The sequence below is a fragment of the Amblyomma americanum genome, chromosome 4 (assembly GCF_052857255.1).
Source record: "Amblyomma americanum isolate KBUSLIRL-KWMA chromosome 4, ASM5285725v1, whole genome shotgun sequence".
In the NCBI taxonomy this organism is placed as follows: Eukaryota; Metazoa; Arthropoda; class Arachnida; order Ixodida; family Ixodidae; genus Amblyomma; species Amblyomma americanum.
Window position 1 is genome coordinate 103,749,217 of NC_135500.1, and position 288,358 is coordinate 104,037,574.

Sequence of the window (288,358 nt, forward strand, 5' to 3'; positions counted from 1 at the left end):
ACCGAAGCTCTTCTGTTTCTTTCTGCTCGAACGACACCCGTCTTTATTGTTGTTATTGTTCCCCTCGCGTCTTTCTTGAGCGAACCGAAGCTCTTCTTTTTATTGCTGGCACCTAACAATCGTTTCCAATGCCTCGTCGACCTCCTCAGTAGTCACCTCCTCCTGCCGCATAACCTCGAAAATTTCTTTTTTTCTTTTCGCAGAACGTAGCGAAATCCCCAGCTCCTGGAAAATTTCGAGCAGCTCCTGCAATTTTACCTTCTCCATCGTGAGTTCCACCATGCGTTAGCAAGCCCACTAAAACAAAAGTCCTAGCTTGAAGTGGAGAATACAGGAAACCGCACCTAGCATCTGCCGGTGCTAGTACGGTCTGGCGAAATGAACGGAAAACATCGGGCACTCACCCTGCCAAGGTATAGCTGACGCTCGTGAGTCCAGCAGCTGCCGAGGTCTGTTGGAACCGGTAACTTCACGTGGACGTCCCACAGCTATCACCCACTTGTGGAGATTCAGGTAGCAGCATCCCACCGCTGCCACCAGTTGTTGAGATTCAGGTAGCATTATCCCACCGCTGCCACCAGTTGTTGGGATTCAGGTAGAGTGACTGGGCCGGAGACGAGACGAGGATGATCGCAGGAAGAAAACTTGGAAAAGGTTATACAAAGACTATTTACATAATGTACAAGTAAGGGCAACTGAGAGTGCCTCTCAGTAAAGGGAGCTTCTTAGCAGGAGAGGGTCTCTCCCAGCAAAGGGTATCTCTCAAGAGGGGGGCTCTCTCCTGGTACCAAACCAGCAGCTCGTTAAATACTCATCGTATTCCCCAGCTCTCTAGCTGGGGAATACAGTTCGAAGAATGATGTCCAGTCACACGATGACACTGATGGTACCACCCACTGCAGGGCGGTCCTGATGTTCTCTCACAGCTCGGTCGAGGGAAAGGAAACAGGACCTCCAGGTGGGCGCGCACGTGTGTCCGGACCGCGCCCATGTGGACCCGGAAGGCGCCTGCGTGACACAGGAATGCAGGCTGTCTCCCAGCAGGGGTTGAAAGATCTTGTACTGATGACAGGAACGCGGAATCTCTGTCGAAAGCGCGGCACTCAGGCAATTGTTCAACCCCAGCATGACTGAAGAGGGCAACACTGATCTTGTACTTCCTCGTCTGAGGACCGGAACGAACGCGTGGGGACGCTATTATCGTCGCTGCTTCCGGCATTCGAGCCACGTCTCCCTCAGTGGGCTCACCCACCCTCGCGGTGGTCCTAAGGGAATCCTCCCCATGTCCAATTTCGCCGAACTCAACAGCAGGAAAGAAGCGCGAGCACAACAAAGCATGTCGTCAATGTGAAGAGGCCTTGTCAGGTACTCTTACTATGTAAGTCTCCGCCAGCAGCTGAGAAGGCGGACTTGGAACGGAACCTTTATTTTTGTAAGTTGGCCCTGTTTCAGTGACAAAGCATTGTTGATTTTTGAGAGAGAGGCTGATTTAGACTGATGAAGAGCACTTCCGCGGAAATTCTTCTGGAACCTCCATAATGCCCATTACTGGAATGATGAGAACCCCCCCCCCCCCCCGAATTCCAGCGCGCATACACTAACATAGACGAGTCAGCCAACGTTTGGTGTGGCAGTTTCAACCGCAGTATCGAGTTTCCCTATTTTTCTTTAAGAGTTACTGACCGAGAGCAAATACTGCTAATAAAGTCTGGAAGGAGAAATCTGCGACTTTATTCGAGACCTGGCTTTCAAAATGCTAGCGGAGGCGTGCTGCCCGCACCATAGACAGCCATGATATGTTCCTGGGTGTGCTGTGACGAATCTCGATGCATCCTTTGCACTGCGTAGAAAAGGATGCAAGTCCCGCCCTGTACTTCCCAAGCTTTCTCGTACATTTTTCTGCGGGTTTTCTGTGAAAAAACGAGCTTTTGATTGGTGAGTCTGTCAGTGGAGAGGATCTGAGTTCGATAATCATCACAGACTGCGCATCAATCGAGCCTCCAGTTCAGAGATGAGTTCTTTATCCTGTGCGGGAGAGATACATGCGGTGTTGCGATGGGGGGGCAGCATTTTCGGCATTTCCTGCAAAAGTTCAGTATGCTTCTTGTAGCTCTTCCCAGTTTTCATGTAACTCCACTAATTCTCATATTGCCACTAAAAGAACACTGAAATTAAGTGTTTCTAATCGAATCATGGCCGGTGTTGATTATCTTCTAAGAGGTAAGCAATAAATTTATTTTTCGTTATGAACTGCGCATTCTAAGCTTTAATTTGTTCTTGCAAAAATTCAAAGGGAGAAGATTGGTGCTAATAAGCCCTGACAAGATTGTTCGCTTAAAGAAGAGCGAAATAATTAGATTTTTTGATTGGGCAAATTTACAGCACTAAGTACTTACTAAACATTTTTTAAATAGCGAAATGCATCAGGCATTGAATACTAGAAGATCTGTCAACATGTTAGTTGTGTGCCCCCTAAAGCGTTATTTGAAATCTACCCAGTCCCTCAACGAATCGTGACAGCTCAAATAAGGCGAGAGTTCGTATTTGTCATACCTCGAGCGGAATAAGAGCCTTGTAAAAAACAAAACCTGTAATGCCTTGAAGCTATAGCTAAACCGTGGTTTGCAATAAATATTCTCTCTGAAGGGTTTCACGCTCAACATTTTTCCTACGAGGGTGATAAAAATGAGTCAGAAGTTCTTGCATGTGCACACTTCTGCCAATAAGAGGTTTTTTATTTTTTTAGTTGGTCATACTGTTAACACTCCAATGAGGGTGGTTACTAGGACGGAACAAAAACAAATACATTTCATAAGCACTTGAAATGAGACAATCATGATTCAGAATTCTAAATTTGTATATCAGTTCTCAAAAACAATCGACACCTAGCTCAAATTGTTGCATGTTCGCGCTGTCCACAACACCACTTGGCAGTTGGTTCTATATTTCAATTACATCAAGGGAAAAGCAAAAACGGTACATATCCGTACGTGTGTTAATAGGCTGTCGTACCCTGCTGTGTTCTTTTTTCGGGAACCACGTTTTAGAGGCGCTTTCACATAATGTTATCTATTTATGTTTATTGCTCTAGCATTATCTTGAAAAAAGGTTCAGTCGATGCTTTATTCTTCTATCTTCTAGCGTTTCCAATTCACGCTACCGTATCATCTCTGTAATCGAGTCAGTAGGGCGATACTTGGAGCATATAAAACGTGTTGAAATCCGCTGTATTCTTCCACCTTTTTAAAACATTTTTTTTGGTGGGGGGGGGTCTCCACACAGCATTCGCATATTCCAGAACTGGTCGTATAAACGTTTTGTAGGTGACGAATTTATTTTTTTAGCCGCGTTTGGAAGCTTTCTCCTAAGAAAGCAGAGCATTTGGTAAGCTTTTGAACAGATATTCTGAATGTGGAATACGCCAATCTAGATTAATCTCCACTGTCACCCCTAAGTATCAGAAATTCTGTACTTCGAAAGAGGCATTTTTCCCTATATTATATTCAAATATGATACTGATCTGTTTTTTACTTCCGTGAGTATGTAGATTTTTTGCAGTTAATTACTATGCCCCAACTTTGCCACCACGATTTTAATGATTGCAGGCATCTATTTAGTTTAAACTGATCTTCGCGCAAGTTACACGCGTGTAAGTTAAACGATCATCGGCGAATAGTTTAATTTTGACAGTCGGATCAACATTAGAAGCAATAACATTATTATACAATAAAAACAATAGCGGGCCTAAAACAGACCCTTGCGGGACTCCAGACACAACTTCGCACTTCTGTGAATGACTTTTCCCGATTCTGACCCTTTCATAACGGTTTTTTAAATAAGGCTGAATCAACACTACTATATTTTCACTAATTCCTAGGCTTCTCAATTTGGAAAGTAGTTTATGATGTGCAACTTTATGAAATGGCTTCGCAAAGTCTATACATACAAAATCTATCTGTTGGCATTCAACTTTAGCTCTGCAAAGTTCATGTGCAGTTTCGATTAACTGTGACACTGTCGAAAGGCCCGTTTGGAAACCGCGCTGAACTAGGCCTAATAAATCGTTTTTTTTTTCGAAGAAATACAGGTTATGTCTTGATATTGCATGCTCTTGGACTTTAAAGCACACAGAAGTGAGCGACACAGGTCTATAGTTGTTTACACACAGCCTTTTGCCCCTTAAAAATATCGGAACGATGCTGGCATCGCGCCAGTCCTGAGGTACTCTATGATCCCACAAATTTATTTCGAATAAAAGCTGCAAACAATACGACAACCATAAAGTGTACCGTTGAACAAATGCCGTCGGTATTTTATCTGGGCCACACAATTTTTTTGCGTCCAACGTAAGGAAATGCTTCAACACTCCCTCCTTTGGAATGCGTAGGTCTTCCTTTGGGTATTGTATTGCGCAGACTAAATACTCACCGTTACTATCACATCCAACCTTGGTAAAAACTGTTTGGAAGAAATGACGAAACACGGTTGCAATATATTTTTTCTGTCACGACTGCGTTGCCATTCACTATTTGTTCCGTTGCATTCTTTCTATCTGTGAAATATCGCAAAAACTTTTCTGCCGAGCATTTGAGGGAGTTTGTAGGCGTTTTATTGGAGAACGTTTTCTTCCACTCCACCAATGCAGATTTTAGCATTTGTATGGTTATTGAAAGTTGTGTTGCCCTGTTTTTTTTCTTCCTTAATCATTCTTTATCTTTCTTTTATTAAAATGTGTGGGGACAAAATGATGTATGCAATATTTGATTATGCATTTAAGTCGCTCCCATAGCTCTACACTTTCGCGGTTGAAAGCTATTTCAAATTCATTAAATTTGTCTTGCAAAACGTCTAGGATAGACGTGTCATTCGCACGGCTATAATAATTATCACGCATCACGACTTATAGTTGCTTATAGATTCTTCTGCGCAGCGGTACATTCAAGCAAACCACGTTATGATCTGATTAACCATTCTCCGCTGATAAGCATAGTCTGGTATTCTACCGGATATGAAAACCAAGTTCAACAATGACTGGGACTTTGGTGTAACTCTACAGAACTCTAACTATATGCTTAAGGTTAAGTAAAAACATGAACTGCGTCATTTTATTGGCGCTCCTTATTTCTACAATGCCCGTTGATAGACTTTCCCAGTTATTATGGGCAAATTAAAGTCACCAGCCATTTTTGTGTTGTTTTTCATTTACATGGTAGTTAAGAAATACATTCAAGCCATCCAAAAATTCTGGCGGAGTAGCTGGTGGTTTGTACGTAGTCCCTAATATTGTCACAAATAAGTTCCGGAACCAAAAGGTCTAGGCACAGGCCGCAAGCAGTGGCGATGATGATGACGATGGCCTCTGGCTGAATGGCACGTACGCACGGTCCCAGCTGCCAGAGCACGCGCGTCTCTCACTTTTTTATCCTCTAGACGCCGCAGCCCGGGGACACCTAGCGGCATTATTCCACTCCCTCCAAAAAAAGAAAGCAAGAACATGTGCGCACTTTGAGCGAACCGGAGGAACTAAAACACGCGAACAACAAAAATTACTGGCCGCCGAACGGCTGCAGGCAAAAATAAAACAAAGAAAACGCGGAAGAGGCGCTCGTTACTGCGTAAAGTAAGGCTTGATAAGTAGTACGTGCACGACCTCAGGCCGAAGTAGACTGCTCGAACTCGGCAGAGTGCCATCGGGGAGGCCTTTATACGTCCCATCCGTTATGCCGCACAGCACTGTGTACGGTCCAAAGTAGCGGCTCGGGAGCTTCTCCGACAGGCCTGGGCGACGTACTGGGGTCCATACCCACACTTTGTCGTCGGGGTGGCACTCGACGTGTCGATGTCGGTTGTAGAATTGTCCATCCGTTGCTTGCTGCCTTCGGATGTGCATCTCGTGCATGAGCTGCGCTGTAAACGCGGTGCCTCTATCAGTGATGACGGAGGACGGGGCGCCGTTTCGTAAAACAATGTGGGGTATGAAGAAATGCGCGATTTCAGAGGATGTGCTGCGCGGCACCGCCTTCGTTTCCGCATAGCGTGCCAAATAATCAGTCGCAATTGTAATCCACTTATTGCCAAAAGATGACACAGGAAATAGACCCAGAAGATCAATGCCGACTTGGTCAAAAGGTGTGCGAGGTGGCGCAATTGGTTGGAGTAAACCTGCGGGCTTTAGCGGTGGTGACTTACGACCCTGGCACTCACGGAAACCTCTGACGTAATTGTGGATGGTCTTTGCAAGTTTACGCCAATAATAGGCCTGACGCACTCAAGCGAGCGTGCGTGCAAATCCCAAGTGGCTGGAGGTGGGTTCATCATGACACGCTGAAAGGATGCCGTCGCGGAGGTCTGATGGCACGACTAGGAGGTAGGTCTGGTCACCGTTGTTCGAGTTTTTCTTGTACAGTACGCCATTGCGAATGCAAAAAGAGGACGAATGGCGGGAGAAGTGTCAAGGTAAGTTGGAAGCATGGCCCTTTAGGTGATTCATGACAGACAGCAGGTCAGCGTCAGCACGCTGCCTTGCCGCCAAGTCTGAACACTGACCACGCCTAGGAAACGATTGTCATCCTCTGTGCTGTCATCAGCTTGGTCGATGGGTGCGCGTGAGAGCGCGTCGGCGTTTACGTCCGGACTTATAGGCAATTGCGTAATCATATTCTTGAATGCGAAGGCTCCAGCGTGCTAGGCGGCCTGATGGATCTTGGAGATTGGTCCGCCAGCACAAGGAATGATGGTCTGTGACCACTCTACAGTTGCGACCATAGATATAAGGCCGAAATTTCATCGAAGCCCAGATGACGGCGACGCACTCCTTTTCCAAGGTGGAATAATTTATTTCGGTGAGCGACAGTGTGCGACTCGCATACGCGACCAAGCGTTCCACGCCTTCTTGATGTTGAACGAGGGCGGCAATAAGCCAGATGTTGCTAGCGTCGGTGCGCATCTCGGTAGCCGCCTCCTCATAAAAGTGAGCAAGCACAGGGGTAGTGTGCAGCCTTCATCGCAGCACTGTGAAAGCAGCCTGTTGCTCGGCAGTCCAGACGAACGGTGTATCGTAAAGCGTTAAACGGGTCAGAGGATCAGAGATCTTGGAGAAGTCGGCGATGAAACGGCGGTAGTAGGCGCACAAACCCAAGAAGTGCTTGAGAGTTTTCTTTGTTGTAGGACGGGGAAACTCGGCTACGGCGGCAGTATTCTCGGGACAGGGTCTTACGCCGTCGGCGCTCACAACATGACCCAGGAACTTGAGCTCTTTGTCGCCAAAGTGGCATTTCTCGGGTTTAAGTGTCAAGTCGGCCAAAAGCAGGACATCCAGCACGGTCTGCAGGCGTTCAAGGTGTTGGTCGAAGGGTTCTGAAAATACCACCATGTCATGTAGGTAAACTAAACAGGTTTGTCATTTGAGGCCAGCCAGGACAGTATCCATCATGCGCTGAAACGTCTCCAGCGCAGAGCAAAGGCCGATGGGCAGAACCTTAAATTCATATAGGCCGTCGGGTGTGATGAAGGCAGTTTTCTCGCGGTCACGTTCTACAACCTCAATTTGCCAATATCCGTTCTTTAGGTCAATCGACGAAAAATACTTGGCGCGGCGAAGTCTGTCGAGTGAGTCGTCGATGCGGAGGAGCGGGTAGACGTCCTTTTTTGTTATTCTGTTCAGCTTACGGTAACCAACGCAAAAGCGCAATGCTCCATCTTTCTTCTTAATCAGCACGACGGGCGACGACCACGGGCTCTTAGTGGGCTGAATAACATCGTCTGTAAGCATCTTCTTTACCTGCGTTTGGATGGCGTCGCGTTTCTTCGGGGAAATGCGGTACGGCTTCTGTCGTATGAGGCGAGCGTCAAGGGAAGTGATGATCCGATGATTCGTGATCGCCGTTTGCCGCTCTTTCGAGGAGGATGCGAAGCAGCTTTTGTATTGGAGCAGTAGGGCGCGGAGGTCGCGCTGTTGAGTCGCTGAGCGCCCGGAGCCAGTATCGATGCGATCCAGGGACGTGTCCGGACGTCCCATGGCCTGAGACGCAAAGCACTCTGTAATATCGACCAAATGGTCTGCCCACGCGACGGCAGTAGGTCGGACAAGGTAAAATTAGTAATCAGGAGTTCCCACCGACCGTTACGGAGGTGGACAAGGCTTTGGGCCGAGTAAATACCTTGTGCAAGCAGCAAGGAAAGGTTGCCCACGACGACTGCAGGTCCATCACGTAGCCCATCATCGCATTCGACGCTTGTAAAAACACTGGCGCGCTGCGGGATAAAAACACTTTCAGTGGAAATACGAAGGGCGGAGCTGCGTTGACGAACGTCGGAGGTGTCGTTGGCTTTCTCTGTAGAAAACACAATGGTTCTGTGGAGCAGGTCGATAATAGCACCATTCTCACGGACAAAATCTACGCCCAAAATCAGGTCACGAGAACAGTTGCGGAGCACCAGGAACCTAACTATGAACGTCGAGTCGCTGGTCTGGACCCTAGCCGTGCACTGTCCAAGTGGAGTAATGATATGGCCCCCCGCTGTCCGGATTTGTAACTTTCTTCAGAAGCGCAGGGGCCATGCTAATCTTCTCTGTATCGTTCCAATTTTAGTATATGTACTTTGGAAGTACATAGAGGACAATGGGCTCTACCCAGACACCATGATCGGCTTCCGACCAAAGCTGTCGGCATGCGACGTGATGCTGCAACTCAAGGACCAAATTATAGATAAGCAAACCCGAGACACGAAAGTGATTGTAGGGTTGGATGTGGCAAAGGCATTTGACAACGTGAGGCACGTGTCGATCTTAGAGAATCTGAACTCACTAAATATAGGTAAGAGAGTGTATAGTTACATCAAGGACTTTCTTACGAACAGGAAAGCCACTCTCAAGATAGGGGAAGACTCCATCGAGGACATTATACTTGGTAACACAGGAACGCCGCAAGGCTCGGTGTTATCACCGACCCTCTTCAACATTGCGATGTTGAGACTCCCCGAACTGTTGGCGGACATTGAGAATTTAAACCACACAATATACGCGGATGACACAACATTATGGATAAATAAGGGGAGTGACGGACAAATTGAAAGCTCTCTGCAAAAAGCAATTGACATCATTGAAGAGTACCTAAAACCCAAGGGACTTAAATGCTCGGTCGAAAAGTCGGAAGCACTGTTCCTGATGCCCCCTGGAAAACGGCGGCTTCACCAAAAGCACGAGGCAGACATTCACCTGTATGTCAATGGTGGAGAGATCCCCGCGGTTGACAGTATCCGCGTCCTCGGGCTAAGGATTCAGGCGAATCGGAAGAATCATGAAACGCTTGCTAGGTTAGAAGCAAGTGCAAATCAGACGTGTCGTCGTATCAGAAGAATAGCGAACAGGCACGCTGGAATGAATGAGGCGAATCTCTTGAGACTCGTGCAGGCCTTCGTAATCAGTAGGATAGTGTACGTGGCACCCTACCTGAAACTCAACGGAGCGGAACGGAACAAGCTCGAAATCATTATCAGGAAAAGTGTCAAGGTCGCACTCGGCCTACCCCCGAACACATCCACCGAGAGACTTATGAAGCTAGGGGTCTCCAACACTCTCGCGGAGCTCATTGAGGCTGCCCTTACCGCTCAGCATCAAAGGCTACTCGGTTCTGAAACGGGGAGGAAAATTTTAGAGAGATTGGGCTACGAGCCCAAGCATGAACATGCCCGCTCACGAGACATACCACGACAAATCAGGGACAAGAATAAAATCCCTCCGCTGCCCAGAAACATGCACCCCGCCTTTCACGAAGGCAGGCGCAAAGACAGGTCAGAAGCATTACATGCTAGGTATACAGGTCGACAGGACGTCCTGTATACGGACGCTGCAATATATGAGAGCAAAGCCGCACACGCGGCTGTGGCGGTTAAGGAAGACGGAACCCCGGCGGCGTGCTGCACAGTCAGTGGTGTCAAGACAGTAGAAGCTGAGGAAGTGGCGATAGCTTTAGCCGCCAGCCAAGGAGGGGTCAAGGTGGTCATTAGCGATTCAAAAAACGCTGTGAGAAATTACGAATCGGGGAGGGTGACGGAGACTGCCATCCGTATATTAAGCAGGGAAGGAGGACCCAGAGAACAGGTTCTGCTCGTTTGGGCACCAGCTCACCAAGGACTTAAAGGGAACGAGGAGGCTCATTCGGTCGCCCGAGGTCTCACTTACCGGTCGACCCCTGGGACCTCCCAAATCTCTGGAAGTACAAACAGCACAGAGGATATGCGCGCATACCAGAAAATCACACAATACTACAGACTAAATCGTCAGATTTATCCGGGAGCGGACAAAACGCTCAATAAAAAAGAGGAGGTTCTTTGGAGGAAATTACAAACAGGGGTTTTTCACAACCCAGTACTCTACAGCAAGTGGCATCCTACAGTATTCAGGTCAAAGTGCAAATTTTGCGATCAGCCAGCAAATTTGGTCCACATGGTGTGGACGTGCCCGGCTAAATATGATAGCTCACGCACTATAGAATCCTGGGAGGCTTTGCTCCGCAGCCCAGACCCCAACGTCCAGCAAGACATCATCGGTCAAGCCCTTGCTGCTGCTGTATCCCAAGGGATCCCGGCCGACGGCTAGGGCCGACAGGGGAGATGGACTTCTCTCCTGGCGTTCATTGACTGGTGTTACAATAAAGTTGTTTCTCTCTCTCTCTCTCTCTCTTCAGAAGCGCTTCCATTTTTCCACTCATAATTGAAAACTCCACACCTGTGTCCACCAACGCGCTAATGCTGTGACTATCGAGCAGCACGGGTATGTCGAGTGAGAAACGGTCCTTTAGCTCCGGTGCCGTCGTCGACGTAAAACGAGGGCTGGGCGAGCGGCCCGCCGTCGCTCGCGAGAAGTTCTGCGCATGCGGTGAAAACGATGATCGGCAAGGCGACGGTGGACGGTACTGACGCCGAACCATGGACTACAGAGGTTGCTGGGTCACGTACTCTTCAATCTCATGGGGCCGTTGGCCAAATCGAGGCCATGGCGCATCGGAGAAAAAACCCTGCAGGCCAAGCTCTGAGCACCGGCGGAACGGGTGACCAGGCTCCCCACCGTGGAAGCACAAACGCCGGCGGTCAGGGCGACGCCAGACGTCCGCTCTGCGCAGGGACTGTCGATCACTCGGGATGCCGTGCTGCACTGGCTGTACGGAGGGCAGCAGGACGTCGTGATGGTTGCGAAAAACTGCCGCTGGATTTGGGGCAGGGCATCGCAGAGCCTCAGCCTATGTCGGGCGGTAGTAGTCTGTCTCGATTGGCTGTGGTTCGCCGCATAGTAACGGGGGCCTGATAACTTGCAGCAACTCTTCACGGATAACGCTCATAAGGGAGCTGGCAGCTTTTGTGATCTACTACAAATACTCACTAGCTCGTCACGGACGACAGCGCGCATTATGTCATGGAGGAAGGCGGTATTGTTGAAAATCGGGAGGGACTCCGTAAAAGAAGCAGAAATGACTGGCTGGTCGTACGCGGTGGAACGCTGCCGGAGGTTCTGCTCTATCGTGACAGCCTCCACTAGAAACTTGGCAACAGTGCTTGGGGGCTGCGCACGAGGCCGGCGAAAAGCTGTTCTTTAAAGGGACACTGAGGAGGAATTGAAGTTGGCTTGTATCGATAGAATACCAGCTCCTGATCACAAAAACGCCGCTCTTACTGAAAACAAAGCTCTTGTAAGGTAGAAAATAGCAAGAACCAAAATACAGGTATCGCCGCCACAGGCCAATCTCGCAAGTACAAGCGTGGTGACGCCATAGGACAAGAGCCGCCACCTTGGAGGCATTTTCCTTCCTGCATGTAGCGCGAATCTCTGATGCTGACAAAGGTAGGTTGCGCGGTTCAGTTTTGAAGCAAGTTTTGTTTTAAAATCAAAAGTGCACTTTTATCACACAAGGAAGGTAGGCAAAAGACAACCTGAATGTTGGAAGCAAAGAAAACCGATGCTTGGCGGCACCACAGGCGGCCAGGAGAGTTCCGATTTGTTCTGGCGCTTCGCGTCTATGAGCTTTGCGTGTCCCGTGGTTTGACTCGCCTCTATTTACTAGCGCCGAACAGCAGAGGAACTCCAAGTGCCGCTTCAAGTACTAGTTAACCTTTGAAGGAGCCTGTTAAGGCTCGATGAAAAGCTATGATGACACGATGGTCGGTGATCGTACAAGGCAGCACTTGTGTATTCGCACGCTCGCCCGGCGAAACATTCCCGACTGTACCAGTCAACTTCAAACTACTTAACGGAAATCGTTTATTAGGGACGGGGGACAAGGTATAAGGCAGTTCAGAAAAATTGCTGATGGCCTAGCTCTGTTAGGCCAGAATATACCTAGCGAAAGCACGGAGATTTGTGCATCAGAAGAGTGAATTCACTATATGTGCCTTTATTCATGGCTGCAACTTGAGCCGTCGTGACGGAGTAGTAGCGTCTCCGCCTCGAACGCCGAAGGCCCTGGTTCGATTCCGAACCTTAGCTCGGTACACTAGTTCTGTTTTTTTGATTCAGTGAGTGAGTGGGGGGTTTCAGTGGCTCCCATAGATGCCGCCGCCGAATACCTTGGTTAGCGTTCAAGCGCAGGCTCTGTTAAGGCGCGTTTGTGCTGCGGCGAGGCCCGCGCGCGCGCAGCACGGCGAAGTCACGTCGGTTAAAGCGAGACCCTCTATACTCCAACTGCGCTTGACCGCCGACGCGTTCAGCGGCTTCGGCGTACTCTGACCGCACTGGCGGGGAGACGGAGCATGTCTATTGCGCGCCGAGTGCGCCAGCCGCCGGCGGCCCGGCCAGACTGATTCGGCTCCGCGGCGAGGTGCACGTTTTGACGTAATTCAATAGCTTCGGCAGTTGGGCGGGCTGTTCTGATCGAGCTCGTCTAATTTAATCCATTCACAGTACATATCTGAAGGTACATGCAAGTGGGCGAGAGAGCCCGATCCAGTGGACCCGTTGGATCTAGCGGAAGCCGTTGAAGCGTCGTGCGCCGGCTTTAGTTTCAAGCCTCCAACTTTAAACCCGACCGCCCTTGAGCACCCATCCGTTTTTTTGTGGCAAAAAAATAAATAAATAACTTGGCCCTTGCAACCGTGGGAGACCTCGACGCCGCCTGCTGCGCCGTGCAACCGCACCGTTCAAGGAATCACAATCCGTTGGCCCCAAAGCCCCGGCCAGCCTCCGATGGGCGCAAGGCGCCAACCTTGTCCTGGCCCCTCGCGACTCCCCGCACTGGTGTTATGACATTTAGTTTGCAACGGCTGCTCACTGAGGAAGGGGGAAACGACCCGCCGGCGCCTAACCTAACCGTGCTCTCTTAAAAGCATCGCACGCTCTGTGAGGCGGAGGTCGCTGAAATGCAGGCAGTAGTCTTTGCGAAACAACATCGTCGGGTTCGGGAACGGGATCTATCGTAACGCTGGCAAGACGCCGGTGCAAACGTAAACAAAGCGACGGTAGCGACCCCCGATAGATGCATACAACGTGCGGCGGCGGTAGCTTTCATTTCGGCAGCTGCTAGACCGCACCGCTAGCCGCCAGAAATCACGGAGTCTCTGTTTACGTCACGTTTCACGTCACTCCGTCCTGTGGCGTCATAAGAGTTCTCCGTATCGTCATAAGAGTTCTCGAGTTTGAATCGAAGCGGCGGGAAAAACTTTTTCAACTTCGAATCCAAATTTCTTTGAAATAAATGCATCTTTCGCTCCCGGACAAGCGGCAACAAAGCCATGAAATGCCGAACTATCAGATTTTGCTAACAAAAAAAAAATTGATAGGGTTCTCCGCAGTGTCCCTTTAACACCGCGCATTAGGTGGCGCAGCTTTTTGGCTTCCGACATGGCTGGGTCAGCCCGTCGAAAGACACGAGTCATGTCTTCAACGTACATGGTAACCTTTTCATTGGGCATTTTCATGCGGGACTGCAGGTCGCGTTCAGCTCGCTCCCGACGATCAGCGCTGATGTAGGCGGCGAGAAGTTCACGTCGGAACTCAGGCAATGATGGAAGAGTGTTCTCACGGTTTTCGTACCACGTACGAGTACCGTCCTCCAAGCTGAAGATAACGTTCATCAGCTTGGCGGCGACACGTTAAGTGCGGTGACAGGTTCAAACTGGTGGAGCCAATCTTCCACGTCCTACAGCTGAGTCCCGTGAAAGGATTTTAATAGCCGTGGGTTCTGGAGGGTATAGTACGCGGCGCCTTGCATTACTGGTTGAGGGGCAGGTGCCAAGGTAGATTTCAATGGCATATGCTTACGAGGCAGTCAGCCAGGCGCGGAGGTAGTCTTCAGTGGCCCATGCTCAGGGGCAGTCCGAGATTTTGGCAGCTGACCCGTTGCACGGGCGTGTCGACAGGGAGATGTCGGGGGTCCACGGTGTAAGGAGGGGTGTGCCACATATTCCAGGGCGATTTACCCTGCGCATTCCGCGACAAAATCTCACAAATAGATTCCGGAACCAAAAGGGCTAGGCACAGCCCGCAAGCAGTGAAGCATGGAGAGGTCCGGGGTCCTCGGTGTTAGGAGGGGTGTGCGACATTTTCCAGGGCGATTTACCCAGTGCACTCCACCCCAAAATCTCACAAGAGAGAGGGTTTATTGACGGGAAAGGCAGAGAGGTAGGCCTGAAAAATAAATATCTGGCCTGCTACTCTACACTGGGGAACGGGAAGAGGAGAAAAGAGAGGGTCACGATGTGGAAGGTTGATGATGGGAGGAGGAAGATGAAAAAATACATAAAAAACAAGGCACACTTTCTAACATCAAACGCGAGGCAAGGTCCGTGTCGCTTGAAACGCGTGAGTGCAATCGCGTTGCCTGCACAAACAATCTGGCCATGCGCCGAGGATCAAATCCTCCGAGAGGAGCCTTGTGTCCATAGACTTCAAAGCAGATGCGAGCATGAGTCTTTCATGTGTATATGCTGGACACGCCACTAAAACATGTTCTACAGTCTCTAGCACGCCACATGTGGTACAGTTTGGGGAGTCCGCTTGCCTTATTACGTTTAAGTACTTGCGTGTGAAGGCGACGCTTAAACGTAATCTATAGATTATGTATGCAATAGGGCGTGGTATTCCTCGAGGAACAGAAAAGCTCATCACTGGATCTAGCCTCAAAAATAGGTTCCGGAACAAAAAGTGCTAAGCACAGGCAGCAGGCAGTACAGCAGTGTCCCAGCAGCAAGAGCACGCGCGTCTCTCAGTTCTATTTGCTCTAGGCGCCGCACGGGCACATCTGGCCGCAATATATACCACATGTTTGCACAGCTGATATTGCACCAGACCGTTTCAGGGAGACTGCAATCAAAAGCGACTGCTTTTATAGTGCTTTTCACAGCAATAGCCATGCCACCACCTCTGGAATCCCTGTCGCATCTAAACACCTTGCAGACAGGAGGAAAAATACTACTGTTACTAATGGCACTATGTAACAATGTTTCGGTCAAAATCAATACATCAGGGTTCTGAGAAACCAGTAGATACTCTAAATCAGTTGCTTTACTTGCTATACTACGGGTGTTTACAAGTAGAATTCTGAGCTATGACCGAGAAGAATCGCTTTCCGTGTCAGAAGCCTTGTCTGAAGCTTGCGACTGAAGCAATGCCTGCCTAGCAGTTCTTCCCCCTCTTTTTAAATCGAAGAGCCTTATCTTGCTCAGTACGGTACAGACGCCGTTCATTCTTTTCATGATCCTAGACGTAGATATGATTGTCGATCTTAAGCTTATAATGTACCAGTTTTAGCTTGTTGCCGTTTTCTCGTTCCTTTTCACTGCTTTGCCATTGTTTTTTTTTCGTACTGCTACAGTTTCTTTAGCGTAGTCTTGACTTATGCTTATCGAGCTCCTTTTCAGCTTGCCGCAGTTCGCAGCACAGACTGTTTTTCTCGCGAATCATAAAAATGCATGATTACCGGCTGGGTACTGCTGTCTTTTTTCTTGCCAATACCGTGAATTTTGCCGATCGTGTTCACTTGTACTCTCAAGGTTCCTTTTAATATTCTCAATAACATCTTGTTTCAGGTTGCTGTCTGATTCACCCATGCTGTCATCTATTCCACAACACAAGAGATTATTGGATCGGCTTGTATTTTAATACTCTACCAAATTATCCGCCTGATGATGAACAAGGAATTTTAGGGTTTGTACTCGCGTGTTCAATTCGGCAATCACTTTAACTGTAACGGTAATTTTATCGCACTTCTCAATCATTTGAGTCGTTCCAGCTCTTAATGCATCTATTTTAGCATCTGATGAAGCCTGATTATCAATGATTAATTGCAACATTTCTACGGTTTTGGGCCCAGTATTTTCTTGAACATCTCCTGAAACCAACAGTGTCAACGCCATAGACCAAGTGTCACCCAAAAAAAATTCAGGTAACTGCGAGGGCACGGCAGGGCTAACAAAACCGGTTGTCACTTCTAAAAGTTGTAGCATTAGACAAGTAACGAACCTGCAACAGCTGTAACGTGCGCTTAGGCATGTTGTCGCTAGGCCAGGTGCCGCGCCCTCTGAAGCTTCCCTCGCTGCTTGGCTCCTTTTGTAGTCTGTCCACTGATGACGTCAGCGCCATCGACGAAAGACGATTCCTGAGCCGGACGCCGTCAATACCAAAGTCTTGATCAGGCGTGAAGAAAAGCAGTGCATAGTCCGGACTGCAGATTGACGTAGAGTTGACGAAAATCCATGGCAAAACCTGCAAGAGCAGTAACGTCCGCTTAGGCATGTTGTCGCTAGGCCAGGTGCCGCACCCTCACATTTTGCCGAAGAAAAAGCCGACGAATTTTACACCTTGCACTCAGCAGTTGAAAATCACTTGATCCTTTATTTTTGTTGCTTCCAGAAACGACAACCGCGATGCAGTCCTTTTGAGGCTGGATTACATGCGCAATGAAACCACGCATCGCGTTCCGGCACACCCGAAAGAAAACAGCAAGTCCGCGGAGCGAAGCGCAGCTAGCCGCGATACCACCAGTCGTGCCCCTTGGCTTCGGATCACCTCAGCAGTGCGTCGCAAAATGCAGGGAGGAGGGATATCGTTAAGCGCGCTTGCTGCCGCTGTGTTATGATGTGATGTCGCCTAGCACAAAGATTTTTAACGCCTCGCCGCTCCCGCTGCAATTGTTTTAGAATTACTTTTGTTCTTTTGCAGACGCTTTCGAGCAAGCGCACAACTCTGCATATAAAACATGCCCCCTAAAATAAAAGTTACTAGAGCTAATAAACATGTCGTTAATTAAGGAACATTTAGAACATTGTGTCTTTCGACTGATACCGCCGCATCCCTAGAAAAACTGCAGGCCCAAAGTAATTAAAAAAGCGAACTTTTTTATTTTTTTCTCTGTAATAAATTCGTAGGGGCTGTTGTTCTGTTAGGTATCTAGGATGCAAGGGAAGTCTTGTGGATGTTTCACGATTGGTGGCCTGTCCCTCCGGGAAAAATAAATTTCGGCCGGGCAAGTTGTGGCGACCCATGCTTTCGTACTCCTGGTTCCAGTCATCCATATAATCTGTACTGTATAATCGCGAACAGTAAAAGGTTGTAGGCAATTGTATCTACAGTCATAGCACAATATGGACAGAAGGCCTGAAAGGTTGAATATTGGGACCATTTTTACTTCGCTTTTATTATTGATATATGAAATTTACTTTCAACCAACACAACAGATATTACTATCCGCGTATGATTCTAGTTTTTTTCTATGGTCTTATTCGCCAGATATAATACTGACCACGACATTCTGGTCTCAAGGACTGCATGAATGGCTATCCTGCAATGAGACAAAAATAAAAGAAACAAAACAAAATAAGTTGTTTCTCGTTTAAGCGGTTCATTAGCGGGTGCAAATTTGAGCAACTTTAAGCTCTTGCACTTAAACTATGCAAATACCATCCTGCATTAAATTTCTGTGCGTATATTTTAAGAAAAAATTATCGCAAAGCGAGCATGTAGCGAGCTTTTAACTGACGTTGGCAAAGCTGACTGACGCTCTGTGGCGCGTTCCAAGTGTATTACAATAAAACTTTCAGTGAGCATTCATTGTGGCTCGATAAACTCTGATATAAATAAGAGATTTTTTAATCTCGGGAGCCGCAGCTTTATACCCAATTTCATCAGGGCCGTAGGCTTGTACAATGAACTGGACGACGTGACTGCTTGGGCTGCATTCTGCTTGCTAGAGTTGTTTTGGCTGCGCCTGTGCCAATCTTTCACACCAGTACCACAAGGTGGCGAGCCCATACGTGTCGCTCATGGGCAATGAGGGCTGGTGGCTGGCTGGAATAAACATACATAGGTCCCGCGAGGGTGCACTGCTGGCAAAACATTTGAGCTAGCCTTGTAATGCCTGAGTGGGCCCCTCGTCGGCAATTCACGGGCTTAAACTAACCGGAAAGCCCAACTAGGTCCCACCTCAGATACATGCGGGCAAAGATGCAGGGTTTATTGCGAACTGCGCCTAACTCCAAAAGGGACTCTCCGCTCCCTGAGGGAGCCGCGGTGGCTTTGTGGGGGCAAATAGCTGGTATTTCTTCCTTCAGCCTACAAGGGTCCTGCGTAGAAAACAGAGGGAATAAGCTTTGGGCTTCACAGTGGGGAAGCGTTACAGGCATACAGTTCAGTCTTGCCTAAGCAACACCTGCGACGGTCGAGCAGGGACTGGGTTTGGGGACATTTGCGATTCCCACGTCTTCCGCGCCTGTATTCTAAATCAGGCACGAAACGGCTAAGCATGGGCTGCATGGCGCTCGTGTGCATGAAAAATGGCTGTGTTTGATGGGGAAGTTGGGGTAAAAACAATAGGGGCTGCCCGTGCAGCATCCTGATGGAGCCATTAAGGCTGTGTGTGGGCCAACACGTAGTATTGCGCATGCACCCTAAACAGATCCTGCGTAGAAAATACATGGCCTGTGAATGGGCAAATCAGTCATTCTCACATCTTCATTTCCTCTATCTCAAATATTATATACCAATTTTTTTAATTATTTAATACTGTTGGCCTCGCATTGAGGCCGTCACAGGATAGGGCTCGCATACATATGAAAAAGTGCAAAACAAAATTAAAAAAGAAAGAAACAGCAGAAAAAGAACTTTGTCACTTTTACACAAAGGTACATGTAAATCACAAATGGTGACAGTGTTGTTAATAATTTTCAAAATGGTTTGTTAGCTTTGTCAGAAATGCTTCAGGGCACATCTCGTTCCCAATTTCACGAGGCGACATATTCCACTCAAGAGTCACATGTGGAAAAATGAAAATTTGAACGCATCACTACGGCATCTGTACTCAAATAGATCTTTTTTCATGTTTTGTTCTTGTGACACGCGTGTTAGGCTCAAGCAGATATGTAGTCTTATTAAGTTTTGTGCCATCATTCAAAAGGAGGAACAGCTACTTAAGTCGCAACAATCTGGCTCGTGTGTGGATCGTAGAGAGGCTTGCCTTTTGCAGAAGCAGGGGGGGGGGATTCATAACGACTGTATTTGATGAAAATAAATCGGACAGCTTTTCGCTGGACACTTTCTAATCTATCAATATATTCCTTAGTGTAGGGCAGCCAGGTAATAATACCGTATTCAATGACAGAGCGAACAAGTGAAATGTATGCCAAAAGTTTTGTTTCCGGTGAAGCAAGTCGAAGGGAACGTCTTATCGTGTAAAGAGCAGAATGCTCTTTACACGTGCTCTTATGGTGTAAAGGGCGTTTGGACCTTTAAGGCCCCTCGGTGGAGGCAACACACCACTTTGGCCCCAGCTTCCTGTAGACGGCACCACCAGCCTGGCCCGACCGGGGGAAATCGGCAGTCGCCTTTTCCTGTCCTCCCCTCTATCTTTCACTTTCCTATATTCTTTCTCACAACTCTGTTGTCGTCTCCTCTCTTAATTACTTTTTGCTTCTTCCTGGCGGCGATGGTTAACCTTGTGTGACCAACTACCCTGAGTTGTGTCATATTGGGTTATAGTTAGGGTGTACAGTTGGCGTGGGCAATACTTGCTTGCAAGTTCCTGTCCCGTCCCTAAGTTGGGATCCATGGTGGGTGGCTGGCATCATGACCAAACATTAAACACACTTTATGGCTCCCCCTTCCTCACAAAATGATCGCGCTCTAAAAAGAGTGCGAACTGAAGACATAACTGCTCTGTGTTTCCAAAAAAATGAACATTACCCTAGGTATCATGTTGTACATAGTGAAGATCCAGAGCAACCAGCCAGAAAAATGTCTTCATTCATTGTTTCCAATTCTATTACTGACGCCCTGGGCCTCGGCTACAAGGTGACGAAGTTAGCCAGCAGCGACCTCCTCCTCCAAATCCGAGACAAAGCACAATAATCAAAACTCCCAACGTTAGTGTCCATCGGAGACATCAGTGTAACTGTAACTACCCACCGATCACTGAACACAGCCAAGTGATTAATACCTGAGCATGATTTCCTAAACTTTTCTGAAGAAGAGATGTTGGAGGGTCTGAAGGACCAGAACGTCACTGAAGCCCATCGTATCAAAATCCGAAAAGACGACAAGGAAGTACCAACAAAACACATAGTCCTGCCCTTTGCCTCAAGCCAACTTCCCGAAACCATCGAAGTAGGATATCTTAAAATAAACATAAGACCATACATCCGAATCCCTAGACGCTGCTTCAAATGTCAAAGATTTGGCCATTGCTCACAGAGCTGTCGTGGCCGCCAAACATGTGCCAAATGTTCGTCAAACAATCATTAATCCGGGGACTGCAATGCTTCACCACTGTGCGCGAACTGGGAACGGGATTACCCCGCGTACTCGAGGTCGTGCCCAACCCGGAAGAGAGAGAAGGAAATAATAACCATAAAGACAAAGGAAAACATAACATATCAAGAAGCACGAACGAAAAAGACTCCCCTCAGCGTTCCAGTTCACAGCAAAAACAAATTTCGCCGATGTGGTGCGCAGGAGCGGCACGCCACACCAGGCTTCAGCCACTGCCTAGGCAAAGCCTGAGGCAGGGCCACTCGCCCACGGCAGACGCAACGAAGGCTGATCTGCCACCTCTGAACAAAGGCCCGCCGGCCCCTCAGTCGGCCGTCCGCAAGGCTTCCCCAGTCGGGAGAAGCCCACAAACTGTACACCCACGGGTTCACCGTGGAAGTCCAGAACCTCTAGTGAGGCGATGGGCACAACTCAGAACTTGCCTTTGCTGCAGCAGAGGCACAGCTTCCTGGAGCGAAAAAGAAAAATACCCCCGTATTGGCACCCCAAAACCGGTTTCCTTAGTTTTAACTACTCATCAAGCATGGCGCTCCTTATACACTGGAACTGCCGAGGACTAATCAATAACTACGGTGACAAACAAGAGCTTTTAAACACAATGGCATTGTGTCCTTGGTGGCTTCATGCTTAAAGGAGACCAACCTAGGTCCAAGACAAAAACAAAATATTTTAAATAGGTACAATGTCTTTCGGTGTGACCGAGAGCAAGCAAGTAAACTGTCTGGAAGTGTTGCTGGTGTCATCCAGAATGGTGTAGCAACCCGCGAGATCAAACTTAAAACGAAATACGAAGCCGTCGCAGTCACTATCCTTCATTTTAAAACACTCACAATATGTACCACATATCTTGAGCCCAACCTAACAGTAAAACTGCATGATTGCAATCTCTTTTAGAACAGAGCCATGTCTGCTATTTGGTGAATTTAATGCCCACTCCCGCTTTTGGGGAAGTGCACACACTGATGCAAGAGGTCATATTTTAGAAGATGTTATACTAAGTAATAATGTTTGCCTACTAAACACCTTCAAAGGTACATACTGCTCTCCGAGCACGGGAAAAATGTGTTCCATAGATTTGTCTTCTAGTTCAACCTCTCTCTTTTGTGATTTTAAAAGGGATGTCATCGATTACCCGTACGGCAGCGATCACCTCCCTGTAATAATAAGCCTAACACCTATCACGGATCTCCCCGGAAAACACCCGGACTGAAATAATGGACTAGGCGACGGGTGTACCCACACAAACGCAAATTTAGTACACCATACGAGGCACACACACTAGAACACAAAACTAAGAAAACAAACACAAAACACAAAGACTATAAATACACACGACACGGGCACACTACTACGAGCGTCTACTACTAGCGTTCTACTATTAGCGGTCGGCGTCCGTGCTCAGGTTGGTTCGGTGCGGCTGCGGCGTTGTATGGATACCATAGCCGGTGTCGAGGCGGCGTTCCGCGTGTTTGGGCTGGCGTTGCTGGCGGCGTCGCTGGCTGCGTCGTATAAACTCCCGGTCCAAGCGCCCGTGGAGGTGATGCTGGTGTTGCTTGCGTTGGGGGCACCACCCGGATGGGTGGCAACAGCGCTGGAGACACCCCTGGCCGTAGCAGGTGGTAGCGTCCTCTGTTGACTCCCCGGAACGGGCTCAGGCACAGCAGGCAATCCACAATACGGAGTCGCAGAACGCGAGCTCACCGGAGCAGTAGCCGGCGTCGCTCTCTTCCAGCCGATGTGTCCCTGACCCGCCAGAGCCTCCGCTTCTCTGGTGTTCCCCCATGTGCCTCGCTCTCACTCGTCCTTTTATAGCCTCGGGTTTAGTCCACGTAAGCCTTGTCGTCGTCTTCTCTTCTCCACCAATCATCTCTCTCCACCTCATCGAATGCTTTTCCACCAACCACCTCTCTCCACCTCAACGAAGGCTTCTTCTTCCTCTTCTTTATTCTTCGGTTAATTTGCGTCGTCTTCTTCACACCTTTTTCCTTGAAAATTTTATTTAGGCTCCTTAATATATGTGACAAGGGCCCCCTCTCTCAAGAGTTTTTCCATAAAAACTGTTCCCGTCATACTTATCTTCAAGCCATCCAGCCAACCGACTATCTTCTGTGGCGATTCTGGACCCATTACACAACACACCGCAGAGGTCCAGCACACACCAAACGCACACCACTAACACAGCACACCAAATTGCGTTTCCAGAACACTAACACACCACTGCCGCTGTCCGTACAGAGTCCTTAATAAAGATGTTCGTGTCCACAACACACTCTCTTGTTTTAATCACATAACACCAACAGCAGCAACAACAAGATAAATCCCAGAGATACATTAACACAGCAACAACAAAAAGATACATCCCCGATATACTTGGAGCTGTTCAGTTAGCTCTATCTGTATACAAATATAATTTGTAACATATGACCTCTGTTTTGCCTGGCCCATCCGAAAACGTCTCCTCCATGATTTGGGGTAGAGCTGCGATCGTCTGTCTGAATTTACATTGGACTCCTTTGGTACCTTATCCTCTCCTGCATTTTTCTTCCCACTGCACGTGGGCACTTCAGCAACATCGCCTGTTGCCTCGGCCACTATCGAACAAGCTGACCTGGGGGCGTACCGCCGTACGGGACCTCGTTTTTCATATTTCTTCAACATATTAACATGGAAAAACCTCTTAGTGCCATCTATCAATACCTCATAATCCATGTCCTTTTTCTACCGCGTCCCAAGGCACGAGCCCTTCCACTGCATCAGTAACTTATTATGATCCGTAGGTAGCAAGAATAGAACCTTGTCGCCTGGGTTCAGATTCCTGTAAGTGACTTTCTTGTCATAGTAGCCCTTATAGCATTCACGCGCCCGTTCCAGACCTTGATGTGCAAGCCTGCATGTTTCTTCCAACTTGTGCCGCAACTCAAGAACATATATGTATGTTGTCTTGAGATCTGATGCAATCTCCTTATTAGACCACAGCTCCTTGAGTATTGTAAGTCGACCTCTAACTGTTCTCACATACAACATCTCGAAAGGCGAGAAACCAATACTCGTTTCTGGTACTTCGCGGTAAGCGAACAAAAGAGCTGGGAGATATCTATCCCAATCAGTAGGTCTCTCCTGGCACATTTTCTTGATCATATCTTTGAGGGTGCCGTTTAACCGCTCTACAGGCCCATTACACATGCAATGGTAAAGCGTTGTTAGTAATCGCCTCACTGACAAAAGGCGGTTAACCTCCTTCATTAGTTCCGATGTGAAGTTCGAGCCCCGGTCACTCAAAATTTCCCTCGGGAACCCATAACGCGAAAACATTTCCACAAGACCCTCTGCCGCTTGGATACTGTCAATAGTTCTCAGTGGAATAGCGTCAGGATAACGAGTGGCCACGTCAACTAGAGTAAGCACATATCTATTGCCTTTGGCGTATACTGGAGATTGGCCCCACAATGTTAATTGCAACTCGCTGAAACGGTAGGTCGATGTCTGGCACCTTGCGCAGAGGTACGGGACCAACTCTTCCCTTCGGAACTGTGCGCTGGCACACGTCACATGAGCGAACAAAGCGCTTTACGTCACTCTCAACACCCGGCCAAAAGAACACCTCGGTGATCCTAGACACCGTTTTTTGAACACCCTGGTGTCCCATCATAATGGCGTCACGTCCAAAGCGTAGCACAGTCTCTCGCATATCTCTCGGTAACACCAGCTGTTGGACCTGCCTTCCTGAACTAAATTTGCATTCCCTGTGCAGAAGACCAATTATCCATTGATATTCGAAGAACGTGCGGCTCTTTTTTCTGTTCACTTTTTCCCCGACTCCTTCGAAGCAGGTCTTCAGGCTCAGGTCTTCTTTTTGCCTAATTGCAATTTCGCCCGGTGTTGCGCTCGGGCACATCGTAACCGGAGTAGTGAGCGGACGCTGCGTTTCTCGGGCTGTTGCTTGAGCTCTTGTCTCCACTGCCGACGAGAAACTGACTGCACCCGTCTGAGCTTTCGTGGGCCTTTCCTTCTTTGGAGGTTCTTCAACGTCGAGCATCCTCCACTCGGGATCGGGGTCTTCGAAACTTCTTGCACCCGTAATGTTTCCCAAGATGAGATCGTAGATGGGTTGGTCTACGCATTTTGCCACTGTCTGCCCAGCATAATAGGGCGTGGACACAAGAATCCTTGCTTCAGGAAGGTACCTTACAGTGCTATCTACAAGAGTAACGACCGATGCTTCACCTGTAAGATCCCCGTCCTTCACCCTGCTTCTCCGAACCAAAACTGTGTTGGATCCGCTGTCTCTAAACACCAATATTGGACGGTCCGCTATTTGCCCTACCACCACAGGCATTGCTGCTTTCGACTTGGATGTTCCACTCACTGCCTCATTTTCCAGCGGCGTTTGCTCTCCTTTCAGCTGTGAAACTTCGGATGGAGTGACAAGTTCTACCCTTGAGTCGACAACGCATGCAGGTCGGTCCTGCGTTCTGTATCGGCACTCATCCAGAGTATGACCCCTCCTCATACAACCTTGACACACAATCTGTTTTTTGGGCAGAGCTACTAGTCCGACAGTCAGCTGCACGGTGTCCCACCTTGCCGCAGAGAAAACACGTTACTGGCGCCTTAGATGCCACGCCACATACTCTTGGTTTTGCCGCATCTGTATCTAGCGTCTTTTTGCGTTTCCTTCCTTGACTGACTCACATTTCTTAGCCCTTGAGCCTCGAGCAAATGGTCTGCAGTGTCGCCGAACTCTTCCAACGAACACAACATTCTTTCTTTCAGAAATAGCGCCAGCTTTGAGCTGCAACACGCTAAAAATTGCTCTGTGATCAGCTTGTCATGCACACCTTCAAAAATCTTTTCTGTGTTTGACATATCAAGCCACCTATCAAAATAGTTGGACATACTGTAGGAAAACAGCTTAGCGGTTTCCGAATCATCAGGTTTCGCGGTGCGAAATCTCTCACGAAAACCCTCTGCCGTAAGCCTGAATCTTTGGAGGAGCGCCTTTTTGACTTTCTCGTAGTCCATGGAATCAGCAGCAGGCATCCTTCCAAACACATTCAGCGCCTCTCCGACTAAACACATGCTTAATGCCGTGGCCCATTCACTGCGCTCCCAGCCTTGCCCCAAAATCTATCCGCTAGAATCGTTGCAGATATGCATCCAAATCATCTCTCTTGTCATCAAAAGGAGCCATCAGCTTCCTTGGGCGAACTCTGGCCGGTCTAGGAGATTCTGTACCCGCTTAGGAACGCTGATCATTGTCCGTAATCTCATAACCTCATAGCGACATGCGCCTGTTTCCACAAAATAAACTCCTTCTATCGTTCTATCCTTCTTTTCTCCTGTTCTTCTGCCTCGCGAGCTCTTCACTCTGCCTCGCGAGCTCTTTTCTCTTCTCGCCCTTCCGCCTCGCGAGCTCTTTTCGCCTCGCGTTCTATTGCTTCTCGAGCGTCTGCGCGTGCTTGCGCCCTTTCCTCTCTCTGCCTTTTTGCCTCTTCTTTCTCCTCGGCACACAGACGCATCGCTTTTTCCTTGCTTAACCCTAGCTTGAGCCCCAGCTCTAACCTTTTTGCAAAGTCCATACTTTCTGCCGTCGACAGATGGCAAAAATTTGATACAAAGCAAAAAAGAAAAAGGAAATGTATCCTGCACAGGCTCGCCACTTATATTTGTCACGGATCACCCCGGAGAACACTCGGACCGAAAGAATGGACTACGCAACGGGTGTACCCGCAGAAACGCACATTTCACACACCCTACATGATACACACACTAGAACACATATAAATACACACGACCCGGGCACACTGCTATCAGCGTCTACTTCTAGCGTTCTACTATTAGCGGTCGGCGTTCGTGCTCACGTTTGGTTCAGTGTGGTTGCGGCGTTGTATGGATCCAGTATCCGGCGTCGAGGCAGCGTTCGGCGTGCTTGGGCTGGCGTCGCTGGCTGCGTCGTACAAGCTCCCGGTCCAAGCACCCGTGGAGGTGATGCCGGTGTTTTTTACCTTGGGGACACCACACGGATGGGTGGCAACAGCGCTGGAGACACCCCTGTCCGTAGCAGGGAGTTGCGTCCTCTGTTGAATCCCCGGAACGGGCTCAGGCACTGCAGGAAGTCCAAGATACGAAGTCGTAGAACGCGAGCTCACCGGAGCAGCAGCCGGCGTCGCTCTCTTCCAGCCGATGTATCCCTGACCCACCGGAGCCTCCGCTACTCGGCTGTTCCCCCCTGTGCTTCGCCCTCACTCGCCCTTTTATAGCCTCGGTGTTAGTCCACGTAAGCCTTATCGTCGTCTTCTCCTCTTCTCCACCAATCATCTCTCTCCACCTCACCGAATGCTTCTCCACCAATTATCTCTCTCCACCTCAACGAAACGAATGTTTCTTTTTCCTCTTCTTTATTCTTCGGTTAATTTTCGTCGTCTTGTTCACACCTTATTCCTTTAAAATTTAATTTGGGCTTCTTAATATATGTGACACATCCACACCGCATGTCACACCCACGAAACCCCGGCGGTGGAAGCTACATTTAGGCGACTGGGCACTTTTTAGAGAAAGGGACAGCTTAGATAAAATAGTTTCCGATGATCTCAGCACAGATGAACTGAATGAAGCTATCACGAACTGTATTCTAACCGCTGCACGCCTATCAATACTCGGGTCATCTGGAGTATTAAAGCAGAATCACAAAATTTGGTACACACAAGAATGTCGATATGCAGAAAAGAAACAAAAAAACAGCGTGGGAAATTTCCCGTAGGCACCCAACGCAGGAGAATTTCATAAAGTTCAAAACGTTCACAGCAAAAGCTCGATATATACGCCGTAATGCAGAAAAAAGTTGATGGCAAGGTTACTTGTCCTCAATAAACAGCTCAATTAAGTAAAGAAAATGTGGGAGATGGTAAAAAAGATAAATGGCAGCTACTCCCCATTCACAGTTCCGTTTCTATCAACCCCTGGCATACAGGCAAACTTGGAATAACAGGCAGATATTTTGCATGAATATACTTCTGCAGTTTCCAGTTCATCTCACTACACAGAAACACTCCTCAAATAGAAAAACAATGCCGATAAAAAAAGACTGCCGACAAGTGGCAGTTCAAATGAAAAAATAAATAAATAACTTACAATCCAATAAATTAATAAAGTACTGTCCGCTGGTAAGCAAACTGGACCTGGCTCAGATGAAATACAATATGAAATGTTAGCTCACCTCTCTTAACCGGCTGTGGAGGCACATTTAATTTTTTTTAACATAGTTTGTGTATCGGGGAAACTTCCCGATGGCCGTTATTGTTCCACTATTTAAACCCGAAAAACCCTCTACCCTTCCGAGCATCTATAGGCCCATAGCTCTGACTAGCTGTCTAGCGAAATCTTTTGAAAGCGTACTGAATATCAGACTATCATTCGTGTTAGAAGACAGGGAGCTTGTGGATGTCCATCATTGCGGTTTTAAAAAGGCTTGCTCCACCACCGACCACCTGGTTAATCTTGAAAACACTGTTCGTGAGGCTTTTACACACAGACAGCACTGTCTCACTGTCTTCGATTTAGAGAAGGCGTATAACACAACGTGGAGGTTAGGGATTTTTCAGGACCTGGCTGAACTGGGCATCCGCGGCAGGATGTTGAACTGCCTTAAAGACTTTTTGTGTAACCGTAGATTTCATGTCCGCCTAGGCTCAACCTTTTCAAGGAAGTTTATCCAAGAAAACGGAGTACCTCAGGGATGTATTTTGAGCAAAACACATTGTTGTAAAAATGAATTCTATCAGGAAAATAATCCGAAGGTCCGTTATGTGTGCTGTCTATGTAGATGATCTCCAGATACCTTACACATCCTTGAATACATCAACATGCGAACGACAGATACATCTTACGATAAATAAACTCGCAACATGGGCAGACCAAAATGGCTTCCGTATTTCTCTACAGAAATCTGTGGCTATTCTTTTCTCACTCATACGAGGCATGCAGATAGATACTACCCTACAACTGAACGAAATAGACTTACCCGCTAAAAAAGAATATAAATTTCTAGGTATAACATTCGACAGAAAGCTCACCTTCCTGCCTCATATTCAGGATTCTCGATCCCTGAAAATACTCAAAGTGCTGTCGAGAAAACACTGGGAAGCGATAGGACATGTCTCTTACAAATATACCGCTCTGTAGTACGCTCTACCCTGGATTACGGATGTATAGTGTACGGGTCAGCGAGACCATCGTACCTCAAACGGCTAGATCCAGTAAATAATTGAGGTTTTCGTCGTTCCACTGGTGCATATGGGACATCACCCATAAACAGTCTGCATGTAGAAGCCGATGAACCATCGCTTACAGATAGAAGGGCCATACTCAAATGCTAATACATTCTAAAAATTCGTACACTGCATAAGCATCTACGTTACCCTATCACGAAAAAGTGCCTTTCTAGAACACTCTTCAACAACAAGCCACAACCTACTCGGCCTCTCCTCTTGAGATTTTAAGTGATGTGCTGGAACTTCGGCATACTAAACATATTGCCAAACATTGCCCCAAGGCGAGGTCCACTGCCGCCATGGCACAATTTTCCTGAAATCGGTGATTTCTCTCTTACACAGTTCCGTAAGGAACAAATTCCGCAACAACATATAATACAAGAATTCCTCACACTTGAGGAAATCTACACTACTTTCGCAGCATTTTATACCGACGGTTCAAAAACAGATGCATATGTTGGAAGCGCAGTTGTACAGGGGAAATTGGAATAAAATAGTAAGACTTCCACAGTGCGCTTCCATCTTCACAGCGGAATGTTACGCCATCTATGTAGCCATAGAAAAAATAGTAAATGAGAACCTCCCCAACAGTATTATTTACAGACTCACTAAGTGTGCTCACAGCCCTTCATTCTAGAAATGTAATAACCCCGCTGCTTGGCGACCTCATACACAACATTACAACAGTCATGTCGGCATAAAGAGCAATAAAAGAGTAGATTTGTGCGCTGCTCAAGCTTTTGACAAGCAAATTATAAACATAAATATGCCCTATAGAGATTGCATGAACTTACTAGACACTAATAAAAGGAAAAAAAATGGCAGTCCACTTGGAACAACGAACTATTAACAAACTACAGTTAATAAAACCAGTCCTAGGTGAATGGAAGTCATGTGTGCACCAGACATGTTTCAAGGAAGTCATTATCTGCCGTCTCCGGATTGGTGACACACACATTACACACAACTTTCTGATAAAGAAAGAAGACAAACCAGTTTGTACGTGCGGAGATGAACTTACAGTCAATCAAAATTTATTTTCACGCTCGAAACTGGTAAAGCTACGGAAAAAGTGTTTTTCTCCGTTTTGTAACCGCCTGTGTGCTGTGCGATGTCAGTGCACGTTAAAGATCCCCAAGTGGTCGAAATTATTCCGGAGCCCTCCACTACGGCACCTATTCTTTCTTTCTTCTTTCACTCCCTCCTTTATTCCTTCCCTTACGGCGCGGTTCAGGTGTCCAAAGATATATGAGACAGATACTGCGCCATTTCCTTTCCCCCCAAAAAACCAATTATTATTATTATTTTATAACCTATGCACCTCTTTTCATCCACCACTGCTCTTGAGTGATAATGCAATTGTGGACATGTCTTGTGTTTTTAGATTTTTACAGAAGCTGGTTTTCTTAAAATATGTAAATCATGACCCAGTACTTCGCCTGATACGGCTCAGCCATTTATCATTCCTGAGAAAAAGGGTGAGGTCTTTATCTGATTGCTTGGGAGCCTCGAGATCCTTGCCTTGGTAAGGATGGCCGCTGATGTTACCCGACCCCCTTTAAAAGTTTTGAATAGTACCCATTTCTAGAATCTTTTTCCTTCATCATCATGACGTAATTCTAGCTATTTAAGCACTCTGCACCACCGACGATTTTTACATTTCTATAAAATTATCCAGATATTTATCCTAAACCTCGAGCTTGGCGCATAATGGCTTTAGTTGCCTATGCGCCATAAAATCCAACACAACAACAACAACGCTCGAAATAACTAAGTCATAGACCATTTCTAGTAATTGAGTTGTCGTAGACAAACCTTTTCGGAAGCCATGTTGATTGTGAATAATTATTTTGTGGTCTTCAAGAAACGTTGTATCAGGCTTCAAAATTAAATGTTCTAGGAGTTTACAGGCAGTACATGTAAGAGCAATAGGCTGGTAGTTGGAAACATTGGCTAGGTCTTCTGATTTATGTATCGAAATTACCTTAGCTGTTTTCCACATTTCTGGTAGTTCTGCAGTTTTTATTGATTTATTATATAAAACCAGCAGGTATTTAGAAATCCATTCAGATAACGTTTAAAGACTGCTTCGGTATATTGTCTGGTTCTGTCGATTTTTTCGTGTTAATGCGGAGAAGTAAGGCAAATGTTCCTTCTTCAGCTATTGTTTTTTCCTCGTGGGTATTTTTGTTGCTAATAATCTGGGATTCTATTGCATGGGTGGCGCCATCATCAAGTGTAAACAAAGAATTAAAGCAATTGTTAAAGGTAGTAAATGTGATTAGCTCTCCGTTCGGATGGGGTTTACTCTTTCAAGTCTTATATAAAAGGGAGAAGTGCGGGCTTCGGAGTGGCAAAACATGCAGCGTGTGCAGGAAAGACGCGCGCTGCATGACAGTGAATTGGGGCACCCGCAATAGGGGCTTCTTGTGAACCACCCTTACAAAGCCATGGCGGCTGCGCGTGGGCAAGAGCTAGTATATTTCCTCTTGCAGCCTTCTTAAGTCATACGTAGATTACCCTCGGCTGCACAGTGCAGAAACGTTGTGCGCCAGTAGTGAGTTGATGAACGACACCTATCGACATTCTCACGTACACCAGTTGTACACGTGAGGGGTTTACATTCTCATATTACGCACACATGCTTATCTGATATCGAATTTAAAAGTCCTTACCGTGCCAAAAAGCAAGCCCTTGCATTTTTCACTCTTTCTCGCTATTTTACCTGTTAATTTTTTAAGCTTGTTTTGCACATATCACAATTTTTTTCCGGTGTGCTACAGCCGCCGCGGAAAAATCTGCCAGCAAATATTTTCCTGCTTCTTTAAATGCGCTTCCCTTTCGCCACCACTACAAGTGCCTTCGTCATCTCCATGCATATAGCCTTAAAGAATTCCTTATGAATATAGCCAGCCTCCGGCGAATGCTCCAGAGGCTGCAAAAGCTATCTTAGTGAGGTCGTTCATTGCATCAGGTTTCTTAACGTCTGCTAACAGCCGCCTGTAGCTATGCGTTGATGAAGACGCTGAAAATTCTTTTCTTTCTTGCAGGCATTCTTTCCGCCTCTTATTCGCAATGAGATCGCCCACTGACAACGCAACTTGTCCAAGTGTAGATAACACTAACCGTCGGAAACAACCCCAATCTTCACCCTACAAGGAAGAGATAAAAATTACAAATCGCCCAGAACATCAACTATTTCCGCCCATCTTTTCAGTTTGTGCATTCTTCAAAGCTGCTGGGACGCGGCTTTATCGGTTTGTTTGTTATGCAAGACGCGATCAAAATTATCTCGATTGATCTTCTCAAGGAGAAGCCGATTCCAGTGTTCCAGTTGTGGTACCTTCGCATGGCGTATCTCGAAAGTTCACTGTCAGCTTTAAATTTAGCATGGCCGAGAGCGACGGCATTCTGTTCGACGACGAGCACGCTTGTTGGTACGCCGCCGCCGCCGATTTATTAAGCTCCTTGTAAGCACAAGTAATCATAATAAAGAGCTTAGTTTTGATGCCCCTTTCGGTATCTTCCTGCACGCCGGACTGCCGTCACCCCTATGTGACATCTGGTGGAGGTGCGGGGAACGTGGAATTGCAACGCTCCTGAATATAGAGGGCAACGCTGCATCATAACCGCTGATTCTTCAGCAGCCACGCGATCCCCCTGTATTCAGTGGTGTACCCCAGGAAGACGTCGAGGAATAATTGAACAACCTTGAGCATGTGGTGATGTTCATGGGGTGGAACAACGAAAGAAAATACGTACGTCATTTTCTTACTGAATGACCCAATTTAAACCTTCTACGAGAATCAAAAGGCCGTTTTCGATTGGGTCCCAGAAGAGTCACCTAAGGAAGATCACAATGACGTCTTCGAATAAGCCCAGCCCTGCCCCTGAACCGACAAGACGAGATCCGCAATCTGCTTCGAAGCTACAGTGAGTGCTTCTCTCCATCGCCGAAGGTCCGACAAACGCCGATTGTTAAGCATTGCATTATAACCGACCAGAACGTCCGAATTCTCCGCCAAAGCCTCTGCCGTGTGTCACCGCGAGAACTAGAAGCCATCCTAGACGAAGTAGAAGAAATTCTTCTGACAACGTCATTCAGCCATCGAAGAGCCCCTGGGCGCCACCGGTCGTTAGCGCTTATGCGTCGATTAACGCCACTTGAACAACATAACGAACAAGAACATCTACCCCCTACCCCGCATCGACAGCACACTTGACCGGCACTACAACGCCAAGTATTTCTCATCGATGGACCTCAAGAGCTGTGACTGGCATATTGAGGTCGATAAAATAGATCGCGAGAAGACGCCATTCATTTCTCCGGATAGTAGCTTCGAGCTTAAGGTGATGCTATTTGGTCTCTGTTATGCACCAGAGACGTTTCAGCGAGTAATGGATGCGGGGCTGGCAGGCCTGAAGTGGCATATTTGCGTAGTATGTTTAGATGACGGCGTTGCATTCCCCTCGAACTTTGAAGAGCACCTAAAAAGGCTTCGAACACTACTAGTCGTCCAGAATAACCTTAAAAACAGAGGAATGCCACTTCGCCTATGAAGTGGTGCTGTTTCTGGGCCGCATCGCTAGCAAGGAGGGAATACGCCCAGACCCTCAGAAAACAGCTGCTATCACACAATTTCCACTGCCGGCCGATATAAAATCTGTGCGCAGATTCCTCGGACAGTGCGCGTTTTACCAACGATTTGTCAAAAAAATTTTCACGCATCGCCGAGCCTCTGACCCAACTAACAGAAGCAGACGTGCCACTTGAAAGGGAAGCGCCGCAAGCGGAACCCTCCAAGGAACTTCAGAGTCGTTTATAGTCCCCACAAATCCACGCACAGTTTGACCAAATTGCCTAGTCTGAAATTCACAACGGCGCAAGCAGCATGGGCCTAGGCGCCGCAATTTTTCAGAAAACCGACGGACTGGAGAAAGCAATGGCACTAGCCGGTCCCTGTCCAAGGCCGATGCTATCTATTCGACAGCTGAGAAGGGGTGCCTTTCCGTCATCTGAATTTCTTCGAAATTCCGTCCCTACCTATACGGACGACCGTTCAAGGTGGTCAGCGATCACCAAGCACTCAGCTGGCTTGCCACTTTGAAGGAGCACTCCCGCCGCATCGGTGTACGGAGCCAGCGCCTCCTGGAGTTTGACGTCACCATCGTTTACTAGTCTGGATGGAAGCAGGGGCAGTCAAGAGCCCCTGTAGATGCACCGCCGCCGGTCGACGGTACCGACGGCATACCATCCGCAGACCAAATGGCTGACGGAGGGCCTGAACAAAACCATCGTTGACATGCTCGTCAGGTGTATCGATGCCGAAGAAAATACCTGGGACCTCAATCTGCTTTAAATCACCTTCACCTACACCAACCCAGTGCAGGAGACAACACAGATGATGTATTTCAGGCTCGTCCATGGCACCGAGGCCACGACCACGCTAGACGCCATGCTGCCCAACGTTACCGAAGAAGACAGCGTTGACATCGCCGCCTACATTTAGCGCGCAGAAGCTCGAAGGCTTGCCCAATTACCCATCATACCGACACAGGACGCTACAACCTTCGAAGAGACAACACGGAATACAAGCCAGGAGACAGAGTCTGGGTTTAGGCGCCCATTCGCGGTGGCGAATTATGCTTTGGTTCTGTTTCATCGACGGCGGCGACGCGACTCAACCCACTAACGGATCTTGAAAGCTGGCAATCTAAAAAGGCACACTTTTATCAGGCAAATCTTCAGCGAAAGTCACTGCGAATTTTTTCTAGCTTGTTTTCTAAACAAGCAGCGTGGCAAGCTTCGGGCATTGCTAAATGAAAAAATATTTTGTTTCTAATTCTATCCCTGACTTGTAAACAGGTATTGCCATTGGTTTCAAATTCTCTCCAAAGCGCTCGTTGACAGTATTATGCTACATTTTGACTCCAGCGGTTTTTAAAACGCCACGCAGCGAATTCCTCATTTATTTTTCTTTATTTCTTAATTCCTTCGAGAAACAACGCTGTTTGACTCATATGAGGAGCCACCATTGCGGAAGAAGACGAGTCTGTCGTGACATTTTCATTACACACCGATTCTACCAATCTTGACTAAAGAAACAGTCCCTCTAACGCCTTAATGTAAGACTTATTGAGGCGCCCCTACTGCCCATTTGCGTAGGCATTGCTAATACACCGGAACGCGCTCCTATCCTGCACTTCGAGAAGTCGTCAACGCCGCAGTACTTTTCCGCCGCGCACTTTTCACGTGGCTTCGGCGTGAGAACTTAGGATAGTGTGCTCCTAATGTGCGCGTTCCTCATTACGTTGTGTCATGCGTGACGCACTCACAATACTAATGCAACGCCTACAACAGACGGCTGATGGGCAATTAACAGTTGCGTCGTCGGAGCATTAGGCTACTTGTTCCATCGAGAGTGGGTGAAATCCTGGAATGCATTACAGGAAAGGTGCCAAAAAATGTAAAATTTCTCTCTCTTCTAGGCATTGCCTTCTGGTGAATCTCAATCTTCCTGTAGCCGCTCCGGTGGCTCAGTGGTTAGGATGCTTCGTTACTAAGCCGGAGTACACGGGCTCCAGCCAGACCACGGCGGCCGCGTCTCGATGGAGGTGAAGCGCAAGAGGCCCCCATGTGCTGTTTGATGTCAGTGAACGTTAAAGATTCCCAGGTGGTCAAAATTATTGCGGGGCTTTCCACTAAAAAAAAAACACAAAAACACGACGAAGACAACCACGTGGCAAGACAACCAAGAAACACGAAAAAAGAAAAAAAAAACCCAAAAATGACATCTTCTCGAACATGTTGTTTGTACCAAAAATAACGACATACCAACTCGTCCAACCTTCTATTCTACAACAGTGAGGCTGTCTGTATTTTAAACTCACTGTTTATATCGCACGGATGGTACTTGCATGGAAAGGGGACTTCTTTTATGCTCATCAGAGGAGTGGCAATGCTAGCCCCCCCCCCCCCCCCCATTTTTCACGTCGTTTCTAATTTTCGTGAACACTCACTCAAACAAAACACATCACGCTTTCACTGAAAGTGAAAAGGCCTAATGCCAGATGGCTCCGGTCGCCCGCGGTCAGATGTTACCGCCAAGACACGAAAACGTGGCATCTAAATATTTTCGGGGCACTCATTCGTCTATTATGACAAAAGTGTCGGAGGAAAACGCTTTTGACGAAGAAATACTGAAAAGTAAAGTGCACAACCACGAAACTAGAAAGCCTAATATTGGAAAGTTACATTGTCCTATATAGGCGCAGTTGTCTTGTGACGTGGCTGACCACCTGGACCACGTCACCACAGCATTGTTCGCGCCTTGTTTATGCGCGTGGCGCTGGTTGGACGCACAAGGACCACAGCCGGGACGCTACCCGCTCGTGCGCTCCCTGGTACAATATGCAATGGTCTGCCCGCACATTCATCGGCAACGAAGGTTATGTTTGCGGTAATCCAGCTGCGGTTGCATGAACCATTTACACTGGAATAGACTTTTTTGTGTTCGCGACGTCGGCGCTAGCAGTCACGCTATGCACTACCGCGGAGAGGCTACAAGCTGTCGCTTACACTTATGCTTCTCCTGCCTAAGAGCAGACTTTCTAAAACTGTTTTATAGCGACAACCATATCAGAGAGGAAACGCAAAGTATGCGGCTGTGTTCACGTGACCATATCCGAGTATTAGCAACTAATGCGGAATGAGAAGGGTGCACAAAGCGAACTGGTTGTGAAGAAAGGCTTTGTATTGTATCTGTCTTGATAGTCACTTCCGCCACGTGGTGATGCAATGGACTGAAAGAGTGAAGAGAAGAAAGGGGGTCGTAGTAGAGGACTCTAATCCTTTTAACCAACTGAATTTCTTTAACTTGCACTGACATTGCTCTACAGAAGCGCTGCTTTCGGATTTCACATTCATTGAAACATGTCCGCCGTGGGCAGAATTTTAACGCGCTAGCGTTAAGGTTGTTTTCAAGAACTACTAGAGGAGCGAGTTCGTGCATGGGTATTGTTCAGAATGAGTTGCGAACGCCGAAATGACGGACACATGAAAACTGTGAAGACGGAAAGAGCGCAAACTATCAACTTGTTCAATACTGTTTATATATACAGCATACAAACATGCCTAAAAAAGGGGAGAGAAGGCAAATCAGGCCTGCTCAGAAATCAACAGAATCCTCGCAGGAAGTTTTCTTCCGCATCATACAGGGTAACAGAAGTGTCACTAATGCTTTAATCTCTATTTATCTTGATGTTGTATGCTTCTAAAAGCTAACTGGCTATTTTGTCTTTGCTCTTACCTAGAACCCAAATGCCCTTCAGCCGTGCCTCACAACCTTTGCACGAAATGCAGTAAGTCGGCAAGTTCGCTCCTTTTCTATTGCAATTGACCGCGCATGGTCCCCTGTGCGTTCAAAAACGCATCGACCTGTCAGGCCAACATACACACGTCCACTTTTGAGCGGACTTGATATACCAGGCCCGTAGCAGGTTTGAGGTATGCTTCAGGATGTTTTATGCTGCATCGGCTTCGTCGACCTTCTTCGCTGCTAATCCTCGGGCACAATCTGTGGAGCTTTCGTGCCGCCGAAAAAATTATAGAGACACCATGCCTATTTGTCGTTTTTTCATGTTTTGTGTGAGCATGTGCCTAAAAGGAACAACGGTGCGCTTTTTTCTAAGCGTGCGCTAATTGCTAAGGGCGCGGTTTTCTTTACCTGCTGCAGAAGGTTCTCAGCCACCGCTGAAATAACATCTGGTGGAAGCCGGCTGAAAACAGCCTGTTATTCCGATTCTGGAGCTGGTGCGCATTTCATAAGAGCATGACTTTGTAAGGGCACGTTCTAGGCACGAGCGGGCTATAGCTGTCTTCACTATCTCCGAATGTGCAGAATCCTATGGAAGAGAGAGAGAGAGACTCTTTAATGAAGAAACAGAGAATTTAGCCGGCGTTTCAATATCGCTGGCATGCTACTCTGCGTAGGGAGGGGAATTTGGGAGATAAAGACTTAAGGAGAGCAGCGTGGAAGAGGTGGGAAAAAAACGAAGATAAAATGCAGCCATGAAATGGGTACTAAGGATGCAGTTGCGAGTATTGATGTAACCCATGGAATGATGGAGTGCATAGTCCGACGAATGGGCTGACAAAGTTCACTGCAAGAAGAATGCATGAAGGTAACCTGCAAGTGAATTTAGAGCTTATCGAGATGTCCAATGTCTTTTAAATATGTAAAAAGAAAGTTCATTGCAAGTCTCTGTTGCCTGAAGCAGGCTAAGGGGCCTAAAACTTTGTCCATTGTTAGGGGCACTGGGCAGAGCTTCTGCATGCAATGTTCATAGTATGCACGCTCGTTGGCATACGCAGGGCACTCAAGCAGGATATGTTCCACAGTTTCTATCGAAGCACAGTTGTCACAATGCGGACTGTTCATTTGTCCAAAACGGTACCGCAGGCCATTTGTATATGCAGCATTCAGACGAAATCGGTGATAAAGTGTTTCGAGTTGTCGAGGAATTCTGGGTGAGAGTCTTGATCTAAGATGTGGGTCGATTGAGTGAAGAAATTGGTACTGATGTGTCGGCAAACTCCAAAGCCGATACGTTTCTTCGTACGCAAAACTTTTAGCCATTTGGGACGCATCAGATTTCGTGAGAAAACTTCGAATGTATCTGTGATGTTGATGGCCCTTACGGGCCGCTTCATCTTCTTTTTCATTAGCCATAATGCCACAGTGAGCAGGTACCCACTGAAATGTTATGCAGTGGCCTGCGGCAATAGCTAAATGATGGATATACCCAATGTCCAGGGAAACTGGCTGATGATTCGTTTTCTTCAGCAGGTTGGCCAGGATCTGCAGAGATGCTTTTGAATCGGTGAAGATAACCCAATGGCCGGCGGTTCGGCGCAGGATGTAAGAAACAGCTTCCTGAATGCCGTGAAGCTCAGCTGTTGTAGAGGAGGTCCTCCGCTGCAGCCGGTAAGAAAGGGCATGGCCTGTTGAGGGCACATAAAGGCCACAAGAAGAAGTTTCTTTAGTAGTTGAACCATCAGTGAAAATATGGGTGTGCTGCGTATATTCTTCGATTAAGTAGGCGAGAGTAGCTTGCAGAAGTGCTGCCTGTGGCATGCGGCTCTTTGCATTCACACCTGAAACAGACTTCTTCACCTTTAGAGGAGAGAGTGTCCATGGAGGAAAGGCCAGAGGTAGTAGTTTCTGAGGCTGATTAATAGTAGGAAGGGGCAGGAGCTGCACTGCCTGGCCAAAGCTAGAGTTGCTGTGAGTTAGGTGGACACGGTGTAGGAAGTGCTTCTTCCCTTGCAGGACATGGCGGAGATGGGTACGCATAGTTTCCTGGGCGGCAATTACCTCTAGTGGGAGACATCCTGCCTCCGCTACTGTTCCTGATGCAGAGGAACCCTTCGGGAGGCCAAAACATATTCGCAGGCAGTTGTTCCGTGCGGCATTGAGAGTCTTATTGCTTGATGTAGATAATCTTTGAAGCACTGGTAGACAGTAGCGCAAGGTGCCTTCAACGTAGGCTTTTTCAAGCAGAAGCATTGGTCGGCAGTTGCTACCCCACCTTGTTCCCGCCATGAACCTGAACACTTGCGATGCTGCAGTAAACCTCGCACGGAGTTTTTTGATCTGAGGTGACCATGACAGATTATAGTCGATTACAACACCCAGGAATCGCTGAGATCGTACATATGGCAGCGATCGTCCGCCTAGGAGCAGCGGATATCGGGTCATCGTTTTTCTTGTAAACGCCATTGCAACACTCTTTTCTGGCGAGAGACGAAGACCTCTGGAAGCCAGGTACATCGAAATGTGCAAAAGTGCTCTCTGAAGACGTTGCTGGGCAATATAGCGCGAACGTGACGCGGTCCAGATGCAGATATCATCAGCATTAACTGTTATGCGGACCCCTCGCGGAAGGTGTTTTCTTATGTGAAGAAGGACAATATTGAACAGGAGAGGGCTGAGCACCGCTCCCTGTGGTACGCCCCTCTCCACTGCGTGAAAGCGTGTTGGACAGTTTGGTGTGGTAATAAAAATTTGTCGTTCTTTTAAATAATGCCCAATCCACTTGTATAGCCTTCCTCCAAGGCCAAGACTGCCAAAGGCTGCGAGAATTGCATGGTGAAAGACGGAGTCAAAAGCGGCCTTGATGTCTAGAAAACGGCTGTTGGGATGTACCCAGCATGAAGGTACTCCTCAATTGATTAGACGAGGGCGATGATATTGTCAGTCGCAGACCTGTTTTGACGGAACCCGTTCATTTCTTGGGGTAACTCATTTCGGCTTTCTAGGAACCAAGTTATGCGCTTGCAGATCATGCGCTCCATGAGCTTACCTACGCAGCTCAGTAGGACAATGGGCCGGAATGATGCGTACCTTGTGGGCTGCTTACAGGGTTTCAAAACGGGCACGATTTTCGCCAGCTTCCATTCCGTGGGGACCTCACCAGCCATCCAGGAAGAATTGTAATACTCCAGGAGTCGAAGACGGGAGGTGTGGGGTAGCTTTGCAATGGCGTCATAGGTCACCTCATCATGACCCGGAGACGTGTGCCTGTTTGTCTCCGCGATAGCTGTGGATAGTTCTTCCGTTGTGAAAGGCAGGTCTAACGCTGGCACTGCCGCCTTTGGGATGCCTGTTTGACCATCTGCGGAGAGTGTCGAATGCCCTGACCCTGCTGACAGCAGCTTGCAGTATTCTTCTGAGACTTCTTTTATAGATTTTTGTTCGTGAAGGGAGAGTGCAGCGAAGGGGTGGAGTTGTTGAAGTGGCGTGCGCATACCTCTAACTATCCGCCAAATATTGGTTACTGGTTTGCGCACATTCAGCGTAGAACAAAAGTCACGCCACTTTTGCCGACTAAGTTTATCCATGTAGCGTCGAATGTGACGTTGTGCCCGTCGGCATGCACGTAGGTCATCAAGGCTTTTTGTGCGCAGAGCTTTCCTTTCAGCTAGCGTGCGTATAACGCAAAGCCTTTGGAATGTGTCATCATTTGAAGGTAGGTTATCATTTTTAGCTGTAAGTTGTGTACTCGCCCTCAGGCAATACGCAATTGTCGATGCTAATTCCTCATTGCGAGTTGCCGCAGTAACTCCTCTGCTTACAGCGTCCTTGTATGCGTCCCAGTCTGTAGATTTTATAAGGAATTTCTTTGGGTTCCTCTGCGCATGGAAAGCCGATATGAGGATTGGGTAATGGTCGCTTCCACGTGTCTCCAAATCAGTGCACCAGCCAAAGTTGTGGGCGAATGAACTTGTCACAAATGTCACATCGATGCTGCTGGTAGTCGTCGGGCCTCGGAGGTAGGTGATGCTGCCGTCATTTAATGGCTGAACTGAATGCTTGGAGAAGAGTTTTGCAAGCTTGGCACCTCAGGCACATGTATGTGAGCTGCCCCAAATTTCATTATGAGCATTGAAGTCTCCGCAAATAATATGCGGAGAGGGCGTACTTGCTTTCAAGTCTTCAAGTCTCAAAGCATCAAATGGCGTGCCTGGCTCAAGATATACTCCAATCAGAGTGTACTGTTGTCCGGCAATAACTGTGACAGCGCATACGTATTCATTGTCGCTGTGAGGCGGGACATCAACCGGTGAGGCCGGGATATCCTTGCGAAAGCCTATCAGCAATCTGCTGACGTTATCTGGTCGTTGTGAATTATGGAAATAGTATCCATTGAGTCGGAAAGTTTCCTCGACGCGTGATTCATAGATGACTATGAAGGGGAAGCGGTACGCTCGCACGAGCTGTCGGAAATCTGAGAGTTTAGAGCGTAGCCCGCGAGCGTTCCTCTGGAAAATGGTGCATGTACGAAAGATGTTGTGGATTGTCAGCTGCGGTGAAGTTCTCGCTGTGGAAGCCATTATAACTGAAATGTGGCATTACTCCCCTGCGGAGCGTAGGAGACCGACACCAACGGCTCCATTGGACAGCTCCAAGGACAGCTTCTACTTCTGGGAGTCTTCCTGACGAGGGGTTTGCACGGATAAGAGCCTTGATGGCTGCAAACAGCATCGGAATCAGTAGGCATGTGACATCTTGTTCAGAGCTTCCGGTTTGCTGCCTGCCGCTGATCTTCTTGTCATGTTGTGGCGCCCTAGGGTCAGAGCAAGCGACGCTGTTTGTCGGGTCTTGTATAGTGCGTTGCAGTAGCTTTGATGAAGGAGAAGAACCAACGGACTTCCCACGCTTCTTATTTACCGCATCTGCGTACGTCTTGTCAGCTGCTCTGCCACGCTGTGTTGACTGATTCTCGGAAAGAGCTGCCGTAGGCGTGAAAACCACGTCGGGGTTAGGTGGTGGTTCATGGCGCTTAGGGGGTTTCCCTTGTGTTTGCTCTGCCGGGCAAGCAACTGTGGCTGCTTTCTTTTTATAACACCCTCCGTAGGAAGCAGGGTGTGGGCCACCGCAGTTAGCGCATTTAGGTTGCGCTCTCGAAGTGCATTCATTGTGCGAGTGGGGGCCAGCACACACTTTGCAGCGCACGGGGCCGTTACAGTGTCTTGATATGTGGCCATGCCTCTGACATTTATAGCACTGAGTTGCTGCTCCGACGTATTCAGTTACAAGGTAACTACAGAAGCCCAGCGTTACTCGTTTTGGTAGCGGCGCATCTTTTGCCAATTCCAATATAACTGTGCGACGGCGTACCGCTTTTATCTTTCCACCATCCTCAGGAGTGTAGACGATTAGCCTCCTTGCTGAGAGGACACCTTGGTCGCGTAGATATTCCTGCAGACCTTCGTCTGTGTAGGTGACAGGTATGTACATCTTGTATTTTGCCATAGCTTGCCATGAGTATGGGACTCTGACCTCTACAGCCACTCCAGCCAGCTTAGTTACCGTGAGCAGACGGTTGGCGGCGGGCAGCGTCGATACTGTAACCATCAGGCTCCCATCCTTGTGAATGCGATGGCTGAGGAGTTTTTCTTGAGCCGATACTACAGCCGCCGAAGCCACAATGTTGGGGTTGGCTTTCCATAGGCTTCCTCTTTCCTCAGTGGGCCTGAAAACTACAGGAACACCGGTAGCTCTCTTTTTCTTGTACGATACAACTGTAAATGATGATTGGTCCATGTCCTCTCGATGGTCGGTCAGAGGCTCGTTGCTGGCTTGATCGTCGCGCAGTCTCTTGTTTGGCGGGGCCTGGTCTGTAGCCGCAACTACAGGGGCCGCTGGACCCGTCGCTGGCGCTGCTGCCATCAGTGCAGCATGGAGTTCAGCTGGCGGTGATGTTCCGTGTCGGCGTTGATACGGCGCACAGCGCCGAGGAGGTCGCTTGACGTGCTTTTGCCGGCGGCCAGGGACCCCCAGGTCGTCGCACGTCGAGGACACACGCCAAAAAGACTGGAAAACCTCTGAAGTGAGAAAATAAAGGCGAAAATTACGGACCGGTGTCAGACAGGAAGGAAGGAAGGAAGGAAGGCCTCAGACGTTGCTGGCACATACCCACTACGGGGGAGTGGCCAAGACACAGGCGGTTAATTACTGGATACAGAACATTTTTGACGGGAAGAGCAGTGGAAATAGTATGTAGTCTGATAGATTGGAAGAGGGAAGGAAAGGGGTCCAGTTAACTTGGAGATCGAAGACGGGACAATTGCTTAATGTGCATAATAGTACACAATGCCTGTAATGTTGCAATGTCTTACTGACAGAGATCAGGAAAAAGAAATTAGAATGGGAGTCGCTGCGTTTCTTGAAGAAAATTTTGCACAGCAGAGCGCACACTCCTGTCGCTTCGTCCAAACAAAGAAGCGCCAATGGAAAGAACAACCGCGGAAGACACAGGCAAGCCCAGTTGATGAAATGGAATTTGCAAAAGACGCTTCCTCAAATGAGAAAAGCGGCGGCAGAACAGCAGGAAGTGATCTATTGTCTCAGGTTCGGCACAAAAAGGGCACAGCCGGCCCACTAATCGCCGTCTTCTTCTTCCTCCCTCCTATGGAAGAAGTTCTTTCTAAGCTCTTGCAGCACAGCTACTGCAGATATCATGCAAGCCAAACTTAACGTTAGCATCTGAAAACTGCAACGAACGATTAGTTGCAAGTTCGTGCGTGAACTTCACGCCCTTCCCATATTGTATAAAAGCTATAAATTGCATTCACTGAATAAGTACTGGTCAATGAGTTTTGTTTAAGTAAAATAATTAAAATTCGTCCACTAATCTAATATCCTTAGGTAACCCTGGTTTGTAAGATCTTGATTCAGGGAGCGGCCAGCAGCAGCTAAAAGTACATTATATAGGTTCACAGTCATGAAGGAGCCAATCCAAATAACTTGTAGTTGAATATAAAAGTCGTCCTTAAAAGAGATAAAAGCGGCATGCAAATCAAACTCGAGCAAAGAAATTAAGCCATCAGCTGGCATAGCTTAATTTAGAAATCGTATTTCACCACATCTTTCAATACATTCTCTGAAGGCTATGAACACTCTATCATCGGGCACTGACTACAACAAATCCTCCATATCAACAGAAAAACTTAGCCAATAGGAGCATTTGAATCCGAGAAACGTACAACATTATGACAGTTTTTTTTGTGGCAAAAAGATCATAACTGGCTTATTAGGAATTGCCACGCACACTTTTCACTGACAACTGTTAACAGCACATAGACTTTGAGTTTTTGCTGCGAAGAGAACTAACTGCGCTTTCTTCCTAGAATCAATTAATGAACTTGCAAGCCTATACAATTCAAGATCCCTGCACAGTGCTGCAGCCCTGCCCTCCATTCTTGCAGCACTGTGTATTACAAGTAAAAAGTTCTTATCAATCGCGTGACTCGCCTTTTCGGTGAATTCTCGTAAGACAACGAATCAGCCTGTAGCAACCGCAGATTGTTTTGCTCGAAGAAGGAAACGACATTTCTTGTCGTGGCCATGTTGTGCTTGGTGGATGTCGTGTCCACCGTTCTTATAACGACCTCTACACATTCGAGGTGGCGGCTTGCAAGAAACACGCCGGTTAAACGGAGTAGATCGTGAACAGATATCGAAGAGTTGTTACTGTACTCTGGACCCTTTTATAAGTATGCTAGCAACTTTACAGGTAAAGCAGGATCTCCCAAGACTACAAAGCCTCTTGGCCCACTCGTCTTGCTCGTTGTTCTCGTAGAGGCAAGGGCTTTGTGAAGGCACTGAAGCCATCAAAATTTAGTCACCTTGGCAACAAATCTTCTGGAGGAGCGTCGCTTCATTTTGGACAACCGGGGCGTGTCGAAGGCATTGGAAAGCCTTCTAAAAAGATATTGGAACCTGCTCACTTGGTGCCAAAGTTCCGAACTTTTGTACCTGCACATGCACTTCAAAAAGCCCACTCTCGGTTTGAGGAAGGCGAACATTGCGCCTACTTCGTCGTGTATGAGTAGCTTTTGCAGGCAGAAGGCGAGGTACCTGGCGCGACATGTTGAGCTTACGATGAGGTTCACACACAGGCGTTCACTTGTAGAGAAGGAACTTTTGGCGCAACTTCTTCTTAACAACAGCGTTAAGGGTCCCATTCATCAGAGAAACCGGCGTATAGTTGACGACGTCTGTGTGTGCGGAAAAGCCGCATCAGCCAAAAGGTCCTGACGTCACACGTGGAGCCATGGAAATAATAAAGTATTTGAAAACTGGTGATAAGAAAGTCGAAACTTAACTCAAACATTAATCGCGCATGCAACTATATGAAGTAAATAAAATACACTGAACAGAAAACCCGGGTAATTTGGAGGGAATAGTACCCCTTACACTACAGCTGCGAGTCAGGCACACTACTGCCAGGTCTTCAGGGCCATTCGTGCGGCCTGCTTACAGTGCGTCTTTATATGCACGTCGTCTTGTCTTTTACATAGCATGTAAACAGTGTGGACGTCCGCGCGAGCAAAATGAGCAACTGACGATATTCCATTAAAGTTATCAGGTCATACCCTTAAAGGTGGACCTTATGTGTACATCAAATTTTTATCCTTCTCTTTATGGTCGCAAGAATAACACTTCATACGGAAGAATTTCATCCCAATTTCAACTCTCGTCCACGGGCTCAGCAACCGAACATCTTGGGAGATTCTGCTGCCGCGGTGGAGATATTCAATTTGCGAAGTTTGACATTGTTTGACTTCGTGTATTTGAAATAAAAATAAACTTCGTTTTATAAATTCACAACGCATTTGAGTGAACATATGCCTATTCAGAACGGCAATTAATTTGGCATAATGGTGGAGTGCGTGTACTGAGATACTCATTATGAGTAAGTCTGCGTGGAGAATATTGTTCTAACTGGCGTGTAGCTCCTCGGCTGTCGCCGCTGTTGCTGTCTAGTGCGCAGCAACGAATCAGATCATTTATTTATATAATGCGGAAGTCATTTCTGAATATTATTCATTACTTGTAATTCAACCACGCAGGGTTAAGAATTTGTTTTTAAATTCGTCCTCTCATGTGCTTTAGGATTCGAGTTCTGCTGTCGAGCGATGGCTGCGAAATTTAACATATGGTGAATATCCCGCGAGGCACATAAAACCGCTATTACAATAAGTGTGTCTGCACTTGTGATCTTTGCTGTTTTTAGGCAGGCTAGGGCAGGAGTTCGAACAAAGCAAATTGATAGGGCAAGAATTACATTGCTGCACAGTTTATATACCCCATTAGATAAAAGCCGACGTGTAAGGCAGAACCTCCTTTCGGTTTCCGAAACAGAAACCAGAACTACATAGTATAAACAATTCTATCATTAACTTTTTTCGACTATTAGGAATCTGCACATGCTGAATTTTGTTTAGTAATGTCTTGCGCATCACTGGAAATGAAACTGACAAGCAAAGAATATTTGATGTCTCCATCTTTCCACACGGGTCAATTGTGCGAAGTGCTCTGAACGGCCATTTCCGGGAATTTGCGAAATTTCACTTTTCTAAATTTCCAAAAGTGATAAAGGCTTAGCCACTCACTCTTTACTTGGGAGTTATTTTAAGTCAATTAACTAGGTTACCGAGGTAATTTCGTTAATGTCATCCCCGCACGTGGTGTCGAAATTATACAAGAAAAAGCAAACCGTTATGAACATGATAACGAGTGAAGTTTTTTTGCAACGTTGCATTTATACTGCTTCATAATTACAAGTTAAGATCGTGAGTAACGTGTCTTTCCACTCTCTCATACAGTATGACTGCACATAGCGCTGAACCTCTAAGTGGTGATGGCTAAAACTGAAAAACATCTTTCGTTGTGTACGATTGAATTCCTCATAAAGAAATAATAACACCGGCAAGGGCCAGTGAATTTATGGTGGTTTGTAAGCAGCCAGTTCTTCGTCAGTAGCGTCACTGAAAAGCAGCTCTTTTTAAGCATAATAATAAGAATCATCATTAGCCTTATACGCCCACTGCAGGACAAAGGCCTCTCGCATATTTCTCCAAATAATTGCATCAGCTGTGGCCAGATTATCGCTGCAAACTTCCTAAACTCATCCGCCACCTAACTTTCTTGGAATCCAATCCGTTGGAAAAGCCCTTTCTGTCACTATATAAGGCCACTAAAGTTACTTTTTGATAATACATTTGTTCGGACTAAACTTCAGTACGTCTCCTGAGTATGGGATCCAAGCTGTGCCAAGCAAACTCAATCGACCTTCTTTAGAAGCATTACACTCAACTCAGGCTTCAAGACTACAATTGGACAGCCAGTACATTGCCATGTGTAAGGAAGACGACAGGCATACGCGCGAGCCGTATGGCTATCGCCTGGTGCTCGCTCCTACACAAAAACTTGCAAAAAAAAACTTCAATTAATTTAGCGGCAGACAAACGATGCCTTTGAAATTTTGATGCCTCCCCAGTTCTCGCCTCGGGAAGTGCGGCGCCTAGTTATCCTCTTGGGTTGTCGAGGGGCGCCGTCGCATCAGAGAGATGGAGCGTCAACGTGGACAAGGCAACGGCGTCCAGGCAAGGCGGTGCGCTCAGGAGACAGAGAACGGCTTAGGGGCGGCTCAGCAGAAGATGAGTACTGACGCTGGGACCAGTAACAGGAAACTTCAGGAGGTGGAAGTGAAGCGTTCATACGCCGACGGCACAGTCGCGCCACATGACCTGGCAAGCCGCAGAAGTAGCAGATCGGTCGATTGTCAGGCTTGCGTCAGCACTTTCCCAGTTGAGCAGGCGGTCAAATGAAAGCAGCGGGCTCTCGAACGGGACAAGGAGGCGGAGCATAGGTAGGTGGGCGAGGTCGCGCAACAACTTCCGCAATTGGCAGCGGGGTCGCGAGAGGTGTGGGCTGGGGGGCTTGCTGAAGAGCCTCAGTGACCTGTTCTTGAATGATGTGCCGCAGATTCGGAGTTATTTGTGGTGATAGCTCTTGGTGTGAAATAAGCGAGAGCTGCCGAGCAACTGCTACACGGATGAAGTTCTTGATGTGCGGCAGGAGCGATAACTGGTCTCTTGCATCGTCCAGGCCAGCAAGCGAGTCGACGTTCATGGTGTGTTCGCGTGTCAGAGCCCTCTGCTTGCGTAGTTCGTCGAAGCTATGACATAGGGTGACGACTTCCTCGACGGTGCGCAGGTCTCGCGCCAACAACATCTGAAAGGCGTCGTCATCAATGCCCTTGAGCATATGCCTGATCTTGTCGGCTTCGGACATCTGTGCGTCCACCCTCTTACACAGATCGACGACATCCTCGATGTAAGTCGTGAACTTCTCTCTGACCTGCTGCGACTGCGCACGCAAGCGTTGTTCGGCACGAAGTTTTCTGATAGCCGGACGGCCGAATACCTCTGAGAAGTTTGCTTTGAAAACGGACCATGATGTAATGTCCGTCTCGTGGTTCCGATACCACAGATTCGCCACGCCCGTCAGATAGAAAATCACATTGTTCAGTTTGGTTTCCGCGTCCCACTTGTTGTATGCGCTCACCCGCTCATACGATGTGAGCCTCAACATCATTGTCGTCCGTGCCGCAGAACATAGCAGGGTCTCGCTGGCGGAGAGAACCAGCCCAGACGACGGCGGCCGGGCTCACTTGTACGGCTTGGTGGTTGACATACGAAGGCAATCGCGGTAGGGGGTAGCGTTCGGCTGCGGAGTTCCAGAGCGGGCAGACAATACCCGGCACCTGCACCAAATGTAAGGTGGGGTTTATTCGGAGAAGCTTCTTAACAGGAGCAGAGCCAACAGCAGTCTGAGGTCAGCTAGTCCAGCCAGCAGCGTGCACCAGGCGATGGCCATGCGGCTCGCACGTAGGCACGTCGCCTTCCTTACAATGGAACAAAACCTAAGCCTATTGTCACGTACTTCTAACTGTTATTGTCGTCTGCGCTGCCTATTTCACAAAATATAATTCCGGAACACCCAACTACGCCATGAACCATTCTTTAACGTGTTCTTTTCCTCTGTCCGCATTAATCGCTTCCTAAATGTCGCATATAATTCTTGCCTTACTGATTGCACCTCCTAGAGTCTTATTCGACTCATCACAGGATTGGAACCACAGTTTTCGACTCAAGGCCGCAATTAATAATATCAAATTTCTAAAATTGTGCTATATAACACTGCGTCAATACGAGACGCACTTTACACATGATGCAGTGCGGTTTATTCGGAGAAGTTTCTTAACGGGAGCTGAGCCAACAGCAGTCTGAGGTCAGCTAGTCCAGCGAGGACCATGATGTTCAGCTAAAGGCCATTACCTGCGCAGCATAATTTTTGCACCCGTTGTCCAGTGACTCCAAGCCACATTCTTAATCTGGTTGCCAAAACAGATTCCCGTGCCAGCTAGGACCGTTTTGCAAAAAATTTCAGTCCATATGCCTAGAACGGTTATTCATATACCGAAACTCGTAGAAGCCTAACAACTTGTATTCTGTCTTTCTGCTGAGTTTCCTGTTTTTTTCTTTAAGTGTTATCTCCTCTCTGTAATGCCAATTGACCTTTAAAGAATAATTAAATAAAAATGGAAACAAATGTGCATGCCGAAGTTTATTCGCTGGGGTATCCAGTGGTTCAAATTTACAATGAAGAAAAACAGAGCACGGTAGCACTTTCAAACGCTTTCCGTGAAGAAGACACATAAGGTCTGGATGACAAAGGGTGGGTAAGCGCCCACTACCTCGTCAAAAGTTGATGCCTTTGCGATCTCTGCAGAAAAAGCCATAGCGGCAAATATTTCACTTGTCATTGGTTTTGTAATTGCCTGGCGCCTGCTAAAACACACTGACAATTCCCTGTTGCACCAGACGCCATAAAGTAGGGCGACAAAAAAACCTGAGCAACACAACTTCTGCTGTATACGAATGCCTACACGACGCAATTCGCATACGATGCTCTGGAATATTCCAGCCACAAAAACCATCAATTCCGCAGCTTCTTTTTCAGAGCTTTTCCCCAGTGATTCCAAACCACATTCTTGGTCTGGATGCCAGAGCGGAATCTCTTAGTAGCTGGGACCGTTTTGCAAGAAATTTCTATCCATATACCTGAAACTGTGATTATTATACCTAAACTTTCAGGGAAGACCGCCACTAATTTCCCAAAATAGCCTTTCCTAAATATGAAAATGACTCCTCCGGCATATGGTGCTACATGCCATATAGTGTTGCCGGATCTAGTATGATGGCACCGCGACAAAACGTCACAGAAAAAACTGACGAACGACAGGGCCACCGCCTTCAGTTTGACGCGCGTAATGGCTGGTTCTGTGCTCAAGTAAAAAAAAAGAACTTTACTTTAGCTTGTTCATTCAAGATTGTGCCTTTTTCTTCACCTTCCGCACCTGCCATTGTGTGTTTTAACCCGAAGGCCTGCCAACCTGTCCATTGTATTTTTTCTGTTTTTGTTGGTTGCGCCGTCTTCAAATTACTTTCATCATAGTCCAACTAAGCGAAACAAGAGGTGACAAGTCTTACATACTGAGATAGTTGGCTAATTTCTGAGAATTAACTTTTTCCGTATAGCAGTTCAGCTCCTGTTTTCAATTGCAGATGTGTGGCTGGCCGTCAGAAAGATCCATATCAGTTTTTTCCGAATTTTGGAAAGCCTGAACACCCTAGGCGAGGTGTCTCACCGAACTTTCGCCATCTTGCGCCAAAAAGACTGGCGGCTTTCAAAATAGGCGCCCGAAAAAACGCTTCCTCTTCGCACATCACTCCAGAGCACAAGTGCCACGTTACATTGCCCGTCCCGCCTCTGCTGCTGTTGTCGCCGCTACTCACAGCTAAAGCCTGCACGAAAAGAGGGGGTTACGTGGCACATGTGCCATGAAAGGGAGTGAATCAGGCGGCGTTCCTTTGCGTGTGTCATTTGTAATACGCTGTGCATAAACTCGCTTTCGTGTTTCTTAAATCCGAAATGCCTGGTAGCAACGGCCGGCTACATATCTCTTCTCGCAAACAGGCGCCTCGTTTTAGTAGTTGAAAAGTTAACTATGAAAAATTGGTATATATCATAAAGTTTCCATTAAACACTTATTTAAAACGTGAAAAAGCTGTTAGAAACGGCCGGCTACATATCTAATTGCAAACAGGCGCGCAATTTTAGCAGTTAGAAGTTAACTATAAAAAATTAGGTAACACTCCTAAAAGGTATTACTAACTTGTTTTTTTATGTCCGCCAAAACATGTGCTATTGTTATTGAGAAGCTGGGTCGAAATTCAAAGATCCTTTTTTAGGTGTTTTCTAGCCACAGTTTACCTGACAGTTTCTGAAACGCTATTCCAGGTTTCTTGTGAGCACTGTGGGGACGACAGAAATTTACAGTGGCATTCAGCAAATAGTACGATACGCATTGGAACCTAAATGCAGTATAGTTTGATAAAAAGATTAAAATTTTGCTGTCCCATCATATTCGGACCCTGTCGCACTTTGTCAGGTTCTTAACAGTCAGTGAACGTCATTGAAAGAGTACCTGTTAAACTTGAAAAACAGTACATTTCTTCTGTGGTTTCTGCGCTGCTATGCTATGTTTATAATCAAACTGTAGAAATAGCAATTAACTCCACCCGCCTGAGATAGAACGGAAAAAATTCTGAAAAATACCACAAATTTCGCCTGAATTCTAATGGCTTGCCTCTTATTTCTATTTCTCAACGATGTCTAATGGGCATGTAGCAGGGCAGTCCTACAAATACCACTTAACAGTGTAACGGGAAAAATAACTAGCGAGGAAGCTTCTCCAGAGGCTCAGTATGTCTTTAAGAAAACTCGCAACGTGAGGGAACCTCCCCCTTCAGGAGGGTTCGCGAGCTAAGCTACCGGCGTCAACATTTCTTTCTTTGCTCTGGCTGGTATTATGTCTTGGACATGGCTAGCAGGAAAGACTAGTTTACCCGTTATATCACTTTGGGGATTTTTCTGGCAGTTCGTAAAATTTAGTTCGGTACCTCTCATTAGCAGGTGCAGTTGATTGATGTTTTTGCACAGTTTCATTGCTGCCACGGCGCCGAAGGCGGAAACATCGGAGAAACGTAATACCTATGTCTCCAACTGGTTCATGCTTCATGGTATGCATTCCTATATTGAGTTCCGCACGTCATACAAGGTGTGCACTAGCCTGAACACATGAGACTTGACCAGTGTAAGTATACTATAGTGTGTTTCCTTATACATTTCCTCATTTGTGATGGTGTCACGAACTATAATAGTCCTCTCTTCATCGGCTTGCCGTCACGTAAGAATTTGCTTCCTAAATATAATATAAGACGGTCTTAAGCGTGAAGGGGGATCAAAATTATGCGTGACATATTTCCTAAAATTATCTACTGAGTGTGCGCGAAATCTGCGCCGGCACATAAGTTATGCTGCCAGGTGGACACAAAGTGCGATAATAATGGTCGCCGTCAGCTATCTAATCAATTAAAATTGATTAATGAATACGTTAATATTTGAATTTCAGAGGAAGTCGTATTCCTGCGGAAATGTTTTGATAGAATTCTCCTAGTACGCGTGTGTTTAGATTTATTTTCCACCAAACTTTAGCAGGCTCCGCGTAAGTGCACTCGCAAGACTGTGATATCGGCACGCAATTCGTACTAGCGTGACGCCGCGTTTGCCTTCCCATGGCGCATAGCGACCGGTGTGGCCAGTAACTATTTTTTTCTAGCTTTAGACTTGAATTTATCGAAGTACCCGAACCCATTGTTGCCTAACACTTTAGAGAACACGTTCGCATCGACTGATACCCCCTTGCATGCGTAAAAATGCGAAATAAGTGGAAACTTTCCGGCGAATAACTGAACACGCGTGCTCTAGCAGAAAATTACCAATTGGTTTATGGTTAATGATGGTTTAACGTGATTTTTTAGCGCTGGCTGTACAATATCTCATGGTGTATGGTTAATGGCGTTTTACAGCCGAAAGCGACTCACGCTACGAGGGACGCCGTAGTGACAAGATCCGGAAATTTCGACCACCCGGGGTTATTTAACGTGCTCTGACATCGCACAGCGGATAATTTCGCCTCTATTGAAATTCGACCGCCACACCCAGTATCGACCCCGTTTCTTTCGGGTCAGCAGCCGAGCACCATCACCACTGAGCGACCGCGGCGGCAAAAATTACCAACTAAAGCAGTCTAGAAATGCAGCCACCACTACGTTTACAAGAGAACAATTCATGCCATCCGCAGTGACCGAGAAGTAGATATTTGTATTTAAGGTAACTAGTGCCCTACGGTGGGTATTATCATCTCACTCTGTGTTCCCATGGTCGCATAACTTATGTGGAGAGAAGGATTTCAAGTACGGTCTTTGCGAAAAGTAACTGGTCATCGGAGTTCATTTCTTTGCAATGTATAGCGGTGCACTTGTGGCAGCCCTTAAGCTCTAAATCTGTGTAGGGTAAAGAGAGCTCTTATCCTCACCTTTCCAACGTTGACGTCCGCAGGAGTGCCGTATTTGCAGAAGCAAACCCCGTTGATAGCCTACTTTCAGCAAAAGAAGTGCGTCTCACAGCCTAATGTAGGAAGTCTGTACTGTTTAACTTTGATTTTCTTGTATTCTGCTCACAAGCACGCTAAAACAATGCTTCTAGATAACATTACCTGGAGTGCCTTGGCTCTGTAGTCAAGGATATTTTGCCCATAAGTTGAAAGCGTCACAAAGATAACCTTACTGCAGACAATGTAATCTCTACTAAGATATAAAACAGTACAAAAAGAGAAGATAAGACCACAATGCAGGTGTTGTCTGTCCTGTTATATGTCTCTTGTCTTGCTGTCTAGTGTTTTCTGCCTTCTGTCCTGTTTGTCTTGTGTCTCACAGTCCACATTGTGTCTGTTACCTTATGTACAGCACTGTTGTTGATCTTGAAACAATATCTTCTGAAATCCTGCGGTATTTTGCCACCTGGAAGCTGCCGAGAATTTTGGCTCCATGCATATATCAGAGTAGTGCAAGACGAAAATGCCTCTCCTGCCGCAAATCCACAATTTATGCACGAACCCCAATGAATTATAACTGGCCTCTCGGAGCTGAAGAAAACCACTGAAAAAAGAAAAAAAAATACTGTGCACCACCAAAACTATACCGATGAAGTTTCAATTCACTCTAATTCCATATTTCGGTCCAAGCTGAAAAAAAGGAGAAAATTGTTGAGTGCCCTAAAACAGGCAACAATTTTGTGTAAGCGACCCGCCGCGATGGCTCAGTGGTTAGTGCGCTCGACTACTGATCGCCAGTTCCCGGGTTCGAACTCGACTGCGGCGGCTGCGTTTTTGTATAGAAAAAAATGCTAAGGCGCCCGTGTGCTGTGCGATGTCAGTACACGTTAAGAATCCCTAGGTGATCAAAATTATTCCGGAGGCCTCCACTACGGCACCTCTTTCTTCTTTCACGCCCTCCTTTATCTCTTCCTTTATGGCGCGGTTCAGGTGTCCAACGATGTATGAGCCAGATACTGTGCCATTTTCTTTCCCCCAAAACCAATTATTATTATTTTGTGTAAACCTATGTTCCTCAGACGCTGTAATTATAAGAATTAAGCTACAAAGCACAGGTTAGAATTAGTGTAAAATCAGGCGCGGCAGCTGCGTGCACTCGAAGGAAACTCCGAAACAAAGATAAAATTGACACCAAAACTGAATCAAAAACAGGAGCAGAAACCAAGTAAGGCATGAAGTTTGGCAAGTTGGTTCTTTGGATCAGTCATATTAAAACTGCGTGAAGAAACAGGACAACGACAAGAGGCACAAACACACATTGCGATAATGATGGGGACTTATAAGGGCCTTTAAGATGAAAAAAATAAACAAGATACAAATCCAAATGGACTGAGCACGAGGAAGCGACACAGAAAAATACAAGATAGTAACAATACCACGAGGGCAGTAGTCGAGGCTTTCAACATCGCCAAAAGGGGTCACAACTGTGTCAGCTCTACCTGTTTGTTTTCATCGAGGAAAGAGATCGAATTCCTAGATGGGCACGTCCGGGTTATCTCTCAGGTTTGGTGCACAAGTTGCATTGTTACTATACTGAATTTTTCTGAGTCGCTGCCTCGTGCTCACTTCATTTTGGTTTATGTCTTGTTTTTTCTCAAGTTAAAGACTCTTATAAGTCCCCTTCTTTGCCGTAATAAAACTACTTGAAAGCCTGTTCTTTGTGTGTTCCTGTGCGTGCCTCTTCTTGTCCTGCCTTCTTCGCGCAGTTTTAATCTGACAGAGCAGAAACCAATTTGAATTTAAGACTGCTCATCATTCAGGCGCAAGAAAAAGTCTCATTAGCGGAGAACTAGTCCCATGCTTGGCTGATGCCTCAAACCGAGAGGACACCACTTCATTGCATAAGCAGAGCATTTCACTTGTATGTCTATGAATCAAGCGCGCTCACAAAAAAAAGAACCACCATAATTGTTATCACTGGCAGTTGTACCGGTTTCTAAAGGCCATGAATCTAAAGATGCAATTTCATGACTGAAAATTCTTGCATGATACAAGTAAATACCTTTGTTCGTTTTAAAAAGAAGCATTCAACACAGTTCCTTAAAGTATGAAATATTTTCTATGCTTTTTCTTTACCTGCGCGAGATGTTGATTGTCTTCGGTAGAGATTTCAATTCTGGGCTATGCGCGGCTCGAGCTCTTGATCTTGCTCAAAGTAATTTTTTTTTACCTTTGGAGTCGCAACTTTCCAATATCCTCGTAATTCGGAGTATGAAAAATTTTCTCAACACGAGTGCATTGACTTCCCAGGTAGAGTACATTACTAAGTCGCCTGTGTAGCTGTAAAAAAACACGTAACGACAGGAAATATTGTAGTTGCTATCTGTTGAACGAAACAATGGTGGCAATCTACTCAACTCAACTACACTGTGTAATTGGTTCGTCTTTAAGAGCGATAATATTTTGGTGCCTTGCTTCCAAGTAGCATTTTCTTTCACAGCTTTCAAACAGCCAAATTACGAGGCTGCTTCATATAGTACATTGTAGGCTTGTTCTCGCATTTGTGATGTCTTCCCGCGAGCTTTGATGTAGCTGTGTTGAAGCACGGCAAGGCCGCGCAAAGTAAGTTGCCTAAACTGCAGAAGTATATAAACTCCATTTTCTTTTTATCGAAACGTGAGGGCTCTTAGGCGGCTTCTTTTGTAAATCGACATTTCACATTGTAACGCTGCTTCTTCCAAAGGAAACGAATAGTTGTTCACATGCTTTGTACAGCTTATCACATGTGAACGCTTTACGCAAGTTGTGGTGTTTATTGCCCAAGCGTATAAAGGTCACTCGAAGTAAATCGTCTGAAAAAGCAAAGGAGAAAGCAGGTATCATACAGTAGCACTTATATACAGCTTGAAGCACTGTTGGCAGACTCGAGTGGGCCTATGTTCTTATTATATAGCTTTCTCGCTAAAAGTAATGACCTTCCACTAACTCGCAGCCGTGAAACTAAACAGCCTTTTAGTAAACCGTATATTGCAGTTCAGGAGCCAGTTTAATTATAGGGCTGACATATATGGTTTGTCGCTATATGTTGCTGCACTATATTTCGCTTAATGAATTATGCTAATTGCCCACTTCATGGTTTCTACAAGTGAAATATGAATTTAGCTTTCCCGAGGCGCCATCACGCCTCCTATGGCATGCAAGTAAGGAAACTTTTCTCTCTAAAAGAGACTCCCTCAAGCACTTAAGCACAAGGGTCTATCCACGTCGAAGACACATGCAGCCGAAAAGGCTGCAGCGCCGCCCATTTGCGTTTACAGTGTCTATTCAGTGAAATAAAACAGTATGCTTAGGACGTGAGCAGACGCAAGCAGCCTAGAATAACTTGTAAACAATTCTAGCTGCTGGCAGTACCGATGCACTGCTCAGTTATCTACCTAGCGTCACTTTTACCAGAATATGGAGCGGCAGGTAAACACCTTCGTTAGATTAATGTGGTATTAGACGACTCTTCTGGACATCATAAATTAGTTACTTCTCATGCTCTACTGCAAAGTAAGAGCCCTTCTGCAATGTTAAGTGCATGTATCCATGCGAAAACAGGTTTCGATAGAACCGACTGCATATCTGGGTCACTGGAGACTAGTGACCGGTCGATGTTGCACTTTACTTCCTTCTTTACATTAAACGAGTGTGCCCTATCACGTGCAGTTTTATTGTGACACTTGAGCGGCACATGTAAAGGAGGAAATCTCTACAAATACAGGATAGACAATGGAGTGTTAAATAAGCAGACTTTTCAAAGAATAGTCACGTGTGCAAAAGTCTGCCCAGGGATGAACAGTTCAATGCTTTATAAGCGCCTAGGAGCAGGTCATGATGGTGATTTCATTTTCATGGCCTCAAAGCTACACTGACTAAGCTGCGCCAAGGATAACGTGGTTAGTCCAGAATGAACAATGTTAAGGGGAGACAAGTAAAGCTAACGAAAGACTTGGTGAATTTTGTGTCTTGCTACATATCTGAAGCGACGGCAGCGGAAACAGAAGTGAAAAAGACTTTTTACGCTACCGGCCTTCAGCGCTCTCCTTGTTTCCTCTTCTCCGTCCGTGTCCTTTTTTGCTCTGCCGTCGCTTCTAGCGACAGATGGCCTATAGGCGTAAAGGCCAAAAATTTAAATGCAGTTAAAAAGGACAACGCAAAATCGATTCAGCGCAGATTTGCTTCATCTATCTGTCTTTTTGCGCACCCAGAATTTGGCAGTGCAGTGATGTTCGTGTTGCTGTCATGTCTCTGACTTCAAGGCAAAGCTCAGTTTTGTCCTGAACCTTGAGGGCACACTAATTTCAGCAATTCCATGTTGTGAAGATATAAAAAGTAATTTGAATAGTAATTATAAAACCTACGTATCTATTGTATAAAATATATAGAATACTTAAGGTAGGGAAATAATATATACAAAATACACTAGAAAATTAACAATAAATAAGCACCAAACATAAACTAGTGCGTAGTAAAAAAGGGAAAAAGAGGAAATGGGGCGAGTTCGGAGGAAACTAAACAGCAAGGGGGGGGGGGGGGGGGAGGCCAAGGGTTCCTGAGAAATGAAAGCAGGAGGTGCAGGAAAAAAGGTAAATGTAGACTGCTAAACTAACCAAACAGAAAAAAAAGGAAAAAGAAGGAAAAGTAAGGTTGTGGCGGAAAGGGAGGGTTGTGGGAGGAGGGGTAGCATGAAAGAAACGGCAGAGAGGCGATATGAAGTACTAGGAAAACTTCTGACCACGTGCAGAACCGTTTAACAAAATTATGCCAGTGCAGGCATGTGCATTACTGGACAAAACACCTCAGGCCGCTGTGAGGCGGCAAGGAGTGGCTGCGCTCCGATATAGCGGCCCTGCCATCACCGGCGCGCGTGGCCGCTCTTTTGCTCTGAGAGGACAATTGTCCTCTCAGGCGTGAACACTCCCCACCGACATTGCCCTCAGTGCTGCAAACCCCGACACATCCAAACGTGCCCCGTTCCTCCGCCGTCTCTTTCTCTCCGCCTCCTCCTCGCGCGCCACGTCACCGCCACGTGGGCTCCCCGCTAAACGCAAGTCCGCCGATGACGCCAATTCTCCCTCCCAATCAGTCACTGACGACCTTGTACACCAGGTGACGTCTTTCATGCAAGATTTTGAGAAACGCATGATGGCGACGCTAAACGTTCCGCTCCGAAACTCAAACGTGGATGAAGAACATTTCTGACCGCGTGGCGGCGCTCGAAACCCGCCAGAGCAATCCGGAGGCCAATATCGCGCAATTCCAAACTAAGATTCACGAGTCTCTCCCCTGAGGTCATACGCCACCCCCTGCATCTTACGCTCTCTCCGTCATTACCCAACATGGCTGCGACGCCGTATCGCTCATCTCGTACGCGAGATTGAAACACAAGCACGTGACCTGGCCCATCAACAATGGGGACAGGTCTGCGATCGCATGAGTGGCAATTTAGCCCTCAAAGACACCTGGTTCCTCCTCAGATATCTCCTGGACCCGGGTCACACGAAGGCCACCCAACGCAAGCATGTCACACGCATCTTGCACCAGCTCCCCTTCTCAGACGATGCACTACTCCAAGCCCTCAAAGATCAATATCTCACCACCACCCTTCCCACCCCCCTCCCCCCGTACACGGGAGACCCCAACCCGGAACTCGACGCGGACATCTCTCCGGCGGAGGTTCGGGCGGCCATGCACAAACTTCGGACCACGACCGCCCCCGCGCTGACAGACTCACCAACAAGGCGCTCCGCAATCTCGACGGCCAGTCCGTGGAGGCTGTTGCAGACTTGTTCAATCACTGCTGGCGATCGGGAACCCTCCCTTCGCAGTGGACTCATGCCCGCATAACTTTCATCCCCAAGCCAGGAAAGCATCTTGAGATAAGAAATCTCCGTCGCATTTCCCTTACGTCTTGCATCGGCAAGCTCTTTGAGCATGTCGTCCTTGGTCGCCTCCAGGAACACATGGACGACAACCTCCTCTTCCCTCCAACGATGGTTGGTTTCCGTCCCCACCTCTCCCCCCAAGATATCATGCTTCAGCTCTCAGAAGACGTCCTCCACCCCAGAAACACGAGGCGCACGCGCGCGGTCTTGGCACTGGACCTAAAACAGGCATTCGACAATGTACATCATTCGGCCATCTTGGACGCCCTGTCGTCCCTACACATCGGCACTCGTACCCATCAGTACATCTCAGCCTTCCTCCGCCACCGCACAGCTGAAATCACTTTTGGCTCACTCTCCTCCCCTGTTTTCACCCTCGGTAGCCGAGGTACCCTTCAGGGTTCGGCACTCTCCCCGCTGCTATTTAATATAACTCTCATCCCCATGAGAAATGCTCTTTAAGCCATTCCCGCCCTCTCGCACTCTTTATATGCCGACGACATCAGCCTATGGACCTCCACGTGTAATGTCGGCACCATTGAAGAGACACTACAAGCGGGGGCAGATGTGGTGACCTCCTATGCCCATCAGGTCGGCCTTGTATGCTCTCCTACAAAATCGGAACTTCTGGTCCTTCACCCCCCTCGGGGAAGACTGGACAAAACTCCCCCACCTGGCATCGATGTCACCATTGACGCCACCCGCATACCAGAGGGAGACAAAGTTCGCATCCTGGGGATGGTTCTCCAGAACAATGGCAAGAACACTGCCATAATCACCAAGCTCACTGCTACCGTTTAACAAACCGTTCGCCTCATCAGACGAATCGCTAACAAACACCGAGGCATGCGGGAACACAACCTTCGCCGCCTGATTCAGACTTTCGTCCTTAGCCGGGTAGTATACTCCCTGCCCTATCTCTTCCTCTCCCGAGTAGAGGAGAACAAAGTCAACTGCATCATCCGTCAGGCATACAAGACGGCCCTCAACCTCCCCCAGCACACGTCGAATGAACGCCTTCTTAAGGTGGGCGTACACAACACCCTCGCCGAGCTCACCGAGGCCCATCGATCTGCCCAACTTGACCGGCTCTCCTCCACCCTAGCCGGCCGTCACATTCTTGACGCCATTGGCCTACACCCCCCTGGCTATTATACCCACACCTTCTCCCTCCCACACCGCACACGGGACCTCATCACCATTCCCCCCCTCCCCAAGAACATGTTTCCGAGCATCACGCGGCTCGTCGTGCTGCTCGGACTGCAGCCCTACACAAACACTATGGCGCACAGCCGGAGAGCGTCTACGTCGACGCAGCCTCTTGTACCTCCTCTTCCGCTTTTGCCCTGGCGGTAGTGTCCAATACGTACACCCCTATTACGGCAGGCACTGTCATTGCCCCCACTCCTGCGGAAGCGGAGGAGGCAGCCGTAGCCTTAGCCATCGCTACTACATCGGCGACCCACATTTTCAGCGCCTGAAAGACCGCGGTACGTAACTTTGCGAAAGGCCGCATCTCCGAACCCGCTTTCCGGCTTCTAAGCCGGTCTCCCGCCCCTACCCGACCTATACAGCTTCTGTGGGTCCCGGCCCACGCCGGCCACCGAGGTAACCAGGCAGCTCATTCTTTAGCTCGAGGTTTCGTCAGCCGAGCAGAAGCCGCCGATGCCTGGGGAGACGCTCCAGATCGAATGGTGGCGTATCACAAAATCACTCTACACTACCGTGAGCAACGGCTAACGTATCCCCCTCCGCGCAAGTCTCTCACAAAATTGCAGCAGGTGACGTGGCGACAGCTACAATCCCGCACCTTCCAAATTTGTGCCGCAAACTAATTTCTTATAATTTTAATGGTTTCTGAGTTGCTTGCTGGCTTCTTTTTGTATTTTTTGGCTGGAAGGATGACTATATGCTACCACTGCGTGATGGCTTAATGACGATATCTGACTTAGAAGCTATATGGTTTATATTAGCCTTCCTGTCGAGGAAAGGTCTCTTCCATTTCGAGCTTGCTTTGTTTCTGACTATCATTTCTTTAGAGACAGATTTATTATCTGTACACGAATCTAGTTTGGGAATTTGTTCCACATCCTGTGTTCACCTGCTTTGGGTAGGGGAACGGTAGTACTAAGGCTGGCCGCTTCTGTTTGCCGAAAACGTTTACCATGTGTTAAAGGCGGTAGGTAAATTATAAATCGGGTTTTCTGTTTATTTCTTAGGGAATCACTACTTATAACGCAATCTTTGCAAAGCTTTTCTGAGATTTTGAATCAGAATCAGTTTATTTAAACGAACAAAGAGACAGTGAGAACACATATTTGTGAAATACGTGTTATCATAGTCGTTGTAGTTATCAATAGTTGGTCATAATGCGAGGCCACGCTTCATAATCTGTTTCTCGCATTTAGTAGTAATTTCCTGAGCTAGTCTTTAAGAGAATTCAGCTGTTCTTCCGAATGTTCTTTTAATATAGCTATGAATGACAGGGATGAATCACCGGAAACCTTTTTAGTTCAAGCTTTAACTTCGTGTTACCTACTGGTATCTACATTCTTCAATGCTCCTCTGGTCAGAAATAATATACCGAAAAAATGGGGCAATAAATGAGCGCTAGACTAAATGCAATCTAGCGGAAAATGCAAAGAACGTACAGAAAGGAGTGTCAGAATAGTTTGTTTTACGTGGCCAAAAATTTGATGATCTTCAATTATTCATTCCTCAATCAGGCTTCAAATCTGCAAGAGGTAGAAAGTACAGAGAAGCATTCCTAATGCGCAAAACCCACATGAAACAGAATCTATCAGGTACAATCCGGAACTGGTGCAAATTTTTCAATAGAAATCGCATGTGTTCAGAGGTTTTCCCTGTAGTTCATCTCGCCGTTTTATTGTTCGTTTTACCCCACCTCTTCACCACCACTCAGCTCTCACCGGCTCGAGATCTGCGGTGTTCCTTGTTGATGGCAGTAGTCTGGAAGTTCCCGGGGGAGATGCCCATATCGCTTCCCCGTATTTCACTTGCATGACTCTGGTGAAGTGCATGGAGACACCATTGTACGATGTCATAATTGGAAATATACCAGAGGCCCGTGAGCCGTCAAATACAGATATTAATTAGAAGAAATTGGAAAGCTTTGCTAAATTAGGTCCTGACATAGACAATGACGAGGTTGCCAGTGAAAATGGCGAAGGCGAGGGCTTAAAAACGGTGTTGACGGGAAAGGAAGTTTCCGGACGAAGTAGGGAAACCAATGCTTTTAGCGTCGGTCCCATGCGGTTCACCAAGGAAATGCTAGAAAAAGAGCAAAGAAAGGATGGGTCCTTGATGACGTGTTGTGTGAAAGTAGGAAAGATGTTTCATCACAAGCACGGTACTTCGCACTCGTATTCTGTTGAAAAGAGTTTGCTGTACCGCGTATTTTATCTAGCCATCGGCAGAGAGGTTCGACAGGTAGTGCTTCAAAAGTCTTGCAGATCTCAGGTGTTAAAGCTTGCCCACGATAGCCCGTTGGCCGGGTATCATGGCATTAAGAAAACTACAAATCGAGTTTTGGAAGAATTTACTAGCCTAGAGTGCAAGAGATTAAGAGGTGTGTCAAGTCGTGCGACTCCTGCGAATAATAATAATATTAATAATAATAATAATAATAATAATAATAATAATAATAATAATAATAATAATAATAATAATAATAATAATAATAATAATAATAATATTAATATTAATGTAACGGGGGGTTTGTTACGAGGTACTGGGGCGACGGGAACGGCAACGGCAGCAGTCTGGGATCAGATCGCCAAAAGACACACAAGCGTAGCGCTGGCAAAAACTCTCGAGAACACTGTCACCTCGTCTTCGTCTTTTCAAATCATCAGACGCATCTTCTTCTTTAGCCTTACAATCACCCCGGGGACAAGAGGAGCCATCCTGGCGACTTAGGATGATGGCAAGACGGCGGGGTCGTAGTAGGGCTTGAGGCGCTGGACATGAACGGTCTCCCGTCCTCGGCGGCGGAGATCAGGAGACGGCGTGAGGGGTTCCACGATATAATTAACCGGAGAGGTGCGCTCCAGCACACGGTAGGGACCATGGTACTTCGCAAGAAATTTTGAGGAGAGACCGGGAGTTCCTGAAGGGATCCAGAGCCACACAAGTGCACCAGAAGTGTAGTTCGGTGGGGTTTGGTCTTGGTCGAGGCGGGAGCGCTGGCGATGCTGGGTGTCAGTGGTGAGTGACCGGGCAATTTGGCGGCAGGCTTCGGCGTGTTGCGCGGCGTCGGAAACAGGCCGATATTCGGATTCATCAGGGCGGTAAGGGAGGATAGTGTCGATAGTAGCAGAGGGTTGGCGGCCGTAAAGTAGGAAGAAAGTTGAGAATCCGGTGGTAGACTGCGTAGCGGTATTGTACGCATAAGTAACGTACGGAAGGACGAGATCCCAATTCGTGTGGTCAGAAGCGACGTACTTGGAGAGCATGTCTCCGAGTGTGCGGTTAAATCGCTCAGTGAGGCCATTGGTCTGCGGATGATAGGCGGTGGTAGTTCGGTGAATCGTGTTGCACTCTTTGAGAAGCGCCTTCACCACCTCAGATAAGAACACACGGCCTCGGTCACTGAGCAGTTCACGAGGTGCACCGTGGCGAAGGATGAATCGGTGCAAAATGAAGGAGGCGACGTCCGTCGCTGTGGCAGCCGGAAGGGCAGCAGTTTCGGCATATCGTGTAAGGTGATCCACCGCTACTATAGCCCAACGGTTGCCGTCTGCAGTGTATGGAAGCGGACCGTATAAATCAATGCCAACGCGGTCGAACGGGCGTGGAGGGCATGGTAACGGCTGCAGCTCAGCAGCAGAACGATGGGGAGGTGTCTTGCGACGTTGGCAGGGAATGCATGCGCGCACGTACTTCATGATAAAGGTGTACATTCCGCGCCAGTAGTAGCGCAGCCGTACGCGGGTGTAGGTCTTTAAAACGCCCGCGTGACCGCTGTGGGGGGCAGCATGGAAGTATGCGCATATCTCCGAGCGTAAGTGGCGTGGAATAACGAGCAGCCACTTGCGACCTTCGGAGTTGTAGTTACGGCGATAAAGTAGAGTGTCACGGATCGCAAAATGGGCAGCTTGGCGGCGGAGCGCACGTGACGGTGAAGCAGCCGTCGGGTTGGCGAGAAAGTCGAGAAGGGAAGCGATCCAGGGATCCATGCGTTGCGCTGAAGGCATGTCGCTGAGGCGAAGCAAGGGCAGAGAAGCGTCGGAGGTGGAAAGGCTGGCGATCTCGGCTGGAAGGGGGCAGCGTGACAGTGCATCGGCGTCTTGATGCTTGCGGCCGGTGCGATACACGACGCGGATATCATATTCTTGCAAGCGAAGGGCCCACCTAGCGAGGCGGCCGGAGGGGTCTTTCAGGTTGCAAAGCCAACAGAGCGCATGGTGGTCGGTCACAACGTCAAAAGGGCGCCCATAAATGTACGGTCGAAACTTCGCGAGGGCCCATACAATCGCCAAACACTCTTTTTCAGTTACGGAGTAGTTGCGTTCTGCTGGTGTGAGTGTGCGGCTAGCATAAGCAACGACGTATTCGTCAAAGCCAGGTTTTCGTTGGGCGAGGACAGCGCCGAGGCCAACACCGCTGGCGTCCGTGTGAACTTCGGTAGGAGCGGCCGAGTCGAAATGGCGCAGAATGGGCGGCGCCGTGAGGAGACGGCGCAAGGTGGTGTATGCGTCGTCGCACGCTGGAGACCACAGTGATAAATCCGCACTTCCAGACAGCAGTTGAGTCAAAGGCGCAGCAATGGACGCAAAGTTGCGAATAAACCGGCGGAAATATGAGCACAAACCCAGGAAGCTGCGCAGGTCTTTGATGGAGGTAGGTTTGGGAAAGTCAACCACAGCACGAAGTTTCGCTGGGTCGGGACTGACGCCCTGCTTAGAGACAACATGACCTAAGATGGTTAATTGACGAGCGGCAAAACGGCATTTTTTTAAGTTCAGCTGCAGGCCGGCGTCAGAGAGGCAGGTCAAGACGTGCTTCAAACGGGAGAGGTGGGTGTCAAAATCCGGGGAAAAGACCACAATGTCGTCGAGGTAGCAAAGGCATGTCTTCCACTTAAGTCCGCGCAAAATGGTGTCCATCATCCTCTCAAAAGTCGCGGGGGCGTTACAAAGCCCGAAGGGCATCACCGTAAATTCATACAAGCCATCCGGTGTCACAAAGGCGGTTTTGGGGCGATCGGCTTCTTTCATAGGAACTTGCCAGTACCCGGAACGCAAATCAAGAGATGAAAAGAGTTCGGCCTCTTGCAAAGAGTCCAGAGCGTCGTCTATGCGCGGGAGGGGATAGACATCTTTGCGCGTAATCTTATTAAGGCGGCGGTAATCTACACAGAAGCGTATGGAGCCATCCTTCTTTTTGACGAGCACCACAGGCGACGCCCATGGGCTGCTTGAGGGCTGAATGACGCCGCTCTGGAGCATCTTGTCGACTTGGTCTTCAATAACTTGGCGCTCGGCGACAGACACACGATAGGGACGTTGTCGCAGCGGTGCGTGGTCACCTGTGTCGATGGCATGGGTGACAGTGGAAGTTTGGCCCAAGGAACTTTGATGTGAGTCAAATGATGAGCGAAACTGATTAAGTAAAGTGAGAAGCTGTGCCCTTTGCGGCGCTGGAAGGTTGTCTTCGATGGAGCGAAGGAATGCTTCGGTTGAGGAGGGATCGGGCGCAGCAGTAGGTGGGCTGAGTGCGGCTATGGAGAGGTGCGGCGCGTCGTCCGTCTCTTCGCGGATGAGCAGAGACGCGAATGGTTGTACCGTGCCGAGACATTCACCTAGGCGCAAGGCGTTGGGGAACGAGAATGGGTTAGACACGAACAGTACGGAGAGGCCAGCGGATATAGTCAGTACAGCGTATGGCAGAGGCAGACACTTGCGGTGCAGAAAGATAGGGGACGGAGTGAAGAGGACAGTGTCGTCGCGAAGAGGGCCGCAAGAGAGGGGTACGAGGACTGAAGAGCAGGGAGGCAGGTCAATGTCTTCGGCAACTAGGGCCTTAACACAGGCACCAGGAGGGGCAGTGTCCAAGACAGCTTCGGGCAGGTGAGAGAACTCGACTTCAGCTCGAGCACAATCGATGATAGCAGCATGGCGCGATAGGAAATCCCAGCCCAGGATAACAGCATGAGAACAGCAGGGCAGTACGACGAATTCGACGGCATAAATGGTCCCCTGGATTACAACGCGAGCGGTACACGCTGCTGAAGGCTGGATGTTCTGAGCGCTGTCGGTGCGCAGTGAGAGTCCAGCAATTGGCGTCCTTACTTTTCTTAAAGACCTACACAGCTTTGCGTCCATGACGGAAACGGCAGCACCAGTGTCGACAAGCGCCATGACAGAAACGCCGTCGACGGAAATTTCAATGAGGTTAGCGGCTGACGGATGAGGCCTTTCGAAGTTCGTTGTGGACGCAGTTCTCGCCTCAGGAACTGCGGCGCCTAGTTTTCCTCCTTGTTAGCGGTGGGGCGACGTCGCATAGGCGAAATAGACCGGCGTCGTGGAGAAGAGGGCCGGCGGCTGGAGAGGGTAGAACGGTCCGGCGAGGAAGTACGACTTTGCGGCGGCGCAGCTGGTACAGAGTACTGACTCGGTGGGGGCCAGTACCCAGGAGCTTGGGGAGGAATTTCCGCGTCCGGGAGACGACGGCGGCAATGCCGAGCTACATGACCTGGGAGACCACAAAAGAAGCAAATCGGCCGATTGTCCGTTGTGCGCCAGGAATCGCTGACCCTTGGGGTAGGTCGTCGGTAAGCCACTGGCCCTCGCAAATGCGCCGGAGGCGCACTATAGATTGGCGGCTGCGGTCTTGCTACGACATCGGCATATGTCACTGGAGCCGCGACAGGAGGCGGTCTCGCGACGGCTTCGGCATATGTGAGCGGAGCCGCCACAGGTTGTGGTCTGGCGACAACGTCAACGTATGTCAGCGGAACCGTGACAGGTGGTGACGGATGAGCCGGTGGAAGAGCCTCAGCAACTTGCTCTTGAATTGTATGTCGGAGCGCTGGAGTCAGATATGATGGTCGGTCGTGAGCGCTCGGCAGAAAGGAAAGTTGACGTGCCACTTCTTCCCGCACGAAGTCTTTAATCTGCTGTAGCAGCGAGGGGTCAGGAGCAGGCGTGAGCCCAGCGAGCGACTCAACCTGCTGTGGCCGCTGGCGTGTCAGAATCCGCTGCTTGCGCAACTGCTCAAAGCTTTGACACAGCGTGACGACTTCAGCAACGGTACGCAAGTCGCGCGCTAGAAGCATCTGAAAAGCGTCGTCATCGATGCCTTTCAAGATGTGTTGGATCTTGTCGGCTTCCGACATACGAGCGTTGACCCGCTTGCACAAGTAGACGACATCTTCAATGTAGCTAGTGAAGCTTTCACTAGCCTGCTGAGATCGTTCACGCAATCGCTGTTCGGCTCGGAGTTGCCTGACAGCCGGTCGACCAAATACGTCTGCAAATTTAGTCTTAAAAATGGACCAGGTTTGAATATCTGCCTCATGGTTGCGATACCAGAGGTTAGCCACACCGGCGAGATAAAAGATGACGTTGTTTAGCTTCGTCACATCGTCCCATTTGTTGTATACGCTCACCCGCTCGTACGATGTGAGCCAATCTTCCACATCGTTCTCGTCAGTCCCGCTGAAAATGGTCGGGTCCCGTTGACGAAGAGAGCCGGCACAGATGACAGCCTGGCCCACTTGTACGGCCTGGTGTTGGACGCCCTCAGGCATCGTGCGCGCCGGGAGAGCACGACTACGGAGCTCCAGGGCCGATGTTTTTACCCAGCACCTCCACCAAATGTAACGGGGGGTTTGTTACGAGGTACTGGGGCGACGGGAACGGCAACGGCAGCAGTCTGGGATCAGATCGGCAAAAGACACACAAGCGTAGCGCTGGCAAAAACTCTCGAGAACACTGTCACCTCGTCTTCGTCTTTTCAAATCATCAGACGCATCTTCTTCTTTAGCCTTACAATAGTAATAATAATAATATTAATAATAATAATAATTGCTTTTTGGGGAAAGGAAATGGCGCAGTATCTGTCTCATAGATTGTTGGACACCTGAACCGCGCCTGAACGGACGGAATAAAGGAGAGAGTGAAAAAAGAAACGAATGCAGAGGTGCCGTAGTGGAGGGCTCTGGAATAATTTCAACCAAATAGGGATCTTTAACATGCACTGACATCGCACAGCTAAGGCGTCCGTGTGCTGTGCGATGTCAGTGCATGTTAAAGATTCTCAGGTGCTCGAAATTATTCCGGAGCCCTCCACTACGGCGTCTCTTCAAAAAAACATGCCCAAAAGGCAATGTAGGGAAAGCTCCGTAGCGACGCATGCCTCGTCGCAACACTGCGTTTGATTGGGTCGCTGTCGATATTGTCGGTCCGCTGTCGCCTGCATCGGTGAAAGGGAATAGATTATATGTATTCCCACTCTCGTCGATTTTGCCACGCGGTATCCCGACGCCGTAGCTCTGCCAAAGATAGATTCAGTAACCGTGGCAGAAGGGTTGGTGGAGATGTGTTCACGAATAGGTTTTCCGAGAGAGATTCTTTGTGACCAATGCTCCTGTTTCACTTCCGAAATGATTAAGGGCTCAATGATGTCTTGGCGGTAAAACATCTCCGCACGACCGCTTACAAATGGATGTGCAATGGCATGGTGGAGAAATTTAACGGCACACTGCCTTTCCGGAAATGGAGATTTTGGAGCGAAATGCGACAGAATTTCGCGCCCGTCGCTACTCATGACCACTTTCCTGATGGCCGCCATCTTTGTTTCTTTTTAAAGCTGGGCCGCTTACCCACTACCTGATATTACACAATACGATGAAATGTTTTAGAACGTACACATACCGCTAATCTTTGAGGTTTCTACATTGAGCTCCGAATGGCTGGCACGCGCACTTCAAATGTGATTTTCCCAGCTTCGTGTTTTCTTCAGCATGACTGGCCTTACGGAGGTTCTTATTATGTTTGTATGGTCCCTAATAGCATGAGTCGAATTGGGACGTTAAATGCCTTAAATATGTTTGTATGGTGCAATTTTTAATAATTTTATAGTGGTCAACTCACAAGGAAATAAAGTATGAAATTATGCTGTTTTGTTCGACTTAGTCAAATATTTGAAATTTTGTGAACCACACTGTCACCTAACTATACTTCATAATTTTGCTGTTTGGATAAAATTTTACGTTTTTGTACAATGATATGCTTCGGCAACAATATCATTTACATAGCTTAACATGGCAGGCCTTAGACTACAACCACATTTCAACTGAAAGCAAAAAATATACAAAGAAGTACCTTATTACGACTCGCAAGAATTAAACTAATTAGGCTTCATTTTCCTTTAATGAGAGATCTAATTCAGATATAGAGACATTAATTATATTTTTGAAAACAAGAAGAAACACATATACATAGCTAATTTAATGACGATATTTTAATGATAAAAGCGTTTATTTCAAGACCCACGTGTCCCGTAAAGCGCTTCTACCGAATTTTTGTCCTCTCTCTCTCTCTCTCTCTTTGTCCCCTTTAATTCCATATTTCGTGAACATGCACTCCACACAAGAGAACATTCACACGTATCAGCAATGGCATTCTTTTTTCTTACCGAAGCCGCCGCGGTGGCTGAGTGGTTATGGCGCTCGGCTGCTGGCCCGAAATACACGGGTTCAATTCCGGCCGCGGCGGTCGAATTTCGTTGGAGGCGAAATTCTCGAGGCCCGTGTACTGTGCGATGATGTCAGTGCACGTTAAAGAACCCCAGGTGGTCGAAATTTCTGGAGCCCTCCACTACGGCATCCCTCATAGCCTGGGTCGCTTTGGGACGCTAAACCCCCATAGACATAAACATAAACTTCTTACCAATTTTTTCTGACGAGAAATTGGCTGTACTTCTTGCTTTTAAAGTAAGAAGTGAAATGAAGAAGTTGCCTTATTCTTAAAGATAATTATCTAATACATATTAGGCGCTGAATTAGCCCAGAATTTACAGTGTTCCTGGCTACTTCAGTGTTCGAGCTACAGAAAGCGTATTTTACAGCGGATTAGACGTCGTTTATAATTTCGCTATGTCTTGTGCACGCGCAATGCCCCAAAACTCTTGGAATTTTCGCTTTCACTACCTTTCGCTATGAGCGTCAAGAGAAGCACGCTAGAGCAAATCCGTGAAAGCAGCAAAACTACATTTTCGTTTAGGGAAACTGAGTGCTAGCCCATTCGAGGGCCGAATTACAAGTCACGATGAATTTGTTTTTATCCAGCACCTTATTTCTGTACTTAATTACCATGCTGGGGTGTCATTTGACCCCGGTGCTATATCGCTTCCTCGTATTCACACTTACTGTGCGCGTGTTTAATGTTTAACCCAGTTTCAACTGCTGAGACAGGCTCACTTCGTTTTATTATCAGTGGGACCTAGATCTGAAGGCCCCCGGTAACTGAATGGAGGATTATCTGCTATCTGCTACCTTCATTTCATCAGTTAATCTATCTCGCGGTGTATATGCATATAGAATTGTAATTTAAAACAGCGCGGTTTTTGCTGAAACACACGTTTCATTGAAATCATTTTAGAGTGTGTTTATCAAATTCCCTAGAATGATGGGAATCACTTCAATACGATGCTGGATCCAGATCAATGCCCCTCAATTTCGTAGCGGCGCTAACTGTACGAAGCGCCGCTGCATCCATTTTTCCGACGCGCAGTGAAAGACAAAGCCAACGACAATGCACACAAACTGATCGTAAGCTAAAATCTTTAGCTTATAATTTGACTTATCTGGCAGTCCAAACGCGTTTTGAACAAAGTAAACTGGAAGATACGGTGTCTAAAATTTGCCGGCACGTTTGTGTAGTGCTCAATTTTCGTTGTCGATGGCCCTGGCATTTGGCCAAGGCCAAAATATGGGGTAGGTCATGTGTACTCCACATAGAGAATAGAATTGGCAGAGCTATCAAGGCTCACCAATAAGCTCAAGGTAGCCGACATAAAGAAGTGTAATATGAACTGAATCAAGCATGCTGTAGAGAGCCGAGGTAGTCTAAAAGTGATTAAGAGGAAGCTAGGCATAGGCAAAAGCAGTATATATGAGTTAAGAGACAAGGAGGGCAATGTCATTAGGAATATGTACAAGATAGTTAAAGTAGCCGAAGAGTTCTACACAAATTTGTTCAGTAGCCAATGTAATCAGAACGTTAATGAGAGAGAGACAGAGTAGCGCACAGCAATGCGTCATCCCGCCAGTAACGAAAAAGGAAGTAAAGAAAGCGTAAGGAACAATGGAAAGGGTAAAAGCAGCTGGGGAGGATCAGGTAAAAGCAGATCTGTTGAAGGACGGAGGGGAGATCGTGTTGAAAAACTAGCCACCCTGCATACGCGATGCCCTATGACCTTAACCGCACCAGAAGCTAAGAAGAACGCAAACATTATCTTGATTCATAAGAAAGGAGATGCCAAGGGCTTGAAAAATTACAGATCAGATTACTGTCCGTTGCCTGCAAGGTATTTACTAAGGTAATATCTGATAGAGCAAGGGCAACCTTCGACTTTAATCAACCAAATGATCAGGCATGCTTTCGTAAACGATATTAAACAGTACACCATATTCATACTATCAATCAGGTGATAGAGAAATGCATTGAAGATAAACAACCCCTATAAGTAGCCTTCATTGACTACGAAAAAGCATTTCACTCAGTGGTAACAGCAGCAGCCATGCAGAAATTGCAGGATCAGGGTGTAGAAGAGTCTGATGTCAAAATACTTGAAGATATGTTTAGCAACTTCATAAGCTACCACAGGCCTCCATAAAGTGAGCAATAAAATTCCAATAACAAAGTGCGTCAGGCAAGGAGACACGATCTCGCCAATGCTATTCACCGCCTGTTTACATGAGGTATTCCGAGGCATGAATGGGGAACAGTTGTGGATTAGAGAGAGAGAGAGGGTCGAGGAAGTGAGATGATCTGCGATTCGCTGATGAGACTCTCTTGCTACGTACGTCACTCAGGACATGAATTGGAATGAGTTAGGCAGAACAGAACGGTGGGTCGAAAATAGACATGCAGAAAGCCAAAGGAATGTTCATCAGTCTAGAAAGGGAACAGCAGTTCACAATTGTTAGCGAAGTGTTGGAAGTGGTAAGGGAATACGTCTACTTAGGGCAGGTAGTAATTACAGATCCGGATCATGAGAAGGAAATAAGTGGATAGGGTGTAGCGCATATGGCATGTTTTCTCACACCATGAATGCCAGTAGACCGATATCTTGAAGGGAAAAGAATACAAGAGCTATCTGGTTGCTGGTACTCAACTATTGGGCTCAAACTGGAGGCTAACAAAAAGGTTTCGCTTATGTTACGGAGAAGGCAGGTAGTTATGGCAAGAAAAATGATATGTTTAACGTTAAGAGACGGGAGCGGTTGGTGTGGTTGAATGAACAAATGCAGGTTAGCGACATCCTATTCGAAATCTGGAGCATGAAATGGGTTTGGGAGGACAGGTAATACGCTGACGAGATAACCGCTGGTCTAGAATGCTAATTGATTAGTTTCCAAGAGAACGCAAGCTATCAGGTGACGGCAGGAGGTTAGGTGGGTGCGGGGATCTGGTGGCCGTAGCTGGCAAAGGAGAAGATAAATTTGAGAGATTGGAGAGACTATAGAGAAGCCTTTGCCCTGCAGTGAATTTAGTCAGGCTGATGATGGTGATGATGATTTATGTATGTTCTTTACAAAATCGTGAAATTTTTGAATTCTTATGAGAGCTGTCGATTTTGTGAATTAATTGGGTATAGTCTCTTCCGCGTTTCACATTATTTTGTGAAAGGTAGCATTGTTTTTTCCCGGTATCTGTCTGCTTACCTTGCCATAGGTAGCGCTATGTTACCACCATACATAATGCTCGTGTCAACACGGGACGGAGAGGCAAAAAGAGATCGTTAGACTCAGAACAAAACTGCTATATTAAAGAATTCGACATTAAAGACCGCAATACGCTGAAGATCGGGTGTCCAAGCTATATGCTGCTGCGTGGCGCCGGAGTCTTCGTCAGAAGAAAGAGAGTGGCTGCGGAGTGGATCTTGTTCGATCGCCCAGGCTTGTCTTCTTCCCGATGGCCTGCGCTCTTCGGACGCGGAGGACCGACTGCCAGCCGTGTCTCCAGCCTACCTCATCGCCCCACTGACTGGCTTTTTCTCCTTTATTTTCCAGTCGATTCGGGCAATCCTTCTTTATGGGCTGGAGAGCCTTCCCTCGCATTCCTCTCAGCGCCAGCTTTTGCGGCATTCCCTCGTCTTTCCGCCCAATTTCCCGCTTGCTCGCTCCTTTTCTCCTGCGGCCGGCGTCACTGTCACTCTTGCCGGGGCGCACATGACAAATTGAATCCCTGCTGTCGTGCGAATAAAGGTGACGGCCAGGCTTTCACCCTTCAGATGCATAGTGAGCCTAGGCCCTCGACACCCGACGATTCCTACCACCACGCTTTCTAGTTGAAGCGGCCTCTCCGGGTAATCACAAAGGGAAGATGTCGCCGAAGATCAAAGATGTCGCCCTCCTAGAGTGCCCAGCCCGATGTCACTGCTATATTTAGAAGTATTTCAGACGGACTCGCTTAAACTGGCACATTTCCAGGATTAATAAGAAGATTATAATTTATACTGTCCCCAAGTGGCGTACTGTTCTATCAAAAAATGTGACGCTTTTGTGGAAAATCGAAAGCAATTTATATTACATAACTGAAACATATATGCTACAAACAAATGCTCGAGGGACAGTCCGCGGTATAGACTTAAGGGAGCGATACTTGACCTAAAAAGAAAATTGTGAAAATAAATGAAAATCAGCATATTTAAATTTCGAAAGATGTATGACTGGGAAAGATAACAGATACACAACTGCTAATCGGAATGCAAACATAATTCGTTTACATGCTGGCGGCATTCAACAAGAGAATACGGCTTCACGAGGAGCTTGTCATATGAGTAAAGGTATTCTGTGGCCCGTCAGCAGGAGTGAATGTATTTCAAAGGAGTGGAGGAGGAAGAGGCGCTCTTCAATCAACACATTCAAAAGAAGGGAAATGTGGCATGGGGAAGCACCCAGAGAGTGGCGGATTAGATAATCAGATTCTTTTTTATGGTGCCCTGTGGGCAGATCGGGGTGGCTAACTGATGGCAGGAGGGTGAGGCCTTTAGAAATGAATATACTCAGCTGATGCTAATGCTGAAGGTGAACGTTAGAAAACTATTGTTTCAAAGCTTTCAAGCATTTTCCGCATCCGAACAAAAATTATCGTCGGATTAAAAAAAAAGAACATTGATGATATATCTCAAATCTGAGTAAGATCAAACTTTGTCTCATTATATATTTACAGCGATTTGCTGCGTATTGGGCCCAACACGTAGCAATATGAATTGCGAGCTATCGTGTAACGGCCAATCTCTTGAAACTTTCTCCTGTCAGAATAACAAAAACGGACTTCTCTCTCGCGCAGTTTAGCAGCCCTCCGTTAGTGGGTGAATAGAAACTTTTTCCCGGTCTCTTCTGATATATTCTGCACCTAGAGTTTAAACAAAGCTGCCGAACGTAAAGAGCAACAACCCTTTTCTGAACCCTAGCGTGAAATTGTGTTTGTGCTTCGCAATATTCAGAGCCTGTGGTAATCGCACTTTTTTCTTTAAATTTAATTCAGTTATGAATGGCGCCACCCCTCTACGCTAGGTGTTAGATTGTGCAAAATGGCGGTTGCGCCGCTGCGAAAGATTAAAGAAGTGGCATATTTCGCGAATTGAACTAATGCAGTACAGAGCCAGTGTGCGTGCGACCCCCTTTCATTTTTTCTGCCTCACTTCTTGTCTCATCAATGGGTTTCACGAACTCGGCTGCGGCGGCCGAGTTTCGATGCAGACTAAGGGCAAAAGGCACCCGTGTGCTGTGCGATGTCATTGCACGTTAAACAACTCGAGGTAGTCGAAATTTTTGGGGAGCCCTTTACTACGGCACCTCTTTTTTCCTTTCTTCTTTCGCTCCCGTCTTTATTTCTTCCCTTACGGCGCTTTTCTGGTGTCAACCGAGATTTGAGACACTTACTACGCTATTTCTTTTACCCAAAAATCAATTTTCAATTTTCACCAGTGCGCTTTAAAGCTTTCTAAATGATAAAGCACCTAGCTCACCTAGAAGCTCCGTTGCATTGTCATATTGTGTTCAAATTTAATGTACATTTCAGATACAGTGCTCAGGGCGACTTTTTTCGGGACAGTAATGTGGCTGCGTTATTACACATAGAACGTCTGCGGTGATTGAGTGCGCTGAGGTTTTCATATCCAACGTTCCGTGTAGCAACTATTCCTGGCCCTGGGCATGTTTAATGTTCTTGAGATATAGTTTTCTCGAGATTTTTCACCTCCATTGGTACCCTGAACGAATCTTCCAGTCATGTTATCCTTGCTTATTCATGTTATCTCGGCCCATGGCGACTCGGTTGTTCTGTTTCCGTTCCTTGTTCATGATACGCATGTGCGTTTGTGCTCGCATCATTTCTGCGCAGCTTTTCGTTACATATGTGCTGAATGTTTCAAGATGTGTAGATGGCCAATGGAATTCATTTTTAATTGCGGAACCAGAAGTCCATCTCTTCGCTTCGCTTGGTGCAGCTGTTCGGTGTCGCCACATTTTCTCTTAAACTCAAGCTGCTCTGTTCGTTTGATTTGATGCTGCCGGCCCGCTGCTGACGTGGTCTAAGAAGCAAGCGGCTTCCATCAGCCACGACTGGCAGCGCGGCAGTGGACGTTGGTTAGTTGCATTTTGTAAATTTACACATCACCATACCATGTCTCACATTGTCTGATTGATATGCAGGCAGAAGTGCGCCCCGTTGTTATTTTGTCTGGGATAACTTGAAGCCAGAGAAGAAACAGCGGAAGAGCATGTTCTGCGGATTGCATGGAGATAAACCCTGCTTTCTTCCTAGGCTTTCTTGTGGCGAGGGCCAGAGATGGCGGCCGCTTTGTGGGCGGTCGTGCGCACTGCGTAAGGGAAGCGATGTGGAGATTTGTCCACAACACCGGGCACGTCCTGGCTCCCCAAGAAACATGGCTCGGAAAAGCTTGTCCTGACCCTTGAGTGCCCTGATCAGCCAGTGCGAATTGCGAGCTGGAATAGTTGGTTGGTTAACGCGCTTGGGTGGTGAACAGCGCGAAAATCACAAATAAAAAAGGGTAAGCAACACATGATTACTAACCAGGCAGCACACCTAACAAGGCAGAGCGAATGCCCAGACATCCAGTCGAGGGTGAAGTAGTGTTGCCAGATTACAGGCCTCTCCATAATATCTGAGCCACGTTGGCATCAGCATGGCGAGTATGAAGTGCGAGGAAGCGCTTTGCGAGTCCGTTAGGTTGTATGTTTAGCGTCTATGTTTCGAAGTGTGCACTTCGGTCTTCAAGAATATCCATTCGTCTACTATCATCGGTGTGCACTAGAATCGCTGTGCTGCTGTTGGTCTAGATAGTCTCCTATGTGCTCTATGCAGCCTACCACAACCCTCATGTCGCCGGAGCGACGCTAGAGTGCTAAGAACACGTTTCATTGGAGGAATTCTGGAAATTGAGAAACAAATTCTAGAAATAAATTCATCGCTTAATATGCAGACCATAGCAGACACGATATAAAAGGTATTGTAAATTGTCTGTGGGGGCAGCGCACTGATTGTATACGGGTAAAGTTACAAAATTCTATTCAGAACGAGTTTTAAGCCAGGAAAAACGTAGTACTGCTCACCGCTGGTTTGTAGGCGGCATCCTGAACACTACAGTGGGAATTGGGTTAATTATTGTTAAATGCTGCTTAATATTTCTCGATTTCGTGGTGACGTTGCCTGATAGTAGCTAAGGGTATAAAATGTACGCCGCGATTGATCCCCTGAAACCTCGCCCCTCATTGGTGACAGATACTTAATACAAAGAAAAGTGAAACAGTTCTCAACAGTCTTTGAAGGAACCAAGTTATCTATGATAATATGATAAGCGAAAGTGAGGTACATGGTGACCCATCACAAAAGACGATTAAAAAACGGCTTTTATTATTGCCACCACTGTTCCAGACGAATTGCTCTCATAGAGCACCTAGTGACAATATATAGGATTACGCTTTTCACATGTAAAAGGTTTTGCATACGTCAAAAAGCTGCTGTTTTTCTCTATGCCAGGATGCTACTTGTTGAAGTAAGATGAACAACACTTTTCACAGTCGTCCTTTGACGTGTAGTATCTTCCTGGACACTTATCACCTGAAGAATATCCCTTGCAGGTGCCCTCGTCAGGGAAGTACCCCACTAATCTTTGGGGTTCTCTTCCGGATTTTACGTCCAGGCATCGTGGTTTCGTGCATGATTGGCAGCAGCGAGTGCACCCCAATGAGGGACATACCAAGGCTGAAAAACAATAAAACATTTTTCAGACAAAAAAATATTTTCATTAAATTTCATTTTCATTTATCTTGCTGAAAGTTTCTGGCAGGTGAAAGGCAAAAAGCTCTTTTTCACATACTGACTGGGATGCCTTCCGCACCCACTACAACCAACTTAAGGACGACATATCTTCAGCAGAAGATTGGAGCCAACAGCATAGACAAATCAAGGATCTCCACACTAAAGAAGTGGATCGAACAGAACAAGCACCAGAAGTGGACAAGCGACTCCTCAGGCTCTGAGAGGCAAGACGAGGCCTGACCAAGCGGTGGAAGCGCCAAAAGCTAAACAGAAAGCTAAAGAAGAAGATTGCCGAAATCACCAGGCAAGCAGAGGAATATGCAACGCAGCTGGCAAGACAAGGGTGGCAGCAGTTTAGTACCTCGCTGAATGGCACCCTCAGCACGACTAGAACGTGGCAGATCCTCAGAACACTCATGGATCGGAGCAAACGCAAGGCAGAAAGCAGCAAATCCATCCAAAGGCTAATTCATCAGTACGAAGATACATAATAACAGCTGCTTCAGGCAGTACGAGAGAAATGCTACGGGAAGGACCAGGTAGACGGCTACCAGGGCGAAGAAAACCCATCCACAGACAGACCCATCACAAGAGAAGAGGTCGTCGAGGCCATAAGGGCAACAACGGAAAATACGGCAGAAGGGGTAAACAAGATTCATGACTCGTTAATCCAAAATTTAAGCGACGAAGCAATCAGCCAACTGACCCTATACCTAAACAAACAATGGGAAGAAGGGATGGTCCCAGCGGAGTGGATACACGCTGTAGTCGTCATCATCCCCAAGCCCGGCAAGAAACTCCAAATTGAAAACATCAGACCGATCTCGCTAACATCATGCCTAGGCAAGCTGTACGAGAGAATAGTTACCCGACGAATACAAACACATCTAGAAGACAGGGAATGGTACCCCAACACCATGTTCGGATTCAGGGCAAATTTATCAACCCAAGACATCTTGCTACAACTAAAAGAAGAGGTACTCGAAACAATGCCTAAGAACGGGGACAACGTTGTCATGGCCATCGATATTAAAGGGGCCTTTGACAACGTATCCCATGCCGCCATTATGGAAGGACTTAACACCACCAACTGCGGGAAGAAGGTCCATGACTACGTTAGAAGTTTCCTCACGAACAGAACAGCGACGGTAGGCCTAGAAGACCTGCGGAGCGACACCTTTCAAACGCCATGCAAGGGCACTCCGCAAGGCTCAGTAATCTCGCCAATGCTCTTTAACATGGTCAACCTCGCCAAGAAACTCAGCCAAGTCAAGGGGATTAGTCATGCAATGTACGCAGACGATATCACCATCTGGACCACCCAAGGCTCACTGGGAGAGAAGCAGGAGACGCTACAAGAGGATGCCACCTGCATTGAAGAATACACAAAACAAAGAGGACTTAAATGCTCCGCAGAAAAATCTGAGCTCCTCAGAGTGGGTAGGCACCCTACGGATGCTCCACTCGAAATAAAACTAGAGGGCCAGAACATCCCGGAACAGAACATGATCAGAATCCTCCTCGGCATGTGGCTACAAGAAAGTCGGAAGTGCAGTCATACACTCAGCCTGCTAAGCAAAGCGGCAGGACAAGTATGCCGGATGATCAGCAGAGTAGGGCACAAGAGGTATAGCATATAGGAGGAGGACACACTCAGGCTAGTCAACAGCCTAGTGGTCAGCCGGGTAACATATTCATTACCGTACCATGTGACTATCAAAGCAGAGAAGGAGCAAGCGTAGACAATACTCCGGAAGGCATACAAAACAGCTCTTCATCTTCCAAGAAATACATCCAACGACAAGCTCATGCAACTCGGAATCAGCAACACCTTCGAAGAATTAAGAGATTGCCAGCTCAAGGCACAAATACGATGACTTAGCAACACAACGACTGGAAGGGGCTCCTGACAAAGCTAGGTCGGGAAATAGCAAAGCCACAAAATAGCAGGGCCGCAATACCAGACCCGCTAAGAAAGAAGCTATGCATACAACTTATCCTCCGAAACATGGATCCAAACCTCCATGCTAACAGGAGACAGGTTAGGGCAGAATTTTATTAGAGGAACATGGGGCATCGGGACAACACAGTCTACACTGATGCCTCCCTATACCCCCAAGCACACAAAAATAGCGCAGTAGCAGTTGTAAATTACTACGGAGAACACATCACAAGCCTCACAGCCGAAGTATCTAACATAACAGAGGCAGAGGAGATTGCTGTCGCCCTGGCAGAGAATGAAGAATATAGGGCAGGGAGATCCCTTAACATCTTAACGGATTCACAAGAGGCGTGCCGGAACTATACTAGAGGCAGAATTTGCAGCACGGCACTCAAGATCCTCAGTAGAGCTCTGCTCCCTGACGACCGATACACAACGTAATCTGGATACCGAGTCACGCATGGATCAGGGGCAACGAAGGGGCAGACAACCTAGCTCGAGGAATGACCAGCCGAGCAGGAACGTCATTAACCCCGGAGGGGCCCCAGATTAATTGCGGGGACAGCTATTCGGAATTATTAAACCAAACTCCCCTGAAATGATAATGTATGCCGACGACACTAAAACCTTCTTCACTGGCGCGACAAAAGAGGTCATAGAATCATCAGCTAACAGTTACCTCTTACACCTCTCCAGGTGGCTTAAAAGCAACCGGCTGAGTTTAAACACGAGCAAAACCAAATATATAATTTTTAAGCCAGCAAATAAAAGAGATCCCTACTGCGTTCATCTGAAGTTTGAGGACACGTTACTGGAAGAAGTTACAGAGCAAAAGTTCTTGGGCGTATGGTTTACAGAGGACCTAACATGCAATACACATGTTAACAAATTAAAAAGTGAGCTATTTCGAGTTACTGGCTGCATGTATAGAATACACAATATACTACCCACCTGGTTGAAACAAGCAGTATATTACTCACTCTTCTATTCAAAACTCAGTTACACCATTCTAGTATGGGGAACTACGACAGCTTCAAACTACAACAAACTAATCATTGTACAAAAGAAAATATTGAGAATGTGTGAAAACTATGTGGGGGACAAACGAGGACTCCGAACAATACCGCTCTTCATTAAATATAGCATGCTTAAAGCAGATAGTTTATTATTTCAAACTACTCCAGTGGATTTATAAAAATAGGCTGCATACAATACCGGTCGAGAGTTGCACTTCATACCCAATATGTAGACCACACCATCTAAAGCCCGCCACAAGAACTAATTACGGAATAATAATAATAATAATTGGTTTTTGGGGAAAGGAAATGGCGCAGTATCTGTCTCATATATCTTTGGACACCTGAACCGCGCCGTAAGGGAAGGTATAAAGGAGGGAGTGAAAGAAGAAAGGAAGAATACGTGCCGTAGTGGAGGGCTTCCGGAATAATTTCGACCACCTGGGGATCTTTAACGTGTACTGACATCGCACAGCACACGGGCGCCTTAGCGTTTTTCCTTCATAAAAACGCAGCCGCCGCGGTCGGGTTCGAACCCGGGAACTCCGGATCAGCAGTCGAGCGCCCTAACCACTGAGCCACCGCGGCGGGGGAATTACGAAAGGCAAGCATTGAATTATCAAAAGATTAACATATTAAACAGTGATCAGTTTAACATACAATACACACAACCCTTCCACAAATTCAAAAAAAATAAAAAGCTATTAGTGGGGAGTGACATTGCATTTTCACTTTGTGTAACTTGATCTCATCCCTAAAAACACATGTAACCTCAGTTATGTTGCATTATGTTGTGCTATTTTTATGTTATTATTTATGTTATTATCTGTTATATGTTATATTATGTTATGTTATTTTTCAAAGCGCTTGTAAAATATATTTGCCATTGTCTCAGCATTTACATTGCACATCTGTCTAAACCTTGTTCCTTTCTGAAATGTCTATATGTACTGATCTATTTACTTCTTATGTATTTATTTTCAGACCAGTGAATTCTATGATTTCCTTTTCTTTCTTGACTTCTGATTCAAGTGAATTCTAATGTTACATAATATTTATTCTTTACGTATATTTTGCCTTCTAAAAATCATTTTCAAGAACGGAAGGCTTTGAAGGCACACGTACTAAATAATGGAATTTTTCGTTGCTGTCTGTTGTGTGTTGAAGATATGTTTTTCAGATATCTGTGTGAATGATACGTCAAGCTGCTCTGAACTGTGGGGGCGCAGAGGCTCTGTCAGTCATTTTGCCTTTACCTCTGCCCCCTACACGGAGATAATCCGTGAACCAATAAACATTCAATTCAATTCAATTCAATATAAGGGGCTAAGATTCCAATACCCCCCCACATAAAGCATTATCCAAGGAGGAAGCCACAGGATGCCGAGGACTGCAATCAGGCTCCTTCCCAAACTTATACATATTAAACAAGATGTTCCCCACACAGTATAGCGCCAACTGTCCGTGGTGCGGAGCAAAACCAACACCATATCATGTCACATGGGAGTGCGGAAGAAATCAAGCATTCCACAAACACAAAACACCAATTGCGGAGCAATGGGAGAGCCGTATCACCAGCTGCGAGCTAGGGGTCCAAAGGGCACTCATAGCACACGCAAGCGAGGTGGCCCGACTCATTGGAGCCCTGGACTAGAGGCCCACCCAGGGCCAAGGAGGACCCAAGCTTCAAGACGAAGACTTCGTCCTCTACCGCTACTACTTCTTAAAGGAACCAATAAAGTTTCATTCATTCATTCTTCACATATTGATGGCACCTGCTAAACCATCACCAACTAATATACGGTGACTCATGCATAACAAAAGAGAATGCTTTACATACATAAAGATGACTCAGAAAATCAAGTCTCATGAGAAATGTAACAAGGTACACAAAGAAAAAATAAAATGAGTGAATTCCACATGTTACACAACCAACAGTTCCGCAAAGATTCAATTACACTGTCAAAAAAACCGTACCAAATGCATACCAGGATATAATTTTACGTTACTTAGAAAAGAGAATAAAAGGCACAGCAAGAGACACCATGAAGAAATTCCTAAGCAGCAGAAATCAAGGTAATATTTGAAGGCAAAAGCCGGCATTGAGTGCAGACAGGAATGAAACGTATGTTATATATTTACAGCTTATGATCACAGCTGCAGAGAAAAGTAGTCGTTCGTAAAAAAAGCTGCAGTTAGGCATGAATACAAATAGGTCAAGTAATTATTTCGGTAGCCTTGCTTAAGTGTTTTCATTTTTGTTGGATGAGGACAAATTTACATTGCTTCGTGATGCCAAGTATGGATTTCGGAAGAGACGCTCAACCTAATCTGCGCTAAGTATTAAAGATACTGTGTTGAAAATTATTGATTTAAATTTAAACACGCTTAGCTTTTTATTAACTATAGTAAATGTTCTGATTAACTTGTTAATCAAGGTGAAAACTAGTATCAGTGTTGCGAGTCCGAATGCTACTGCGTCATTCAAAGGAGGCTACCGACGTGAGCAATTGCCTGAAAGAATAAGTAAAAGGACGGCAAGGTACGAAACTAGTTCCCATATGTTATGCTCCTTATATTATACGAGTGAAAACTGTCTATTGTTGAGGGGAAATATTCTATGTTAGTGAAGTTGTGAATAATTTTTTCTCTTGCAGCACGTGTACCCTCTGTGTGTTTTTTGGCGCCGTGGACACCCGAACTAAGTTGCAGTAATTAATGCACGAGGAATACAGTGTATAGTGTATGTGTATTTTGAATTTTTTGGGCAGGAATGAGCGCCAATGCGATAATTATTCTGTATATGCTGAAAGCTTTTTGCCGAAGTTATTTACTTTAGTCGCACTCAAGATGAGAACTAAATGTTAGGCCGGAGATTTTATTTTAACCGATAATATGAATGGTTTCGTCGTTGCAGTGGATGACTTGCTGAATAATAAGGAATTCATATCTGACGCTAACATCAATGGGTTTATTTTTAGTAGGGGTTCACATTAAGCCTATTTGACTACCAAAAGACTAATCTATCAAGCATGTGAATGCATTTTGATATAAGAATTTTTTACATGCGGTACGTATAGCAGAATGGGACCATCATCCGCATATATTATAACTTTAGCCCGATATGAATATTTTTTTTATTTACAAATACTGCAGGCCCTATTCGGGCACAAGCAGGAGTGGGTACATACAACAACGTAAATTACCATTGCCAATTAGCAATTGAGAACACAACAAAACATGTACATACATCATTGTAACACTATTCGTAACAGAAATAAACATGAACGTACAACAGTGCAATACGTAAACAAAATAACAATGAAAAAGTGTAACGCAAAAGAAACTGCTCTCATTGCGGCAATTTTAGAGGTCAAAGAAAAGGTTATTTGAAAGCTGAACGAACGATTCTATTGTATTAGCGTTAACTACTTCTTCGGGTAATTTATTCCATAGTGAAATTGCATGGGGAAAAAGAGAATATTGATGGATGTTAAGGTTACTAAATGGTTGCTTAATTGTTTTGTTGTGGTTTGTACGAGCAGAGCGCATGGGGGGCTCGGGTAACTAACATTCACGCGCTATTTTGTAGTGACCATGGTACAACTGATATAAAAATTTGATGCGAGGTACAATTCTGCGATGAACTAGTTTTTTCAATTTCGCCCTGTCGCGAAGAACGGACACGCTTGAAAAACGCGAGTATGTGTAGTATATAAACCGCAAAGCTAAGTTTTGCACTCTTTCTATTTTCTTGAATAAATATTTTTGATGAGGGCTCCAGATTAATCCGCATATTCTAATTTTGGTCTGACAAGAGCTTTGTATGCTGTTAACTTAACGGTCGATGAACTACGGCGCAATTTCCGTTTCAAAAATGCCAGCTTTTTTAGCGCGCTGCTGCAAACGTTTTCTATATGGGGTTCCCAACTTAAATTGCTTGTGAGTGTAACACCTAAATACTTCAGTCGCTGGGTTTTATGAATATAAGAATTAATATTAATATAAGCAAAATCTAAGGGTTCTTTCTTGTTGGTAAATGTAATAGCTGCCGTCTTCAAGGTGTTTAGCTTCAGTCCCCATGTTTCACACCATAAGCTAATTGAGTGCAACGCGTCATTATGTCTTACTTGGTCGGAGTGATGATTTACACTAGTATAAATAACACAATCGTCCGCAAACAACCGGATCTTCACAGGCGATTGAACAGATAAATAGATGTCATTGATATCAACTAAGAACAACAAGGGACCGAGAACTGACCCCTGTGGCACCCCTGAGTGCACTCTCAGTGTACTAGAAACGCAGTCTTTAACAGCAACGTATTGTTTTCTTGAGGACAAATAAGATTCTATCCAACGGGTGATATTGCGTTCACTGCCCATTGAGAGCAGTTTAGTTACTAAATCGGCATGCGGAACTACATTGAACGCTTTGGAAAAGTCCAAAAACACTGCATCGATTTGACCCCTCATATTCAGCTCATTCATAAAATCATCCGTTATCTCAGATAACTGTGTTATTGTGGATAAACCAGCCCTAAATTTATGTTGATTTGCATAAAATAAATGGTTATTCTCTAAATGTGTTATAATCGCTTTAAATAAAATATGTTCTAGCAGTTTACAAGTTGTGGATGTTAAGGAAACTGGTCTGTAATTATTTATTTCTAGAGGGGATCCAGATTTGTGAATCGGAACTATCCTTGCAAGGCGCCAGTCATCTGGTATCACACAGGATTCTAACGATGTTTTATATATTACATATAAGTACTCTGCTACCCAGATTGCGTATCTGTTAAGGAAAACATTAGATATTTTGTCCGGACCTGATGACTCTTTTATGTCTAGATTACGTAAAAGACTAAGGATGCCGTTTTTGCTTAAATCTACTTCGGGCATCGGATTACGAAGCGTGTAAGGTTGCAAGTGCGCGTGCGACGAGTTTATGGTAAACACCGATTGAAAAAAGGCGTAAAATTCATTAGCAATGGTCAAAGGACCGTCAATGCCTGTGCCAGATGTTCTGATCTCTGTGATGCCGCTTTTATCTTTAGATAAATATTGCCAGAATTTCCTTCGTTGCTCGGACATGAAAGAAGTCAATGTGGAAGAAAAGAACTGATCTCTTGCAGCGCGCACTTTATCTTTGAATGTGCGTACTAGACTTGCAAGTTGTTTCCTGTAACCACGTTTTCGAGAGTGTTTATTTTGCGTTTCCGATGTATCAGATTACGATCCATCCACGGGTAATCCCTGTTGATGCGCTTTTTTTTCAGAGGCACGTAGGTGCTTTCACAGTGCATGACTATGTCTTTAAACTTTGACCACAGCACATTAACGTCATTTGTCTCATTAAAGGAAGGGAATAAAGATTCCATACAACTAATAATTCCGTCATCATCAGCATGCGTATAGTCTCTTACAAATGTGTCAGAAGGTTTAACATACGATCGCAAGCCCGAAATAGGACACTCAAGAACAAGTAACTGATGATCAGATATACCGTCCTTGACACTGACTGAGCAGTCTGGAAGCGAGCTACTTGCAAACGCAAGGTCAAGTACAGCAGAGCTGGAATTTCTTGTAGCATTCAAAACCAACTGGGTTAACGAAAACGTAAATGCAGTTAGTAGTAATGACTCAGCATTTTTGGAATCTTTGCCGTCATGTGAAAGGCTGCACCAGTTAATTCCTGGAAGGTTAAAATCTCCTGTTATAAGGATGTTGGAACGCGAATTTGTATTTTGCAGCAAATAATCATATAAGGAATCTAAGTATTCCTGAGGAGCATTCGGAGGCCGATAGACCCCTCCTAGTAATATAGTTTTTCCAAAAAACTTTATTTTGCACCATATGCTTTCATGATCACTGATGCCGTTTAAGCTTGTGAATTTAATGTTATTCTTTATTGCAATTGCAACTCCGCCACCCCTTGATCCTCTGTCCTTACGGATAAGCGTGTACGAAGGAGGCATTATTTCTGAATTTTGCACGTCGGAATGCAGCCAGGTTTCAGTTACCACTAGGACGTGTGGTTGACAGGACAGAATTATATCTTCAAGGCTCTGGATCTTATTCAGTACACTGCGTGCGTTCAAGGAAACAAGCCGTAGCGTCTTGACGGATTCCCGTCATTTGTTATCTAGCTTACGCGTGTTCGCACGTGTGGGTCGATGAGAGGAAGTTTCGGGTTGGGCAGGCTCAGATGATTTGGACAACTCTATTCTGCGATTGCGCGTTGCGTCCCATACGTACAGCCTGTCATCAACTTTGAGCTTATCGAAACGAAGGGAAACCTTAGAACCATTGTTCTTTTCTTCATCCGCTGAACGCCATAATTTTGCACGAATATCCCGAATGTTTTTTGAAAAATCTTCCGATATAGCTATTTTTGTGTCCTTTAATTTGAAGCAGGATGACATAACCTTTGTTTTGTCTACGTAGTTAAAAAACCTCAAAATGATCGGAAAATGTCGCTGTGCATGGTTTAGGCCCATTCGGTGAATACGCTCTATTGAGTTTACTTCAACACCTACAATCTTTTTAAAAATTTCTTCGTTAACTTTCCGCTCTAGTTCTACTGAGTCCTCCTCTGGATCTTCCTTTACTCCATATATTACGATATTGTGGCGACGACTTCTGTTTTCGAGATCATCTACCTTTTTGGTTAACTCAAGAACTAGTTTGTTCGTGTTATTGCAAGCTTCGTCCACTTTCTGCAACCTTTGCTCACAATTCTCAATTCGGCACAGTTCTTTCTCAATTTTGGTAATCCTGGTTTGAATATTCTCGACTGTCAATTCTACCTGTTTCAGATTATTAGTCAGCGAAGCCAGAGTCTTATTAGTCTTTGTTTCCTCTTTCAAAATTTTCTTAAGTAATTGGTTGTTTAACTGTGTCTCAGACTCTGAATCAGAAGTAGGACCAGGATTTAGCTCTATGTCTCCGGATGTTAGTAGCAGTAACCTGATCACATGTAAACAGTCACATAATAGACCAAACAAACACTGTGGGCTTGGCAACACCGTCAATATGACTGTATCATCTCTAATAGAAGAAGTTAGATACTTGTCACCAACCTGGACAAAAAGAATCGGGATCAGCATCCTTCTGTAACCGGTGTCACCAAGCCCACTGAAGGAATCTTGCAAGAGTGTCCAGTATTTATGCCTGAAGTGGTCGCTATCCGATGATGTCACCGAGCTGATACGCCGGCAGGCTTGATGCACGTAGGGCGTTGTTTCTTGGGTGAGCCGTGGCGATGGCATGATGACCAGGTCAGTCGGCGCATGCTCCTCAGGAGTCCTTTCGAACGGAGGGTCCGTTGATCCCACGGCGAAGTGCGCCCGGCAGGCGATCTGGGCAAAAAGAATCGAGATCAGCATCCTTCTGTAACCGGTGTCACCAAGCCCACTGAAGGAATCTTGCAAGAGCGTCCAGTATTTATGCCTGAAGTGGTCGCTATCCGACGATGTCACCGAGCTGATACGCCGACAGGCTTGATGCACGTAGGGCGTTGTTTCTTGGGTGAGCCGTGGCGATGGCATGATGACCAGGTCAGTCGGCGCATGCTCCTCAGGAGTCCTTTCGAACGGAGGGTCCGTTGATCCCACGGCGAAGTGCGCCCGGCAGGCGATCTGGGCAAAAAGAATCGGGATCAGCATCCTTCTGTTACCGGTGTCATCAAGCCCACTGAAGGAATCTTGCAAGAGCGTCCAGTATTTATGCCTGAAGTGGTCGCTATCCGATGATGTCACCGAGCTGATACGCCGACAGGCTTGATGCACGTAGGGCGTTGTTTCTTGGGTGAGCCGTGGCGATGGCATGATGACCAGGTCAGTCGGCGCATGCTCCTCAGAAGTCCTTTCGAACGGAGGGTACGTTGATCCCACGGCGAAGTGCGCCCGGCAGGCGATCTGGGCATAAAGAATCGAGATTAGCATCCTTCTGTAACCGGTGTCACCAAGCCCACAATGTCATTTTCTTATATAATAAAAGTAACAACCCAAGATGTCCTGTGGCGTACTAGTTGAAGTAGGCGGAGGAGGAAAGATTTTCTTTTCAAGGTGAATGCACTGAGTCCAATTATTTGAATATGAACGAAGCAACTCAAGAGATCTACCACGGTTGCCATCACGTGAAAGGCTAAATATTAAAATATCATTACCAAGCGAATCAAAAGTCTTAGTATAGTCAATAAAAAGTCCAAGTATGTTTAAATTTCAATCAATAATTTTCAACAGTTTCTTTAATACTTAGCAGCATAGATTAGCTTGAGCATCCCTTCCGAAATCCATATTGGTCATCAGAGAGAACAGTAAGTTTTAAAAAATGAAAGTTAGTCTTTCTTGAAAGAAAATGGTGCAGTATCTGTCTTGCATATCGGCGGACGTCTGAACCTCGCCGTAACGGAAAGGATAGAGGAAGGACTACGAGAAGAATGGAAGAAAGAGGTGCCGTAGTGGGGGTATAATTTCGACCACCTGGAGATCTTTAACGTGCACTGACATCGCACATCACACGGGCGCCTTTTGCGTTTCGCCTCCATCGAAACGCGGCCGCCATTGTCGCGTTCGAACAAGGGTACACCGCATCAGTAGCCGACCGCCCTAACCACTGAGCCGTCGTGGCGGGTTAAGTTTGTTTGCCCACAAGACCAGTTTTTCGCAAAGATACTCTTTTTCAGAACCTTTGTAAAGAGAGGTACTACCGACTTTGGACTGTAGTTCTTCGCGTCCTCCTTGTCGCCGCTTTTTTATACTCCAGACACCCAGACCTCTCATGGCAGTAGGAAATAGACCTTTCCTATTACAAGGTTGAATATAAATGCGAGTACAAGGACGATATATCGCAGGACGTGTTTTACCGGCTGCATCTATTATTTATATTTAATGTTTTGCTGTTCTTTGGATTCAAAAGTGCCGGTCTCTAGGTAGATTTGTTTTGCTGTGTGTATTAAGTTTAGTCTGCCATTTGCTGTGCTGCACAAAAAGGAGTTCAGGCGTTAGGCAACCTAACTTGAATGTTTCGTGTTATATTTAATCTATAGCCTTAATATAGACACTTATTCTACAGTCTACCCCGTGTAACACATGGCGCAGGCAACAGCCAGAGTTATCAAGGACCATATGGGATGTTCTTGCTCTTAATTTGTGGTGTTCATCCTTATAAACTTGTTATGGTATTTATTTCTATTATTGCAATAACTGATTATAAAGCAAAAACAACTACATGCTGCCGGCGGGATCCGAACCCACAACTTCCGAATGCCGCATCTGGTGCTTTACAAACAGAGCTACGATGATAGCTGTCCAATCTTCTGTTTTCGGGGGTATATATGTGTAGTGCAACCAAACTTGAGTGTAAACAGCGCCACCCTGTCCATAGCGGCGGACGTGATACGTCCTGTATTACCGCGGTTGCCATCTAGGAACGTGATCGAAGGGTAAGGCCGGAAACTGTGCGAGAACCGTTTTATGCTGCCTATGGCATCACGACTGCCAGAGTCGAGGCCCTCGTTAGCTACCGAGCAGACTCAAAGGTAAAGCAAAAGAGGGGCTTGTTATGACGTACATGATGGAAGCCAACAATCACCGAAACCGTGGATCATAGGGGATGTTTTTTTCTTAATGTGTGTTGTTACTCAATGAAAGATTGAGATGGTAATTAAATTTTCTTATTTTTAAAGATAATTGATTATAAAGTTGAAGAAAAACAACCATATTCCGCCGATGGGATCCGAACGCACGACCTCCGGATTTCGCATCCGGTTCTCTACCAATGAAACTACAGACACGGCAGCAGAGTCTCTTGCTTTTGCGGATATTTATGGTTAGTGTAACAGAACCTTGAGAGTGTTCACCAGCGCCACCCTTGCCCATAGCGGCGGACGTAATACGTCCTGCATTACCGCGAGTGCCAGGTAGAAACGCGATCGAAAGGTGAGGGCGGAAGCTGTCTTATGCTCTGTTATGCTACCCAGACTACCATAATCGAGGCCCTCGTTAGCTATCGAGCAGACAAGAAAAGAAAAAAGAGGGGCTCGTTATGACATACATGATCAAAAACAACAGTCACCTCAACCAAAGAGAATAGGGCATGTTTTTTTGTTGTTAATTTGTGGTGACCGGTCCACAGGCAGCATATAAGGGCTCTCGCACAGCTACCGCCCTCACGATTCGATCACGTTCCTACGTGGCACCCGCGTTAATACAGGTCGTACTGCGTCCACCGCTATGGAAGAGAGTGGCGCTAATGAACACTCTCAAGGTTCGGTTACGCTACGCATAAATACCCCTGAATGCCAAAAGGAGAAGACTGGAGAGCCGTCGTCACAGCTCAGTTGGTAGAGCAGCGGACGCGAAGTTCAGAGGTCGTGTGTTCGGATCTCACATGCCTGATTAGGTTGTTTTTCTTGTCCTATATAATCACTTATCTTTAAACGTATGAAAAAATATTCAGCATGTTAATATTCTATTGATGACCACCACCAATTAAGAGCAAAACCATCCCCAATGCTCTTTGGATTCGGTGACCGTAGAGTTCCGTCATGTATGTCATAACGATCCTTTCTTTTCCTTCCGTTGTCTACTCAGTACAACGTGTAATGACATATTGCTGTGAATTAGAACGTTGGCAAAAAATATTATACAAGTGCTAACGCCACCAGCCATTCAGCAAGCAGAGATGACCGTTGTCGCTCTTCCAGCACGGATCTCTAAGGTGCAGGGTAGCCGGGCGTATCGTTCGACTCGGCCTCCAGGAGGGCGGTGCGAGTTTAACGAGACGAATTCAACTTCAGCGCCGGAGAATATGTTCGATTCTTACATCTAAATCTCTTAGCAACAAATCAGTAAAACACATTGTTGGGCTAGTTGGGGCGTTTCTTTAAAGAGAATAATGTAAGCTAAAAAAACACGCATATAGGAAACTGTAAAAAAGATGGGATAGAGGCTGTGCTATTAACAATATGTTTAACAGCTTGGGGCTGAAATTATACAGGGCACACTGTCATATGACCATCGCATAATCACCATCCCACTCAAGTACCCAGTGGGGAACACACATATAAGAAATTTATTAAGACCGCATTTACCTTGCATCTTCGATGTGTATCTCGCAGCTACAGTGGCCTGATTCCTGTGCAAAACATCTTGGCAATAGACAGCAAAAATTGTAAAAGCAGACTCAATATCCATAAAACAACAAAAAGAAAACAAAAAGGACGGCTCAGAGCCCGACAAACCACACCATATAAAAGAGGACTGAATTTGATTCTGCCAAAGCAACCTTGACTGTTTACTATCAAGGAGCTGTATGAAATATATCCATGAAGTGCACTTTCTTTTTACAAAGGGCAACAGAGCGATGAGTACAACATGTTTTGTCTTTCTTTGTAGTGAAAAAGGCCTTAAGTACTTCACGAGCCATCTTATCGCGACTCTTCCTTTCTGCTTCTCTGCCCTGCCTTCTTCCCAGTTTCTAGTGTGTGTATTCTTTTGGCTGGAGTTGTTTCCCTTAAAACAAATTATTCCATTCCTTCTGTGGAAACACTACTTTAGACAAGCAGACCCTCATGGTTTATGTTTAAAGGAAACAAAAGTTGTAATCGAGTATCCACGCTGTAGGTCGATGATAAATCGTCTCACAGTCGCACCTGCTGCGGTTGAAACGGGAGGTAAAGTAAATAATTTCACAATAAGAAGAGCCATCCAGGCCAGAGTACCACACAAGAAAATAAAGGATTGAAAAGGGCACCAGCAGGAAACCTATAGCGATCGCTTTCTCACTGGAGTCATTTCATTAAAATGTTCAGCTGCGGCTCAGTAACTGTTGTATTCACTTTCAGCGCATAAGATGTTGTATGTAATCTATGTAATTATCTGCCGCCCAATGCGAGACAAAAGCCTCTTACATATCTCTCCACTTAACTCTGTCCTCTGCCACTGGCGTCCACCTTGATCCCACAAACTTTCTTATCCTTTATAAGGACATTTATTGCCTCAGGGCATCAATCAAGGGCGAAGGTGTGTTGAAAGGTTTAGTAGTGGTTAAATTAATGGAAAAAGTTTGCTGATTTGATGAAGTCCAGTGGAGAACAATGGTACTCTCCCTGCGTCCAGGCAATAGAAGAAGCAGGGTTGTTTAGTGAAAGACCCACTACCTTGAGACAAAATTCAAGACAAAAGCCTCTTACATATCTCTCCACTTAACTCTGCCCTGCGCCACTGGCGGCCACCTTGATCGCACAAACTTCCTTATCTGCGTGATGAAAAAAACAGCAGAAACTGTACGGGACACACAACAAACGGAAGGCACGCAGTGTTGTCTTGCTTCTCTTGCGTTCCTAATCCAGTTTTTACTGTTTATACACCCTGAAATTCACCAGTAGCCCGTAATTTTGCTCTGTCAAACTTCATCCACCTTCTTGACTTTTTAGCCCCCCTTGTTGCATTTGACTTCATTTGTATCTACTTCGTTACCCTTGAGGATCGGCGGGAACCTTGCCATCAAAATACACGCTCTCCTCATGACAATTTCCTCATCTGTATCTCGACTAGATCATCATTACATCGCGTTTGTTGCCTGACCTACTTGGCTTGCTTCATAACTTTAAACATTACACATTTAATTTTCCAACCTATAGGTCGCTTCTATCTTCTGAATTTAAGTTCAACCCTTTTCCTTAGCTTTCATATTTGCGCCAGATAGATCAATACCGGTAAGATACGCCTGTTACGTACTTTGTTTTGAGGGATAGTGGTAAACGGCCATTCATGATCTTAAAGTACATGCCAATTGCACTCCACTCTATTCTTAGTCCATTTGTTGTTTGACTCTCGCGGTCTGCACCCACGTTCCCTACCTAGCCTAAGTAGATGTAATATTTTACTACTTCTAATGCTGCATTTCATTTCAGCTCCGTAGAACCAGATATTCAAGTCACTCTACAGGTTGAAAAAGAAAACTCCCTTCCGTTTTTTGCCGCCTTCGTATCCCGAAAACACGGCTCCATTCAATGCTACATACACCGTAAGCCATTGCAACTCACTCAGACCGATATCTCCACTTCGAACCAACCGACAGTCTGTAAAGCACCGTGGCGAAGACATTGTGCAGAAGAGTTGAGACACATTGCGACACATACCTTGACGTAAGAAAGTAACACACGCTGTTCAAAGAACTCGCTTTGAACGGCTGGCCCAAAAATTTATTCCAAAAACCATTCACCTACAAAAACCAAACATGCTCCGAGAAATCAACAAACAACAACCAAGGTCACCACAAAAACATGTTAATCTGCCTTATGGCCGAGCTTCCAACGATATCATCGCCAGAATCCTGAAAAAGAGAGTCCCCAGGTTGCACCCAAGCCCACACACAATGTCGCGCTTTGCATACCTATTCCCAAAGAAAAGACGCAGAAAAAGACCCTAAGGCATTATCTACAAAATTCCTTGCACCGGCTTCAACGCTAGCTTCATCCGCAAAACAAAAAATCTAAAAAAATGAATTCTGCAACATAAAAACGACGTTCGCAACTTCGCAAGGCAGAGAAATCCTGTAGCCTAACGGTCCTAAGACTAAGACCACAACTTCGTAAGAGAGCTCAATACTGTAGCCTAACATTCCGAAGATTAAGACCACAGAATCAACTTCGACGAGACCAGCATCCTCAGAACCTAGATAAATCTAAAAAAAGGCTCTCAGACAAACATTGAAACTACCCCGAACAACATCAACAGCACATGAGGAAGCCTGCCCACAGTATACGCACAGGGACTTCGCTCTGCAGATCAAAGTAGGAAATTCACCATTGACCCTCTCCGCACAGTCTGGAAACGAGACTCACAGCATTAACTCCTCCAGCCTCTTATCTCTCGCGCCTTTCCCAACCCCGGTTTCGTTCTTTAGAACTGATGATCCCTTCCATGCTTACTTAGTGACTCTAACCACTGCCCCCAGTTACCCCTGAAGGAGGAGCAGATTCGGCTCCGAAAGTTCGAGTTTTAAATAACGTTTTTGGTTGGAGGTGCATAAGAGTTTATAATGAGACATCAAGCCGAACCAGACAGACATATCTGAACAAATGTATAGTATTCAACCCTGCGATTGTGCCATAAAGGGCTGCGAAGACGGCGATGATGATGACAAGGAAAATACTTTAAATGGAATTAAAGTTTGTGGTCGGCCGCCTTAATCGAGCAGTATGTTGGATTTTGTAGCCATTCTAGCCCTTTCGGTCAGTTCCTGTTGAACATCCGGTTTTGAGCTGCACAGCATTTCCATCCACCGCTGAATCCATCACCCCTCGGTCGGCTCTTTCATTCATTGTATTTCTGTGCTGTTACGGATGCCACGTACTATGTGATAAAGGTCCATCGTTATGCCACAGTGTGGCATTGCGCCTTGTAGTCTTCTGGGTCGATTAAGTGGTTTTTGATATTGAATGAACGTGTTTTTACTCCTCTTAGTATTATAACCTCGCCTTTTCTGGTTCAGAGGGTGGCGCATATTCCACGTAGCGCGTATTCCCTCCGCACAGCAAGTGGCGTATAGGATTTCCAGAGTGTGGTCAGCGTGTTGGAGTAGTGCTCGCAGGTGTTTTGTGGTGCGCGTGGTAGAAACGCAGGGGACTAGCGGGTGCTCCTTAGTTTCTCTCAATGGACTGATGCGCTGGTCTCCGTATGAGTTTAGCTTGGCTTTCGGCTTATTTCATGTCCTTGAGAATCCTATTGGCTGCCTGCCCTATCCTGTCTCTGATGCAGGCTTCTTGCAAGTACTCGATCATCTTTTTTTGTGCGAAAGCATTACTTAACGTGGTCCCAGTCAATTTTATTTTGTGAAGTCCGAGAGAAACTCCTTTACCTACGCTCAGGTTAGTTTGGAGGACCATCGCGCAAGCTGCAGCCAATAGGAGGAAGGTCGTGTATATTCCGAGGAGCATCGAGACAGCTGTAGACAATAGGAGGGTAACTTTGGCCAAAACTAGAAGAGGAAGAGATCATGAAGAAATAAAATTGGCTGTGGTTCAGAACTGGTTAACCCTAGCTGAAATGCGAAAGCTTCGTTTTCTCGGCTCATCGTCTTCGCAGCGTCTCATTCCGACGCTCTCGAGAGCTCCAACCGGTCTCTTCCGCAGTTGAAGAGTCACTCCAGGACGTGGAACGACTTCTACCCGCACATTCGTTGCGACGCTTCTCGAGTCGTGCGGCGCGTTCTTCTGGCGCCTCTTGAGAGCGTTGTCTCTTCTTCGCTTCGTTCTGTCGTGGTTGCACATCTTTCGCGCTCTCCATAACGTCTACAATCCACTGAGGCGAAGCACTATATATATATATATATATATATATATATATATATATATATATATATATATATATATATATATATATATATATATATATATATATATATATACCCCATGAGGCGACACCTCTTCTCCCTCTGTCCCAGCGCAGCACAACGGCGGCGCCATCTGTTGGAGCACGGCTGCGGCGTTGCTAGGCAACGGCGGCTCAAGGTCGTTTGTCGGCCACGTCATGCGGCATACGGCTGAAGTGCGCGACGAGCCGAAATGACTCGCTGGCTGGCGTAGTGTTGCTTCCGCAACAAATATAAATATTGACGGCACATCTCGAACCCGCGGTGGTACGAACCGATCAGCTTCGCTGGCCACTGCACAAGAGCACTGGGCTATCACCGGAGCAGATCACTCCTCGTATTAAACTGCAACACACTCCCGCGCTATGAAAAGCACATTGTCGTCTTCATCAACTTTCATCTGCGTCGCGAACAGATCAGATGAGCATAACCTCGATCAAAGCTTAAACTGAGCCTAATATCTTCGCACGACGTGATGACGACTTAGCAAGGCAAAACCATGAGCCAACCAAGATAAACACATGTTTTCGCACGTCTGATCACTCAACTAAGTTATAACTCTACTGTTTTTGTTTTTCTGTGCGATTGCTGCGAACGCAATGGCTGCCTCCTCCGTTGGGTTTAGTCTGTGACTGTAATCGTCATGATTCCTTCTACAAGCCCCGTCGCGGTTGTGTGTACTGCGTTTGTTTTTCTTCCATTGTATACTTACGGCTTCAACACTGGATTATAGATTCCAAGCTTCAGCTGTCCTTCTCTTGAAGCGCTGATTAGATTTCCGAGGGCTCTCTTACATGCGTTTCTTATCAGGGCATTGAGTATCTCCTTGTCTGTTTTTTCTCAATCTAAGGTGCAGTGCGATGAACGCCATTCTGCTCATTATGAGAGCCTGTACTAGCTGTAAGGTGTCTTCCTCTTTCATGTTTCTTCTCCTGTTGGTGACTTTGCCGATCATTCCTGCTTTGTTAACTGTTCTGCTAACTATGCTAGGCGTCTATCGATATCTATTGTTGTTGGTGATAGAAAAAAAATTTTTTTCGCAAGTGATTTTCGCAGGTCAGAATTTTTGAATTATGATAATGTTACAAAATGGTTATCAGAAAATAATAGAGGCGGTAACTGCGTCACTTCTTGTTGGACACCTTAAGCGTGCCCTTAGGTAAGCTAAGAAGGTGGGAATGAAAGAGGAAAAGTATAGAGGTGACGCAGTGGAGGGTTTCGTAACAATTTCGACTACCGGAGGATATTAGACGCGCAGTAACATCGTGCAGCACACGGGGAGATTTCGTGTTCGCCTTCATGGAAAAGCGCCCGCAGTGGTTTCATTCGAAACCGGGTTCTCCTGCTCACTAGCCGAGCACTCTAACCACTGAGCCGCCGCGGTATTACCCCTCTTAGACCCGCTACGGTAAGGTCACATACAGGGGCCCTTACCCGGATGGATGGATGGATGGATGGAAGGTAGGAGCGTCCCCTTTGAAACTGGTTGTTGCCACTATGCTCAGTTTTTTTTCCTTTAGTTTTGTTTACTCTGTTGTAAGTTGTTAATACAATTCGCCTTTTCCTTTGAAAAAAGTCTTCCTACACTTTAAAACATGTCACCTCTCTGCTTTTGTGCCACCAATCCTCCAATCGCTTTTTGCTAATTTCCACCGCAGATTTATTTACATGACTATTGTTATCTCTAAACCCTAAGGCCTCAGGAAGAGTGACTGTGCCTGCATCGACATCGGGATGGATACCATCGCATTTTAGGATGAGGTGTTCTATTGTTTCATCAGATTTACCACACACAGCACATGTGTCATCTTCTTCGTTAAATTTGTTTCTGTAGCTGCGCCTTCTAAGACACCCTGACCTAGCTTGAAAGAGGAGGGCACTGCCTCTTGAGTTATCATAAAAGGTTTCCTTCCTGATCTGCCTTTTCCAGCATCGATATAGTTCTACACTATCTTCTTTTCCATTGAATCTATCCAATTTTTACCTTCGACGTTTTTAACCTGTCGTTTAATGCTCTTTCTTTCTCCTTCCTCGTCTCTGGCAAACTTACTGGCCAGCTTTCTAGTTCTTTTCCGCCAATGTGTGTCAACGCTCTTTCTGTACAGGTATTTAAATACCTTAGCTGCCCACCTGTTATCATCCAATTTCCTCAGGCGTTCTTCGTATAGTACTTTACTCTGAGCTTCCCGTGCTTCGAACGTTGCCCAGCCCATATCCCCCTGTACTGCCTCGTTTGTGGTTTTCCCGTGTGCACCTAGTGCTAATCTTCCGACAGTTCTTTGATTTACTTCCAATCGCGACTGAACTGCAGCCCTTAAGCATAGAACCACATTCCCGAAAGTAAGCCCCGGCACCATTATTCCTTTCCAAATACCTCTGAGGATTTTATACCTGTTGTACCCCCACAATGCCCTATGTTTCAATATCCCGGCATCTCTTCGCCCTTTTGCTATGAGAGACTATTCGTGCTTTTCCGCGTACATATGCCCGTTGTTTACCCATGCCACGAGATATTTGTATTCGGCCACTCGGGGTATTTCATGGCCTTGTACTGTAAGCTGATCAGTTGTACCGTTGAAAACCATCACACCTGACTTAGTTGCGCTAAAACTGAAACCTAGACTGTCTTCTTCGTCTCCACAGCAATTAACCAAATTTTACAAATCTTCCTGGCTTTCTGTTAACAGTATAATATCGTCCGCATACACTAAACACAGTAGTCGTTGCTCAACAACATTTCCGCCCAATGTGTATGACAGATCATAACCTAGATTGCTTCCTTGTAGCCTTCTTTCCGTACTTATCATATAAAACATGAACAGCAGCGGTGATAAAAAACCACCTTGCCTTAATCCTTTGTGTATCTTGATAGTTGTTGTACACTTAATTCCTTCGCATGTTATTTCAACTTCATTTTCTCGATATATTTCCTGTAGAAAATTAATTACCTCATGACTGACACCTTCACCTTTTAATACGTTCCACACGAGTTCCCTGTTCACGCTGTATGCACCGCTCATGTCCAAGAAGGCTAAATACAGAGGTCTGTTTTCCACCTTAGCTATTTCTAAGCACTGGGTAAGCACGAACAGGCAATCATCTAAGCGCCTACCACTCCTGAACCCGTTCTGAATTTCTCCGAGTATTCGATTACTTTCTACCCATGACTGCATTTTTATTTTCACTGCCTGCGTCGCCAGCCTATATGTAACTGATGTTATCGTAATCGGTCGGAAGGATTTTATGTTCATCTTATTGCCTTTTCTTTTATAAATCAAATTCATTTTACTCTGTTTACAGCTGTGCGGACTTTGCTTATTCGTTATGACTGCCTCCAATACTTTTATCAGCGTTTCCTTGCCTCTTGGGCCAAGTTCATTAATTAGCATGATTTGAATTTCGTCGACACCTGCTGACGTACATCTTGGAATATTTGCTTCCGCCTTTTTCCAGTTAAGATTCGTCAGTCCCATGCTGTTTTCTATTGTGCGTTCCTGTGTCGCTCCCTCATTTAGAGCGATTACTCTATCGTCTTTCTTAAATGACTCAGCTATAACTGATGAAATGTAGTTCACAGCGTCATCTCCCTCTAAACATTTTCCTTCAGCATCATGAATCTGTTCCTGCTTTCTGTGATTCGCTTCGCCCAGCCAGCTTATATGGTTCCAGAATTTTCTTGACCCCCTTTAGTAGCATCGCGAACTTCAGCCAGCCAGCGATCAGAGGACTGCTTTATTTTAGCCTGGACGAGGACCTGCACTTACTGTTTCTTTTGTAGATAAGATTCCCATTTTCGGCCTATTTCCTCTTCAGATAACTGCGCCCTCCTTGCTTCTCTGTGTTCCCGTGATGCCGACCGTCGTTGTTCGATGGCCTCCCTAATTTCCTTATTCCGCCAACTTCGTGGCTTCCTCTTTCCTCTCCAGTGGTTTACTACTTTTACTTGTCTTTTTGTACTAATTAGGAGTTATAACTTATTATAGTCCCACTTTTCCATGGGATGTATCTCTATTGCTTCCTCTATGCACGCCGCTATTTGCGCTATTTGTTCGTCATTTAATTTTCTGCGCTCTTTTTGACTCCCCTTCATTTCTCTTTTGAGCAGGGCTCCAAATTGTAGACTAATACGCTTATGATCACTACCGAGGCTGTACTTCCCCTCTTCGTCTATTTCCATCATTGCGAGCTTGCTATAAATCCCCTGCGAGATTAAGCAGTAGTCAATGGTCGTTTGCCTGTTACGGGATTCCCACGTGATTTGTCCCTAACACTTAGTTTCTCTATTTACAATTACTAGGTTGTTTCGCTCGCAGAAGTATAGCATCAACTTCCCGTTATAATTTGTGTATCCATCCATATCCTCGATGTGGCCATTCATGTCCCCCAATAGAAGAATAGTGGCGCCTTCTCCAAACCGCTTTATAGCGTCATTGAGACACTTAACTAGATCCGTGTTCTCTAGCCTGCATTTGTCCCCTGTCCCTAAATATACTACTCCTAGCCATGTCCTTTTACCGGCAATTGTACCCGATACCCAGGCATGTTCTTTGCAAGTTGATTTTATTCTTTGCCAATTTTTTCCTTGATGTATCAGCATACCTACTCCTCCTCCCTTCCTCTTCGTTGTTGTTCTGTTGCTCCCTTCCCAGATGTAGCCATCAATAAATGGTGGGTATTCTAGATCCAAGAGATGTGTCTCGCATAGCGCGTATACACCTACTTCTTCGTCCTTCAACTGCTCTTCTATCTCTAACCACTTCGCTCTCTTTCTACCGCCTTGCATGTTTATGTACCTGATCCTAGTGTTAAATTTCTTTTTGTAGCTTTCTTCCTGGACATCTTAGCGGCCATTTTATTGGCGTCAGCCTTCATTGCTACACTTTCGACTTTGCTTCTACCTACACCTATGCCCTGAGCCGCAGTGGACTCCCTAAAAAACCTACTGCCCGGCCTGCCATGCGCCACCCGATCTCGGCTCCTAGCCTTCTATTAAAGTAGATGCCATCTCGTGTAAAGCCTCCGCCAAAGCCGGCTCTATGCACTTCCCTCTTTATGTCTGCCACTTCAAAGCCTTTCTCCTGGCTTAACTTATATATCTCCCGAATAACAGCCTCAACGTCCTTGGCAATTTCTCCGTTCCGTCCTTGCACTTCCGGCATTGTGCACACCACGATCTGGACTTGCTGTGCTGTCGACCTTAAATCGTCAACTCCCTCCGCTAATCTTTCCACTACTTTTGCTGCTTCACCATTCAAGACATCATTTAGTCCCGCCACTATCACTACCAAATTGCGCTCTTCAACATTCTTAGAAAGTTCGTTTTTTGTTTCTCTCAGTACTGCGTCCATTTTCCTGCCTGGGAATGCCCCGACTGCTACCTGCTTATCACCCTTTACACGCTCCATTATAGTTCTTTTGCATCTACTCATATTTGAGTCACCACCGATAAGTACTTCGGCACTCGCTTCCTCCATCAAACTTCCGGTTTATTATGCCGCCTCTTATCTGTGGCTGGGACCTCATTCCTGGAAGTTATTTTGTTCCCCTTCTCTCCATCTCCAACAGACTTCCTAGCTGCCACGTGTGCGTAGCTGTTCCTGTCTGAACCCTCTACGGCGGTCACGTGCGCCGCTAGTGGCAGTTCCTGTCCCTGCTGCAAATATACGGGGGAGGTTAGTGGGTAGGTAAACTTTATTGATTAAAACCAAAGGAATGTTTCTTGAGACTTGTGGGTGGGGCCCTCATTCTAGGTCTCGACTGGCTTGAGCTGTCAGACGAACCTGTTTTATAATGGCCCTTTGGTATACAATACGATCGCTCGTCAGCATCGCCTCCCGCGAATCAAATTACGTGCGCTGCGTCTGTGAACGGTTCGGTTTCGCTCAGCATCCTCACGAAATGTGAAAGAGTGTTGGGCGGTCCTGGCACCATGGGCATATGTGTCAGGGTACAGTGTTGGGTGCATCAGGTGAAGTTTGTAAAGATGAGGGAAAGTGTTCTTTGGATCAGACGCCAGGAGATAACGTCCCGGCGTCAAATTTTTTTGTGAAGAGGAGGGTATTTTTGGCGCTGGAGACGCTGAAATTCTGAGCGTTCGTTGTACGTGGAGGGAATAAGGCTGAACTGCAGTGCACTGGATGGCCCCGCTCGGTTGATTGCTGCTCGAGCTAAAGCGTGCGCCCTTTCATTTTCCTTTAGCCCCTCGTGAGCAGAGGACCACGTAATCTGGTGGGGTTTAGCTAGGGGTGGGTACCCATGAGTCGAGCGAAGTGTCGTAGCACGCATCCTCGCAGGAAGTTTCGGCAGGCTTGCTGTGAATCCATGATCACATGAGAGCTGCTCCTTTGCGCGTAGCAGTGCCGTACGGTAAATGCAAATGCAGAGGTTTCCGCCGCCGCCGGAGAGTCGGCTACGATGGAGGCAGTGAGCATCGGAGAGAATTCGGAATTTATCGCTGCAGCCACGTATATGTTGTATTCCGGGTGTGTTGTGGCGTCCACACACACCGCGCTGGCATAGATGGCAAGTCGCTTGCGTAGGTAGGAAATTCTTGCTTTCCGCCTAACGGTGTGGACATCTTTAAACATATGGTTCGGTATCGAAGATATCCAGGAATGATTGAGAATCCAGAGCTCGTATGTCTGCTATCGTGCCTGCGCGCCTGAGAAGGGCACGGCCGGTTTGTGCTTGCTGGAGTCGGACTGTTCGTGATGTGCGGACTGCTTCCTAGAGTTCGGAATATGTTTTTAAATGGCGAACAGCGTGAAGTTTTTCAGTTGATGTGCTGGGCAGAAAATTAAGGGCCGTTTTGTATACCCCTCTTATGATTGTGTAAGTCTGTTGCTCTTCATGGTCTTGTGAAAAGGAAGTCCGTACGTTATTCTACTGAGGACTATCGTAAAAGTTGATCGGGCGCGACGGTCTGCATCGTGGATTATGAACCCTTATTACTTGGGACTTCTCTAGGCAGCAGTGAAGACCGCTTTTAGAGTCGAAACCTTCCGCTACATGTGCTGCTCCCTGTAGCGCTGTTTCTTTATGGCCTAAGGACTCTTGGTGGTCCATATCGTTATATCTGCAGCATACAACGTATATCAGATATTGCGGAATGATTGGAGTTGCTTAGCGAGCTTGAGCATTACGATGTTGAATAACAGGGGTGATATGATAGAGCCCTGCCGCGTGCCTTTGTGTGCAATTTCTGGAGCCTCGGGCGTGTTTGGCTATGCCTATCGTCGCTGTACGTCCCGTGAGGAATGCGCGTACGTAGGAAAATACCTTTTCGCCACAGTTAAGGTTGATGATGCCTTTAAGGATTTCTTCGTGCGAGATGTTATCAAAGGCGCACTTTAGATCGTTGGCCAAAATGAGGTGTTCATGACCTTCGGGATATTTGCCACGACCTCTTCTCTTACTAGGAAGAAAGCGCCTTTAGCCGAGTTGCCCGGCGGAAAACCAATCGTCGTAGGGAGGAACAGGTCGTTGTCTTCGATGTAAGTTTTAAGGCGGGTATGGACGACTCGATGGTAGAGTTTGCATACGCAAGACGTTAAGAAAATAGGGCGTAGCGAATCCAACGTTGGCTTCTTGTGTGGTTTTGAAATGGTGGTAATGTCAGCGTCTCGCCAGTCCTGAAGCAGTGCTCCTTTGCCCCATAGCTCACTGTTGAGGTAGTCCGTGAGAGCCGGAATATGATCCCAACTTAGATTACGAATCATGAGATTTGTTACATTGTCTCCTCCGGGGGCAGCGTTTGGCTGCGAGGCGTGAACTGCCGCTAGGACATCTGCCACTGTACTAGGGGCGTCCATCCTAGGGTTGGGGTGGCCGGTGAAACGAAGCGTACAGAGAGGATGAGAGCGTTGCCTACATAGCGCGTCCACAGAGCGTCCACATTTCACTTAAAGAGATACGAAAGCGAAAATGTGCTCCGAAAGCGCAGCTAACTCGCAAACTACTGAGAATTTAAAAAAAGCAAGCATTTTTTTCCAAACTTCCTGATTAACAGACACCAAGGTTCACTACAAATAATAAGTAGATACATGAAGAATCTTAGCTATGCCTTACGATAAGCTGGACGCCACTACCTTCGTAATGGTGTCACGTGTTCTGTGCCGACGACGAAGCGGAGGAGAATGGCCTAGAGGTAGAATCTGGTCGGCCTGGCCGTGTTGAGCTCTCCGTCCGAGTCGCGAAACCTTGTAACCGTACTGCGTGCTGAGTGCGTGCTCAGTATGTAGCAGTTTGTTTGAAGCATTAGACGATATTTCACATCGACTACTTCACATCGACTATTCAATCAGTATACAGTAAGCTATCTTCATTATATCGCTCCGCAGATCCATCTCTGATACCAATGAGCAAACAATAAATACTCATCAGTTGGGTACCAATATATTCCATTTACTACGGTGTCACTCATAGCCCGATTCGCTTTGGGACGTTATAACTGAAATAAGCCAGAAACCATAGTTTTATACCCGATATATCCATACAATCTACTTCACATCATCAAAAAGAATTCATCTTGCAAAATATAAGAGCGAAAATATAATCGCGGCGGGTTTGGTCGATTTTAAACTGATTCGATAGGCTAAGCCATAATGCACTCCGAAAAACGCTATTCTTTAACCGCGTTTCTACGTTGTAGCCAAATTAATTAACAGCTGCTTGAGAGATCGATACCAGTCGGTCCGCACTGATCAAAAATGATTGACATCAGAGCCAATTAAACGCAGCCCACCTCGACGCAGTATTTCATGGCATCAGTTATTTATTGTCTGTTTAAAGGAGATTGCATACGAGAAAAGCTTCCGCCAATTACGCAAGTTACGCCGAGCACACAAGCCTCTTTAGTACAACTGTTCAGACCACCTCGTGAATGTAGCAAAAAAACATTAAATCAATCCTATTCTGGGTCACGTGACAATACATTTCTGATCATTTGGACAAAATCGAAAACTGTGTTCTTCCACCCGAAATCAACACAATGTAATATCGTCACTGCCTTTCGTGTGAATTATCCCGCAACAATATCATTTGTTATTTTCATCCAAGACTTCATGCTATAAGACCCGAGAGCTGTTTTCTTGCGCCCGAAACTTTCTTGAGTTTGATGTATGCTGATAAGGTGTCGACATTTCCTTCCAACATATACAAAGCACTTTAACCGACAACATATACAAACAATATATACAAAGCACCATTAACCGACAAAAAGATGCTCCCAGAAATTCGATCCTATCTGCAGAATGCCCTACTCGCAGTTGCAGATCGGTCCAATTACTCTCATACTTTTCCACCTACACAAAATGTCAAGTCTAAATTTATTTTACTCTGTGTGCCAAATCTTAGCTCAGCCCTCATGTACAATATAAAAAGAGAACAACACTGGGAAATATAACAACTTCAGAGGAAACATCTCGTCCCACCCTTCGGCATCCAGAACTTTTTCTTGGGTATTTTTTCTGGTTTTATGACACGTGCATGCAGACACGTGGGCAGTATGGCCCTGCTAGAAATATCCAGGAACAAAGAGAATAGATCGGCCAACGAGAGAGGGCTGGAAGGCGATTTTGTCCGACTGCTTGGACCTGAAGTCCTAGAGGGCTATGCATCAAAGAGCGCGGGTAGCGGCTACCGCCAATGGTGTCCCGGAATAAGGACTACCACCCAGGCAAGAAAGCGGTGAAATTCTCCACTATCCCCAAAAACCCACCCCAGTGCATCCAATAAAGTTTTGCTACCACGTGCCACCAAGACCTCGCCGAATTTGCATCATTTGAATGGTTCGTTTCAGTCTCCTACGAACACTAAATAAATTACGGCTGACTGCAGAAGGATGACATGTCTTACGAAGAAAACATTTTGACAGTATGTATGCTCGCTTCATGTGAAAGCGTTTTATGTTTCTGTGTGTATCGTTTGAGATCTTTTATCTCTTTTTTTGTCGCTACTTCATAATATTTTGTAGCGGATACCTCTGCTCTCCTGCTATCATTGTATATTAGAGGTGGTCGGTCTAGAGAGAAATTCGCGGCTTTTCTCCCCCCTTCCCTACCTCTGTTTGTGCGCAATGCTCTGGAACTAAGTTTTTTGCACTTCTTATAATGTGTAGCTGTACATGTGTAGCTGTACAATGTGTTCTGTAAAGAGAACCGTGCGCCTCCCCATCACCCTTTAAACTGCTGCGCAAAATACTTTTTTCCTAGTCTTTTGTAGGATTGGTTCTGCTGTCCTTTTTCTCGCGTCGGGATATGTTAGTTTCCTCTATTGCGACGATGATTTCACAAGAAGCGTCCAAGGCATCAAGAGCGACCACAGATGAAGCTTTTGAACAAGACTGGAATTTTTGGCGATTATGCTATTATATTTTCATTGAAGGATATTTACTCGATTCTTTCATCTGACTTCATTACTTAAGCCATACTAGAATTTACTGCGTTTTCTTGGTTCAATAAAATCCAAAGCAGGTCGCATTTCAAGCAATGTTTTTATAGACATGGTTAAAGTGTCAGCCACATTAAATTATCCTTCTTTCGTCTCTCTCTGTAGCTTATGGCTAAACAATTAAAACTAAATGACATCCAAAGTTCGCGAAAGCGAAAACAGATTTGTTTCTGACATAGCGATCTAAACTAAGCAACAAAATCCTCCAGATATATACGTGAACTGGTTGATAATACACGTAAGCTTCGTTGCTTATAATCTAAAATTTTTATTTTTGCTGAATCAATTTAAGGCAAGAAAAACATAAAAAGCTACCAGCCTCGTTGGTAAATACTGCTGAGTCCGGTGCAGAAAAAACACGTGCTATTATGTTCAATAATAACTGCAACGCACAAGATGTCATAGTAGCTCAGTTATTGAAGCAGTGCCAACCCTGTAGTGGTAGAAATCTTGTAACTAGCTGGCGATGCAAACAGCAAAGTGCGTTGAATGTGTGTTTCTTGCTTATTCCATTTTCGGATGGGGCTTTGCCATAAAGCGAAAACCTCAGTCGGTTCCCAAGGGACGCGTTGCAAGCTATATTGAACGCAGTACTACATGCCGTCTATTCTAACTGCACTATGTGGCTTCCTGCCAAGAGAATATGTGCAATCATATCTTGTGTGTCGCACTTCGTATTGGGCGCAATAGTACTTGTTCTGAAGTGAAGAAAGCTCTACACAATCTGCTCAGGAGGAGGGTTGCAGGCTTTTAAAATTTTTCCTCGCTTCAACCGAAGTTTACGCAAAATAAAATATCTACATTGCCAACAATGAACTCTATGTGTATAATCGGCCATCTCATGTATTTGTATCTGGAACACCTTGATCCCTAATTCACGTCTGAATTTCAAACAGAAGCCATTTTGCGAATTTTGGAAGATATTTCTTTATAAAATACGTTTAACAATGTTAACATATATCTTTGTCGTACGCTACAGCAACAGGTGAATTAAAGCAGAAAATATTGATCATGGCTGAAAGCTTAACTAGTGAAAGGGGGTTTGTGCACAAATAGATCAGGGGCAGGAGTTCAGGGCGGGCGACACAAAACGGCGAGCAGAACGGCGGTCAGTGCAGAAGGCGGCCAGTCCAACGGAAGCAATCTCGTGCAGCGCGAGGGCGCTTCGTCTTCATCATCTTCTTCTTCTTCTTATTTTTCTTTGTAACTATGGCAAATACCGACGCAGGGGGATTGGCCAAAGTTAAGTAGATAATCCCAATGAGGTATTTGCGCGGGGAAAAATAGGCGTGAGAAGACTGAATCAACAAAAAAATTTGAAAAGCTAAAAATTTGAAAAAGTCCAATGATTAAAAATAATGAATTACCAGGAATACAATCGTGCATTTTTGGACATGCGACAAAATTTTGTATACAACTAACAAGGTAATCGATCAGTTGCACTTATGTATTCATGAAGGTAGCCGCAAACACTGCTTAACGGGAATCCCTTTGCGCTCGCACCGAACGAGAGAAGAACTGGAAGAGAGAGAGGGAGACCTAACCTCGAAAGAGAGACCCCCAAATACTATTTTCTCTGCACTGCCAACCGCCGGCAAGAGAGGAGAAAATCATCTATTGTTTCAACTTGCCCACATGATACACAAAGGTTTGTCGCAGCGAACCCACATCTGCATAAGTACAAATTTAAGTGAGGGATTCTGCATCGCAGAAGCGTCATTGACACCTCAAAAGCCTTGATTTAAACCACCGGATATTCCATGGGTACTTTAAGAGGTGAAAATACGCGGTATTGAGCAATGGATCACTCGTGTTGGCTGAATTATGTTGGAAGCGCTGAAAACGTAAAATTTCTAACGGAATGAGGTAAGGGACGGGTAGATTACTGGAGCGCTGAGAGCTGACCTTGCCAATAAATCAGCCACCTCGTTAAAATAGACGCCCGAATGCCCAGGTACCCAGACAAATCGGATCTCACGCACTGTACGCGGAACAAAAAACCTAAGCGAACGATTCAATAAAGATTTTCCCGAATTCGTCTCTCATCGGCGCTTCGTCAGTGATCTGCATATGCGGCATCAGGCGCAGCCGTCATGGTTCGCTACAACTGCCCCGGGAACGAAGAGGAGCCACCCTGGCGACCTACGGCGAGGACAAGAGGAGCGGGTCGTAGTAGGTCCTCAGGCGGCTGACGTGGACGGTTTCTCGGCCGCGATGGCGCAAGTCCGAAGAGGGTTTCAGCAGCTCCACGATGTAATTTACAGGCGACGTTTGCTGGACGACGCGATAAGGGCCGTGGCATTCTGTACGCAATTTTGACCACAATCCTGCGGCGGACTTACGGATCGCTCTCAATCGAAACAGTCCCAGAAACAGTCTCAATTGTCCCTCTCCTATAGGCCGGCCGTGAGCGGCGGCCATTTTAATTTTTTGCGTCACTGGCTAACGTTGTAAACGTCCTAGAAGTGTTGACATTGCTCACCTAATTATGTGCGCAGATTCAGACGATTTTTTGCGAGCGAAAATAGTAGTCTCAAAGCGTTTCAGACAGAAGATGTCGGTGTTTATATCGAAATATAAGCCAGTGGGCGCGCGAGCAACAGTGTGGGGAGTGCATGAAGACGCATTTGACGTGTGGGGCGAGTTGTGCGACGCTTCGACTGAGGAAGGAGACTGTACAGTGTCTGTGCGACGAACTCGGCGTTGAACTGGGAGCCGTTCGGATTAGAGCGCTGTCAGTGGTGCGGAAGGTGCTACCGGTGGTTTTCAAAGCACCGTTGGAAATGAAGAAAACGTCGGCGCAGCCCAACCGACTGTGAATAAGTGTTTGCGGCGGGTGGTGGAAACCAATGTCAACGTTGGGTCGCAGAGCCGGTGTGTTTGCTTTCCGGGAGACCCGACGAGAAGGCGGCAGCGAAGGAGGACTTTCTTTGCCTAAACTTTCGCCGCGGCAGCATCCCCGGCGTCGTGGGGTGTGTCGATTGCACGCTCATCGCCATCAAGAAGCCGCGGGATAATGCTGCGAACAAGCCGCAAGGGGTTCTGTTCTGCGAACATGATAGTGAGTATACCTCGGCCACTGTTTTTGACCGCGTGAGTTCAGCTCCAAGTCAGGGCCTCGGCAGGTACAGTAAGTTCGTGCTGTGTGCGTTTTTTCTCAGATCTGTGGCGCCAACTTGCGCAATCTGGCCGTGGACACGCGCTGACCCGCATCCTTCCACGACGCGTTCGTCTGGCGGCACTCCAATGCGGAGGAAGGCCTGCTGGACGGCGGTGACATTTATTTTGGGTATGCAGTAAAAGAACCATGTCCACCGTAGGGCGACCTCACTCACATATATAGAGCTCCAGCACTATGCATTTGTCCGGATCTGCTAAAGCTACAAGAATGAGCCTGGATAGTTACACCAATGCAGACACGTTAGAGTATGATGATGTGTATTGCCACCCTTTTGTTAATTATAATTGCAGAAAAACACAGGCACATATTACATTGTTGAAATACATAGCATTTCCTGTCGAAGAAACCAAGGCGAAATGCACCTGACAGCGCTTGTGTTGTGTAGGCACTCATAGCGCATCATTTATATCAATATGGTTGTAAAAGACTGTCATTACAGAAGTGCTCACTTATACAACTCAATCCTGCGTATCGCATGCTCTTGGATGTCATATTAAGCAAAGCCTGGATGGGGGCTACTTGGAATAAGTCGTCTATTGTATAGCAGAGTGTCCTGTAAGGCTGTTGAGATAACTGAGAAAGAACATGGTTAACTGCGTCATTTTTTGTTACGCAGTAGACTATGTCTACCCCCTGGAGTCATGGCTGCTTGCACCAGCTGCATGGCATCACAGACCGGACTCAACAGAAGGCCTGTACAACACGCCACATGCTTTCACACAATTTGTGGTTGAGCGCTGTATCGGTGCGCTGAAGAACTGCTTCCGGTGATTTCAAATGCGCCGGATGCACCACTGCCAATGGGAGTGGACAGTGTGCATCAGCACTGCGCGTGCCGCAGTTCACAACCTCTGTTGTGAACAGCGGCAGTTATGGTGGAAACTCTAGCGTCTATCGGCGACTCACCATGCTGGCGTGGAGAGTCATATCAGCCACTGTTCCTGTTCCCACTGTCATTGCCTCGTGTCCGTGCACAACACACATCTGCAAGTGTGTGATTACTGTGTGATGTGGTTGTGCCCTTCGCCAATCTGTGTGCAGCCACCAGCCTGCAGTGACAAACGAGTGCCTCTACCGGCTGCCACTTCATTGACAGTGTGTTTGCCAGTATACCTCCCAGTCCCTTAGCAGCGTGTTGCACAGTCTCTTACTGAAGGCGGAAAAGATTTTGAAACAGCTCGCCCAGTATGGAAAAGCATCATTGTGCACTTTCTTTTGCCAATGCTTGTCAGCCAACCTGCCCCTGCTCTGCTATCTCCTTCCAGCTTGGTGGAGTGCGGTGGTCTTCACCCGTCTGACGAACATGCATAAACCAAAAGTGTAGTGCTAGAATACGGCACGAAATATTTGTGATGTTTGTTGGAATCAAAAAGCACCACCAAAGCTGTTTTTAGTGCATCATACATTCAGTAAGCGCGTTCAATATTTTAGGCACAGCATTTGACACGAGTGTTTCTATTGCAGAAAAGGCAGTGTAGATACAAGTATACTTCACCTTGATGTACAATTATCATATGGCATTTTCAAGTGCACTAAAGAAAAAAATTTGAAAAATTGAGTTCAAACTCTCTGTCTTCTTTCATACAGAGGCTACCTGCACAATAAGTACTGAATGGTACTGTGTACATAATGCATTTTCGGGACTAGAAAACATTTTAGCGCATATAAGATGTCTAAATACCAAAGGTAAGCTTTTAGCTTTATGATATGTGGCTAGGGGTTTCACTCGGTGCTAAAAGTTGTACCTACGAAAGGAGACCGCTGTACAACAATGCATAATAAATATTGTGAGGTGCAGTAGCTACAATGACTGCTCAATGACTAGAACACCTTCACCGACAGACAAAGATGTGTAAACATCACAGACACATCAACGAGGAGATGATGTGTGAGTAGAGGTTATTTTATATTAACAAAACATGCTGCACAGTTACTGCTAATCCTCTTCACCTCTAACATTATACAGGCAGCTCCATTATGGAAAATTTTGAGTACGTGGCAATTGCCCCATAACCGACACCTAGCTTGGTTTGCGATAAAACAAGGCTATGAAGTCTTGTTCATGATGATACGAGACGGTGACAATGCCGAATGGTGCGACAAGCACCTTATGCTGTAGCATATGTGTGACAAATGTAGCCGTTTTAAAGCTACTTTTCCTCTAGGTATTCAATATCCTAGTGATTTTCAACTGATCGTTTCCTTTCCTACTGCAGCTGCCTGTATACAGGGTGCCTCAGATAGAAGGACCATAATTAAAAAATGAAGCCTAAGTGTTCTTCCGAGCTAAAAGGAAGTGCATGTTATTAGAAGATATGTAAAGTATTTTAAGCCCTTCAAACACTGCCCTCAACAAACCCAGCTACATCAACATCACTCCGCCTGCTGCCAAAATACAATAACATAATACACATTACTGCCCTATCCTACCTACTTCACTGCCCTGGATCATACGCAAACTTGTACACTGCCTCTACACATTCATTGTGGAGAATTCAAGCGCTGTGTACCAGCGAACGTGAACAAACTTGGACAACTTTCTGCCCTGTTGGAATTAGCCTCTACACAAGCCATACAAGCATATTACTTCCTGGTTGACCCCGGATCTGTTAGAATATCAGCAAATGATGTTAATGAAACAAGCTCGTTCCCTCTTTCGTGACAATAGCAAAGTTATCAAATCGGGTGCTTCCTTTTTTTCTAAGCAACCTAAGTGGAGCATAAACATCGCAATTTGTGCATCTTGTACAGACAAAAAAAAAAACTACCGCAACATCTTAACATCAACCGAACGGAGCAAACAAAACCACTAACGGAATATCAAGTGCCTTATCCTATGTGGGCGGCATCACTTAGTTGCGAGGCAGAAGAGTGATTGTTGTCACAGAGGCAGACCGTGTCGGCTCTCATTTCCCGCACCGAGATTGCAAGATATCAGCAGCTCCACCTGTCTGCTCCCGTCGGTCGGCAGTTGCTTCTGTGTGATGCTTTATGGTTTTCTGGTATTTTTTAAAGAAAAATAAACGCAACCAGTCATCACTCGGTCATCGATAGTAGGCGCCGACCGGGAATACAGTTGTCTTCGTCGATTTTCGAGCCGAGCGTTGCTTGTAAGTGGATCTCGGCCGTCCCGTATCATTCAATGCCTTCAGTAAGATTTTTCTGAGCACTTGAGACACCCGCAAAGTACCTTGATTTTAGACGACACGCAAAAAAAAAATCAGGAACTAGCCATGGAATCAGCTGTTTTTTTGCTGGCCGCCATGTTCGCGCTATACCACTGCCAACGCACCCTCGTGGCAAGAGAAGTTACCCTACAGCAAATTTCACTGCAAAACTGAGAACGCTTCTAATTTTCCTTCATGTGGTTGAGTTTTCAAAAGAGAGTATTACAAAAATAAAACGGCATTTGTTGTCTTAATTGGCTTTTTGTTTATTTCTTGACTGACATATTTACGCATTACCGCTGACAGCACACCTTCGCGGCAACAAAATGTACTGAACAGCAAACTTAATTGCAAAACTAAGAACACTTCTTGCTTTGCTTCGTGCTTTTGAGTTTCAAATACAGTTTCTTAGCAAAATAAAACATTACTCATTTTATGCACTGCGTCTTTACAGCAAAACGTTAGCCTATGGTCTCTTGTCGTGAAAATGCTTCCGGGGTGGAACCGTTCAACTAGCCAGCGCAACCTTGCTGCTAATTTGCTGATACCGCGGTCGGCATCTCACGGCGTCGTCATTTTGACGCCACGCTCTCAAAATTTAGAGCGTTTTTTAGAGTGATTCGTAGTACCGCCCCTGGTGGTGTGCCTGGAACAAAAAGCCAAACTATGACCCAACTGAGAAAACGTGTTGCCTGTTATCGTTATCGTGGGGATGCTTTTGGCGGCCTTGGGATTTCGAGGTAAAAGATCGTGCCAACTGGCGGCATTCCTCTGCATGCTTTGCGACTTCGGAGAGGGGCGTCCACTCGGAGGCACCAGGAGTTTATGGTAAGATGGTGTCCATCGTGGACGATAACTCACGCCCATTCAGCAGGAAAAAAGGGGTGCTTGACTGCGTGGCGGAGGTGCACGCTTACGTCACGCAAGGAAGGACAGCGTCCCAGTTCGTCTGATCTGCTGCGACGTACATCGTGAGCATGTCTCCGAGAGCGCGATTGCGCTCGGTCAGCCCGTTAGTTTCAGGATAGGCAGTGGTGGTCCGATGCACGATGTGACATTCGGTAAGCAGACCTTCAACGACGTGGGAAAGGAAGACGCGGCCTTTGTTAGCAGCTCGCTCGGCGCACAGTGGCGAAGAACAAAATGATGCGGCAGGAACAGAGCAACTTCGTGGGCAGTAGTAGCAGGAATGGCGGCTGGCTCGGCATAACGGGTGAGGTGGTCGACGCCGGCGATGATCCAGCGGTACCCAGAGACATACAAGGAAGCGGGCCGTACAGGCCAACGCCAACGCGATCGAAAGGACGTGCCGGGCAAGGAAGTGGTTGCAAGGGGCCGGTCACACGGGGAGCGGATTTCTTTCGCCGCTGACGGGCGATGAAAGATCGGACGTATTTTCGAACATAGGCGTTCAGGGCACGCCAATAGTAACGCTGAGAAACTCTTTTGCATGTTTTTAGCGCACCAATGTGCGAACACTGAGAGTCAGCTTAGTAAGAGGCGGAATTTTCAGACCGAAAATGGCGGGGAATCGCGAGGAGCCACCACCTACCATCAGGCATGTAGTTGCGGCGGTATAGAAAGCCGTCCCGGAGGGCAAAGTGCGGAGCTTGACGCCATAAAGTTCTAGAAGGCGTAACGTTTGGTGACGAAGACACGGCGTCTATGAGGGACGCAAGCCACGGGTATTTCCGCTTCTCCGCAGGCATATCAGCGATCGTAAGATAAGAAAGTACGTGATCGGTAGGCGAGGAGCAGGCAGCTTCGCTGGAAAGAGGAGACCGAGACAAAATATCGGCGTCCTTGTGCTTACAGCCAGAACGGTAGATGACGCGGATGTCAAACTCTTGAAGGCAAAGAACCCGTCGAGCGAGGTGACCGGATGGATCTTTCATAGACAATAACCAGCATAGAGCATGGTGGTCCGGGACGACGACAAACCGGCGGCCGTACAGATAAGGCCTGAATTTCGTTAGCCCCTATACAATAGCTAAACATTCCTTCTCAGTAACGGAATACTTGGATTCATCTTTGGTGAGCCCACGACTCGCATACGCAACGACGTATTCTTCAAACCCATCTTTTCGCTGAGGCAAGACAGCTCCGAGGCCAACGGCACTCGCATCCGTATGAACCTTGGTAGGTCCCGTTGGGTCATAGTGTCGGAGTACTGGCGGGGAAGTCAAAAGATGGCGCAGGGTAGTGAACGCTTCGTCGCACTCGGACGACCTGCCAGACATGCCATTGTTTCCGCCAAGTAGCTTCGTCAGTGGCACAATGATCGACGCGAAATTGCGTACGAAGCGCCGGACATAGGAACACAAACCTATGAAGCTTCGAAGTTGCTAGAGTGAAACCGGTGTAGAAAATGGCGGCACAGCACGGAGCTTGGCCGGGTCAGGGAGAACGCCCTCCTTGGAGACGATGTGCCCGAAGATGGTCAACTTCCGTGCTCTGAAGTGGGACTTCTGAAGATTCCGCTGCAGGCCGGCGTCAGTCAGGCAAGTCAAAACCTGCCGTAAGCGAGCGCGGAGCGTGGTGAAATCGGCGGAAAAGACAACAGTGTCTTCCAAGTAGCAGAGACATGTCTGCCATTGAACTTCCGCAAGATGTTATTCATCATCCTTTCGAATGTGGCGGGCGCGTTGCCCAGACAAAACGGCATCACGCTTAACTCTTAAAGGCCGTCATGTGTAAGAAATGCTATCTTTTCTCTGACTGGTGCAGCCATCTGTATTTGCCAGTAGCTGGAACGTAGTTCAAGGGAAGAAAAGTACTCAGCGCCTTGGAGGTGATCAAGAGCGTCTTCAATGCGGAGAACAGCGTAACTTGTGGGTAATTTTGTTGAGGCGGCGGTAGTCTACATCACTAAAGTTATGAGTAATATTTTCTTAAAATGCCACACTTTTTGCTTTCTTTACTAAATCAAGAAAAGAAGAAACATTTTTTGCATGCCTTCCATAACAAGTTAGATAAAAGAAGAAAGCAAATGAAATATTCTAAAATAAAATCTGTCATTGTATCTTGTTTCAAATTTCATTTAAACATTTTTAACTCCGACCAGCTCTTGCTTCTTCGAAGAAACTTAAAAGTACGCTCACGTGAAGAAATTTTTTGGAAACGTACATCAACGAAACACCACGTCAAACGATTGCCAACTAGTCTTTAGTCTTTTGTTTTTACAAAGAAATCGGCTTTGTGTTCGTATTTTGTTTTCACGCATTTTGTTTTCAACAGAACTTTCTACAGGCAGCGTTTCGGCACTGCAATGGGAGCCTCAATCTCCTTTGTCTGAGCCAACCTCGCATTAGAAACCGTTGAGAGAACAGCCATTTCCACGTTCCAAACGGCACCAAAGTTGTTCCTACGCTATGTGGACGACTGTTTCAGCATTATGCATCACGAAGATGTGCAGCCTTTCCTATTTCATCTAAATTCAATTCAGCGATCGGTACAATTTACCGTGGAAAAATAAGCCAACGGAAAAATCCCTTTTCTTGAAGTCCTCGTGCAGCGAAAAACAACCGTGCTTGAAACCTCAATAATCGAAAACCGAAGCACACCGGGAAGTACCTCAACTTTCAGTCCGCACATCCAATCGGTCACAAGCGTTCAGTCGCTAAATCGCTTTTTAATTGCGTTTTCACCCTATACTCTAGCCAAGAAAAACTCCGCTGCGACAATGTGAAGCAAGACAATGGATATCCTCAGCAGCTAACGAAAAGCCAAGAGCACTCCGCTCACACCTCCCGTCCTGGCCAAGAGCAGAAAAACGCAGAAGCCAAGCGAGCGAGCATTCCTTATGCTTCCGGGGTACGCGAAGCACTTTCATGCATTTTCAAAGGTTATGACGTGCACATTTCTCATGAGCCTAACAGTAAGTTGAAACAACAGCTGGTCCGGGTAAAATATCGCCTAGATCTTTCAAGTTACCCGGGCGTGGTATACAAGATACTGTGTGAAGTCTGTAACGCCGCTTACATAGACGAAACCGGAAACTTCAGGCGCAGGCTCAGAGAGCATCAGAATGACGTCCCGAACGGCTGCTCCACATCTAATGCTTTGGAGGAACACAGAGTATCAACGGGACACAGCATCGATTGGGACGAAGCATCAGTCATTGCCACAGAGAAAAACTTACCATCGCGCCTTCTTTTAGAAACTTTTCATATACATTACACGAAGCATGCTCTTAACAGGACACGTGGAAATCTTCCTGAGATCTACAATTGCACATTACTCAATTTTAACCGTACTTAAGCCTCCGTCCTTCCATGCGACGGGCTATGTGATTAAGGGCCTGTACGGGCCCCTAAACGTCGTGTTTCCTTTTCGCCGAAACTTTGGCGAGTGTATGTTTATTTCTACAATATTCTGGCGCATATATAACGGATAGAATGTATAGGTGTCAACTGAGGTGCTGCGCGCCCACTGTTGCTATGTCGTATAGTGTAGCATAGTGTTGCTATGTGGTATAGTGTAATGCTGTTGACACCATGGTCTGAACCAGAAAAATACAAGCAAGTAGCAATGCGTAGAGCAGATTTCGATATTCAGGACAGAGCGCGGGAGAATAATGAAAGACACCACATTGCACAACGTTTGCATATAAGGCTTCCCAGTGGGCAGCCGCGTTCTTGGAAAGAATGATTATTTTAAAATATAAGTCTTGCAGGGATATCCTCTAACTTTTTTTAGAGTAATATGAATGTGTTGTAAGAGGGTTAGCGGTATCAATGTAACATCTTTATTAATTTCTAACTGATCGTGATAAAGCAAGTAAACAGTTTTATCCATTCATGGTAACGTCTTGAGGTCAGGCGCTCGAAGTTTGCGTCCAGTATGAGCTGGGTAGGGGATATGCGCCAGTTATACGCGTTATAGATGAATCCTACCGATCTGCACTGTGCGTTTTCAAATTTAATTATGTTCGTTTGCGTGTAAGGCTCCGAAAGAGCGTCATCGTATTTCAGTATTGGTCTAACATATGTTTTATACGCTAACAGTTTTATGTCGCGTGTTGGTTTCGCCTGTGTTCTTCTCAGGTACCCTAGCTTTTCCATTGCCTTTTTTTCGACATAATTTATGTGCGCGTTCCATGTCAAGTTGCTTGTAATTATTACACCGACATATTTAAAGCTTCATACTATATCGAAAGCATAGCTTTCAAGGCAATATATGAAGTGTAACGGATGATTATATTATTTGTCAGAAAACAGTGCTTCGTTAACAGATTGGAAGAGCACAAAGGGTATCGTACCCTCTAACCTTCCAGCTTATAGCCTCAACCCGTTATTCAGCCCTTAATAGAAAACATTAGCTAAACGCCGTACTAAGGAACAAATGCTGACGATGGGAATGATTTTCCACGCATAATACGAGAGGCTACCTTTTAGAAGTCAAAAGATGAAGGCAGGGCTCGTCCACAATAAATTCTGAAATTTCCATTCACGATCGTCTGGAAGGCTTCACTCGCGCTCGGTTACATTCTCACCCTCCTGATCACATCCTCTTTAGGTGTCGACAAGGCATGGCGCGTCCATCCTGCCATACATTCATGGGCCATGTTATTAGCACTTGATGGCTGCATTCCAGCGTCGCTTGCATAAAAGGCAAGTATTCTATGTACTTTTTTGAACAAACTACAGTGTCCAATCCGTTGGAAGCTACACTTTCATGCAACAAACCGCACTTGCACATTTAATTAGAGGTGTCCTGGGTCAGCGACATAAGTGCGGTGGCCTAGCATCTCACCTCCTCCCACCAGGTCTTGAACAGTAGCACCTTCTTTTTTCTCGTGCTTTTCTCTACGCTGCAGATATAGTCACGAAAAATATTGACACTCTTTTTGTCAAAAAGTTGCAGAAAAAAAGTGTTCACATCCATTCACAGCAACAATGGAACTTATGTTCCAACTAAAGTATTAGTAGTAATAGGTTTAATAAAAATAATAATAAAAGGAAGTAAAAGAATTTTGCTACCACGGCATCTGCCATCGCTTCTGAGGCACCTGACCTGGGGCAGCGCAAATAAATTAACGCAGGAAGAATGGAGAAATTCAATAAAAGAGGTGAGAGGACAGGAAGAATAGTATGCACTTTTTTCGTTACGTCACTTGAAGTTTTGGCGGTAACGCTTTACAAGTAACGGCGTTACCGATAACGCGTTACTCTTTTCGGTAACTTAGTAACGTGTTCGTTACCATTTCGGGGCTGTAACTGGTAACCTACTTACGTTAACAATATTCGGTAACGTTAGGTGCAACCTTACTAGTTACTTTTCATTCCAAATGTCTCCCGCCCCCTCTGCCCATTTTTCGAGAAAAAAAAGCACCCTTGTTGCATGCCACAAAATACGTGCCCTCGACGACGCGCACAGCTATTAAAAAAGGAGAGAATACCAATAAAACACGAAGCACGTGCACAAACGCGCTTTAACACACTTGCATTTAACCTACTTCGCCTTCGTTAACCACTCACACGCACAACTCTCTAAAGAGTGGAAGCATGCCGAGCATTTTGAACATCACATTTTTCAGAATTACTGTAAATTTTTTAAGAGTTATATACACCTTTCAACTGTGTGCATCGCTGCATACGAAATAAGCCACAGTTTTAATAAAGCTGCAGTTGTTAGCGTCGCACTGCTTGCAAGCTCAATACTACATGAGCAAATTCCCTTTGTAAGACCTGCGTGACTGATGGCAGTGACATATGGGAGGCATCAGTTGCTGTAGCAGCTGGCATCATCTCCTCGGCGGACGTTATTGCGGCGTTAATAATAAATATAATAATAATAATAATAATAATAATAATAATAATAATAATAATAATAATAATAATAATAATAATAATAATAATAATAATAATAATAATAATGGGTTTAAGGGTAAAGGAAATGGAGCAGTATCTGTCTCATATATCGTTGGACACCTGAACCGCGCCGTAAGGGAAGGGATAAAGGAGGGAGTGAAAGAAGAAAGAGGTGCCGTAGTGGAGGGTTCTAGAATAATTTCGACCACCTGGGTATCTTTAACGTGCACTGACATCGCACAGCACACGGGCGCCTTAGAGTTTTTCTTCCATAAAGACGCAGCCGCCACGGTCGGGTTTGAACCCGGGAACTCCGGATCAGTAGCCGAGCGCCCTAACCACTGAGCCACCTCGCTGGGGTCGATTGTTGCTGCCTTTCGCGGCCATTTTTAGAACAAAAGCTCTATTACTCCCAAGGTTTCCCAAGGTCATTCTTGACGCGCGTTTAGCCTTGAGTTCCAGGAGAGCAGGCAAACCACATGAATCGCCAAGTGGAGGCGCACCTGCGCTTGCTTGCCGGCTCCGCCACTGTGATGCCACGTGATCAGGAAAGAGCACGATAGGAGAGGCGTAGCTGAGCGTACTAGTCGGCTTCGCCGTTAAGATACCATGTGACTAGGAGAAGGTGTGGGAGTTGCTACGTCGGCGGTTTCTCCTTCACTTTCGCCAAGGGTGAGGCGCGCGCCGGGACAAGTTTCTCAACTCCCGCGTTGCCGCCAAGCCGCGTGCGATCATCAAGTAGATGTAGCTCACCGAGAAGTAGTACTGAATTGAACGCGAGCACAACGAGCCGCTGAAACCGACAAGCAACGAAAAGCTAGACTTCCGAAGGAATGGAACACAGCTTTCCATCTGTAAAAATAGGTTTAGAAGCAAGTTTTTCAATGTTTTCTTTGGCATGTATTGTATAAACTTTCTTCTGACTGCACGCAGCAGTGACAGTGGAAAAATATAAAATTTGTTTTGTGAAAAGTAAACGGCGCAGTCACTATGTTGGTGGACAGGTCAATCGCGCCGTGAGGGAAGAGACTAAGACTGTAGGAAAAAACGACCGAAAGAGATACCTTAGTGGAGGACTACGGAATAATTTCGACCACATGGTGATATTAAACATGCACAGACATCGCACAACACACGGGCGCTTTTTGTATTTCGCCTCCATTAGAAAGCCGGAGCTCAGTTGAAGCCAGTTCACAGGGCCCTGCATTTTCTTCCTCTTTCTTCCTTCCACCTGAGCTGCAAAAGATAGTAGCAGCAGCTCACTCAGCTCACGTCAGCGCAAATGGCCTCAGCACACCACTCCTATACTGCCCATACCGGCAGCTAAAGGTTCGAATATTGATTAAACCTATATAGGTCGACGTCTGTCTTTGTTTATGGAGTTTCCTGTAGCCGTAAATGTAGCCGTAAATGCATTTCTGCATGCTTTAAATAAGCATGTCATTCTTCTGTAAAGAATGGAGCGCTAACAAAAGACCAAAACAAGCATGCATTTTCCGACTGATATAGAGCTCGACTGACATTGTGAAACCTAATTCGCAAATAAAATAAAAAAACATTGAAAATTGATTTTTTGAGTAAAGCATGACGCAGTATCTGTCACATCACAGTGGACACCTGAACCGCCCCGTAAGGGAAGGGATAAAGGAGAGCGTGAAAGAAGAAAGGAAGAAAGAGGTGCCGCAATGGAGGGCTCCGGAATAATTTCGACCAACTGGGCATCTTTAGCGTGTACTGATATCGAACCCGGTTGCTGGGGCCGCATTTCGATGAAGGCGAAACACAAAAAAGGTCTGTTTGCTGTGCGATGTCAGTGCACGTAAAGATCCCCGCGCGCTTGAAATTCCTCCGGTGCCCTCCACTACGGCATCTCTTTCTTCCTTTCTTCTCTTGCTCCCTTCTTTACGCAAACACATTTTGGGCATGCAGCAACGTGTGCGTCTATATGCGCATTACTGCCACATAATAATATTTATTGTAATTTTCGTTAAGAAAATCGCATCATGGCAAAGAACAAGCGCACTTCATTTCCAAATTAATTTGAAGCAGAAATGCTATAGTGACAATCGCAGCATCCCTTCGCATCAAATCGCAGTTCCCTGCCCTCTGCCTTCCCATTGAGCAGTTGGCAATCCTCAGCGATCCAGCAGGCGCGCTCTGCCCCTCTGGTGATGCCACTTTGTTTATGTTCACTAGTATTCCCATTGGCTGTTTTCATTCTCACAGCAACTTTTATGCACTGACGTCCGTTGTCAATTGCCTGTAATACAAGGGGTGACGGCGGCAAAGGGTTTAAATCACCATCACTACATATTCTGACATGCACGCATATATACGTGTACAGTGTTCTCGTAGCAAGTATATTTCGTTCCTCACGCCGTTCACGTTCGCGGTTCGCGGTTATAGCACAGGCCCACCTCCTTGAGGAACTGTTTTCGTCAGAGGTCACGACAGGGCACGTCCACAACAAAATGCGGACGTCACCCGTGTGCATGGTCGTCTGCCTCGCTGCTTTTGTGGCTATGTGTCTGGCCTCTAGCAGCCGTTCTGAGCCATGCAGCGCACTGCGTTCTTTTTAACGCTATTGATGTTTAGGCCACAGCGTGTTGTACAGCGCGCACCACCTGTACCGCCATTCGTCGTGTGATACGCAATATCCGTCGTGCGCTGTTTAGCCGCTTTAGCAAACACTTGCTACGTGATACGAACGTAGCAACAATGATGAAGAGGACAACTTTCGAGAAGCTACCAGCGAGAACACGGATATTTCTTTGTTCACGTTTCGTTCCCTTTACCTTTTCTCTCAAAAATAATTAAGTTATTATTGCTACTTTTAGTTCATTTACCTTAACCCTCACCGCTTTGTTTCCTCGATATTCATTTCAATGTCCTCAAAATTTCTCAAAATTCATGATTTTTTTCTCTGATTCCTCAATCTGTATGAGCGCTTGAGATAAGTTTGGATGAGTTTTTGTCCTCTTTGGATTTGCATCAAAGTCTGGCTAATCCCCAACTGTGAGTATGTGCCATCGCATCAGAGGCAAAAAAACAACAACGCGCAGTGCGAGAAGTTGCGGCAGTCAGTGATAACAACAGATAAGTTTAGTGCTTCGGGAAACGAAGCACCACTGGCACCGCGGCTAGCTTGAATTGACCCCTAGGCTTTTGTGTCATGTTATGGTTTCGTTCTCGATACTATTCAGGCAGAAAGTACTGAATATTTAGCCTATTTTTGCTTCATATTCACCCCTATCTTCGGCTCTATATTGGGCTTTATGTTCGGTTTTTAAATTCACTGCAGTTTCTTAACGGTGTTTGCGTCAGGTTGCGAAGAACGAGAGCGAAAATATTTCAGACGTAAAAGCTCAATTAACAGACTTTGGAATAGATAGCGCATCTGCATGCAACCACACTAAACCAGAGTGAAATAATCATAACTTATTTGTGCTTTATAATATAGTTCTTATACGGCATTATGCTATGAGAACGGTTACCGATTCAGATGTCATTAAGACATTCGCTCTTCAACGCGTGTGCGTTCTTGCGCATGATGGCATTAGTTGCTGATGCACAATTACACTCAACAAATAACAGCTGTTCACCATACACACCGAGAAGTAATCATATACGCAGCGAAATGGCGGTCATAATCACTACTTGTGAAATAGAAACCAACCCTGCGATCCAGCAAACTGTGATCGAGGTGCTGATGAGAGCTTGTCTCCAGCCTTTAGAGCATCTTACATAGAATAAAGATGGAGTAAGCGTGACGGCATTTCACAGGCGCTTTTCTTTTAGGTCCACGATGAAACAACCATATGTCGTACCGAAAATTCTAGTTGCTTCTGATGAGAATCCGCCCCACACCAGCTGTTGTGTGCAAGTGCTGTGCGCGTGTGTCGCGGTGGTTTCAATGTTCGTTGGCGCACGCGCGCAGCCATCCGCAGCCATCCGCATTCCAGGCGGCCCGCAGCAATACCTGCCGCCCCCCCCTCGCCATCCGCACTCCAGGCGGCGCCTAGCGGCGACGACACCACCGACGTCACCGGCGACGTCACGGGCACCGCGGCGCTCCCCCCGCTGCCCCCCCTCCTTGGAGACGAAGCGGCGACCCAGCGCAGCCCGGACCGGCCGAGTGCACCGGGCCATATCCTCTCCCGCCACCTCCTCACCGGCGCCACCCCCTCTCCCGCCCCGGCGGCCGCGGCGGCTGAACGCGCGCAGCCTGAACAATTGAACTATAATTTGTAAATAGTGTATATATGCCCTCACCCCTATCTCTTTCCTGCTATCCCCTCACCTCTTTCGTTTCACTTCTTCAAACTGCCTGCTATCCTTTATTTCCGCTACCCCAGCTCAGGTGCCGCCGATTAGTGATGGCAGATGCCGGGGTGAGCAAACATCCTTTACCTTCCTTTTGTTATTTTAAATAAATAATCACTATATATATATATATATATATATATATATATATATATATATATATATATATATATATATATATATATATATATATATATATATATATATATATATATATATATATTCTGATGAGAATAACTCCCCCAAAGAACAGGAACTCACTACAGAGCGTTTTAAGTAGCTGTAAACCGTTTCGATAACCTTAAGCTGTAATTGGTAATGACTTACAAGCTGCTTTATTTCTAGGAAGAAGCAGTGGCCTGACTTATTTTTTTTACCAAATCATAATAAAATTGGCAACGTAAGTGCCCTAAAACGGTTGCCTTGTGCATGCTGTCATATTTACAAATTTTAGCATATTAGAATACTGTACAGAACACTGAAAGAGACAGCAAAAGACATCGATTCAGTGACTACAACAAGAACAGCAGCGGCTATCAGCCACTAAAAGCAATATTTGCTTCAAAGCGTTAGTACATCCTGACCAGCCGTTCTGTGTCGATTTTCAAAATTAAGGAAACCGTCTATACATGTTCAACGCACCGGGATTCGAACCCCGGTCCCCCTGCACGCGAGATGGATGCTGCACCTAACATCATCATCACGCCCAGTATAACTCACTATCCTTGTCCCTTTAGACTACCCTGTTACAATTCGTAGAAACTAACAAGACTCTCCCCACTCCCCTCAAATTGTGTACAACGAATGAAGGTCAGCAAATACAAGGAGCCTGAGCAACCGCAAGGAGAAACAAATTTTTGTTTCCTGTAATAAAAAACGTACAAATACACTCACAACTTTTGTCAATGCAAATCTAAACATGACAGAAGTATCCAGCACTTCGGGATGCCCAAGAGCATGGTGCATGATTCCTTGCGTCACACGGCTGAAAAATATCTCACGTTGGTTTTAAAGCCGCTAGCGTTACAGACAGAGTACATCGAAATGCCATGTAAGTAGCATCATTCACACCTCGACAATTTGTCAAATAACTTCCATTCGAACATCTGCGGCGAGCTAAGAAGCAAGTGCGAGTGAAGGTGGGCGACCATACGCTAGAATTCTGAAGCTCTTTTTGGTTGAAATTCACTACTTATATTTCCTAGGCTCTCCTTGCTTTGAATAGGGAGCTCACGGTCTCCATCGGACAAGACCACATTTGTCACAATATTTCTTTCGCTTTCAGAAAAACGTCACACATACGCGACACACCAATGCTCTCCCAGAGCGTGAAGAGGCCTAATGCCAGAACACTTTTTGCGCTTTTACTTAGATGCTCCTGCCGTGGACACTGAAGACGTGTCATTTAAAGATGCACCAGAGAAGTAATTCGTCGTTCACCGTAAACATAGTGCTAGTGGACTGCGCTATCGGATGAAAAATTCCTGAAAAATAGTGTACATCCACTAACCAAGAACCTAACATTTTGAACCTACTTCCTACCCCTGGGTATGGGTCGAATTTGGCTGACCTCCTGGCCCACGTGACTAGAGCAATGTTCAAGCCTTGATCATAGAAGTGGTATGGTTTGAACATAACTATCATACCCTCACGACGCTGTTTGTAAATGAGCTGCCCTAAACGATCTGCAAATATGGGGAAGCATACGTCAAAGACTCGTTAGTTTTGCGCTAGTTTGTTAGTTGTTAGTCTTGCGCTTAAGAGGAATAGGCATTGTCAATGTTTTATTTACGACGGCAGCCGTTATTGGGAAGAAAACGCAGCTGTTGCTCGTGTTCGCGTGACATATCAGACTTGGGATGATGAGACTAGTGAACAGGAAATCTTTTAAAAAATTGGTTGCGAGTAAAGCCGCTGTATTGCCTCTCTCTACGTGGACACATCCAAAACATGGTGACCGAAGGGATGATTCAGTGAGTCAAAGGAAGAAAAAAGGAGCATAATAGTGGAGAGCTTCTAATTTTAGGCGATGGCGTATAGGCCTTCTTCACCAGAAAATGGGGTGCCGGCGTTGTCGGCGTAGGCGTACCGAGCGAAAACTCACTGGCATGGCTGTGGCAGGTGGTCCCCAGGGAGCAACCGAATAGGCAGGTGGGCCACCCAGGTCACGTGATTTAGCGGCGTCATCACAACCTGCTTAAAGGAGATTGAGCAAACTGCCTTCCGTGGCAGGTGGTAGTTAAATTAATGCCTGGCCGCTCGGGAAGAGCACCCTGGGCGCAAAAGGCCCACCGCTGGGAGGACCTGCCATCGCAGGGCAGTGGCGCATCGCCTAACCAGTGCACCACTTAGCCAGGAGAGGTATGAGGCTCTCCCAGGGATCTAGTGATATAAAGAATTGGAATTAACCAATATATGAGAATAAACTCATTACGCCATCGCATCATACCCTTCAGTCGGAACTTAGGTGTCCCCTATAATTTTTTATCGCCACCTAGCGTTAATTTAACGAGAACTAACTTCATGCAGCAGACGGGTGTATTTCACGCTTCGCCTAGAATGAAACCCGGCAACCATGGACGCTATTTAATCCGGCTCCTAATGGTCAGCAAGCGAACGCCGCGTAAGGCAGAACGACGAATTTGATCCCGCGTCCCGGGGCTCCGCAGCTAAGACGAGTGACGTTGCTGTTACATTGCATTCATACTGTATGATCATATCGGCAGATGTACCCTGCAGTATTTTACTGTGGCATCTATGCCTTTCATGGCGTTCGAGGAAGAGATCACTTAGAATATTTGAATTTTAATGAATACGACTAACATGTACTACCACACTCATGTTGTATGGCTACACGCAGCGCTGCATCCCCGTGGTGGTAGTGGCTGAACAGAAAAATCAAATTCAACTTCCTGTACGATCATATTTTTTCAAAAAGGAGGGAATTACACATGTAACTGCCCACGAGCTTAGAGTAGGCATGTGCGGAGGGAGCGCGTCGTGAAACGGATGTTGAAGTCTTTTCAACCAAGGAGCCCGCGGGTTCTGATAGTGCTCTGTTAGAGCATTGGAAGGTTTTTATGCTTGACGTCCCTGTGCGTTTCTTTGAAACGCATTTTCATATCCCTTTCTCGCTGATATAGGCTGCGTCGCATCTTTTGCGAGGAATTTTGTAGATAACTCCGGGGTAGCTTGTCTTCTCTACAGGTAACTTGGACGACGTAGACATCTGATTTCCTTTATAGAAATTGGCGGCAATATTTATTGCCAGCAGGAGCATAGGGATTGCTGCGCGTATCTACTTATTCATTCTTTTGGCTTAGGCAGGACCATATGCAGCGCTTTGATTTGTATTGAGCATTGGACGTGGTTGCCACTTTTTGGTGAGGTCCTTTCTTATGAGGCTGATTACAGTTCTTTTTCCTGGATAGAGCAGTCCTTGAATGCACGACTGTAAAGCTCATTGGCAATTGATTATCTCTTGTGCAAACACTCCACTACGGCATTTCTTTCTTCTCTCATTCCCACCTTTATCCCTTCTCATAGGGCTGGTAGGGATGTCCACCGAGATATCTGAGAGAGTTACTGCGTCATTTCTTTTCCTCAAAGCAATTTTCATTTTCAATTGATCATTTCTAGCTTATTGGCTGCGCCAAAATAAAATTCAGGTATTTCACCATGTTGGCATGTTTCCTGCAAAAGCGCGCTGAGCTAGCGCGTGCTCGCTCGACGAGGACGGCGAACAAGGGGACGCATCCATGGACTTCTTCCATCAGGACCTTTACGCTTTCTTGAAGATAGTTCAGGTGCCGCAAAAGGATTTCGGTATCCTGTTATGGGTTGACTGAAAAAATATAAAGGGACACTTAATCTCCGTGTTAAGGGCATAACGCGAAAGCGTTAATGGGCCCCTTCAGTTGCACGGAGTCCTCTTCCTCTTTTCGTAATAACTTCGCAGACACGAAATGGCTACATACTTCTTCAAAGATATCAGAACTCAAATTTAAAGGTATACGGCTCCTGTATACTTTATTGGGTGACCTCTACAGCTGACCAAGTGAGCGCCGTATGCGTTTGCTATTTTGCATCCTTAACGAAAAAAGAGGGCAAGGGCTGCATACTTCTGCGAGGAGGACGCACTGTCCAGATTCTGCTGCCGCAGTCTTCATGTCGCGTTTCTCGGCTAGACGAGACATCCATCGCTAGCGTCGCGGAGTGAACTCCAGCTTCGGTTCCCTACTGGTTCGTGTGAAGCGTCACCCCATTGCCTAAGCATTGCGCGCGTGTTGTTCATGTTGGACGTTGTGTTCCTGCTACACGCGTAAATCACACATTTTTAACGTTTTCTGCGAGCGCTGCAATGTAAGCTGTAAACTTACGACTGTAAGCTGCTACATGGTGGTATACTCCGCCGAGTGTATTCGATGTGATTACAGTGATCATAGCGCAGCAGCCACAGCTGGATGAATGATCTTGATGAGTAAAGTTCGTAATGCAACAGTCATCTGCTCGGTAAAATATGCGCACCTATCGAATAGGAAAAAAAGCTCTCCAGCTGAAAACCATTCAAAAATTTGCACTTGTTTTCACGGGACAGTGTTAAAGGGCCGGTTCTCATGAAAATTCGGTGTCGGCAATGTCGGTATCGGCTTTGTAAGGGAAAATCACCAGCATCGCTCTGGCAGACGGTAGCTGACAGCTGACATGGCAGTGCACAGATCGGTCGTAGGGTTGTACGACATGACATAAAATACGACATGACGTAACATGACCCATTTCAAAGGAGCTGCCAACCCGGGATTCACAAATCAGATGGGAGGCTGACAGGAATCGAGCCCTCCAGCTCCCTTCCATTCCGAGTCGTACATGCACCCACTAGACCACGCAGGCAGGGTCGAATGATTTAGTTCTGTGGAGCTCTATATGGAAGTTAACCCAATAAACTATCGCGTCATACAAATAAAGGGACTCTGAAATGATTTGGATCGGCATACTCTGGTGCAGTAGATTGTAGAGGTGGTCTTTGTGGGCATACGAGTCCAATTTGAAAGCTGCGCGTAGAGGCTGTGACTTAGAAATACTTTTTTAGAATTGCTGCTCGCAGTCGCTCGCAACCGATTATGGCGACACACCTCACCGCGTGTCCCTTACCCCGATGACGTCAGTGGGCAGAAGAGCCAGCCTTCAAGCTCGCCTCGTCCGCCCACTGATGTCATCGGGGTGCGGGACGCGCGGTGAGGTGCGTCGCCTAACCTGTTGCGACCTACCGCGAGCAGCGAGATTTAAAACTCATTTTCATATTACAGCGTCTATGCAGGACTTCTAAATTTCACTTCGATAACCGCAATGACCACCTGTACAGATTTGTTGCAGTAAAATATGACGGTCAAAATTATTTCAGGGTGCCTTTAAGGCGCAGATTGAGTGTCTACTCCAGTTTTTGTGCTATATTTTGTTTCCCCTGATGCTCAAGGAATTATCCTGCGTCTTAGTTTTGCTTTATCGCGAGGGCCTAGCTTCTGTAGCGAAAGATTGAAACGTTTTGACAGAACCGCAATAAAGTTATCTGTCTAAATCACTTCCACGCCTTTCGCATCGCGCTTACACTGACTGGGAACGGCCCATGAGACCGGGCGACGCGCCACCTACCAGCGTGTCTTTTGATGCTTCTCAATGCTAACTGTTCGGTACCAATTGTGCACTACAGTTTTTATTACATTTTTAACGCAAGAGCGCTAAAGGCTCCGGTGTCGGCGTTACGAGCGAAAAATCACGAGCATAGGTCTGGCAGATGGTCCCGGCAGAGAATCCTAGCAGGCAGGTGGGCCAGCTAGATCACGTGACTTTGCGGTGTCATGCCTACCTGCCCATCTGATAGGGAGCAAACTGCCTACGGTGGTAGGTGGCAGTTAAATTACTGATTGGTTGCTCGGGAAGAGCAAACTGGGAGGCTCAGGGCCCACCACGGGGAGCAGCTGCCACCCCTGAGCAGTGACGCATCGCTTAAGCGCTGCACCACTGTGCCAGGAGAGGTATGAGGACTCCCACAGATATCTGAATGTAAAGTACAGAGTCATCTTCCGGATTTTTTGGGAATTAGCCGATTGCGCTCTCGCGTCATACACTTAACGTGGAGCTTTGCGATTTTATTCTACCAGTGACTTTAAATATGAATTTTTATCATTGACTTTAGCAGTCATTTTATTGACAACTTGACTACAGCTTCAAGTGAGCAGTGAAGCTCAGGCCGAAGGCCACCCCAGCGGCATAGGTAACCGGCCCATTATTGCAAATTGATGGTATCACTCTGGTCGTTTGTAGAACAGGTCTTTGCCAATACATTACATTAAAAATATTTGGCCGATTACCTGTGGTGCTTGTGCAAGCTCCGTATTTACGGTGACTGTCTCTAGATAGCAAGTTGCGCGTTCTTTCAGACGCGCTTTCGGCCTACTTATCTATATATGACGTGAGACGGCTTGCACTCGTCACAACGTTTACGGCCACAGCCACTATACTAATAGTCACGAACTGCAACGAACGATTGTCGGCAGTCTTCTAAAAATTTAGCAGTGCGATAAGAAAGCACTGTCTAGGAACCAACCCCTATACCACAGAGTCAGAGTGCGCGTCAGCACGTCCCACACCGTCCGTGGAAACAGGCATGCTGCCTGCTCTCGAAATAAACACAGTTTCAGTACTGTAAAACAAAACAAGGGCGACATGCTTTTGGCGAGCAGGGCGCTTTGCACAGCCACGAATTAGCACGTGACCGGAATATTTTCTGCTTGCTAATAAGTAGTCATGAAGGTACTCGAGCGCGAAAAATAGACGTGAGTGAAAAAAAATTTGCTTAGCACAAAGACCGACTGTCAAGGGTAACAGTTCTGAAAAAAATAACATTTGAACTGTGACAAGTACCAGTACACACGAACAAGAATGAAGCAGAAGTATGTATCTGCGGGCAGGTGCAAGTTGTCTTACTGACGGTCGCAAACATGTAGGGTTCACGAAAGGCATCTTCTGCTAGGAAAAAAAGTGACTTGTTTGTTCTCACAATCTGGAAAAATACCATTCTGTCATTAAGGAGCAATGAGAGCATAAGTACAGTGCAAGGAAAGCGCACAGTACCCCGCTGCATGCAATGAATTTAACTATCTAGTTCTCTTGACCCTTTGGCAATTCTAATTAGAGACTGCGCTACTGAAAGTGGCCCAAGTAGCAGCGCCTCACATTTACATATACCAGGAGAAATTTTGGCTGTATACAGGCAGAATGGAGACATCATCCATTTGACCAACGGGAGCCTTCAGCATACCCTCATCATGTGCCCCATCATCTACTACTTGACGGATCTGAGGTCACCACTTCGTTTTCAAAAACACTGATCTTCATTCAAAAACCTTCCCGAGCCCTAGAACAAATTCCAGGTGGCAATATTTCAAACAGGTTGAGATGCTCCTTCGAGATTTTGTATAAAACGAGATTGCCTGCTCAATATGTCACCTTAAGAAATGTTTGCAGGCTTTATAATGCCCAGAACTGTGCAAGAATATTTCGATACGGAAGATATAAGTGTCCACATATTTCTGCATCTTTGCGAAGAAGAGGGTGCCCTCAATATTTTCTTAAATATAAAATACTAAGCATTATATCTTTCTCACGCGTAAACAATACGAAAGACAGGTTACACTTTTCCCCTCAAAATAGATTCTCTTGCATCATGAGTATGCTGATACAACTCCTCTGCTTAACTGCATTCGCATAACTCATATATATTTGAACTTTTAACAGGGCGTTTCTTATTTTGTTCTTCCCCCTCAGCGAAGTCTTGAGAGCCTATACACTTTTATGTGTCATACCTCTGCGTCTGCCGAATAAGTTCATTTCATCTGTAGCGCTTTTATTAACTTATATGCACTTAAGATGTGATATACCTACATATATGGACCAGCAAGGTGACTGGCCACTAGACCAAAAAACTAAAAGGAAACCTAACAATTTTTCAATTGAAGATTAATATTTATAAGACTAATCATATTTATTATTGAAATAAAATGAAAAACTACCGGCAATATTTACTATACTCTAATCAGTTTGACATCACGGATTTCTGGTATGTAGAAGAGGGCGATACGCTGGCAATGCAGCAAGACAGAGCGCTAGCGCTAGGCCAGCTGCCAACATAACGAGACAACTTACGATTTTTCTCGGAATTCGTACCCGTCGGACTAGTGCTGCACATGGACATAGATGGGCATCCTCACGAGGGCGAGCCCCCACGAGGGCTTCCTCACCCTCACCTCATGAGGATTTCCCTCGGTGAAGTGAGGGAGGATAGGCACAAGACAATTCATGAGGACGAGGGTGATGGAGGAAAGACAAGGTGAGGTGAGGGCGAGGAAGGGAAAATATGATGAGGTGAGGGTGAAGGAGGGAATATTCACTATCTGAAGCCGAGGTTGGTGTCCCGAACCGTACTCCGGGCCAACGTGTTTTTCCAGTGCAGCTCGTTATGAATTCCCATTTTAAAAGAGTAGTTCTTAACGTGGAGGTTCCCGAGGAAGACGTAGGAAAGCGAGTCGAACACGAAAGGAGGGGAGCCGCACGCCCTCTCCGTCGCCGCGATGTAGTACACCGCTGACAATGCCATGCCGAAAAAAGCCCTCTTCTAACTCAACGAGCCGATTTTAAAAAAATTGTAAAGTCATAGGTGAAACACCCTGTATAGAGGATACTGGCAAGGCTGTTCGGGAGACCTCTTGACCAACGGGAACCGTGGTACCGCAGTCAGCATTCTCATTATCAGGCCCGAGTCTGTCAGATGATCGGAAGTTCGAAGCCGTGTAAGTCCGATTTCAGCTCAGTGAGGTTTCAAAGAAATGGCTGGAGCACAACAAATGCTTTACTGAATTCCACTGTCAAATCAAAGTAGGGGCATTTTGATGGCGACTTTGGTGGGCCATTTTCTCATTCACACTGAGCGGTGAAGTGCAGTCGTATCTTAAGACTTTGTTTTATATTTTCGCTGAAATTGCCGAATAAGAAAGCGGTGTCGCAGAGTCTGCTGGCCAACGCAAAACACTGGAGTTTTAACATGAAAATAAAACAGCAGCTTAACCACCTTGGTCGGAATCCTCCCTCGTTTCGCCTGGCATAGTAGGAGGTGCTGAAAACAACAAGATGTATTGCTGTCCAAATGACAGGAACATGTTTTGGTTTATTTTTGCCCCTGGTGAGACATGTGACCACGTAATCGTGCGCCTGATTTTATAAACAAAATTTCTTGCAGGATGGTAGGGAATTGACGCACAGGATTTGGGCAATGCGTAGACGTGCAAGAGAAAAATATCAAAGGCGCTTTAGTTTGGGGTTAAACACAAATCATCGAGCGCTACCATCGTTAGCCCTAGCTTTTCATGATTTATCGACTTTCTATGCTTTTCCTTGACCTGAACAGGCTTACTTCAATTGATATATCATAGGATGCAAGTGTGCGTGATACTGCATCATTCTAGATGTACAGTGGTAGAATTGGTCATTCTCTATATTCACAGATCCCTCGGAGTCCTGATTCCGCTCCTAGCGCAGATATGCAGCGGTTAAGCTACGCGCCAATGCCCTGCGATGGCAGGCGCTGCCATCGGTGGGGCTTGTTAAACCCAGGTTGTTCCTGAGACATCTTTAGACTATATTTATTTGAACTGCCATGGTGGGTGGGCAGTTTGTTCACAATTCGGTTGGCAGCTTGTAATGGCGTCACAACAACACGTGACCAAAGTGGCCGATGTGCTAGAAGCACGCGTCGGATATCCAGACAATCGCTTTTGTGTGGAGTGGAAGCGCGGGGGTACTAAAATGCAACCACAGGAATCGGTCACTCTAGACTCGGGGAGATATTGATTACCATTATTCAGCCAAAATGCTGCAATTTAGCGACGTGTTTAATTTTCAAGTGGCCTGAAGAATGATTTATTTTAAGCGACAGCATAAGAGCCTCACTCCAGATGAAAGCTGGTATCGCAGTGGGAGAACGCATTAAGGAATAAACTACATAGGTAGGGGAGTGGTATCCGAATCCGCGGTGGCGCTAAAAAATAAGTTCCGCTGGCCGCCGCTTCCGACCACTGTACCAATACCGCGGCTCTTTTCAAAGCATGATATTTATTGCAATAAAAATGTATTCTATAGATAATATATAAATTATTTACACAGCTGCTAGGAAACGCCACCTAAAACATTGAACAAAGAGATCAACAGAGCACTGGACGCGAGGTAATGCTGAGCCCATCACTAAGAGGGAGTTCGACTCCGTTTTAAAGTCGGTCGGTTCATACACTTCTCTCAGATGAACAATCAGATGCGAGAAAGAGACAGAAAACTTATTTAGGTGATTACTTCCCAGGAGCTGAGTGGTTAGGACCCCTAGTCAAGGACTCCACTTGCGGCAGCTGACTCGAGGACTAGGTGGATGATCCAGGCTTGCTGGTTCAGGTTGTCGCTGGTAAGGGCCTCCTCCCACTGCTCGTGTGTCGTGTGTGGCCCTATTAATTTTTTCTCCGTTTTGTCCTGGAATTCTCAAGATTTATGGTACAGCGTGGGGCTTGATCCGCAGCGAGGACAGTAACTTGGGTATTGTGTGGGTCTAATCTTGAGTAAAATATGAACACTTCTATATGTGCTTGTATTCTCCTCCAGCCAATGACATCTGAGGAGGACAGTTGATTGTATGGTGATGAGAAATCTCGTCTTTCTAGCCTAAAGTATTAGAGCCTAACACCATACAGTCCTAGGAGAGGAGTGGGGTATATATGGGGATCCGCCCGGTTTGTGGGAGCTCGGGCTAAATCATTCGCTACTTTGTTTCCCGCTAGGCCTTAGTGACTAGGTGTCAATGTTATTCTCTGCTTGTGTGAGAGTGTACATAATATTGTTCTCGCCCTTCCGTGTGGTTTTCCAGCAAGGTTGTCCCTGCAGGTTTCTTGGGAGATCGTCACGACGTGCCACGACTTGTCCTGTCGGTCTCAAGTCCTGATGGTGATGTCTATGGCCAGTGATTCCGCTTCCGCCTGGTCTTTGACATAGATTGAAGCCCTAATGATTAGCCGCTTCTCGTCGTCGACCGCACCAGTCGCGAACCTGCCTGCCTCGAAGTAGTCCTCAGTGTCCACATATACTGCTTCCGGGTCTTTTGATAGTTTCTTTGCCAGTACTTTGACTCTCGCTCCTCTTCTACTCTTCTGCCTCTCGTGGTGCATGTCTGTGGGCATCGGTTTTACATTGATATCCTCTCTTGCAGGTGTCGAAATTTGGGACTTTCTCTCACTGGCTCATGGTGCCTGCCATATCCCCAGTCTAGTCAGAATATCTCTAACCGCTTCTGTTGTGGTTAGGTGTGTTTTTACCCCCCAGAACCGCATCCCTGAGATCCTCGAAAGTGTGGTGTACTCCTAGTGCCAAAAGACGTCATGCTGATGTCGTTGATTGGATGTTAAGGCAGTTTTATAGGTTGCCCTTGATGGTATCAATGGCCCTTCTATCAACCATCTTAATCTCTTGATATGGCAGCCTGTAGGTAATCCTCATACGACTAGGGCTCGCAGGCAGAGGGGGCCTTCCTCTCTCATCCCTTTGCGATGCCAGGTTAACCTTCTAATCATTCTGATCTATATTTGACCGTGGCCTTGAGATTTTCTATTGTGTAATCTGCTCTCAGATTGTGTTGTAACCACAGACCCAAAACTGTCTTCTCTTTTTCCCTTTGTTTCCTAGGTGGAGTTCAATCTCTCCCAGGGATTTGTAATCTTTCCTGTGTAACCTGACAAGTTCGGATTTTTCCGGGAGCAATGAAGACCGCTCTCTTCGGTGAATTCTTCGAGCGTACCTATAGCTGCCTGCAGAGCTTCCTTCTCCACTAAGGTTCCCTGTATAGCCCATAAGGTGATGTGCACGTAGAAGGTGAAGCCGATAATTTCGTGTTTTAAGAGCTTTTTGGCTAAGTTATTCATTCCTATTTGAACACCATTGGAAAGACTACAGAACCCTGTGGCGTGCCTTTGTTGGTGATGGGCACCGTTGGTAACCGGAGGTCTCCAATTCCTATGGTGGCTGTGCGGTCCGAGAGAAATGCCTTCACGCAGTTGAAGATTTTTTTCCCCGCAGTTGATATCGTTTAATTCTTGCAGTATGGTTTGGTGGTCAATATTGTCAAATGCTCCTTTCAAGTCTCGTGCGACTAGGAGGTTTTCGCCGTGGAACTTACGACTTCTTCTTTACGACGGAAGAAGGCATCTTGGGTGCAGAGTCCCTTGCGGAAGCCCAGCACGCATGACCCTTAGCGAAAATGGCTGTGCTAAAAATGCATTTCGAATACATTGTATTAATTCTGTATTAATTTTGCATTTTTTGTCCCTATGCTTGTATTGCCACAGAAATGCTAAGTATGATAGGGGTACTATTCCGAACATTTTTAGATATGCATAAAAAATTGATTTTCTGTGCGCTTAGTATATTTATTTTACATTACAAATATACTAAAAATATAGAATTTACATTAAAAATGTGCTAGAAATATACATTTAATAGATTAAAGCATACTACACATATACATTACACTAGTGCCGCTGCGGTGGCTGAGTGGTTATGGTGCTCGGCTGCTGGCCCGAAAGACGCTGGTTCGATCCCAGCCGCGGCGGTCGAATTTCGATCGTGGCAAAAATCTAGAGGCCCGAGTACTGTGCGATGTCAGTGCACGTTAAGGAACCCCAGGCGGTCGAAATTTCCGGAGCCCTTCTCTACGGCGTCCCTCATAGCCAGAGTCGATTTGGGGCGTTAAACCCTCATAAACCAAACCAAATATATTTCACTACATAAAAACGGACAATAATACATTAAAAATATGTTCAATTCGGCTCGGCTTATAAAAGGTGTGCTAGTCGTATTCACCAGATAATACTGATCAATGTTCTCACCAGCAGAAGTAATGACTTCACTAGTTATAAGCGTCAGGGATAGACCAACCCAGATAAAACGCGTTGTCATCAAGAAGTTATGCCAATGCAAGGTTAAGTGACGGGACCCGAATGCGAAAGATGTTGCCACGCAGGAAATGCCGACAGAAAGTGACGTCAACAAACACGAACTTCTCCGACAAGGCTAATACATAAGAAAATACGTTATATTCGTCTATATAATTTTGAAGCCTCCGCGGATAAGTTGTTCATAGAGCTTTGCACGGCAAGAAGTGAGGCAGATTGGACGGGTACTCTCTATTGCCGGAGACTTTCCTGCCTTAGGCAGAGTGATGATGTCCGCGTGTTTCCAAGCGGACGGCAGCTGGTCCTTCTCCCACAGTTCTTCGATGATGTATTTGGTTAGGCCCGTCAGGTGGTCGGTGCTAAGGTTCCTGATTATACTTTTGCTAGCCCTGTCATCTCCTGTGCAGTGCTTCTTGTGGACATACGGGCTGCTGCGTAGACCTCTGCCAGAGTTATGGGGGAGTCGAGTGGGCAGTTTGCTTGGCCCTCATATGGAGTTTGGCAAGCCGGAGACGAGACACCTATGTATTTTTGTGCACGGATTTTATATCTGCGTCCGTGCTATTTATGGGCTATGGAGTGGAGTGTTCTGTTTGAGCCCAATTTTACTTTGGTCGGGTTAATCAGGCATGGTAAGATCGGCGATGCTTTGGCCGCACCAAAGGTATGTTTCAGCGAGTTACAAAACTCTACCCAGTTTTCCTTGCTCAGCTTTATAGCATACTCCTGGGCTTCTTCCGTAACCTTCGGTATTTTTAATTGTAGTTTTTCATTTGACCTTTGCCTTTTGCACAGTGTTACTAGACCTCTTCGGGCTTTCCATGAACGGAGGAAAAGTCTGTCTACCTCAGGTGTCTCTGTTGTCGTTTCAGTTATTCTGGTCGTCTTTGCATGAGCATGTATATGATTTTAACTCAATCTTCTATTGTTGCGATGCCGCCTTCAGGCGGAATAATATTCCGAAATCTATCATAGTACTTTGTTTTTATAGAGCAAGTAGTCCGCCTCATTCGGGCTGTCGTTAGGCATAATTTAAAAATTTTGTGCTGACTGCCTAGGGCTTCTTTCAAATTGGTCCATGTGCAGTGGCTTATGTTTTCCGTTAAATCAGGTCCGGTCAGGTGTCTCGGCTAACACTCTTCCCTATTGTAGTGGGGGAAATGATTTCCGTCATTAGGCAAAGGCCCAGGTGCTCAGCCGTTTCCAACCGTTTGGTTTCCTTCGAGGAGTCCTTGTGGCGGGTCCATGCCGTGTGTACAGTGTATAAGTCCCCATAATAATTAAGGGGTTCTCTCCTGCTATACATGTACATGCGAGTAAAACAGGGTTGAAATCTTCTTTGGTGTTATTTGGAGGACCGTAGCAGTTTAGAATGAACGCGCTCTGCTTCCTTATTTTTTTAGAGACAATCTCGATGAGGACTTGTTCTCATTTCTCGGAAGTAGAGATCGTGCGATACAACTGTTAGTGCGGGTGACACTAGTGTAGCTACTCTAGGTGCCGTATGGTGGGTCTATGTAAGTATCCCTTCGCGTACGGTGCGTTTCCCGTTTCTTGGAGGCAAATAGCGTCGGGGGCGTTGGTTGATTTTGAATAAACATCTGCATATTCCTTTTTAGGAAGCGACAGTTCCACTGCTAAACATCTAGATGGTGTGGCTGCCAATTCGGAAAAGAGGCCATCAGCGTTGCTTTTCGATGATTCGCGGTCGCTGAGATCTGTCTCGCCAGCGGATCTTCGTGTGGGCCTTTAGGCGTAGTTTATCGGCAATTTCTGTGCGCTTTCGCACCCCCTGGGTTATTATTTGCAATTTCGAGTTGAATTATTCTTTGAATTGAGCCAACGTGGCTGTCTGTTGGGCTTTGAGTTGTTGGGTTGGTTGTTGTGTCATTGCATGCTGCATTCGATACGAGTGTGTTGTCTGCTTTCCAGCTGGAAGTACGGGTGTTGATGTTGCCGGCTCTTGCAGTTGCGTTTAAATTGCACTGGTATGCAGTGGCTGGGTGTGAGGTGATGTGATGAGGTGTTGTCTGGTGCCGATTTTGGCTTTACTGGCGCAACCACTTGCGAAGGTGCAGGGGCAGTCTCTTTCTGACCCACTAGCAAGAGCAGTTGAAATATTTGTTCAACCCTGTTAAGATGTTTCTGTTGTTCAGATAGCTTGATATTTAGCTGTCTATTGTAGCGATAACTACATTAAGGTAGTATTTCGAGCCTTCAGCGCAGTACCCATTGAGCTGCGTGGCCGCTCTTGAGCTCCATGGCAGCGCCGTGGCTGGTCACGTGGTTGGTCACGTGGTACGAAACAGCTGCCGGCGGCGCGGCGCGGTGGTGAAACTGAGTGGAGGGGAGTAGAGAAAGCGAGAGGGGGAGAGTGAATCCACGTCCACGCCGAAGGTGAAGAAGGAACTCCCAGCGAAACCGAGCGGCGAAAGACTGAGTTTCCAATTCGACTGAGCGAGTTCCACTCGGTCAGCTGTAGCTATCGCGTCACTCCACGTTCAACGAGAGCTTAATCACAGCCATTTTTTCCTCCTCAAGCCTTGCGCAACTCTTGAGGGCTTGACTTGTAGGTTTATTACTCAGTAATATTGCCGGAAGTTGCCGACTACAAAAATAACTCGAGTTTTAAAACCACTGTTATTGAGGATGAGGGCTACAGAGGGCCGGCGATGTAAAAGCGAGGACGAGGGAGGGCCAGCAGATTTTTTAAAGTGAGGGCTCGCCCTCACTTTAAACCGGAGGGCCGGATAACTTTTCAAAAACAGAGCGAGGGCAAGAGAGGGCCAAGAATTCAAAGTGAGGATGAGAGAGAAAAATAAATATGAACTCAAAACCCCTTCATATCAAGTGAAATGCTCTTAGTCCAATGCGAGATTGTCACATTAGATATGCGGAGGTTTTGTGTTGAGATCCCAGCTGCAATGCGCTGTATTTTTTTCTTAAAGGTTAATGGTAATGGTTATTGTAAGAAGACTGCTATACTTCTAATTTCGAACTTTTCAGATACCTGCAATATATGTACACGAAATTTAAAAATGCATGCCTTTAATATAGACTACACAGTTAGGGGCTACAGGTTAACCTTTGTGCTAAAAGCTGCGTAAACTAGTAGACTACAGTAGTGTTTATTATAGATAATAACGTCTGAAAGTTACGCATAACCTGCAATTTTCACACATCGAAAAACAAAAAATGTATACGTATAATAAAGGTTACCAGATCTAGAGTGCACAATGCAATGGCAACCGGAGATTCCTCCCGCGCTAGTGCCCCTATACTCTTCCTACATGCCCATATACGCGGATTTGGTCATTCTCTAATTTACACCCATAGATCGCTAGGAGTCCTCATCCCATACCTGGCGCAGTGGTGCTGCGGTTAAGCGATGAACCACGGCCCCGACAGCTCTTCTTCATACGTAGCCACCGGTAGGGCTTGCGAGAAGACCCACATTGCTCTTTCCGAACTGCCTGCCGCAGCCAGTCATTAAATTAAAGGCTACCTGTCACGGTCGGCAATTTTCTATCAATACGGTGACCTAGGTGGCAGATCTGCCACCTGTTTTGGGCATTTTTCGCTCACTCCACCGCCGGCGACGGTGACACTGGGACTACTTGCGCTGAACGGTACCTTAACGCTCTCGCGTAATACAGAAGACAGTTTGGTTATGCGTCCGCAAAAGTTTTGCGTAAGCAACGGGCTCACCCTACGCGAACTGCCGCGCATGCTGAAAAGGAGAGTTTTAGTTGACAGCGTCATAACATATATAGTGCCCGTGATAGATGGATGGATGGATAAGGCTGAACCCGTAAAATCGGGCGCGGGTTCAAGCCACCCAGCCATGACTTGTGAAATTTTACTCTTGTCTTAATTTTAGCCACCAATTAAATAGCCTTCGCTTGGTTACTTCTACGCGCTTAAAATATACTTTTCCTTCACTGTTCTTAAACCCCAATGCTTTCAATAAACCATCCCCGCTGCTTTCCACTGCAGCGTGAAGCCCTTGAGAGAAAAGTATCAAGTGTTGAGCCGTTTCCGCCTCCTCTCCGCAAGCAATGCACAACGTGTCTATCTCCTAGTACCTGACTCTATATATCTTAGATCGCAAAAGTCCCCTTCCTGGCCTCAAACAACAAAGAGCTTCCCCTACAAATAACATAGATATTTTTTTGGAAATTTCCTGCAAAACAATTCGGTATGTTCCCAGTGCTGATTTCTTCAGCATTGCTGTTTTCCACAGAGCTCTCTCTGTTTATTTAACCTTCTTTTTAACCGATAATTGCTGACGTGCCCCCTACGGCTGTCCAGATATTTGCTTGTCAATTTTCTAACTCGCTTTCTCCATTTCGTGTCAACATTCCGTATGTGCAGGTATCTGAAACCTTTCCTAGCTAACTGCTTTTCCCCCGTTTTTCTCAATCGCTCCTCGAATGCTATCTTACTGCTAGCTTCTCTCCTGTCGTCTGACACCCATCCCGTATCACCCTGTTCCCTCTGATTTGGTGTATTGCCTTTGCTCCCAAATGTAGCCTCCCTACGCCGCGTTGTTTGATTTCTAACCTTGCTTGAACATCTGGTCTCATGCACAGAACCGCACTGCCGAAAGTCGGACTAGGAACCATCACCCCTTTCCAGATCCCTCTTACTACTTCATAGCTATTGTAATTCCACAGTGCCCTATTTTTCCTGACAGCTGCATTTCTACGAGCTTTATTCATTAGATATTTTTCATGCTCTGTCAGTTACTCAGCACTGTTATTTATCGACACCCCATGATACTTGTACTCATCCGCTACTTCTGGCGTGAACTCCTGTAATCTACGGGCGCCGCCCTTATCATTAAATATCATGACTGCAGATTTTTTCTTACTGAACTTGAAACCTAATCTATCTCCCTGTGTACAACAAATGTCTATCAACCTCTGCAAATCTTCCTTGTTGTCAGCCATTAGCACTATATCATCCGCGTACATTAGTCCCGGTAACGACTGTCTAATAAATTTTCCTTGCTTGCGAAAAGAAATGTTGAAGCCTAGTCCGCTCCTCTGTAGTATTGTTTCGAACCCTTGCAGGTACAACATGACCAACAAAGGAGACAGAGGACATCCTTGCCTAAGACCTGGTTGTATTTCTATGGGCCCTGATACATTTTTCCCATTTTATAAGCACTCTGTTACATTCATATATACATTTTTAAAAGGTTAATTACTCCAACTTCCACATCGAATGTGCCCCGTTTGTTTCAGTATGACTTCTCCCAATGCCCAGTATGTCTTGGAGAACGTTGTCGTAGGCTCCCCTAATATCCAGAAATGCTAGCCACAGGGGCCTGTGTTCCATTTCAGCAATCTCTATACACATCGTTTATGAAAACAAATTGTCCTCCAACCTCCTTTGTTTCCGGAACCCAATTTGTAGCTCCCCTAGCTCCCCCTGTGCGTTGCATATTGTGGCGCCATATAGTGACAGGAAATTAAAGCTCCTGAGCTCCTGAACAACAGTAATGGCTGCACTGAAAGGCTTTTTATAAGAGTAAACCAATTGAATCCAACAAAAAGATATATTCCGACCAAAAGTATGAGGAGCACTTTGCCTCGTATTGTTCCCTATAACGAAAGTGCACACAATGCATAGCTATAGGCTTAACAGCAAGAAATTTGTCAGTTTATCAAAACGATCGATATTCCTCACCTATATGAATAAGGAGGGGAAGAATAAGCAAAATGAATGCGAATGCAGCCATTTAGATCGAGCTATCCCGACGAAAAATGCCGCGGCGACGTAGTATTTGGTTCGGTGCGGGCGTGCAGGGCACGGCCGTGTTGTAAATGTTAACCACGCAAACAATGCACAGTCTGCTCGCTTTCGTACATATCCAAGATATACCTATAAGGACTGCTCTGGCGTTCTGCCCTTGAGAAGCACCGCCCCCGCAAGGTCCTTGCGTAGGCTAAGCCTTTTTAAACGCGCAACTAAAGCTGCCTTGTAATCTACGTACCGCAGTGAAAACTTCTTTGGCGGGTCCAATGGCGTAAGCGCATCTTTCTCGATTCTTTTCAGAACCAGAGCTGGGATAGACCACAAAAATCGCAAACAAATGCTGACCCGAAGACCTTCTTCTTCTGTTCCTCCTTGAAAACAGAGTACGTATTCAATAGGCACAATTTCTAGAGCCCGGAAGCAGTCTTCCCTTAATACAACTACTAGCGAACGTTTCGGCAGAGACAAGTTTCTGATCGAAGCTTCTCTGCAAAATTCGACTGCGAAGTACACAGGCACGCATGTAAACATGGCTTCACGTGGAATGACGCCATAGTATGACCGTCGTTGGCTGTCTTCAGCTTGTCCACTAAGTGCAGAAAAATCTCTGTCATTCGTTGATATACGTACGTATGTCGGTACGTATGTACGTATGTACGTCGGCCAAAGAAGCAAGTGATGGGTGAAGGTACAGAGCACTTTGTAAAGTGGAAACAGGGTGAAATGAACAATCAAGCGTAATTGCACCTTTTTTGTGCAACATGCCCTCACTATATCTTACTTGCGCGGAGCTGCTGTGAAAGACTGCGTAGTTTTAATGATAGCACTTCTACGGAGGGGTAAACCAGATTACATCTTTAAAACGTTTTTTTTGTAGCTGGACTCCTATTAGCATTCTTGGACATCGGAGAAGATTAGTGCACAGAGAGGCATTCTGCAGGTGCGTTCTAAACTGGCAGCCGTGTTACCCTTGTCAGCAGGCAGGATCAAATTTCTGCGTGTGCGATCAAGCCATTCTTGTATTTTCAATGCTTAGAAAGCCCTCTAAATGCCGGTGAGCGAGCTTCGCTTTTCAAGCTGAGGGTTACCTTACGTGAAGTCAACAATGTTTGGAGGGTTGCCAATATTTATGTTCAGGCCCCGGTGAAGTAGGCTTCGTTCACCCTATCAAGATAATTCGAAGGCAGGTTGAAGAGTCCAGCTGTTGCCAAAGCTTTAGGGTTTCTGCCCAAAGGTCACTCGAACGTCGTACCCTGTGTTACATATGTCTTACTTTCGATTTTTTGCGGCCTCACTGCTGGCGTGTAGCAGGACATCAATAAAATTCATTTGACTCCAAGTATTCCTTTTCAACTAATGAATATGTCCTTAGTATGCAGGCGACTGATAACAGCCTCCCTTTTGAATATAAATACAGAGAATGCAAGAGTGGACAGGATATCGAACCTAGGCAGGACACCGGACAGCTCTCCTAGGAGGCAAATCATCGAATTAAGAAAGCAACACGAAATCTTGAACATGCTAGGATAGAACTAGCATCCCAAAGGGAATCTTAAGTGGCGTGAAATTCGATTACGTGGGCAGCAGCTAGTAAGTTCTATTGAGCAGCGGAAGCCTTAAGGTAGCAAAGAAAATTATACTCAGCCATAAGTCAGATGTGCGCCAAAATAAAAACAGCACAGTGTCCTCATCACTATAAATATTTCTAAAAAGAAGTCCACCTTGTCATGACAGCAATAACGAATGAAATGCTACTCATGAAAAGACTTTTACAACTATTATTTTAGGAGAAGGCATATAGCAAAGACCTTTGTCCCTGCTTTTTTTTAAAGCAAGCGCATTGTTAAAATTTTTTAACCCGTATGCATGACGATGATAAATTATGCTTCACACGTTCCGGCAACATCAGAAGCCACAAAATATATACGGTCAATATTATCATCATCAGCCTGACTACGCCTACCACCAGGACAAAGGCTTCTCCGATATGTTTCCAAATAACCCTCTTCTGTGTCAGCTGCCGGCACCTTTACTCCACCAAACTTCATCAAATTTGCCAACCTCTATTCCACCTTCCTCTACGCTTGCTCTCTCATAGAATAGGTTCCGTTAACCTTAAGGACTATCGGTTATCTTGCCTTCGCATTACGCACCCTGCCAAAACCCACTTCTTCCTCTTTATCACTACAAACGTGTTATTTCGATAGTTTAACCCCGCGCAAGATCTTGGGATCTTTGTATGTTTGCTGTGTTTGCGATGTTTGTGGGTTTGTGCCAGGTGAAAATAATAAATAAAAAGAAATCAATTAAATATGCACGACTGTGGGTCGAAGCAGCGGCACCGCGAACAAATGATCTTCATAAGTCGCTGCACGAGAGCACTATACTCTCCCCGCAGCCGTACTCACCGCCTCGGTTTAAACTACGACACAATTTCGCGCTGTGCCTAGAACATCGTCTTCTTTGTCGGCTAATTCTGCAATAGGTCTAATATTCGCGCTTTGAGCTATGTGGCAGTAGTGATAGAGAGTTCTGCGCTGTATGCGTTGGCGTGGACAGCGTTGTGCTAGAAACACGGCATTAGAGCTATAAGCATTGTCACTGATGTCATTGCTGCAGATAGGTGGCACTGGAGCATAGGCCACCGGCGTACATTACGTGAACTGACAATGACGATAAAAAAACTTGAAGACGCGCTTGACTGGGTTCTCCTCAATGAACCATGGCGTATCCCTTGTTGCGGGTATGTGCCATGTCAAGGCAACAGCAACAACCTGGGTGAGTGGAAACCTCGAACGCAATTTCAGGTATGTGGCGGTGGTGTTCACCTGCGAAAAAACTGTGCTTCAATTCCGACAATATTTCATGCCCGGCAATGCTAAGCTGTCAGATATTTTTTTAATAGGATGTCGTAAACTCCCCTTTGTTCCCTGACACACTCTGCCCTCTTCCTCACTTAAAGTTGCACCTATCATCGTTTTCTATAGAGCGCAGCGTTGTCCTCAATATAAGTCGATGCCTTCTGGTTAGCCTCTACATTTCTGCCCCACAGTTGAGTACCTTTAAGATACAGCTTTTCTCTCTTGAGAATAAACTGCCATTCAAGATCTTTGAGAACCTGACAAATGTGCTCCATCAAATTCTTTTTAAATAATGTACCTGAACTCAACTACAGCCACCAATATCAGAAGACAAGTTGATGTCAGCGCAGGAACGGTCGCCCTCAATTCGTCCTTTTAAACCATCTCACACACCGGGCGCCAGCTGCAGAAGGTTTTCGATACCAGCGGATCTCATGCTCTTCGCTGTGCACCGACTATATTTTCACTTCTCCACACCCCTTTTTGTTATGTTGACAAAACTATCGGTCAGTTTTTCTTGCGTTATATGCTTCGAGCATGTATTTTATTAATTCAACTTTGTCTTTTCCAGTAATTCGTGGCGCTTCTTTTCGCATTCCCAACGTCTCCTCGGCTTCAATTCCAAAATTCCTGCGGTGGACGTAGCTGAGCTGATATAGTGACACTGGGAATGCAGTGAGTAGCGAGGAGTGTTTACACAAGTTAAGAGTGCTTCCAAAAAGTTGTAAACCATATTTTTATGTTTCTCAAACTTTATTTACACACTCTGGGTATCCGCTCTTCTGCATGTAAGTGCAGGCAGAAGCGTTCCTAACGCCTCTCGTTATTGTCAGCTCCTGCTCTGTTCGCAAAATGGGAATATTAGAGTCATGTTATGAATAAAGCACGGCGGAAGCACTTTGCTCGTTCATACCCGCACTGGTTAGTACAAAAAGTATGTCATTAAATACGGAATTTAGAAATTTCATAGAAATATAGGACATTTCATGTGAGTGTTCATTAACTTACATACCTAGTTTCTTTCCGGTAAGGTCCTCAATAATTTGTTATGCTAGGTGTGAGAAGATTAAGATATTCTGACAATAATATAACTAAATGGGAATAAGAATGAGATTATTCTCTCTCTCTCTCTGGTTTCTACACCTTAGGAGCTTTTACTTCTCATTTCTAAGGAAGAATAACATCGTTTGTAGTGCATGTCGATAGTTTTGTCAAATTTTTGTGTATTTGCGCGAAGAGGCCCCAATAATATATAAGCTTATCCTTTCCTCAATCCAATTATTTTCACAAATATGGAAAACTGTGCAGGGGTTGCTTAGACGCCGAATTTATCTCTACTTTAGTAGTGCAGTCTCTAGCGTTTCAGATCTGGCATTCACTTCCGAAACTCCACACTATTTACTCTAAAAGCTTACTCTAAAACCATTGTTCAAAACTTTCTAAATGTATTCTAATTATATTGTAGGATAAATATTCTGGGAGTTTTCTGAGACATTTTGTATCTCTTAGGTTGCCTTTGGAAACTGATCTTGGCGATGTTTAACTCCAGAAACATATCAAGGCAAACTAACCGAGCAGAGCTTCGGGTAACTCACGGGTAATAAATCTGATGTCATAGGCTTTATATCTCTGTTACGCTGCAGACCTCGAAGGCTGTTACAGAACAGGCACCTCTTCCACCCAAGGACCTACCCTCCAGTGGCTTTGAGGTTTGGCTGCTGGTCCCAAGGTCGCGGGTTCAATCCCGGCCACGGCGGACATAATTCGATGGTCGTGAAATTCAATAACACCCATGCGCTTTCAAACGTTACGCGCCGAAAGGAACCACAGGTTGCTTAATTTAATGTGAAGACCTCCACTACAGCGTCCTTCATAGCCAATGTGTTATTTCGTGACGATAAACCCGGATCAAAATTCACAAATTTTCTTTAAAAAGGAGGAAACCTTTGCTTGAGTACCAACACAGCTGCATGGTGCAGCCAAGAGGCAAAGCAGTCGTTCAGCGCCCGTTGCTCTGCATGGAGTGGCTGAACTTAGGCTTTTAAAATTTCAGTAGAGTACCGTATGGCTTCGCTGAGCTTAAAAATTTATTCGGCTCACTTCACCAGGAAAAAAAGAAAAAACTACCGGGAGTTTCCCTCCGCATCACGCAGGTTTCTTTAGTGTTTTGATTACTGTGGGCCCTCGGTACTGCAGAAAACATCAAGCTTTCAGGAAAAGTCACCTCGTCAAGCATCATCATCAGCGGACGTATCCAGCACTCCGAACACCGATGTTGAAAGGGAGAAAACTGCCAGATCTCTTTCCACAAAGGAATGGCCGCCACTTCCGCGTACACGAGCGCCATAAGAGCCGCAGAAGAAGCCGCCCCCAGTGCAGCAAGGTGCTGTATCCGAGGAGTCGCAGAATACAGATGAGCAAGTGATAGCACTTATTAGGTCTTTAATGAATGCCATTCGCGTGCTGCTAAGCAGCATGCACACACCGTCTGCCAGAAGTGCGCTTCAAGTACTGGACGCTCTGAGTCCGGTGCTTGCAACCCTAGATCATGGCTCCACTGCCTTGGTCTTTTAGGGAAGAGGTCCGACAAGCAGCTATTTTTCAGTGGAATGCCCGCGGACTCAAAGCGCGCCTTTTGGATTTCCGTCGCTTCGTGTACGCCAATATGTTCCCTATTATCATTTGTGAGCCGAACTTATCGAACAAAATCAGGCTTTCTGGATATGAATCATTTATGTCGTCAGCTGTTTATGAAAACAGTAAGATTTTGGTGTTTATTCGCCGTGACCTCACCTACACTCATCAGCCTGTACCTACTAATGACAGTAATCAATATATATGCCTAAACGTAAGGAAAAAGAATCTGGCCTTTACTTTTGTAGGCGCCTACCTATCTCCGTCAAGTAGATTTGATTACAAAAGGCTACGAGACATCCTTTCCTCAACTTCCAATCCCTGGGTCATCATTGGAGATTTCAACGCCCATCATACACTCTGGGGAAGTCGGATCATCAACGCAAGAGGCAGAGCTCTGGTATCCTTCGCCTCCAGTAATGAACTTTGCCTGCTGAATGATGGAAGTCCTACGTTCTTACGTGGCTCCACGTACAGCAGCTGTCTTGACTTGGCTTTCGTCTCACGAAGCCTAGTCAGACGTGCAGGGTGGTTTCCGGACATAGAGACGCACGGAAGCGACCATATCCCCACGTACATCAAGATCAGAGGATTGACCGCTTCCAAAACACAGGATACGATCCAAAGAGTGGACTGGCCTAAATTTCAGTCTATTATGGAAGAACACTGCGACGACAATTCATCTTTCGACTTGGAAGAGGCAATCAAGAGCGTGGTACAAGACACTATGTGTACTCTAACATGCTCCTCGAAACTTAATGATTTTGATGTGGAACTAGAACAAATACGAGCAATCCGACGACGTTCTGAACGAAGGTATCGACGTACGAAAACAATGGACAATCTACGGACCGCCAGGCGCACGCAAAAGAAGATACAGCGCCGGTTAGACAAGCTCGAATCGCAACGTTGGGCTGCCTTCTGTGAGTCGCTAGATCCACGCAAGCCTTTATCGCAACTATGAAGAACGGTGCGCGGGCTGCGGACACTTCCCGTAAAGCGATTCCCATTCAAGGCGCTTGCCCTCTCTCAAAAGAGATAGGAGATTGACGTGGCAGAGGATTTCTGCGCCAGATTATCCGGCCAACTCACAGCTACCAACATTCCATCGCCTCCTAGCAGCTACCCGCCACCACGTGATTTCCGGTTGGATCTACCATTCTCGATCCACGAACTTAAGGCAGCATTAGCTTTGTGTAGCCGCACATCAGCGCCAGGACCTGACGGAATTTCCTACCGAGCTCTGTGTCATCTGGGGGAGCGAGCGAAAGGAGTTCTTCTTGAGGTGTACAATGAATCTTGGAGAAATGGCACGCTACCAACAACCTGGAAGACAAGTCGCCTTGATCCACTGCTGAAGCCTGGCAAGTCACCGTTGGAGCTCTCATCATATCGCCCGATAGCTTTGGCGAGCTGTGTGGGCAAAGTAATGGAGAGGATGGTCCTAGGACGCCTGGAGTGGTACTTGGAGTACCACAACACCCACCCAGATGCCGTGGCGGGCTTCCGACGCGGTCGATCATCGATCGATAACGTCGGCGACCTGGTGACCTACATTCAACATGAGAAATGCCGTAAGCGTCTCTGCGCATCCTTATTCCTCGACGTTAAAGGGGCGTATGACAACGTTACGCATGAAGCCATCCTCTCTGCTCTCGCAGAGGTAGGAGTGGGTGGTCGGATGTTTCAATGGATACGGAGCTATCCATCCATGCGATCCTTCTTTGTAAGCACCGAGGAAGGCCATACTTCTCTTCACTATAGCTACCGCGGCGTCCCCCAGGGCGGTGTACTTAGCCCCGTGTTATTTAATCTAACACTAATTGCTCTCCTTGAGCACGTGCCAACCACAGTCAGGCTATCAATGTACGCGGATGACATCTGCATATGGACATCTGCAGTAACACGCCTACAGTTGCGAGCGAGAATTCAGAGAGCCGCCACACAGACTGTTATCTACCTCCGTAATCGAGGCCTGGAAATTTCCTCCGAGAAATGCGCACTAGTGCCATTTACGCGCAAACCCATGGGAAACTACAGTGTAATGATAAATGGCCAAATAATACGACGGGTCCGATCGTACAAGTTTCTAGGTGTCATAATCGACAGGGACTTGTCATGGAGCCCACACATATCATACGTGAAAAAACGTTTGACAGGCATCTGCCACCTGTTGAAGTTTTTCGCTGGCAAGACCTGGGGAATGTCGCCTAGTGCCATGTTACAACTGTAAAGAGTGCTTTTTCAAGGATTTCTGCGATACAGCTTGCCAGCAGTAAACAACACAGGCAAAACGAATCTACGCACAATACAAAGTCTTCAGGGTCAAGTGCTCCGGATCTGTCTAGGCCTGCCTCAGAGTGCTTCTACAGTGGCTACGGTAGCAATCGCTAGAGACCACCTTGTCAAGACCCACATTGAAATTGAAGTACTCAGGATCCATATAAGGCATGTAGCCAGGAATCTTCGTCACCATTTAGCCTCTCTACCAGCGGACAACCCACACACATCTTTCAGCCAAACGATAACTGCATATGATGAATCATTGCCAGCTTGTTTCACTCCGGCTGCGAGACCTTCGATCCCTCCATGGTGCCTCGCTCAGCCAAAAATCAACCTCGCAATACCTGGTATCTCGAAAAAAGCTGATCTGTCATCACCAGCCCTTAGACAGCTCACGCTACTACATTTGTACGAGAACTACCGTGACTCAACGCATATTTACACTGATGGATCTGTCCTTCTAAGCAGCTCCGCGGCGGCAATCGTCATTCCAGCGAAAGCTACAACAATCAAATTTAAGACGACCCACGCGACAACATCGACGGCAGCAGAGCTCGCAGTGCTCTTAAGTGCCCTTCATCAAATTGGTGATGAACCGCCACACAAATGCACAACATTCTGCGATTCGAAGGCGGCGCTGCAGTCTCTACTGTCACCTCTACGACGCGGACCGCACGAACAACTAATCTTCCATATTACAGAGACGTTACACCATATAAGTGATGCCGGCCATGAAATAACGTTCCAGTGGCTTCCAAGTCACTGCGGGATTATCGGCTATGAACGGGCGGATCACGCTGCCCGCTCAGCCCATACTGAGGATCGCCACGTCCCAATTCCTCTTTCTAGAACTGACGCGGCACGGAAGCTCCGCCTACTTGCTCGGCAGTGCACCGAGTCGCAATGGAATGAGCCACATTTAAGAAATACGCGACTGTACTCGCTTGATCCAACATTAAGTCTTCGAGCGCCATTACAGCTTCGCCGTAGAGACGCCACGCTTTTATATCGACTTTGGTTGCGTGTTGCCTTTACTAAAGCCTATGCCTTCCACATAGGGATGACCGACACCCCAACCTGTGACCACTGCGGCCATGAAGAATCAATTGGCCACATATTGTGCTCCTGCCCGCAGTACAGTCCACAGAAGGCATGCCTTAGCCACGAACTTGACCAACTGGACGACCAACCGCTATCCGAAAAAAGAATTCTACAACATCGAAAGAACCTACCGTCGCAGAAGAAGGCCGTGCAAGCGCTTTTGCACTTCTTACAATCTACCGGCCTGTGTGAAAGACTTTAACTGGAACGCCTTGTGTTCTTTTTTGCGTTTTCCTCTCTGTCATCTTTCTAACCCCTATCCTCCATCCCCAGTGTAAGGTAGCAAACCGGAGACTCATATCTGATTAACCTCCCTGCGTTTCATTTTCATTCTCTCTGTCTCTCTGACTACAGTAAGATCTTAGCATAAAATTATAATTCCTGCCCAGAAAGCAAAAGCACACAGCACTTTTTGTAAATGAAAGGTTTTCAAGCGTTGTTATTTGCTAAGAAAACGTCTTATTATTTCTTTTAGTTTTCTCCTTAGTTTCTCTTATCAATCAGGATTTTCCTGTCACGGCAACGAGGGGTTTTCCGCTGAACGAGGCCTTTAACCCCATCGCGTAAACAAAAAGAATCTGTTTGTGTTGCGTCTTTGGCTCTTGTCATTTTTCAGGCTGTTACATTATGCATTTACGACACAATCGCCTCTTTCTGCGATACTTGGTTCAAGGTACAAAACTTTCATTCCTCTTCCTTGGTTCACATGGTTTCCTTCCTTGGTTCACATATTTAAAACGAACCATGACGTACTGATCCAAGAGTACCTCCTAAAATGATTTGGCAAGGAGTGCCGAGCATGACGCCTTCATTCCGTTGAATCACTCAATGGTTTTAAAATTTCAGGTACCTGTTTTTTTTTTTTTGGGCATATTTACACCGGCTTGACAGTCGCTAGCTTTCCTTGCGTATGTCTACAGAAAGGTGTACTTTGATGCTTAGCGGCCATGTTCGCTCAAACACGTAAGAGCGAGCACACTTTAGAAGCATTACTGGTTTTTTTTTTTCAGTAAATCGTTCCAGCCTTCACATTATTACTGCTCTAAAAAAAGAAATAAAATATGTTCAGGAGAAGCTGTTGCAAAGCAGGCTTTATTACAGGCATTGCCTTGAAAACATTTGAACTTTAACTGAAGATATATTTTTATTTATCCTAAAAATCCTGCTCGGCTTAACATACAGGGTCAGGATGACGCTCGCTGATAAGTAGTCTCTCCCGCATAATAATTAAAATGAACAGACATGCACATGAAAATTGCTCGGCTTTACATACAGGTTCAGGATGACATTCGCTGATAAGTAGTCTCTTGCAGCATAATAAATAAAATGAAGAGGCATGCACAAAGAAACAACGCAAAAATAAACGCTTTTAGTCAAAAAGAGATAACCGTAGTAGATCGCATTTTGAAGCAATGCTGAGTAATATTAAATATGCAAGTACAGTCATAAAAGTGGTAATAAGCTAGTATTTTATTATCACAGTAGTAATACAGATAATTTGCTTATTAATCAGGGGCTTCAATTATTCTACGCCAGATGATTTCAAATTCCCTATCTGGATGACTTTCCCGCAGATGCCTACTGAAATTAAGGCTAGGAATTCGACTGCAATAACTCCGAATATTTTTTTTGGGGTGTTAGTCCTATAAGCGCACAGAGTCAAACGAGGGCAAATAATTTTAAGTATGAAACATGTGACAGCTCTTTGAACGCGTTTTTTTTCACACCTCATAACTATATATATTTGCTTATGTATTTATTTTCTCCAGTAGAGACATCTTACGTAGCCACCGATTCCGCTTAATAGTCGCAGGAATCTTGGGCGAAGAAACCATTACAACTGCCGAAGGGCTCAACTTGCTGAGAGGGACACGTCTGTGAAAGATAGTGTGATATCGTTTCATAACATAGTTCGATAAAATTACAAGCCAGTCACACGTTCCTAGCTCACTCACAGGAGCCCATGGCAATAACTCACATGAAGCGTGAGTACATATCCTACCACTATAGACGAATACTCTGATAAACAGAGGAGGAAGGGACATTAGCACCATCTCTTTGGCGTTGAGATAGAATTCAGCGCCAATGACCGCAGGTGCAGCTCAGCGAACTATAGGGAAATAAAACCGGAACGCTGGTGCAGCAACTCAATAACAGGCTCCTCTCTTAAACAGGCCGTGGTAGTCATGCGCATCAAATCATGTCTTGATAATAAAACATGGAACTCCTATATACACGCTAACAAGACCTAAGGGGCCATGAACGGGTTCCAGAAACTGTTCCGAGAGAGACTCCCGCTGCAGGTTTTTGGTGTGTCAACAAGCTATTATACTCCAAGCCGGTTGTCGTCAAATACCTCCTCCTTCTAAGATTGCACTTCTCGCTTTAAGTGAACGGCAGTCTTCTTGACCCTATATCAGCTTCTTCATAACCATTGTGACAATCTATTTTCTCGCATGTGGCGAAGCGCCCGATCATGTCCACTTATCTGGCGGCCCAAGAAGCGACAATATAAAGTTGAAGAATCAGGAATTGGTGCATGCTTTTCTTCTCAGAGCTCGGTAACTTAATGTAGTAAAATGCTCAGCCCTTCGCCATTGTGAACTATATACTGAACTCAAGAAGGGTTTTCTGGTGGGCTAGTTGGTGCTTCTCGTTCATGATCAATCTGCGCGAAAGAAACAATGACAAAGACAAGAGACGTGTGTGCGTGTTTTCTTGTTTTGGTCCCTGTTTCTTTCGCGCAGATTAATCATATATACTGAAGCAAGCTGGTTTCCTGCGATCTGCCAAAACCATTTCGATATGCTCATCATTGATAGCCGCGTGGGCTGGAGTGTACCGGATATCAGAATTCAGCTTTCTAGCCTACGAGAAAATGACAAGAATGAAGTACAGTGTGAAAATGAAGGCATACTACGTAGAACAGCCGATTGAAGTCGTTAAATTACGTACCGAGAAAAATGCATCCAAACACCGTAACGCCAACAACGTTCATAATGAAATTATAGGTGCGTCCTGTTATCCAAATGCCCTGGTACTCTTTTTCTTTCGGAAAGTCTCACTCCTACCCTGAAATGAACCACATCAATTGTAAAGCATCGTATGGAGAAGAATAAAGCCGCTTAAAAGCGCGTTCACGACAAGCTGTATAGTCTGCTTGTAGCCGGTGTACGTTACAAAGCATCTATCTTTTACAAGTTTTCTAAAGAACATATTTTTTCAAAGCACCCAGTGTGCAACCGGGCACTGAAGTACTTCCTAATTATGCGTCGAAACGCGACCCTCAGAAGCCACGTGGCTGCACCCTGCGCCTTTGTGTCTATTTCCTGGTGCACACAATAAATTGACTTGAGGAATTGCGTTAACCCCACCCAGTGACTCAACCGAGTGTGGCAGGGCAGGTCTAAATAATTATAATAAAATTAACCGATGTCCAAAAGACATTAGAAACAAAACGAAATGGAAACAGAAAGTAATTAAAACTGTGAAGATAATTTACAAATAGAATTCAAAAAATAAAAAATAAAGACTACGTTGTGCAGTTACTCCACTATTGCGGCTTGTGAATGTGCAGCGGAAATAGCATGTTCACCGAAATAAGTTAAGATTAATGAATTTTATTGTTTATATAGATAGCTGAGCTTTCAGGGCTCTCATTAAGTCCCAAGGAGGCTTTATAAATTTATAGATGGGATGCGACTCTCACACTTCTCTGTGACCGCTTACTGAATTCAGGACCAGCAATGCTAACATGTCTCGATAAGAGGATTTTTGGAAGGGGTTTAGCGTTTGTAGGATGATTATTGACCGCATAGGAGGTGCAGCGATGGCGTACAGGTAGAGCATCCGCCTCGCGTGCTTGAGTGCCGGGCACGATTGCCGGTGCCGCGCAATTCTCCACCGGTTTAAGTAAAAAAAACCCCGCATGTGAGTGGAATTGCCCAACAAAGCCAGGGGTGTGGCCTGATCTCGGCGACTAGATCCGATAACGCACTCTCTCACCAGAGCGCGATTTGCTACCCTTGTGTAGTACTCGGCCGCAACCTTCTATGCACAAACCAATGAACCTTGCTAAGTCAATCAAGAGGTGAGCTGCAAAGCATAATAAATGAATTACACGGGCAGAGCAGAATGGTAGGTCTTAAAGTTAACATGAGGAAAACTAATGTTCAACAGTCTCAAGAGACCAGCAGTTCACAATTGCTAGGGAGGTGCTGGAGGTGGTAAGGGATAAAATTGTGTACTTAGGGCAAGTAGTGGCCGCTGATCTCGATCATGAGAGGGGATTAACTAGAAGAATAAGAATATGGTGCAGCGAATAGGGCAGGTTCTCTCAGGTCATGAATTACAGTTTAGCGTTATCCCTCAAGAGCAAAACTTACAACAGCTGCATCTTGCCTGTGCTCACCAACTGAGCGGAAACGTGGAGACTAACGAAAAGGGTTCAGCTGAAGTTAAGGACAACGCAGCGAGCTGCGGAAAGGAAAATTATAGATGTGATGTTCAGGGTGGGTGATGGAACAAACGAGTGTTAATGACATCTTATTCGAAAAAAAAAAGATATTAGCTTCGACAGGGTATGTAATGCGAAGGCAAGATAGCCGCTTAAGGGTAACAGAGTGGATTCTAAGAGAATATCAGCGTAGCAGGGGGCCGCAGAAAGTTAAGTAGGCGGAGGACATTAATAAGTTTGCGGGTATACGGAGGCCGCTGCTGGCACAGGCCTTTGCCCTGTGCCATGAGAAAGGTCTTTGCCCTGCAGTGGCCGTAGTCAGCCTGACACTGGTGATGATTCGGAAGCGCGTCTCTGTTTGGCAGATATATTGAAGCAGACACGCGAAACAATCATGAAAGTATCCCTCGTCCGAGCTGTCACATTAAAGTTTCCTTTGATTTTCATGGAAAAGTCGGAAGCTGTGCTGCAGGCAGTGGCTTAATAATCATTTGGGCGCAGACCTGAAAATGAGGCTTATTGCAGGGTGCGCAGCGCACGCTTTAACGAATGCTAATTTTTTCCCAACTTAAAATATTGCGAATGTTTCCTGTCGGTACACTATCCGCGGTGGCTCCTGAAATGTAGATTTGAAGCGTTCACTTAGGGTGAGTACGTTATAGTGTCTTGTGAACATGTCAGAGACTTTTGAAACAAGAGGCCGAGTGTGTTATAAATAGATTCGTGCGGCTAGATTTGTCGGTTGCATTGGCGCTCCTTAGAATCTCTTCGCAGAATCTTAGAATCTGCCGCTCTATCTATGGCATCATAATCAATTATGTTTGCGAGGACTTTTTGTGGCAACAGTGAGCCTTTTAGTTCTGCACAGCTAGGGCTGAAGTCATCTATGCTTGAACAGATGCGCCTAAAGCGTGTGCTCAATTTTAAGGGTTGGCCGTTTTACAGTGCCTTATGTGGCTGCTCTAAAATGAAAAAAAAATATGCTGAATATTCGCGGGTTTCTGATTGAGTTTAGTAACGAGCCGATTTTCAGAAACTTGAACTGTAACGTCAGGGAAACTCACAGTGAGCACGAGAAGTGGTGCGAAAATTTGGTAGATGGGTGAGCACTGTTACAAGCTCTAATGAAATTTAGAAGTTCTGTTTCACCGTGTGGCCAAATTAAGAAAATATCATCAATGAAACGTTTATAGGAAAGTGTTTTGTGATCTATTCTCCAGGAATGTACTTCTGTAAGATATCCCTGAAAATATCCGCGTAATTAGACCCTATTCTTGTACTCATAGATGCGCCGCTAATTTGTGTGTAGTGGGCGTCGCTCATTTCGAAATTGTTAAGTGCTACAATCAGTGGGAGAGGAGACTTTAGCGTGCAGTCGCCATTTGATCTATCGTGTAATGGCCGGTTGTAAGCCTGAAGTACAGCCTGAATTCCGTCAGTATATAGTATTTTCGTGTAGAGTGATGAAACGTGTAGAGTGATGATGCCAACAGTCACCGGATATAGTAAAAAAAATAGAAACATTCCCCAATGCACCTTGGTTTCGGTGACTGTTGGCTTCCTTAATATGTTTGTCAAACGAGCCCTTCACTTCATTTGCCTTGTCTGCTAATAGCTTAACGGGGGTCTCGGTTCTGACAGTCTTGGTGCCATAGGTAGCATAAGAGGGTTCTCGCACAGTTTTCACCCTCGCCGTTAGATGACGTTCTACGTCACACTTGCGGTATTACAGGACGTGCTACGTCCACCGCTTTGGACGAGGGTGGCGCTGGTGAACACTCTCAAGGTTCGCTTACACGCAAAACATAAATACCCACGAAAGCAGCAGATCGGACAGCCGTCGCCGTAGTTCAGTTGGTAAGAGCACCGGACGCGATATTCGGAGGTCGTGGGCTCGGATCCCACCGGCGGCATGGTTGTTTTTTCTGCTGCTTGATCAGTAATTTTCTTTAAAAAACTAATTGATTGGCACTAGATATATAAAAAATAGAAACATTCCCCAATGCACCTTGGTTCCGGTGACTGTAGGCTTCTTTAATATATATATATATATATATATATATATATATATATATATATATATATATATATATATATATATATATATATATATATATATATATATATATATATATATATATATATATATATATATATATATATATATATATATATATATATATAGTACGTTGTGGAAGTCACATTGAAAAAACCCTGATGGCTCGAAATGCTACCGTAATATAGCTATGGCTACAAAATTTCCAGTACCGCAATTTGGTTACATATAGCCAAATCTGTCAACACAGGCTGGCATGTAGCTAGTTCAAGAAAAAGAATGCGTGGGGTGGGAGGTTAACAAAAGAAGGAAAGTGTCCGCCAATTGTGAGCGTCTGTAGCGCCTCTTATCGCCCCTGTGTGGCCCCGTGCGACTCCGAAATATAGCACAACTAGAACGCACAGGTTGCGACTGCCAAAGTGGCTCCACATGTTGACACATGAGCCGCTGAAACCAGTGGAGGTTCCTGTACGAGGATCACGTGGAAGGGCTCGTTTACAGAAATGGAATAAAAATAATAAAGAGAGGAAATTGCACTGCCATGGCCGAGAAATAAATAGGAGGCACGAATATACAGGATACACACACAAATATGTCACCGTTGTAGCATCTTTGAACAGAAGATATGCCGGAACAGAGTAGAAACAAGTACACAAAGTTAAACCAGCGCCAGAGTGTTAGAAAGTGCTAAGAAAAGGAATTTGATCCCAGAAAGCAGTGGTTTCCAACAACGCAACAATAATAGGATAAATGCAAATGACAAGCGAAACTATACAACGGCACAAATAAATTCAATTACAGCACAAGAGTGTCAAAAAAGTGCCCTAAGAAAAACTTTTACCCAAAATGCTGCGATCAGCGAGAATACAAGAATAATAATAGGATCAATACACATGACAGAAGAGCGTCACAGAATTAGACACCGTTTAAGCACAACAGGAAGAATTTCAATACCACGACTAGAGATTTTACTGTTAAGCATGGAAGAATACTTTATAAAACAGTCGCCATAAAAGGAACAACCGTATGGGTGCAAAATTGTTCCCAAGAAAAAAACATTGCACGAAGATTTAGCTGTAAAGGCCGGAAAGTTTGCCAGCGCTCTCATTAATGCCAGCAGACAAAGTGTAAAACTTAAATTTAGGTATTAATCACAACCTTCTCTGTCCTAATGTGTGTGGACGCAAGACTGCAGTATGGTGGCCTTCAAGCTTCGATATGGATTGCCTTTAGTGCTTACGTGGCTTAAAAGAGACGGACCTGGCAGTGATCGTATGTGGGCCCTATGGTTATTTATTCTCAATGGGAAAAGAATTTCAGTTTCGTCAATATACTGCGCACGGCATACACCACACTTGAGAATGCAAACAACGTTGCTTGCGTCACAGCTGAAGTGTCCTCGAATTTTGAATGAGAAAGAGACGCTCCGCTACGAACTTCTGTGACAGTATTGATCGTCAGACAGAGCTTACAGCGCGGTTAATTGCAAGGGTTGCACCCTGAGACTTCACTGTCGTTTAGTTTCCAGGAGGTTACGACATCTTTGACATTTCTTGGCCCCCCGATATACGACACGTGGTGGCTCCGGAAGAAGAGGCTTCATTTTGACACTCTGAAGGCGAATGTTTCATGCTTTTTTGAGAATAGCATTGCGATTCGGCGCTGATGGCGAGTAAAAATCAGATTATTTGGGAAATTTGTCTGCGCAGGCCTGGTGCTATTTATTATTGTCTGCTCGTTTTCTGCTGCAGCTTTTTTCAAGGCATCGTCCATGATGGGATTCGGGTAGTGCTGTCGGGCAAAATCATTGCGGAGTGTCTTACAGTTAGAAGCGAAGTCCTTTTTTTAAAGCAAAATTTATTGCCCCAGGGCATCAATGATAGATGAAGGTGTGATGAATGATCTAAATGAATGGAAAAAGGTTAGCTGATTTTATGAAGTTCAGTAGAGAACGATGGTACGGTAACTGCGTCCAGGCAATCTATGAAGAAGTGTTGCTTGGTGAAATACCTGCTACCATCAGGTGCCGGATCCTTGTAGGCTTGAGAGCAGGGCAGTCCCACAGTAAGTGATGAATGTCGACCTCAATGTCCTCGTGTTTACATACCGGACACCCTGGCCGAGGAAACAATTGTCGGTACTGAGGCCACTTCCGAGTGATGGCTGGTAAGCGAAGTCCTTTTCACGGGAGCAGATGCGTTTAATCTTAGAGCCTGGCTGTATGGTATTCCTTTCCTGCAGTGTTTTACGTGGCTACTTTCAAAATGCAAGTATTGGTGCCTATATGTGGGGTACCTAAACACTGAAGTGACAAGCTGCTTTTGCGAGATCTGAAATTACACGTCCAGAATGCTGATGTATAGAGGCTGAGTAGGTGTAGGAAAAAGAGATGCTCCTGTGAGCATTATTGAATTAATGATGAATATGAGTAGTTTTTCATCGTGGCGTCATGTTGCACCATATAGGCAGTCTCTAGGAATTCGGTTTGGAGAACGACCATAAATATATTGGTATAGTTAAGACCATCTTTGGTGCCCATTGATGTGCCACTAATTTGCACATAGTGATCGCCATCAAATTCAAAGTTATTCCTTTCCGGCACCAAATGCAGCAGTGATTCGAGGATCGTGCTGTTAACTTGTGTTTCAATTTGGAAATCTCTGTGAGCGTTAACGATTGGTCTGATCCCATCCGAGTGGGGTAGGTTGGTGTAAAGAGAACATGCGCTGGAGTTTCCTCGCCTACCGCTAACGCCGCCTAGCGGCCATCACCGCACTGCTTGGTAGGACGAGGGCAGCTACCGCCGCTAGAAATGCGGAAAGGCGACCGAAAAAACGCCAAAACCGTCAGCATACCGCAGCATTTGCAAATGCCACATTGAAGAGGGCCACCATAAGAGTGTTCTCAACTAGTTTCCACTGCGGACACGCGATTAAATACGGCTACCGCGACAGATTCAGCCGGTTAAACGAGTACGGCAAATCCGCGTGCGGTTTATTTATTCATTGGTTTGTGAAGGATTTAATTTGGTAAACGCAATGCAGCTTCGGTGCTCGGGCGCATGTAAGGTGTGCAGATCAGACGGCAAACCATGCAAGCGGCGGCCGACGCCCGATGCGCTTGCGTACGCAGCACGATAATTTTCACGCAGTAATTGTTTGAGGAAACATGCCAATACCACATAGCTTTATTCGTTCTACGTCGAGCCGAAACAAAATTTTCTGTATTTACTTGTGCTGTTGTAGACTGTGCGTCACGGTGACACTTCGCTTTGTTGAGGTAGGTGGGCTGTTAGTGGCTCCACTCGCGCCCTTATAGCGATAGCTACATTACGGTAGCATTTCGAGCCTTCAGCGTGGTGGCGCCGCCACCCTGTGGCTGCGCCGCCGCGCTGTCACGTGGTGCGGAGCAGCTGCCGGCGGCGTGGCGCCGTGGTTGGATCACGTGGTTCGTCACCTGGTTGACCACGTGACCGCCGGCGCGCCCTCACCACGTGGCTGATTACGTGGTTCGTCACCTGGTTGGCCACGTGACCAACCACGTGGTGCGGGCGCGCCGGGGAAACCGATCTGCCACAGCTGTGCACATGCGCCGTGTCAAGTGGGACGAAGATGCAGAAGGAACGCCCAGCGAAACGGAGCGGCGAAAGAGTGACTTTGCAGTCCAACTGAGCAAGTTCTACTCGGCCAGCTGTAGCAATCGTGTCACTCCAGGTTTAACCAGATCTAAGCCACCGCCAATTCTTCTTGTCCGACATGCTCTGTGCTCTCATTTTCGACCGCAGCAGATGCACTAAAGGGGTAGAGGAAGGCATGCTGTGCTCATACCAGCCTAATATTTCTCGTAGTGACGCAGGCGACAGAGAGAAAATTGTTCTTCTAGTTTTCTCTTAGTAACTATTTCATTACGTGACACTGAATGGAACAACCTAAAACGTTGAATCAGTTTCGCTCCTAAAGGTAGAGAGCACGTTCTCACGCTGACTAGTATGCCGCAGATGATCACTGTGTCGCCCCCACGCCTTCGTTTTTTTGGGATGGCTTACCACTGTCGATTACTACAGCGACATGATTGCAATGCCTTCAAAGCAAGCCTTGAACGTGCATTATATACATGATGTACTTGCGGAACCCACGGGTGCTGTTCGTCTAGAAAGCATGTAGAGTACTAACTGCGACGAGACCCTTGTAATGGCAGTCACACACGATCGTAAGCTAGTACGCATGTATTAAGGCGCAAGGACAGAAATTTGCTTCACGAGCAAGCTTGTTTCTATTGGATTATTGTCAGACTCACTTCACTACATGCATTTTTAATTACGACGTGTGAAAGTTTACTAAAGTGCTTTGGCTTTGGCATCATTTATATACTAGCGCAGTTTTTCGAAAGCACAAAAACCAATGCTGAACAAGTTTACTATGCGTAGCGCATGTCGTTCGCGGAAGTCCACTTGAATATCGACCCCCTGCCTTAGCACCAAGCTTCAGAGCGTTTCCTTACCAAGGTTCATATAATCTTCTGTGCAAATTTTTCCGCCGTTCTCAGACAAACCATAGCGTAACAAAAACTTCAGAACTCGTAGTACCAACGGTGTCATGTTCACCGCCGTGCAGCGAAAGCATAGCCAGTGCTGACGTTGCCAGGCAACTACGGCGATCAAAGTCGTGATGGTAAACTAATCTCGAAAAGCTCTTGCTCTTTCGAACATTTAAGTTGCGATAGAAAGCCTACGAATGCAACAGAAAGCTGACGAGCCAGTGATCACGCCAGCCATGCTTCAACGGGACCGCCTGCTCCGGCCTACTATATAATTACGCATTTTAAACCAAATAGCGGTGGGATGGGTGGATGGACGGACGGACGGACGGCCGGACGCACGCACGCACGCACGTACGCACGTACGCACGCACGCACGTATGTATGTATGTATGTATGTATGTATGTATGTATGTATGTATGTATGTATGTATGTATGTATGTATGTATGTATGTATGTATGTATGTATGTATGTATGTATGTGTGTGTGTGTGTGTGTGTGTGTGTGTGTGTATGTATGCATGTATGTATGTATGTATGTATGTATGTATGTATGTATGTATGTATGTATGTATGTATGTATGTATGTATGTATGTATGTATGTATGTATGTATGTATGTATGTATGTATGTATGTATGTATGCATGCATGTACGTACGTACGTGCGTATGTATGTATGTATGTATGTATGTATGTATGTATGGATGGATGGATGGATGGATGGATGGATGGATGGATGGATGGATGGATGGATGGATGGATGGATGGATGGATGACGGACGGATGGATGGATGGATGGATGGATGGATGGATGGATGGATGGATGGATGGATGGATGGATGGATGGAAGGGTGGGTGGGTGGGTGGATGGATGGATGGATGGATGGATGGATGGATGTCGCGAATTGGTAACGCGTCCCTGGCTTTCCGAAGGGGAATGCTATGGCGTGCCGATTCCAACAAGAGGAAAGAGAACAAAGAGATCAAAGAAAACAAAACGAAGCCATATTTATAATTTGAAGGAAAAGGGGCCAAGAAGAAACAGACACAAAAATAAGAAAAAACACACTCAAACCGCGTGCAACGCTACGTAATAAAAGGAAAGCGTTAACCAGGTACTGAGCATCCCAGGTGAAGCGGGATGCCTTGCAGACACGGCGGACGCGGGTTGTTGTGCGACGCGTCGCTGGCGCTGGGTCGAAGGAAGGGAGCCAGGTGGTATTAGGAGCGGAGAGAAGTGCAAGACGACGCCGGTGGTCTCCAGTCAACAGCCAGAACTTGGCAGCAGCAGGATAAGCGTAGCCAGGAGCCGTCGACGGCGTCCTGAAACACCGGAGGCTTAAAACAGGCTATCCAAGAGTGCCTTTCAGCAGCACGGACCCTCAGTCCATCGGCTGCCACTTCCACGCTAGCAAGGAACGTACGAGGCTTGCGTCGGTGATCAAAGGGAAGTCAACGGCGGCACGGACCCAACTTCCGACGGCTACCGCCTCCACGCTTAAATCACACGACCTCCGCGGCGCTGTTTCCCTTCACACCTCGGTTTTCTCACACGGCAGCTCTCCGCTCCGCGTGCTTGCCACGCTCTCTGTCGCCGTCACCTCGCACACACCATTCGCACGCGCATACACGCAACGCTTGGCTGGCACGCGCAGCGCTCCGCTGTCCGACACACCACTGTCGATGTACCGCGTTCGAAAATCTGTTATGCACCTCAGAATGTATGTATGTATGTATGTATGTATGTATGTATGTATGTATGTATGTATGTATGTATGTATGTATGTATGTATGTATGTATGTATGTATGTATGTATGTATGTGTGTGTATGTATGTATGTATGTATGTATGTATGTATGTATGTATGTATGTATGTATGTATGTATGTATGTATGTGTGTGTGTGTGTGTGTGTGTGTGTGTGTGTGTGTGTGTGTGTGTGTGTGTGTGTGTGTGTGTGTGTGTGTGTGTGTGTGTGTGTGTGTGTGTGTGTGTGTGTGTGTGTGTGTGTGTGTGTGTGTGTGTGTGTGTGTGTGTGTGTGTGTGTGTGTGTGTGTGTGTGTGTGTGTGTGTGTGTGTGTGTGTGTGTGTGTGTGTGTGTGTGTGTGTGTGTGTGTGTGTGTGTGTGTGTGTGTGTGTGTGTGTGTGTGTGTGTGTGTGTGTGTGTGTGTGTGTGTGTGTGTGTGTGTGTGTGTGTGTGTGTGTGTGTGTGTGTGTGTGTGTGTGTGTGTGTGTGTGTGTGTGTGTGTGTGTGTGTGTGTGTGTGTGTGTGTGTGTGTGTGTGTGTGTGTGTGTGTGTGTGTGTGTGTGTGTGTGTGTGTGTGTGTGTGTGTGTGTGTGTGTGTGTGTGTGTGTGTGTGTGTGTGTGTGTGTGTGTGTGTGTGTGTGTGTGTGTGTGTGTGTGTGTGTGTGTGTGTGTGTGTGTGTGTGTGTGTGTGTGTGTGTGTGTGTGTGTGTGTGTGTGTGTGTGTGTGTGTGTGTGTGTGTGTGTGTGTGTGTGTGTGTGTGTGTGTGTGTGTGTGTGTGTGTGTGTGTGTGTGTGTGTGTGTGTGTGTGTGTGTGTGTGTGTGTGTGTGTGTGTGTGTGTGTGTGTGTGTGTGTGTGTGTGTGTGTGTGTGTGTGTGTGTGTGTGTGTGTGTGTGTGTGTGTATGTATGTGTGTGTGTGTGTGTGTGTGTGTGTGTGTGTGTGTGTGTGTGTGTGTGTGTGTGTGTGTGTGTGTGTGTGTGTGTGTGTGTGTGTGTGTGTGTGTGTGTGTGTGTGTGTGTGTGTGTGTGTGTGTGTGTGTGTGTGTGTGTGTGTGTGTGTGTGTGTGTGTGTGTGTGTGTGTGTGTGTGTGTGTGTGTGTGTGTGTGTGTGTGTGTGTGTGTGTGTGTGTGTGTGTGTGTGTGTGTGTGTGTGTGTGTGTGTGTGTGTGTGTGTGTGTGTGTATCGACTGATTTTAGCATATATGTATCTATTAATTTTAGGCACCAATCCGATAACCTTCGCTTATTTGCTTTTACCCGATTAAAATATTTTTCCTTCACTCTCCTTAAACCCCAACGCATTGACTAAATCATCCCCCGCTGCCTTCCGCTGTAGGGTGAAGCCTTTACCGAATATTATCAAGTGTTCAACCATTTCCTCCTCCTCTCCACATGCATCGCGCAACGTATGTACCTCATGGTAACTGACTCAAAATGTCTTTGTCTGCAAGAGTCCAGTCCTGGCTAAGAAGAACAAAGAGCATCCCCTTTAGTTATCATAGATATTTTCTTTGGGAATTTCCAGCTTAAATATCCTGTATGTTCCCAGTGCCGATTTCGTCAGCATCCCTGCTTTCCACAGTGCTCTATCTGTTCCTTTAACCTTTTTCTTCGTCGATAATTGCTATTTGACCCAAACTGCTGTCCAGATACTTGCTTGTCAATTTTCTAGTTCGCTTCCCTCTATTTTGTGTTCACATTGTTCATGTACAGGTACCTGAGTACTTTCCTAGCCCACTGCTTTCCCACCATTTTTCTCAATCGATCCTCAAATGCTATCTTACTATTAGATTCTCTGCTCTCGAATGACGCCCATACCATATCACCCCGTACCCCCTGATTGGGTGATTACCATGTGATCCCAAAGCTAGCCTCCCTAGGCCGCATTGTTTGATTTCTAACTCTGCTTCAACATCTGGTCTCATGCACAGGACCGCATCGCCAAAAGTCAGACTAGGAACCATCACCCGCGTTTTTATGGAGGAAAAACGCTAAAGCGCCCGTGTGCTGTGCGATATCAGTACGCGTTAAAGATTCCCAGGTGGTCTAAATTATTCCGGAGCCCTCCACTACGCCACCTCTTCCTTTCTTCTTTTACTCCCTCCTTTATCCCTTTCCTTATTATTAATTAATTGGTTTTTGGGGAAGTGGCGCAGTATCTGTCTCATATATTGTTGGACACCTGAACCGCGCCGTAAGGGAGGGAGTGAAAGAATAAAGGAAGAAGGAGGTGCCGTACTGGAGGGCTCCGGAATAATTTCGACCACCTGGGGATCTTTAACGTGCACTGACATCGCAGAGCGCACGGGCGCCTTAGCGTTTTTCCTCCACAGCCCGGTTCAGGTTTCCAACGATATGTGTGAGAGATACTGCGCCATTTCCTTTCCCCCAAAGTCAATTATTATTATTAACCATCGCCCCTCTCCAGATCCCCTTACCACTTCGTACCTATTGTTTCACAGTGCCCTGTCTTTCATGACAGCTGCATTCCAACTCGCTTTATTCATTACATATTTTTCATGCTTTTCCGATACTCAGTACCGTTATTTAGCCACACCCCAAGATACTTGTACTAATCCACTACTTCTAGCGTGAACTCCTGTATTCTATACTCGTCGCCCTCACCATAAAATGTAAGGACTGCAGAGTTTTCCTTACTAAACCTGAAACCTTCCTTGCCTTCCTCCATACCGCATATGTCTTAATTTATGCCTATGTTACCTACTGCCAGTGATTAGCACCAAGTCATCCGCGTACATTACTCCTGGTAACGACTGTTTAATCCATTCGCCTTGCTTTTAAACATAAAGGTGGAGGCCTAGTCCGCTCCTGTCTTGTTTGGTCTGTTACCTTTTTAGGTACAACATGAACAACAACGGAGAGAGAGGACATCCTTGCCTCGGCCCCCGTTGTATTTCTATCAGTGCTCATATATTTTTCACTATTTTTAACTAGTCTATTACATTTATAGATAAATTTTAAAAAATTAGTTACTCCATCTTCCAATTCCAATGTGCCCAGAATGTCCCACAAATCCTCTTGAATGTCGTTGTCGTATGCTCGCCTGATGTCCACAAATGATAGCCATAGAGGCCTGTGTTCCTTTTCAGCAATCTCTAGACATTGCTCAATGAAAACAGATTGCCCTCTAATCTCCTTTGATTTTAGGAACCAATTTTTTAGCTCCCCCAACACCCCCTCGTTTTCCACCCAAGCCTGCATCCTGTCCTTTATAATTAGCATCCTCACCCTGCAAACAACAGACGTTATTGTTATTGGACGGCAGTTGTTTATGTCAGCCTTGCCCACCTTTCTCTTATATACTGTCATGTAGTCGTTGGTGCTAGCTCGACTCTGGACGGCAGAAAAACGCCAACACCGAGAAGCTCTGAGAAGATGCGACAGCACACCGGGACGGCGAGAGCGGAACGTCAGTTTCTTCTTCAGAGGCCTACAGCGTGGCCCACGAACTGAGTGGCGAACAGCCGCCGACTGGCTATTGTTGTAGACACGGCATTACCTTCTGTTAAGTTAGAAGCCCAAGGCGCCGGTGGGTCGTCTCCCCCTTTCGCCGGGATCTGCCATCTCCGTGGAAAGTCGAGGAGGGTTACTAAACGGCTTTCGGCTCTTGCGCCGACTCGTTGCGATGCATGCACTAGCCGCCACCACGTGCAGTTGGCTCCTCACCGCCTCGTGCTCTGCTGACCGGCTGTGCACGAGGGGTTAGAACAACGGCAGCGCGCCGCGCGCTTCGGACGCTGTCCAAGGCCGTGGGAAATGGGGAGTGGGGTCACGAACAGCCTCGTCCGGGTCGCAAAGAGCACGCCGAGTCTCTGTATCAGCCGGTTTTAAACAGCGTTTTTTATCTGCCTTTTTCTCACCCGCCTTGTATTTAGATCACGTCTTTAATAAATCCGTTTAGTTTTTAAGAAGTTGGAGTGACTGTTCCAACCGGTAACGTGTCGCCCGACGAGCGGACAAAGACACGAAGTGCTCTTCGTGCTGCTAACCGCCGTGTATAGGATCACCAATCAATGTGCCATCGTCATCCACTGCTCGCGACGAGAAACCGACCGGTCCAATCCGGCCATCACAGAGAGGGTGTGGAAAGTTTAACTGGTGCCGAGACCAGGATTGTGACGAAATGAAGCGCTGCGACTTCAGCGGCACCTCCGACTGGCGACTCCGCAGGCCGGGAAAACGTGGTGAGCCTGCTGTGAGCTCTTCGTTCCGGTTCCTCTTCTGCGCTTCAGGACGTGGCCTACGGCTGCCACGAAGCAAGTGCCATGTTCGACAGCCCGACAATAAAGTGAGTTTCCCCAGTTTCACTCTACTTGCCTCGGGAGTGCTTGAGCCGCAAGGTTAGAATAAAATAATGCACAATGGCTTCCTTCAGTTCGCGAAGTGGCTATGGCTAGAGTCACTAAATAAAGACTTAGAGTACCGTCACTGCAGCACGGCGGTAAGCAGGGGCGGCCATTTTGTTGTTTATCATTGTTGCCAGATTGCCGCTTCAGCGACCTCGCCGCTAACTTTGGTCCGGCCATTTTGTAAACAACGCTGTTAGCCACCCTGCGCTGCGGCGGGGATCGTAGCCGTACGGCATGGAAAGCGGAAAGCGCATGAAGCGTTTTCCATCATTCTGCGAGTTGAAACAGCCAACAACGCAGCAAAACGACATCCTCGTATACTCTTGTGCAGCTGAAATGCTGCGAGGCGCGGAATCCCTGGTCACTGAGTCGGTCACCGGCAGCACTCGCAGCGTCGCAGCACTAGGACTACCACAGTTGCCCGACTGAAAACGCATAAGCCACAAAATGGCAGCCCCCATGAACCGTCGCAGTGTAAACAAATATCACGTGATGCAAACTGACCAATGATCGTGGCGGCGGCACAGAACAATAGGAGAAAAGAGTGCCGGTACTCTAAGTCTTTATTTAGTGACTCTAGCTATGGCTATGTGTAGGGCGCTCAGCGCGCAGAAATATCAGAGGCCGAGGGAGCCAGAAAAAACGACAGAGGCGACGCTTATATTCGAGACCTGAAGAGCCAGTTACCGATAGTCGTAGAGAAACTCAGGCATGAGAGGAAAAGGATTGCTGAGGAGGAACGCTCACGGAGAGCGGCGCGTATTTTGCCTTGTCAGCGCAAAGCACGCTGATCAAACGCTGACCGAGGTAGTGAATTAAGAGGACAGCGGCAGCGGCATTCAGTCGGTGCCCACTGAGGCCAGCCAGAAGGAGTACCGTGTTCCTAAAGACAGTGCTGTGATCACTAGTGTCGAGCAGCAGCGCGCTGTGCAGTCAACCACGATTGTTGACACCGAAAAACAGTCTTTAATCCCCAAGGTGGAGGTTAGCTCAACGGACGTGCCACGCAAAAATTCGACGCGTGATAAGACTGCGTAGGTCAACTCTGGCGACGAAGCCGAGCATTTTGTTAGCGGTGCTAATGGCACTGATGAGCGCAACGACATGAACTGCTCGGACGGCCCGGTTGCCCCGTGTGACCTTTTGTTGCTAACTGAAGCGCCAGTAACCCGACAGAGTATTGCGAAAGCGTTATGTGCGTTTAAGCGACATGCGCAGCACTCACAACAGTGTCGAAGAAGCAAGCAGCACAGCTGGGTAGATTAGGCTATTCAGAGCTGGAGAACTTAGATTCGTCCAAAGCTGCGATAAGCCTGTCTGTAGATGCGCGGAATCTTAGCAGTGGTGACGGCGAATTAGCCCCATAGCCTGAGAGAAGCGAAATTACACTGCCGCTGATAGAAGCGAACCGTGATCCATGCTGCGATCTCCGTGCGGGTCTTGGCGACAGGTGGATCGCAAACCTAGAGGTCACTGGTGAAGAATTGGTTCAACTGACCACGCCACATTTTAAGAGGCCCTATATGTACAAGCATTTAGAGCCTTCCCTGAAGGCGCGCAGTCCATGTGCGCAGACGGTCAGCGACTCCACTGAGGGAGATGAGCGACACAACCGCAAAGCAGGCGAATGCGCGAATAGTGCACGCTGCAGCCCCTAATGTCCACTTTTATGAGACCAGACGGCATATCCGATCCTGGCGCCTATAGCGACGAACCCTTAATGTCCACAGCCTTTACCCACTCTGCCACTGCCAGGTTGCGATAAGCGCAAAAATGCACCTGTGGCTCCTGCACACAATGAGGTAGTGGGTGAGAGTGGGGAACGCGAAGAGTTCACAGCTAAGAGACACTGAAAATGATTAGACTGGCTCATGGCAGTGTATTTATTTTGTCTTGTGTGCACCGTTCCCGTTGTGATGATACTTACTCCGTGTCTGACGAAGAGCATCGTGTGATTGTCATACAGTCTTGCCCTCATCGGGACAATGTTGTGATGTATATGCAACTTCGTTAAAGCTGTGTAGTTTGTTTTCTTTATCCTGCATTCACTGCAACAGTGTTGCATATATAATTTTTCTGATTTTACCAGACGGCGCATTTATGCTTGCCTGCCCATATCCGAGATGTGTAAATTAAGAATTGCGCTTTCATCTGCATGTCACAAGGTAGCTTTCTGAGCATTCTTTTTTCGCTATTTCTAGTAGGATGCCGAAGCGAAATTTTGTTGGTACAGCGCTCAGTGAGGGCCGGGTCACTTGTGCTCTTGCGAGTTTTTGTATTTTTTTGAGGGCCGTGTCCTTTGTGCTTTTATGGGCTTCTGTATGTTGTGTGTATGGCAAGTGTCCGCCCAAGATTCTTGGCGGGGAGGTGTTAACTTAGAAGCCCACGGCCCCGGTGGGTCGTTTCACCCTTTCTCCGGGATCTGGTGTCTGCGTGGGAAGTCGAGGGGGGTTACTGAGTGGCGCGAAGCCCGCGCTGATCCTTTGGGATCTGGCGCCGACTCCTCGGGGTGCGCTAGCCACCACCGCGTGTAGATGGCGTCTCACCGTCTTGTCCCCTGCGGACCGGTCGTGCACAAGGGGTTAGAACAATGACAATGCGTCGCGCTCTACGCACCCTGCCCAAGGCCATGGGAGTTGGGGAGTGCAACCACGAACAGCCTTGTCGGGGTCGCAAGGGGCGCGTCGAGTCTCTGTCTCGGCCACTTTTAAACAGCGTTTTCTAACGGCCCTATTGTCACTTGCCTCGAATTTCGATCCCGTCTTTAATAAATCGGTTTTGTTTCCAAGAAGTTGCTGCCCCAACCGGCAACGTATCGCCCGACGAGCGCACGAAGACCCAAAGTGCTCTTCGTGCTGCTAAATGCCGTATATACGATCACCAGCGAACGTGTTATCGTCATTCATCGCTCGCGACGAGCAACCGACCGGCCCAATCCGGCCATCACAGAGAGGGTGTTGAAAGTTTAACTCCCTCCCTCTCAGAAAGAACATCAGCCCGACGTTTTAACCATAAAATAGGGAGAAATGGAAATGAAAACTGAAAAATGCGTGGCACTTAGCCACTACATGTCTGGTGGATAATAGTGCTTTATCCGCACGACATGAACAATCTCCGGTCTCTGCTGACGGCGTGTAGTCCGGGAAATCCCATCCAGAAGAACTTGATAGGTTATGCAGCCTAGCTCTCGGATAACTCTGTTTGGCCGAAATACTGCTTTAGCAGTTTTTCGGAAAGACCGCAGCCTCGATTTGGGGTCTATACCCACACTCTCGTCCGGGGCGAACGTAATCAGTCTGTAGCGGCGGTTGCAACGTCGGCCGTCACGGCCTTGTCGGTTCAGGATGCGCACTATCGCAATTAGTCGAGCTTCTTCAGCAGCTGATCTTGATGCATGACAATGTGCATTAATTTTATCGCCCAAAAGTGCCGTTTTACGTCGTGTGTAGATAAACAAAATTTGCCTGATCTGTTTAACTTTGCTGTCAGACTAGCAGAATCATTGTGCACATCATTTATTTGATTGTCCTGCAGCAGTCCTGTGTCAACTTATTTGTGTCATTTCTTGAGTTCGACTGCAATTTATGCAGGGCGAGGTCATATGCTTGCTAGTCAAGGGGTATACATGTCTGTGCATGGCATGTGCAATTCTGAGGTAAACAAGAGCAACTTTTGCTTTTTTTAATTTTTTTTTCTCACTAAGCAAATATTCAATATTTGATTCAATATTCGAAGCCATTTCTCTGCATATTCATATTTGATTCGTATTCGAGAAATTAATATTCGCACCACCCTACCGTAAACCCTTTGGTGCAACATTATGCATATTATACGAAGTTAAAGTTCTAACGTGGTCGCGATGCCCTATTCTTTTCTCAACAATTTTTTTCTAGCAAGCTCAGTGTTGGAAGGTTCACGTGGCAGCACAAAATGGCGTCAATTCGAAATACCCTGGCGGGCAACCACCGACAAAAACATGCTACGCAGGTCGCAGCAGTGGTACGCTGTTAGCACCGGTGGAGTAGGGACGTCCGGAGTCGAACATCTTTGCGTGATCTTGCTCGATGGTTCGCACGAAGCGCGTTCCAGCCAATGTGCCTGGCTCAGTGCCAAGTCTTGTAGGATCATGTGCTGCAGATGGCCTACCATTAAGGCGACACGCTAATAACTTTGATAAAGGTCGTTCGCAGCAAGAACCCGGCAGGTTTGAATTCATTGGAGCCCATGGTCAAAGTAGAACACTCAATTCATGCAACAGCAGGACTTGCGCAAAAGGTCGTTAAATGTGCACGCTTCCCGGTTGCAGCGCTCCACGAAACGCCGGTTACGACCTCCCGTGCGACGATCTAGAGCTCACGTTCTGCCGCTTCTCCTTGATTGTGCTGATCAGCTTCCGTACCGCTCGAATGTTGTTTCTCCTGGCTGCTTTAAAATGTCGTTGGTGCCGACATGCAGAGCCGCTGTTGTCAAAGAGCGAGGGACGAAGTACAGCACGTACCTAGTGTCTTCAACAGTGGCTCCATTTTGAAAAATAAAGGCGGGAGTCCCGCTCCACTCAGGATGAAAGTGACTGTGAATGTGCTTGCTTTGGGCGTCGCTCATTACAGCTCTAGTTATTGAGGTACTTGGGAACATCTAGGTGATATTCTTCGCCATGGTATTGTAAGGTGTCATGATAACAATATAAGGGATTTGATATTCTTTAAGGCAACTGATAAAAAAAATATATTAAGTTCGGGAAGTCACATAGAAAACCTTAACGGATTTATTCAGCGTTTCGACCAGGAACTGGTCTTTCTCAGGAATGATAATACAGTGCATGGACACATCTTCTTATAGCATTTAACTTGCCCTGAGGGGGCTTGAAAAAAATAAAAGAAAGAAAAAGTGGAATAGAAATACACAGCAGAGGCACTGACGCAAAGCTGGGCGAGCAAAGATGCCGTGACGCGTACGCACAAATTGACTACACATAAACATGCGGTAAAAGACCGCCGCGGTGGCTCAGTGGTTATGGCGCTTGGCTGCTGACACTAAAGACGTGGGTTCGATCCCAGCCGCGGCGGTTGAATTTCAATGGAGGCGGAATTCTAGATGCCCGGGTACAGTGGGATGTCAGTGCACGTTGAATAACCCCAGGTGGTTGAAATCTCTGGAGCCCTTCACTACGGCGTCCCTCATAGCCTGAGTCGCTTTCCAACAAAAACCATAAACATGTGGTGAGAGAGAGAGGCCGGGCTGGGCTGGCTACTACGAGAAAAAAAAATTGTGGTGTGGGATTTACAAAATAAGGAACGTGTCCGCCAATTGTGAGCGTCTGTAGCGTCTTCAATAATGCTAACCAGAGCATCTCTTTTACCCACACCTACTAAACCTCTACGAACAGCTTTCTGAACGCCTATCTTCATATCTCGGTAAAACAGCTTGCCATCTCATTGTATAGAAAGCGCACAGACAAGAACCAAATACTTGCATTTCGAAAGTAACCACGTAAAACATTGCAAGAAAGGAACACCATTCAGCCAGGCTCTAAGATTTAAATTCATATCTTCCCTAGAAGGGGACTTCGGTTCTGTGAGCCACTCCGCAAGTATTTGGTCCAACAGCGTTTCCGAAGCTCATCATCGACAGTGCCATGAAAAAAAAAACTGCAGCACAAGACTGGCGTACAATCATAAATAGCACCAAGCCTGCGCAGACAAATTTTCCACTAATCTGATATTAACCTACTCGCCATCAGCACCGAATGCGAACGTACATATGTACAATTTGCGCATACTTTCGCTCATTTCGACCCCATGGGGAAACAATTTGGCATCTGTAAGCTAAGTTGCACCATGCCAACGCCACAAACCGGTGCTGTGAAGGGAAATGCACCCTGTGCGATTTCTCGCTCACTTTGCTGTTCAAATGTTTTTGACCAGCTGCAACTCGTTCTATTCTGCTCTTTATTTTTTAGACAGGAAACGCTACACACTAGTTTTTCAAGCTGAAGATACCCCTGCCAGCCAGCCATGTGCTTCCGACGAAAGCGCTATAGGCGCTTCTGCCTCATAGGAGGCCGTTACACCTGCACCTGCTTCAGCAGAGACAGATTTCAACGAAATGTCGAATGTTCCGAAACTCCTTTCTTAATTGACAGATACATTGAACTTAAGGACCTGGTTGGACAGAAAGGGCATTCAGCTATGTGTCTATCCCAGATTCTATGCTGCATGCTTGCAAACGCAGAATAAAATCCTCAAAATATGCTTTTGAGAAAAATGCGAGGACACCATCGCACTTGTCAAAATTTGTACTGAGCGGTTACTGTATTTGAATGTATTGGCATGCACTTGAACTTCTTCCTCCGGCTCCTTTGCAAGCATTGAAGGGGTCCAAACAGCTCATGACCAAATTTAATATGCTTAGTGATGTGAAGCGAATGAATGAGCAGTAAAAATCTTGTACTTTCGTGTTATTTTACTTGTGTGCCTCGTCTCCCAGTTAGAAAGAAAACGTCCAGAGTATGTTTTCATATTTATTCACTCTAAATTGAACAGCACTAGGGTTCATGCAAGCACTATACAGAAATAGCATGGCAGTGGCATGACACCAACTTTCGGGAAACAAGACTCCTTAGCATTGCTGCTTTTGATTATATGCCGGCATATCCTCACTGTAGCCTCACAAATTAGGGTCAATATGTCCTGCTGGCTCTTCAGTACAAAAACTGTGAAGAACGCAGGCAGCAATAACAAGGAAGCTGATCTGTACTAAAGTTTTGCCGTCAACGAGGTACAGATTTCGAAAGCGCTTTTTCAACACTTCAAAAGTGTTTTCAATAGTCACCCTTTGTTGGCTGTGCCTTCCACTGAAGCTTCTTTTTCATGAATAAAAACTGTTCTGTCTCTGAAAGGGGTCATGAGCCATTGGAATGGCAGGTAGGCGCAGTACCACAGAATATAACTGCTGTAACACATTCTGAATGCGTTCTAAAAAAAAGAGCTTTCCCTTTTAGAAAGCCCTGGCCCCGGAAAACTGATGAATACGCATATGAGTTTGTTCTTGTCGTCGTAGATTCCCTGGTAGGTGTTAGACGGGAACTTCTTCCGGTTGTAGTAAGATTGTGCAGATTTATTCGTTTTAAGGATCTCCACATGACATCCATCGATGCACCATACAGTGTACCGTTGCACCCCGCTAGGAAGCCAGCTTCCACGTGTCCCACCGCGCTGCCAAGCCGGCAGATTACTTCGTCCATGATGGTGTGCACAAACTTAACGACTCTGTTGATACAGCCGTGCACCGACAGCTTCAGCACGTCAAATTTATCGACATTAGAGTACATTGAGCTCTGAGAGCCTATGTACACCAAAGCTATAAGGCATGTTTTTTCTGCCGATATCTGCCGCTCTCCTTGTACAGCATACAGGAAGAAGGCGGATGCCATGAAGCTTGCGCTCATCTCATCAAAAGTGTTTTAGACAGCCGGAAGTGCCTCTTGAATTGCTCTTCGAAGTACGGTGCCACTACAGTTTCACAGCAGCCAGGGACAAATTGGCGATCATTTCTGACGAGACCATATGCAACTAAAATACAAATCTTGTCAAATTCGTCACGGTCGGACTCCAGCAGCTCCGCAGACGCTTGCAAGCAGGCATCCATCACGATCACCTTTACAGACAAACGAAAAGACAGATGCACCACACAAGAAGAAAAATAGCAGGAATGCATTGGAGCATCCGGCACAAAGTAACCGTGGGAGCCGGCGAAGAAACATGTTGCAGACCACAAGGTCTGCACATCCTCCACTTTGTAAAGTTTCCTGTTCGGCTTCACGCCGACTGTGCGGCACTAGTGTTATGAACTGCTGGAACCGGTCTTCTGCGCTCGTTGCACAGTGGCGGACTTTCGGTACTTCTGCGGAACAGTGCAGCCTATGCAGCCAAATCGAAGACAACTAATAAAGTAACGATATGGCCTACGACGTCACGAGCATGGGGCGTCGGTGATTTTAACAGCGGCAGCTCTGGAGTGCCACAACAATATTGTGCGTTGGCTGTCGCTTCTGGCACACCGAAAATAAAAGGGGAGGGGTGGGGGGCGCTGTTTGTGAAAGAAAAGGCGATGAGGGTCCCAATGAATAGGATACATGTTTAAATGAGCAAGATTGTCAGCGGTGATCTCCTCGAGCAGGTCGCCGATCCTAGGCTGTGGAGTAGGGCGTGTTTGTGGTGGTGGCTACTAGAAAAATTGCGTGGACGTATTTCCTGTCCAGAAGCATAAAAATAACTAACTAGGCACAAAGCCGGTCAAGTCTGAAAAGCGTGTTCCTGAAATATCTCATGTATTGAGCGCGAAGCTGAAAATCAAGGGGGGAGGCTGAGTTGCAGAACGGGGCGACAAAAGATATAAACGGTAAAACAACTTAATAAACGTCACGGATTGTTTGCTTTCGATGGCGCGAATAAGAAAAAGCGCCCCAGGATTTTCGTTAACGCTCCCTTGAATATTAGCAAACTTTTCAATGAAGTTATTGTTGAATATACCTAGCATTGAGCGGCGAAAAAGAAGAACATGGTGAATAAAGCTGTCGCAATGTTTCAGCTAATTTTGTTTTTTTAGCCAACAGTCCCCTTTTGTGGTACGACCTTCGTACGCACTGGCGAAGGTAGGTGCAGTGATCGAAGCGGTTGGTTATTAAACATACAGAGCCGCATAGTTACTGCTCGTATCCGTACACAGACATACATGAATTAGCACAGCACAAAGCGCGATTCCACGTTTATTGGACAAAGCAACTGCTACGGAGCAACGCATTAAAGATGCTAATTTTTTGGACTTACCTTAGAAATGTCGTTCCCTAGATACAACGCTTATTAGCGTTATTAGTACTGCACTTGGAAACAATATCTCCTGTTTATATTTTAAATATATATCTTCAGAGCTTCCCAATTGTATCTTGAAGTCTAGCAGTTTGTAGATGAGCACTCTTGAGGAGGCTTACCGAAGTGACACTAGTAGGTTTCCCTCGTGTCTTTTATACCAGATTTCGATGGCGTTGCTTCTGAAGTTCATTGTTTCGATCTGGGCTGCTGACGCACTGAGAGCAGCAGCTGTCCTGCTTCATCAGCGCATAATAAAAATAAACGACCGAAGAAATATTACGACAAACTTTATTGTGCAATAAAAGGTCTAAGGTTAGGATTTTATGGAGACAAGATGAAAGATGAGTTTAATAGAAATTATGGTGTACATGCGGGCCTAATTCCTTCATTTCCTGCAGTACAGACGAAAAAAAGTTGCAGCCGTTTAGCCTAAAGATACGGAGAGCGAATAGCTCTAGGTGGTTTCCAAACTGATTAACACATCTACGACAGCATGCATGACACCCACAGGCCCCACGCTGCCAAAAATCACACACATGGCCACTCTTGCGTTTCTGCAGAAGATCAACTTCGCCGGTATGCTCATAAAAGGAGAGGGTCTTTTATGCTCCGAGTCATCCTACACGCGTTCACTTCTGCAGTCGAGGGGATGTGCTGAATTAGCTGAGAATGACGACAATGCGAAGCCGGAAAATTAAGCTGATAAACATGCTCCTGTCAAAAAAAAAGGAAGACAAAGCTGACGGCCTACAAAAAAAACCGCTCTGGTCGGATTTTTTTACCATAAACTCTTAAATGTTCCTGCATTTAACGGCCGCATTGTGCCTCTACCGAGGAAGACAGTGTTTTGGTGGGACTGATACTGCGTCTGCGCCAAATAAGTTGTTGCTGAAAATAATGAAGCGTATATAATTATTTAGGTTATAGGACGCCTATCAAAGCTTCAACGAAATGAAAAAAAAAGTTATTTATTTAGCGCTTCCAAGTACAAATCTCTGTCCACCAAAAAATTTTGGTCCGCTGAAACGCTCAAAGGTAGGCTAGCATGATATTAAAAAGAATATATATCAAACGGTCATTGCACTCCGTAACGAAATGGTAGTCAGCGCTTCTGAAATTTTCTAACCTCCCAGCATGGGCATTTTAGTAACCGATGATCGGTTTGTAAATCTGAACACAAGAAATAATCTGTATCTTAATGCCCATAAACAATCTATCCGAGCATGCTAAGTCACTCGAAGTACGTATAAAAATGCACGTAAGGGAAACTCAGAGTTCTAGTTACCTTTAAAAAAGATTCCAATTTTTCATTTCCCTATTTACATAACTTTTCCCGTAGTTCAACTGCATCTGCGGTGTCTCCAGGCTATACAAGGCGTTTTCTTTTGATATGTAAAGCAGGAGAGTATCAATATATCCAATGTTTTTATGCTGTGAGCATTAATGGCTAAAAAAAGTGTGCATGCAATCTACAAAAACTAATTGTGAGGCGAAACTTGAATGCATAGCCAAGAACAGCATTTCATTTCGTGATAACAGGTTTTAGCATGGAATATACCAACGTTTACACCCCTCCCTCCACTCTGTCCACTGACAATAATCATCCGATTATTAGCTAGCTGTGACGGCAAGCAGTGGCGGTACACGTATCAATTGAACACACGTTTATTGCTCAGCGGCGGTTATAGTTAGAGATGTTTAGAAAATTAAATTCTTTGAGGGATGAGACATGCCCGTATACGCTGTAAGAACGGCATCTAGCATCGATAAAGACCCTCACAACTCTAAACACAAGTCCATAAAACATAAAATCCAACGAACAACAACATTGAACAGACCGCAATAGGCTCACATAAATCTACAGTCTCTTCGTTGTAAATTTCAGTGTCTTTATATATCGCTCTACCATAATGGCCGGATCTATTCCCCGTATAAGCAAATTGTCCGAACTAACACTTACCACATGACACTGCAAATTCCATGCGTACAAAACGCGTCTCGTGTACTCGTGAGAACCTCAGGCTATAGGGTGAATATTGTACACCGGTAGTTTTCATTTCTTTGCCCAAGACAGTGGCGCTGTCGGGCGTAACCATGCTCCTTGCCCCGCACTGTGGCCACAGTCCAAGTCGCTATGCGCGGGGTTTCCATTGATGACAGATTGGTCGGCGCCAGTTCTTTCATTGCTAACAATGCAGTAAAGCGGCTCAAGAAAACCGTCGCCACCACCGCCAAACTCGTGTCATTCCATAGAAATTCACTTACCGTCGGCAGTTCTTAACAAATTTCACTGATTGTAGACTTCAAAATTGACTTCAATTCCGGCGCAAACACTTTGTATTTCGCAACGCCGACTTCGTCAGGATCAACCTCTTGATCCTCGTTCATATATTTAGTGTTTTAGAACTGCAGCTTCATGCAAGACACTGGGTATATGGGCTTTCTAGTATGGGACTTGGCGAGAGCGCTTCTTCTAATACACCAAGTAATTACCTACCTGACTACCTTGTGTGCGAACTGTCAATTGATGAATGTAAGCTTTCACAGGAAGCGATTACTTCAGATATTTAATCGTCTCTCATTATTCTTCCATATATTCTGATCTGCCATTGCGCTCTCTAAAAACGTATAGTACCACTGCGACGAAGCTGCGGATAGCAAAAGGGGTGCGAATGTATAGTTTTTGGTAACCGTCTGAAGTACCTTTTTTCAGCACAATTTCTATGAATATGCCAACGAGATAGGAAGCCGGAATTTGTGCATAAAATTCTTCAGCTCGCAATTCCGCAAACTCTTAATGCTAAATTTTTACAAATAACAGAATGAATTGACAAAGGGCATTGGTGTATTTTAATGCTTATTTGAAAAACTATCGCAGAACTTGTTTCGAATTGGCATTCTTACTTTCCTTCTGCCAAATACTACGCACAACAGGCAAATAGGCGTTCATGTGGCTAAGACAGTATTTGTGGCAAAACATAGTTCTAAAAAAGCAATTGAACTAGCAGCCACGACGATGACGTGGACTTCATATGCACTTCACTGCAGGGTGAGCGGCTGAATTCGTTATCTAGCAGAGCTGAGACCCAGAAGGGAGGTGGCGAAAGCCGATTCTGGTTTTATTTATTCGCCCGCGGAAATGTACTTACCCTGTTCGTTTCAATTCTCACCGGCAAAAATTCCCCAGTGTCAGTTAACCGCGAGAAAATACCTCCACTCTGAAAGACTATCGAGGGCAGACTAGGGTAGTGCTCACAATTCATACAAAAATATATATTTTACATTGTCAAAGATTATGAGAACTTAGTAGATGCCGTCTTCCATGCGAAAGTGAGACTGTTATGTAAAAAAGGTTTTTTTAATGGTTCTGCTGCATTCTTCAGCGGTACAGCCGGGGGTTCGTTTAATAAGGCAACAAGCTTTAGATTGCAACAACAAATTGCCGATAAAATCCAGTAGACTCTCTTTTTACAATTGGTACGCACACATCAGATCGTGGACAATCCCTAAGAAATTAACGAGGAAATGCTGCCAAATATATATCAGCAGTGTGGATAATTTCAGCTACAAACAACATTCCGAAGTTTCTCGTTAGTCTCATCTTTCGTGCATACAATTCCGAATGAGAAACAAGCATCCAGCACTCCAGGGGCGCAGAAGACAATGACGGATGCTGTTGCATTTTGTCACGTCACTGAATATAACACACGTTCGCTTTGGAGCCGTTAGCAATACAGACAACTTATATCAGCAGGCCATGTACTCTCACCCCTCCCTCCCCGTGCAAGTTCCGACCCGCACTAATATGCATCGGTGCTTACCCTGACAAAGCACTTCTGGTATCGAGACCTACGCAGTCGGTTCGTCGCGACACCAGAACTGCTTTGGCTGGTGGTGCCCCCCCCTCCCCCCCAGATCTGGTTTGCTCACGATTGCACATATCATTCACACGTCGATAATCTGTCAATTAACATTTATGCGAACATCTGTGGCGAGCTGCGTAGCCAGTACGGGAAGAGGTTGGCATCCAGAGTGTAAACAGTGATGAAATTTTTCTTTGTAGTGAACTATTTATATTGCACGAATGCTCCTTGCCTGGAAAGAGGAGCTCATATATCCATATCAGACAGGTCCTGCTGTCAGATTTTTTCATTCGCTCTTAGTGAGATGCTTCTGCAGAAGACACCGAAGCAGTGACATCTAAAGATGCACGCGACACTAATTCGTCGATCACAAATGCCATAGTGTCAACAGACTGCGCTTTCAGGCGATGAACCGCTAAAAACGATTGTGCATTCAATAACCAAGACCCTAACAATGCGCGAAACTCCATCGCTAACTAGACAGGATTCGAATATTCATGACGAACCCGTCACTTGATCATTTTGCAAGCCCTGATCGTAGAAGTTATGCGGGTTGAACACGTGAAGCACTCACGCGTGGCGCTGTGAGAACGTAAGCTGCCCGACACAATCTGTAAATATATACCAGCACATTTCATAGACAGTGAAGCATACGTGTGCTTCAATAAAGCTCTGCCGGCAGGTGCGCGCCACTTGCTGATAGCTATTACTCCATTCTCGCGTCTGACGACGTCGGCGCAAAAAAAAAATATGCGCACTCTGTACACACCACCGGTGCTCCAACACTGCTTCTTTTTAGGTTTGCGCTTAAAAGATGTAGACATTATCATTTTTTTCCCCCATCGACAGCCGTTAGTGGTTTGAAAACTCATCTGTGAAAACTCACGCCTGTTCGCGTGGCATCTGGTGCTTGGGAACGAGAGAGGAGTGAAGAGAAAATAGTAAGAGAACTGATTGTGAGGAAAGCCACAGTATTGTCTGTATCTGCGTGGTCAGCTTAACAGTGTGGTGAGCGAAGGGAGGAAGCAGGCAGCCACAATACGAAAAAAAGCATCGTAGTGGAGGGCTTCGAATTTTTCTCGCCACCTGGCTTTCGCTGAACTAGGACTGACATTTCTCAGCCGACGGGTGTCTTGCATTTCGCCTGCAATGAAACTCGGGAAGCGCGGCCGCGAATTTGTCAGACTTCTGTTAGGTGGTGCACGCGCGTAAGGAAGAAGGCCAAAGTTTATCCCACGTTGTAGGGCTTAGCATGTAAGGAAATGAGTGACGTTGCTGCAACGTTCCATTCATACTGCATGATATTTCCTGCAGAGGTACCCTGCAGTATTTTGCGCTGGCATCGTTACCTTTCAAGAAGCTAGAAAAATAAATAAACTTGAAAAACTTGAACTTTATTGAATAGGAATAATATATCTGCTTCCACTTTCTCGTATCGCCTAGAAACACGCACCGCTGCGTCCCCGTGGTGGCGGCGGCTGAAACCGAACAATTATATTCAATATCGTGTACGAACGCACTTCTCTAAAAAGAGGGAATTGCACCAGCAACTACCCAAGTGTTTAGAGAGGATGTGTACGGAAATCATCCGGTTGAACTCGAGCTCCAGAATTTTGAAAACTGCCCTATTTTGACTCGGATGTTTAACTTCAACTCCTAAACATTTCTTGATTGTGAGCATTCATTTCAGCAGAACCAGCTACGCATATGCCGTATCGTGATAGCGTCGGAAATATCGGTGAATCTCGCCGCCGAGATACTTTACTTAGCAAGGCGCGTGAAAAACGATAAATTTTTCGCCATTGCTGGTAGCATTCTTCTACTGCATTTTGAAACCGAAGAGTTTAATACAGTATTTGTGTACTGGGATTATGGCATCTAAGCAGCTGAGGCTAACATGATGGAGAAACTGGAGATGAAAACAATATTTTCAACTCGTAGCTCTGCCATCCTTTATACATATACCATGCTGCGTTCAAACTTGTGCAGTTTTGCGGAGTTTTTCTCGATCAAAAGAAATAACCAGGAGCTTTTATTCATTACAGTTGCCGTCTCAAGTTGCCGTTAGCGTTTCTTCCTCACAACAAATTATTATCTATGTGGTGAACATTAGGTCGATCCGGCAATGCTTGCACAGTCGCAGGACACAGGCGCAACTAACTTGTGGGCAGGTTTTGAATAAAATTCCTTTCTCTTGGATTAAGCGGCTTTCTTAACACGTTTCTCATTGCCAGAAGCACAGAGTAGAACTATATTATTTCGCGCACTTTTGGTCTAACTATTGTTAGGGGCGCTATACTTGATCAAAATGCTGCGAAGCTGGGGTTTAGAAACCTGATCCTGGGTCATATTGTCTTCGAACACCCTTGATGCATGGCACAATTCTGCTTTAAACTATCTATGCCTATAGAAGCCACTCAAAGAAGTAAGTGCAACTGTGTTTCGACCATTAACGAAGGTTGTAAACAAACACATGCATGCATAGTATTTTCAGAGATTTTACCACTGTGCTAATTACAAAGCCACAACATTCACTGAATCTGAACTTGAATTCACGATGGTTAGTGTCGTTAAGGAACTGAAGAAAGTATGTTTCGCGTTGAGCATTTATAATTATAATTTAACATAACGCAATGCAGGACTTCATTGCTGATCTAGAATTTACAAGCACTAAAAGTCTTTTTGGGCAATGCTGAGAAACATTTGCAATTCCAGTATCTTTTTTAATTTGTGAAAGTTTCAAATTCATAATCTTTGAAACTATGGAATTCGAGAATTCCAGAGCGACGAAATAAAAGAAAATCAATCAAAGAGTGCAAACTTCCCCTGACACTAGTAGCAAGTACCGATCAATACCAGGGGATAAAGTTATTCTTCAAATTCATATTCCTCCTTTGATCGATTATTATTCTTCTAATTCTTATTCCTGCTTGACCAATTATCATCCTGGTAAGCGTCCTTCTTGGCATGCTTACCTTTTTAGCGATGTTTGTGCTTTTTGGACTTGACAAAGCAGAAACTAGTTTTGCGCTGCTGTCAACCGAAACTGTTGTTTAATATGCTTTTTGGACTTGACAAAGCAGAAACTAGTTTTGCGCTGCTGTCAACCGAAACTGTTGTTTAATATGAAGCGAAAAAAAAAATGTGGGTTTCACAAAATTATATTTTCTTTTTGCGGAGATCACACTTTGAATTTTGAAAAATCAGAAAATAGACATTTTCCAGCTATTATGATGCATGATACTTTTCAAAGAACACTAAAGAAATTCTTGCAAAACAAAGTTATATACCTTCTCGTACACACGTTTTCTCATCCTGCATAAAAATTTTATTGAAAGCATCTAATTGCCATGGGGCTTCGTCGAAGTGTTAACCCTAGGCAACACAGACGACGTTTGCTGCAGCAAGTGTTTTATGTCTCGATACAATTCGTGGGTACACTTCTGCTGCATAGGCGGTGAACAAAATGGCATAGCTTGGAAGCAACAAATATATCCACGCTGTTAAATTCAAGGCGGGCTCTGCAGAAAAGATCAAGGCGGCAAATGTTCACGGCTTTGGCATTCGAATAACTGATTGCTGCGTGCCAAAACACAATCACAAGGGTCTGCTACTACAGCGAGGTTTTCTGAGTGCACGGCACCAGAAAGAAAAGCGACACGAAATTCTGAGCAAATAAGACTTGCTGCTGTATACCAATGCCAACACGACGCACTTTGTACATGACGCAGTGGAAGGTTGGCCCTTCGAAAGCACCAAGAACACTACTTATTTTGCGGACCATTCCGCCAGTGGTTTCAATTCATTTCTACATTTAGAAAATCAGCTCTGATTTATCTTGAATGAAGTCATCTAAAGAAGCATCAATATATCGGCAATAATGGTTGTGAAACGACTGTCAGGCGGTATTTCCGTGGCCGGGAAATCTATTCTTCCCTTCAATTATCAATAAACCTTAAAAGTGATTTGAGAAGTTTTTTTATTGTGAAAAAAATGTGAAATCACTGCATTTATTAGCAAAAACTTGTTTTTAGCTCTGCAAGATGTGTCTGACACACTTCATGCGAAAATTTCTTAAAAATATAAAACAGTTACGCCAATGAGGGTGCATTCACGTTGGTACTCCTATCACACGGGCCGTTCGAAGAGCTTTGGGCTGGAAGAGTTATGATGGACCAACCAATAGAAGGCTGCTAAATAAGTAGCACAAACGGCCATGGTGTTTCGCAGCGCTAATTAAAGAGAGACAAAAAAGAACAGGACAACCGCCGTTTCGTACCTGTCCATTTCGTGGTTGTCTTTGTCCTCTAGCTCAGCAACGCCCTTCGACTCGTGGGCTATCACCAGCTACCCCCAAATTGTCACTTCATAACTGTCAGCTGTTAATGGTGTGATTTGAGGAGCGCAGAACAACGGCAGGGAGAAGTCAAAGACATGTAATGCTTGCATAAACGTGCGACCTGGAGAATAAAGGAACAGTATTGCAATATTTGAAAGTTTTAAACACCAAAATATCCAGCTCAATTTGTAGGATAAAGAATAGCCCTGGGCAGCAAAACACAAGCGATGGAGTTTATTCAGTTGTGGCCAGTGATAGAAAAGGTGCAGGTCCGGTTTCCTCAAAAGTGCATGAATGTCACCTCCGCTCATCTAAGAAAGCGAAGTAAATTTAGGAAGGTACAATTTTTTTCTGTAAGAAAAACTTTTTTGTCAGTTTTTGAGGTTATATATTGCAAGTTCATGTCTTCCACCCTGGTATAATTTGCAAAACTGCGGCGCCGCACGTCCGTGGTGGGAGATATAGAAAACGTGAACGGCGATCGAGTTTGCCGTGTAAAAGCGGGACAATTCTTTTGAGTTCGCTCGCGATTGAGTAAGTGAGAAGAACTTAGCTCAATATTCATAGGAAACTGAACGCATAACAGGCGTACAGCATACTAGCTTGCGTAAATTTCATACGTGATCTTTAAGGGCAGCGAGAGCAATAGCTGTACCAGGATTCCCAGGGAATCTCGCCCCTAAAAACAGGTTTTTGGAAATAATTTTTAACGACAGATAATAGAGGGTGATAATAATGGCAGTTTCGCTTCGCTGCGCGGCCTTGGGGATTACCGCCGCATCCGTGAGCAATGCGTGCCGCTGTCATTGCGCCTGCAATCCGTCCTGAAAGCGAGTGCGTGGCCGCTGATGTTTGGGAAGCGGCAGAAAGCAAGGCTGGCGTCATCCTCACTTCTGGCGTGTGACCGCATCGGCCTCGGAGTCCCGTTGCAGGGCAAAGGGTGGTCATCCACCGAAGAAAATCTGGACGTGGATGTCACATATGCAACCATAGAGAAGAACCAGCGTCTGACGGTTTAATTCCACTTCTTCCTAACACGCGTGGCGCAGACTTCCACCGGAGACATTTTATGCGAATTTTTGCCCAATTTTCTTCTGGATGTCCTGTCACGTGACCAAGAAGACCTACCGCGCATGTTCCGGTTTAAGACTTAGATACCGGAGTGCTTGCGTTCTTAGGAACGAAGCCAGTATTCGACCACGCGCAGTGCGCTGGTGCATGCATGTCGTGAGGGGGGAGAGTCCCTGTCAGGTACCCTTATTATATGAGTCTCCACCAGCAGCTTAGTACGATAGACTTGGAACGGAGCCTGTATTTTTGTAACTGGGCCCTGTTTCAGCGATAAAAGCGTCTTGGTTTTTAAGTGAGGCTGATTTAGACTGATGAAGAGCAAAGAGCACTTCTACCGAAATTCTTCCGTGAACCTCCATAATAGTCATTACTGGAATTATGAGCACCCCCACTGACTTCCAGGCCAAAAACAATAACACGGGGGGGGGGGGGGGGGGGGTTGGGGGGGGGGGGGGGGTCAGCCAATGTTTGATGTGGCAGTTTCAACCACAGAATCGAGTGTACCTATTTTTTAAACAGTTACTGATCGGGAGGAAATATAGCTAAGAAAGTCTGGAAAAATAAATCTTTAACTTTATTCGAGACCTGACTTTCAAAATGCTCAAGGAGGCATGCTAACGGCACCATGAAGAGCCATCGAATTTTTCTGGGCATGCTGTGAAGCATCTCGATACAACTTTTACACTGCTCAGAATGGGATGCAACAGTCCCGCCCCGCACCACCCAAGGTTTCTCATACTTTTTTGCGGCCTTGTAAAGAAACACAACATAAAATTAATTTAACTGGAGTTATGTCTAAAGCGCGGTTTGCAATAAATATTCTCACTGAAGGGCTTCACGCTCAACATTTTTCCCTCGAGGGTGCCAAGACTGAAAAAAATAGATCCGAAGTGCTTGTGCACACTTCTTCCAATAAGTTTTGCCGAAGCAAAAGCCGAAGAATTTCGCATCTTGCACTCAGCAGTTGAAAACCACTTGATACTTTTTCTTTTTCCTTCCAGGAACGACATCCGCCATGCAGTCCCTTTGAGGCTCAATTACACGCCCATTGAATGCAGGCAATGTGTTCCGGCGCGCAGAAAAGAAAATAGGGAGGCCGCTGAGCGAAGCATAACTAGCCGCGATATTGCCGGCCCTCCCCGCAGGGCTTCAGATGACGTGCGTCAGCAGTGTGACGCAAAGCTCAGGGCGGAGCGATATCGTCAGACAGCGCTCGCTGTCGCTGTGTTATGTTGCTGCTGTGATGCCGCATACTAGAATTATTTTTTTTCGCCTCGTCGCTTCCGCTGCGAATTTGTTCAACTTTCTTTTGTTTTTTTTAGACTGTTCGGAGCAAGAGCTTCAATTCTGCACATAAAACATGTCCCCATAATAAAATTTTGTAAAAACTTATAAACATATTTAGGTAATTAACGAACATGTAAAGCATTCCGCCTCTCAACATGTGACACCGTATCCCCCAGTATAATTCCAAGGCTAAAATTAATTAAAGAAGCTGCCGTTTTATTTTTGTCTCTCTAAAAAAATTGGTAGGGGTTCAACGCTGTTAAACCGAGTAGACTTGCGAAAGCAGGTGTTCATTCTTTAATTGTTGTGGAACTTAGGCTCCGCCTATATGTATGGTGTGATATCTTAAGTGCGTTAATGCCGATATATGCAGAATTTGTCATTCTATACTTAGCGTTCATAGATGGCGGCGAGTCCTGACACCACTCCCAGAGCAAAGGGACAGCGGTTACATCATGCGCCACTATACACTGGCAGGTTGCTGACTATCATAAGCACCGGTAGGGATTGCGCGACCCATGTTTCTCTTCCTGAGCAACCTCTCGCGCAGCTGGCGGGATGGTGGTCCGAACTTACCCGAGCTTACCCGATTAACTCGGGTAAGCTCGGCTAGTGACTCGGGTTGCTGCGACAGGCCACAAGATCGTACGCACGTACGTACGGTGACAAGATTATTTGCCGGTGTCGGAAAGCACATAAATTTTTTCGCACTGAACAACATCCGAGACTCATTTGTCGCCTTGGCAGCCATTGATTTATGGCCTCGGCAAAAAAAACAAAAAACATTGCCACTTTTTTGGGAGGGTCGTGAACCAGGCTGTCGAAAATGTCACTGTTTCCAGCCGCATGAAAGCACATTCCATATTGTCCTTGGTAGCTCTGGAGTCCGCACGGGCACTCATTCGCGAAATGTTTCGAATAAAACTGGTCGCGCTCTTATCTGGCCCCTGCCATCTTGTTCGCGAGAGATCCTCCGAGTCTTGTCTTTGATATCCATTTCCGAACGTCCCCCGGTTATGTCAGGTTTCGAGGATGCAAGAGAAATCTTGTGGTTTTTCCCGATTGGTGGGCAGTCCCTCTAGTCGAAAGTACAAATTGTGGCCGGGCAAGTTGCAGCGATTCATGCTTTCGTACACCTGGATCCAGTCATCCATATAATCTGTACTGTCTAATCGCAAACAGCGAAAGGTTATAGGGGGTTGTACCTATAGTCATAGCCCAATATGGACGGGAGTCCAGAAAGGTTAAATATAGGGCCACTTTAATTTCCCCTATATTATTGATATATGCAATTTAATGTCAACCCACAACACAGATAATACTATGCGCGTATGATAGTAATCTTTTTCTATGGACCTCATTTGCCAGTTAAAATAAAAGCCACGACCTTTTGGTGCCAAGGACTGCCTCTAGGGCCATCCTGCACTGCGACATAAATAGAAACAAAACTAATTAAGTTGCTTCTCGTTTAAGCGGTTCATTAACGATGCATGTTTAAGCTCGTACCCTTCCACTGAAACCATGCAAATAACATCCTGAATTAACTTCCTTGGTGTATATTTTAAGAAATTTTCATCGCGAAGCGAGCATGTAGAGAGCTTGTAATTGACGTTGGCGAAGCGAACCGACGCTTTCTGGTACGTGCCAAGCGTATTCCACTTGAACTTTCATTAGGCCTTCATTTTGGATCGATACAGTTTGATTTCAATTACAGTGTTTTATTCTTGGGAGCTGCAGCTTCATACATAATATTGTCAGGACTGAAGGCTTTTACAACGAACTGGACGAAGTGGCTGCTTGGGCTGCATTCTGCTTGCCGGAGTTGTTTCGGCTGCGCCTGTGCCAATCTTTCTCCCCAATACTACAAGGTGGCGGGCCCATACGGGTCAAGCATCGGCAGTGAGGGCTGGTGGCTACATGGAATAAACGTGCATAGGTCCCGCGTGTGAGCACTGCCGACAAAACACTCGAGCTAGCCATTTGATCCCTTAGTGGGGCCTTCGTCAGCCATGCACGGGCTTAAACCAACCGGAAAACCCACCTAGGTCCCACCTCAGATACATGCGGGCAAAGATGCAGGGTCTATTGCGAATTTCGGCTAACTGCAAAAGTGACTGTCTGTACAGCACCGTGATGGAGCTGCGGTGGTTTTGTAGGGGCAAAGAGCTGGTATTTCTTCCTTCAGCCTACATGGGTACTGCGTAGAAAACACTGGAAATAAACTTTGGGCTTCACAGTGGCGAAGCGTTATAGGCATACAGTTCGCTCTGTCTAAAAAACACCTGAGACGGTCCAGCAGGGGCTGGGCATCGGAACATTTGCTATTCCCACGTCCTCCCGGCCTGTATTCTAAATCGGGCATGAAACGGCCAACCGTGGGCTGCATGGGGCTCGTGTGCATGAAAAATGGGAGTATGTGATGTTGAAGTGGGAGCACCACCGATAGGGGCTGCCCGTGCAGCACAATGACGGAGCCAAGAAAGCTGTGTGTGGGCCAACGCCTAGTATTACGCTTTCTCCTTACATGGATCCTGCGTAGAAAATACATATAGTGTTAATGGGCACATTTGTCATTCCCACGTCTTTCTTGCCTCTATCCCACATTTCGGATATAAAAGGGCGAAGCGTGGACTAAAAAGTGGCGAAACACGCAGCGTGTGCAGGAAAGACGCGGGCTGCATGAAAGTGAATTGGGGCACCCGCAATAGGGGCTTCCTTTGAAGCACCCTTACAAAGCCATGGCAGAAGCATGTGGGCAAACTGTTAGTATATTTCCGCCTGCAGCTGTCGTAATTCATAAGTAGGCTATCCTCGGCTTCACAGTGCAGAAACGTCGTGCGCCAGAAGTATGTTGATGAGCGACACCTATCGACAGTCTCACGTACATTAGCTGTACACGTGAGGAGTTGACATTCTCATACTTAGCCTGCCTGCATATATGACATCGGGTGCAAAAGGGCTGAGCGTGTCCGAAAAGCTAGCCCTTGCATTTTTTAAGGCCTAATGCCAGATGGCTCCGGTCGCTCGCGGTCAGATGTTACTGCCAAAGACACGAAAATGTGGCATCTAAATATTGGCGGGGAAGTCATTCGTCTATTATAACAAAAGTGTCCCGGGAAAACGCTTTTCAACGAAGAAACATTGAAAAGTAAGGTGTACATTGACGAAACGAGATAGTCTAATACTGGAAAGCTATTGTCCTCTATAGGCCCAGTTCTCTTGGGACGTGGCTGACCACCTGGCCCACGTCACCACAGCACTGTTCGGGCCTTGTTTATGCGCGTGCCACTGGTTGGCCGCCAGAAGCACACAGCCGGGACGCTACCCGCACATGCGCTCCCTGGTACAGTATCCAACGGTCTTCGCGCACATTCTTCGGCAACGAATGTTACATCTGCCGCAATCCAGCTGCGGTTGCGTGTGCCATTTACACTGGAAAAGACTTTCTGCTCGCGACGTCAGCGCTAGCAGACACGCTCTGCACTACCGAGGAGAGGCTACAAGCTGTCACTTACACTTATGCTTCTGCTGCCTAAGAGTAGACTTCCTAAAACTGTTTTATAGCGACATCCATATCAGAGAGAAAACGCAAAGTACGTGGCTGTGTTCGCGTGACCATATTCGAGTCTTAGCTACAGAAGCGGAATGAAAATGGTGCACAAAGCTAACTGGCTGTGAAGAAAGACTTTGTATTGTATCTGTCTTGATATTCACCTCCACCACGTGGTGATGCAATGGAGTGAAAGAGGGAAAAGAAGAAAGGGGGTAGTAGTAGAGGACTGTATTCCTTATAACCAACTGAATTTCTTTAGCTTGCACTGACATCGCTCAACAGAAGCGCTCCTTTCGGATTTCACGTTCAATGATACATGTCCGCCGTGGGTTGAATCTTAACACGCAAGAGTTAAGGTCTTTTACAAAACTACTTGGGAAGCGAGTTCGTGCATTGTTTAGAACGAGTTGCGAGCACAGAAATGACGAAAACATGAAAGCTATGAACACGGAAAGAGCGCAAACTACCAACTGGTCCTATACTGCTTATATACACAGCGTACAAACATGCCTAAAAAGGGGAGAGAGGGAAAATGAAGGCTGCTCAAAAATCAACAGAGTCCGCGCAGGAAGTTTTTTCCGCAATGTACAGGGTAACAAAAGTGTCACTAATGTTTTCATCTCCCTTTACCTTGATGTAGTATGCTTCTAAAAGCTGACTGGCTACTTTGTCTTTGCTCTTACCTAGAATCCTAATCCCCTTCAGCCGTGCCTCACAACCTTCCTACGAAATGCAATAAGGGGGCAAGTTCGCTCCTTCTCTATTCCGAACTGACCGCGCATGGTGTCCAGCGCGTTAATTCAAGCAGCGACTTGTCAGGCCAACATACACGCGTCCGATGTTGAGCAGATTTGATATACCAGGCCCGTAGCAGATTTCAGGTACGCTTCGCCATGTTTTATGCTAGATCGGCTTCGTCAACCTCATTCGCTGCTGATCCTCGGGCACAAACCGGCGAGCTTTCGTGGCGCTGAAACAACCTTAGGGACACCATGCCTCATTGTCGCATTTTTCATGTTCTGGGCGAACCTCTGCTTATACGGCACAATCGTGACCTTCTTTCTGAGCATGCGCCCCTCATTGCTATTAGCGCAGTTTTCTTTCTTCACCTTCTGCAGAAGGTTCTCAGCCACAGCTCAAACAACATCGCAGTGGAAGCCACCTGAAAATAGCCTGCTATTCTGATTATAGAACCTGGTATGTGTTTCATGAGGGCATGACTTCGTAAGAGCAGGTTCTGGACAAGAGCTTGGTATAGTTGTCTTAATTGCCTTCGAATGCGCAGAATCATATGCAAGAAGCTCTTTTTCTGCTCGTGGAGCCTAGATAGATAGATAAAGAGGAGGAAGGAAACTCAGGGATGTTAACCAGAAAGGGGTTCCGGTTGGCTACCTTGCACTGGGGAAGAGGAATTAGGGGACTAAACGGGGGAAGAGAGAAGGGGAAAAAGGCATAACACACACACACACACGCACAATGCTGTCACAATTTTTCACTCAATCCAGTCGCTCTCAAGTAGGCAATGAGTGCCTTGTATGCCTTGAGGGCAGTCGACTGCTCTGGCCACGGACCGAGGACCATTTGCTCTGTTAATGGGAGAGGATGGAAGTGGTCCAGGCCACAACACAGTGTATATCATGCACTCGCAAACACAGGGCACTGACAGAGAAGATGACCGATGGTCACCTCACAACCACAGCTTTCACAGGCAGGACTGTCGGCCATCCCCATCAGGAAATCATATTGGTTGGTAAAAGCAACACCGATCCATAAACGACATAACAATGTTGCTTCGCTACGTGCTAAGTTATTTGGAAGACGAAGGCGCAGTCCAGGGTCCAGTGCCTTGAGGCGGAGGTTGCAAAACTCTCCCGTGTTCCACGCTGAAAATGTGAGCTCCAGCGCCAAAGGGCGAAGCCCACACGCAGCGTCAAGTCTTGATATTGGGATCCTCAAAGAAAGTCCGTCTTTGTTAGGAGAACGCGCAGCCGCATCGGCCTGGTGATTACCGTTAATACCACAGTGTCCTGGCAGCAATTGAAAAATGATGTCATGACTTTTAGATACGGTGCCGTGGTACAGTAGACAGATCTCAGCAACAAGTTGTTCCTGCGACCCGCAGCGTAGCGCAGCTTGCAGGGCTTGAAGGGCTGCTTTAGAGTCGGTGAAAACCGTCCAGTCATGTGGAGGTTCTTGACTGATGAACCCTACCGCAGCCCGTAAGGCTGCGAGTTCCACACAAGCTGAAGATGTTGGATAGGTCGTCTTCACTTTCATTAAGATGGATCTGGCCGGTATCACCACCGACCCCGCAGAACTGGTCGAGTGAACTGATCCATCTTTGTAAACGTGTATCCGGTGACTGTGGTAAGACTGCAGGTGATTCAACGTCAGTTGTTTGAGAGCGGGCAGTGATACACCAGCTTTCTTTGTAATGTCATGAATATAGAGGTGAACTCGAGGTTCATGAAGACTCCATAAGGGTGAGCACGGTCTTGACGCAGGGGTGAACTCCAATGAAAGATATGCGCGATGGGCTTCAATGACTTTGGCGAATGCAGTACGCGGCCTAATTATTGGAAGTGTTACGAGGTGATGACAGGGAACCCGTGTGAGGTGCCGAATATGTGTTCTCATGAAGTCAACAGCAATGTATGCAGTAGCAGGATGTTCCCGGGCAGCAAAAACAGTTGCTGCTGTTGATGCACATTTAGGCAGTCCAAGGCAGATACGAAGAGCTTGCGCTCGCACACTTTGAAGAGAAGAGATATTTGTCTTTCTAATGGAACTGAATATCGGAAGACTGTACCACATGTAGCCCAGAAGTAGGGAACGGTACATTTGTAGCATCGAGCGCACTGATGCGCCCCAGGAATTTCCCCCGAGGAAGGAGAGGACGTGGACAATCGCAATTAGTCTCTTTCTCATGTCGAAGATATGGGGACTCCACGAGATGTTCCTGTCCATGAGAACACCAAGAAATCTGTAGATTCTCTCATAGGGAATGGCTTCGCCATTGAATCGAATGGTGTAACGTGACATTACATTGCGTGTGAACGCTCAAGTGAACACTTTTCGGTCGAAATCTTCAGGCCCTACAAGCGAAGATGAGATGTCAATATCGATGCCGCCTTTTGAAGTCTTGCACGAACTTGAGGATGGATCACCCCTGATGCCCAATTACGGATATCATGAGCATATACAAAGATCTGAGCAGATTGTGGCAATACGTCGACCAGGCCGATGAGAGCAAGGATGAAGAGAACTGGGCTAAGCACTCCACCGTGAGGGACTCCGCACGAATTTCGGTGTAAGGACGTTGGTCCTTCCGCAGTCAGGACAAAAAATGACCTCTCTGATAAATAGATGCGTATCCAGCTGAACGTCCGGCCTCCGATCTCAGCAGCTTCCATTGCGTCCAAAATGCCTTGATGCGTTACGTTGTCGTACGCGCCCTTAATATCCAAAAACAATGCCACGGTCAATCTTTTCAAACTTTTGCTGTATTGCACCGACGTTACAAGGTCAGCCACATTGTCGATAGAAGAGCGGCCCCGTCGGAACCCGGACATGAAGGGTGGATAAATCTGATATCGTTCCAAGTACCATTCCACGCGTGTGAGCACCATTCTTTTCATGACTTTTCCGACGCAGCTGGCGAGTGCAGTTGGATCGTATGATGAAAGGTTGAGCGGTGATTTCCCCGGTTTAAGAAGTGGAACCAGACGACTGGTCTTCCAATCATGAGGAACTACACCTGCAGTCCATGATTTGTTATAAGTGTCCAAAAGAGCCCGTCGAGCTTCTTGGCCAAGGTTGGCAAGTGCGGAGTACGTCACACTATCGGGCCCTGGTGATGATAACCTTCTACACCAAGCCAGCGCAGCATCAAGTTTTTCCATGGAGAATAGTACATCCATCCTAGAATCCCGTGAGGGTGGAGCATTGTTGCAGTGCAGCGTTGAGCCTGGATTCGGAGGGCCTGTTATTCTTGCGCCGAAATCTTCGGCTATCTCAACCACACTGCGGCTTTGGTGGAGCGCTACGGATTTGAACGGGTAGCGCTGTTGATGGGACGTGCGAAGACCCCGGATCACACTCCAAACGCATGACAAAGGCTTCCGTGGATCAAGTGTTTGGCAAAGTGTCCTCCAGCGTTGTGTTGGCAGTGACTGAATTCTGCGCTGAATCTTCTTCTGTATGCTCCTAGCATCTCTTAGGTCTAGGCGCGACTTCGTGCGTCCGTATCTGCGCTCTGCCCGGCGCCGTTTGATCGCAGTCGCTGCAATTCGAAGTCAAAATCGGTGTAGTTAGCGACAGGGTGGCGTGTTTCATGACCGCCTAATTTTTTGTTCAAGACCGGTAGAACCATGGAGCCTAGTTCCAATAGATATGAAGTAGGCCAAACTGCAATGAACCGTTAGTTGTAAGTTCGTGCGCGAACTTCAAACCCTTCCCATATTTTCTAAGAAATGTTGATATACATTCACTGAATCAGTGCGGGTCAAGGTTTTTTTTAAGTGAAACAAATAAAAAATATTCCACTTATCTAAAATGTTTTGTGCCCCTGGTTCTTAAACTCACGATTCAGGAAGTGGTCACTTAAAGCTAAGAATACAATACATAGGGTCGTGGTGACGTATTAGCCTACTCAAATATTTTGTTGTTGAATTAAACGTCGTTTTGAAAGCACGTGATAGAGGCGTGCACCCTAAGTTTGAGCAAAGAAATGAAGCTCTCTGCGGCACAGCGGCTGCGCTTTGAAACCCTATTTCGCCATTCGCCATTCTTTTTGATACATTCTGTGAAAGCTACGAACAGTTCATCATGAGGCGTTGACTACAGCAAATCCTCCACGTCAACAGAAAAAGCGTAGCCAATAAGATCATGGGAATTGAACAAACGTGCGTCATCACAGTTTCTTGCGGCGAGTGGGTCATCAACCTGTAAAGCAGTCAGATATTTCTGCAGCTACTGCCTTATTGGAAACTGCTACGAACACTTCTCACTGACAACTGTTATAAATAGCACTAAGTGTGAGTTTTTGCCGTGAAGAAAGCTGAGAGCGCTTTGTTGCCACAATAAGTTATTGACCTTACAAGCCTAGACAATTCAAGATTCCGGCACAGTGCTGCAACCCTGCTCTTGACTCTTGCGCCACTGTGTTTTAAACGAAAAAAAGTTCTTAGTGATCGTGTGACTCGCCCTTTGATTGAACTCTTCTCGTACAACGAATCCGCCTGTAGAAACCGCAGATTGTTTTGCTTTAAGAAGGAAAAGGCATTTCTTGTGTCCGTGGTGTGCTTGGTCGATGCCGTGTTCAGCGTACTTATAACAACGTCTACACCTTCCAGGGGGATGCTTTCAAGAAACACGCTGGTTACGCTTTAGTAGATCGTGAACAGGTATCGAAGGGTCGTTACTGTACACTGGACCCTTTCTAAGTGTGCATGACACTTTTGCAGGTAACGCAGGATCTCCAAGGACTATAAAGCCTCTTGACCCAATCGTATTGCTCGTTGTTCCGTAGAGGCAAATCTTGTGGCAGAGCGTTGCTTCATTTCAGCTAACTAGACTGTGTCGAAGGCATTGGAAAGCCTTCTCAAAAGATAATAGAACCTGCTCACTTGGTGGCAAAGTTCCGATATTATGTACCTGCACATGCATTTTAAGGGGCCCACTCTCGGTTTGAGGATGGTGAACATTGCGCTTAGATTTTCGGGTATGAGTTTCTTTCGCTGGCAGAAGGCGAGGTACGGTGGGGGCAAAAGTCTGGAGACCACGTGTTCCTGAAACGGAGCCGATAGTTCTATTATTAGCCAGCGCCTGGAGACCGCACTTGTGGAGATGAAAGAACAAAATTTTGACATTCACCTCCACAAGTGCGGTCTCCAGCCGCCTGCTAATAGCAGAGCTATTGGCTTCTCTTAAGGAACATGTGGTCTCCAGACTTTTGTCCCCGACTGTACCTACGCGGCATGTTGAGCTTACGATGAGGTTCACACACAGGCGTTCACTTGTTAAGGAGGAACATTTGGCGCGACTTCTTAACAACAGCGTTAAGGGTTCCGTTCATCAGAGAAATCGACCTATAGTTGACCTCGTCATCGGTGTGTGCGGATAAGCCGGATTGATCAAAAGATAGTGAGGTCACACGTGGAGCCATGAAAATCTTAAAATATTAGAAAAATGGTGATAAGAAGGTCGCAACTTGACTCAAACGTTAATCGTGCATGCAATTATATAGTGTAAATGAATCACGCTGAACAGATGATCGGGGTAATTAGTCGGGAATGAACCCCTGACACTCTACTGCTAAGTCACGCAGGGCTATTCGTATGGCCTGCTTACAGTGCGTCTTAATATGCACGTCATCTGTTCTATTACACTGTATGTAAACAGTGTCTGTGTCCGCGCGAGCAAGAGGAGCCCCTGACGGGGCCCATTAACGCTATCGGCTGATACCCTTGAAGGCGGAGCTTTATCGTCCATGCAGTGTTTATTCTTCTGTTTATTCTCAGAAAAATAACTCTTAATGCGGCAGAATTTCATCCGAATTTCAGCCCGCGTCCACGGACTCAGCAACCGAATGTCCTTGGAAATTCCGATACCACGCTTGCAATATTCAAATCGCGAAAAGTTCGACAGCGTTCGACATTGTGTTTGCAAAAAAAAGTTGTAGTATAAATTTAGCAACACATTTGAGGTAATATATGCCTAATCAGTGCGGCAATCAATTTGGCATACTGGTAAAGTGCGTGTTCTTACAGACTCATTATGAGTAAGTCTGCGCGGATAAGAGCGTTCACGCTAGCGTGTAGCTCCTTAGGTGTCACCGCTGTTGCTTTCTAGTGTGCAGCAATGAATCAGATCATTTACTTAAATAATGCGCAAGCCATTTTTAAATACTATTCATTACTTGTAATTCATTGACGCTGGGTTCATAATTTGTTGTTCAATTCGTCCCCTCATGTGTTTTAAGATTGGAGTTCTGCAGTCGAGCGGTGGCTGCGAAATTTAACATGTGGTTGATATCCCGCAAGGGATATCAACAAAAACGCTGTTACAATAAGTGTACCTACGCTTGGAGCCATTGCTGCTTTTGAGACAGTCTAGTGCAGGAGTTCGAACAAAATGAAATGATAGGGCAAAAATTACATCGCTGCACATTTTATATACCCCATCCGATAAGAAGCCGACGTGTAAGGTAGAACCTCCTTTCGCCTGCCGAAACCGGAACTACATAGCAGAAACATTTCAATCGTAATCTTTTTGAACTATTGGGAAACCACACGTTGTTAATTATTTTTAGTAGTAATCTGCGCATCACTGGAAATGAAACAAACACGCAAAGTATATTTGATGTATCCTACTTTGCATTCAAAACTCGGGTCAATTGTGCGAAGTGCACTGAATCTCAGGGATTTTGCGTACTGCCGGTTCTCTAAATTTCCAAAAGTGATAAACGCTTAGCCACTTATTCTTTACTTCGGGATTTTTTTGGGTCAATTAGCTAGGTTACCGAAGCAATTTCGTTAAAGGCGCCCCCCCCCTTCCCTGTGAATTCGGAGTTATACAAGAAAAAGCAAAACGTTACGAACGTGCTTAGGAGTATAGCTTTTGTAATGTTGTAATCAGACTGCCTGATAATTACAGGCAAATATTTTGAGTAACGTGTCTTTCCACTCTCTCATACAGTATGGTTGCACGCAGCGCTTAATCTCTTAGTGGTGATGGCTCATGTGGAAAATCGCATCGATCGTTGTGTACGATCGGATTTCTCAGTAAGGAAGGAATCACACCGGTAAGTGCCACCGAGTTCATGGAGGTTTGTACGTATAGATTCTTCGTCAGGAGCGTCACTCAAAATTTTGGCAGTGGCATAACTGGGTTAACCCTGGAATTGAGCAAAGAGCAAGCACACTTGATAAGCTCTGAAGCTTGTCCATCTCAGCTCCGCTACACGCTCGCGATACCCACACATCTACGTGGCTGTGACGACACCTGCGACACCTGCATCGGATGTCATCAGTGGCTTCACATCACCCCCTCGGATGTTCTTAAGATCAAAGGTCAACAGAAAGGTCACCCAATGTCAAAGGTCAAAGTTCAAGTGAAGGCCATGGGTCAAAGTCAGGGGTCAAGGGTTCGACACCACAACATTACCACATATGATCATATACGGCTAATGTGGTTGAGCCGCATGTCGTTCAAGGTCATTATCGGGCCTACGCGACGACTGCTTCACCTAGCGTAGTGAAGCTTTTTCGCTTCAAAAGCTGCTTTTGTAAGCACAATAAAAATCATCATGATCAGCCTTACTACACCCATTGAAGGGCAAAGGCCTCGCGCATATTCCTCCAAATGACCCTATCCCTCTTAAACTTCTTAAGCTCATCCACCCACCTAAGTTCTGCAGCTCCCTCATGGGCGTGCCCTCTCTTGGAATCCAGTCCATTTTTCTTAACGACCATCGGTTTTCTTGTGTTTCGATTGCATGCCCCGCCCAAGACCATTTTTGCTTACATTTGAGTGGCAGTCATTAATGCACGTTTGTTCCGGGACCCACTGCGACCTTTTCCTGTCTTTTGACGTTTCTAAAGCTCGCTGCGTTGCCTTGAACTTAGGTCGAACCCGGTATGTTAGCCTCCACATGCTGCCCCATAGGTGATTAAGCACAATACGGTCCTTCAAAAAAAGCCGTCCTATTGACCACCATTTCAATTTACCACTTCAGAAAGTGCGTACACTAAAGCATGCTCGGCAGTACACATCATTGTGGCGATTACTGAATTTCTCGTTGAGATAGATAATTGTACTGAGCATCTAGAGCCTCCTAGAAGGAAGATGAAGAAGAAAAACGCCCTTTTTTGTCCCTATTGGCCACTAAAGTTTCTTCTTTATAAATCATCAGTCCGGACTAAACATGAGTACGTATCCTGAGTTGGGACCTCAGCTGTGCCAATCTAACTCAATCGACCTTCTTCAGAAGCATTGCACTCGACGCCGACCTCAAAAATACAATCGAACCACCAGTACATTTGCCACGAAACAAACCCTAAACCTATTGTCACGTGCTTCTCGCTGTTCTTTTCCTCTCCGCTGCCTATTTCACAAAATATATTTCCGCAACACCGCCTTACGAAATGAACCAGTCTTTAATGCGTTCTCTTCCTCTGTCCGCTTTAATCACTCCAACAAAGTCGAAAATATTTCTTCCCTCTCATTGCGGCTTCGAGAGTTTTATACGACTCATCAAAGGATTGGAATCACCTTCTTCGATTTACAGCCGCCATTAAAGACCATCAAATTGTTAAAATTGTGTTATCTAACTTTGCGTAACTACGAGAAGCACTTTGCACAAGATCCTGTGGAATATTCTAGCTACAAGGCCATCAACTCCGCCACTTATTTTCTAGAAATTTTTTTCCAGTGACTCCAAACCTCACTCTTAGTCTGGCTGCCAAAACAGATTCCCGTAGTAGATAAAACCGTTTTTGAGAAATTTCAGTCCATGAACGTGGAACTGCTATTCATATACGGAAAGTTGTAAAAGCCTATCTACTTGTATGCTGTCTTTCTGGTTAGTTTTTGTTTGAAGTGTTTCCTTCTCTCTTTAAAGCCAATTGACGTTGAAAGAATAATAAAATAAAAATGAAAACAAATATGCCTACCAAATTTTGTTCCCTGGGGTATCCAATGGTTCAAATTTTGAATGAAGCTTAACAGAGCACGGTATTACTTCGAATGCTGGCTATGAAGAACACACACGACATATGGATGACAAATGGTGGGTAAACAGCCACTACCTCGAGAGCCAGCAAGAGTTGTTCACTTGGAAACAATAGAATTCTCCTGCGCTGTTAAATACCATGCGATTGCTGCAGAAAAGGCCACGACGACAATTATTTGAGGGGTCACTGGTTTTATAAATACTGCTTGCCACCTGACAAAACACAATGTCAAGGACCTGTTGCACCAGACGCCATAAAGGAAACCGGCACGAATATCTCAGCAACCGAACTGCTACTGTATATCAATGCCTAAACGATGCACTTTGTACACGATGCTGCGGAATATTACAGCCACAAGGCGCTAAACTCCGCAGCTTATTTTTCAGAACATTTCCACATTGATTCAATACCTCATTTTTAGCCTGGCTTCCAAATTCAGACAATGTAGATGTTGGCCTGGAAACAATTGAATTCTCCTGCGCTGTTAAATACAATGCGATTTCTCCAGAAAAGGCCTCAGCGACATTTATTTCAGTGGTCACTGGTTTTATAATTACTGACTGCCGCCTGATAAAACACAATGAAAAGGGCCTGGCGCACCTGGCGCCATAAAGAAAACCGACACGAAAATTCAAACCCGACCACGGCGGCTGCGTTTTTATGGAGGAAAAAACGCTAAGGCGCCCGTGTGCTGTGCGATGTCAGTGCACGTTAAAAATCCCCAGGTGGTCGAAATTATTCCGGAGCCCTCCACTACGGCACCTATTCTTCCTTTCTTCTTTTACTCCCTCCTTTATCCCTTCCCTTACGGCGCGGTTAAGGTGTCCAAAGATATATGAGACAGATACTGCGCCATTTCCTTTCCCCAAAAAACCAATTATTAAAATCTCAGCAACACAACTGTTTCTGCGTACCAAAGTCTACACGACGCACTTTGAACATGATGCTGTGGAGTATTCCCGCCACAGGTCAATAAACTCCGCAGCTTATTTTTCAGGACATTTCCCCAGTGATGAATTCAATACCACATTCTTTGGCTGCGAAAGCCAGACTAAGTAGATGTTGGGCGGGAAACAATTGAATTCTGCTGCGCTGTTAACTTCAATGCGATCTCTGCAGAAAAAGTCTCAGCGACAATTATTTGAGTGCTCACTGGTTTTATGAATACTGCTTGCCACCTGCCAAAACACAATGACAAGGGCCTGTTGCACCAAGCGTCATAAAGGAAACCGATACGAAAATCTTACCAACACAACTGCCGCTGTGTACCAGTGCCTACACGCTGCACTTTGCACACGATGCTGTGGAATATTTTAGCCACAAGGCAAAAAACTCCGCAGCTTATTTTTCAGAACATTTCCCCAGTAATTCAATACCATATTCATAGCCTGGCTGCCAAAGCCAGACTAAGTAGATGTTGGCCTGGGAGCAATTGATTTCTGCTGCGCTGTTAACTTCAATGCGATCTCTTGCAGAAACGGCCATAGCGACCATTATTTGAGGGATCACTGGCTTTATTATTACTGCTTGCCACCTACCAAAACGCAATGAAAAGGGCCGGGTGCACCTGGCGCTATAAAGGAAACCAACACAAAAATCTCAGCAACACAGCTGCTCCTCTATACCAATGCCTACACGACGCACTTTGCACATTATGAAATGGAATATTCCAGCCACAAGACCATAAACTCCGCAGCTTATTTTCAGAATGTTTCCCCAGTGATTCAAAAACCACATTCTTAGTCTGGCTGCCATAAGCTAGACTAAGTAGATGCATTAGGTGGTTCCGTTTTGCAAGAAATATCCACCCATAGACCTGAAACTGTGATTCATATACCGAATTTTTTTATGTAAGACAGCCACTACTTTTCCAAAATAGTTTTTTTTAATATAGACAGGACTCCTCCGGCATATGGTGCTATATGCCTTATAGTATTGGAGGATGTAATATGACGATACCGTGACCAACCGCGACAGAAAAAAACACAACGACAGGACCAGCGTCTTCTATTTGCCACGCATAATGTCAGGTTCAGTACTCTAGTAAATCTAGAGTTTTACTTGAGGTTTTTTGTTCTAGATTGTGCCCTTTTCTTCTTCGCGCCTTCCACACCTGCCGTTTTGTGTGTCAATCTGAAGGCGCTTGTCCTGTTCATTGTGTGTCAGTTGTATTTGCGTTGTTTGCGCCGTCTTCATATAACTTTCACCACGGTCCAACTAAGCGTTAGAAGTTCCAGTCTGCGGAGTGTAAGAAGCAAGAGACAGATTGTTCTAATTAGGATAGTTTACAAATTCCTGATTATCTTTTTACGTATTGTAGTTCAGCGCCATTTTGAAATGTCAGACGTGTGGCTGGCCGTCAGAAATATCCATATCAGTTTTTTTAGAATTTTCAAACCCCGGAGGCTCTCGGCGCAGTGGCTCAGCGCACTTTCGCCATGTTGTGCGAAAAAGACGTTTGGCTTTGAAAATGCGGCGCCCGAATCGGCGCTCTCTGTTCGCACATCACTCCGTGGCACAAGTTCCACGTTACCTTGTCTGTCCTTCCTCTGCTGCTGTTGTTGTCACTACTCGTTGCTAAAGCCTGAACGAAAGAGAGGAGGTCACTTGGCAGATGCCCATTAATTCGGGTGAATCGGGCGGCAGTCGTTTGCACGCGGCCATTTCTGAAACGCTGCGCATAATCCCGTTTTCGTGATTCTAAAACCCGAAGTTCCTGTTAGAAACAGCCGAATACTTTTCTCTAATTGCAAATAGGTGCCTTATTTTAGTATCTAAAAAGTTAACTATCAAAAAATAGTTAGCTATCTTAAAGTTACCATTACCCACTCAATAAAAACATGAAAAAGCTGCAAGAAACGGCCGCCTACACCTCTAATAGAAAACAGGCACCAAATCTTATTAGTTACATTGTAAACTATTAAAAATTACGTATACTAACTTATTTTCTCATGGTCACATAACATGTCGATGTTCAAAAACCATTTTGCTAAAAATCTGTAGTGTGTTCCTTTTAAACACCTTTTATACCTAAAATCATGGAACAGCATTTTCTAAGATGGTTCCTGCAATAGAGCCCCACAGAATACTATCTGGAAATGCATTTAGGATAATTTTTAGCTAGATTGCCACTCTAGGTACACTGAAGCGGAAAACTTCTGCCGTGAACGTTTTAGGCTAAAGTGTTTTCTAGCCACTGTTGCCCTGGCAGTTCCTGAAACGCTATTCCATGTGCCTTGTGAATACTATGTGGGCGACATAAGTTTACAGTTGTATTCAGCAAAGCGTCCGATACGCATAGGAACCGAAATGCAAAAATATTTTGATAAGAAAATTAATCATCTCCGGTTGTGTCACATTCCAACCCTGTCGCCATTTGTGACGCTCTTAGCAGTCAGTGAACGCCGTTAAAAAATTACCTGTTCAACACGAAAAGTAAATTTGTTCCGTATTTTCTGCGCTGCTGTGCTGTGTTTACAATCAAGCTGCAACTCCACCTGCCTAGCATAGAACGAAAACAAAAGTTGTAAAATATGCCACCAAATTCGTCTCAGTTGTAATGACTCAGCTCTTAGTTCTATTTTTTAAGCGAGATTTGTAGCCTCAGGGCATTATTTATGGGCGAAGGTGTGACGACAGATGCAGTAATGATTAAATTAATGAAAAAAGGCTAGCTGATTTTATGAATTACAGTAGAGAGCGGTGGTACGGTCCCTCCGACCATGCAATATATGAAGCAGGGTTGCTTTGTGAAAGACCCGCTACCTTCAGGTGCCGGATCCTTGTAGGCTTGAGAGCAGGGCAGTCCCACATAAAGTGGTGAATGTCGGCTGCAATGTCCTCGCGTTTGCATATCAGACATCCTAGCCGAGGAAAGAAATCTCGGTACTGATTCAACTTCCCAATGACGGCAGGTGTGAGGGCCACCCCGACCCGGATACTCCTAAGCGCAACCTCCTCTGCACGAGTAAGACCGCGGGGGAGGGTTACCACACACGGAGGGATGAGAGCACTTCTAGCGCCGGAGGAGTTCTTTCTTGATGAAAGGAGAATAAAGTTGTCCAAATGAAGGAGTCGAAGCAATGATGAGCCTGTAGTCGCGAGGCGGGTCGCTAAATCTGCCTGGCTTTGAGAGGTCAGCAGATTCCGTGGGACCCACTCAATGTGTATGGCTGCGGGATGCGTTCCGCGAGCCAGTGGATGTCCTGAAATATTATTGGAAAGCGGCTAACACGTTCTGATCAAACCCAAAGTCTGAATAGCTTGCCTTTTCAGCTGAGAAAGCCATGCAGTCGCTGATCCTGATTGGTGAATCGTTAATTTATTTATTTTATTTATTTATTTATTCAAATACCCTAAAGGCCCTCTTGGAAGAGGGTATTACATAGGGGGGCACACGAAACACACTAATACGCAAACACCAATATTGGTAGTGGATTAAAGTTCGAATGAAGATAAGAATAAAGTGTAAAAATTGAAACACTGGGGGTTCAAGGATAACACAAAAAGAGAAAAAACTGCAATACAATGTCGAACAAGATGCAAAGGTATTAAAATAGCCCTGAAAAAAAAAATAGCTAACACCAAAAACGCACAGAGACGTCAAATTCAGATATGAGTCCACAGCATTTGATGAAATTGATCGGCGTTAACTTCAGTGGCAATATCTGATGGTAGGTTATTCCAGTCAACTATGGTTTTGGGGATGAATGATTGTGCGTAATGGGCCGAGTGGCATGCTGGGCGTTTGACTTTGCAGGGGTGATCACGGCGAGGAAAAATGACGGGGGGTGACTGAAAGAAGTCGTCGCGCAAACGATCATGATGATAAAGTTTGTGAAAGAGAGATAGGCGGGCGTGTTTTCGTCGTAGTGATAGCGGATGCAGATCAGCACGAATTTTTAAAGATGTAACACTGGAGTACGGAGAATAATGCGAAAAAATGAAGCGAGCAGCACGGCATTGCAGGGATTCAATGTTACGTATAATGTAATCCTGGCTCGGGTCCCGGATGGCACATGCATATTCAATTTTCGGCCTGATTAACGTGGTGTACGCGAGTTTTTTTAGGGGTGAAGGCGCTTGCTTAGTCGGTGTTTCATGATTCCGAAAGTACGGTTAGCAGATGCAAGAGTAACGTTGATGTGATGATGCCATGTTAGATCCGATTGCAAGTTGATTCCTAAGTATTTGTACGTGGTAGTAAGTTCGACAACATTGTTACCTATCAAGTATGAAGTTGGAATACGGGAAGAGGACTGTGTAAATGACATGCACTTAGTTTCAGTATGATTTTGGGTCGTTTGTCAGTCTGAACAATATCTGTTTATTGCATTGAGGTCTGACTGCAATGCTTGATGGTCAGTGTCAGTAGAAATGGTACGGTAAATTACGCAATCATCGGCGAACAGTCTTACTCTGGACGACATGCAGTTAGGCAAGTCATTTATATAAATTAGAAAAAGCAAAGGGCCAAGCACGCTCCCTTGTGGAACGCCGGACATGACAGGAATAAAATGGGAGTTGCAATGATTAATATTTGTGAATTGAGTTCGAAATGACAAGAAATCCTTTACCCATGCAATGACTTGTGCGTCAATGTTAAAATGTTTTAGTTTCAGTAGTAGCCTGTGGTGAGGAACGCGATCAAAAGCTTTGGAAAAATCTAAGAATATCGCGTCGACTTGGTTGCCAGCGTCAATACATGAAAGCAAGTCATTAGTAAACCCTGCAAGTTGCCCATCGCATGAAAATCCCTTGCGAAAGCCGTGCTGGTATTTGAAGATTATGTTATGTTCTTCTAAGTATTTAATGATTTGAGAATGTATGACATGTTCCAGTAGTTTGCAAACGGTGCTAGTTAACGAAATAGGCCGGTAGTTAAGCGGTGATGAGCAATCGCCAGATTTATAAATTGGTATGACCTTGACTGTACGCCAATCATTAGGAATTTGGCCGGATGACAATGACTGTGAAAAAAGAGCGCACAAGATTCTCGAAATACTTTGCGATGTACTTTTAAGCAACTTGTTGTTGAACCCAACGTGGTCAGATGCAGATGATACCTTACGATTATTAAGTAGTAATATGATACCGGACTCGGTAATATTTATCTGCGGCGTGATGATATCGGAAAGTGTACCTATGTTTGGGAATGAAGTGACGTCCTCGCGGGTGAACACAGAGAGAATGCATTGTTTAATAGTTGTGCACACTTTGACTCGGGAACAGTGGCGCCTGTGGGATCGGTAAGCACAACCTCAGGGTGATTGCTTGGATTTAATACTTGCCAAAATTTACGAGGATTGTTAATCAGCATAGATGACAGGTCGTGGTCGAAGAAGTGACGACGACTGGATTTAAGTAACTCTTGGTATTCTTTATCGCACTGTTTGTATTTAAGCCACGATGGTGCAAGACTGGATTTCTGGGCTTGCCTGTACAATCGCTTTTTTTTGTTGTTTAGACGCCGAAGTTGCTTGTTGAACCATGGCGTATAGCTCCTACTCCTAATTGTTATGGACGGTATATACTTGCTAACGACGTCAGTAAACATATTTTTGAACGCGACCAAGTTTTCTTCAACTGTACGGGACAAGAAGTCATTAAGAAACTGGTCTGCAAAAAGAGATAATTGTTCATTCATTCCATCAAAGTTAGCTCTGCTATAGCATTTAATTTTTTCAATGATCTTCCTACTGTTATGCCGACAAACATTGTTCCCAGTAATGACATCATGATCGGAGAGCCCATCTAGGTGACTAATGTTGGCGCAAATGTCAGGGTTATTAGTAAGGATTAGGTCAAGAATACTGGAGCATGTGGCAGTGCGCCGTGTGGGTAGCATGATAAGTTGGGATAATAAAAAATCTAAACATTACTGAAGAAATGCATTCGATTCTCTTTCACTCTCCGCGACAGATAGAGTTGCCCAATTGATGCGTGGATAATTAAAATCCCCAAATATTAATACCACAAAATTTGGAAATCGGTTACATACTTCACTCAAAATGCGATAGAACTCTTCAACAAAAGCACTACCCATATCCGGGGGGCGATAAAAAACACCAATAAGTATGTCAGTACGTTGTGCTAATCGTCGCAGGCATCTAGTGTACGAGGGCGGTAGATTGCCGATGCTACGGTTGAGCGTCTGATCTGTTGTCTGGATAAACAGAGACTCCAGATATTGGCGTGACATCCAGTTTTTCTCACGGCCGATAATTGCCGCTTCTTCCCAAGCGATATCATGCTTCGTGTTTTCAACGTGTTCAGCCAGTGCGTTGGAACAAGCCTTCTTTTTCTTGACATCATTCTTGTGCTCATTCAACCGTCTTTCAAAGTTTCCGCTTTCACCTATGTAGGAGTGATCGCAGTCTGAGCAGGGGATTTTATAAATTACTCCGGGAAACTTTTCCTTTTTTAGCTTGTCCTTTACGGACACCAACTCGTGACGAAGCTTGCACGCAGGCACGTGAGCTATATGCACATCGTAGGTGCGAAAAATGCGGGCCAATGACTCGCTCACGCCTGGCACATAGGGTATTGCAGCTCGGGCACGGCAAGGTAGGCGAACGGGCTGAGCTGGTCTCGTTGTCTGCTGTATTACAGCGTTTACGAAGTGCTGTGGGTAGCCACAATTGTTGAGCTCGCGTCGCACTTGGCGTATGTCAGAGGCTTTTTCTTAGGGTTTCGAGCATATTCTTTCCGCACGACGGACGAGGGTAGAAACGACGGAGCGCTTATGGCACGTAGGATGGACTGAATTAAAGTGAAGGTATTGGCCTGTGTGCGTGTCCTTTCTGTACACCTAGAATGATAGGCGGTCATCACGTCGCTCCACCATGACGTCCAGAAAAGGAAGACGGCCAGAAATCTCCTCCTCGACGGTAAACTGGATGGAATCTTCCATGCTGTTCAAATGGTTCGTGAAAGCAGCCAAGGCATTCTTTTTGATTATGCAAAAGCAGTCATCAATGTACCGCAGGAAGACCTTCGGGCGCGGCTCGAACGAAGCCAAAGCGCGGCTTTCCAGTGCTTCCATTGTGAGGTTTGCGGTTGTGACCGAGATAGATGCTCCCATGGCAGTGCCATGAACCTGCTTGTAGACAGTGCCCCGAAAGATGAAGTACTTGTTCTTCAAGCAAAACTGCAGAAGCTTCAACAGGTCCGATGGATCGATGGGTGTCCTAGCACTGAGTCCGTCGTCGTCTCGAAGCGCTGAACGCCATACCTCCACCGCCAGATCCACGGGGACGCTGGTAAACAGTGATCTGACGTCAAATGACACCATTATCTCGTCGCTGTCAATCGTGATTTCGCGTATTTTTTCAGTAAAATCAAAGGAGTTGCGTACGAAAGTCGGTCTCTTGCCAACGAGTGGCGAAAAAACTTTGTGCAAGTAGCCTGAAAGCCGGTACAAGGGAGAGCGGGTAAAATCCACTATTGGTCGCATTGGAACGCCTGGCTTGTGGATCTTCGGGAGGCCATATAAAGCAGGGGCAGATCCATTGTGGCAGAGGAGCGTGAAGTATAACGACCTGTGCTTTGGTGGAACAAACTGGAAGACGTCTGTCAAAAGCCTTTGCAACTCTCGCTCTACCTTGAGTGTAGGGTCCCGCTTGAGTCGCATGTACGTGCCATCATCCTCCAGAAGATTCGTCATTTTCTCAACGTAGTTGCTGTGGTTTAGGATGACGGTGGCGTTGCCCTTGTCAGCAGGTAGGATTACGATATCCGTATTGCTCCGCAGGCTCCTGACTGCATCCCGCTCCTGAGCAAAGAGTGGGGTGGGGTGCCGATGTGGCAGCTTGGCGAGTATGCTGATCGCACGGGTACGAGCTTCTTCTCGGCTATTGTTTTCCACACGTCCCACAGCCTGTTCCACGGCACAGATGATTTTTCTTGCGTCCGGAGCAGCTCTCGTATTGAAGTTCAAACCAAGCTCCAGAACGGCGAGCTCTGTTCGAGTAGGCCTATACGAAGACAGATTGTGGACGGTGGGGGTAGGTCTGTTGGCCGGACTCCCTTTACGGCCAGGTAACAGTCTGATTAGCTTCTCTTTGTGTGTGCGCCCACGCTGACCAGACTGTAGACTAGCTACGAAGTTCGCGTGCAACTGGATGCTGCGAACTCGTTCGGACACTGGTGTTCAAGGCGGCGACGGGCAAAAAAGGCTTGGTTCTGAAGGTGCCTTATTGAGTCCTTGCACTCCAGGATTCTGGCTTGAAGCAACTGTCGTTCTGCTCTTGACACCACGCTATGACCTAAGGGCGTATCGACCGGTCGTAGCAAGCGGAGGGACCGCGGGGTCAGGTTCCTGGCTTTGCATATGAGGTTGAATTCTAGATGAGCCTTGAACGCAGAAAGCCGGACGGTTAGCGAAACGAACTGGCGCACTTGAGTGATGAAATTCTGGCCATACGACCGTCGTAGCATGATGAAATCTAAGGTTCGACGAAATCTCGTCTGGTCGGGTGAATACATTGGCGAAAATAATGAAGCGCCGACCAAAAGCTGTTGTCAAGATGGAAGCCAGGAACCTAACCCCGCGGTCCCTCCGCTTGCTACGACCGGTCGATACGCCCTTCGGTCACAGCGTGGTGTCAAGAGCAGAACGACAGTTGCTTCAAACCAGAATCCTGGAGTGCAAGGACTCAATAAGGCACCTTCAGAACCAAGCCTTTTTTGCCCGTCGCCGCCTTGAACACCAGTGTCCGAACGAGTTCGTCAGCATCCAGTTGCACGCGAACTTCGTAGCTAGTCTACAGTCTGGTCAGCGTGGGCGCACACACAAAGAGAAGCTAATCAGACTGCTACCTGGCCGTAAAGGGAGTCCGGCCAACAGACCTACCCCCACCGTCCACAATCTGTCTTCGTATAGGCCTACTCGAACAGAGCTCGCCGTTCTGGAGCTTGGTTTCAACTTCAATACGAGAGCTGCTCCGGACGCAAGAAAAATCATCTGTGCCGTGGAACAGGCTGTAGGACGTGTGGAAAACAATAGCCGAGAAGAAGCTCGTACCCGTGCGATCAGCATACTCGCCAAGCTGCCACATCGGCACCCCACCCCACTCCTTGCTCAGGAGCGTGATGCAGTCAGGAGCCTGCGGAGCAATACGGATATCGTAATCCTACCTGCTGACAAGGGCAACGCCACCGTCATTCTAAACCACAGCGACTACGTTGAGAAAATGACGAATCTTCTGGAGGATGATGGCACGTACATGCGTCTCAAGCGGGACCCTACACTCAAGGTAGAGCTAGAGTTGCAAAGGTTTTTGACAGACGTCTTCCAGTTTGTTCCACCACAGCACAGGTCGTTATACTTCACGCTGCTCTGCCACAATGGATCTGCCCCTGCTTTGTATGGCCTCCCGAAGATCCACAAGCCAGGCGTTCCAATGCGACCAATAGTGGATTTTACCAGCTCTCCCTTGTACCGGCTTTCAGGCTACTTGCACAAAGTTTTTTCGCCACTCGTTGGCAAGAGACCGACTTTCGTACGCAACTCCTTTGATTTTACTGAAAAAATACGCGAAATCACGATTGACAGCGACGAGATAATGGTGTCATTTGACGTCAGGTCACTGTTTACCAGCGTCCCCGTGGATCTGGCGGTGGAGGTACGCCGTTCAGCGCTTCGAGACGACGACGGACTGAGTGCTAGGACACCCATCGATCTATCGGACTTGTTGAAGCTTCTGCAGGTTTGCTTGAAGAACACGTACTTCATCTTTCGGTGCACTGTCTACAAGCAGGTTCATGGCACTGCCATGGGAGCGTCTATCTCGGTCACAACCGCAAACCTCACAATGGAAGCACTGGAAAGCCGCGCTTTGGCTTCGTTCGAGCCGCGCCCGAAGGTCTTCCTGCGGTACATTGATGACTGCTTTTGCATAATCAAAAAGAATGCCTTGGCTGCTTTCACGAACCATTTGAACAGCATGGATGATTCCATCCAGTTTACCGTTGAGTAGGAGATTTCTGGCCGTCTTCCTTTTCTGGACGTCATGGTGGAGCGACGTGATGACCGCCTATCATTCAAGGTGTACAGAAAGGACACGCACACAGGCCAATACCTTCACTTTAATTCAGTCCATCCTACGTGCCTAAGCGCTCCGTCGTTTCTACCCTCGTCCGTCGTGCGAAAAGAATATGCTCGAAACCCGAAGAAAAAGCCTCTGACATACGCCAAGTGCGACGCGAGCTCAACAATTGTGGCTACCCACAGCACTTCGTGAACGCTGTAATACAGCAGACAGCGAGACCAGCTCAGCCCGTTCGCCTACCTTGCCGTGCCCGAGCTGCAATACCCTATGTGCCAGGCGTGAGCGAGTCATTGGCCCGCATTTTTCGCACCTACGATGTGCATATAGCTCACGTTCCTGCGTGCAAGCTTCGTCACGAGTTGGTGTCCGTAAAGGACAAGCTAAAAAAGGAAAAGTTTCCCGGAGTAATTTATAAAATCCCCTGCTCAGACTGCGATCACTCCTACATAGGTGAAAGCGGAAACTTTGAAAGACGGCTGAATGAGCACAAGAATGATGTCAAGAAAAAGAAGGCTTGTTCTAACGCACTGGCTGAACACGTTGAAAACACGAAGCATGATATCGCTTGGGAAGAAGCGGCAATTATAGGCCGTGAGAAAAACTGGATGTCACGCCAATATCTGGAGTCTCTGTTTATCCAGACAACAGATCAGACGCTCAACCGTAACATCGGCAATCTACCGCCCTCGTACACTAGATGCCTGCGACGATTAGCACAACGTACTTAAGCTTTGTGTGCGATATTTTTCCATCAGTGAACAATACTTTCGTGTGGAAGTCGAAACGTCCTTCCATCTTGACAACACCTTTTTGTCGGCGCTTCATTATTTTCGCCAATGTATTCACCCGACCAGACGAGATTTCGTCGAACCTTAGATTTCATCATGCTACGACGGTCGTATGGCCAGAATTTCATCACTCAAGTGCGCCAGTTCGTTTCGCTAACCGTCCGGCTTTCTGCGTTCAAGGCTCATCTAGAATTCAACCTCATATGCAAAGCCAGGAACCTAACCCCGCGGTCCCTTTGCTTGCTACGACCGGTCGATACGCCCTTCGGTCATAGCGTGGTGTCAAGAGCAGAACGACCGTTGCTTCAAGCCAGAATCCTGGAGTGCAAGGACTCAATAAGGCACCTTCAGAACCAAGCCTTTTTTGCCCGTCGCCGCCTTGAACACCAGTGTCCGAACGAGTTCGTCAGCATCCAGTTGCACGCGAACTTCGCAGCTAGTCTACAGTCTGGTCAGCGTGGGCGCACACACAAAGAGAAGCTAATCAGACTGCTACCTGGCCGTAAAGGGAGTCCGGCCAACAGACCTACCCCCACCGTCCACAATCTGTCTTCGTATAGGCCTACTCGAACAGAGCTCGCCGTTCTGGAGCTTGGTTTGAACTTCAATACGAGAGCGGCTCCGGACGCAAGAAAAATCATCTGTGCCGTGGAACAGGCTGTGGGACGTGTGGAAAACAATCGCCGAGAAGAAGCTCGTACCCGTGCGATCAGCATACTCGCCAAGCTGCCACATCGGCACCCCACCCCACTCCTTGCTCAGGAGCGTGATGCAGTCAGGAGCCTGCGGAGCAATAAGGATATCGTAATCCTACCTGCTGACAAGGGCAACGCCGCCGTCATCCTAAACCACAGCGACTACGTTCAGAAAATGACGAATTTTCTGGAGGATGATGGCACGTACATGCGACTCAAGCGGGACCCTACACTCAAGGTAGAGCGAGAGTTGCAAAGGCTTTTGACAGACGTCTTCCAGTTTGTTCCACCACAGCACAGGTCGTTATACTTCACGCTCCTCTGCCACAATGGATCTGCCCCTGCTTTTTATGGCCTCCCGAAGATCCACAATCCAGGCGTTCCAATGCGACCAATAGTGGATTTTACCAGCTCTCCCTTGTACCGGCTTTCAGGCTACTTGCACAAAGTTTTTTCGCCACTCGTTGGCAAGAGACCGACTTTCGTACGCAACTCCTTTGATTTTACTGAAAAAATACGCGAAATCACGATTGACAGCGACGAGATAATAGTGTCATTTGACGTCAGATCACTGTTTACCAGCGTCCCCGTGGATCTGGCGGTGGAGGTATGCCGTTCAGCGCTTCGAGACGACGACGGACTGAGTGCTAGGACACCCATCGATCCATCAGACCTGTTGAAGCTTCTGCAGTTTTGCTTGAAGAACACGTACTTCATCTTTCGGGACACTGTCTACAAGCATATTCATGGCACTGCCATGGGAGCATCTATCTCGGTCACAACCGCAAACCTCACAATGGAAGCACTGGAAAGCCGCGCTTTGGCTTCGTTCGAGCCGCGCCCGAAGGTCTTCCTGCGGTACATTGATGACTGCTTTTGCATAATCAAAAAGAATGCATTGGCTGCTTTCACGAACCATTTGAACAGCATGGAAGATTCCATCCAGTTTACCGTCGAGGAGGAGATTTCTGGCCGTCTTCCTTTTCTGGACGTCATGGTGGAGCGACGTGATGACCGCCTATTATTCAAGGTGTACAGAAAGGACACGCACACAGGCCAATACCTTCACTTTAATTCAGTCCATCCTACGTGCCATAAGCGCTCCGTCGTTTCTAACCTCGTCCGTCGTGCGGAAAGAATATGCTCGAAACCCGAAGAAAGAGCCTCTGACATACGCCAAGTGCGACGCGAGCTCAACAATTGTGGCTACCCACAGCACTTCGTGAACGCTGTAATACAGCAGACAACGAGACCAGCTCAGCCCGTTCGCCTACCTTGCCGTGCCCGAGCTGCAATACCCTATGTGCCAGGCGTGAGCGAGTCATTGGCCCGCATTTTTCGCACCTACGATGTGCATATAGCTCACGTGCCTGCGTGCAAGCTTCGTCACGAGTTGGTGTCCGTAAAGGACAAGCTAAAAAAGGAAAAGTTTCCCGGAGTAATTTATAAAATCCCCTGCTCAGACTGCGATCACTCCTACATAGGTGAAAGCGGAAACTTTGAAAGACGGCTGAATGAGCACAAGAATGATGTCAAGAAAAAGAAGGCTTGTTCTAACGCACTGGCTGAACACGTTGAAAACACGAAGCATGATATCGCTTGAGAAGAAGCGGCAATTATCGGCCGTGAGAAAAACTGGATGTCACGCCAATATCTGGAGTCTCTGTTTATCCAGACAACAGATCAGACGCTCAACCGTAACATCGGCAATCTACCGCCCTCGTACACTAGATGCCTGCGACGATTAGCACAACGTACTTAAGCTTTTTGTGCGAAATTTTTCCATCAGTGAACAAGACTTCCGTGTGGAAGTCGAAACGTCCTTCCATCTTGACAACACCTTTTCGTCGGCGCTTCATTATTTTCGCCAATGTATTCACCCGACCAGACGAGATTTCGTCGAACCTTAGATTTCAAGTATGTCAGTACTGCTACCGTTTAACAACACCCATACACATTCAAGAAACGTAGAAATTATGATGGGTACACATGATAATTCTCTTTTTTTTATTGCCAACAGAACACCACCACCTCTCCTATTTGACCTGTCGCAGCGAAATATGTTAAACGTCGCCTCGGTATCAAAAATGCTGCCGTCGGGAACATTGTCCGCAAGCCACGTTTCCGTGAACGCGATTAAGGATGCAGAGCATGAATCGATAAGCGAGGAAATGGGAACAGCTTTAGAGAGGATACTTCAGGTATTTGTATAAAGGAAAGTCAATGCGGTATTATGGCAAGCCTTATGAACTGACGGCAAAGAAGGGTTGATTACTTGAGCTGAGGCAGGAGAATGAATGGGTCATTCGTCAGCACTTCCGTGGGTGCCGTCCTCTACATCAGGCGCATCATTTCCAGATGTTTGTAAATGGACTGCGCAGTTGGCATCCGTGACCCAGACGTAAGCGTCATCATTTAGAATGAGCTTGGTGAAAGCAAGGCGGGGACGATCACCCTCCTTTTTTATTGACTTCGAGAACTGCCAAAGCTTTCGGCGCTTATCGCGCACGGCAACAGAGTAGTCCCGTGCTATCCTGAAATCTGTTTCCTTCAGCTTGCTGCCATTGCTGAGCAAAGTCTCGATTTCTTTTTCATTGTAGAATTTAGCTATTATTGGCCGATTTTTCTCTGCTGAGAACCGACCAAGGCGGTGGGCCCTGGCAATAGACTGTACTCAAACCCTCAGTTTATTTTTACAAAATTCTCGAACTATAGCCTCAGCACTGTCCCACGTTTCTGAATGGTCGGTGTCTGCAATGCCAAAAAACAGTGCATTCGATCGTCGTGAACGGTTTTCGAGGTCATCAATTTTCTCTTGGAGTTTGCGAACGTTGCTGCCACAGGTTTCTGGGAGTTGCGTTGGAGGCATAGGCACACATTTAGACTCAAGGTCATCGACGCGTTTAGTTAGCGCGTCTAAGTAATTCTTAAGGATGCTATGCATTTCTAGAATTTTTTTTACAGATTCTAGAAGGCTCGCGTTATTTGTCTCGAGACGCTTAATTGCATCGCACACTAAGTCAAGCTTCTCCTCCTGCGCCTTTGTCATCGGACCAGGGTTCGACTCAATATCACCACCTAAGAGCAAACAACGCCACAGGTACAAAGCCGCAGAACGAAAACGCTTGCAACAATCGGGTGGCCACGACACCGCAACAAGACAGACATTGTTATCACGAGGGGCGTAGGAATCGTGGTAACTAACCTGTACAAATGCAAACGGTGAGAACAACATCGCAACTGCGGTGGCGTGGCCCGACGTGTCGAAGATGTTGGCGCCATTTTCACACTGCGGATCAGCTGACAATGTTCCATGTTGCCAAACGAAGGGTGCTCCCGTGTCCAGAAGTGGCGGTGTAGGTAGCGGCCGGCTCGAGGATAGGACGCACTGTTCCATTCCAAGGGCGGCGGTCCTAGTTGATGCGTCAGCACACCATCCGTCCTTTGTCTTGAAGAGCCGAGTCGAAGCAATAGGCGTCAGCAGACCAAGACCAGTCACCAGCACCTGTACAAATGCAAACGGTGAGAACAACATCGCAACTGCGGTGGCGTGGCCCGACGTGTCGAAGATGTTGGCGCCCTTTTCACACTGCGGATCAGCTGACAATGTTCACATTGCCAAACGAAGGGTGCTCCCGTGTCCAGAAGTGGCGGTGTAGGTAGCGGCCGGCTCGAGGATAGGACGCACTGTTCCATTCCAAGGGCGGCGGTCCTAGCTGATGCGTCAGCACACCATCCGTCCTTTATCTTGAAGAGCCGAGTCGAAGCAATAGGCGTCAGCAGACCAAGCCCAGTCACCAGCACCTGTACAAATTCAAACGGTGAGAACAACATCGCAACTGCAGTGGTGTGGCCCCAATGAGCCAAGGATTTTTACACTCGGACTTTCCTGTAGTGGGGTGCCTGATGACAAAGACGGATTGGACTTGCAGCAAGTTTACGGCGTCCCGAGCGGTTAGCGACCGACGTGTATGTTGTTTTATGCGCGGAAAGTTGAAGTCCGATGGATGATGCGTAATTAGAGGTAACATCCAAGGCAGACTGAAAGGCAGCCTCCTGAGTACGCAGATCTTGGTGAGTAATCCACACCGTGATGTCATCAGCGTGCTGCAGAAATTTTATGACACGGATATCAAACAAGCGCCAAGCCAGCGGGATTAAAGGAATATTAAATAATGTCGGTGACAATACTGATCCGTGGGGCACGTCGCAGAGAGGAAAAAATGGTCAGACCGCTTTGCCGCTGAGGCGTATTGAAAATTTTCTTCCTTCCAAAAATGACTGGACAAAACTACGCACTGTAAGAGGGAGATTGAGCAAGTCAATGGAATTAAGAATAGTTGCATGACTGATGTTGTCATATCCCTTTTGAACGTCGATTGCTAAAATGGTACGCACATTGCGGCTGCGGGTAGATGACAAAACTGCGGATTCCAAGACACCAAGCTAGCCCGTCCTACACTATATGGACGAAAGCCAATTTGTGCGGGGTGATAAAAACCGTGCTGCTCTAGCCAGCACAATCGTGTGGCTAGCATTTTATCCCCCAGCTTGCATAGCGTCGGAGTACGTCGGAGGTTTTCCTGGTTTCGAGATAGGAATCATGACAGCGGATTTCCGACTATCGGGCACGACACCATCCCGCCATACTTTGTTTATGGTGTCTCGTATTTGAGGGAGTGCAGCGCTACTCAGGCTCTTGTACACCTCGTACTGAATATTGTCCGAGCTGGGCGCTGTTTTCCTTTCCGGATCATCTATTGCAACCAGCCATTCAGGCATAGAGAACGGACACGCAATTCCATCTGCGTCGACATCAGACGGCATTCGATATACATGCGCTGGGATACCTACCATATGTAAACTAGCGGCTGTAGAAGGCAAAGCACCGTATTTGGGAAAAAAGTTTCGTGCTGCTTCTTTGGCAAAATCATCTGGCGAGAAGTTAGTCGCGAAGCCTGCGGTTGCTGCTACGTGAGTAGAACGGCGACCGTGTTCGAGTGTACGGAACGTTCGCCAGAGAGAGGCATTCGAGGATTTAGCAGAAAGCTGTTCCCACCACGCATGACACTGCCGTTGTGAGAGGTCGCCTTCATATTGGCGTGCCTTAGCTGTAAGGATGTGCAATCGCGTACGTGCCGGCGCCCAAGTAGGGTCTCGCGTAGCATCCAGCTGGGCTTGACGGCGTGCCGCCCACAAGTTAAGAAGACCGAGGTCTGGTGTCGGTCTACCAACATCAGTCCAGGTGGTAGTTGTAGCACTTTTTGGCGCTGATTGTATGCGCTCAAGAAGGATTGACGAAGAATCTGAAGAGAGACTGTCCAGACAGGAGCGAAAACTGTCCCATTTGATCACAGAACATTTGTAGCACAAAGGTCAGAAATGTGAGGTATGAAGACCGATGATGATAGGGTGATCACTTCCCCAGCCGTCTGGCTCCATGTGCCCGGGGGAAGTACCCGTACCCGACCACCACGTCAAGTCTAGCACATAGGAAGCACTGTGAGTTTGACGCACTGGCAATGTTGCTGTCTCAGGATGGTTCTGAAGCATAAACTCGGCATCCGCGAAGGCGTCCCGCACACGCCTGCCACGAGGGCTTGAAGGTGGATACCCCCAATCCTGGTGACGGGCATTAAAGTCGCCTCCGACTAAACTCGGACACCCGGGTTACTGCCGACGGGCACTTAGTAACCATCCAAGATTAATACGAGATGAAGCGCCACCGGCTGGTCTAACGTAAAAAAAAACGACCACAACGGTTCCCTTGTTAAAATTTGCAGCCCCTACCACTACATCTTGATATGACGTTCACCAGTTTTCGAGAGCAATGCGTACATGGGGAAAACGTGAGTCCACATAGACAACCGGCTTTCCCGGGACAGCAGCAATTTGCATACGACGGTCTATCATTGAAGGAAACATGTAGGCAATGAAGCCTGGGATCGATGACAAGGCATTTGCTTCCTGTAGCAACATGGCCCATACCTGGAGCTTGTGAATTTGTTATCGGGTCTTGAGCTCTCCCTTCTTCGTGGAAATGCCTCTGTAGTTCCACTGCAGCACACCAGCATGACCAATTGCAGTTACTAGCACAAGTGCTGTAGTATCACGGACGTCAGGGTGAGCAACTGGTTGACCACAAACCAGAGCAAAGAAGTCCCAGAGTTGTCAAGTCCAGTGGCATTGCGGTAATCTGGGAAGAGGCGGCAGAAAATGACACTGGTGGGCGGGAGGAAGGCGATGTTGCTGCGCCATTGATAGATATGGCGGATGATTCCGCTGCCTTTCTACAACGAGCGAGCAATTCACGGTGTTCCCGGGCCTTGGTGACCTCCGCTAAAAGACGTGCTATTTCTTCGTCGACTGCAGCCATATCATCCAGCGGTAGCTCAGGCGTACTGCGCTGTTTGGTTGGCTGTTTCCGGGGGCGTTCTTCTCGCGCAGTATTGTTAGAAGGCTGTCGAGCTGAAGGATCATGCGAGGTGTGCTCTGGAAGTTCCGGCAACTCCTCGTCATTCCACCGGAGAGCTGCGAACCGATTGGATGTCTGCAATGAAGTTATAATGTCATGTATTGGCCAATGCTTAGTCATTCGACGACGAGCCTTTTGTGTTGCCTTTTGTTTTGTCGGACAGCTTGAAGAGGTTACCTCGTGGTCGTCGGATTTAGAAAGGCCGCATCGATAAGCCACTTTCTGTTCTGTTGTACCTTCACCGGCAGCAGTGAAGGGCCAGGATTTGCGCATATGCCAAGTACAGAAGCAGTCATAGCAATATACCGCACTCGGTTTATATGGCCGAGGCCGTAAAATACAGCCATAATAGTACGTACGCCTGGTAGTGTCAGAGGGCATTTCCAGGTGACTATCGAAGAGCGCCCCTTTCCCATGCGTCGGGCCTGGATGACAGTGTGCGTGGGACAGTACAGCTCACGCTGGATTGCAGTTTGGTCCTTAGTGATGTCGACGTTGCAGACGACGCAGCGCTGCAAATCAGAGCCTTCAACCAAATACACGTGTACTGGCACTGAGATTTTGCTTGTTAATGAAATGCTCCTGAGCGTTTGCAGACGTTCTATGGCAGTCCGATTCGGAAGCCGCACAGCAATGGAGTTGGACTTTTTCCTGGAATGGAAGCCTCGAAATCCTTTGATTCCGAGGCACGCGTCCGAGTTAGTCTGTAGAATGTTGTTCCGCATATCGGTAAGGCTTTTGTTGGCCAGAGATTTATTGGTCACTTTGTAAGATGAGGATCCGGGTGTGGGCTCAACCGAGTTCTCGATCGTAAGACAAAAGCGCTTGCCTTGAGAGCCATCTCTTGACGAAGATGGAATCGGTTGATTGTCGTTTGAAGGACGCTTGTGAGATGCATGAGGGAACTTTTGCACGAGTAGAGGTGCCGACAAGTCCATTGGAATGCTCTATTCATCATGCTGTGGAGTTTGAGGCCTATCCGGATGTGTAGAATGGATGGCCATTGGCCCTGGGGGCAGATCACTTACGAGTAGTTCGGCATTTCGAGAATGCAGGAGGGGTGCATCTACCGATGAAACGGGACCACAAAGCTGCACCTGGCACCACGGATCACGTGTCGTCTGCGTGGCAGGTGCTGCCACGAGAGACGCTGGCAGAGCTACCTCCGCCAGTGTGGCAGCGGAGACACTAAGCGTAGCGTCAGTGCCTAGCTCAGCTGCAATCATGCATGGTTCCGAGGAGGCCTCGGACGATGAGAGGACGTCTGGAGCTTCTTCAGAAGGGGAGGATACACTTCTCTTCAAATAGGGTGCGTATTTAAGTGGATGGCGAGGTTTTTCTGGAGAGCTATGTGTAGCCACCTTAGCAGGAATAGACTTATTTCCATTTCTCTATTTTTCATATTTGTTCTATTTTTCAATGACACCTAATGGGCAAGTAGGAGGCGGTCCTACAAATATTAAATAATGGTGTAACTCGAAAAATAACTGGCGAGAAAGCTTCTCAAGAGGACCAGTATGTCTTTAGAAAAACGCCCTAGGAGGTCTATTTCAAAAATTGTACAGTGATTGCTTACACATCTCAAACTCATAACGTGAGGGAACCTCCCCCTTCAGGAGTGTTCGCGAGCTAGGCTACCGCCATCAACCCTCCTTACGGACTGTACCAGTTGAACAGCCCTTTGACCATCATGTTCTTTAAGACCGATAATCGGACCGATATTGTATTTTGGACATTTGTAACAGTAGTGATGAACTTACCCGTTACAGCACTTTGGACGATTTTCCTAGCAATTCGAGAAATTCCGCTTGGTACCTCTCATTAGCAGGTGCAGTTGTTTGATGTTTTTACACATTTTTGTTGCTGCCACGGCGCCTTTGGCATAAAGTTCGGATAAACGTATTCTCTATATCTCTAAATGTTTCATGCTTCATGGTATTCATTCCTCTATTAAGCGTCACACGTCATACAAGGTGTGCAATGCCTGTACACAAGAGACCTGCACCAGTGCAAGTATACTATAGAGTGTTTCCTTATACGATTCCTTATTTGTAATAGGGTCACGGACTAGAAGACGACGGGCGAGTGGGCGTGGGACAGCAGCAATGATGGTGCTAAAGCCCTTCTACTTGCTTACGCAGTTGCTCGTGATCGACTGCAACTTCCCTGCTTTTTGCCTGGATTTGCCTGGAGGAGAACCATCGCTGCCAAATGCTGCCCGTTTCTTCTCGGCCGGTCATTGTCTTGCCACTTTGAACTTCGCGCCGTTGGACCATGAAAGTGCGCTGCCACCGCGCTGCGACAAGCAAGACGCACCGCCACCGTCATCAACCAGCGTGCCGTGTATAAATAGTCAACCGATGCATCCGCTCGTCAGTGGGCGTGGGACAGCAGCGATGATGGTGCTAAAGCCCTTCTACTTGCTTACGCAGGTTAGTTGCCCACTTTCACTATATTCTAAGCGTACCAGTAATCGCTGTTTACTGCTTGTCCCATGCCCACACACTTTGGGATGCTCCGTTGCCGATTGTATTCATGTTGTGAAGTTGCTTTTGTTGTCAGGTGATGTAGAATCGAACCCTGGTCCTAACAAGCAAGGCCTGGGTAATGAGGATATATTAGTCGCAATTAATGACCTCAAAAAATCTATGGAATCGCGCCTTGGGGAAGTAATGGCATCTTTGAGCGAGGTAAAGGCCAGTCAAAAACAGCTAGAGGCCGGTCAAAAACAGCTAGAGGCTAGTCAAAAGCAGCTTGAAGACACGGTGTCAGACGCATTACATCGGCTGGCAGCTCTCGAAGCAAAGGCAAGCGATTCTACAGCTCTTCTGGATGGGGCTGACGTGAAACACTTCGTAATTAAAGCTGTTCTTGATGAAAGCTATCTTCTACGGACACGCCTTGATGAATTTGAAGATCAGTTTCGAAGAGATAATCTTATATTTTATGGTGTCGATGATGCAGCAGATGAAACATGGGCGGAATCTGAGCGGAAGATACGGAGACGCCTTCTGAGTTCATTTTCCCTGGAACTAACCGATGAAGGCATTGCAAGGGCACATCGCCTTGGAGCTTTCGTTCAAAAGAAATGCCGACCGATCGTCGTGAAGTTCGCGTCGTTCAAAGTTAAAGATAGCATTTGGGCTCAGAGAACCAAACTGAAGAATTCAGGCGTGTCTATGCAGGAGGACTTTTGCAGAGCAACTAGGCTTTCGCGGAAAAAGCTCATGGACTATGGTAAAGCAAGTGGCCATAAATACAACCTGCGTTACAACAGTCTGTACGTAAACAAAAAGTGCTACGTATATTCTGCCGACACGGATGCCGTATGCGAAGTTGAAGCGCCTAGCGGGAGTGCCTCTGAAAATGACGCAACAGCCCCGCCTGCATCTCCTCCGCTTGCATCAGGTACGCCTGCATCAACTTCTACCTCAGGTTCGCCATAGGAAAACGCAGCCGTTCAGGCATTGCCGAATCCAGATTACTCGATTCTTTTCACTAAAATTCGCAGCATTTTAAATAAACGAGACTCATTGTCAGCTCTAGCCGACACGTGTTTTGCCGATGTGATTGTCCTGACCGAAACGTGGCTGTCTGAAAAAGTTGATTCTCGGGAACTGTTTACTTGTGAAAAAAATTATAACATTTATAGATTTGATCGCTGCGAGCGTGTTGGTGGTGGTGTTTTGATTGCCGTATCAGATGAAATTGTTTCCTATAGCGTTCCCGTGAATTCTTCACTGGAATTTCTCTGCACTTGCTTACGTTTGAACCACAAAGACGTTTTATTCTGTGTATGCTATCGACCACCTAGCTCACAGCCTTGCTTCTGCGATGACGTCCATGACGCCATTAACTCGGTCCTTTCTAAGTTTCCGAGGTCTCCTCTTTATATTTTTGGTGATTTCAACCTTCCCGCAATTTCATGGAACAGCCCCTCTTTTCATCTCTTACGTAGTTTCTCAGAATGTTCTGCATTCATTGAATTGTGTTCCACGTTCAACCTTGATCAAATCGTTAAAGAACCAACCCGTGTTACTCAGACATCTGCCAACATACTTGATCTTGTGCTAACCACTTCTCATGAAACTATATCTTCAATCAGCTTTCTTCCGGGCTTAAGTAACCATAGTGCGATCCACCTAACTATGCCTTCACGCTCGGCTCGTTCTCCAAAAAGATACAATGTGACATTCCTTGTGTGCTACGAGGTACATTCCTTGTGTGTGCATCGAGTTGGGGCTTAAGGCCGCCCCTCTTTTCCAGCTGCATACCTTTGCAGAAAGCAGGACGCCGGCACACGCGGAAACCGCTCCCCAGTATAAGCGAGAGCCCCGAGTACATACCGGGAACGAAAATTGTCGCTTGACGCACGGACCCCCCACCCCCTTACGACGTGGGCTATCGCCGGGAAGGCACCCACAGCTTCCCGCGGTGCCTCGTGAACAAAAGCGCATTCCCAGAAGGGCCGTGACGGACACCTGGCGGACAGGCAAGACTCGCCAAGAATGTGGGAAAACAGGGGCGACCCTTAATCTGGTTTCCCGGAGCGACAGACGAACCCCTTCATGATTATTAGCTCTGTCCCGCCGTCGGTAGCGCGGCAGCATCGAGGGCGCTTTCGCCCCCTCCTCTGTTGCTGACGAACGACGCGGACCGATGGTGGGTGGCGGTATGCAAGCCTGAGGCAAGGATTAGCTCCGAAGGGAGAGCCTGTGGATACTCACTTGAGAGAGAGTGGTGACGTTTTTTGTTGTTTATTTAGTTTGTATTGTTAACAAGAATCTGGGTTCGAGGCTAAGCCCAACCCAAGGGGTTGTCCCCATCTCGCATGTTATTTTTCATTGGAGAATTGATGCTTTGGGCGGGCCACTGAAAATGACCGCCCTTAGTCCTTTGTTAATCAAGTGCTTAAAAGCGCATGTAAACGGATGCAGTCCAGTCTGAGCTGGGGCTCCATGCTTAGCATGTAATGTGATGCTACTTAGGCACTAACCTGCCCGGTCGATGAGTAAAGTAGTGCAAAGTTTGTTCTTTTGTAAATTCAGTTCTGCTTTTTCCAGTTTAACTCTCTGTATATGTATGTTGTAAAATTATGCTCTGCTGTCATCATCTACAAGCTCGCCTCCTGTTCATCTTCCAAGCCGAACGACACTAGAGGAAGGGTTTGTGAACCATCCTCGAAGAAACGGACGACTATTGAAATTCTACTGCATAGACGCTCAGGACGACATCGTTCGCCAAGAGGGCCTTCAGCGCCGAAGCCCGACGGCGTGCAGCTTCTGCCAGCAACCGCTCGAGCCCAACTCCGGAGCCACTCCATCGCCCCATGAAGTAGTCGGCACGTAAGCTCGGACGCCCCAGCCTCTGATGTATAATCTTAATCATGTGTAATTATTGAATATACCTGTTTGTTTAAACTGAGCCATACGGTGTCTCTTTGCCTCTCCGTCCCGTGTGGACCTGCGCATTATGGGGGTCATCACACTGGTGTCAGAAGTGGGGTCTCAAAAGCAAATGTCCTCTGAATGCTGCGACATTCATGACTTCAAAATTGTAATCAAAAGGGAATCACGGGACGGATTGTGTGACTTTTACCCCCATTTGAGAGGCTTGAGGCACCGGAGGGCTTGAAAAAAAATGTCTTTATCTGAGGGAGCTCCCACTCCACAGCCGTCGCTCGGAGCAAGCATGCTGGCATTAGGAAGCGTCATTCCGACGTTTACGGGAGATAAGACAGGGGTTCCAATCTGCGATTTCTTTTCCATGCTAGAAGAGATTGGGAAAATGGGGGGATGGTCCGATGCTCAAATGCTGGGAATGGCGAGGTGTAAGATGGCAGGAGCTGCTCATGATTTTGCATGGCGAGACGAAAAAGTAAAATCCACAAAATCATTTGCGGAATTTAAGAAGCTCGCGTTTGAGCATTTTGACACTGAACCACGTCACGTGCGGGTACAGAGGTTCCGTGACGCCGGACAGATGGTAGGGGAGGACGTGCGAACATTTGCGTCGCGGCTTCAGCGCCTAGCACGCGATACGTTAAGCAGGGAGGAGGAAGGAGACCAGCTAAGGAAGAAATACGCGGAGGATCTACTTAAAGAGGAAATGACCGCTTTGTTCGTGGCTGGTCTGCAAGACCCCGTGCGCCGGTTTGTGCTCTCGCGCAAGCCGAGCAATTTCGACCAAGCCGTGGAGGCCGCATTGGATGAGGAACAAAATGAGGCGTTAACGACAGCCGCAGCTCATAACATTGCTATGTGCTTATGTGTTAAGTTATCGGAGTTGGTAGTTAAACCTTTCTGTCATTAAGTAACACCTTCACAGGAGAGCATGCGGAGCGCATGCAGAACCTGCCCTACTTCCTTTCGTTATCTCTATTTTTGTCTGTGCCGTGATCGTGCTAGAAGTGGGAGCTCCTTTATAACTGTGGTAAATTTATTTCGTACAGTTTGGACTAGAAAAGAGAGGCTTGGGTGCTGAGTTTCATGTTTATCTGTAAAAGAAGATCAGTGCTGCCCCTGGAGACGCCAGTTATGACAGCGCAGGCATATGGTGTTGTGCAGTGGTGTTGAGTGCAGCGAAAAGTGTTTTGTCGGACGCACTGTGCGAGGCGATTCAGAAAGACAAGGGGAGCTGCAGGGACTCAAATGTTCGGAGAACATTCTTCTGGAGGGTGAGCGAGTGTGACATTCCTTGTGTGCTACGAGGTACATTCCTTGTGTGTGCATCGAGTTGGGGCTTAAGGCCGCCCCTCTTTTCCAGCTGCATACTTTTGCAGAAAGCAGGACGCCGGCACACGCGGAAACCGCTCCCCAGTATAAGCGAGAGCCCCGAGAACATACCGGGAACGAAAATTGTCGCTTGACGCACGGACCCCCCACCCCCTTACGCATTCCCAGAAGGGCCGTGACGGACACCTGGCGGACAGGCAAGACTCGCCAAGAATGTGGGAAAACAGGGGCGACCCTTAATCTGGTTTCCCGGAGCGACAGACGAACCCCTTCATGATTATTAGCTGTGTCCCGCCGTCGGTAGCCCGGCAGCATCGAGGGCGCTTTCGCCCCCTCCTCTGTTGCTGACGAATGACGCGGACCGATGGTGGGTGGCGGTATGCATGCCTGAGGCAAGGATTAGCTCCGAAGGGAGAGCCTGTGGATACTCACTTGAGAGAGAGTGGTGACGTTTTTTGTTGTTTATTTAGTTTGTATTGTTAACAAGAATCTGGGTTCGAGGCTAAGCCCAACCCAAGGGGTTGTCCCCATCTCGCATGTTAATTTTCATTGGAGAATTGATGCTTTGGGCGGGCCACTGAAAATGACCGCCCTTAGTCCTTTGTTAATCAAGTGCTTAAAAGCGCATGTAAACGGATGCAGTCCAGTCTGAGCTGGGGCTCCATGCTTAGCATGTATTGTGATGCTACTTAGGCACTAACCTGCCCGGTCGATGAGTAAAGTAGTGCAAAGTTTGTTCTTTTGTAAATTCAGTTCTGCTTTTTCCAGTTTAACTCTCTGTATATGTATGTTGTAAAATTATGCTCTGCTGTCATCATCTACAAGCTCGCCTCCTGTTCATCTTCCAAGCCGAACGACACTAGAGGAAGGGTTTGTGAACCATCCTCGAAGAAACGGACGACTATTGAAATTCTACTGCATAGACGCTCAGGACGACATCGTTCGCCAAGAGGGCCTTCAGCGCCGAAGCCCGACGGCGTGCAGCTTCTGCCAGCAACCGCTCGAGCCCAACTCCGGAGCCACTCCATCGCCCCATGAAGTCGTCGGCACGTAAGCTCGGACGCCCCAGCCTCTGATGTATAATCTTAATCATGTGTAATTATTGAATATACCTGTTTGTTTAAACTGAGCCATACGGTGTCTCTTTGCCTCTCCGTCCCGTGTGGACCTGCGCATTATGGGGGTCATCACAACAAGCTACTTAGGAACTACAACAAGGCGGACTTCCAAGCTATTAATGCAGAGCTCGAGCGCTTTTCCGACACCTTCTTCCCGCAGTTCTGGAGTCGTTCCACTCAAGAAAACTGGCACATATTTAAAACGAAGGTGAACGATCTCATAAATGAATATATTCCCATTCGTCGCGTTTCCTGCTCCAAACAAGCACCTTGGTTCAACGTATCGCTAAAGCGCCTCCTAAATAAAAAAAGCGCATTTTCCGGCAGCTGAAAAAATCAATAACTACTGATAAGTGGCACCTATATCGTGCTGTCGCGTCACAGTACAAGCAGGCGCTGCAGAGCGCTAAGCATGTCTTTTATCATGACACATTGCCTCATTTGCTCGTTTCCAACCCTCAAAAATTCTGGAACGTCGTTAATATGCGCAAAACAAAAGAAGTCCGACTTCGCTCCATAAATAATATCCTGGTTCCCCCTCAGAAGCGCAGCATTGCTTTGAACAATACATTTTTTTCATCCTTTAGTAATTCCGTTGTGTCCACCTTACCCGATATTGCAGTTTCAGAATCTGTTCAGATGGAGCCTATAACTCTCAATGATGAAGGTGTTGCCAGGCTTATTCAGAAAGGAAAGCTTGATTCAGCTGCAGGGGTCGACGGTATTAGTTATAAGTTCTTGAAAAGTACATGTTTATATTCATCCATGATGTTGTCCGAAATTTTTACGCAGTCCATCCGCAGCGCATCACTGCCTGACGACTGGAGGATCGCCAAGGTGGTTCCAGTCCACAAGTCTGGTGACGTTCATAATCCTAATAACTACAGGCCTATTTCCTTAACATCTATTCCATGCAAACTCCTTGAACATATTATCTATTCAAACCTTGTTGACTATCTGGAAGCTAATTCGTTTTTTACAGATTCACAGCATGGTTTTCGTAAGCATCATTCATGTGAAACTCAATTAATTGCATGAACTAATATCTTGATTTTCGCTCTGGACCACTCTTCCCTCATTGATTGTATATATATCGACTTTGCAAAGGCTTTTGACACCGTGTCACATCAACTGTTACTTTATAAGTTAAGTAGATTAATTATTGATAATGGTATTTTAAAGTGGATTGAGTGTTTTTTAAGTAATCGAAGTCGGTATGTAAATGCTAACGATCATGACTTCCCCATTTCCCCCGTAACCTCTGGCGTTCCGCAAGGATCAGTTCTAGGACCTCTTTTTTTCCTGATCTATATTAATGATCTTCCTTCCTCAGTTACTTCCAAAATAAGACTTTTCGCTGATGACTGTGTTTTATACAGAGAAGTTACTAACCAAGATGATGCATGTGCTCTTCAAAATGATCTGAATATAATTGGAACTTGGTGTAATACCTGGCTTATGAATTTAAACGTTAACAATTGAAAATAATGAGAATTACGCGCACGACTAATCACAACATTCCGTGCTCATACTCTCTCGACGACACCCCACTGACCCAAGTTACCAAGTATAAGTACCTTGGAGTTCAAATAACAGATGATCTGTCCTGGAAGGCTCACATTGAATATATTACTAACGAGGCCAACCGCATGCTTGGCTTCATCCGTCGTAACTTTTCCCTTGCCCCTATCCCTGTGAAACTACTGCTCTACAAAACACTCGTCCGTTCAAAAATTGAATACGCTGCTCCAGTGTGGGACCCATACACTAACTCTCTCATTGGGCTGCTTTAATCCATCCAAAATCGCTCTGCAAGGTTCATAATGTCAAATTACTCCAGCCATGAAAGTGTCTCAGAAATGAAAATAACGCTTAATCTTCCGGATCTTGCCATACGGCGCCGCATTTCGCGCCTCTGCACATTTCATAAAATATATTACGGCAACAAAACCTTAAAGCAGTCCTTGTTTAATCCTCCGGTGCACATATCGTCCCGCAGAGATCATCAACTAAAGGTGCACATTCCACAGTGCAGGACTGTCCAATATCTAAATTCCTTCGTCCCTAGAACAGCCTCGGACTGGAATCACCTGCCCTCCACCGTCGTCGTCATCAATGATTCTCAGAAATTCAAGGATACTGTTAATGCTTATGAATTGTAAACTGTTTATTTGTTTGTTTCTTTGTATTTTTTTTGCCTACTCCTCTCTGTAACGCCTGACCGGCCTTGAGAGTAATAAAATGAAATGAAATGAAATGAAGTGGGCAGTGGCGGAGCAAGGAGCGCTCACGCTAGGCCCACCGCCATTAAATCATTCCATCGCCACCTGTCATTTAGTCTACTCTTCATCGCCTTGCCATCACGTAACAATATGCTTGTTAAATAGCACTGTAGGATGATCTCAAACTTACTAGGGGATCAATATTAAGCTTGACAGATTTCCTAAAATCAGGTACTGAGTGCGCGCCAAATCTGTGTCGGCACATAAGTTATGGTGCCAGGCGGACACAATGTGCGATGTAAATTGTTGCCGATCGCTACCTAATCAATTAAAAATTATTAATGAAAATGTTAATATTTTAAACAGAGAGGTAGTCGTATTCCTGCAAAAAATATTTTGAAACAATTCTCCTGGCACGTGTGTGTTTCGAAATATGTGGCGCCAAATTTTTACCAGGATCCGTGGAAATGCACTGGCAAGGCTGTGATATGGGCACGCAATTCGTAATAGCGTGACGCCACGTTTCGTCTCCCGGTGGCGTATGAAGACCGGTGTGGCCAAAAACTATTTATTTCTAGCTTTCGGGTATTAAAATTATAGAAGTACCCGAAACCATAGCTGCGTCCCACTATAGAGCAGCTTCGCGTCGACTGATACCCCGTTGCATGCGTTAATATGCGAAATAAGTGGAAACTTTGGGAGCGAATAGCTCTCAACGCGCGTGCTCTAGCAGAAAATTGCCAATTGGTTTATGATAAGGGTTTAACGTTCAGACTCGACTCAGGCTATCAGAGACGCCGCAGTAAAGGGCTACGGAAATTTCGACCACCAGGGGTACTTTAACGTGCTCTGACTACCCAGAATGAAGAATTTCGCCTCCATTGAAATTCGACAGCCACGGCAGGGATCAAACCTCCGTCTTTCGAATCAGCAGTCGAGCACCATCACCACTGAGGGACAGCGGCGGCCAAAATTATCAACTGAAGCAGTCTAGAAATGCAACCGCCTCTATATTTATTGTAGAACTATTCACACCATCTTCAGTGACTATGAAGTACACAATTGTATTTAAGGTAGCTAGTCCCCGACGGTGGGGATTATCATCTCAAATTTTGTTCCCCTGGATGCATAACTTATATGCAGAAAAGAATTTCACATGCAGTTTTTGCAAAAAGTCACTGATCAACGGTGTTCGATTGTTTGCTGTGTAGCGGTGCACTTAAGCCAGCCCTAAGCTCGAAATATGTGTAGGGTAAGGAGAGCGCTTATCTTCACCTTTCGAACATTTACGTCCGCAGGAGTGCCGTATTTGCTCTAAAATATGGAGAAGCAAACCTTGTTCGTAACTTACTTTCAGCAAAAGAAGTACGTCTCATGGCCTAATTTTAGGAAATCTGTACTGTGCAACTTTGATGATCTTGTATACTGTTCACAACCACACTGGAACAAGGTTTCCAGATTAATTCAACTGCAGTGGCTTGGCTCTGTACTCAAGGATATTTTGCCTTTCCGTTGAAAGCGCCACAAGCATAACGATACTGTTGACAACGTGATCTTCATTACGATGTAAAGCAGTACAACAAGAGAAGATAAGTCCACAATGCAGTGCTTTCTAATAACGAAACATGATTACGACAGTAAACTCAATTTTTCAATCGTATTGCTTTTTAATGTCGTAGCTAGGTGTTGTCTGTCTTGTTGTATGTCTGCTGTCTTGCTGTTTATCCTTTTGTATGCCTTCTGTCCTGTTTGCCTTGTCTCTTGATGTCCGCATTGTGTCTGTTGCCTTATGTACTGCATTATTGTTGGTCTTGAAACAATTTCTCCGGACACGCTGCGGTAAATTGCCACCGGGCCGCTGCAGAGAAGTTTGCCTCCATGCATGCATCTTTGGAGAAGTGCAAAACTAAAATACCTTTCGCGCCTCAAACCCATGATTTGTGTACGAATCGCAGGTAATTATTTCTGGTTGCTCGAAGCTGAATAAAACATACCTGAAGAGAAAAAAAAAGTAGTGCATGACCAAAATCATACCCATGAAGCTTCATATCGCACGGATGCCATAGTTCTGTCCCAGCTGAAAGAATAGAAATGAAAAAAAAAATGTTGTGTGCCCTAAAACAATTAACCGTTTTGTGTAAGCCTATGTACCTCTAATGCTGCCATTATAAGAATTAATATGCAAAGTACTGGTCAGAATGAGTATAATGTCAAACACAGCAGCTGCGTGCACTTTAAGAAAACTCCGAAACGGAGATGGAACTGGCACCAAATCTGAATAAAAAACAGGAGCGGAAACCAAGTAAGGCGTGAAGTTGGGCTAGTTTATTCTTAAGATCAGTCATATTAAAACTGCGCGAAGATAGGACAACGAGTAGAGGCACGAGAACACAAAGCGCAGACTTTCGACTAGTTTTATTGCTTTAAAGAAGGGGCTTATAAGGGTCTTTAAGATAAAAAAAACAAGATACAAAACCAAATGAACTGAGCACGAAGCAGCGACACAGAAAAATTGAAGATAGTAGCAATGCCACGAGGGAAGTAGTCGAGGCTTTCAACATCGCCAAAAGGGGACACAACTGTGTCAGCTCACCCTCCTTGTATTTTTTTTCGACGAAAGAGATCGAATTCCTAGATAAGCACGTCCGGGCTACCTATCGGGCTTAATGCAGACGTGACATTGTTACTATCTTGTATTAGTCTGTGCCGCTGCCTCATGCTCAGCTCCTTTGGGTTTGTACCTTGTTTTTGTCAGGTTAAAGACCCTTGTAAGTCCCCTTCTTTCCTGCAATAAAACTAGTTTGAAGTCTGTGCTTTATGTGTTCCAGTTCTTGCCTTTTCTTGTTGTCCTGTCTTCTTCGCGCAGTGTTAATATGACTGAGCAGAAACTAATTTGAATTCAAGACTGCCGGTATTTCAGGCGCAAGAAAAATTCTCATTAGCGCGGAACTTGTCCCATGCGTGGCTGATGCCTCAGACCAGGAGGTCATCACTGCATTGCTTAAGCAGCGCCTTTTACTGGTATTTCTATAAATCAACCACGCTGCCCCCAAAAAAGACCAACCATAATTATTATCACTGGCAGTTCTACCAGTTTTTAAAGGCCAGGAACCTAAATATACAATTTCATGACTGAAAATTTTTGCATGATACAAGTAAATACCTTAATTCGGTTTAAAAAGGCGCATTCAACATAGCACCTTAAAGTGTGGCAGATTTTCTATGCTGTTTCTTTACCTGCGCGAGCTCTTCCTTGTCTTCGGTAGAGATTTCAATTGTGATCTATGCGTGGCGCGAGCTCTTCATCTTGCTCAAAGTTAATAATTCATGGACCTTTGGAGTCACAACTTTCTAATAGGCTCGTAGCGCCGCGTCTGGAAAATTTTCTCAAAACAACTGCGTTAACATCGCAGTGAGAGCACTTAGTAAAAGTCAGGCGTTTAACTGCAAAAATCACGTAACAACGGAAAATGTTGCAGTTGCTATCTGCTAAATGAAACAATGGTGAAAACCTACTCAACTCTTTTTCTAAATTCCTGTGTAATTACTTCGTTTTTAAGAGTGAGAAAATTTGGGTGCCTCTTGCCAAGTAGCATTTTCTTTTCTAGCTTTCGAACAGCCCAATTAAGAGACTACTTCATAGAGTACATTGTAGGCTTGTTCTCGTATTTGTGACGCCTCAGCACAAGCTTTGAAGTAGCTGTGTTTAAGCACTTAAATGCCGCTCGATGTAAGTTGCCTGAACAGCAGAAATATATATGTTCTATTTTATTTCATCGAAACGTGAGGGATATTAGGCGCCTTGTTTTTTAAATTGAGATTTCACATTGTGATGGTGTTTCTGCCAAAGCAAATGAATATGTGTTCACATGCTTTGTGCGGCTTATCACGTGTGATCCCTTTACGCAAGCTGTGGTGTTTTTTGCTAAAGCATATAAAGGCCACTCGAAGTAAAGCGTCGTGAAAGGGCAAAGGCGAAACCAAATATCATACAGTAGCACTTATAAGCAGCTTGAAGCAGTGTTAGCACACTTGAGCCAAATGACGTCTGCTCACAAATAAACAGAATCCGCGAATAAGGTTTTTTTTTGGCATTATGCAGAGTAGCAAAATTGTCACTAATGCTGTCATCGCCTATCACGCTTATGTAGTATGCTTCTAAATGCACCCTGGCTACTTTGTCTTTGCTCTTACCTAGAATCGTAACGTTCTTCAGCCGTGCCTGACAACCTTTGCATGAAATGCAATCATCGGGCTAGTTCGTTCGTCCATTCTGAATCCGCCTTTTTCACGACGCGACTGCGCATGCGCCCATCCCCTGGCGGCGGTGTCGAGAAACATATTGGAAGGGTCGCGCACTCCACTCGAGACCGTCCGTGGAAGTGTAAACAAACCGGCTTCCTACGCGAGGTGCGTTGCTGCAGCCGTCGGGCGTTCAGCGCGACGCATTTCGCGATACCTATGAAATATGTTGCATACGGCTGCAATGCCCAATATGTAAAGGGAAGCAAACTCATATTTTTTCGCTTTCCGAGCGCTTCCGAGGACAGCCTTCGACGCGAAGCGTGGATAAAAGCCATTCGCCGGCTCGACGACCGTGGCCGCCCTTGGGCACCGTCAAGCACGTCAAGACTGTGCGGGAATCACTTTGTGACAGATACGGACGAGGTACTGTGCTTAAACGCGTGTGCAGTCTATCACGAAGTGTTTTATTCATGGACAGGAAGGCCTCGAATGTCACCGCGGCACCCAGACTTCGTTCCGACGCTTTTTGCTTTCTCAAGCAAGAAGGCCAAACGGGCAAGTGCTGTGAGCCGCTTTCAACGCGCGATGGAGCGGGCAACGAAAAAGAAGCTACGAGAGCGTTCACGCATGGTGCTAAAATTTTTTATAATCTCGTATGGAAATTTCCTTGTTTATGCCACTACACCCTGGCCAGTCCCCCCGTGTGGGTATGTGCCATGTATTAAGAGGCAGGAGAAGAATGTGCGTTATGCGTGTGTTCGAATCATATCCATGATGAAGAGCTCTGCGTGGTATCACCGGAATGGATCAATGTGCGCCTCTCGTGCTCGTCTTTATGGACGCGCATGCTTTTTGACCTATGCAGAGGTGTGCTGTGGGAAAATATACAGTGAAATGCTAGCAGAGCTGCTTTGTTGCGAGTACGCTTGTGCTTTTATAGCTCGTGTAGCTAATCTGCAGCGCTTGAGCACAACGATTGCTTGTGAAAACTGTTGTCCCCAGTCGTTTTCTGTACTACGTTGTGCACGATGTAGTATCCACCTTTCATGAATGGCAGGCATATGCAGCGGAAAACGCCAACTTCACTGATCGGGGATATTTCATTGAACATTATGTTCCGAATGTAGCCTTCATGTCTGAAGCGGCGGCCCTTGCTCAGCTGGTGTTCGCATCGCATGCCGGATGATCGGAGATACTGAAGAATTTGCTCTTCAGTGGCCACTGCAGCCTGCGTCGGACTTCGCACCCAGCCATCAGTCAATCCTGGAAATCCTCCAGGTACCAGGTGCGGGCCAGGACTCGCCATTGTCGACAGATTCCAACAAAACGTGCTCCGGAGCGGCACTCAGTCCGGCCGGGTTGGGCGCGCAATACCCTACCAGTGAGCTTCCAGCGTTGTACGCCAGGTGGCAGCAAAGGAAAATGCAAAAGGCGGATTGACTGCGCATTCTCTCCTGTCCTTTCGTTCACGCAGCGACCTGCCAGGCTAATACCCCTGTCACACGGGCATTTCGAGGGCCTTTGAACCGATAGTCTATCGACTCAAAGGCGATCGAGCGCTGCCACACGGACAGTTTCAATGGCGATCGAGTCAATAGCCTATCGAGTCAACGTAGTAGCGCAGAACTCCATCGAGATTTCGAGGGCCTTCGAGCGCTGTCCAAGGTTGCTAGCGTTGCTTCGAGCGGCGCCAAGCGCACTTTCGTACACGACACATTCACGGTGCAAAAACATGAACAAACATTATTCGCATAAAATTTAATGCAAGCAGCCTGTAAAATTATTTTAAAATTATATTAGACTGGTTTTAAGCGCACTAATTTTGCGTTGCTTGCGTACTTAACGTTGACAACATGGCGGCACCTTGCCCGCCCGCTTCACAGCGATAACAGCTTCGTCGCTAATCCCTCAAAGCAATATCGTGTTCTAAGCTGTTGTATTCGCCTTCGATTTGCCCATTCTTACCCTCGCATAAGGTTTCAAGAGACAAACAGCTCTTGTTTTTCGTATATCATGGCGATTTCCCAGGTCTTAAGCCTGACGAAGCAGCGCTACGGTGGCGTAGCAGCGCTCCGACGCAGTTGGATTGGCTGGGTTTTGGCTCGTCTTGTATTAGAGTGGCTACAGCAGTGTCTGCATATGTCCGTCGCGTACGTGCAATTAAAAGGGTTTTGAACGACTTTCGCGTATGCGTGTAGTTCAGCATTTAGTATACATTTATCAAATATTTTTGTTATTTTTGCAAAATCCAAAGTAGCGATTCTGGCGCCACACATCCGTGGCGTAAGACACGAGAACCATTTCAATGGCCATTAAGATTTGCCGTGTAGCAGCGGCGAGTTCGATGGCGATTGAAAATCTCGAAGACCCTCGACTCGAGGGTGATTGAAACTGGCCGTGTGACAGGGGTATAACATACACACGTCCGCTGTTGAGCGGGAACTGATACGCCACGCCCGTAGAACTTCGCAATATTTTACGCCGTATCGGCTTCGTCGGCCTCCATCACTGCTGATTCTAGGGCATAAACCGGCGAGGCACTGAAAAAACGGTGTGGACACCATGCGTGTTTATAGCTGTTTTTCATGTTATGGGCGACCTTTGTCCACATGCGGCACAACCGTGCCCTTGATTCCGATCATGCGCTCATTACAATTAGCGCGTTTTTCTTTTTTTATCTTCTGAAGAAGGTTCAGAACGGTGTGAAGAAGCTGAAGTAACGTTTGAGTGGAAGCTGGCTAAAAGCAGCCTGTTAATTTGATTATAGAAGCCCGTGTGCGTTGTATGCGGGCATGACTTCGTAAGAGCATATTCTAGCCACGTGCTTGCTGTAGGTGCCTTAGCTATATTCGAATACGCAGAATGATACAGTAGTATATCTTTCTGTGCCTGTGGAGTGCAGTGTGACGCTTGCGGGTGTGACGCTATCATTGGGTAAACAAAAGCCTTACAGTTTGTGCTGTGTCTTCCTGCTGCGTTTCTGGTTTTTGTTTAAAGCATTGTCTGCTCTCTGTAATATGCGAACTGGTCTTAAATGTCAAAGAAATGAAAAATATGTGCAGCCAGGCTGCTTGCTAGGTTGTCTAATTGTTCAAATTTGCAATGACGAAGAACAGCCTTGTAGTACAGTAAACGATAGCCATGAAGAACACATATAAGACCTATAAGCCGCGTGTTTAACAGATCGACATAAAGCGTGGCTACACCGCTACGACGTCGACTGCTAGCAAGAGTTGAAACGCTGGGAACAATTCTGTGACGCTGTTAAATTCAAGGCGGTCTCTGTAGAAAAGGCCACAGCTACAAATAGTTGCAATGACATTGTATTTGTAATAATTGATTGCCACCCTCCAAAACACAAGGACAAGGGCCTGTTACATCAGACGCCATAAACAAAAGCGGTACGAAAATGTCATCAACGCAACTGCAGCTGCATACCAATATATACACACAGCACTCTGCGCAGGATGCTGTGGAAGATTACAGCCGCAAGGCCATCAAGTACGCAGCACATTGTTCTGACCTTTTCCTCCAGTGAGGGCAATCCACATTCTTGGTCTGGTTGCAAAACGGTATTCCATTAGTGGCTGGGACCCTTTTGCAAGAGATTTCCATCCGTATAACTGGAACGGCAATTGATGTACAGAAACTTTTAAAGTAAACAGCCACTGATTTTACAAAATAGGCTTTTCGAAATATAAAAAAGGCTTCTCCGGCATAATGCTACCAGTCATGCCGGACGTAAAGTGAATACCGCGTGGCCAACGGGGACAGCAAAACATAAAAACGACATGACCAGTGTTAAAAGTTCACACACATAATGGTATGTTTGGCGCTCTGGCATCGAGAAAGTAAAAGGCCTAATGTAGAAGAAAAACGCTCTGGTAAATCTCTAAATTGCCTTGTTGATTGATGGTGAAAGTAATGTGAAGACGGCGCGACCAACGAGGAGTTGTATTTTTCTTCCGTCCCCGTTGGTCACGCATTCTTCATATTACTTTCACCACGAAGCAACCAGCCCAATAAAGAAGTTTAGCTTATCCCTTCTGCATTAGGAACTTTTTCTCCCCGAAGCCACCTCAATGAACCTGCTATTATGTGCGTCAGCCTGAAGGTGCTGCCTTTGTCTTTTGTGTGCTTCTCTGTCCCTTTTGCTTGCGCTGTCTCCATATTGCTTTCATTAAGAAGCAAGTAGCCGAAACAAGTTTTAGTTGGCAGTCAGCAGAAAACAGGAGAATGATGGTAAGTATTGAAAAGGGTGAATAATTTTTGATAATTATCTTTCTGCGTATTTCAGTTCGGCGCCTGTTTAGAAGTAGAGATTTCAAGCTGCTGCGGTCAGAGATCTCCATATCAGCTCGTAGTACCGAACTCGGCGCTATTCCGCGCCAAAAAGATGTGTGGTTTCGAAAATACTTCCCCCAAAAGCATCGTTCTCTCTATTCGTCGTCACTCTATGGCGCAATTGCCATGCTACGTTGTCTGCCCCGCCTGTACTGCACTTCTCGCCTCTACTGGCTGGCAAAGCCTACACGAGAGAGAGAGAGAAGGTCATATTGCATATGCGACATGAAGAAGCGTGAATTCGGCGGCGTTGCTTTGCGCGCGGGCATTTTGAAAGCCTTCGTCTTTTGACGTGATACAGCCAAACTGCTGATCGACATCGCCGCGGAAAATCCAGTTTTTGTCATTCCAAAACTGAAATGCACATTTGTAACGGTTGGCTGCAAATCGCTATTTGCAACCAGGCACCTACCTGCAGTAAGTATAAACCAACTATCGAAAATTATTTAGCCATGTTAATAGTTATCATTACTCACTGGTCTTGTGATGTCCGCTAAAATTTGTATTTATGTGACGGAGAAGCCGTATTTATACCATTTTCCAAGATGTTAGCTTCAATGGTACCCCACGGAATGCTATCTGGTACTGCATTAAAACAATTTTTCAAGTACAATGCCTCTCTAGATATACTGAAGTGGAACGCCGTTCCGATGAGCTTTCTAGGCTACAGTGTCTTCTAACCATGGTGGCCCTGGCTGTTCCTGAAACGCTATTCCAGGTGTCTTGTGATCACTATGTGAACGACATTAATTTAAAATGGTATTTAGTAAAAGGCAGGACACATCAAAGAATCTGAAGTATAATTTAGCACAACTTCTCACAACTCTCAAAACTTATGAGGCTCTTAGCACTCAGAGAACGCTTTACCCATTTCCCGAACACTTGAGAGATGACCGCAAAGCCACTCGTCTAGGTATGCGTAAAGTTTCTTGGTAATTTGAATATGCCGCCGCTCTTAGAACCTCGCCGCCGCCGTGCGACCTCCTCGCTTCCTCCTAGTCTCTGCAATGCCTGGCCGCACGTATTGGCTGCCTGCCGTTGCCCATGGAAACGCGTGCCGCTTGTATTTTTGGTTGTGACTTTCCTTTCAGCTAGGGCCATTTTTCGCCTTGCCTGGGCGCAGCGGACGTAGCACGCATTGTTTTCTTTGCTGTGCGCTCGCGTTATGCCGAGCTGCTGTGCATTTAATTGCAGTAAAAGGCGTGAGGATGGCTTGGCCGTTTTATGATCCCGCAAGGAAAGCGCGATCGCTCGCGAATGAAGGAGTGGCTTCACAACACGCACTGAAAGGGCTTCGTTCCGACAACGAACAGCGCAGTAGCACCCTAGATTCTGATTTGTACTGTGAACAGAATCATCTGAATACATGAGCTTGAGCACACATTTCCTGAACAGGTTAGAAGACATTTTTTTTTACTGAAACCAAACAGTGCCTAACGGAAGAGTTATTTCAAGCTTGTTCAATGATGTCTGCATCGCTCACGCGAACTAAAGGGATGATCAGCGCTAGCTATTCTACGTTGTACTTCTGCTATTGCTTCATTTGCTTTGAATAGCGCGGCCATGAATTAGTGGGTGGTGGTTATAGTTTGCTTTTGGCTGGGTTACGGGCTCTGTTGACAGAGTTTCTGGGTGATCGCGGATGCTTCAAGTTGATATGTACTACTGTGAAGTGGCGGCTAGCCTTCCACTCAGGTTGTGAAAGTATTTCTGTCCGTTTTTTGGTGCCAAAACACTAATCCGAATGCTGCTACTCCGAGCAAAATCTTCTCTTGCTTACTTGTAAAGCAGCTGCATAGGCACACTATAACATTTAGCCAAGCATCGTGACGACACTTTGCCTATACATGATAGACACAACCTGGATCAGTCATGACCCGACCATCACATGGACTTTGGTGGCCCGGGCTACCCGAAAAATTCGGTACGGTTCACCCAAAAATTCACCTCCTCCAAACTGCGCCAAAATTAATACACACATATAATAAAACACGCCCAGTTCAATGGTCTCAACAAAATCTGAACCGAAAACACATGAAAATTGGATTGGGGGGAAAGGGAATGACGCAGTATCTGTCTCACAGCTAGGAGGACACCTGAAGAGCGCCGTAAGGGAAGCGAAAAAGGAGGGAGCGAAAAAAAATTGGCTGTGGTTTAGCTCTGGTTAAACCTGCAGTGACGCGATAGCTACAGCAGGTCGATTGGAACTTGCTCAGTTGAACTGCAAAGTCAGTCTTTCGCCGCTCCGTTTCACTGGGCATTCCTTCTTCATCTTCGTTTCACTTGACACGGCGCATGGGCACAACTGTTGCAGCTCGGTTTCGCCGGCGCGCCGCGCCGCCGGCAGCAGCAGCTGCTCCGCACCACGTGGCAGGTCACTTGAACAATCATATGACCACTTGGCGGTGGCGGCACCGCCACGCCGTGGCTACGCCGCCACGCTGAAGATCAAAATGATACCGTAATGTAGCGATCGCTACAAAAGAAAGGAAGAATTTTCATAGTGGAGGACTCCCGAATAATTTAGACCACCTGGGGATCTTTAACGTGCACTGACATATCGCACAGCACACAGACGAGTTTGCGTTTCGCCTTCCTCGAAACGCTGCCGCCGCGGCCGAGTTCGAACCCGGGTACTGCTGATCACTAGCCGAGCGCCCTAACCACTGGGCCCTTACTGCGGGTTAAAATTTGAACCGGGCCGTCCCCAAATTTGGCACCGGTAACCCGAAAATTGATTTAGACAAAATTGGACCAAAATTGAAATCGAAGTAATAATGCGGAGCCCTCCACAACGGCCCCTATTTTTTCCTTTCCCTCTCTCAGTCTCTCCTTGATCCCGTCCCTCACGGCGCGATTCAGGTGACCGCCGAGATGTGAGACAGATACTGCGGAATTTCCTTCCCCCTACAAGGAATTTTCATTTTTTTTCAAATACACTGGACCCCAGCCAGTTCCATGGTCGCACCAAAATTTGGGCCGGGCCACTCCCAAAATTCAGTCGTCAGTGCCCTGTGGCATGCAGTTGATGTTCGCTCATTCGTTTGTCACCTTTCACTAATAAGGGGTCGCTAAATAGGTGTCGCTATTTTATCCTTCACTACCTGCAGTTCAAGTTTTCTTAATGAGATTATGAGATTGCACTCAGATAAATTTTACTGTTAATGTGATTACATTCACAAAATTGTTTTTTTAAGTCACTACATACTATTCGCTATTTAGCGATCACTAATTAGGTACTGCTATTTGGTCATTTATTACGTCGATCTCAAGTACTGTTAATTTGCCTACATTTGGAGCATTTTTGTTAATTGTATTCACAAGTTACTTCTCGCTAATTAGGGACCGGTAATTAGGAGTTACTATTTAGTTCTTTACTACCTCCAGTTCAGGTACTATGTACCTGATTACATACAGAGCATTTTAGTCGTTTCGTTCACTAACTACTCCTAACTAATTAGAAGTCAGTAATGAGGCGTTACTATTTAGTTCATTACTACCTCCAGTTCAGGTACTGTCCATTTGATTACACTCGGAGCACTTTTGGTATTTAAACAAATTACTTCTCACTAATTGTGGGTCGGTAGTTATGCACTACCGTTTGGTACTTAACTACAGAGCTTTTCTAGCCGTTTTCTTTACTAATTAAGGGTCACCACTTTGACTTCTCCAACTCTAGTACAAGCAATTTCAATTACATTCAGCGCACTTTTGGCATTCCGGGCGTTTTTATTCACCAATTACACTTAAGAAGTTAACAGCCACTAATTAGCAGTCACTACTCATTCACTCATTACCTATCCACTGTTAATCAGTACTTCTCTTTTGTTTCTCTCGTATGCATCAAATCACACTCGCCTAGGTACGCGCGCTCTCAACCAACGACATCGGACGCACGGCGGCGGTTTTTTACTCAACGGTCCATAAATCAATTTCGCATTAAAATTCAGGACGTCATGTGTGCCAGCTCCTATTATTACGGTCGATGAGTGGTTGGCGGTGCCGCTGGCACTGTCCCGCACGACATTTGGTCATATCGTTCAGATGAACTTCACTAGAGCCACGTTCACATTAAAAAAACGAGCACTTTGTCTTGCTCTGCACTCGCGACTATTTTGTCCTAAGGCCTGCCAAAATAATTAAGCTCTTTATATGCGCGCACGGACTGACCAAACCCTAGCACTGATAGATATTAATAAGGGAATTAATAAGTTCGATACACGCACTTCAATATCTTATTTCGTGGCATGGAAAGTTTATGAAGCTTTAAATCCACAAAAAAAAATTGTTTCCCACAAGAATGTCCTATTCGGACGGCATAAACAGAAACCAAAACTGCCCAGAAAGTGACTTGCAGCATCACCAATGCTTTTACCACCATCTACGAAGGTTTGCTTTATCAGTGAGAACCCCCAGCCAGCTCCAAAACACGCGCAAGCAATAAATGCTGCAGATGACCTACGGACGCCTGGACGAAAAAGCGTGCCATTTACAGCGTGAGTCGCCAGCACGCGAGGAGAAACTAGGAGGAAAGCGTCGCGCGGAGGAGAGTGTCGTTACCAGAGCTGGCCATCCTCACGAGGGTGAACCATCAAAAGGGCGTCCTCACCCTCACCTCACCTCATCCTCCCCACAGCCGCAAGCAGCGACTTTGATGGATGTGGTACGGGAAGAAGTGCAACAGGCACTTGGCACCTCGACGGCCACAGAACCCCAGGCCATGATCTACGCCACTGCAGTAAGAACTCCTCAGCTCCAACGACAACCCCTACGTCCTCCCTGAAATGAGTCACTTGTTCCACAACGCCGACTCCCAGCCTACGCCCGCCCAGCCTATGACCGGCGCTGAAGCAGCAGGAAATGCGACGCCTGGAGGACTTCCGACAACCGACCGTTGTGCTTTCAATGCGGTGAGGCCGGGCATATTTTTCGTCACTGCCCGTACCGACGTATCGGTCTTCGACAATTTTCCGTTGACGCCCCGCGACCACGCTTCGGCCAACGTCGTCTGGAAATCGACGAGTACCTGCGTCGAGAGAAGTAAACGCCAAACCACCTTTCACGCTCACCATCTCTTACAACCTCGCGCTTTGCGTCTCCACGCCACAGCTACGCAGCCACGGTACGCGGAAGGTCTCCCAGCCTCCGTAGGGGAAACAAAAGACAGCAACCTCTCGAGGTGAGGTTGCTCCCGAGCGAAACGCCGAAAATCCTCCACCGTCAACGCCCCATAACGATGCTGTACCCGTTGCGCCGCAAGAAAAACCTACACTCGCTGCACCGGCGTCGCACAAAAATTGACAATCCCGACCACGGCGCAAACTGCCTTCAAAACGACGCCGCCACACAGAAAAGCTTCGACCACACGTATCACCCGCGACTCGCATAGGCAGCGAAGCCGTGACCCGACGTCGAGGGCGACATGCTATGCAAGAGCCAGGACATCCGAATTAGAAGTGACTATCGACGGCGGGAAAGCTACCGCTCTTGTCGACACAGGAGCTGATTACTCGGTGATGAATGGAACATTCGCTGCGCAGCTGAGAAAAGTCACAACCAACGGCTTGGGATGGCCCACAAATTCGCACTGCAGGAGGCCACTTCATTAGGCCATCAGGTCGATGCACAGCGCGAGTGACTGTCAAAGGACATACCTATCATGCGACCTTTGTTGTGCTAAAATAATGCTCCTGCTAAGTGATCTTGAGCATAGATTTCGTTACTGAGCATCAGCGATCATCGACCTGCGACCCAAGCTGATTACGCTTTCGACGGACGAGGCCATCCCTTCGATGAAAACTACAGAAAACCACGTTGCGCTGAGAGTCCTGGAGGAATAATTGATAATTCCACCCCGTTTAAGCGTTATTTTGACCGTAGGTTCCACGAAAGCCATTAACGCTGAAGCCATCATCGAGGGGAACACGCAGTTGCTTCCAGACCGAGGAATCAGCATCGCAAGAGGCCTCGCACATTTTAGCAATGGCCAGGTCGAAGTAATGCGCACTAACTTCAGCGAAGAATACCGGCACATTAACAGCGGAACGACGATTGCGTTCTTCGACGAAATATCCAACCTACGAGACTCCCTCGCCCTCTCCGACCTTTCCGAAGAATATTCGCGTGACCAAAAGAACTCGCTCACTTTCAGCATCGACCCAGCACTGCCCCAGAACAGACAAGACCAGATCCGCAATCTGCTTCGAAGCTACAGCGAGTGTTTTTCGTCATCGCCGAAGCTCCGACAAACGCCAATTGCCAAGCCTCGCATTATAACCGACCAACACGGCCGACCTCTCCGTAATAGCCCATACCGTGTGTCACCGCGAGAACGGCAAGCTATCTGGGACCAAGTAAAAAAAGTGCTTCGCTACGGCGTCATGCAGCCTTCAAACAGCCCATGTGCGGAAACGGTTGTTCTAGTAAGAAAGAAAGACCGCGCTTTTCGATTCTGCGATGATCTCCGCCGCTTGGACAACATAACAAAAAGGACATCTACACCCTCCCACGCATCGACGACACTGGACCGGCTCTGCAACGCCAAGAATTTCTCATCGATGGATCTGGAGAGCGGCTATTGGCAAATTGAGGGCGACGAAAGAGATCACGAGAAGACAGCATTCATCACTCCGTATGGGCTGTTTGAGTTCAAGGTGATGCCATTTGGTGTTTGTTCCGCACCAGCGACGTTTCAGCGAGTAATGGAGACAATGCTGGCACGCCTGAAGGGGTGAATTTGTCTGGTATATTTAGTTGACGTCGTTGTCGTCGCATCCAAATTTGAAGAACACCTCAAAAGACATCGAACAGTACTAGTGGCCATCAAGTCGTTTTGCCTAACCTTGAAAGCAGAGAACTACCACTTTGCCTACAATAAGCTGCTGTTTCTAGGCCACATCGTTGGCAAGGAGGGAGTACGCCCAGAGCCGCAGAGCACAGCTGCTGTTGATTAGTTTCCACCGCCGGGCGACAAGAAAGCAATACGCAGATTCCTCGGATTGTGCGCATATTACAGACGATTTGTGAAAAACTTTTCGCGCATCGCCGGGCCCCTGACCAAATTGACGAAGGCAGGCGTGCCATTTAAATGGGAAGCGCCGCAAGGAGAAGCCTTCAAAGAACTTCAGTGTCGTTTACAGTCCTCACCGATCCTCGCGCATTTTGATGAAAACGCTGATACTGAAGTTTATACCGACGCAAGCAGTGTGAGCCTATTCGTCGTCCTCGGTCAGAAATGCGACGGGCTGGAGAAAGTCATCACGTATGCTAGCCCTTCCAATTCCAAGGCTGAGGCTAACTATTCGAATACTGAGAAGTGCCTTGCCATCATCTCGGCTACGTCGAAATTCCGCCCCTGTTTATACGGACGACCGCCTAAGGTGGTCAGCGATCACCACGTGCTGTGCTAGCTTGCCAATTTGAAGGACCCCTCTGGCCGCCTCTCTCGATGGAGTCTGCGTCTCCAGGAGTTTGATGTCACCGTCGTTTACAAGTCCGGACGCCAGCACAGCACTCTGACGTTGATTGCCTCTCACGAGCCCTGTAGGTACATAGCCCTTGGACGACGATGAGGACGCCTTTCTGGAACCCATCAGCCCCAGCTCTTTTTCGGCAGCAACGCTCGGACCCCGACCTAAAACGCCTCATCGAGTACCTGAAGGCAAGGTTTCTTCATCCCCCGCTTCATTCAAGCGAGGACTGTCTTGCTTCAGTGTACAGAATGATGTCCTTGTAAAGAACTTCCCACCGAGCAAAACAGCCTACCTCCTTGTTGCACCTGCGTGTCTCCGCGAAGAAGTTCTACACACTTCACACGACGAGCCGACAGCTGGACATCTCGGGTTTACTCGCACTCTCCGCTGCATTCAAGACAAGTATTACTGGCCCCGACTTTCTGCCGATGTCGCACATTATGTGTAAACCTGCCTAGATTTCCAGCGACGAAAGACCCCTCCCACATGACAAGCAGGATTTCTGAACCCCATTGAACCTCCCTCAAGGACCTTTCAGCACATCCGCATGGACTTGCTTGGCCCTCTTCCAATGTCAACGTCTGGAAATAAATAATTCATCATAGCGACTGACTACCTGACCCGCTACACTGAGGCGAAAGGCTTACCGAACGAAACAGCAGCAGAAGTCGCCAAATGTTTCGTGGAATGCATTCTTCTGCGACACGGCGCCCCCGATGCGCTCATCCCGGACATAGGAACAGCATTCACGGCGGAACTAACGCAAGCCATCCTGCGTTACAGCTAAACCAGCAACTGGAGGACAACTGCATACCATCCGCAGACCAACAGACTGAGCGAGCGCCTGATCAAAACCATCGCCGATAAGCTCGCCAGGTATGTCGCTGCCGAACCTAAAACGTGGGATATCATCCTGCCTTACGTCGGCTTCGCCTACAACACCGCAGTGCAGGAGACCACTCAGATGACGCCTTTTAGGCATTCTGTTTGACGACCGCCGAGCACGTTTGTTGCTACGCCACCGCCGGGTAATTCAGTCCATTGTGGGTGCAAGTCGGCCACAAATAAAGTTTTGTTTAGACGCCATCTTCACTGTCGTTCTGCTTCTCGAATTGCAGTCACCACTGGTGACACTATTATTAAGCCTAAATACTGCATTTTAGCGACCCGTTTCATTTTCACGTGGTCTCAATAATGTTTTATCTGAAGCGACCGCATAAGGGCCTCACTAAAGCAGAAAGCCGGCACCGCAGAGGGGGAAGACACTAAAAAAAATTAAAAACAAATTATAAAGCTGGGGGAGCGGGATCCCAACTAATGATTGCACCAAATAATCAGTTCCGCTGGCCGCTACTTCAGACCACTACGCTGTCGCCACAGCTTATCTTTAAGTATGACATTTATAAGATTGAAAATATATTCTATTTACATTAACTAAACTATTTAGAAAGCTTTTAGGATACGGCACGAAACATATCGCCAAAAGACGGCACCAGAGCAGTAGACGCGAGGTATATAGGCTGAGCGCATCACCAAGAAGGGCTGCCACTCCGGTTTTAAGTCGGTTGGTTCATACATTTCCCTAATTTGAACAATCAATTGGGAGAAATCCTAACATCCTGTCTGTACGAGCTGCCATGCTCTCGTGCTGTGCTTGCAACGTCATCGTCTTCATCATGTAGCCGCGTTCACGAGGAGTTGTTGAAAGTGCCAGTCTCTCACGCTGTAGTTTGTAAGCGTGGTTTTCATCATCTTCCTTTCGTGCGCATGGAAGAGACATCAGACGAGCATGTAGCAAACTGCACGAAATGGCGGAAGATTAGAAGCAGTAAAATGGAAAAGACCCAGCGCAATCGCAATGTCATCGGATAATTTTAATTAAGCGACATAAAAAATTTCCTCGTTCTGAGTCTATTCTATGCTAGCACTTATTGTAATTATCGTTGTAAACGGTACTGAATTGTTTTCTAACTCTTGGCGTACATTAGTTTTTGTACACATACACAACAATGCGCTGACTGATTTTAGCAGTCGATTCTAGCACGGTGGGCATGGCAGCAGCAAATCAGGCAGCATGCGAAGCAATTCTTTTTGCTTTGCCATCCAGGTTAGTGATTCCAAATCTGCATATTTCTGATGGAGTGACGATCGCTACCTAGGGATGCTGCCCTGCCCACTGTGTGTTCAGGGTTTCCTTTTTTGCGTGATCTCATTATCAAAAGATCTGTTATTTTGGCGGCGTTGAAACAAATCCTCGCCCTATAGTGAAAGAAATGCTATCGAAATTTCTACAAGGCCAGAGCAAGATTAACTCAACAATGGGGGGCCTGCAGGTGTCTCAAAACATGACTGAGAGTAAGCTGCCTGGTTTAGCTCATGAATTGATGGCACTGAGAAACAGTTGTCGGGCCTAAATGTCTTAGCCTCACTGGTAAAATACATGGAATCAATATCAGAAATCAAAGCACTATCAGAAATTCAGAAGCAGCTTTGTACAGTTAGAAACCCGATAGACGATTTAGAAAACAGAGGCAGGAGAAATAACCTAATCATTTACGGAATAAAAGAGATTAGTAAGGAGACTAGCGGGGTATGGAAAAAGAAGTAATTGATGGTGTTTTTTTTCTGGTACAAGGTTCAACAGTGAGTGGTGTCGAAAAGATGCCACAGGGAGGCTAAAAAAGAAATAAATACGGCGCGACCAGTTATTTTGAAACTCCTTGACTTCTGTGAAAAAACTTCAATGTTACGATCATGCTATTAACTCAAAAACACCAAAATCAGCTCAAAGCCTAAACACCAAAAAGATGAAAATCATTAGCTGGGAACTTTTCTAAACCAGTTAGAGAAATACTGAAAGAGCAGTGGAAAAGCTCTGAAGAAGAGGGGAAAGAGGCGCCAAGCTTTAAAGCTAATATATGATAAGCTAAGCGTTAATAGCGTACGGCATTGTTGGGACCAAAGAAGAGCTCCTCGCTTTAGGCTTATAAAGAAATGAAACAAGTGACTCCCGACCCTGAAAATACGAAATGTTAATTGCAGAAGTGTGATCAACAAGAAAACTGAGTTGAAGGCCATTGTGCTTTTGCACGACCCTGAAATAGCGGTTTTGACAGAAACCTGGCTTACAATACAGTGTTGCCAGTGAGTTCGTTACCACTGGCTACAATGTTTACCGAAAGGATTGTGATGGTAGAGGTGGTGATGTCAGCATTCGGTTTAAATCATCCCTGTGAATTTTACCAATGCCTGATGTGCCCAATGTAGAGTGCATTTTTGAACAACGTGCTACGGAAACGTTAGATATATTATTGCAGAAATGTACAGGCCACCCAACTCTACCATTGCCGTATTATAGAAACTGAAACAATATTTGTGCATGAATGTCAAACCCGGTAATCGTATTATACTGCCCGGATATTTTAATTTGCCTGAATTAGACTGGTTACCTTTTTGATTTAAAAAGCATGACCCCCAAAGTGAAGCAAAGTTGGGCATTGCTTTTGGCTTCGACTTATTGCAGATTGTAGAAGAAAATACCATATTTCAGGGCAATTCTCAATCAATGCTCGACCTCTTTCTTGTTAGCGGATCAATTACTGCCAAAACAAATAGCCAGATAATAGATAGAAAATCGGACCACAAAGCTGTACTGCTCACTACTGCAGACGTCGCTTTAGATAAAAGCCTAAACATTCGTCCTATCGAAACTTTTATGGAGCTTTTCTCAATATACATTATAAGTATCTCGGGCTCTTGACCTCTAATGACTTCACTTGGACTCAAGCACATTGACTACATAATGGCTACTGTCTAGCGCAAGGTGTTCTTTCTGAGGAGAGCTTTCAGACTTCCTACTCCTTCTGTCTGACTGCTCGCGTACAAAAACATAATTCTACCGATACTAGACTACGCATGCGTCATTCGGGGCACTTTCACGAAAACTTACACTAATTAGACAGAAATTTTGCCAAGAAAAGCAGCTCGCTTAATTTAAAATACATTTAGACGGACGTAGGCGACAGAACTGTTAACCAAAGCGGACTTGCCCCCATTAACGCAAAGAAACCATGTGTAACGACTAAAATTCGTCTTTCAATTTATTAACGGCCACTATGAGGCAGATCTCACGAGAATAACTTCTTTTTCATCGGGTTACGACGCGAGGCAAAGACATAGTCGCACAGTAACGCCATTTACCACGCGTAGGAACCGTTTTAAGTATTCTTTCCTTCCACCAACAGTAGTTGAACGGAGTCTCGTAACCAGAAACCACGTTTCAAAAACATCTATGTCGAGATTTCTTTCGAGTATTGTTTAAAAATCAGTTGTGTGTGCTTATTTTCCAAACTTTTCAAGCTAAGTTTTTCAACTTTGTTCTTGTGTTCATTGCCTGTGTTAATACGATATGTTTACTTATATGTATCTCCCCTGCTAAAATCCCCTGTGGGGATTGCAGTATAAGCAAAATAAATATAGATAACAATAAAATGTTTTCAGTGCAGTTTACATGTATGCATGCCGTGCGTGCCAGAAGTAAAGCCAGAGTGATATATTAAGGCCCAACTCGTAACTCTCTCGGTTTTCTCTCACGTATTAGCTCAAACAGCTCACACGCATGTACCCGCACACACACACACAACAATATAAGCCAATAGTGCCTTGAGGGCTTGTCTTGTATGTTTATTATTCAGTAATATCGCCAGAAGTTGCAGACTAGAAAAAACATCTCGAATTTTAAAATGACTGTTATGGAGGGCGAGGGAAGGCTGGAAAACTTTTCAAAATGAGGGCGAGAGTGGGTGAGGGCTATGAATTGAAAAGTGAGGCTGAGGGAAAAAAATTAAAAATGAGGGCATTTGCCCACCTCTGGTCCTCACTTTATATCATCAAGGGGCTTTAGATATGCGCGCTCCTCCGAACCACCCGTCGGGCGCGCGCTCTCCAATTGGCAGATTCGCTCCACCTCTCCTTGACTTTACCCACCTGCGCCCGCCGCGTTCGCTCACCCCCGCGTGAGCTCCGCGCACCTGCGCTGCTGCTGGCGCTCGCTTCCCTCAACCCACTACACTAAACCTGTGCTTGGCGCTTGCTCTTCCCCCGCTAGACTATGTATGCCCTCTCCACATCGTAGCGCCCGCGTTATTACGCCTCGACCCATGAAAGCCTCGACCAATAAAGCTTCGCCATTAAAGAACAGCCTTAAATTTAATGACTCGCCCCTTAGCTCGGTTTCTCTACGATGGGCAATGGGCAAGTAGAATGCAGTCCTAGAAGTACAGCACAACAGTGTAACGGAAAATATAACTCGCGAGGCCACTTCTCCAGAGGCTCAGCATGCCTTTAAGAAGACGCCCGAAGAGTTCTACATCAAAAATGCAGCAGTGATCCCTTGAACGTCTCAAACTCATAACGTGAGGGAAACTTTCTCGTCGCGGAGGTTCGCGCGCTAGGGTATCGCGGTCAACCCTCCTTGCAGACTGTACAATTTCAACAGATACTTGACCGTCTTTTCTTTTAAGATAAGCATCGAGGAAGACAAATTTAGAGGAGAGGCCGACACGTGACATTTTTTTAAAGCCGGAAACGTGCTCGGAACAGTGTTGTCCTGGCGCTCTTGTATACGTATCTCCGCGCGGGCATTTCAAACCACGCGAAAGAGCTGGCCAAAGGAGATTCTAGTGTGAGTGGTGCTTGGTTTTCAGCCATTGTTCATGTACGGGAGACCTTGGAAATATTGGCGTAAGACATTCGGCTGCATCCAGTTATTGCTCCTTGCAGCGTTGCCCCCGCGCCATCCCCGATCTGTCGTTCGAATGAAACAGTCCGGCCTTGCACCGTCATAATCAAGTAGCCATCGGCGAAGGCACTCATCGCAACACGTGCCTCCTCGGCGTAGCTGCCCAAGAGTTCCTAGGCGCCCTTGTCACTCCACAAGGTCTCTATACAGCAAAGACAAAGCCATTTAGGATTTTCCAGTCCTCACGTCACTTAAAAAGGTCAGAGAATACTTGAGCCTCCTGAAATTTCATCGCCGCTTTCTCCACAAGTGCGCCTCTTTCCTGAAGCCTGTGACTGATCTTTTAGATACCAAAAAAGACTTTGCTGCGCCACTTGAGTGGATTGAAGACGCTGCAGCCGCATTTGCTGCTGCCAAGGAGGCACTCGCAGACGGCATTTTGCTCATACATCCAGTTCCTGACGCTCCACTATGCCGCGTCAGCGATGCCTTGAGCATTGCCGTCTGCGCCGTCCTCGAGCAGCATGTCTCTAGTTAACAGCCTCTCGATTTTTTTCTCAAAATGCCGAAGTCACCTGTGACTAAATACATCACCTTCGGTCGAGACCCGCTCGCTGTGTACCTCAGAATCAAGCATTTTCGCCACTTCCTGGAGGGCTGGGACTTCCACGTCATCACGGATCATAAGGCCTTGAAGCTTGGGTTCCAAAGGAACCACACCACGTACACTGCACGTGAGATCCACCAACAGTGTTTATCTCCGAGTTTACAGTGGATCTCCGTCAGGTCCATGACCCTGAGAATGTTGCTGCTGATGCGCTTTCCCGTTTTAGTCCCGTGGCGTCCGAATCGCCAGTGGACATGGAGAAGCTAGCAGCTGCACAGCGCAACGATCCAGAGCCGCATCCTCTTCGCTCTTCATCCACGTCCCTGTACTTCGCCGAATGTCCAGTGCCGTTTTCCTTCCAGTTCATTTCGTATGAGACATCACTGGCGTCACACGCCCCTACGTACCTTTGGCTTTCTGCCGCACCATTTTTGAAAAACTACACAGCATGGCCCATGCGGGTATCCTTACGACGCAGAAGCTGGTCACATCTCATTTCCTTTGGCCAAGCATCAATGCCAACGTATGCAATTGCGCACGGACCGGCCTTCACTGCCAGCGCGTCAAAGTTCACCGGCATACTGTAACGCTTGCCTCTCCTTTTCGGCCTCCCGACGCGCGATTTTGCCGCGTCACATAGACATTGTTCAACCGCTCCCGTTATCAAGTGGGGACGCAATCTACTCACATATGTGGATCGCTTCACCCGCTGGCCCGAGGCGTTTCCTACTGCTGACGCTACGGCCGAGGCCATTGTTTCGGCCATCATGGCAGGCTGGGTCTCTCGCTTCGGCTGTAAGTCTGTCGTCACCACGAACCGCGGCCGCCAGTTTCAATGGGCCCTGTTTACTGCCCTTGAGAATATTCTGGGCGTCCGCGACATCCATGCGACCGCCTACCATTCTTCGGCAAATGGGATGGTAGAACGTCTGTATCGACAACTGAAGGCTGCCCTTACTTCTTATCAGCCGAGGGAACGCTGCTCCGACCACCTTCCCATTGTCGCCTTTTGCATTCGCTCAGCACTGAAGGCTGACCTCGGCATCTCTTCTGCTGAGCTAGTCTACGGCGTTCCCCTACGTCTCCCTGAGAAATCCTTCTCTCCTTTCTCCCCTCCGTTAATCCATGACACTCATCAACATCCGAGACCTGCGTAACACATTTCGCCACATTACTCCTGTCATCCCTGCCACCTGTCGCTCTCAGTCCATGTTCTTCAGCCAGAACCTGGCCTCCTGCACCAATGCCTTCATCCGCCGTGACCACGTCCGCCCATCCATCACGTCGGCCTACGATGAACCATTCCTGGTCCTGCATCGTGCGCAGAAGACTTTCACGTTAGGCGTTAACGGCCGTGAAGACGCTGTGGCTGCTGACCGACTCAAACTGGCCTATATTTCCACTCCCCTGCCCGTCGACTCTCCACTCACTCTCGCTTCGACTTGCTACCACTGTGCGCAGCTTCCTCCAAGCAAATCTGCTGGGCGCATCCTGCAGATTCCGCTCTTCGGGGGGCGGGGGGGGGGGAGGCCCTGTAGTGCCCCTAACGCTACAGGGCTACCAGTACAGTTCAGATTCAGTGCAGCAGCAGCGATGAGTTCAGAGCACACAAGAGCATCGGAATATTTAGCGCTTGTTGTCGTCATCTTACTAAAGTGCCAGCCGCTGAAGGTTCTGGAGCAGAAGGCATTCTCACAACTTCCCCCGGGCGAAAAGGCTCCATCCTGGCGGCCTAGGGAGACTTGAAAGCGGCTAGATCGTAGTATGGGTTGATGCGGAACGTGTGGTTAGTTTCACGGTCTCGACGACGATGCTCAGTGGACGGAGTAGAGGGTTCGATGAGGTAACTGATGGGGGAGGTTTGCTTAAGAATGCGGTAGGAGCCTTGGTACTTGCTCAGAAGTTTGGAGGAAAGGCCGGGACTTGAGGAAAGCGCCAATATGCCTACACAATGAGCCCAACTTGTCGCCATCCTACAACTTAGTGCAACTTTGTTTCATTACAAGCAACCCTGCCTGGGCCGCGCAACAACCGTTACCCTCCGCTTTGACTCTGGTACCCATTCCCCTTTGCGCAAACATACGTACCGCGTTTGAGCTGCTGAGCGCCGCATAATTGACGAACAGGTGACCTACATGCTTAATTAACCTCCACTTGATCTAGCCGTCGCACAGCCCGTGGGTATTTCTGGTGGCCCTTGTAACGAAAAAGAATGGTTCCTTCCTAATCTGCGTAGACCATATTCGTCTAAACAAGATTACACATAAGGGCGTTTACACTCTCCCTAGTATCGATGATGGCCTCGACTGCCTGCAAGGCGCTTAGTTCTTTCCTTCTTTGTACTTGCGCTCCTCTTTTTGACAGGTGTCGTTGGCAGAGCCCGATCGTCAAAAAACCGCTTTCGTCGCACCGTACGGGATTTATGAATATACTGTCAGCACTTCGGCCTCTGCAATTCACCCGCCACGTTCGAGTGCATGATGGAAAATCTCCGAGGACTCAAATGGCACACATGCTTTTGTCACATGGACGACGTTGAGATCTTTTTCGCGGATTTCTCTTCTCACCTCCACTGCCTTGAGATGTTCTTCGGTGCCTTGCCGATGCTGGTCTCCAACTTGTGCCGCTTCGGAGCTCGGCAGCTCACCTTGTTTGGACACGTGTCAATGGACGGCGTTCTCCCGGACCCGACTGCGCTCTGTGGCCGAATTTCCGAAGGCCACTTCTGTGAATGAACTCCGCCGCTTCACCGGACTCTGTTCCTACTTCCGCCGCTTCGTCCACAATTTCGCCACTATTATCGACCCCCTGACCAAGCTCCTCTCCAGTCGCGACCTTTCGGCCTGGTCGCCAGCCTGTGATGAAGCCTTTTCGACACTCCGTCGCCCTCTTACGACTCCGCCAATCCTGCGTCATTTCGACCCCGTTCTCCCACAGAAATCCACACCGATGCCAGTGATGTCGGCGTGAGTGCAGTACTCGCTCAGCGCATGCAAGCCTGCCTTTGACGAGTACGTTGTCGCATATGCCAGCTGGACACTAGCAAAGGCTGAAGCCAACTATTCCGTCACCGAGAAGGAGTGCTCAGCCGTCTTTAGGGCAATCGTCAAGTTTCGCCTCTACTTTTACGGACGTCCTTCTGACGTTGTCACCGATCACCACGCCCTCTGCTGGCTCTCCTCTATATAAGATCACTCCGGTCGACTGGCGCGTTGGGCTCTGCGACTCCAAGAGTACGACAATAACGTTGTCAATTGTTTCGTCCCTAAACATGAAGATTCTGACGCCCTCTCACATTCCCCTGTGCCAACTGAGGCAGTGCCTTTTATGTATCCAGCCTGCATTCTTTGTGCTTTGATCCCTCTGATATGCCTTCCGAGCAACGCAGACACTCATGGATCGCTTGCCTCTTAGATTTCTTATCTGGCCGATCGTCGCTACCTCCTTCCCATGCTGTCTGGCGTCACTCCAATCATTTCACCATCAGAGACGACCTTCTTTTCTTGAAAACTACCTCCCCGAAGGTCGCAAATGGCTGCTTGTGATTCCGACCCATCGGTGCTCGGACATTTGCTCCCACTGCCACGGTGATTCCCAGTGTGCCCACGTCGGCTTATTAGATAGATAGATTGATGGTACTTTTATTCATGTCAATTCTCGAATGCCAAACATTAGGCCTACCAACACCTCAAAGTCCTTGATAGCAGCGCCTGGGAGACTGCGAACATTGGAAAAACAAAGAAAAATAGAGATGTTGCAACGAACTCCACAAAAAAAACTTAACAGCTCAGCAGGACAAATATAGAGACACAACTATTACAACAACAAAAGAAATGACAGTTATGTGAAATTAAGACATTAATATTACATGAAATAATTATGGGGCAGAAAGCGACGCGAAGACATACCGTAAAATTTTATTGAAGATTTTAACCCGCCTAACATATCTGTGCTACCGGCGCGGGATGTACCGTTAGGTTTGCCAGTTTGCCCAGTCGTGCCCAAAATTGCAGCGCCGAAAAAACCCACGTTGACGGCCCGCCGCCCCTCTGCAGCCAATCTCGGCCCTTGGAGAGTATCGGCATTGAACAAGCACCTCAACCGGCAACCACTGGCTAATCGTTGCCATCGATAATCTTACATATACACCAAAACGTCATCTTTAGCATCGGCTATAGCCAACGACATTGATTTCTTCAGCCTGCATCGCATCGTATCATTCTTCGCCATGGTGCTCCCAAAGGGTTTCTGAGTGATCGAGGTCCCGCTTAACTCTATGAGGTTGTTGAACGTGTCCTTCAGGAATGCTACATCGTTCATTGCACCACCTCAGCCTACCATCCACAGACAAATAACGCAGTTGAGCGTTTTAACCGCACCATCAGCGACATCCTGGCCGTGTATGTTGCTTCCGATCACAGAAACTGGGACTGCGCTCTATCTTTCGGCACCTATGCTTACAACCCCGCTGCTCAAACTACCACACGATCCTCTCCATACTTTCTCCTCTACGGCCGTGAGCCTTCTTGCACAATGGACACCATTCTGCCATACCACCCTGATGTTTCCGAATTTATGACTCTCGCCCAAGCCGCCACTTCTGCCGAAGAATGCCGCCTGCTTTCCCGGTCCTTCTCATGCCCAGCAGCAGCAGAAAAGCACCCGTGATCCCTTTGCACTCCTTCCCGCTTACCTTCCTGACTCTTTGGTCTAGCTATGGGTGCCTTCCTCAGTCCCGGCCTTTCCTCCAAACTTCTCAGCAAGTATCAGGGTATACTTAAGCATACCTTCCCCGTCAATTACCTCATGGAACCCCTTACTCCGTCCACTGATCGTCGTCGCCGAGCCAGTGAAATTGTGCACACGCTCCCCCTCAAACCATACTACGACCCCGCCGTCCTCACGTCGCCCTAGGCCGTCATGATAAAGCATTTTCGACCGGGTTAAGTTGTAAGACAGGATTTCGGTTCCAGGACCGTCAGCCGCTGGTGCTTAAGAATGAAGACGACGACAACCCCTAAACTTTCCGATGCATGTGCGTGCCCTGTACTGATCGCTGCTGCTGGACTGAATCTGAACTTTACTGGTAGACGTTTGCGACGCAGTGCCTTGGAAGACGTCTCGCATTACAAAACTAATATTCGCGCTTTGAGCTATGTGGCGGTAGTGACAAAGAGATGTGAGCTGCTTGTGTTGGCGTGGACAACGTCGTGGCAGAAACGCCATGCTAGAGCAATGCGCGTTGGCGTTGGCAACGTGGCTGGAGAGACGTCACACTCAGACATAGACCGCCAGCGTACATTGGACAAATTGGCGTTGACGATGAAAAATTGAAGACGCACATAACTGGCTCCCTGCGTCTCTGAACAAATCATTCGCGCTTGCAGCTACTTGCTTGTGGTGTCCAGCTTAAAAACCGCTGCTTTCGCATAATGTCACTCGCTTAACAATTTATATATATATATATATATATATATATATATATATATATATATATATATATATATATATATATATACAACGTCTAAACGTTAATAAATTAATGTGTCTCTGTAGAAGTGCCCACTTCTCATATATATATATATATATATATATATATATAGAGAGAGAGAGAGAGAGAGAGAGAGTTAGTTATTTTTATTGATTTATGCAAGTACCTGTTCATGACAAGGCTATTATTGCAGGGGGGACACCTGGAGGAATAGGTACAAAAACTTAAACCCCCTAAGCACAGTCGGTAAAAGCTAGAAAGTAACAAAATACGTAACATCGATAAGTCATCTCGAAGGCAAATGGTCTTCAGGGCACCGCGGTGCAAAAATCACGACACAGAAATGGAAAGGGTACACTATCGCATGAAGCGCAATGCCAGCCAAAAGATAAGAAGTAAACGTAATATTATTAATGTATGGCAGTCTGCTTGACAATAAAGAGAGAAACTCTGAACACGTTTTACATTCACCAGTGCTTTTTGGAAGCCTATTGCAGTGTGTGTAAGCATGCGGAAAAAATTAATTACTGTAGACATCAGTACGACAACGCATTTCAAGAATTTTCAGCTCGTGATCTCATCGTTTAGAGATAAAGTGGGAAAGGATTAAGTACAAGTTCTTATTTATTCCTGTGAGATCACAGTAAATTCGGAAAAAAAGTTCTAATTTTGCAGTTAATCGGCGGTGTGCTAGTGCTTTCCAACCAAGGTTCCCTTTGACTAATATAATATACTGCAACGGAAGTTGTAATTACCGGAGACAAATCTTCTAGCGTGATTTTGGACGCGTTCAATCATTTATATGATCAACCGCCGGCCATTTTCTTTTAATGATTAATGGTTTGGCTCAGTTACAGCGACGGCGGCGTCACGGCTCAACGGGCTTTGCGAAATGCAAAACATTGTGTTTCATGTTTTCTCTCTCACTTGTTAGAGCCATTGCACTGGGTTTCAAATTCTCTTCAAAGCGCATGTCGACAGTCTTTTGCTCTGTGTTCCCTCCAGCTGTTTCAAGCCAAAGGAGGCGAAATCGCCACTGCTTCTTGCTGATCTCTTTATACCTTCGAGATACAAGAGTGTTTTGCTCACCTGAGGAGCCACCAAAGAGAACCAAGACAATTAAGTCTATCATGAACTTTTTATTCGAAAGAGATTCTACCCTTGTTGGCCAAAGAAGCAGTATTCCTTAACGCCAGAGTGCATGGCTTATTGAGCCGCCCACCAGTGTCGTTAGCCTAGTTGATTCCCCCCAAGGGCGCTCCTATCGATTAATTAGAGAAGTCGTCAGCATGGCGGTACTTTTCCACCACGCACTGTTCACGTGGCTTCGACGTTAGAACTTAGCATAGAGCGGCTCAAAGGCTCGCGTTCCTCATTACGTCGTGTCGTGCGTGTCGTATTAGGAGCAGTCGCAATACTAATGCAGCGCCAGCAACAACACAGGGCGCTCACCTTTCCAATGGGCGGTGACTGTAGTTGCGCTGTAAAAGCATTAGGTTACTTGTTCCGTTGAGTGGAGTGCAAAATATAAAATACATTCTGGTGAAGCGCATTCTTCCGCTATGCGCTACGGTGACTCAGTGGTTAAGGGTTCGGCTACTGAGCCGGAGTGTGCGCGTTCAAGCACGAACACAGCGGCCGTGTTTCAGTGGAGGCGAAGCGCAAAAGGTGCCCGTGTGCTCTTTGATGTTAGTGAATATTAAAGGTTCACAGGTGGTCTAAACTATTCCGGAGCCAACGACTATATGACACCTCTTTTTCACTTTTTTCACTACCTCCTTTACTTGTTTCGTTACGGCGCTATTAGGGTGTCCACTGTGTAGTCAGACAGTTACAGTAGATTTTTCGTTCGTTCAAATCACATAAACCAAAAATTTTTTATTTCGACCTGACTTCTTGAGTGGTAGTGGTAAGTAGCCACAATTTGTGCATTAAAGGTGCACAAAAGAGGAATCTGAACTCGTCTTTTTACCGCGGGAACTGGATATACAGGTTTCGAACATTCCTAAAAACTTCAAGTTCTTGCCCTGTGCGGCCGATTTTCATAATTTAAATTGCATTATATGCCCCGGCTCCCGCGTTTTTTTTTTTTTTGAACTTAACGCTGAAGGTAGGAGGAGTCAACCAACGCGTGGGGTGCCTTTCGGCCAGTCCCGTGGCGGCTTCGCGTTCACTTTTATTCAGTTTTTTATGTTTCTGTGAAGAAAAAGTTTTGAGTCCCGGAGAGCATAGTCGCAAATTAGGCCCACGGAAGCAAACATACGCGTGGGCTCTTTGATTTACCTATCCCTCCGCCGATAGCAGGGCGGTAAGCCGACACGGGATTGGCTGAAAGGCACTTTAGCGTATGTTGACTACTCCTACCGTCAGCATTGAGTTAAAAAAATGGCGGGAGCCGGGACGTTTAATTTGGTTTCAGTTATGAAAATCGGCTGCACAATACAATAAATGGAAGTTTCTAAGAATTCTGGGAATGTGTAGATCGAATTCCCGCGGTAAAAAGAGGAGTTCAGATTTGTCTTTTGGGCAACTGTTATGCTCGTCGAAACACACATTGGATTTTGAGGAAAGGAAACAGCACGGTAAATAGCTCACTTATCGCCACGCATGGAGGGATGATGGAGGGACAACAAAGAAATAGGTGCCGTAGTATTTTGACCACCTAGGCAAATTTAACTCGCAATGGCATTGCAGAGCACAGTGGAACATTTTGCATTTCGCCTCCAACGAAACGCGGCTGCCGAGACTGGGTTGGCACCTGGGTACTACCGCTCACTTTAAGAGCGCCGTAACCACTGAGCTAAAGTGAAGGCGCTCGATCGCACACAGCACAGATCTGCAGTGCGGAATGTTCAGAGGTGCGCAGTACTTTTTTCTAGACCCGCCACAAAGCTCCCCATAACGGCCACAGTGTGGGCACTGCTGCATTTCGCAACTTAGCTAACACATTACTAACATAGTTTACGAAGCCACTAGCACTACTACTTCCTAAATGAACGGCTCCTGCACGTAGCAGCATTTAGAGCACGATAATTTGTCACATATCTTTCTCTCAAACATCCCTAGTGAGCTACGCAGCTGACGTGTGAGGTTGTGGGCAAGTAAACCACGAACAGTGAGGCTGTTTTTTTTTTAAACCCACTATTTGTATCTCACGAATGTTACTTGCAGAGAAAGAGAGTTCCTTTTATGCTCACCAGATAGTGGGTACTACAGGAGGCCACATTGTTTCACGTCTCTTTTAGGATTTCGTAACCAATCATCCACAGGAAATGACAAAACAAATACTGACAAGTTACACCTTTGTTTATACTTGTATTTCACATTTCCCTGACCAACTGGCGCACGCCACCAGATCACTGTTTGGGCCTCGTCTACTCAGGTGGCACAGGCTGAACACATAAAGCACAAAGCCGGGACGCTGCCAGGAAATGCGGTCCCTAGTAGAACATGCTTGTTTCTGAGAGCACAATAATCGACAACAAAGCGTACGTTTGTTGCAATAAAGCTGCCGTGCATGTGCGCTTAAACTGCACAGCTGTTTCCCTGTTCGCGCGCAAGCCGACGTCAGCACTAGCAGTGCACGCTCTGCACTCACGCGGAGTCTACAAGCTGCAACTTACACTTAGGTTCCAGCTTACTAAAAGTGGACCATTAAAATTGTTCCAGGGTGACAGCCGTTATCAGCGAGGAAACGCAGCGTACGTGGCCATGTTCGCGTGACGATACTCGGGTCTTATCATCAGAAGCGGCATAAAAAGTGGACACAAAGAGAACTGGTTGTGAAGAAAGACGATGTTGCCTCTGTCTTTATGGCCACCTCCACCAGTTGGTGATGCAATCGATTGAAAGAGTGAAAACAAGAAAGGGGGTCGTAGTAGAGGACTCGTAATCCTTTTAACCAACTGCGTTGCATTAACCTGCACTGGCATCGCACAACAGAAGCGCTTCTTTCGGATTTCACCTCTAATGTAACATGTCCGCCGTGGCCAGCATGTTAACGCGCCGGCGCTAAGGTAGTTTGCAGGAACTACTTGCGGGGGAAGTTGATGTCTGGCTGTTATTAAGACCGGGCTGCGCACACAGAAATGACGAAGACAGGAATACGGTGAAGATGGGGAGAGCGCAAACTTTCAGCGGGTTCTATACGGCTTATAAATACAGCGTACACACTTCCCCCAGAAAAGGGGGATAGAGGGCAAATAAAGCCTGTTCACAAATTAACAGAATCCGCGCAGAAAGTTTTTCCCGCATTATACAGGGTAGCGAAAGTCTCTGCAGTGGTGTGGTCGCCTTTTAAGTTTATGTAGTATCCTTCTAAAAGCTTTCGGGCTACTTCATCTTTGTTCGTTCCCGGAATCACAACGCTCTTCAGCAGTGCCTGCCCACCTTTGCATGAAATACAGAGGGCAAGTTCGCTCGTCCATTCCGAATTGACTGCACATACTGCCCGGCGCTTCGTAGTAATTGTGTGATTACTTGTAGGCTTAACGCCTAAGGAGCGAAGGAAACGAGACCACTGCTACGCGCCGACACCAGAACAGAACTGCCAGGCGTGGCTGCACGAGCCACGACCATGTGCCGTCATTATTCTCTTCGCAGGGTGGCGCGCGCTAGCCGGGTTGTCGGCGCCGCCCAAAAGAGGGTGCTACAGGGCCCCCCGCCTTAGTGTTCCTGTATATGCTCCCGCAGGGAGCAGAGTTGCGCGAAGATCCGCCATTTTGTTCCAGGCTGTGCGGGAAAGCAGCTCCTCGAGCGCACGGGCGCTGGAATCATGACGGGGCTGGCGCTGTAGAACAGTTCGCTTTTTTTTAAAGTTTACAAACGGCGCTGGATTGCGGGCATAATTTTTTTCCTTTTACTGTATCAGTGCTCAGGATCGATGCTAAGCCCTTCATACTTTGTTGAAAAAAACGCCGAAAAATAATCTGATTTTCCGAAAATATCATAAAGCTAGCATGACAGAAAGATCGCGGAATGACAGCGATAGCTCGCAGTACGGACATTAATGGGGCAGAAATGCTGGAAAACGAAAAACCTGCGTGAGTTGTGCGATTCATAGAAGTGCGGTATTGCATCTCCCTGCAGAACCACATTGAAATACATTATTCTATAGGGTTGCGACCGCCGATGTTGCACGAAGCTTGTGAAATCACGCTGCATACGATGTGAATGCGGGCAGTCTAAAGCAATGCATTTTGCACGCAAATAAATCTAACCAACCAAGGGCACAGATATCGCAAATTCGCGCGCTTATCTTTCACAAAATATACCTATCGTTTGTTGCTCTGACTTCTAGCCCTCCATTGCATTTTTCCTCTGCCATGGTCATCTTTTCAAGCCAAACACATCACGTGCCGTACTTCTTTAATAGCTTCTAAGGATCTCGAAAAGTGATGTCTATCTCTTTCTGGTCCTGTTATTTGCTCGTTTTTCCCTAAGCAGTATTGCGTTTTCTCTTGACCTACTTGAAATATATGTACCTTCACTGCATTCTGAAATATCTTTGTTTTGGACTGCTCCATGCTTTTACTCAAGGAAAAATAATGATCAGAAAATGCAATTTTGCTTTCAGGTATTTCATGCTATTTTTGTTCCCCTCTCCTCCAGTGTTAACATCCTTGTCAGTGGAACCTTAAGGGTACTCTTAACAAATAAAATAGTTAAATAGCCTATGCAAAGCTTGTTCTCATGCAGAGTGACTGGCCTCCCACTTCTGTGTAGTAGACTGGGACTAAAACAAAATTTTACATACAGTTTGCTTGTCAAACATTCTTTATTTCGCAAAACAAACAATTTCTGCAAAATGCTGGAGGTGGCAGCAGAATAAGCAGACAGGCTGGCAGCGGCTGCACATGAGAAATGCTCTGTCACGAACAGTTAGGTTCGGAACAAAACCTTTGTTCACATTTTCATTTGGAACTTGTAGCATTGCAGGAAAAATGATAATTTGTTGATGGCAAACATGAGTCACCGCATGGAGTTTAAGCGAGCCTGCTGAACAATTTATAACTTATATTGAACTAATTTTTATCACACTATCAAAATATATACAACTGGAGCGCACGGAAAAGGCGGCCGACTGCACCGGACTGCACCAGGCGGCCGACTGCACCGCAGCCGACGGCACCGGACGCGTCCGATCACGATGGCAGCCGAGAGGGTACTGGATAATAATAATAATTGGTTTTTGGGGAAAAGAAATGGCGCAGTATCTGTCTAATATATCGTTGGACACCTGAACGGCGCCGTAAGGGAAGGGATAAAGGAGGGAGTGATAGAAGAAAGGAAGAAGAGGTGCCGTAGTGGAGGGCTCCGGAATAGTTTCGACTACCTGGCGATCTTTAACGTGCACTGACATCGCACAGCACACGGGCGCCTTAGCGTTTTGCCTCCATAAAAACGCAGCCGCCGCGGTCGGGTTCGAACCCGGGAAGTCCGGATCAGTAGTCGAGCGCCCTAACCACTGAGCCACCGCGGCGGGTAAGGGTACTGGGGCTGGCGAGGAACCGGCGTTGCGCCTGGAAAGTCGGCTCCTCCACTTCAAAATGGAACAAACGTTGTCTGCGGAATCACGTGAAGGCCGCTCGGCGAATGGCGTCAAGAGCGGCACGAGGAAAACAGTTGCGCAACTCTGCTCCCTGCGGGAGCATATACAGGAACACTACCCCGCCTAGACTGGAAGTCGAAACGGACGGAGTGCCGGCGATGGCACTCTAGAACTAGGTCAGGCGGCTCTGGGAGTCGTTCCAGGGTGGTCTCCAAGTAAGCCGGTTTAAGGCGGTCGTTTTCGAGGATGGTGGCGGTTTTCGGGGTGCGGCGGAGAACGCGGAAAGGTCCGTCGTAAGCCGGTGTGAGTGGAGCTCGGACAGCGTCGCTGCGCCCAAAAACGTGGGTCCAAGTTGCCAGGTCGGGGTGTACGAAAATGGTATGGTGGTGGGACGGACGTGGGGGAGTAGGCCGGAGGTCTTTAACGCAGTCCAGCAGGCGTTGGAGGAATTCTTGGGGCTGGGCTGGAAGCTGCTGGGATGTAAAGAAGTCGCCTGGAAGACGCAAAGCACTTCCATACACGAGCTCTGCAGCTGAGCACTGTAAGTCTTCTCGGATGACGGCCCTTAGACCAAGCAGCACAAGGGGCAAGGCGTCGACCCAGGAGGCGCAATTGAGGCGGGCAGCGAGGGCGGCCTTCAATTGGCGGTGAAGGCGTTCCACCATGCCATTAGCACACGGGTGATATGCAGTGGTACGGCAATGCCTGGCGCACAGAATATTATTAAGGGAAGCAAACAGGGAGGACTCAAACTGGCGTCCATGGTGGGTTGTCACAGTGCCAGGACAACCAAATCGAGATACCCACGCAGAAATGAAGGCGCGCGAGACAGTCTCTGCGGTGATGTCAGGAATGGGGACTGCCTCCGGCCAGCGAGTGAAGCGGTCAACTATGGTCAAGATATAGCGGTAGCCTCGAGAGATGGGTAGAGGGCCCACGATGTCGAGATGAACATGGTCGAAACGACGGCCAGGGGATAGAAAGGCTTGGGAAGGTGTCTTGGTATGTCGACAGATCTTGGTCGACTGACAGTGTAGGCACCGGCGCGTCCAAGCACGCACATCAGCGTTGATTCTGGGCCAAACATAGCGCTGGGTGAGAAGGCGCTGAGTAGCCCGAATGCCTGGATGGCATATGTCATGGAGAGAATGGATGATAGGGCGACGTAGTGAAGCCGGAACAAAAGGGCGAGGCAAGTCCGTTGAAACATCGCACCACAACGGCTCAGGCGAGCAAGGATGAAGCACAAGCTGTAATCGGAGAGAACGAGGGTTCGCTCGAAAAGCGGCGAGCTCATCGTCATTCTGCTGGGCAGAAGAGAATGCGGCACAGTCGACGGTCGAAGATGTAGCGTCTACCGCGACTATACGAGAAAGGGCGTCAGCGGCGGTGTTGGCTGCACCTTTCACATGCCGGATGTCGGTAGTAAACCCCGAGATATAAGCGAGCTGACGGAGTTCACGTGACACGTACTTCGATGAGTTGGTCCGGAACACATATGCCAGCGGTTTATGATCGGTTAGCACGTGAAACTTGCATCCTTCTACAGAGTGCCGAAAGTGCTGGATAGCGGAGTAGATGGCTAGGCGCTCTCGACCGAAGACGCTGTAGCGGGTCTCAGCAGGATGTAGCTTCCGAGAGTAAAAAGACAATGGTCTCCACTCGGAGTTAATGTACCTGTAAGACGGCTTCGATGGCCACGCTGGAGGCATCCACCATCAATCTCATGGGGGAGTCGTTGCGCGGATGGACTAGAAGCACGGCGTTAGCGACTGCTTGCTTCGCAGCAGTAAAGGCGGCCTGGGCTTCTGATGACCAAGAGATTGCGGAGGACGGGCCAGTGGTTGATCGGAGGAGGTCGGTGAGCGGGCGAAGTAGCTCTGCACAGTGCGGGATAAAGCGGTGGGAGAAATTCACCAGCCCCAGGAATTGTAGCAGGAGGCGCAGGGTTGTGGGCAAGGGGAAATTCTCGATGGTCTGGACGTGGGACGCGAGAGGGCGGATACCCACTGAGGATATGTGATGACCCAAAAACCCGAGCTCAGAAGCAACGAAAACACACTTGGAGGCATTCACAACTAGGCTGTAGTGCTGTAGACGCTTGAACAAAGCACGTAGGTCTTGCTCATGATTATGAGGTGTAGGGCTGGCGATGAGGACATCGTCAAGGTACGCGAATACACTCGGTTGGCCCCGCGTGACCTCAGCCATGAACCGCTGGAAGGTTTGAGCCAAATTGCGTAGTCCAAAAGGCATCCGGACGTACTCAAACAAACCAAAGGGCTGGGGCTCCGCTTGACGTGAGCGCGAAAGAGCGCGATGATCAAGACGAGACGGACGGGTCTCCAGAGGTCGGCTCCGGAGTGCGGCGACTGAGGCGGCAAGCTCCTCGAGACGGGCCTCAAGGCGCGAAATCGCTGGGCTGGGTCTCTTGGCGGCAAAACAGCAGTGACGGACGGGGAGGTAGCCTCATGAACGTTATCTGCGAGCTCAGCCAGGCGGTCGAGGGTGACCTCACCGGCCGCCGCGAGGACGAGGCGGATGGGCTGGGAAGGCGTTGGAGGAAAAGCTCTCGAAGCAACGCTGAGTGGTTGGGGGTGTCGCGCTCCCCGAGAAGCTGTTGCATGCGGCGCAGAGGCTGGGAGGGGCGCCGGTCGCCAAGGTCTCCCCCGGTAAGGAGCTGCTGGAGGCGGGTGCGGTCCAAATCTCTCCAGCACCTTGGTTTTCAGGCGCTGATATGGTGTAGCACCCATGGGAGCGGAGAGAACGTCGGAGAGCTCACCAGCAACGTCAGGAGGCAGGCTTGAGGCAACAAGGTAGTAGCGCGTCGTCTCCGACGTGATGCCGGCTAGGCAAAATTGCGCCTCAACCTGGTGGGACCAAACTTGAGGTTCTGGGGCCAGAAAGGTGGAAGGCGAATCTGCAGCGACGAGACGTCCTGCGGACGCGAATCCTGCTGCGTGGATGTTGTGGGATCGGTCATTGCTCGTCCTTGGTCACCAATGTAGGCTTAATTACGCCTCAGGAGCGAAGGAAACGAGACCACTGCTACGAGCCGACACCAGAACAGAACTGCCAGCCTTGGCTGCACGAGCCACGACCAGGAGCCGTCTTTATTCTCTTCGCACGGTGGCGCGCGCTAGCCGGGTTGTCGGCGCCGCCCAAGAGAGGGTGCTACATACTCATTAGCATCCACCGAAGCGTAGCCATACGGCTAAAAAGGAAAGCTATACAGCATTCTCACAAATTTCGCTGTTAGAGAAAATATCAGGACGAATTTTTCTTTAACTGCCAAGTTTGTGTGTAATGCCAATGTCAATGAGTAATTACTTTCATATTACAAATCTACTCCAGCTTGGTGGTTTCCCCTAAAGATCTGACCTGCCCTGCGCTTTCATTCACGCAGCGACCTGCCAGGCCAACATACACGCGCCCAAGTTTGAGCGGGTTTTTAAATACCACGCCCGTAGAAGTTCGGAATATTTTATGCCGTATCGACTTCGTTGACTTCCATCGCTGCTGATGATAGGGCATAACCCGACGTGGCACTGAAAAAACGGTAGAGATACCATGCCTGTTTATCACTTTATTTCCATGTTATGGGCGACCTCGTCCGTATACGGCACAACCGTGCTCTTGTTTTCGATCATATGATCGTTATAATTAGCGCGTTTTTCTTTTTTTACCTTCTGAAAAAGGTTTAAAATAAGTCTGAAAAAGCTGAAATAACGTTTCAGTGGAAGGCGGCTAAAAGCAGCCTGTAAATCTGATTATTGATGCTGGTGTGCGTTGTATGCGGGCATGGCTTCGTAAGAATAGGTTCTAGACACGTGCTTACTGTAGCTGCCTTAACTATTTTCGAGTGCTCAGAATCATATCGCAGAAGGACTTTCTGTGCCCGTGGAGCACAGTTTTAGGAAATATGATGCAGGCCAAACTGTAATTTAGGATCTCAAAGCTGCAACGAACCGTTAGTTGGAATTTCGTGCAAGAACTTTAAACGGTTCTCAAATTGCAAAAAAAATATGTAAGAATACGATCACTAAATTATTGTTTCCAATTTTGGTACTTTGATAAAACAACTAAAAAATCAGCGAATTATCTAATAGCCTTAGGTAACCATAGTTAGGAAACTCGTGATGAAGAGAGCGCTCAATAGCAGCTAAGAATACATTGTATGGAGTCTGGCGACGCAGGAGCCAATCCGAATGCATTGTCGTTGAAAATAATGGTGAACGCTAAGATAGATAAAAGTGGCGTGGAAATAAAATTTGAGCAAAAATTACAAGCTATATGCTGGCACAGGGGCTGAGTTTTGGAACACTATTTCGCCATTCCTTTCAAAGCAGTCTCTGACAGCTACGAACAATTCATTATGAGCCGCAGACCACAAAATTCCTCCACATAAACAGAAAAAGCGCAGCCAATATAAGCATTGGATTTCGAGATACACGCAAAATCATCAAAGCGTTTTCCGGCGAATCTGACATCAACCTTCAAAGCACTCGTATATTTCTGCATACAATGGCTTATAATGAATTGCCACGATCGGTTCTCGCTGCAAACTGTACTGCACTGAGTCCTTGTGAGATTTTCTGTGAAGAAAACCAACAGCGCTTTCTTCCTGCCATAAATTATTCAACTTTCAAGTCTAGACAATTCAAGATTCCTGCACAGTGCTGCAGCCCTGCTCTTGACTCTTGCGACATTGGATTTTACACGCTAAATGTTCTTAGCAATCGTGTGACTCGCCGTATTGCTGTATTGTTTTTCGCGTAAGACATGGAATGAGCCTGTAGCAACCGCCGATTGTTTTTCTTGAAGAACAAAACGACATTTCTGGTCATGTCCTCGGTGCGCCTGGTGGACGTCGGGTTATCCGTTTTTAATAACAGCTTCTAAACCTTTTAGGTGGTGGCTTCCACGGAACACGCCTGTTAAGCTGTAGTAGTTCGTGAAGAGGTACCGAAGGCTCGTAACTGTACCCTGGACCCTTTCTAAGTATGCCTGAAACTTCTTCATGTAATACAATACCTCACAGGAATAGAAAGCCTCATGCCCAACACTTCTTGCTCGTTTTTCTGGCAGAGGCGAGTGCTTAGTGAAGGCACTGAATACACCAAAATTCGGTCATCTGTACTACAGATCTTCTGGGAGAGGGTAGCTTGATTTCAGTTTGCCAGGCTTGGTCGAAGGCATCGCAAAGCGCCCGCAAAATATTTTGGAAAATGGCCACTTTGCGCCAATTGTCGGATCATATGCACTTGCGTATGCACTTCAATAATAATAATAATAATAATAATAATAATAATAATAATAATAATAATAATAATAATAATAATAATAATAATAATAATAATATTAATAATAATAATAATAATAATAGGTTTTGGGGGAAAGGAAATAGCGCAGTGTCTGTCTCATATATCGTTGGACACCTGAACCGCGCCGTAAGGGAAGGGATAAAGGAGGGAGTGAAAGAAGAAAGAAAGAGGGAGGTGCCGTAGTAGAGGGCTCCGGAATAATTTCGACCACCTGGGGATCTTTAACGTGCACCGACATCGCACAGCACACGGGCGCCTTAGCGTTTTTCCTTAATAAAAACGCAGCCGCCGCGGTCGGGTTCGAACCCGGGAACTCCGGATCAGTAGTCGAAAGCCACCGCGGCGGGGCTGCACTTCAAAGGCTCACGCGTGGTTTGAGTATTGCGAACAGCACTTACTTTTTTGGGTGTGACTCTTTTTCGCAGGCAAAGAGTGAGATACCTTGCTAGACATATTGAGCCGATGATGAGGTTCACACAGGCGTTGACTTCGAAAAGAGGAACATTTGGCGCAACTTAAATGTTCTCTTAACAATTGTGTTAATGGTCGTATGCATCGGAGAACCCGGCGTATAGTTGACTTTGTCGCTGGTGTGTGCAGACAAGCAGGATTGGTCGAAAGGGTCCTGACGTAACACGCGGAGCCTTAGAAATAACAGGAATTAAAACGTTAGAAAACTGGTGGTAACAAGGTCGCAACTTGACTAAAACGAAAAACGTACATGCAATTATTAAAAATAAATAACTTGCGCTTGAAAAGATAATTGGGGTAACTAGTCGCGAATAGAACCCACGACACTTGGGCTGTGAGTCAGATGTGCTGCTGCTAGGTCAGGCTGGCCCGTTCTTGTCATCTGCACAGAGCGGGGCTGGGTATGCGCGTCCTTTGATATCTCGCTTAATATGGAAACATTATGTCGACGTGGGCAAGAGGAGTTGCTGATGGGACCCATTGACGCTATCACTTCATAAACATAAAGTCGGAGCTTAAGTGCCCACCAAATATTTATCCATCTCTTTATAGTCAAAAGAATAACACTTCATCAAGCCCGAATTTCATCTCGAGTCCACGGATTGAGCAGCTGAATGTCCATTAAGATGCTGCTACCGCGGGTGCGGTTTTCCAATCGAGAACAGATTGACAGCGTTCGGCTTTGTGTTTGCAACAAAATAATCTTTGCAGTATAAATTTACTCACACATTTGCGTTATCATATGAGTAGAATTTGGGCCGTCCGTTTTCTTCGAGGAAGGTTTAAGAACCCTTCCTCTAGTGTCGTTCGGCTTTGAAGATGGACAGGAGGCGTGCTTGTAGATGATGACAGCAAAGCATATATTTACAGCATATATATATATATATATATATATATATATATATATATATATATATATATATATATATATATATATATATATATATATATATATATATATATATATATATATATATATATATATATATATATATATATATATATATATATATATATATATAGTAAAACCGGAAGAAACAGATATGAATTTACAAAAGAACAAACTTTGCGGTACTTTGCTCATCGACCTGACGGATTAGAGCCTAACGAGCACCACGTTACATGCTAAGCATGGAGCCCTAGCTCAGACTAGACTGCCCTCCTTCCGTTCACTTGCGCTTTTAAACCCTTAATTAACAAAGACTAAGGGCGGTCATTTTCAGTAGCCCGCCCTATGCATCAATTCTCCAATCAAAAATAACATGCGAGATGGGGACTACCTTGTGGGTTGGGCTTAGCCAAGAGCCGAGGCTCTTTAACAATACAAACCAAATCAAAAACAAAAACGCCACTACTCTCTCTCGAGCAAAAGTATCCTCACGCTCTTCCTTCGGAGCTATTCGGACTTTCGCCTGGCACACCGCCACCCCCCCCCCCCCCCCTTTCCGCTCACGTTGATCGTCAAGTCCTTGACACTGATGTGCTCCCACCCATCGTCAGTCCGGGTCGCCCGTCAGCAACAGAAGAGGAAGCGAAAGGGCCACGAAGCCTCCACACCACCGACGGCGAGACATTCGGCTAATAAAAATGAATAAGCTTATTTGCTGCTCATTGCCAGAAGAACGCCGCAATCGCCCTTTTGAGTGCCCTTTGCTGCCTCGGCAAATCACATAACGAAAGGCCCTGTTTTTTAACGGCTTGGGTGAGTATGGCATATTTGCCTTAACAGGAGTTCGTCATTGCCATCCTTGAAATACGCCTTTGTTTGGCCACGAGGCACTGCGGGACGCTGTGGGATATCGGGAGCTTCTCCGGCGATAGCCTACATCGTTAGGGGGTCTCGTCAAGGCGGCGGCGGTGCGTTAAACGACCCGATCCATTTCCCCATATGCACTTTGCTTTCGGGGGCTCTCGCCAGTAATGGGGAGCCGCTTCCGAGTGTGCCGGCGTCCTGCAAAGGGACGCAGCTGGAAAAGAGCGGCGGCCTTACAACATGTCTATTTTGCGCATCAACAAATTTGGCGCGTTGCTGGAGTGCGTTTTCAGGCAGAGTCGCAATGTTCAATTACGCGCGGAGAAGAGCATTCACACTTGCATGTAGCTCCTTGGCTGCCGTCGCTATAGGTGTCTAGTGTACGGTTTTGAATCAGATCATTTATTTAAATAATGCGTAAACGATTTGTGAATACTAATCATTACTTGTTAGTCATCCGCGCAGATTAACAATTTATTTTTGATTACGTTCCTTTACGTGCTTTCTGCTGTCCAGCGCTGGCTGCGACATTCAACGCATGGTTGATATCCAGCGAGGCCCATAAGAACACCATTGTATTAAATGCTTCTACAGTTGCAGTCAGTCTTACGGCTAAGAGAGCCTAGCGCCGGAATTACAGGCCAACAATTATATAACGGCACTTTTTCAATACCCCACGGGATAAGGAGCCTACGCGTAAAGCAGAACCTTGTTTCGGCTGACGAACACGAAGCGGAAACTACTTAGCACAAACAATTCACTCATACACTTTTTCTAAACTCTTGGAGAACTGCAATGGTAAAAGACGTTAGTAATATCTTGCGCATCACTGGAAATGGAACAGACACGCAAAGTATATATGATGTCTCCAAATTGGCATTCAAAATTCGCGCCATTTGTGCATCGCGTACTGAACGGCCATTACCTATTGGATTTATAAATTTGGGAAAGTGATCAACGTTCGGTAACACGTTATTTTGGATTAATTTCGGTCAATTATCTAGATTACCGGAGTAATTTCCATAATGCCATTCCCGCGGATGAAGTAGCAGTTATACAAGAAACAAGCAAAACGCCATGAAAGCGATAACGAGTAAAGTTTTCGTAGCGTTGCATACACACTGCTTCATAATTATAGGTAAAGATTGCGAGTAACGTGCCTTTTCTCTCGTACGGTATGACTGAATGCCGTGCTGAACCACTCAGTGATGATGGCTGAAACTGAAAATCGCATCGATTGTTGTGTTTGTACGGAGACAGTTCTTCGTCACAAGCGTCAGTGAAAAGCAGCTTTGTTTTAAACCATAATAATAAGCATCGCAATCAGCCTTACCACACCCACTGCAGGACAAAGGGCTCTCGCATATTTCTCTAATTAACCCGGTCCTGTATCAGCTGCGACCACATAATCGCTGAAACTCGTTATTCTTATCTGCCCACCGAACATTCAGCCGCTCCATGCTAGGCGTGCCATCTCTTGGATTCCAGGCCGTTATTCTTAACGATCATCTTTTTATTGCCTTCGGACTGCATGCCCTGCCCAAACCCATTTGCTCTTGATTTTCAATAGTATAGGTCATTAACCAAAGATACTTCCGGGATCCACTCTCACATTTTACCGTCTCTTTACTTTACAGCTATCACAGTTCCATAGCATAGCGCGCGGCGTTGTCAACTTAAGTTCAACCATTTTCGTTAGCCTCCACTGTGCTACCAAATAGGTCATTAAGCTTAATGGGGTCCTTCAAACACTGCATTCGTATAGCACCATTTCAATTTTCCACTTCAAAACGTGCATAGAATAAAGAATGCTTGGTATGTTTATTATCGCGGAGGTTACTGAATTTTTTATGGATAGGTACTAGTTGTGGGCTTCTACGAGTCCCTAGAACGAAGGCAAAGGAGAAAAAGACCCTTTATGTCACTATATTTTGCCACTAAAATAACTTGTTTTAAAACATTAGTCAGAGCTACATATGAGTACGCCATCTGTGGATGGGAACCAAGCTCTGCCAAGCTGCTCACTCGACTTTCCTTAGAAGAATTACAATTGACTCAGGATTCCAAACTACAATCGAACTGTCAGTATATATGCCATGAAACAAACCCTACGCCTATTGTCACTTGCTTCTCGCAGATATTTTCCTTTCCGCTGGCTATTTCCGAAAAAATACTTTCGTGAAACGCACCTGCTCAATGACCGAGTCTTGTCTAACCCACACCACCTCACCCGTGGCACTCCTCAAGGTGCTGTTCTCTCTCCTACCCTTTTCAATCTCGCTATGGCCCCTCTCGCCTCCCAGCTAGCTGAAATTCCCGACCTGCATCATATATTTTACGCCGATGACATCACTCTCTGGTGTTCATCTGGCTCTCCCGGTCACGTACAGGACACCCTGCAACGTGGCCTAGATCTCATCGACTCCTTTCTCACCACCGCTGGCCTCTCTCCTGCTCCTGAGAAATCCGAGCTTCTCCTTCTCAACCATTCCTCCTACCAGCGCTCACACAACCACTTCGTCTCTCTCCACCTTTCTGGCTCTCCCATTCCTGTCGTCACACAGTGCAAAGTTCTTGGCTTCCCTTCGCATGCGGCTAAGAATGTGCAAGCCCTCCACCGCGCTGTCACCACCTGCCACTCTGTAACTCACCTCCTGCGGCGCGTGGTCACTCGACGCTCAGGTCTCCACGAGGCTCACGCGTGCCGCGTTGCCCACGCGCTGGCCCTCAACAAAGTCTTGTACTTTGCACCCTACGCTTCCTTCAATCAGACTCAACTTAACACTCTCGAGACTGCCCTTGTGGGCCTCTACAAGGCAGCTCTCAACCTCCCTATCACTACCTCTACCACTAAGCTCTTTGCCACAGGCCTCTTCCATCCTCTTCGTTCTCTTCTCAGTCTCCATCGTGACTTGCAACTTGCCCGGCTTTCCCTTACCCGTCAGGGTCAGTGGTTATTGACTCAAGCGGGTATCTCGCCCATTCCAATCTCCCCGTTTACCTCTCCTATTCCCACCCCCGCTCCCAATCTTCGTATCCTTCCCCTCCCGACCAACATGTCCCCCGTCCTGCACGCCGGACGTCGTCATGCGGCCGCACAGCACCATTCCCCTCTCTTTGATACCCAGGGTGTAGCTTACACGGATGCCTCCTTCGTGGCTCCTCGAGGTTCCTGCGGCTACGCCCTGTACCATCCACACCTCCCTGCTCCTGAAACCCACACCAGCGGGCCGTATCTACACCCTCCAGACGCATTGTCCCTCGAGGTCCTCGCCATTGCGCATGCCCTCCAGTCATTTGCCCTCCTTCCCTCTCTCCAAGAGTACACAGTCTATTCAGACTCACAAGCCGCTATACACCACATACAGAAACGCACCCTGACCCCTTCTCTCCAACAGGAGGTCGAACGAGCGGTCTCCGCACTGCAGCCTTCCATCGTTTTCCTCCGCTGGGTCCCTGGGCATTCAGGGATTGACGGCAATGAGCTGGCCCATCAGCTCGCCCGCGACACACTTTTCCGGGCACCGTTGATCCCCTGGCCCAAGCCCTCGGAGAACGGTGGGAGGCTCACCCTTCGCCGCACCATAAAAGAGGTCTACCTTGAGCTCCGCCTCGACAAACGCCTTTACCCTCCTCCTCATCCATCACTCACGGTGCCGGAGTCTCGCCTTCTTCGGCACATTCAGATGAATGCAGTTATCACCCCGTCCCGCCTCTTCCTCTATCGCTATCGATCGGACCCTTCCTGTCCCAACTGCCCCTGCATCTATGCGGACCTGGCCCATTGCCTCTTCTATTGCCCGGCTGCTCAGCAGTCGGGTTCCTTCCCCCCACCCTTTCTATCCATCACCACCTGGCTCGACTGGCTTGGCGCTGAAGGGGAAGAAGAACAGCGGCTTCTGGTCGCCCAGGCGGTCGACATGCTCGGCCTATAAATTATGGTCGAATAAAAGTCTTTACTACTACTACTACTTACACCCGTTCACTCCCTCTGTTCACATTAATCACTCTCACAAATTCAGAATTATTGCTTATTCTGTTGATTGGACTTCTCGTTGTTTTATTCGACTCATCGCGAGATTGGAATCACCTCCCCAGGCTCAAAGCCACCATTAAAATCAATAAATTTTAAATGTGCGCGAATATTGGGTAAACAAAAGTCTTACAATTTGTGCTGTGTCTTTCTGCTGCTTTTCTCATTTTTGTTTAAATCATTATCTGCTCTCTGTAATTACGTACTGGTCTTAAATGACGAAGAAATGAAAAAATTATCTACATCTAGGTAGCTTGCTATGTTGTCCAATTGTTCAAATTTGCAGTGACGTAGAACAGCTTAGTATTACATTAATTGATAGCCATGAAGAACACATATAAGATCTGTTAGCCGCGTGTTTTACAGATCGACATAAAGCGTGGCTACAACAATAAGACATCGACTGCTAGCAAGAGTTGAAGCGCTGGAAAGAATTTAATTCTGTGACACTGTTAAATTCAAGGCGGCCTCTGTAGAAGAGGCCACAGCGACAAATATTTGAGATGGCATTGTATTAGCAATAATTGATTGCCGCCCGCCAAAACACAATGACAAGGGCCTGTTACATAAGACGAAATAAAGAAAAGCGGCACGAAAATGTCAGCAACGCTACTGCCGCTGCATACCAATGTATACACAAGGCACTTTCCGCACGATGCTGTGGAAGATTACATCCGCGAGGCAATCAAGTACGCTGCTTATTTTTCTGACCTTTTCCCGCATCGATTGCAATCCACATTCTTAGTCTGGTTGCAAAACGGTATTTCTTTAGTGGCCGGGACCGTTTTGCAAGAAATTTCTATCCATATAACTGCAACCGCGATTGATATACCGAAACTTTGAAAGAAGACAGCCACTGATTTCATGAAATAGCCTTTTTGAAATATAAAAACGGCTTCTCCGGCATAATGCCACCAGTCTTGGCGGACGTAATCTGAGGACCGCGCGACCAACGGGGACAGCAAAGCACAAAAAAGACAGGACCAGCGTTTTGAAGTTCACAGGCATAATTGAAGCTTCGGCGCTCTGGCATCGAAAAAGTAAAAGGCCTTATGCAGAAGAAAAAAGCTCAGGTTAATCTCTAGATTAAGCTTGTTGGTTGATGCGAAAGTAATGTAAAGAGGGCGGGACCAGCGAGGACTTGTATTTTTCTTCTGTCTCCGTTGGGCACGCATTCTTCATATTGCTTTCACCACGAAGCAACCAGCCCAATAAAAAAGCTTTAGCTTATCCATTCTGTAATAGGTACTTTTCTTCCCCGAAGCCACCTCAATGCACGTGCTATTATGTGTGTCAGCCTGATGGCGCTCGTCCTGTCCTATGAGTGCTTTTCTCTCCCTGTTGGTTGCGCCATCTCCATATTACTTTCTCTATAAACCAACTAGCTGAAACAAATTTTATGTGGCACACATCAGAAAAGAGGAGAATGATGTTAACAATTGGGATAGTAAAATGATTTTTGATAATTGTCTTTCTACGTATTCCTGTTCGGTGCCTCTCTATAACTAGAGATTTCAAGCCGACTATCAGAAATAGCCGCATGAGGTTTTTGATTTTGGAAAGCCCGGGCTCGGCATATTTTCGCCATCTGGCGCCAAAAATACGCTTGGCTTTGAAAATAGGGCCCCAAAGCAACGTTTCGTCTTCACACGTCACTCTAAGGTACAATTGCCATGTTACATTGTCTGTCGCGCCTGTGCTCCCGTTCCCGCCGCGACTCGCTGGCAAAACCTACTCGGCACAGAAAAGTATTTTTTTGCATATACGACATGAAGAACCGTCAACTGGGCGGCGTTGTTTTGCACGCGAACATTTTGAAAGTGTGTGTTTTCACGTTATACAGCCAAACTGCTGATCCACATCGCAGCGGATAATCCCGGTTTTGTGATTAAAAAACTGAATTTACCGTCTCTAACGGCCGGCTACAAAGTTCTAATTGCAGCCGCGCCCCTAACTGTAGAAGTTATAAAGTTAACTATAAAAAATTAGTTAAGCATGTTAATAGTTATTGTTACTCACTTGCCTTGTCAATTCCACCAAAACTCGTATTTTCGTGATGGAGAAGCCGTATTTATGCACAAAAAGCGTATTGTTAAAAATGGTGCCGTGCTTCCTGAAACACCTGTTATACTTAAAAAAGGTGGAACAGCATTTTTCAAGATGTTAGCTGCAACGATGCCCAAAGCAATACTATCTGGTACTGCATTTCAGACAATTTTTTCAAGTAGGTTGCCTCTCTAGATATACCGAAGTGCAACGCTGTTCCCATGAACTTTCTAGGCTACAGTGTTTTCTAACCACAGTTGCCCTGGCAGTTCCTGAAACACTATTCCAGGTGTCTTGCGAACACTGAGTGAACGAGATAAATTTACAATGGTATTGAGTAGTAGGTACGATACCCGCAAGAACCTAAAGCTGCAGGTAAACTTCTGCAGATCTGTCATATTCAGACTCTGTCGCAACATAAGGGACTCTTAGCACTCAGTGGACGCCACTGAAGGAGAACCAATTAAACATGAAATTAGTATGTCTCGCATAATTTTTCCAAAATCATTCCATGATTAAAATCAACTGTGTTGAATTAGCTAGCAGCTCCGCCTGCCCAAAAAAGAGCTGAAAGAAAATTCTGAGAAATACGAGAAAATTTACCCCAGCTTCGCTCACTAAACGTTGCGAACGCTCATGTTAATCGCGCAGCTGACTGGCATTTCCTAATTTCAAGGCTAAGCATCATAGAACTTCTCCAAGCAGAATATCTATTGGCTGAGCGGTTATCTATCCCTGGCAGGCTCTCTCTCTTTTTAGACCAATAAAGCATTTTTTCTCGACCAATATAGCTGGGCTATCTTTTTTATTTTTTAAACACTCATGACAAGCTGTTTGTAATGCAAATAGCTTCGGTATCCTTCGCGCGGGCTTCTGAATTCTCCTGAAGACGCCGTGCCCCCTCAAGCGCCAACTCTCGCTTGCGCTCCCGACGGGCAGATTCTTCTTCTGGAGAGCGCGCGACTTTACTAATATTCCGAACATTTGAGAAAAGATCGTCAAGAGCACTCGTCTATACTCGCAGAAAGCTTCTTGTGGCTGTGCAGTGGAAGCTACGAGGGCGAGGCGCAGGGCTTTCACAAGCGCGCTCTCAACACGCTCTCCCGAGGGAGAGAAATTAAGCTGGCGGCGCGCTCCCGTAGCTTCCGCAGCATAGCCACAAAAAGCTGTCCGCCAGATCCATCTGTCGGGCGCGCTCTCTCCAAATGGCAGACTCCTCTTCTGCTGTCCTTGACTCCGCCCACCAGCGCTCAGCGCGTGTTCTCACCCGCGTCTTAGCTCCGCTCACCTGTGCTGCGCCTGGTGCCCGCTCCCCCACTCCCCACTACTCTGCAACTGCGCTTGGCGCTTGCCATCCCCATACCTAGGCTATGTAGGGCCTCTCCACATCGCTGCGCCCGAGTTACGATGCCTTCTTCCATGAAAGACTCGACCAAGTAAAGCTTCGATTTCAAAGAATAGTTTGCAATATAATGACTTGCCCTTTTCCGTTTCTTTACGATGTGTAATAAACATGTAGAAGGCAGCCTTGCATGTAATACATAAAAATGTAATGCGAAAGATAACTCGCGAGGCTACTTCTCCAGAGGCTCAGCATGTCTTTAGGAAGACGCGCCAAGAGTACTACATGTGAAATTTCGCAGTGCTCCCATGAACATCTCAAAGTCATAACGTGAGAGAAGCTGATTTCATTTGATTTTATTTAGGGGGTTTAACGTCCCAAAGCGACTCAGGCTATCAGAAACACCTTAGTGAAGGGCTTTGGAAATTTCAACCAACTGGGGTTCTCTAACTTGCACTGACATCGCACAGTAGACGGGCTTCTAGTATTTCGCCTCAATTCAAATTCGACGGCAGCGGCCAGGATCGCACCCGTGTCTTTCGATCAGCAGCCGAGTGCCATAATTACTCAGGAACCGCGGTGGCTGTGAGGGAAGCTTTCTCTTCATCGGGGCTCGCGCACCAGGGCATCGCTATGCACCCTCCTTGCAGACTGTACCATTTTAACAGCTACTTCACCATCTTGTCCTTTAAGATAAGACCAATTTCTTTAGACTTTTCATTTCCATGTTGTACATCGACTCTAATTGAATTTCAATCCTAGTTAACAGGAGTTAACCGCTTCCTTGGCCGATGGTTCTAGCGGTTTGAGAAATTCGTTCGACACACCTCATTAGGGGATGCAGTTATTTGATGTCTCTACACAGTTGCATTGTTACCTTGGGGCGGAAAGTGGAAACGCCGGAGCAAGATATTCTTCACAGCCCTAAATTGTTTGTATCACGATATTCATTCGTCCATTAAGCGCCACACGCCTTGCAAGGTGTGAAATAGTCTGAGTACCAGAGACCTACGCCAGTGTATGTATAACGTAGAGTGTTTCTTCATACGGTCTGTTGTTTGTCATATGCATGCTCAATAGCACTGCAGGATGATCTCAAGTACACTGGGTGATCAAAATTAGGCTTCATAGATTTCTTACAATGACGTGCTGAGGATGCGTGAAATGTGCCTCGGCACATAAGTTTTGCGGCAAAGCGACCACAAAGTGTGACGATAAATGTCGCTGTCAGCCACCTAATTGATAACAATTTATTATATACACCTCGTTCCTACTGTTAGTGGACATGTTAATATTGTCACCGGCGAAAATACAGAGAACCAAACTGTTCACTCGGGCGAGGTTTGCCAACACCGCCGCGCTCGTTCTGGACAAAGAAGACGTTCGGCCACGCGCTCGGGAACACAGTTCGACCTCCAGGTGGCGCCGGCAGAAAGTCAGCAGCGTGGCATTGCCCCTCCCATCTAAGAGGCATCGACTCGATGCCGCACGCGAGGGGAAGAAAAAAAAAATAAGGCGAAAGGTAATGGCGGGGTTCGGTCCGGGGCTAACGGGAATAAAACGGCTTCATTCGCGCCACGTGGACGACCTCGGACGTCGGGTGTCGAGAGGACCGGGCAGTTCCTTGAGGGAGCACCTCGTAGGTCACCGCGCTGAGGCGGCGTAACACCTGGTACGGACCAAAGTAACGGCGAAGAAGCTTCTCGGAGCGCCCTCGCAAACGGATTGGGTTCCACACCCAGACTTGGTCACCGGGTGTGTAAATCACCTCCCTGCGGCGGAGGTTGTAACGCTCGGCGTCGCGTTGTTGTTGGCACCGGATTCGCTGTCGAGCAACTTGGCGAGCAACTTCAGCGTCACGGACAAATTGGTCGGCATCCACGACAGAAGAGGGAGTAGGATCCGGAAGAAGCATGGCGTCCAGCATGGTCAAGGCTTCGCGACCGTGCACCAAATGGAAAGGAGTGAAGCGCGTCGTTTCGTGAAGCGCAGTGTTGTACGCGAACGTTATGTAAGGAAGTATCCGGTCCCAGTTCACGTGGTCATCGTCGACATACATAGAGAGCATATCGGCAATTGTCTTGTTAAGCCGCTCAGTCAGTCCGTTGGTTTGCGGATGGTAAGCCGTTGTCTTTCGATGACTGGTGCCACTGAGTCGAAGTACCTCGTTCGTAAGTGCCGACGTAAACGGGGTTCCCCTGTCAGTTAATACGACCGTTGGAGCTCCGTGACGAAGCACAATGTTATGAATGAAAAAACTTGCGACTTCGGCGGCGGTACCACGGGGAAGAGCCTTGGTCTCACAGTAGCGGCTGAGATAGTCAGTGGCAACAGCAATGTACCGGTTACCCATGGAAGACTCCGGAAACGGACCGAGTAAGTCCATGCCGACCTGTTGAAATGGGAGGCGCGGGGGATCGATAGGCTGCAGGAGCCCGGCTGGTTTAGTCGGTGGCGTCTTCCGGCGCTGACATTCTCGGCAGGTTCGGACGTAACGGCGGACAACCGCAGCAAGCTTGGGCCAGTAGTACTTGGTGCGTATGCGCGCCAACGTGCGGGAAAACCCGAGATGGCCCGAAGAAAGGTCGTCGTGGCACGCGCGCAGAACTTCGTCGCGAAGCGCAGCTGGCACTGCAAGCAGATAGACAGTGTCCGTTGGGCCGTAGTTCTTTTTGTAGAGTACCCCATCGCGCAAGCAAAACGATGACAGTCCGCGCTTGAAGAGCCGAGGTGGAGATGGGGCGATTCCTTCAAGGTATTCTATGAGGGGCAGCAGGTCAGAATCGGCCCTTTGTTGTTGGGCAAGGGTGGACGTGGTGAGAGCACCAAGAAAAGCGGAATCGTCGTCGGACTCGTCAGTGGGGCACAGGATTGGGGCGCGAGATAGACAGTCAGCATCGCTGTGTTTCTGGCCAGACTTGTGCACGATGGTGACATCAAATTCTTGTAACCGAAGACTCCATCGAGCAAGCCGCCCCGAGGGATCCTTCAGGTTCGCCAACCAACAGAGTGAATGGTGGTCGCTCACGACCCGAAACGGGCGGCCATACAAGTACGGACGAAATTTCGTAACGGCCCACAGCACAGCTAGACATTCCTTTTCCGTTGTGGAATAATTGACTTCTGAACGGGACAAAGTGCGACTGGCATAAGCAATCACGCGTTCTAGACCATCCTGCCGCTGAACAAGGACCGCGCCGAGGCCAACGTTACTAGCATCAGTGTGCAGTTCAGTGTCGGCCTCTTCGTCGAAGTGGCCAAGCACAGGCGTACACTGCAGACGGGACTTGAGTTCTGTGAAGGCGCTGTCCTGGTCTTGGCCCCAGATGAAGGATTCAGAATCCTTTGTCAGGCGGGTCAAAGGCTCTGCTAGCCGGGAGAAATTGGGAACAAACCGGCGATAGTACGCGCAGAGGCCCAAGAAACGACGCAGGCTCCGTTTGTCTGTTGGCTTAGGGAAGGCAGCTACGGCGGCCGTATTTTCGGGATCTGGACTAACACCTCGTGCGCTGACAATGTGACCAAGAAACTTCAGCTCTTGAAATGCGAAGTGACATTTCTCTGGCTTGAGAGAGAGACCAGTGGAACGTATGGCCTCGAAAACAGAACGCAAGCGTTTCAGGTGCTCATCAAACGTGTCAGAGAAGATCACGACATCGTCAAGATATACGAGGCATGTCTGCCACTTCAGACCGGACAGCACGGTGTCCATCATTCGTTGGAACGTGGCTGGGGCCGAGCACAAGCCAAAAGGGAGTACCTTAAACTCGTATAAACCGTCTGGCGTAATAAAGGCGGTCTTCTCGCGGTCGCGTTCGTCGACCTCTATTTGCCAATACCCACTGCGGAGGTCGAGGGATGAAAAGAAGGTGGCATGGCGCAGGCGGTCTAGGGAATCATCAATTCGGGGCAGAGGGTACACATCTTTTTTCGTGACGGTATTCAGGCGCCTGTAATCGACGCAGAACCTGAGGGTGCCATCTTTCTTCGTGACGAGAACAACAGGCGATGCCCAGGGGCTCGTGGAAGGTTGGATGACGTCGTCCTGGAGCATCTGTGTAACTTGGCGGCGGATGGCATCGCGTTCTTTGGAAGACACGCGATAAGGACGCTGGCAAATTGGTCTTTGGTCGTCAGCAACGACAATTCGATGCTTGGTAAGCGGCGTCTGTCGGACCTTGGAAGTTTCCGCAAAACAGTCGCGGAAGGAATAGATTAGGCTTTGCACGCAATTTTTCTGACTGGCCGAGAGGTGCGGGTTCACGTCAGTCGGAATGGCTGTAGCTGTCGCGTCGGCGAGGTCTGACGTGGTGGATAAAGAGCACTGCCTCGTACACTCTCCAAGCTCGTCAAAATAAGCGACGACTTCTGACTTCGTCAAATGTTGCGGTTCACGAGTAAAGTTCGTGACTAAGATTTCGGTACGACCATTGGCCAGGTCTACTAGGCCTCGGGCGACACAAACTTGCCGAGCGAGTAGCAGGGACATGTTCGCTTCAGCAATGCCAAGAGCGCCGGTGCTGTCAGTACACTCGACTGTGACGAACTTGCTGGCTCGCGGAGGGATTGTTATGTGGTCGTCACATATGCGCAACATTACTTTACAGGGCTCGGTGGTTGTGTTAACGGCTCGCTGGACGGAAAAAGATACCATGAGTTCCTGAAGGTTTATGATCGCACCATACTCGTGAAGGAAATCCATGCCCAGTATGAGGTCCTTTGAACAGTCAGCTAACACGGCAAAGGAGCCGGTGAAAGTAAGACCACGGATTTGGATGCGGCAAGTGCAGACGCCGATTGGTGTCACGACATGGCCACCGGCAGTGCGGATCACGGGTCCACACCAAGGCGTCAGAACCTTACGGAGTGTCATGGCTAGCTCCCTGCTCATCACAGAAAAATCAGAGCCGGTATCGACGAGTGCGGTCAGTTCATAACTGTCGACGGTTACTAAAATTTCAGCGGAAACTAATCGTTCGCAGCACGTCGGTGGGGTCGTCGGATCGGGTCGTTGACGCTCGGGCCGTCGCGTCCAATCGTCGGGTGGAGGCTGTTGACTTCGTGCAGCGGCGGCGGCCCTACCCCCGGAGGACGCCGTCTTCAGTTTTCCCGCCGAGGGGACGTGCCTCCGAACTGACCGGAGGTTGAGGGCCGACTGGGCGTAGCAAAGCGCCTCGGGGATGGCGATCGCGACTGTCGCCGCTGTGAGGTCGGGGGCGGCACTTGAGAGTTCAGGTACTCCTCTATGTCCCGCGGTCTTTCACCATAGCGCGGTCGAGGCGCGTCCGGTGGGAATCCTCTCAGACCCATCCGCCGGTACGGGCAATTCCGCAGAACATGGCCGGGCTCCCCGCAGTGGTAGCAGAGCGGACGATCGTTGGACGTTCGCCACACGTACGCTTTGCGGAATGGAGGGCACGGGTCCTGCTGCTGCTCGATGGGACGCACGTAACGATGGGGTGGTGGTGGTTCGGCAACGGGGCGAAACGCTTGCGGCGCCGGGGCAGGTCGGCGCAGGGCATCGCTGTAGGACATTACGTGCGGCTCCGAAAGGGGTGCTGGGGGTGGCTGCACCGCTCGCCGGATTTCGTCACGGAGAACATCGCCTGTCGAAGGTACGCTTTCTGACGGAGCACTCAAGTGGAGGTGTCGCAGTTCTTCGCGGACAATGCTCCGCACAAGCGCTCGCAGCGCCTCATCCCCGGGGCCTGGCAAGGACGTGCAGTACTGAGCGGCCGCTACATTTGCCTGACGGCCGTATTGGGCACTCCGTTCCTGCAAGGAACGTTCTATGGTCGTCGCTTCCTTGGCAAAGGCGGCGACAGTTCTCGGAGGGTCGCGCATGAGGCCAGCGAACAGCTGCTCCTTTACCCCACGCATAAGGTGCCTCACCTTTGTAGCTTCGGGCATGGCTGGGTCGGCCCGATTGAAGAGGCGGGTCATGTCCTCAATAAACATGGCCACGCTCTCGTTGGACTGCTGTGACCTGGAGCGAAGGGCAAGCTCGGCATTCTCCTTTCGCTCGCTCGAACTGAACGTGGCGAGCACCTCGCGGCGAAAAGCTGCCCAGTTAGAGAAGGACGCCTCGTGGTTCTCGAACCACGTTTTCGCCGAGTCTTGCAGTGCGAAGTACACGTTCAGCAGCTTTCGCTCGTCGTCCCATTGGTTGAACGCGGCCACACGGTCAAAACCGGCCAACCAATCTTCTACATCCTCGAACCGGTCGCCGTGGAAGGATGGTGGCGACCGAGGTGCAAGAAAGACGAACGGCGGGGCACTGCCGAAGGACTGACCTGTCTGGCTGCCAGTGGCGGAAGTCATGGCCCGAGCAGGAATCGTGAGTGGCTCAAGTTCGGGTTGCAGGCCTCGCAGGCGACGGCTAGCTTTGTGGACAGGTGTGGCGTCTGCTCGTCGGGGAGAAGCGTCAGGGCTATCGTCCCGGTCAGTGTACATGGGATGATACCCAGCACGGCTCCACCAAAAATGTCACCGGCGAAAATACAGAGAACCAAACTGTTCACTCGGGCGAGGTTTGCCAACACCGCCGCGCTCGTTCTGGACAAAGAAGACGTTCGGCCACGCGCTCGGGAACACAGTTCGAACGAACTGGGTGCATCAGCGCTTACTTCCTTGGACGACTTCCAGCACCTACTATTCCCATGGAGAAGCTCAGTCTGGCGATCGCGCAATCTTGAAGTTTCCTTCACGAGGCTTCGCTGCCGAGTACCGCAACTAAATTTTTACCTATACAGGCCTGGTCTGGCGATCTCCCCATTGTGTCCGTATTGTGCGGAGCCGGAAACAATAGAGCACTTTCTTCTTTTTTGCCGTCGTTACTCATCGATTAGGAGGCGACTATTAGAAGTTCCAATACAGAATCTCAGTTTGCGCCTATCTTCTGTGGTTGTTCTGTCTCTTGGCGCTTCTATGCTTGGCCATACCAATGGGAATGTTTGCTCTGCCGTTCAAAATTATCTACTGGAATCAAAACGTCTACCTTCATGATCTTTCGTCCTGCCCCTCCCATTATCAGCTTCTGTATTTCGGTTTTTACAACCACTTATAGTAATCCCTACCCCTTCTTTGCCTAAATTTTACTTTGTATGCCCCCCTAACCTCCTGCAACCTCCTCGGCTACGAAAACTGTGCGATCCAAATTTTGGTAGGTCATCCCATGCTTGCCACATGCAACTGGTCATTTAAATAGCCACCGCCTGGTTATGGCCAATCCCCCTTGTGGGTATGTGCCATTGTGTGAGGTCATCAACAACAACAACAACAACAACAACAACCTCCAGGTGGCGCCGGCAGAAAGTCAGCAGCGTGGCAATATTGAAAACAAGGAGCCTACACAAATCTATTTTGTAGAAGGCCCCTAGCACGCGTGTTTTCCGAGATATTTCTTCCTAATTCTTAGCTCGATGTGAGAGCAGGAGGAGGAGGACAGGCGGGGAGGTTAACCGTTAGATGAAATCAGCTTGCTTCTCTACTGAGAGAAAGGGATCAGAGAATATAAAGGTGAGGAAGAAAAGGGAGTGATAAGAAAAAGCAGAAGTCGGAAAGGTTTCCACAATGTCACAGCCTGTCGCGCAAGGTCGACACTATTAAGAACCGCAGGATATCCTGGCAGGCCCTCACCGCAGATGATCACTGCAGC

At 46.7% G+C, this 288,358-nt stretch overlaps 2 pseudogenes; both read right to left on the reverse strand.

Moving 5' to 3' along the window:
- LOC144129725 (uncharacterized) overlaps positions 1 to 267 on the reverse strand; it is a 1,252-nt pseudogene extending 985 nt beyond the window's left edge.
- Positions 268 to 8,502: 8,235 nt separating this feature from the next.
- LOC144130761 (U6 spliceosomal RNA) lies at positions 8,503 to 8,611 on the reverse strand (annotated as a pseudogene).
- Positions 8,612 to 288,358: the final 279,747 nt, after the last annotated feature.